We start from the raw sequence: 223,348 nt of genomic DNA, 5'->3' as shown, positions 1-223,348 counted from the left end.
GGCCGTACCTCCAACAATACACCTCTCCATTCATTTTCGCTCTGCCTGTTTACTACCGGCCTCCTCCCGATAGGCGGAGATTGAGCGGAAACATTTAAGTTGGAGACTGGGAGGGGGGGGGGGGGGACCCGGATCGTCGGTGACGACACAGTTTTGGGGGGTCAAGTTGCGACGAGACGCTTGACGGATTTAGAGTTCGAGTATTAATAAAGGTCTTGAATACAGAAAAGTCGTGTTAGATGGCGGCGCACTGAAATTTGAAAAAAAAAAAAAAAAACAATTACCTTCACCAGGGGGATAAATCCTGAACTTATTGAAATAATAAACCGCAAAGCTGAGGATCATTTTTTAAAATGATTTCTCCCTGCTTTTTTTTTATTATTATTATTATTATTTTTATTGGCTTTACCTATTTTTCCACTGCGTCCAATAGAAAATAACTGTCCGTCGAGGTAGAAGTGAACAAATGCATCTTTTTTTTTAACTGAATTACAACTGACCGACAAGTTTCCTATTTTAAAAAAAACTCCAGCTGCGATCTCGACAGGTGGGATAAAAGGAAAGGAGAACCATGTAGAAAGAGTTCTGGGTTTCAGTACGTGCTCAATTCATACAGCAATATAATGGGATTTATGAACTATTTATGGGTAAAATAACCGTCTCGTCGATGTTTCTTTTTGTCTAAATTCAGTGAATTGAACAGCTGATAAATTAAGAATCGCTGCGGCTCACTAATGCAGAAACGATCCTAAAATACAACGTTGCCGACGCGCGCTCGTCATTCATTGGCTACGGCGCTGTTGTCAAATACAAAGTTGTCGCGCAACCCTGCGCCGTTTATAACCGGGGAGGGGTACCGACCGTTATCGCTCCCGCGGCGCCGACCGAATTTGTTAACGCGGAACTTTAGCTGCGTTGACGTCGGGGGTAAATCTTAAGCTTTCCCCCACGCGAGCCCGCGTAAAATATCCCGGTCCCGGCTTCGGTGGGGCGTTTAAAGGGGACGCCCGCGAATTCGCGGCGAAGAGAAAATAACTTGGTTCGCGCTTCTCCACCTCTGAAGTGCCCGAAAAAGCACCGACCCGTACCGCGGCGCGTGCCGGCGTTTTCTTTTGAAGACTTTTTTTTTTTTTTCCAGGACGTCAAAGTGAGAATAAAGTCCATTTTACTGCCGGGTCTTACCAAACGACCTCGCGGCGAGTGAAACCCGGCGTCGCAACGTATCAGTTCTGCAAACCGACCGAACCCTGGACGACGATGGAAAAATAGAAATGCGTGGCGATGAAATAATCGACCCCCCCCCCCCCCCCCCCCCCCCCCCCCCACCGAGCCTCGCTCGCCCGGCGAACCGCTTTGAAATTCGAGGTTCACCTTGCAAAGTAAAAAAAAAAAAAAAAAAAAACTGCTCGAGAACAAAAATGCCCGGCACCGAGAGGATGTTCCACGTCAAGACTCCGACGTGATGTAATACAAGCGGAATATTAAGCAGTCCGCGCAAAAGGTGGAGGTCACACACCGCGGGCATGATGAATGATTTCCATTAGAGGTTTAATGGAGTTTGGAGTTCATTGTACCCCCCCTCCCCTCCCCCTCCCGGCAGGAGCCCATTTTCCACGCCGAAAGATTTCCGCCGATTCAGTTTGGGTCTAATTAGAAGCCCACGCATGGAAACCCGTAGCGACCGGTCGTAATGAGCCCGCCAGGCCGCGGGCTCGCCCCCCCCCCCGGTTACCGGGGAGAGCGTCCTCGGCGGACCTCCGCGACCCGTCTCGATCACGCGCCGCACCGGACCCAAACTTGTCGCCGCACCGCTCTGAGCCGACCCGTTGAGCGTCTTATCGCGATGGAGAATAATTAGCATAAAATGAGCACGAGTTGTTGATATTATGCAAGATTACATTTGGATAAATCCCCACAGCTGAGCCTGATTGTCACATCAATTGATTTGTGCATTTTGTTTACAAATGCTTCATTTGAATTTTTGAATTTCGCCTGAATGGGACGCTTTGATTTAGTCAGAGCTGAGCACCGTTTCATGTTTTTTTCTTTTTTGTTTTTTTTTATGAATTCTGCTCGGACTTAAATACATTTTTTTTGTTGTTGTTTTGTCAGCGCGTAGTTTGCTTGTAGAATACAGCCACGATGACATCAGGAAACGGTCCATTGTAAGTTTTCAGTCATTAAAGCAGGTTTTCCCATCTTTCCGTCGGTTCCTCGCGTTTCCAAAAACCGCGAAATGACGACCGACGTCGAACCGTTTCGGCTGCTTTCCTACAACCTGGGCTCCCTAGAATCATTCCAGCTGAGTGTGTTGTATTAAATGAAAAATGTAAAAGGCTGCCGCGGAGCGCTGCGAGGCACATCAGAAATATTATAAGTGGATATTTTTCTTGTCGCGCTTCCGCCGATAATTTCTTTATGCCTATAAGCAAAGTCAAAGTCATAAACACCCATAGAGTGATGCAATATGAATCTCATGCAGGCCAATTTTCTAACAATTTGAGCTATTAGGTGAAAATAAAAAGATATCTCAGCTTTGTCTTCCCCCGCTGTGGTCAGTGTGGCAAAAATGATGAATATCGGACTTAAGCAGCACAATCATTCTTAAGGTGCGAGATGATCGAACAGAAATGTAAAGTTGCAGAATTACCGGCTTCCCGAAACTCCACGTTGAAATGTGAATTGCCGAATATTGGTTGGTATGAAGTATGACGGTACGGGTGTTTGGTTGGCGGATATGCTCTTGGTCCTTCTATCGTTCTGAGGACCACTTAAAGTTTCATACATTTCTGCAGAAAGGAACCGGCACGCGCTTTCATCCGACGGGCGTTTGGGGCACAAGGTTTGAAGGGATTTGTTCTCATGGTGCGTTCAGACCCAACGCGAGGCGATCGGTTCCCGCGGAGCGATTGCACGCGAGGTCGATGCAAAGACGCGAATTCGCACCGGGCGACGCGAAAGGACGCGAATTTGAATCCGTGCGAGTTGAATCTATTTTTTTTTTTTAACTTGAGCGGCCCTAATTGCGCGAGAAACTCTAAAAATTCATATTCGTATGCAAAAAAAAATTCACTTTGCGTTCGGTCAGAACACAACATTAGAGTTACAGTTATGATGGTGGTTCGGCTCACCGGTGAGGTCAGGCATTGAAATATTGTTTAATTTAAATGTGTAATGTTTTCTCACAAAAAAAAGTACTCGAAACACCTAGTTTGAATTGTGCTTTATTAAAAAAAAAAGAAGAAATCCCACGCCTAATTTTCTTAGTTAAACATTGGTTTGGGGAGGATATAGAATACATTATATAAGGGTTCGTTCAAGAGCAGAAATAGAAGTGTGTGTTTTTCGCAGGGCTTCGTGAGAATTCATAAAACTATAGAAAAGGCAAGCACTTGCCCGGCAGCTGTCAGAATCTAGAAAGCAAGGCCGCGGAGTCTTTGAGCCTTAGAAAATATATATTTTTTAACTGCGTCGAGCATAAAGGGACGCGAGTCTCGATCCTTTGTTTTGTTTTTTTCGTAAACCCGTTATCTATCCATGAAAAAGTTTGTTTTTTTTTGCAGCAGACTTCTCCTGTTTAGAAAAACCATGCCTCACGTTTAAAAAGCACATTCACCAGTGGAAGTGAGAAATCAAACCTCTACTATTTTCCACTAAGCAGCTGCACTGAGCAAAAATGGGTTAAATCCCTTACAAAAGAGTGCTTACTGTAGATATCGGCTCTTGAGGGATTGCACGGTATGATTCTATGTCCTATCCAGACGTCTTGTCTTTTTTGCCTTCTGGTCACAAGCCCCAGTCTTTATTTTCAGCCCTGCAACAGTGCCAGCAGGCAGCATTTCCACTTGTCTTGCAATAACATATCCAAGGACAACAATATTGACTGACAGTTGCCTGAGTAAGTTAAGATGTCCGAACTCCGAGCAGCCTAAAATAATGGCCTGTCAGCGATGTTGCCGCTTTTCCCGACGACTGTTCTGCTTTCCGAAAGAGCGGCCCCTCGTCCCCTCCACTTGAATATCGAGCTCGTGAAGATAAGTTAGGAAGTGCTGAAATCTCCGTAGTCTATTATGTACGTTTACAGAGTTAAAACAAACAAAAAAACAACAACAACAACAACAAAATCTGCCGTTCCCTTGCATAAATTTCCATTCTCGACATCTACAATGCCATTCAACATTTTGTGTGGAGAAAGGAAGGAGAAAACAACAAAAAAACAAACAAAAAAATAAGAGAGAGAAGTCTGGCAGCACAGCTGAAGCTTAACTGTCAGTCAGTTCGCTCTCTCGGTGCAGGAGTATGGAAATGTGCTTTCACAGAACTCGTGCTGAAATAAGCTCTGAACATTGTGTCGGGAATGTTTGCTTTGTCAACATATGTTAAGAACAAAAGAACGGAGATGCCGGAAAAACAGCCTTCATCTCGGTAAACACGGGACCCCGCTCAGCTATTGTGGGTTAGTAGTTAGCTTTTAGCCACTGAACTAGAAGGCGGCAATAGAGTAGACGAGATTTTAAAAAAAAATCTTCCTGTGAGTCACGTCCAACAAGAGCAAGGATCAAAAAGGGCTTCTGTTCAACTCTTCGACGCGGAAACCTCATGGAGATCGAACATTGCGAAGTGACATTGAACAGGACTTTTTAACTCGTTTTTACCTTTTAGTGCCCAAATTTCTTTTAAATCGTTCACGGTGGCTTTAATATGGAACCATAGATTAGCAGAGCTTGAAGTTCTCCACTCAAGTTCTTAATTTAAGTAAATGTATGTTTTTTAGGTATGATAGAACATATTACATGATAGAGGGAGAACCTTTTGAAAATAAAAAAAAAAAGGTATTTCTCTTGTCAGTGGAGTCATGGTGCATCTTTTTTTTTTTTTCTTTTTTTTTTTTTTTAAAGAAGGTGAAATCAAAATGGTTGTTGGTACATTGCCATGTAAAAATGTCCCTATTTTCCAGGAAACCTTCTGGGATTTCCCCTGAGACTCCTCAAAGTCCAAGACCGCAGCATCTTCCGCAAGCCAACTCAAAAACCAGGTCCAGGGTGAATCAGTCAATTTTGTCACCATAGCAACAGCTTGATGTCAATTTACAGCCCCCTTATTGGAACCTCTAAACAACAAGCCGAAAATAAAAACAAAAATCTGCTTGCAAAACTCGACGTAACTCAATGCAACAGCCACAACAATTTAATTATGTCAACATCCTTTTAGCCTCTTTAAGGAATATCGCAATTAATTTCTACGTGCTGCTGCAAGTATAATATTGTAATATTGTAAAGTCTTGCTGTAAGGACTTTGATGTGTTATGTGCCATGAAATAATCTATGTTGTGATGAGGCGCTATATAAATAAAGTTGAATTGAATTGAATTGAATTGCAAGAGGAAGAGGAAGAAGAGAAATTGCACGTACAAGGAATACGAAAAGACACTCAATCAGGAAAAAGAAAGTAATAAACGTGAACAAAACAGCCGAGAGAACTAACCTCTGTAAGCCTGCAGTGATGTCACAAAAACTCTTTTGTAACCTCCTGAAAAGACGTCTGGAGTATCGTTTAAACCCGCTGAAGATGACAAGGCTGACATACCAAACACGTCGAGGTGAATTACAGCGAGGATGTTCACGCTTCCGCACATTTCACAACTGATGCAAACTGTGCTCTCTACATTGTATGTCTTTGCTTTCAATACTTTCATCAGTATAGGGTTCATATAGATTCTGTTACGTGTTGAAATAAGGCTAAAGTAAGCTGAGCTAACGATGCATTCAGTGAGTAACTGGGAGGTGGGAAAGTTCCAACCTTTTGAGTGAGAGAATCCACTTGAACGCCTGTCAAATATCGAACTGAATATCTCACGAGCGGCAAATGATCTTCACTCCCTGAGCTCTATTTCCTCCCTGTATTATTTTATATAGACAATGACGAGGTTGTTTGTCGCTTTTCTGTATCCTGAAAGCAGAATTAGAGCACATTTCCCGCCGTGTTGCCTATTTGTTGTCCTCACGAGAACGTTCTCAACTCGGAAGTGGGACGTTCCCAAATGGGAACTTTCCCAATTTTCAGCTGCCTGAGTGCACAAGTAGCTAATCCAGGTAAAGATGAAGATTATTTTATTGTTCTGAGGAAAAACTGATGTCGGCCACAGGCACTGCACAAAGCTTCGCTCTGAAGTATGCCGGGACATATGCAAATGTTCACTACGCACAAAACTGGAGTGTACTCCGTTGAACAAGCAAAATGCAACATGGAGGAGGCGGCAGAGCATTTTAAAAGAATGAAACAGTAAAGGATGAAAACTAATGTCCATAAATACGTTCAATATCCTAAAGTAGCCCAATTTTAATAATAAACCAGTTTAAAAGGCGCATAATAACAATACATCCAATAAAAGGGTGAAAAACATAAATAGGAGACTATGTCCGTAAATTATTCCAAATATCCCAAATCAATGAAACAAGTTAAAGAGTCAGTCGTCATCAGTCAGTGCTGCACACAAAGCATGTGGTAAAAAAAAAGAATGGCTGCTGAATTGAATCATTAAAATCCTACACTTTCTTTGTTCAACAAGGAGAAAGTAGCAGAGCTCGAGACGGCCAGTTTTGCAGATTGCTCTTTCGATAATGTGATAATCATACTGTAGGGAATACGTGTTGTCTTTGGACCTGTACTGAAGCTGTATTTCTGGAGAAATTCGGGGTTCACGAGGTTGAATTATCTCATCTTTAAAAGTCACAGAAAAAAAATACAAACGATGGCGATCTTCACGTTGAATCTGGAGTTAAAATCAGTGCAGATTTGTTCAGTTTTGACTGGGAAACAATCATCCCATCCCATCACGTCCGCGCTAATAACTGCAGGACTGGTAAACATAGCGATCTGACCGCAGGGCTACAGTCGTACAATAGCCAAAGTTGGTAGCAAGACGCCCACAATCAAAGGCACGATGCCAACACACCCACACACATTTGAAGCTGGTGAACTGGCAGGACATCCGCATGAAACTAGCAAGATGCCAGGACACCCACTTCAGGCAATAACACAACAGGGACAGTCGTGCTTAGAGGCAGAGGAGGGAAGTACGGGGACATTTTTTTTTATAGAAATGCTGCACAATTCAAAACCAATAAGGAAAACCTCAGTCGTTGTAGTCCGGCTTTGTTCACTGCAGTGCATTGTAATGTTCCAGCGAGACCCCCGGAGCAGAGCCTTGGCCTTAAACCGTGGTGATGCTGCCACTGGAGAGAAGCATTTGCGGGGGATTGTGGCTCAGTTTATTGTGATTCTGTGGGTTTTGTCCGCCAATGAGCTACTTACCCTGCATCCTCTGAGTGCAGGCAAAAAACTGCTATACAGCATTTTCTGCAATTTATTCACCCATGTGATTTTTTTTGTAAGAAGACTATTATTAATTAAGTTAATTAAGTATAATTTAGTGCTGATTATACTTTGGATTGTAGAGCTTTTTTTTCCTTTCTTTTTTTTATCAATAGTAAAGAAACTTACAGCAGAAGAAGTCCTTCGTCAGCAACATTACATGCATCTCATTTTTTTAGGAGTGGAAGCGGGCGGCTGGAATGATAACAGGCAACTCATATTTCTGCGGTTAAGGACGATTTACTTTGTCCAGGGAGGGCTGGACATGGACAAGACTAGGTTTGAGTCTGGTGTCTGGCTCGACCTTGTATGAAATACTCGAGAGCTTTTCATTTGAAATGGACACAGAAAGTTGACCAATAGTGCAACTTTATACCTCAGTCACGTGGACATAAATTCTGACTTTCATTTTTCACACGGGGAAACGTGTGAATCACATGTATGACACACGTTTACCACATGTTGCTGCATTTGGTGGGGGTTTTTTTTCAGAGCGAATTGCCCCACAATATGAATACATTTTGATCGCATATTTCCACGCGCACAATCATATGCCGTGTGGTCACATTTGATGATATGATGTTTTGCACGTGTATGTGATATGTGGTTTCTCTGTCAGGGTATTTTGCAGTGCAGTGAAAAAAAAAAATAAACAAGCAGAATATTTAACCTGCAGGTGAGAGAGTTTCTACGGGCGTAGGAGGAACGTAGGAGAGGTTGATGGTCTAATATAGATCTGTTGCAGCACTCTTGTTTTTATTCAACTTCCTGAAACAGAACAGTGTACCGACCTACGTCGAAGGTCAAATGCGTCTGATGTGAGACATGCGCAAAATGGGTTTGCAATAAAGTGTCACAGGTTAACAACAAAGACTTTAAAATTGTCAATACCAACGAGAATGTTTCGGTTCTCAAAGAGCGAACGGTTAAAAAAAAACGCTGTGTGGCTGAATTGCTCTGCTGAGGTAGAAAAACTGGCAGTTTTCCAGAGCTCACTTATTCCATGTGTCAGGCCTTCTGGCCTCAAAACGACTACAGAGACGGTCTTTTTGCAACTTCATTTGTAGCTGTACTTTATGTACCATGGCTCCAGGCAATAAATCTATTCATTTGCAGATCTATAAAACACAGACTTCAGGGTTCTGTAATGTCAGCAGCTTCGCCCTGTCGTCACCTGCGTAGGTTTTTTTTTTTTTTTTTTTATGATCAGCCATTTGTGTGTTCCGTGTTCGACTGGTGTCGTACCATTAGATTACCATTCCTGGGACTGATTTCCACCATTTTACCATCTCTCGCTCTCGGTGGAAATAGATCTGGCCTTTGCAGAAGACCCCACAGGACAAACACCGGGCGATATTGAATTACTCTTCATGAAGACCATTGATCTGAAACGCTTGTAGTTCGCATTCTGCAATTAAGACAAAATGCCTACGAGAGCCAACATAAAAGGTTACAAAAGCATTAAAGCAGTTGTGTTGTATGTTGTAAGTACTGTTTGCAACATTTTGGCAAAAGAACTATGCAGCATCACCATCATCATCGCACAAGCTCACCGTGAAAACTTATTTAAATCTTTACATCCATCAAAACATGAACCTGTTTTTGTTCAGTTCTTGCGCAGATACTGGATTTTCTGTTTGCGTTCGATAAGCTCAACTTGCAGTTTCAATTTCAAAATGTGCAAAAAAAACAAAAAAAAAAAACAGGCAGACACCGTGATTCTCATCTGTCACCACAAAATATAAATTGGAATTACTCCGTAGAAGGAGACTTGTGAGATCGAATTTGTGAATAACATTGATTTAAACACCTTCTTTGCCCTGAAATGAGCCGCCCCTCTTGGTAGAACTATTGTATGTGCCTAAAAACTTGAAAGAAAAAGAAAAAAAAAAAAGGAGTAACTGAACTTATCATTCTTTCCAAGTAATTGCTGTAGTATCTTCACACTGCTGTGCCCCTCGCATGGGTGAGTGTCCTTAAAACGCTACTCCAGAGGGGAGGAAACAGTGAAGTGCTACAGGAATACAAACTGAATTGTCTGAGGCGTGCGGATTAACGATACTCAGTTTTCAGAGGCGTGCTGTTTTTTAAACTCACTGGTGGATTTTTACTGCCACCTACAGGCGGTAACCTAAACTGCAAGTAATGTCGACACTGACCACAACCTTAGAAAACAGTATTTCACCATGGTGGGATACAACAACCACAGGCAGTAAAACTACAACCTAACAGAAAAAAAATAACCTTTGTTCCACACCCCAAAAAAAATGCTCCCAGAATGCATTGTGGTGTGTATTTTGTTAATATTTTTGCGGAAATGCTGAACCCTATCAAATAGGTAGGCATCTTTAAGACGTCACATAGATGCTTCTGTTACACAGCTGCTGCTTGACCTGGATAAACAGAAAGCTGCAGACAGCAGTATTCAGAGCATAGTGCTGCTGTTACATCAGACTCACCTCCAGGGGTACAAGCTTTGTGGTAAAATCGAGGAAAATTATCCAGTAAAGTTTTTTTTAGAAAACACAATCTTTCTCCTCAACCTCAAAAAACATTATTTAAATATCATGGTACATTCTTCTAAGATCAATCGACCATATGATTCAAGCATTAAATGCAGATTAGGACACTTCAGAACCACAACAGGAAAATTCTAATTATCCTGACTGCCTATTAAAAAAATTCTATCTGCAAACTGATGCAAAATTGGGTAGCACATCCAAAGTCAGGAAGTGGACTGAGATATCAGTGGAATCACATCACATGTAATACGCCGCAATATTAAAGGAGATTGCATTTTTTTTCCCTCTGTGCACAAACTCGGGAAAGCTTTGACCTGCCAAGACATGGACAAGACCTCGAAACGTGTCCTGTGGTATCAGGCACCGAGACGTTAGCAGTCGATCTTCTAAGTCCTGTAAGTTGTGAGGTTATTTCTTAATGGATAAGACTTGTTGTTTTTTTTCCCAGCGCATCCAAAAGAGGCTCCATCAGATTTAACCTTCAAATCTTTGTCACGCTCCTCAAACTATTCCTGAATATTTTTTTGCAGTGTGGCAGGGTGATTATCCTGCCGACCGAGCCCACCGCCATCAATACCTTCTGCCCTGAAGAAAGCGTACGAAGTCTGCGATGTCTGGGTAGGTTGTACTTGGTAGGTAACCGATAATCGGCGTATATGCCAGGACCCGGAGGTTTTCCAAGCAGAACATTGCCCAGAGCGTCGTGCTGCCTTCGCTGGCTTGCCTTCCTCCTACAGTGTGTCCTGCTGCCACCTCGTCCAAAGGTAAATGACGGACACGCAGCCAAGCCGTCCACGTGATTTGAAAGAAATGTGATGCCTTGTACCGGGCCACCTTTCTTCCACCGCTCCATGGTCCAGTTCTGATGCTCACATGCTCATCGTAGGTGGTTTGTTTTTGTTGTGCTGGTCAGCGGTCGACACGGCCGCTCTGACCGGTCTGTGACTCAGCAACAAACTTCCTAAACGTTGTTCCTGACCATGTTTAGCCTGACGCCTCTCTATCACAGCCAGCATTCAGGTTGTTGGTTTTTTTTTTTAGCAAATTGGCCGACGTTAAATCGAACCACACGGGCCAGAACTTCACTCCCCCACGTGCGTCAGCGACCCTTGAGCGCCGATGACCTTGATCGCCGGTCGTCCGACCTTGGACAACTTTTGCAAAGCACCAACCCCTGCACACCAGAAACGCCCTACATGACCCCCCCCCCCCACACACACACACACACGTTGGAGCTACTCTGTCTCGCCATCACAATTTGGCTCCAGTCAAAGTCACTCAGATCCTTTTAACTCGCCAATTTTTTTCCTGCTTCCGTCACATCAACTTCATCAACTCGACTGTTCACTCGCTGTCTCATACGTCCCACCCCCTTCGACGGTGCCATTGTAATGAGATAATCGATGTTGTTCACTTCAGCTGTCAGCGGTTTTAACGCAGCGAACGGCAGAGCGGCCGGATGGGATGGGAGGGATCAAAAAAAAAATGGAACCCGGCAGCAGTTACCCGCAGAAGTCCCAATTACCAGGAGAGCCGCATGAATAATTGCAGGTGTAGCTGCAACACAAACACAGGCCTCCAGTCAGTCGACCAGCAGGAGGACATCCCCACGCAGGTCTATCTGCGCGTCTCCGAGGCAGCTGCACCTCTTGACAAAGTGAGAAAGACTGACAAAGTGCAGCTGCGCCGCCAGTCGGGAAGATAAAAGACTCCGCCGACTGGAGCCAACAGTTAGAAGCAACAGAGCCGAGTTAATATGCAGCAGTGATTTTAACCGGCGATCGTCTTTGTCAGATTTCTGTTGTCGATGGCAGCGCAGAGAGAAGCTTCAGAGCCAACTGGGAGATTTCTTCAAAGACGAACTGAAAGAAACAAACGCCGCTGGGACCGAGACGTTCGGAGTAACTTTTCCTCCAGTCTAAGCTGTGTTCTTACGTGGCTGCCGGTCTAATATGCTATTCTCTTTGGTTGCGGGTGCAAAATGACCAGTCGCTGCGGCGGCTCCATCGCTACAACGTGCGTTTGAATCTTACTCTTCTAACGCTCTGAAAATGAACGATATTATGTACTGTAATTTGTGAAATATTGTCCACAAATATTTGTCCAAATGTTCCAGTACTATCCGTATGTAACTTCCTGCTTTACAACAATTTTGAATTCTATGCAACTCGTGTCCTGCGGACGGCCGTTTATTGACTGTAGCTGATGAGGTAGCAGAACCGGTTACTATAACGGTGTCGTGAGAAGCCCATAAAGTATGATGATATTAAGTCGTTAGACTCGGGCGTCTGGACCATTATCACTGTGAAAAAGAGCATTCATTATATTGAGAACTTTTACTTCCGATATTTAAAGCAGATTTTTTTTTTTTTTTTTAGCCTTTAATTTTGAATGACGTGTTAATTATTCAAAATTGAGTGATATGAATTTGTGTGTGTCTTTTTGTGTTAACCCTGTGATAGACTGGCCACCCCATCGAGGACAGCCTCAGGGCTCCAGCTTTCTGCAGCCATGCTAAGCTAACCAGCCATGTATTCTAAAGCTGGATGGATATATAATGGAGTATGTTTATATACTATAATATATGTATTAATGTCTTAAATAAACTATAATTATCTGCCTGGTGATCCGGAGATTTCATTTAAAAAGACTTTTCATCATTCTGATTCAGTTTTATTCTTACATCTGTAAAATGTTTTATCTGTTTTATTAATTCATTTCACTTTCTCTCCTTGTTAAATCTTGTTTTTTATTCCATCGTAATTTTCTTCTTATTTCTCCTCGTATAGCACCTTATAGTAATTATTTATTAAAGTCATACTTCTTCTTCCACTGCTTTAATAAGGCACTTCACATTTACAGATTTCTTTTATATTCCAGCCACAGTATCTATAGCAAAAGCTCATTGTAATGCAGTCTAAGTGAAAAATGTGAAACTGATTAAGCCGGTCCTTCGTGAGCCATTTGGACTCCACCCCAAGATAACAAATAATGACACCACTGACAGCAAAACGCACCGCCACATACTGTATAATTAAAAGGCCGTTCAGGTGTTGTCAGGATGCTTTATACCGTTGTGACTAGACAATGTCTGCCGTGTGTGTGAGCTGAATGAGGCTGATTTTAAAAATGCAAATAAGTGTTGCAGCAGCACAATTCAATCATTTGCATTCAACGCGTCTGAAAAAGAAGGAGTTATTTCTTGCGAGCAGGCTCAGGCGAAACATGAAGAAAACAAGCATGTGACACATAACCCACAACTACCATCATGCCTCGGTACAACAAGCTATAAATAACCAATTTTGACAACAGAATCCTGATTATTTTATAACCAGAGTAAAGCACATTCAGAGCAATGGGGGGAAAAAAACGACTTCCTCACACTGTTCGACTGGACGTCGTGCCAGAGGGAAGAAACTAGAATTCCTTATTAAAGAAAGTTGGAGGACACTCCGGCATGGCTCTGGCTGTCCTGACAACCCACCACTGTGCGGTTGTGACAGGTCCAAGTCAATTTGGCCACGGCCCTCCAGGGTGCCGCATACCTGAGCTGTTCTGAAGGCAGGCAGGTCCCTACCATGCCTCTCTGGAGCAGTCACAGACCCATTTGCTGATGTGTGTGTGTGTGTGTGTGTGTGTGTGTGTGTGTGTGTGTGTGTGTGTGTGTGTGAGAGAGAGAGGGTGTGTGTGAGGGGGGGGGGGTCAAGTAACCCAGAGCCGTTGTCACACAATTCAGTTGGCAATACTGATGGTGGTTTGTGAGCTTTAGCTCAGCCATGCTTTTTCAAAAGAGTGATGAAGCATTACAAAAACATTTTGTTCCAACTAAATGGACAGAAAAGAAGAAGTCAGCAGTCTTCGCCCACTTCATCAACACGCTCAACTTTGTTAAATCTGCGTTCTGCTCATGGATCACCAGCCGCCGCTTTGCCAAGTGTGTGAGTTGCTTTTACCTGCTACGGAGCAGTAAACCGGAAAAAAGCTACAGCAAATGACTACCGTGTGCTCTTAAAACAGCGGTTTCTGTCCACAGTTTTTTTTTTTTTTTTTTTTTTTGAAAGGTCGTTGGTGGGTACTAGAGAATTTCCCAGAGTTCTTTGGGCCGAAAACTAACAAACGACAGAATGCATCACCAGAAGAAATGTTGTAAATGTGCTCCTGGTGACGGAGGATGAAGTCTCCGGACTTCCTCTGGCGTCCTTGAATTATTTGGTTGAGGATGTGTCGCACAACAATCGCTTATACATTCTGACCGCATAGCACATGGCAGCTGGCCATAAATGACAAATTACCTCAATTTAATAGAATATAATGACATGTTATGTCCAAAAAAAAAAAGCTTCAATATCACTAAAAATGGAAAGAAACGTGTTTAATTTATGTCGAAAACCAAACAATATTCTCTAATATTTGAATCTGTCGGTTTCTGCCGTTTCCTGCGGACCTTTTCTTTTCCTCTAAAACTCTTACAAACATTTGCTGTCAGCTCACTTGTGATTCCTGGTGGGTTGCCACTGCCCTCACCAGGGGATAGAACTGTAATAATGTCCCATTCAAACTATGATCACACTGTCAGGGAGACTAATGGGAATCATTAGGTTCACTGATTACTCTGAATGGTCATCTAATAGCCAAAGAATGAAGAGACATTTAAAAAGGGCCACGCTCGCCGTATGGTGCAAACTCAGCTCTGGGATTAATATCTGTGCGAGTAATAGATTTCAAGGACGTTCTGTGTCACATAAGGTTGGTATGATGTCATAGACTGCCAAGTGCCCTCCATGTGAAAGTCCTCTTTAGAACATACAGTACTCTGCAAAGCATGTAGCCACTTCAGATGATTAGATCTTCATCCATCGTGCTTTACTGTTGGAGAGGCGTCCTCGGTCAGTCTGGGATTGCGTGAGGAGAAAGACGACACTGAGAAAGACTAAAAATACGCAAAAACTGGAGCATGTTCCTCCAAGATGCTTCGAACAACCAAGCGGAAACCAACAGCGACGTCGCCCGTTGGTTTGCGAACGGACGTAACGAAGCCTCAAGTTCGGATTTTTTTTTTTCCCCGGCGCCATCTTGCCAGTTGAGAGCGGTTTGGAGCAGGAAGTGACCATATTTGGACGACCTGGGGGAGGAGCGAGCGGTGGACCTGATTGGAAACCCCACAATACTGTGTCCCACCGATCGCTGTAACCTGACTGCACCACGGGCCTGTCAGTCAAACTGATGAAAGAAAGTCGTCACATCCAATATTAATTTAACGTAGGCCTTTTTTGGTTTGTTTACGACACTTTGCATGAAGTTAACTGACAAACAAAACAACTATATGCATTCTGATTTCCATACATGCAAATGTCAAAAACATGATGCCGAAGTTCCCTTCAAATTCACTTCCGTAATGGCGCGAATGCTTTCAGCTGCAACAGCAGACAAACACACTGTACATGCTACATTATGAGTCCTGTTGATCATTGCACACGTTATGGATTAACAGGTTCACCCGCAATGAATATCATGAGGACCGCACCTTAGTTAAAGGACAAGATGCACAAACTGGCACATGTATAGGCAGTCTGTACTCCCATTTACTGACTATATAACAATACTAACTACTATAACAATGCACACACACACACACACACACACACATCACAAACCCGAAACGTCTGCAGGCAAAGCAAGCCCGCAAGCATATCGTAACAATTAAATACATCATTTTAGCTGGCTGACCAACTTAACGTCAGCTCGATGTTAATTGTGAAAACAAGTAGTGAAGCATTACATTTGTAAAGAGGTTTAAAAGGCACCGATGTTTCCATCCGAAGGATCAATTCGTTTCCATTTTTGGGGTTTTCCTGACTCCATTTGAACATTCGCGTTACGATCTATCAGTATTTTGTGTTGACCAGCCCGACGTGATCCAGGGGTGCGTTCAAAAGCCCCCGACTTGGTTGGGGGGGGGCACTCGAGGGCGTTTCATGCCAGACACTCTCACCCTGTCATTCCAACTTCACCTGCTACCTGAATGTCATTTTTTCTGTCAGCTGTTGCAGAATTCTGACATTTTTGCTCGCAGCGAAAAGAAAAGACGAATATATGGCAAGATTTTTTTATTTATTTTTTTTCTTCCAAGGGACGACACAGAGGCTTTCAGGACATTTTACGATTACGCTCACGTTCCCGGAGCTTTCGAGGGAAGGAGACCGGTCTAAAAACTGCCACATTTTCCATAACCCGCGAGCACCTCGCCGGCTCCCTCGTGATATTCCCATATTCACAGATAATAAAGCTGCCAAAGTAAGAACATTAGGAAGCTGTTCTCCTATCCCAAGATATGAAACTCAGTGGGAAGTTTTGGGGCAGAGAGAAGCCGGGTAAAGCAGAGTTCAGTGCAGCACTACTGCACCGGAGGCTCTTAATATTTATTGATATGCAGACGGGGTAGCTTTAAAAAGTACAAAACGCTATGATTTCAATGTCATCAATTTGGAGAATTTTAGGGCCTAAAACCGCCGCTTGAGGCAGAAAATGCTCACACACACAGCAGTAAACTGTTCCAAGTCATATCACAGCAATCCTATAGCTATCGATTTTCAAGCTTTCCTTGACAAGTGTTATTTATTTGTTTTTTCTTCACTTCTCATACTTTACCCATTATTTTTCTGCTTCATATCAGCCCTTTTTTTCTGTGTTGCCTTTATTTGTGGATGGAAAGTGTTTTTTTTTTATTTTTTTTATACTGTATCTGTTATTTTTGAGTCATCTGGTCATTTCTTATATAAAAGAAAATTGAATAATGTACAAAAAATATATATAATTGTATTTACAAGAACAGAAAACGTGCTCACGGTTAGTGTAACACAATACGAGGTCGCAATATAAAATTGTCATAACTTACTCAAACTTCCCTACAAATAAGGAAAAGATGCAATTTCTGACCAAAAAGAACACTTTTCAATTTGCCCGTTGTGGAAAAATCCTTTAAAATCTTCTTCTTCTTCATGCTGCCTCACCGCAGCAGAAAGTGAAGAACAACAAAAAAAAAAAGAAAGAAAGAAAAAAGAAAACTGTCATCAGCAGATCTCTCGTGCTTGAGTAGCGCACGGATAGGCTGTTCTTTGACACGCTCCCAGCGTAGTCAGCATCGCGCCAGAGGAATTGGTCTGTTTTGGGTTTTTTTGCTGTTCTGAGGGGTTATTCTCTGCGAAATAAAATGTCTCCGTATGTGATCGTATCGGCAGCAATGTGGCTTTTTGGATTTTTTTTTTTTTTTTTTTTTTCAGGTGTCCGGCTGTGCAGCTGCTACGGTTGTTTCAACACAAGTAATAAAAAAGAAACCTCATTTAAATTAAATCTTGCGATTCTTCTCCTGTCACTGTCCTGGTAAATGTGTCTTGGGATGTAACGGTTCTGTGGCAGATGCAGATACGGGAAATTGACGTAGTCACAAAAGCAAAGATCATAATATGCAAAAAAACCCACAACAGTCCACAAATACAAAAAAATGATCTGTTCTACAATTGTCATTACTGCTCTGATCCACAGGGTGGAGCTCTTCTATAAAGTTTGGCCAAAGCTTATTTCCTCTCTCAATAAATGGACCCTACACATTGTATTTTTTTGTACCTCAAGCCAACTTTGACATAAATCATTGATATGTTCACATTCATAATTAGTATCAATAAGGCTTTTACTTAAAGACAAACTGTTTCTAATCTGACCATAACTGAAAAAAAGGCTTCTCGTGTTTATGAATATTACAGGTGTAAACAAACTCTTCACAGATAAAAAAATAAATAAATATATATATATATATATATAGTAAACATGTTGCGTCATGGGCTTTTCCTTTTATTAAAAGTAATTTGACTCCTTTCTTCATATAGATGGCTCCTTGATTACCACCAACTCAATGAGGGGAACGACTATAAACTACAGTGGGTACGGAAAGTATTCAGACCCCTTTAAATTTTTCACTCTTTGTTTCATTGCAGCCATTTGCTAAAATCAAAAAAGTTCATTTTATTTCTCATTAATGTACACTCAACACCCCATCTCGACAGAAAAAAACAGAAATGTAGAAATTTGTGCAAATTTATTAAAAAAGAAAAACTGAAATATCACATGGTCATAAGTATTCAGACCCTTTGCTCAGTGTTGAGTCGAAGCACCCTTTTGAGCTAGTACAGCCATGAGTCTTCTTGGGAATGATGCAACAAGCTTTTCACACCTGGATTTGGGGATCCTCTGCCATTCTTCCTTGCAGATCCTCTCCAGTTCCGTCAGTTTGGATGGTGAACGTTGGTGGACAGCCATTTTCAGGTCTCTCCAGAGAAGCTCAATTGGGTTTAGGTCAGGGCTCTGGCTGGGCCAGTCAAGAATGGTCACAGAGTTGTTCCGAAGCCACTCCTTTGTTATTTTAGCTGTGTGTTTAGGGTCATTGTCTTGTTGGAAGGTGAACCTTCGGCCCAGTCTGAGGTCCAGAGCACTCTGGAAGAGGTTTTCTTCCAGGATATCTCTGTACTTGGCTGCATTCATCTTTCCTTCAATTGCAACCAGTCGTCCTGTCCCTGCAGCTGAAAAACACCCCCATAGCATGATGCTGCCACCACCATGTTTCACTGTTGGGATTGTATTGGGCAGGTGATGAGCAGTGCCTGGTTTTCTCCACACATACCGCTTAGAATTAACGCCAAAAAGTTCAATCTTGGTCTCATCAGAGCAGAGAATCTTATTTCTCATAGTCTGGGAGTCCTTCATGTGTTTTTTGGCAAACTCTATGCGGGCTTCCATATGTCTTGCACTGAGGAGAGGCTTCCGTCGGGCCACTCTGCCATAAAGCCCCGACTGGTGGAGGGCTGCAGTGATAGTTGACTTTGTGGAACTTTCTCTCATCTCCCTACTGCATCTCTGGAGCTCAGCCACAGTGATCTTTGGGTTCTTCTTTACCTCTCTCACCAAGGCTCTTCTCCCACGATTGCTCAGTTTGGCTGGACGGCCAGGTCTAGGAAGAGTTCTGGTCGTCCCAAACTTCTTCCATTTAAGGATTATGGAGGCCACTGTGCTCTTAGGAACCTTGAGTGCTGCAGAAATTATTTTGTAACCTTGGCCAGATCTGTGCCTTGCCACAATTCTGTCTCTGAGCTCCTTGGACAGTTCCTTCGACCTCATGATTCTTATTTGCTCTGACATGCACTGTGAGCTGTAAGGTCTTATATAGACAGGTGTGTGCCTTTCCTAATCAAGTCCAATCAGTTTAATTAAACACAGCTGGACTCCAATGAAGGAGTAGAACCATCTCAAGGAGGATCAGAAGAAATAGACAGCATGTGAGTTAAATATGAGTGTCACAGCAAAGGGTCTGAATACTTATGACCATGTGATATTTCAGTTTTTCTTTTTTAATAAATTTGCACAAATTTCTGCATTTCTGTTTTTTTCTGTCAAGACGGGGTGCTGAGTGTACATTAATGAGAAATAAAATGAACTTTTTTGATTTTAGCAAATGATCTGCAATGAAACAAAGAGTGAAAAATTTAAAGGGGTCTGAATACTTTCCGTACCCACTGCATATTAGCCTGCGGTGTACCTCACATACAGCGCAAATGCCCGAGCGTGGAACGGTATATTTTACTGTGACGATAAACCATAAAGATAAAGCGGAAGCGTGAGAATAATGGGTCTGCGGTTCCTCGGGGAAAATTCACAACAGCCGTGTGTTCGAGTGCTTTAAACCGGAGCAGCGTACCAACATATTCACACCGAACAATATATATTTGATTTATTTTTTTTTAGTCGTCAGTCACCGACTTCCCCGATCAAAGGCGCCGGGTGATGAAAGAATTTACCGCGCCAGACTTTGTGGCAACGCCGCTGACAACTCTCATTAAATATTAAATTTGACGGATCAACCGGGGGGGACGAGCGCATCCGTCCGAGCGGACGGACTTGTCGCTCCGGACCGGAACGCGATCCGTCGGCAGAAGGTGGAAGTTTCACCCCCGAATATTACCGCCGCGTTCGTCACTTTCACCAGCTGTCCAATCGCAGTGAAGGAGGGGGCGGGAGAAAACGCGGTCGGCCACCGCTGATTGGTCCGTCCCTCAGAGCGGCTGAGCGAACGCTGACACAAAACCGAGTTCCCAGACTACATGTACTCGCAGCGAGGAAAACCTTTCAAACCGGTGTCAATGCAGTGCTGACATTTTTTTTTTAAACCTCATGAAGTTGATATGACGATGCGGCTGAAATGTTTTCACACGGAGCAGAAATAGCATTCATTTAGAGTGAATGGAAGCTCGATAGTCTCCCTCTCGTAACATTCAATTCGGGTTAAAGATTTTAGATGTTGTCCTCAGGTGGTAGGAGTGAAAATTAACCTACCCTGCCGAGTTAATTTGCTTATCAAAGGTAAAAAAAAAAAAAAGGTCAAAGAATATTCCTGTTTTTTGAGCAAAAGGCTTTTTAGTGGTCATGACGACGGAGCCGGCGGAGGCTAAATATGACAAACTCCAGCTTGCCCTCATTAAAGCTCGAGAAAAAGTCTTTGATGTTTTGAGACTCAGTTCCTTAAGTCAATATTAGATGTCAATAGGCTTCGTGCTGCGTGTATTTTTATTTATTTATTTATATATATATATATTTTTTTAGGATGCATTTTGCATATGAATGTGTTTTTTTTTTATTTTATCTCTATTCCTACAGATAGAAAATCAAATCAGATTCAGAGCTACAAACAGAAAGTCTTGTTTTCTGAGGCCCTACATTTAACTTCTCGTTCTCTAAGGCTTCAACTCATGGGCTACCTCCTCCTCCTCCTCCTCTTCCTCCTCCTCATCATCATCATCGTGATTGAACGTGACACAAACAAGTCAAAATGACTCTTGAAGGCATTCGAGCCTCCACGTGTAGCGCCGAGCAGCAGAAGCCTCTTTACGGCTGACCACTCGTGCTCTCTGCGAACGGGGGAAAGCTTCGTTGGAGATGTGGCAGTTTCCCTGCGGGGACAAGACTCAGGAGGGTAAGCCGCTTCTTGCATTTTGGGTAAAAAAAAACAACAACAACAACAAACAAACAAAAAAAAAACCTGCCGCATGTTGGCTTTAGCCTAAGAGACACTTAACACCAGATATGAGTCTGAAAATATACAGTTTGCCCTTAAATCCTCGCTGATCAGGCTTAATGGGAAAATCTACACCAAACAAGCAGTCCATGACCATAACATCCTTTTTATTTTTTATTTTTTTTAAGGCTTTGTGGAGTTAAAAAGTGGAGTCACGTTTTTCTTTTTCTTTTTTCTTTTCTTCTTCTATGTATATCTGGCTAAATATAGGCTAATTTAAATCACTGACCTATTTGGAGTGTTTGCTATGAAATAGTGAACTATAAGCAGTCACAGGGCAGGATTGGAAAAAAAAAAAAGGAAACTCTGTATGTAAGCAAATAGCGGTCTCCAACGCCAAAATGTCAACGCTTCCAAACTCAACTATTCCTTTCGAAATGTCAACAGCGACCCCGAAATATGCTGTTTTGTCTCGGGAATGGAGGCGGCCGAGTCGTGTTTGGTTGAGAGGTGGAAGGAGCCTTCTGGGCTGCAGCTTCGCAGCGCCGCAGATGGACGAGCGTCCATATATAGCACGGCGCCACGACCGGATCGGCAAGCAAAAGTCACATGTTACGAATGTTTTCAAATGAATGTGCGTCAAAATGATATTGGGAATTTTTTTTAAGAGTTTCTCTGAGGGCAGAATTTTTGTATGCGCTGTTGTTTAATTGGTAAGTTTAACCCTTTAAAAACACACCTATTTTTTTTTAGGCCTCTGCTCGAAAATTGTATACCCATAATAAAAAAAAAAGAAGAGTATATCTCTGCAACCACAATAAAAGAATTATAAACAAAATATATATATTTTTAATAATAAAGGGAACACTGAGATTTGTTCAGATGTGTAAATATCGGTATATATGTCCATATTTTAATAATAGTTTTGCTAAGTCTTCTCCCTGACCCTTAAAGGCTTAAAGGGTTAAGTTTCATTTCAACGCGAACGGCTGAAATGAATTTGCATGAAAGTATGAATGCAATAATTTCTTCAGTGGATTCCCTCATGCATCCTACCATTTTGTTACTTCCCGTGACATTTCTACCATTAAGTCAACTACCACTAGTATTGCTTGCTTACAAGATATTGACCCCCCCCCCCCCCACCCGCCCCCCTCCCCGAGCGGCTGAAAAGCCCAGCGCAGGTGTTGACGAGCTTTCAAGCGCAGCAGTTTTGTGCTCCTACGCCGCATTCACACAGTTTGTGAATTAAGTATGCGGAGTTAAAAAAAAAAAAAAGCGACAGCTCATCATTTGGCAACAAGCCCCCCCCAAAGCTAGAGCCGAGTTGTGCAGCAGTTTTCTGTATAGTGGCCAATATCTTAACTGAACATCTGACACTCTTGACTGCCGATCATCGCACACATTCAGAAACTACGGTTTGGACCGACTGTTCAGTAAACTTCTCCCTTTGAATGGCATCCGTGTAATCGGCAACCAGAGGCACAGCAGGCCTGTCGCGCTTTGTATCTTCTCCACGTGTCGAAGTGAACATTTTCAGTGTCCTTACACGAAAAGGAGACAGTCGGGAGCAAATCGGCTCGAGAAATTGTTTTTAACAAACGCATAAATTTGGCTCAGACGGTTTGCTGGAAACCTGCTTCTGTCTGACGATCTGAAGAAAAACAAATGGACGCGTTTCTTACAAAAACAAGCAATTTCGAGTGGTAAATCTGCCGCCGTTATCTCTGTAAACCGCATAGGAGGCCTGCAAGACATCCATGGCAATAGTAACTAAGGAGGGCGGAGCTTAACCAACTGACCAGTGGTTTAGCCCCGCCCTCCTTGGGGAACGAACCAGTCTGCCAAGTAGGGCAGATGGACATTAATGCACATGCCAGCCAAAGGAAAGCAAGAGACCTTTTTTTTTTTTTTGTCATAAAAATTCTTCTAATGAAATGAATGTGCTGCGAACAGACAGGCTCATCTCCAGAAAGTAACTCGTATATCTCCGCTAGATATACAAAATAAATAAACCGCATCTAATTAGAAAGCTGTTGCTTACGTATGACATTAATTGCAGGGCTAAACTGCTCGTATCTTAACGGAGGTGGTCGGTCTTCTAAAATCCCGCCTGTGGCAGTTGGAATTGATTTCTGTGGCGACGTACTACGAGCGCAAACACTTTTTTTTTTTCTTTCTTTTTTTTTAACTGTCTCAGGAACTAATCCGGTCACTTATCATCGGCCGCGAGCCAATTCATAGCACCATTGAATATAAATGCAGATGTCATGAATCAGCTGTCCGATCTTGTTTTAAGTGGCTGTAGTGGGTGCAGCACCGTTCAAAACATAAAAATAAAATAAAAAAAAAAAACTGAGATGAATTCTACCCTCCACCGCGTCGGCTGCTTCTTATCCTTGACGTCATCCCGATTTTCTTCAGCACAACGTTTCATCTGGTTTTTATTTCTTACACGGGGCACAACTCATTTCTTTTAGATTAGCTTTTAGTTGGTGAAATGAGCCATCAATTTCTTTTATGTTGTATTGGTGCAGAGTGCGTCGCCATTTCCAGCTGTCTAAATAATTCTTCCCCCCCCCCCCTCTGTATGTTTTATTGTACGGCGGAGATGTGTCACCGTTGGCTGTCTTCGGCTCTGTGTTCTGCTGTTTGTCTAAAAGATTAAGTGCAAAAGTCGGGTGGACTTTCTTGTAGGCGGTATATGCTGTGAATTCTCCCAAAAAAAAAAAAAAAAAAAAAAAGAACGAAATAAGAGTATACAGAATAAGAAAACACGTCTTCAATACCCCCAAAAAATACGATCAAAAAAACAAAAATCAAACTGTAAAACAAAATATATGTCTTTTTCTGACACTTGCAGCGTTTGTCACGCGGTTCCCTCCGTGGCCAGGAGCCCTTCATGTCCACCACCACTCCACTAAATCCTCAGCCCTCTAATCTCCCGTAAACACTCCCCGACTGTGGAGCCCTCCTTGGCACTGCCAGCATGTGTGTGCCAGCTCCATATACCCATTAGCACCGTTAAGCCACAGCTTCTCAACGCCCCCCCCCCCCCCCCCCCCCCCCCACCACCACCACCACCACCACCAATCCCCACTCCTCACAGCAAAGGTGACTTTGTCTGATGATTGCCTCACTTTGCACCGTGGGTGGCGATAATCCTTAACTCTGGTAAGGAATCTTGCAAAACCCAAAGTGTACTTATACAGTACATCCCTATCCACAACAGCCTCAAGTTGCCCAGTCATTAACAGCAAAAAAAAAAAAGGTCTGCACGCTGCAGAGGTTGAATTTCAATTGCTTTATATCCCTGTAGGTTCTGCTCCTCCCTTTCATAACTCCAGCTCACTTTCCGCTCATTTTTCATCCCTCTGCTTTTCTATTTTAATTTTTTTTTTTTTTTTTTTTTTAACATTTTCACACTTCTCCCTCTCTAACCTCCTTTCCTGACACCACCGCTCGGATGCCCCCCCCCCTTCACCCCCCCCCCCCCGCCACGCCGCAGCCCGTATCCCAAGTTAACCAGATCACCCCCTTATCGCTCCACAAATAGGAAAAGTACAGTAAACAAAAATCAAAAGGATATGCTGCCAGTGCAATCAGAGAACATTCCTCTCCATCTCTTTTCAACTCCCCTCGCTTGCCTGCGCTCTGTGCCTCTCATTCTCCCAGTGCACTGCAGCTCCTCCTTCCACCTCCCTCATCAGCTACCCCTCCCTCGTCCTCTCTGTCTCTGCTAGGTGCAGCATGTATGTGAGCGTGTGTGAGCCAGCAGAGCCGCCCGTGTGTTTACATGTCAGCCTATCAGTGCCGCCGGATTTAGCGCATCTGGAGAGGACGGAGGCATTTCTCAAATGCCCCTCAGACAAGGGATTCTCATCTCTGCACGTATCCCTCTTCCCGATTTGAATCGAGCCCGTCTTGAATCCTGCGTCCCCCGTCTCCATGCTTTCGGAGGCATTTTGAATTTCCTTGGCAACATGGAGCTGCCTGAATTAGAATTCTCTGCATGACAGTCCTGGTGAGTACTCTGTCTCTATGGTGGGCTTTGAGCACTGAGTCATTGGATCAGATTTATTATGGTGCAGTGGTGGGTCCGGGGGATCGCCAAGGAGCAAATTAATGTCAGGAATAAAATTGTGTGTCAATGGCAAGGGATGTGGAGAAGGAGAACTGCTCACTGAGGAGAGCTCCACATCTTATTTGTGCTTTGTCATCCAGATGGGTTTCATTTCGCTCTTCTGCTGTGCAATCTGGGTTTGAAGTGAGGGAACAGTCTCATGGGATGTGTGCATGTAACACCTGAGAACCCAGTGTGGTTAGTTATTTTTTTTTCTTCTATGCTGTGCAATCAAATTTATGTGCACAGTATAAATACTGTGGATTTTTGCATGCATCCTTGCAAAAAAAAAAAAAAAAAAAACAAAAAAAAACACCTCCTATGTCCTGCATTTTTATGTCACAGCAGAAGGTGTGAAGCTGAGCATGAGTGTGTGTTATGTGTTTCTCTCCAAGTGTGTTCTGCCAGGGCGGCTTGTTGTTCCTTACTAATCTGCTCATTAATATTCAGGTGCCCCCCCCCCCCCAAAAAAAAACAAACAAACAAAAAAAACTAATCTAGATACTTAGACATTCTCAGCAGCCTTTTTAGCAGTTGGTAATTTCCAGTGGCGTGGAGGGGGTCCTATGCAGGTGTTCGATTTGCCACAGGTTAGACAGATGGACGGCTGTAGGGTTGATGGAGAGGGTGGGCGTGGGGTGAGGATGGGGGGGGGGGGGGGGCGCGGGGTGAGGAATGGGTGAGGGAGGAAGGCGGGGGGGGGGGGAGCGAGGACTCTGTTTCATTATCTATGCAGGCCAAATGAACGACATGTCATAGTTTAATTTCTACTGCCTGTTAGATTTGCATTTTCATAATCACGGCTGCGACGCTCCAGCAGGCAGACAGCTTTGAGGGGACTCTTCGTGCCTGTTTTAAAACAGTGCAGTAAGATCCTCTGCGAGCCACAGACCCCCCACCCCCCCCCCCCACCCCATCACCACCACCACCACCACCACCCCTACCCCCGATGGTCTCTGAGTGAAGGGTCTCTGCTCATCAAGTCAAGGCTTCATGAGCTAAACAAAGCTTTTAATTGAGCCCCTGTAATCAGGTTACGATGGCTGATTGGAATCTCTTTTTTTCTTTTTGGGGTGGGGGGTGGTGGTGGTGGTGGTGTTGGTGTGTTGGGGGGGGGTGTTGGAGTGGGTATTTAGGTAGTTATATATGCATGTCACTCTGTGCATGTCTGCAGCTCCAAAGTACTCAACACAAATTCATTGAAGTGAGATGAGCAAAGCCTGTTTATATGACTGGGATTTCTAAACGCAGCTTGTGAACCACTAAATGGCGGAAGCTATCATCGTTACTGAGCGAACAGTAATTTTTCAATAATCTACGACGCAATCATTTCAGCAATCTACATCTTGTCAGCACGAGTTTGTTCTGTTTTGTCGGGTTCGCTCGTCTGCGAGCGTGCGCGCGCGCGCGTGATTGCGAATGCAGCGCAAGCTGCGAATTACACAACATGTTTATGCTTATATTTTTGGATTCACAGCCAGACTGCTATTATAATCACGCTTTATATTTATTTGATGATAAAAGATGCAAATTTATGTTAAATATTTATCCACGACCAGAATTGAATAAGTAGTTAATTCAATCTGCATCCCTACATTTTTTTTTTGTATATTACTTTATGAAGATTTGAAGGCACATTTGTTGAGCAAACAGGCACCTATTTGCCTTCAGCATATAGAAAGCAAAATTAGCTTTTAATTGTAGTTTTATTTTTACCCCCCTAAATCTAACGTAGACCGTTTGAGCTCCGTTTTAGTCATTAACACCTGTGCGTGTGGATCTTCAGCTGCTAAATCCTCCCATGTGTTGTTGGGTGCCGGGTCAGGCTATAGACTAACGATCCATTCAAATTCTTCTTCTTTTTTTTTTTTATAATATAATGGGACCAAAGGAAGGCCGACGTATCACTTCGGCGATATGAAAAAACGTTGTTTTTGGAGAAGTGTCGGCAGTAAAAAAAACAAAAAACAAAAAACGGGGAAAGCAGAGGAATGGGAGCAATGTGGAAGCTAAGCATCCAAAACCGCAGCCTCACTTTACAGGTATAAAAAGATAGAAGTACTGGTGGAGGGAAGAAATATGTTATATCCAAGAGGACGTGCTACACTGCACCCTTTACACAGTTGCAAAGCCTGCGTTTACCAAGGCCGCTGAAAACAATTGATCCCACCCAGCGAGGGGTACTTCGTGGAGATAGCTCTGCCCCGCTCGCTGCCATTTTCCAGGGGCTTTTCTTTTTTTTTTGCCGGTCTTGCACATGTGTATCCCACCGGTGAAAGGCACGCAGAACAAATGAAAGAAAATGAGTTTTGAACGAGGCTGCCTCTGAAGTTCACGTGAATGAAAAAGAAAAATGGAATTGCGACTCGTCAATAAGGCAAAACGGGAGATTTATTTTTTTCCCGCCCGCGCCGGGATCCCTTAACGGAGAAAGCGGAGCGCGACGGACAATAAGTACAACGAAAGCTTTTGTTTTCTGAAACGCAGCTGCCCGCCGCAGCTTTAAACCGCCCTGACGTGAGCGGCAACGCTGACCGAGACGGTGCGGTCGCAGGCGACGTAACCGAAACAGACCAAAAAAAAAAAACTAAAAGGGCTACGCAGAGGAGATCAGGTGAGTTCTTCACCACGAACAACCCTTTCACCGCGAGTTGTCGTCGTCTGACCGGCAGAAACGTACGCTGACAATAAAAATACTAATTGCGGCAGCTTTCATGTTTTACATGAAGGAGCGTAGTGCGGCGTACGCTTTTCGTACTTCCAATCATTTTGAGCATTTACGCACTGCGTCCAGTTAAGATGGACGATTGACCAGTGAGAATCTACTGAGCCACCACTTAACTGAGTGAGTGTCTACCTAGGGTGAGATTTGGTTGATCGTAGTCGGTGTGCATGATAGTATTGCCTCAATGACAGCTTTGTTAACAGGAAAATGAGAGGACGTGACAGCTCGGCGTCTGCGTTTTGAACTATGAGCAAGGCTAAAAATATATATATTTTTGGTGAGAGTTTTTGTGATATCTTTTTTTTTTTTGTGAGAGTTCTGTTGGATTCTGAAGACGGTTCTTCTCCTCAAACCGGCAAAGTCAGTCACTATGCCTTTTATAGAGAGTATGCTTGAAACAAGACATATTAATAAACATGGAGTATGAACTTGCTTCACTGAGACATTTCAGGAAAGAACAACAATGCCTCCTCGACCTTATCCTTCTATATTACTCAATCTTTTTCAAATTGACTTTGTATTGGCAAAAGTAATAGGGGGCTGAATTATCTTAAGAGGCGATATTACACTGAGTGAACAAAGGACTACATTTATCCACCATACTGGACTTACGGGGAGTTGGTCCGTGTCGATGGTGAGCGCAACACTTTGACTGGAGAGACGAAGGTTTGCATCCACAGTTACATTTTGAATTAGGTTTAAGCAACAAGAGCACTTTGATCAGAGTCAGGAAAGATTGTGGATTTAGTCAATTCACAGCTGACCTCCTGCATATTAAACCAGATTAAGTCATCTTTTATGTATTAAGAAGCTTAATAACGCCGCTGTCAATGTCTGAGCACATATTGCGTGGCAAGTTTGAAGAACATTTGAAGATTATAGTGATTCCCTTTTGTTTACAATGTGCTAAAGACACAAACATTTCCCCCACTGTCAATAAAAGTCCTAATCTGGTCAGCGTTCTTTCTCTTCAAAACATATTTTCTGTTTCAAAATGAGTTGTATAATTTATAGGAGAGGGAAGGTTAGGAAGGCAGTTTAAAAAGGCTCTTGAATCAGGCAATTCAAAACACATTTCTTTGGTTCTGTGGTATAGCATACAAAGCTACAGCACCTATACTCCAGTCTATTCCATTTCAATCAAAACAAACAGCCAGACGCCAAAGCAGTGCCGATGTTCAGTCGCCGTGCTTTGTTCCATGCGGTCATGTGCTTAATATTCTGTGATCAAATGGAATCATCAAAGCAAAGGGAATGTTTCTTATAGTAGGATTTACGTTGTTTTTTTTCCCCATTCAAAGTGAAATACGAGCGAAGCTGACAAATCAAATGTTGGAGGAAGTTACCACCAGCAATATTTGTGGGGAAACTCAAAGAAGACATAAACAAGTACATTGAAATCAAAGAATCGTGTGGCCTCGTTTTGTGAAGTTCCATTTCCTCTAGAGTTCACTGTATACGAGTAACAAGGTTGCCCTTAAAAAAAAATAACATCACTTTCACTTGCAGCCTCTGCATGGTCACTAATGGTTCATCTTTCCCCATCTTCGATATTGGCTTCTAATTATGAGGCATATTATTTACAGCTAAAATCAGGGCACGACAGCACATAAATGTTCATTTGTGATGGAACAGAAAGGAGAAATATAACAAAGAGCCAGGAAACATTCAGGGAGTTTACTATCGAAACATTTTCTGAAACAAGATCCGTGTTGTATAAAGATGCTGCTACATAACGGGGTAACATCAGCTACCCTGAAAAAAGGAAATGGTGAAAGTGGTAGTGGTGAAGCCTGCCAGGCTTTGTGTTTATACGGTGTCTGGTGGATGGAGAGGTGACAGAGGGAGGCAGATCTGTCACAGGATACTCAAATTTGCGTTCTACAAATGTATTCAGAAGGTCACAGTCCTGCTGCTCTGCAGCAGCCTTCCTCATTTAAATTTGATAACAACAGCTTTATGCAAAATACGAGACAGTCAGGGGCTAAGAGGATGGAGGACCGAGGATGCCTCATGTTTGTGCTCCTGGGCAGCTTCAAGGTCTGGCGTAGCATGGCCCACAATGACATCAAATAAAACTGATCACAGTCTTAAGACCATCTCCTTCCATACATCTGTCCCGTTCTCTCTTTTTTGGGGGGGCTGATTTTCACAATATATATATGAACCCAGTGGTTTGCTTTCTACACTAGAGTGAAAAGACAGGAGTAATTATTGCTCTACGTTTCTATATTCTTAAAACTATAAGAACCGGGTCAATAAGCAATTAAGTCTTTGGAATCTTTACGTCGTATTTCTCACTCAAAACTGAGGGTGACACTTTCCTCCAAAGAAACGAGGTGAAGAACTTTGAGAAAGCAATTTTAACTACTGAGATGAATAGATTAAGTTCTTTTCATACCAGTGAAAAATGCCAAGGCACCTTTAACTCCATATTTTTCACTGTAGCCACTAACTACTGCCAAAGTGATTAGACCAGAAAATCTCGTCAATCTTCTCAATCTTTTGCTTTTAATATCGTGTTAAAGCAACCAGAAAAATGGACATTGATTTCAGCGGCCTTACAGACCTGTAGGACGGACAAAGCCTTGCCGAAGCCCCGTCGAGATGGAGAAACTGGGTAATTACAGTCTGAGAGAGGAGGCCCCAGACACGAGAATCCTGAATATAAAACAGAACCAGAAGTGGCTGTCGCTATTCCGCCTGCGTGTCACCAATACCTCACCTGTCAACTGCAAAAAAGAGATCCGAAGCCAAATGGGGAAGGAAACCGCAGAGGGTGCAACAGTTGGGGGTTAACCAGAAAAATGGAGCTAAAAGTAAGAGATATGAAACTACCGATTTTATTATATAACCATGAAAATGTATTTGTGTACATTAGAATGAGCAAAGAGAACACAAGTAAAGATATAATATTTCCCAAAGCGGTTATTGATTACCTGTTTGTTGGAATGGTAGTTATCTTATTCTTATGAGACTCTGCAATGAGAAGATGAGGATGTTCCGATGTAAGGTACAAAAGACGTTGAGGCCGATTGGGAGAAATGGGAAGAAGCTGAATTTGAAATAAAGTGTGAGATTAACAATTCAGAAGGATCGTGAGTGTGTCGTCGCAATGGCTTGAAAATTGGGTACATGTCTGAGGAATGTTCGGTAGTCGGAGAAGTGTTTTGGCCATGCAAGTCGTGACCCTAATCTCACCATCCGTAGTTCCACCTCCATACGGTTACCGCAAATGTGGGATGTCCATATAGGGAGAGTAAAAAAAAAACCAATATAAAAGCTCGAGGTTTAGAGAAGCAACAGAGCGTCCGTCGACTGCTCGAGAACGCTGTGTCGCCACAATCAAAGCGTCTCAATGAGGGGAAAAACTCTTGGAGAGAATCGACCACCGGAGAGACAAAATTTAGGGCTTCAGTCGGACTGAAAAATCAAAGACTCCCTGACAGGCCGGAGGGCCTCAACCGCGAGCCTTCAAGGGCAATTGACGATGCTTTTGACATTGTATGACATCTGCAAGAGCTGATAACAATGATTTTTGAGATTTTTGTACCGTTAAGATTTCTTAGCTTTATTGTACCTAAGATAAGAGTTTCTTTAAAGTACTAGTAGCATCTCCCCAGTGATGTAAAAGCACAGACTGCGTGACAAGCGCAGGTCCACAGACGAAGGGATTGGTCGCATTTTTTTCAATGCAGGACTTTGAATTTAACGTTTCCCTTTAACAGCAAAACTTTATCCGCAGCTTGAATAATATCCAGCAATCATAACAACTGTCACAATTAGAAGGCAGTTGTCGGGAACCAAAGTGTTTTCATGAGGTATCCTGAGGTCAGGCCAGTGAAATTGTAGCAATAGACGAGGGGAAGATGGCAGTCAGTAGCTGGATTTATCTTCTTCGCCTCAGCCTATACTCTGTTTGATTAGAATCTTGTTCTGGTGTTCAGTAAAGCAGGCTAATCTTTTCCACTTTAATGTGCGGGCTGAGCAGGACTCCTGTACTGGAGTGCCTAGGTAACAATGGCATTTAGCCCTTTTTCTTTTCTATTTCAGCTCAAAACATCTTATACTCCCTGATGGTGAGCAGGGGATAAAGGTTTGTGTAATTTCCAGCTTATCCTACTTGACTTTCAGGATGAATGGGTGTTAATCAAAGACCCTCTTTTGTAGTATTACTGTTAGACTGTCGGTGAACCAAGAAACAGATCCGCATGGTAATACTGTATAACAGGTTAAGTACACTGGACCGGAGCAGGTTTTAACATCCCCAGTCTTGGATCGGACCAATCGTGTTGGTTTTGAGACAGTGAAAGTCCAAAAGGATGAAATTATCTCAGTATCACGTCTTGAATTAGATCTCAGTGTGATAATCTGTTGTAAAGGCCAAAAGAGAATGAACAATTAAACTTGTCGAGAAGACAGATTGCATTTCACTTATCCAACATAACATAAAAACATTCAGAAAAACATCTTCGGATAGCAAATTAAATCCTACTTAAATAATATTTTCCATATCAGCACCAAATCAAATAGCTCTCTGTAATAGGAGAATGAATAGCCGTGTCTGCAGCTCAGTGCAGCTTTCAGCCTCCTCCAGTTAATTGTTTTGGTTCACCAGCATGTCTAGTTGAGTCCCTCTGGTTCTCACTGACCCCCCATAAAAAAAAATAAAAAAAAGCTGTGGGCAGCAGCTCCCAGCTCAAAAGCTTTCAACTCAGACGTTCCCACACACCGACCGTACGTTATCTGACCAGTGTGAAACAGCAGAGCAGGAGCCGCTTTCTTTTGGGCGAGTCGAGTGCCCGATGAAGACAGTCAAACATACAGGAACCCGAAGAGAGAGACACAGTAAACAAAAACACAGACCGGCTCTGAAAGCAAACAAATTCCTGGACAATTGCGCACACAAACTGGCAAAGAGTCCGGAAGAGAGTTCTGAACCAAATGTGTGTACCGAGTGAGTAAGTAACCCCGGGTCAGCCTTGAGCCACGTTCTATTGGTTTACATTACTCACTAGTACTCGAAGGCTCTTAAGCGATGGCTTTGTTTTCAGGCCTACAGTCTGAATGTATTGGCTGCTTCATGTAGCAGCTTTACTTTTCGCACAAAACTGACAATTCTGCAAAAATGCGGCAAAGAATATAATGTTCGAAGTTGACAGAGACTTTATTTTCAGTTTTGTCCCTAAATCTTGATCGTAGTGGGACCATGAGGAGTCTTGATATTAAAACTATCCCGATCTCACAGGTGTAACCACCCAGGCTCCCTAATTTGAGTGTGTCCTGTAATTACAGCAGGTGATGGCGTGTTCCTTGCTTGCGTGTATGTAAATGTCAACAAATTGGGGGATTTATGAGTGATGTTTGTTGTATGTGCAATTTTTGGGAACAAACCATTTTAAGCCCTCGTGTGACGGATTTGATCATTTTTGGGCGATGCCGAACGGTGTTATTTAAAAGGATAAGCTTGGCGCCATTGGGGCCATTTCATACAGGTTTATTCAAAGCTGGGGGTTAAGAGAAATCCAGGCCAGTAAAAGTTAGTGTGCAGTAAAATAAAGGCTTTTATTCAAGCTGACACCCACATGTTTCAGCAAGATTCATCTTCAGGGCGTGACATGTAGGTGTAAGCTCAGATCTCGGAGTGCTTTGGATTTCCCTTTGGTCTTTTTGCACATGGCTCTAACCCATAACTCCAAACTGCGAGTTCTAAAATGGAAATAGATGGAATTTGGACTTTGAATCGTTATCCCTCCGTGCTTTTTCGACTGCGATATATCAAAATATCTTCTGTGATAGAGGGTCAATTCCTGAAGGATCATTTTGAGGGTCCTCGAGGCACATGCCTCGAGGACCTTTAAATATTGACTTGACTTGATTGATAATATTGAAAATAGCGGTGTCTGTAGGTTGTCATCGAGAAATGTCAACGGAAATGTGAATGGTGAACTGATGCTTGTCACAAAAAAGCCTTCTGATGTTGAGCTGACAATTTTTAGATCAGCAGTACAGACGATGAATATGCAGCCCGGTACCACGGCAAAACGTGAAGTAGACATGCTGGTCCAGTACAGCAAAACGTGAAATAGCCACGCTTTGGCCCTCTATAGGCGTGACAGTTTTCACGTTTTCCTATAGTGGACAAAAATTAAACCTACTGCATGCATACAGCCATGTGATTTACAGGGAAATGTAACACATGGTTGGGGTTTAGTTTGGGTTTTTTTAACCTCTGCCTCCTGTGATTCAAGCCACCCCCCTCCTGCCTCCTAATACCGCCGAAAAATGTCCTTTGCACTTGGTCACATGATCCTTCGTTATCTTACTTTTACATGCGTGTACATTTCACTGTTACTAAACGTGAAACTGTCACGCCTAAAAAGGCCAAAGCGTGGCTATCTCACATTTTGCTGTAGTGGACCGGCGTGTCTATTTCACGCTTTGCCGTGATACTGGGTTGGAATATATGACAATACAATTCTTACTGAATTGCTATTGGTCAGCACTCTTGGCGTGCGTTTGAATGTGCCGGTCCTTTGAAGGCGTGTACACAGTATGCAGTATGCATGTATGATGGGGCAAACACTAGTAAAGCCTGAACATTGTACAAACAAAAGCACATGCAAGGTGAGCAGACAAATGGATTGCAGTGTTCCCTGTTCAAAACTCACATTAATTATCGATTTGTTGTGCTACAAATAGAAGAGAACATTTTTGTTTCTAGTTGCATGTACTTCTGCAATTTTAAAAATGAGGACACTGAACAGGTTGTGTTTTTATGGGGATTTGGGGTTAAATAAATGTAACACCTGCTTGACAACCCTCCACCACTACCAGCCGTGAGTCCTGATTAATAGATAAATTCCGTGTTGGTCAGAGTGCAGGTAATTTGTGCACCGAGATGGATAAATTTAAATGGAAAGCCAAATAGATGCTGTTATTTTTCTTATTCCATTTACCACAGCTGCTGGTGATGTTCAGGTAGAGATGAGGCTGCTATGATCATTTTGTGTCTCTTGCCATCCATGATGCCGTTCACCAACAGTCTCACTTGTCAATCTGAGAACTATTCAGCGTGAATGCTAAAGCGTCCTCTGCCTGAATTTGTTACAGAAGCACCCTAAGGCTAAGTTTGTTATTGCTGTTGGGTTTGTTTGTTTTTTGCTTGCATACTAGTTGGTCTAAATCCTGGGCCATACCTTCTTCTGTGCCAAAATAATGTTATGTACAATATTAAGATTGTGTTGCTATAATTGTTTCTATAGTGATAAATGGTTTTGCCAATGCACATTTCATGCAAGCTTTGTGATCTGCTTTTTTAAAAAAACAATCCTTTTTAAAACTGCAGAGGGCTAATTTTAGTTGGAAAAAAAATGTTCTAATACAGGTTAAGATCTTGTGGACTCAGCAATTTGTTTGGGCTCCGATCATTTATAATGATGAATTATGGGTTATGAGGTGTCGTGAGTAGGTCTGGGGTAACTTTGGTCCCTCTGACTCTTTAAACTACCGCCGCCATGCCCCTTTTGTTTTGAAGTAGGCTATCGGAGAGCCGCAGTTTGAGGATTTACCGTGTGTTGTGGAGACATAGAAACCGACACGGGTAATTAACCACTCTTCATTTTTGCATTGAGCCGTTGCTTCCAAAAGAAGCCTCCGTTCATGTGCTTGTCCTCCACAACGAATATCCAGACTGCTCTTCACACGATCTCCTTCCAAAATACTGGAAGCATGAGGTGTCTTCGGAGACAAAAAGGCTTTCTGGCTGAGAGCCAGAGAGCCAAGAGGATACTTCTGTCAAAAGAGGAAAGATGGAGAGTTTGCTGACCCAGTGCAGGTGTGTTTCTGCATCTCAACAGGGGCAGCTCCCATCCAGCGAAGCATTTTCTCTTTCCCTAAGCATTTGATCCTTGCATGGTGGATCATCAGGCCATGTAGTTTCTTTTCAAGTTTGCGGGGGTTGTTACCTTTAACTCTGACTTCCATGGAAGATTTGTTTTTATGGGATTTCTCACGTCTGAAGGCTCATCGTTCATCAGGATGGTGAATAGCCGGCTGCAGTGCACTTTTGCAAGCGTCTGCGCTCGCTCAGCAAGTACATACAGTCTTCTGACATTATTGCCGGCCATTATTTGTCACGTCATTACCGTATGAATGCCGAGCATGTTAAGATTTGTACATGATATCTGCTCGAGATTTGGTTTCCGTCGAAATATTTTGACGCAATCTGCTGTAGGCTCGACGTAAAAACCTCGCTTTGATTCTCCTAGAAAATAAGCAGACAGAGAACGGAGGCTTCGGTGTTGATAATTACAGTACACACCAGAGAGCACAGACAATGTCACATCCTGCAGGTGTAGTTGAGTCAGCTATAAAAAAAAAAAAAAAAAAACAACTCTAGCCATTCTTGTCAGACTTGTCCACCGTTATCTGCCACATGCACTTCAAATGCAGCCCAAAAGATTTTCTTGTTTGTTTGCTTTTTGACTTTTAAATGTTTGCTTTATATTTGTTGCTCGAACACAAACACGGCAGCGGAGGCAATTTTCATCTCTTAAATCCTCTCCATATTTACTCTCCTACTTTTCAGCTGCAGCTCCCTTTTTTTTTCGTTTCATCCTTGCTATTCTCTGAACAGTTGCGGAATAATCAAAGCTGTTTGGGATATGTTTGCCACTGAGCAAAAAAGTGTAAGAGGGAGAGCTAATGAGCACACTGTTCGCAGCAGTAATGAAGAAAACTAAAGCCGGAAAGAGTCTAGTGAGTACGATGTGGTCTCGAAAGGAAAAGACGTCAATAAAACGTGTGAGGTGTACAAGGGAAACTGTAGATTGTGTTTGACTTAAGGAAATTACTTTTGTAATACAAACTGTAAAATAAAAAAAACTAAACCAAAACATCGCTGGCTTTTTACTAAATGAGGTTCCACAAAGATTTAAAAAGATAGTAAGCATGCTTCCCCGAACTGGAGACGTATAATCCACCGACTATGGAGAAGCGCCTCAAACGCCCTGACTTCAAAAACTATCCCTTTAACGGTCACGTGTGCAGGGTTAAGATGAAAATAGCATGTGGCCTTCTTGCCGAAAGGACATTAACTCTGATGTAATTTCATCACAATCACAAACGCTGCTTCAAAGGTGGATCAATAAGCAGCACTTGTCATCTGTGAAGGAGAAAAAAAAAAATAGACAACTTGTCCGTCTACATACTGCAGGTGGATCAATGAAAACAAAAAGCGAAATTATTGAATACAGAAATGCTCTAAGAAGTCAAGCTGCATAGATGATTCAAGACAGCAGAAACTAGCATCATAATTCCATCATTGGAAACTAATAAATAATCCTAATTGTGCAACGCGAATTTGGGTACCTGACAGTTACGTCACAAACTATTTACAATATTTTGCCGGCCTCCTGTCTGCAGAAAAGGTTTAACGACGACGCTTTTCAGACGGGTTTAATTACCGCTTGACTGTAAATATCCTAAATGACAGTCCTTCAAAACATTATGGTGCACGCCAGAGGTACTTAACAAAAACTAAAAACGTCTGAAGGGCACGTGTCCACCGACGCATACAGCTCATTTGTCTGCGCGCTGCTTGCAGAACATTCAGTGACCCATTAGCGGCGCACACCTTCCTCTCAGTTCGCCCTGAATCAAACCACACAGCACCGGAGGAGGAGGAGAGAAGCAAGCGGCTCAAAGGCAACAAGAGACTAACGGCGAGCCCGGACATGCTTTTGAGAGTAGACTGTGACAGAGTGAGAGGTCCGCAGAGAGAACGCAAGCAGTCGTGTAAATGGGCAGCAGTTGGGAAAAAAAAAAAAGGGCCTTCTTCCTTTTACACAATACTATAAAGACAAACAAAAAAAAGCAATGTGAAGAATCAGGTTGGGGACAAAGAGCGAAGCCATATATCGATGCTCTAAGAAGAAGGCGGCACTTTAAACCTCGTAAAGAGGATAAACCGTGTGTGTGTGTATATATATATATATATATATATATATATATATATATATATATATATATATATATATATATATATATATATATATACATATAAGGATTTTAGTCGAGAGGCTATTCTCCAACTGTTTTCAAAATGTGGAGATCAAGGTCAAAAACAAAGTGGTGACACAGTGAATGGACACTGATAGTACCCCTGCCCTTACTACACTGAATCATAAATCATGCATGATATCGGAGTAAAAAAAAGAAAAAAAAAGAGAGAGACAGAGAGAGAAAAATCACCCCTACGTTTGCTTGTTTTCGATTAGCGATGACATCAGCGTGCCTCACCCTCATTCATATTCCCGACTTGACGAGATAAAAATCGTATTCTGTGTCAAACAGATAATCATGTCACCCGTTTTTTTTTGTTTTTTTTCTTCCCCGCTCTGAATATCTCGGTAATATTTCAGCGCAATCGGAGGCTCCGGATCTGTCACGGCGGATCAAAGTTCAGCTCCGCGCTTTGTAGTATGGATGAGATTCGCGTGTTTTAATACGAGCTGCGATTTGTCCGTTTTCAGAACGTATCGCGGCGCCCCGGTGGACGATCCTTCACGCTGTCGTCGACGTGTGTAATCAGTGAGAGACAGAAGTGGGAAGTCAACAAAAAGGAGCGATCGACAGACATTAGCTTTTATTCTGTCGGTGTGGTTTCCTTCGCAGTGTCACGCACGCCCGCACACACACACGCACACACACACACACACACACACACACACACACACACACATAACCCCCACCTTATCCACCAATTCAGGCAGCTGCAGCCAATCAGAAGCCTCTGCTTATTGTGACCGATGCGCAAAGTGTCTCGACGTATGCCGGCAAAGACAAAAAAAATATAAAAATGAACAGTTCTGGACGACGTGAAAATGGAAAGCGGCAATTACTGTCCCATCGGAGCCACTCAGTCCACGATCCGGGCCGCCTCGGCCTCTTGTGCGACTTTAATTCACTAAGAGTGTGTCATTTGTGTTGCCGCAGCGAGAACAGAATCCTTCTAATCTTCACTATTAAGTCTAATATAGTTACCGCGAGACGGACAGCCGAACAGCTTCTAAAAGGCACTACGCTTATAATTTGAAGTGCTCTTAAAAACACTTTTTTTGTTGTTTTGGGGTTGGATGGATCTGCAGTGCCAGTTCAGCTCCCACGTATGACAAGATGATGTTTATTTGGACAGACACTGTATTAACCTCTCATAATGGAATTTTACTCTTGAGGGATGAAATGTACATTTCATTACATCACTGTTATTTTTTTAAATAATTTCACGGTAATGGGGACTTTTATTTTGTACGTTTAAAGAATATAGATATTTTACCGTCGCGTACGCAAGTGTTTCCCTTTACTTTGACAAGTAAATGTCTCGGTAAAACATCAAGTGAAGGCTCAGTGTGCAGGCTTTCAGGGGATTTATATCCCAAAATGGAATATAATGTTCAGAATTATGTTTTGCCCGATATCACCTGATGCTAAGGCAACGTTTCGACCGCCAATCCAAATCCAGTTTTCCAAATCCGAAATAAACCGTCTGCTGCCACTTCCGCGACGGCAGCTTCCGCGTCGGAAAGCCGCCTCACCAGCGGCAGCTGCGCGCTTGTACGTGGTTACCGCAGCAACCCATCGAGACAGGCTGGCGATGTCTGGACACGCCGAATCCGACCTGCTGTCTTGTCTATCCTGAAGATCTGATTTGAGGGCCAAATCTGATTTGCTTGCAGTCTCTGAACCGAAGAATCTTGAATGTTTTTTTTATTACCTATCTACATAAGGAGGGGTGTCCTTTTTCCACAGGTGCCACCCCTGTTGTGTCGTCGTGTTTCTACAGTAGCCCTGAAAGGACAAACCAAACGCTGGCTGCAGACGGAGACGGTATTCATTTAGTTGTAATCTGCAACCTCACCGCGAAACGCCACCACGTCGCCCGCGCTGCTCCTTCAGTCCGGGATGTCGCGTGTAAACAAAGCAGCGGCGAGGCCCGTTTTTTTTTTGTTCACGCTGCCTGCGACTCTTTTAGGAGTTCATCACAGGGATCTAGCTGCGGCTTAAATTGCATGATTGATGTGAGAAGTAGAGCTTGGAAGTTTTACCAAGTTAAAGTGCCCCAGAGTCCAAATCAAATAAGGGTTTAAGGTCCTCTGACAATCTCCCGTTCTCCATCTATCACCACTTGACAGCAATCTCTGGTTTATATCTGCCCAAGGTCAACAGCTTCGCAGTGGCATGGGATGTGTTAAAGCTTGCAAATGTTTTGGGGAAGCCATTTCAAGTTGTACTATGGCATTTTTGGCCGGCAATAAAAAAAAAAATGGCCTGTGACTGTTATTGGCTGTAATTGTTTCCAGCACACTCACAAGTCAGAAGCACAGTGAGGGGGGTGGGGGGGTTTACATCGGGTGACCAAGTCCTTTTATTGATTGGCTGATTCCATTACTTGTGAGGAAAGTCACCATAATGAAATTTTATGCAAGGAAACGGGGACGGCAGCTTCTATCTCTGTGAAAGTGTGCAGATAAAATCTCACGAGCAGAAATGTTATTTCCACTGACTTTGCAGAAGGGATGGAAATAGATTTTTGCAGGTTTTATGATGTAAGACCTGACAGACTATTATATTGAGGTAAGAGCCAATGTGCCTATAGGAAGACTCATTAGTAACGGATGTTTCATTTCCGTGGCATTTTCCTCGTGAATTGCTAAACAATGGTTCGGTGGGCTGTTTGTTTGCTACTTTGAGAAATGCTTTTTTTTTTTTTAACAGGAAAATATTTCAATAATTCTACTTATCTTTTAATGAAATGTAGGATGCATTCTTTGTTATTTCTACAGCCCACATTTGACTAACCATACTGTATGTAGCCATGTCCGACTACATATAGAGACCTCATAAGTAAATGGACACAGCTCTTTCTTCCTAAAATCCTTTCAAATGAAAACATGATCCTTTTCCATGTCTCTACAGGTAAGCAGTAGGATGGTGTCTGGGGAGGCAGGAGGGCACAGCTACTTGGTGGCGTGCTGGCAGCCCATCCTGATCCTGATGCTAGGCACCGTCCTCTCTGGCTCCACCACCGGTTGCCCCTCCCGATGCGACTGCAACGGCCAGGAGCGCTCAGTCGTGTGCCACCGGCGGAGACTGGCGACTCTCCCTGAGGGCATCCCCACTGAAACGAGGCAGCTCGACCTCAGCAAGAACCGTCTGAAAACTCTGGGGCCCGAGGAGTTCATTAATTACCCTCAGCTCGAGGAGCTGCAGCTTAACGAAAACACCATTTCGTCCATCGAGCCCGGGGCGTTTAGCAACCTAATGAACCTTCGGACCCTCGGTTTACGCAACAACCAGCTGAAGCTCATTCAGCTCGGGGTGTTCACAGGCCTGACTAACCTCACCCAGCTGGATATAAGTGAGAACAAAATTGTCATTCTGCTCGACTATATGTTCCAGGAGCTGTACAACCTGAGGGCTTTGGAGGTGGGTGACAATGACCTGGTTTTCATCTCACCCCGATCATTTCATGGTCTCAGCAACCTCGAAAGCCTCAACATTGAGGGATGCAATCTGGCCTCAGTGCCCACTGACGCCCTTAGCCATCTGCATAACCTGTTGTCACTTCGATTACGCTATCTCAACGTCACTGTCATAAGGGATTACTCCTTTAAGAGGCTGTATCGGCTCAGAGTGCTGGAGATTTCCCATATGACTGCTCTGGACACCATGACCCCGAAATGCTTGTTTGGGCTCAACCTCACATCGTTGTCCATCACAAACTGTAACCTCACCGTCATCCCCTACCAAGCCATCAGTCACCTCAGATATCTCCGGTTTCTCAATCTGTCTTTCAATCCCATTCATACGGTAGAAGGGAACCAACTGTTCAACCTCCAGAAGCTCCAGGCTTTTCACTTGGCTGGTGGGAAATTAGCCGCCATTGAACCCTACTCTTTCCGAGGACTCAACCACCTGCGTGTTCTCAACGTATCCCACAATAGTTTGAACACCCTGGAGGAGTCCGTTTTCCACTCGGTGGGAAACCTGGAGACGCTGGCTTTGTATGACAACCCGTTGGCCTGCGACTGTCGCTTGCTCTGGGTCTTTCGTCGGCGCTGGAGGCTCAACTTCAACAGACAGCAGCCCATGTGTGCTTCACCCGAGGTTGTGGGAGGAAAAGAGTTCAAGGATTTCCCAGACACACTCCCGCCGCACTATTTCATCTGCCAGAAATCAAAGATCGCGGATTATAAGGTTCAAGAGAGCCACGTCGACGAAGGAACTACTGTTCATTTTGCCTGCCAGGCCGAGGGTGATCCAGTTCCCGTGATAATGTGGCAATCCCCCAAGAAGGATTACATCACGACCAAAACTGCGGGGTCGAGACTTTCGGTGTCTAATGAGGGTACGCTGGAGGTGCGTTACGCTCAAATCCAGGACAATGGCACTTACTGGTGCGTTGCAAGTAACGCCGCTGGCAACGACACCAAAGCTGCTCACCTTTTTGTGCATAGCTACTCCCCGAACTGGCCCCACCAGCCAAACAAGACATTTGCCTTCATTTCCAACCAGCCTAGCGACGAAGGCGCTAATGTGACCCGGGCTACAGTTCCATTTCCCTTTGATGTAAAGACACTTATCATTGCAACCACCATGGGATTTATCTCTTTCCTCGGAGTGGTCCTCTTCTGTCTCGTAATTTTATTCCTCTGGAGCAGAGGGAAGGACAGCACCAAGACAAGTATAGAGGTTGAATATGTGCCACGTAAAGAGGAAACAGAGGAGGCCAGTCCAGCTGAGGCACCCGTCCAATTCAACATGAAAATCATGTGAACCACAAAAGGAGGTCATGTAAGCTTACAAAACTGCAGTCGGGATGCATACTATCCCTGCTTCAAATATGTACTCAGTTTATGAGCGATAGAAATTGCACAGCAGCAAACGCATCTTGACACTACACCACTATACCCTAGACCTTTTCTTTTTTCTTTTTTTTTTACTTCAGGGACTGAATCTTTCGAAGCAAATGTTGAATTTCAAATATTCAAATTTCTGTAAATTTGTATCGGCAATACTGAATCAGTATGTTAACATGCACTCAACAACCTGATTAGTGTGTAAAACCAAATTAAGGTAATAGTTTGAATAAAGCACATGCATTACAGTTTACATGAAGGGTGGGTGGGTTACAGTCGGGAAGGATTTGGATATTAATGTGCAGGTATAATCTTTCTATCAGCAGAGAACAGTATTGTTGTTGTGGTTGTTATTGTTGTTGTTAGGCTTTTGTTTCCGTTTGCTATTTTTTTGCTTTGATGGATGTACAAAGCACAAAAATCCACTGTCAGAGCCCAAGTTCAGTTACCTGAAATGCTAAGCTGAAAGCCGTTTTCCTTTATCCCATCACAAGCAATGTATGACCTAAGTGTTTTTACTTTTAGATAAATAGAAAAAACAAAGCCACGGATTTTACTAAGAAACAAGTCATACAATTACAAATAAATGTTTAAATCACAATATTACAAGACTCAATTTTGAGACACATTAGAAAGAAAGAAGTTGTAATGTTCAGAGTGCTGTAATATTATCAGAAAAAATGAAACATTTTTGGATCTCATGTCTCCGTAATTTAAATAGTATTACTAATTATTAGATGGGTTAGAGACAGAAGAGTGAGCGCTCCGTCTTACACCCAGTGCAAAGTGGTGCCAAGCACAACGAAAGTGTCTTTGCAAGTTCCGGACTGCTGCAGTTGCCATTTTCCCGTCCAGCGCCCACAATGTTTAAGCAGCAGATGTGCTTGCACCCATCTGAGCACCCATTAGGTAGGTTGATCTAAAAAAAAAAAAAAATGAGGACCCTCGCTTCGGTGCATTGTTGGTGCATTGCTCCCTTGAGGAAGCGGAAAGTGATTGGCCAACAAAAACCTGATCTGAAGTACGTGGCGTACTACTTTGCCGTTATTTTAAGGGTGCCTTATTAAGAGAGTAATACCCACCCACATAGGCAATTTCACAATGCACGCACAATCTGCTTGCTACCCACAAGGACATGAAGCTGGTCACAAAACTGCATCGAAAGGGTACAACGTGGGAGAATATTACTGTGCACATCAATCTGCTCATAAGCAGATGTGTTTCCTTCTGCAGAGAAATGTTCCTTCCTACTACTTGGCAAACCTGCTCTTAAAGGGAAATGACACGTCGTTACACAATAAGTAAACCTATGCGTAATTAAGAGAACGGAGGACCGCCCCTTGGATCCTTGAATCTTACTTTGTGCTCAGATTGTCCGCCACTAAATTTGAAAAAGTGGATTTCTAAATGCACTTTCTCCCTGCACTTTAAAATAGAGCCCTAAGTGTACAGTACCTCACCGCCCGGCGTTCGTCAGTGAGCAGTGGCCTTTTAACTATTTTCCAACAACATTAAATTGTGTATTGAAGCTTTTATCCGGATTCGTGGGTGCAAGCTGTCCTGAAGAAACCACGTGTATGAACACATGGTAGCCTGCGTCTCCATTAGTAGTCACGGGCAAGTCCAGCCGACTTGTCGACCGACTTTCAACTTTACTGTGTCCATCAGTTATAATACCAGGAGTGTTTTCTGAACATGGTGACGGTCCAATTAAAAGTGTGCATGTTAACACACTGAATAAGAAAAACAAGCCACAGTTTGTGCTCCTTTCAGCCAATGAAAGGAAGTTTGTCATTAAATGTATTGACATGTTGCGCTATACATATTTTTTCCTGTATTTTATTCTTCCTTGTACATTACGCGATGGCACAATGGTGATGCTTTTGATGGCTGTGGGTTGTGAACATATTCCAATCTAAAGAGCAGATTAAATATCCAGTAAACATTGTTTTTGATGTTACTAAAGCGAACGAGCTTTTCAGAGTGCATGACAGCACCCTTAAAAATCATCAGATTAACAATTAATCGTCAAATGTCACAAAGTAATTTTGTTTACCTGTTTGGCAGCTCAATAAGCGTAAGCACTCTGTCCAAGTCCTGAGGTTATACCGTCACCGTACATCTCAAAACTGGTGACATTATTAATTTGTTGCCTTAAGTACCCCTTTTTCAGCTTTCAGCTGAGCAATACCCAATGTTTGTGTAAAAATGGAGTTTTATGCCTCGTAAGGATTTTATGTTGTCTAATTAATTTCACAGTCAAGGTCTGCTCTGAAGATAATGTGTTCATTAACTCTTAAAATACTTGTTTAGAAAGGGACGGGCAGATGGAAATTCTATAAAAATAAAGAACATTTTATACTATGGGGTGTTTATTTTATGTTAATCTACTATACAAATTAATGTGAATGAATGATCTCCTGCGCAGCAAGTCGTCTTTACAGAGCTAATTGCTTTGCTTAGGAGGCACGTAGCGAAGCGCACTTTTAGAATACCTTTTAAATACTGTCAGTAAGGCCATAAAATCGCAGTGCATTCAGACCTGGTGGTAATGTTGCATGATGTACTTGTCCAATTACCAGAGACGTACTGTCTGTAAACAGTATTCGTTCACCGTGAACCAGGACAGCAGGCCAAAGTCAGGTTATGTTGATACGACCACGGTGTCCAATTATTGTCACCATTGCAAACTGCGTATTTCACTCGTCAAGCTGTCATTTGAACTAAAAGCCTAAAACTAGAGTGATTATGGTCCAAAGTTCTCAGTCTCATAATGCACAATCTGTATCCGGTGCCAATGGATACTTACACTTCACAAGGACAGCTTGGCTTAGCTCAACCTGGGATTACGAGTCATTCTTGAATATTAAGCTTCGGCGATTCACATCTCACGTCAGCGATCGCGAACGATGCGGCTCGGTTGACTGTCATGACGACAGATGTTCCAAATGGAAATGTATCTTTACGCGTGTCAGCTTGACACTGGAAGACCCGGCGTTACACTTAAAAGCCCGAGGGCGTGAAGTCTGCAGGCATAATGACGCCTCGTCCTGTTTTAAAGCAGCAACTATCCGATCGAATTCGCGGCGCGCAAGTGCACCGGCGTCATTTGTTTACGTGTGGACGGGTCTGTAAGAATACTTTCAATCATATGAAATAATAATGCCAATATGTGACACCGCACGACAAATTTATGGAGGTTACGCTGGTGGCGTTGTCGCAGTGAGTCCCGTCTAAGTGCCGAACACGCAACAGCTAATACGTTTACTTTTTTTTTTAACTTCGGCGGACTGTAGAGAAACTAAACGTGGAAGCAGGCTGAACCCGGGCATCGGTTTATACCGACCGCTGAGGGCGTCTGAAAAGAGAAAGCACTATCTAAAGGGGCCGTGTTAGTTAGTGGTAACTGAGCGAGCTCAGAGTTGTTGGGTTTTTTTTGGAATGAGAAACAGCATGAAATATTCCATCTTTGTAATTTTAATTCGGCTAACAAAGTACGATATAAGGCTTCGTCTACGCCCCCCCCCCCCCCCCCCCCCCCCCCCCCCCCCCATCCCTGACTGTCTCCCCTCGTGGCGCTGAGTCTTATCTGTTATGACATCTGCTTAAGCAATCCAGTGCATGAATTCTGGGTCACTCCGGATGAAGTTACTCCGTGACACAGAGAGCATTCCCAAACTGCAATGTCCTGCGTGTCATTACCTCTACGACACGGGCGCTATCATTATATCATGTCCATGTAACTAAGTAACGTGCTTCGTAGTTCTGACGTCGAGCTTTTTTTTTTTTTTGGTGACCTGTCGTATCTGGGTTGTACACTTAGCTGGATAGCAATAAAGCTGGCGATGACTACGGCACTCGTACGAGCGAGAAAGCGTGAAGTCAAAGACGAAATGAATTTTAATTAGGCAGAAAGCATCCGAACCTAAAATAGTTCCTGTCTTGCGGGTGTCAATAGAGGAAAATCTCGGCCTTTTTTTTTTTTTTTTCCTCTGACAGATTTTCCCTGGCTGCTCAACACTGGTTTAAAATAGCGTGTTTGCAAGTGCAGCCCATTTTCTGTGTTTCTGATGAGCTGACACCAAAATTGGCCATCTACGATGACTGATGAAAATTTTACTCCACTTCCCCACTCTTATGCAGCTGCTGTAGAAACATGACAGCTACTGTACTGGAAGGCTTCCATTAGCTGGATTGTAAGAGTGTTTAAAGGGTAGAATTTTATTTATACCCCAATTTCAAGCGCGAGAAACTTGCAGGACACACTTTATAGAATTACATCTGCACCCCGGCTTATAAAAAGAGACGAGCCGCAAACGGGCGAACGTTGCTGAGACGAGTAATCACTGAAACTTTAAAATCGATTCGCTAATGAATCCAGAGTAGGGAAGCAGAGAAAAGCAGGATGATATGGATGAATGAAGTGTGGTTATTATTAATAGTGAGCAACTTATTGACGGAATAATCGCACACAAGTTGGATTTGAGCCACAGCAAATTATTGTTACAAAACAACAACAACAACAACAACAAAAAACACTTCCTATTCAATACTCCAAGTTTGATGACGTAAAGCTCAAGTTTAAAATAGGAGTCATAATGTCCTTAACTCATTTAGACCAACCCTGATGTACGGTTTTCGGGCTGGGAAATCAATTTGTCTGGAGATGTTTTCTGGTCATCAAGAAGGGCTACAATTACATAATAGAAAACATGCAGTACTTCCCCCGTAGTTTGTAGGAGACGGGATTAAGATTAATAACGCAGCTGAGAAATAACCTCAGGGGGAGAAAACTGAATGGAATATACACCTCCAAGGACTGAGCATGTTCTATTTGACATTAGATTGGAGCTATACGTCTCGGCCGTTATTATGATCCGTCAGCAAATCAGTGACAGCGTGCATTGCTAACACGGGACTTAATGGGCCAAGTATTCAATTCTATTCGATCTACTGTTTGTCTCAAAATCTACACATCATTTTATATGTATTCATTTGCACCTGTAGACTCGTGTCTCCAATTTGGGCATCTCAAAAATCCAAATTTCACGATAGTGCAGCACCTGTGTGGGCGATATCACACCCACAACAGTCAAGATTGTGAGGTGGTGACACCAACAACAACAACCGGAGGTGTCATGAGAAGCAGAAGCGATGGGCCGCTCAATGTTTTCGCAAAACAACCAAACAAAATCGAACAAACAAAACGCGGGTGACTTCCACGAATCGATCAGAAGCGAGGTAAACGTTTTGTTAGCCACACGAGCGCCTACTCACTCCGCTCCGCACGAGTCCAACATCAGCTATGAAACCGCTGCCGATCGGTCTTTTCATTATTTAAAGACTACCTTCTGACTCCTGCAAGGGCGCAGCCCTGGAAGCAACTTATACACTGTGGTGAATAAATGGTGCAGAAAAATCCGACTACAGTGTTTTTAAACCACTTCGGCAAAGACATCGTCTCTATTTCTTCTCAATTTTTGTAAAGATTTTTTTAACATTTCATAGAGATTCTGTTCCACTCTTTGAAAGAACTACGCAAATATTTCCTTGATTTTTTTTTTCTTTGTTTACGTATTAACATTATTTCCTATATTTACAATTCTGATTTTATTTGTTCATATGTAGCCTACTCATAAATAAGTATGAAGTATACAAAAAAAAAAACAGTACAAGTAATCTTCAAGGAAAATACAAAAAACGCTAATACTACTCGCAACAACAAAAATCATACATTTTTTAAGAGGCACTCACTCAATTCGTACGCTTTGCACGGATAAACAAAACATTTAAAGTGGAAAAAGCAGAAGTTTATTCAACCACTTTTAACACGACTGTTATTACTACCCATAACTGTCTATAGTGGAATTTTTGTGAAAGATTTAGGTCATACCACAAAGTAAAACGGCGGCAACAATTGAAAGCTCGTCTAAAACCCAGAAACAGATTTTGTGAAACATCACTATAAAGACTGGAATATCAATAATGTGAACCTACAACAATAGCAAGAGAAGAGATGCCTCTGTCTGAGAGGAGACGATGACCTTTACCTCTTGTCGTTGTGTGGCAATTACTGCAAAGTAGAGTCGAGTAGCACTTAATTGCAACCCTGGCTTTGTTGTATTCGCAAGGAGACATCTACGTCATCTGACCTGACTAAGCGGATCTGTAGCGTAAACAGTGAACATGTTGGATACGAATTTGACCTCAGTGAAGCAGCAGGTTTGTGGCAAGATACATATTACTGTTCGGAGTATTGGAAAGAATAGATTGTTGACCTCACTTTAAAACTATAGGAAGCGCAAACTTTGTGATCATGAGTGCCAACGTGTGACCAATTTGAACTGGCCATCTGGACTAGGAGAGTTGGACTGACCAGGCAGCTCCAAATAGGAGCGCGCATGGAAATTAACTAAGAATGGCTGTTAATATATATTTTTTTTTATTTATTTATTTGATTTGTATGTACGACTATCATTATTTTTTATTTCCCTTGTTTTTACCGGTGGCAGTAATGTGTTACTCCCACCAGAAGGTGGCGGTAATGCACCTAAAAGCTTGTCTGCCAGCCGCCATTAAAGAACACGTTAGGGGAAGAAGAACACGTTGCTACCAGGCTCCGAGCTTCGCAGGTAAAACTGTGCTGTGAGATGCTAACAGCAGAAACAGACAACAGCCGTCAGAAAGTTCTGTGTGTGACTCTTAAAAAAAAGACAAATGAAGATGAGGTGCAGTGCAAAATCTGCAAGTGAAGCCAGCATATAAATCTACCACAATTAAGCACCGACGATAGAGTGAATCACCGAGAAGACGATTCATTCATCCACCGATGAATTATCAAACGCTTTTCTGAGCGAATATCAAATAGTAATTTTTCTTAAAATGCCCATCCCTGCAATTCATCTTATTTTGTCCAAACTGATTGTGCTGTGCATAAACTGCTACCTGGAATTTTCTATGATGATAGAACAGTGGATGATAGAATATTACAGACATACAGGTCTTGGCAAGATCATTTATCATTGGAGAGCTAGAGGAAAAATAAATCACAGACCAACTAAAAATGAGTTGAGACAATTTACTAAGCACAACAAGATGCTGGTGTTACCGAGTCTGAAAGCAAGGTCATCTGAGGATAGTCAGATCTCATATAGGGTCACCTAACAGCCCAAAAAGATGTGTTATTGGTTAACTGCACAGCTGGAATCAAAGCCGGACGGTCCCAGAGCTTGCAGCCTGGTCAGCCCCATGGACAGCACCCACTGCACATATCTACCACCATTACTAACATACTCAATATAGACTGTTCATGCAGGAAGCTGATTTTCGGATTTCTGCAACCTATTATGTTTGCAAAATTGCTGTAAATGCCAAGCGGTGACTGCTTACAGTCACCGTGCAGATCCCCTCGGATGTCGCGTCTTACATCTCTAAATCTCAGCAAAGTTGTGAAAAGCTTATCGAGTCGTCTTTCAAGTTATTCCTCCGTTCTTTTATGCAGCGTTCACAAAGGGAACGTCTCAGACTTGGAAGATGTGCTCATCCACCTTTACCCTTCGTTTTGGTATGGGTTTTTACCATCCATCAAGAGTGTGAACAAAAGCTGTGAAACGCCGTGTTGTTCAGCAGATCATTCAGACCATTCTACCTCATACAAAGAAAACAAGAACAAAATCACAAAATATACGCAGTGGTAAGTCCTCCCCTTTTAACACTAACACGACGAATGTAGTTGTTGTTTTTTTTTGTGATCAATCAACACACTTTATTATATTCCGCACTCAAATGTGCTTTTACTTCATCTAAGCGCCCAGTGTGTTTAAAACGGTGTTCGCATAAAAGTATGGACGATAATATAATTTGAGACTTTGCCATCGGCTCGTGAATGCAATACAACAGCCCCGGCTGCAATCCCATTTCAGCCAAATGCATTCCGTTTTAATATCGAGGTGAAAATGTAACACCCGTCTTTGTCGGTGGAGGAAACAAAAGCCGTGCCAACGCTGCATTAACCTGGTCGAATGATTCATCCTCGGGAAGACTGAGACTTTATTGTGAAATATACTTTTTATGGTTCAGGTTTTACTTAAAGGTTCATGTTTGCCTAAGAGCTTAGAAGTCCCCGAGAACAAATCCACTGAATCCCGGGAACCAGGGAGTAAAGAATTTGATCTGAGAGAAGCAGAGTGTGTGTGGGTGTTTGAGGAGGCTGGGCTGCATGTGAACTAATCTGTTATGACATGGGAATGGCCGTCTCTGGTTACTTTCCTTTCACACCTCTTTCTGGCTAAAGCATAATATGTTGGCGACGGAGGAACATTTGTTGAAGCCCCGCGTTCGGTTGTTCGCACTATTTACTGTCAAAAATGTGGATAATGCAGTTCGCTACTACAAAAGAAAAAAAGAAAAAAAAATCATTTCACAAGACCAATTATATTTGAGTGCTGCTCTACTTATGCTACCACAGACTCCACTGCGGCCTTTTGTTTATGTTTGGCTCAGTTTAGTCAAGATGCTTTCTACTCATTAACTGACTGTCCTCTTGATGCATAGACAAACAATTTGGCAGCCATTTGTAGTCATTTACTGTCCGGCAGAGAAGCTGCCCACCGTTTATTCATCCCTATTCAATGTTTTTAGAGCTTTCTCTTTTGAACTTGGCGAGTGATTTCATATCAACAAGATACGACGCTGCAACACGAGACATGTTGGCTTCATCTCCGTCTTGCATTTACCAGACTCGGACACATCTGTGCGCTGCAGAAACAACTGTCATAAAGCCACTTCAATTTCAAGTGAGAAAGAAAAGTTAAAGGTGAAAAAGTAATATTGTTCCACTGATCAGACCGAGACACCAACGCTGCCGGGGTCAGAGCGTTCTGCCAGGTAATGCACACTCAAGTCAAACGGCTAAAAAGCAATTTTCAGCTCAGGTTTTTTTTCCCAATTTGAAGCCAAATACAACACATAAAGTGATATTTAGGTATTTTATTAATAGGAATCCGAATCCAAGAAAATAAGACGCACAGAATTTTTTTTTTTAAATGATGAAGGGTGGGGGAGGAGGGGGTCTGACAAATTGTGGGTTTTTCATGCTGTCCAAGGACAAAATAAAACACATGCAGATCATAAACTAATTAACATTCAGCCACAGTAGAAGGTGGCCTTATAACGGTGTCTGACATTTCTGTAGGGCACTGATATTTTACACTTTTGCACATTTCCAAACACAGTTTTAAATCACTCAGTGGATGCTCAATGAGACTGAACTAATCCTGTGTTTTGGTATCTATTAAACAAACGTGTTTACACTTCCATTCCATCAGACAGCGAAAAGAGTAGCACCGATGTGGCAAAACCTGCTGTTACTGTTCGGCTTCTTCAAAATAAAACATCTTGTATTTCGCATTAAAATAATTCAATGATCCTATCAGTCGAAGGCTAATTGCAAAACACTTTGGAGCAAATGGATCACAACACCTATTGTGTTTTATCTATTACCTGGTGAGTTTATGAGAGCGACAGATGGTGGAGCGACACTTTGTACCAGCAATGACACCAATAATTACATTAATTTGACATTATGCTGCTCTCTGAAGCTCATCTATAAATGTGTATTTAAGCGCATCAGGAGCTGAATATGGGTTATCATCATTGGCCTGTGTGATGAATACACAATAGTGTCGCAATTTTTCAATTCTGTCCTACAACAATAGTCGAGTGACCGTGCGAACAGAAAAACTGGATTTGCTCGCAGTAATTATTCCTCTTGTTCTCACTAAGTAAGTAAATCCTTCCTAATGTGGCTCCAATGGAAAGAAATGGGGGGAAAATCCACAGTCCTCTCTGTGCAAATATAGTTTATGAGGCTTCACCAGTTCAAGTTATTCAAATCAAGTGAGTGCCTAACAAAGTTACACCATTTTCAGAGTGAAATTGTCTCCAGTTCCCCAGACAGAGATGTTCCTCTGCTGAGCTACACTACAGTGGAGGGATAGACTCAATTTGAAAACAATGTCTTTTTTTATTTCCGTTTCTTTCTGATGTGACTTTACGCCGCAGTTTTTTTCTCTCAGGCTAGACGTTCTCTTAAAGCACAATTCAAATGGTGAAAACCATTTGAATATACTAATACCACAGTAACAATAAGGCATTAGTTTGGAATAGAAGTGTGTACAGAAAAATAACCGTTACATGAGCTATAGGGGCAAATAGGTGTTGAGTCAGTAGGGACTGCCCACTTTTTTTTCACCATGAGTGTAAGAAACAAAATGCTTGCAAGCTTTTAATAGGCTTTTTTTTTTTTTTTTTAGGGGGCGATAAGGGGGATGTTAATGGCATAAAATGAGAATTAGTACTTGCTGGTACAAATAAGTAAAAAAAAAAAAAAAAAAAGAATAAAATAAAATAACTAAAAATTTACAAGCAGCAGTTACATAATCAAAGCACTGTTGGTAAAATATAGATAGTGTGAGATGCTCACAGCTTTAATTTATTTTTTATCTTCATAATTAGAATTTAGTTGTTCTTCAACAGCGACGCCTGATTTCTTCATTTTCTCTGCAAGGTTTTCCTCCGAGGAACCTTGAGAGCATATTTTAAGTTGATGCTGCAGCGCGATGAGCAGGCTGAAGCTGACAGACAGCTTCTGTCTGTGTGACCGTAGTCCCGGAATGACAGTGATGAAATTCATTAATCATTAGCAGCCTGCAGGCATCTGACCCACACCCAATATGCCTGCTGCGAAGCCTGTTAAACTGAGCCAGTCAGCGAGTGCCTTCACACATGGATGGTGAGATTATTGGGTTACACAAATATAGATCTGCCAAAAGGAAATAAAATGGTGTTATCAAGTTTTCAGGTTTTGCTCATCCTCTAACATTTCTCTTCTCCGACAGAGGCACCTATGCTGTTTCGACTCGCCATTCGTCACTTCCCCTTGGCACATGGTAATGGTGGTACAATTTGCAATACGTGTGGCCAATATTCAGAGCCGCAGTGCCGAGTTGCAGGAGGGAGCGAGGAGTCTTACGTGGAGCTAACTTACCCTGCAGCAGGCGTCATAACAGAGCGTGATAAGAAATGATCAAACTTAGACATTAAAAGAGGGAAAGAATTCATTTCAAATGAGTTTTTCTTTTTATAAATAAATAAGTGTGAATCCTGCGAGGGAGCCTTGTTTGCTCACACTTCCCACTAAATAGGCCTGTGCAAAGAACACAACAGACTTAGGCGGGATTACAGTGAATTCTGGGTAAGATGCGGTGCTCTTTTTTTATTTTTTTTTTTTATTGCCGTGCCGCTGTGCCTCAGCCAGGGAAGAGACGGCCTCACGAAGGGTGGCTTAAGTTTTCAGGAACTGAACAGCGTTTAAGAGGGCGGTATGGATTCCCCGAGAGAATCCGTTTCGTGGCAGACAATGATGTTATTTGAAACAACTGCAAGATTACCGGCTGCGGTTCCAAAAACAAGAAAGGTGAAAAGCCACGATTGTGGTACGAGGCAATCTTTGTCTTATGGTTTCAACAGAGCTGCTGGGGAACGACAGGGTTGTTGATCAACCCCGGCGACTCCGGCTGGGGAAAATTCACTTCTACTCGACACACAGTTAATCACAAATATCAAAATATCTTGACTTGATCTGATAGTCATGCCTTAATCCTGAATACTGAGCAGCATTACAGGTTGCTGATAAATGTAAATAATATATTACGATGCAAATATTCAAGGTCACAGAGGAGCCGGAGAACATATTTGTAGCCTAATCTTGCAGAGCTTCATTTATTTGGACCAAAAGAGACAACTGAAGGAAAACATAGAGATGAGATTGTATAAATTTGATACAGGAAGGACGAATGCACATATTTCAGCCCCAGAAGTTGTTGCCTTGGTGCCAGTGATATGCATCGATTCAGCTATTTGTTTAGATATGTTGGATATTAGTACCGGCACATTTCCCTAGTTTCAGCACTGACAATAAAACCAAACTGTCTTCAGTTTCATACTTTTAAGACTTTTTAAGACGGCGATTGTTTGTATATAAAATCCTCATTCCACAAAAAGACAAAATTATTAATAGGATTATGAATCTATCGATCCGCGGCAGATTTTTTTTTTTTTACATTTGACAACATAGAAACATTTCATACAGTACCAAAGAAAGTATTGACATACGGTTCATGTGGGCGTAAATCACATTTAATGAATAAAATGGCTGGAACTTACCATACACATACACAAGTAAGTGTATATTTGAAGAGTATGTGTCCTATTCCAAACTGTGTACATCAGATGTATCCGAGTCTTTTTACTTTATACTGGCAAAATGATTTACTACGACAGCTAGGCATGGTAGGTTTAAGCAATATTCACTGAGAGAACAAAGTTCATTTGTGCAGTTTTAGTACACTGCTGAGTACTTAAGTCAATGGAAGTGGGATTTAATAAACTAGTGTCCATGTTCATTCCAATTAAAAAAATCTTACCCAGCGCAACTTTTCTGCACAACAATAGACATCTATAGCACACAGGAGTAAGGTAAATCAGACTTTCACATCTGACTTGCACATTTTAAATCTCTTCATGGCATTTGTTATAAATAACACGAGACTTGTTCTTTAATAGAATTTAAATAGACAAACGGTTTGGAAATCGTTTTCTAAAACAGAAATACTAGCCATTTACTACTTCCTGATTTGTCTAATGACACCTCTCCGGTGCTACATTCATTCACATTTAGCCTCTTGAGTAAAACCTAAACGGTCGAAATCAAGTGTGTCACTGAAGCTTGGTAAGTAGAGTTTCGTGTAGCTGTTGTTCCTTTCACACAACGTTTCACACTGGCACGCATATGTCAGAGTAAACGCTGATTTTTTTTATGTTATTTTTTTTCCAATTAAAAACACTCATATTTATGTCAGGCTGCCAGTCAGTGTTTTCAAGGTGGCGGTTAAGTGTTCTGTTTTCAACCATCTCCCCACCGACACGGAAACGCATTCAGATGCTCACAAAGTGACACAAAGACAACAAAATCCACAGGAAACGCTCCATTTACTATCCTCCGTTTGTGTAGCCGAGCACTTGCCCTGGATCAAGGTTTGTAGTAAGATGGTGTGCATTGAGATAAACCACCACCACCGACCCCAAGATTCCTCCAGATGTATCCGAGTTCAAGAACAGATGGTATTGAATATGGAATCACCTTGAAATAACAGCTTCTTTTTTTCTTCTTCTTCTTTTTTTTTTTTTGGAGTGAGAGCATCTGTCAAACTGCTCTAACACTGATCCCTTTCTAAATGAAACAACCTGGGCAACAGCCCACTACGCTGCTGTGAAAAATAACAAATCCTGCTTTTAAATAGGGCAAGGCTGCATTGGAACGTCATGAGCAACCTCCGGACTATAAATCCCTGGGTGTTTTATTAAGGGTTTGGCATGAGGCACTAGGCTAATTAACCAAATTCATTGAATTAATGGTCTATCCCTAACCTCCAGATTTTCTAGATGGTGCCTGGCTGCTTTAGAAAGCTGGAACTGCCAGCGAGAAATACCGCTGAGAGCAAAGAGTCAACATGATAAATTTGCTCTCATGACTCTAAATTTTTACTTGCAGACAATGTGTGCGAAGGATTTATTCAGCAGTATAACCAATCTAACTTCTGCAAGGCTCTGTAGTATAGAAATTAATGATAACTGACAGAGGTTTTCAGAGTAACAACTCCAGTTCATATTTCATCTTCTATTTTCATGGAAATAGACCTTATGGATAATACTATCACCCAAGCTACCGGATGAAAGAACATTCCTCCGCACACATTTTTATCTCAACACAAATATGCATGTACTACGCAAACTTGGCTATTGTTTGGCAGGGGTATGATGTCACAGATGCTATAATGAAATATAGCCGACTTTCCACTGACTATAAACTCAAAGCATCAGGGCCTTCTCATACATATTTCTCCATTACAAAGAATTCTTCACAGCAAGTTGTGTACTTACAGGAAACTACAGTTGTTTTCTATAACTCCCATCTAGCAGTCATACATTTGGACGTCCTTCAAGTACTCATGACATTTTTGTATCTCAGCACGACTCATCGCGTCAACGAATCATTTAGGTGTTGATCAAATTGTCATTTTAGGAATTAAATAGTTTCTCAGACAGCGACAAAAGTAAAGATACAAGAAATGTCTGCTATAAATGTCTTCCAAATATGTGGTTAAGCTAATGCAGGTGAGCTGAACTACATCAACAGAATGCTTTTATGCCAGCAGTTAGATCGTAAAAATGAAAAAAAAAAAAAGGGAGGTTTTTGGTGGATAGAGAGGCGCAGCCAAATGGAAAACTTTCTTCTTGAATGAGTGCTTACATCAAGACATAGACCGACTGAACTCTGAACACGTGGTTATTTACTGAAAGCAGGGCGCATACTGACATGTTACATGTAGTGAGTCAGGACATTTTTCACATTTGACAAAATGTTACTCTTTTTAAATCCTTCTTTCTTTTATTATTTTGAGTTGTATTGTCATCATATCATCTTGTCTTAATGCTTTGTTGTGTCTTATGGACAGTTATGGGAATTTTGTGATTTACCCCGGGGTTGAAAGGTCCTTTGCAAATACACCTGCTTTGCTCTAAGCCATTCAAAAGCAATGCAACACTTTCTGTTTTCTATTAGGTACAGCCTTTCCGTGGCACACTATCTGTGTATACAACTAATTTACCTGCAATAAATCACTCATTAAAAATTTTTACACCACTCAAAAAATGAGAATTTTTTTTTTTTTTTCATTTACACATCCAGCAGTTGCAGAAAAACATAATCATTTATTTACGGCTCAGCAACGAGACGAATGTAATTCACACTCCTTCGGCTCTTGTTTTTCGTCCTCCCCATAGAAATATCTGTCTCTTTAGCTGCTAAATGCATCACCATGCTCACCGGCTGCATCTGTTTGCCGTTTGGTGCTGAGCAAGCGCTGTGCACTGGGATTTTTAGAGCTTTGTTGCCACGAAACAGCTGCCTGCTGTGGCCAAAAGCAATGCTATGAGAGCCGGGAGAGCCAAAACAGTAAAGTGTCAGGTTGGACAGCTCAACAGTAAGTTAAACCTGCTCTAAAGACCACTTTATGTAATCCCGTTCTCATGCTTAGTCACATTGGCTTCATAGTAGTTTAATATTTCTTTACTATATAAATCTTGATTGTTGCTTTACATATAAAGAAGCCATGCCACTTTCATTATGTTTTATAATTAAAAATGATGTCTTAATTAAGCTGTTTTGAGTTACTTGAATTTTTTTACGTGAAATTGAGAGATGTGCTTCCTCTGCTGTCTCAAGCAACACCAGCGTTAGCAGTGACAAATCACAACAGCAATGTAAGCTGTTGCTGTGTCATTGTAGGTCTTAGATGTTTGAGCTCTGCTATTCAAAAACACTTGAATTACAATACTAGCAACAGACAAAGAAATAAAACATGAAGTAGTCCTGTAACTTCAGTGATTTTTTTTTTTTCTTTTTACTTTTTGAGAACCGGAAAAACTTGAAAACTCATCTTTAAATTCCCTGAGACCATTAGTGCAAGGAGAAGAGAATCCTCCTTATGGTTGCCTTTTCATTTCTACAAGTGAAACATGAAATATAGTAATACATAAAACTGGCATTTATGTATTGCCGTCTTGGCGTGTTTTCAGACTGTCAGTTTGAGCTCATTATCTATGGCAACTCTAATTCTCGGTTGTTTGGCGGATTTTCCTCGTGCTTCATTTCTGCAGTGAGACATCGGGAGATACTATGTGTTCACTCGTTGGGATTTTATTTCATCCGTGGCAGCAAAACATGTTACAGGAGCCTTTAAACTGGGTTTACAAAACATTTTTAAGGCAGACAGACTCAGAAAGACTCTATAGATGGACTTAAAAACACTGTCACTGCACTGAGACACTCTTACAACTACTACCATTTTGTCATTGTTGCAAAATGTAAAAGGATAATAGCCTTTCTAGGTGTTTTCTTTTTTTCTTGTTTTTGCGGCAGTGTGGTGCCGTAGCTCTTGGGAAAAGGAGAGTACCTCTAATGATGTCATGTTTGGTCTTGAATTGAAAAGCATGATTCATCCATTAGATCTCCCATCCCTACTATTAATGGCTAAAAAGCTAAAGCACTGGTTATGTTCTCTCTTCTGAATGTAATAAGTACCTCACTGCCCATTATCAGGGCTATTGAAGGTTCATCTCACTGGGAAATCAAATATTTTATAAGGCCGGGCACTGTTAAAATATGATAATGCACTTACAATAACTACATCTAATGAGAAATAATAAGGTTGTCCATTTTTACACCCTCTCAAGGTCTAATATTGAATGCATTAGCTGAACTTTTGTTCATGGCCAAAATTAAGACACTAAAATGAACGTGTTAACTGAATAGAAATACGTTCTTCAAAGAAGATGCAAAATGCACCAAGCACTTCACTAACAAGACCTGTGACCATTACATATTTGTTTGGTCAATTATTAGATTCATCAACCAATCAAATAGTGAAGCAGAAAATGAATCAACATTTGAAAATCCATCAATTACTACAACTAGTCATTTTGCTTCTTTACTAATGTGATGGATTTGGGCCTTTTGGGGTTTAGGAAGCTGTGATTGTATGTTTGACATTAAAAAATACAATTCCCCGACAGTTACAGACAAAAACAAATAGAAAAAAAAATAAAAATCATGAGAGTAATTGATATCAGTTGCATCCCAACTTGGAGTTTTTTTTTTTTTTTTTTTTTCCCACACTCTGATAGCCAGCTAGTTTCTTTGCCAACTTGTCCCTGTGCTGTGTGCAGGTGGTGCCAGCAGCGGCCCTGTGATGCGTTTCTGCTCAGGCTGCTGCTGTAATCCCTCACAAAAATGTCACTTACATGTCAGGTTCACCTTTAGGGACAAAGTCTCCAATTATCCTGAGCTCTGAAATCCTTATTGTCTTCACCAAATGTGCAGAGGCAGGTCTGACTGCTCCGAGACCTCCAGACATACACCCACCCACGCACAGTAATTGACACATGCATATGAGTTCATCCCCGCAGCTCCTTCAAACAGTAAAGCGATGAATCAAATGAAGACATTGTCAAAAAGAATCCACTTCAGTTCAGCTGAGGTGAGGTGAGACGCGTGATGCAATGACTGACTTTGTTGTCGTTCGTGGTGCCAGATGTAGGCTAATGGTTTTGATCCCTGAACCGTCAGCCTCTTGGTGTCTAGTCCTGACAGAAAGTGGGACAGTAAACGAAATCGTGTCAGCGGGCAGCACTGTTAGCGAAAAAACAATTGGTCGGTGACGGACAGCGGGGCAGAACAGCCAGACTATTTCAACCTGGACACGCAAAGACCCCGAGTGCACGACTGATAACTCGTGACAACAATGATGCACGGAGGGGCATCTCTGCCAGAGAGCAACTTCGATGCTGGGTTTACATCCCGAGTAGCCAACAGCAAGAAGATGCAACAATGAGCAAAGAAGTGCAAAAACTGCATAAATGAAGGGTGGAAAAATTCAGCTGATGTGACAAATCTGCAATTGAAATGTTACATAAACAGCATTAAGCCATGGATACATGCTGTCTGTAGTCAAACCACCAAGTTGCTAGAGCTGTGATGAAACGGAGCGTCTCATTTTTCAAATGCCGTTCTGCTGATGAACACCAGCTGAGAAACATTTGAGTCGTTGCTGTTGACCAGGTTCATCGCTTCATTGGTACACTGCACCATTTTTTTTTTTCAGCCGACACTTTCAGCAGGATAATAAAGCGTGCCACAAAGCAGCCATCAAAGTGATTCCATATAATTGACAGCAGCTGCAGTTGATTAAAATACCGAAGCCGGTCGCCAAATCTGAACACAACAGAGAAGCCTTTGGAGGAGAGTGAATATTGTTGCGGCAGGAATATCTGGAAACAAATCAGCGAGAACTACATGATGCTGTCGAGTCAGCAGGGTCCAAAATTGCCAATCCCCCGAAATCAGGTCATCCAGGATGAGAAAAACTAAGTCCTCTACAGGTGCAGCCAATCAAGTGTCTGCTAAAGAAGTACTTGAGATGAAAGTAGTGGTAGATGAATGGGTCGCAGATGGCTCCGTGAATACTACTACATTTTTGAGACGTTTCCTCTTAAAGACACTTAAGAGACTTAAAATACAGTGACTACAAATTAAGAGAGAGAGGCAGAAGCAGCACATACTAGAGAAGGACAGTTGAAGAGAAGAATTTTCAAGTGAGAAAATTGTCAAAATTTCATTGGTTTCACATTAAAAATGTGTGTTCTCAAGGAGAAATAAATGAGATAAAAGATGTCTGAAGAGCCTCAGTAATCCAGTTTTGGTCAATCTAAGTGTTATCTCAGTGTAGAATTGAAAAAGGCTCTCAAATGAGAGGTAAAACATCCACAAGAACCTCAAGCAAAGTGCAGTTACCCTTGAATACCAATTAGATAAATGAAACCACCCACTTTAGATTATTGCTTTTCTCAGAAAAATCCTGAACATTATGTATTCAAAGCAATATTCAGGGAAATGTCCAACTTACTTTGTATTATTTTCATAAAAGCACCAAAAGCGACATGGGGTAAGGTGGACAAACTATTAGAAGCATCTCTTATATAACACAATTCAAATCAACAGCCACCTTCTTCAGCTCATAAATGACCATGAAGTTTAATCAACAGCTGTCTAACCCATGAAGGTGGGATTTATTGCAAGGTTGTCGCGCAACATTAAACATCGAGAATAACTACCCAATAACCCGACTTAATTGTAGGAAGCAATAAAACAGCAAGATGATGGCAAGATTGAACTCGAACGCAACTTAATCCTGTTCAAAAGGAGCCCACCGTTCAGTTTGGTGACCCCGTGACCTCTAAGGCAGCCACGATGTCTCCCTGCCCCCCAAACATCCCCGCCGTGCGCACCACCTTACGTTTCCACACTCATTAGCAACGCTGTGTGGTTGAGCCGTGGAGGAACCACGGTATAGACAATAGCCCTAATGAATATGTGATGTTTCTGCTGAGATGAAAGAGGCATCACTCCAGGGAAATTGCTGAGCAGCCACTGCGTATAGGCCCTCCAGCATGTCATCAAACTAAAAATCTAAGCACGGCTCTTTTCATCACAACATAGCAGTAGATCATAATCTGTTTGAGGGAGACGAGCTGCAGCGCGAAATGTTACACTTGACTGCGTAACATGCGGACGAGGCGAGGAGGGAGGAGATGACGTAGGTTGCGAGGAACAGATCAATATTTCACCATTACCACGGCATCATTTCTATGACTTGCACTTCCAGCAAAACAAAATATAATCTACTGTGGACAGGCAGCGAATGCTTATACACTCTATTATCATACAATGTACAATGCATGTCTGTTTTTGTCATTTATATTAATTCAGTTTACTTGTATTTTGTAGTAAAAAGCTAAGAGCTAAACCAACACCCAAGAAAAACCCATAAATATTTATGTGGGGATAACTGTCTGGTAGTCTGTGAGGGTTCTCGTGTTTGTGTCTGTGATATATAATTAAACTCATAAAATGATATGATGTGACTGTAATTACAGGTGCGTTTTCTAGCATGCTTTGTGTTCCTCATTCATTTAGACGGTCTAATATATAAAGTAGAATTGTTTTCTTGACGCTTCGCCAGTTTGTGTGGGATCTTAAGTCATCAGCTTAGAAGAGAAGTGATTCATTTATGTAACACATGGATACATAATTGAAATATCTCAGCCTGTTGTCTTTTAAGGGTCAATCTCGGTGGATGTACTGTTGTGTACCACAGTGTTTTCATTATTTTTCATCTGCTGATTATTTTCAGAAAATTGCTTCCTCTATACAATAGAAACATGTCCATCACAATTTATTACCTTGAAGCTCTGTTCTGTTTGCCTACGAAACCTTAAAATAGTCTGTTTGCCTCCCATTAAAAAATGTCCCCTTGGGGATTAATAAAGTATCTATCTATTTATCTATCTATCTATCTATCTATCTATCTATCTATCTATCTATCTATCTATCTATCTATCTATCTATCTATCTATCTATCTATCTATCTATCTATCTATCTATCTATCTATCTATCTATCTATCTATCTATCTATCTATCTATCTATCTATCTATCAGACAAACGCAATCAACAGATACCTGAAATTAAGACATAGCAATTAGGGAGTACTTGGCATTTTTGCATAAAAATGTACTTACAAGATTAACCAATTTGCAACCTATTTAAGGTCGCTCTCAAAAATGTCAGGTTTATCTAGTTAGTAAAAAAAAAAAAAAAAAAAGCCAAAGTCTGTCAGTAATCCCACTATCTTGTATTAATATTCTTTCACTGAATCAACACTTATTTTCCATCTGCTTTGCATGTCTTTTTCCAATGTTAACCCACACTTCTATCAAATGAATGAAACAAGCAGTTATCTCATACAGCTGTCACAATTGCTGTTCTTGTTTGAAGCTGAATAATGGATTTTATTTTTTTTTAAACAGTCATTACAACCCATGAAAGTATTTTTTTTTTGTTCCAAATTCTGCTGATAAAATGTTCTCCAGACACCACCTTCATGGTTCAATTATAATGTAATTTACAGCCTCTCGGTAACCACACTCAGCATTCAGGAAGCACCACGTGTTATAGAAGTCACTTGGGTTTCGTGATTTTCAGATGAAAATATGGGGACTTGGCAGCACGAGCTGCCTGAGCCTCCCGAAAATAAAGTAGGCTGTACTGTATTTCAAGCCACATTATGCCACTGCCTGGCTGTCAGGCAGAGGGGGGGGGGGTGTCTTTGGTTACTCCTGTCCTGTTCCTGTCCTGTCAGGGTTTTCATCTCCTACGGTATATCATTTTCACATCTCATTTCATCGCACTCTGAAAAAGTGAAGTCAACTCAGAAGAGCAGGAGAGCAATCCTCAAGTGTGTGGTGAAAATTCTCAGATGTAGGTACAGTCATATGAGGAAGAGCACCACGTAGCTGAAAGTAGTGAGATTAGTGTCTGTATAGAGTGAATCGCCATGATCGTTTAAATGAGAAGCAAGAGGTAGTAGCCTGGTATTACCTGACACCGATTCTTACAGTCTGTGTAAGTGTGGTTGCCAGTCATTGCATCCTAATGGGCGTAAACCTCGGGTTAATTTTGAAACTACCTTTAAGCAACCTTTGACCAATCAGCATTGGCCACCAGAAGATGCATTGTTCTGCGCTAAAACCCACCAAGCTGTAAACGATAATAAACCCTCCCCCAATGTGAGCAGAGTTCAACGCCATGTCCGTAAATGGTCATTACACACTTTGTAAAGAAAATGTAGGGATACGATGGGCATCTTTGTGTCTCCGACTTCAATTACCTTATATTTTCTAGTGTTGCTGCAACTGTTTGTATTGCTTCATCGAGCTCTACCACAGTGGCGGCACTGGTGGAACTACTTAGAAACAAACGCTACTGAGCCACCCGCACTTATCGCTGATGGCCCTTCAGAGTGGCTCCGCTAACCTTAACAAGGGCAGACTTTCTGGACCGCAAATAGGTTGGGTGGAGTCAGGCTAAACAGACAGAGCTATTTTATTAGCATGTTTATTTGAGGAAGGACCCATTTTTGACTCCCATGTACTTTACCCTAACCTCTAAAATTATGTTGATTACTTCATATATATATATATATATATATACATATATAATTTCAAAATAGTAAACACTCATAATTCTGAATTAGCCTTTGAAGTTGTTTGTACTGGGAGGAAAATATCTTGACAGTGTCGAGAGCACAGACACGTTTTAGGGGTTTTCGGAGTTCACTTCCAGCATTTGATAACCACATTTTTCTATTTCATATTCACACTATGATTAAACTTACTAACATCACCCACAAAATGATGCAAAAGCAGACGTCCCTAACAATAACTTATTTCTGCCCTGTTTGCAGAATGTCGTGTTTCAGCGGAACAGATTAAGTTTTTTATTCTATTTTAATGAATTAAATCAAATTTGTAGGAAATCCAAGAGAGTTGCCAAAGCAAGACGACCTAATGTGTTTACACTAAATGAAAAATGCTCAACCCATATGGTACGCTTCACTGACAGTGGGTGACATAATTATGTAATGCCTTCAAGTATTTACTATTTGTTTAGGGACTGTTTGCATGCAGTTTTGATTACTAAAATCACTACAGTGATCAACTGCCAGTTGACCAGTTTAGTTTCACTCAAACCTCTCAGACACAGACAAAAGAGCATGCTATACATTTACATATATGACTGCTTGGCTACTGTACAAGGCCGACATCCATCCCAATCAAACCAGCTACAAACAAAAAATGAACCTGTTTCAGCTTGACTTCAAAGTTATTTATTCTGCTCCAGAGTCTTCATTGCAAGACAGATTATGTCACAGAGATCTGCACAGCCAGTTACAAAGAGAAAGGCAGTTTTTTATGGGAAACAACCACAACAACCTTCAACATCTCATAACTCTATAAATGGGCCCCACAGTGAAGTCAGTATTTCTTTGAATTATACCTATTGATAAAGAACTGAACATAGTGTGCATATAACCTCCACATCATGATCTGAACACTATTTTTCTAAATACAGATTGTAGTAATTATAAGTGCAAATAAAAATAATTTCTAAAAGGTTTTTAATGCTTTACAACCTTCAGTAACTTTTCCAGGGGAAACCCTGAATAACCACAAGTCAGCATCAATTCAGTCAGCCAACTCGCACAACGGGTTTTTGTTGTGTGAATACAAAATAAGTAGAGGTGGTATTTGGCATCGAGTTTGAAGTTGTCACTACCCACGAGCAAAACACCAAGTTCAGCACTGCAGAGACTGGGAAGAGAAGATAATAAGCACACCACATCCAACCACAGCTGAATAGGCTATACTATGTAGGTGAAGTGAGAGCCTGAAATCCACCTGATATGCAGCAGCACACACCCGTTTCTTTTTTTTTCAGAAGATAGTTATTCACTTAAGCATATCAAAACCACAACAATACATGGCTTAGAGCAGACACCCTCTTCATATGAAATGTTCTGTAGTGTTGATAAGCGGCAGATGACCATCGGTACATGGATTTAAGCTTTAGGGTTGACGAAGAGTGTAGCTGAGCGGGGCGGGGGGGGGGGGGGGGGGGGGGGGACAGCAGCTCAGCAGTAGTAAAGATGTAATTATGATATGAAGATTTGTAAAAGGAAGCAAGTCGCATAAAGGCGTTGCTTTGAGCTAAAGCGTTCCTCCGATGCGTAACTGGATATAAATAAATGTGTGACGAAGCCAATATTACTGAGAAATGATGATGTTGAATATCACGTTCCTACGATTCAGGCCAATACAAGTTTACCTTCCGAAAACCACCTAAGCACAATATGACAACAGACAAAACTAAAGTAAAAACATTGTGAAAAAACGAACAAGTTATGACTAGATAGTGTCAGAGCAGATACTGCACGTAAACTGGCAAAAGCACAGAGGCAGAAATGATTGCTGACGTTCAAATGAGGTTGTAGTTGTGGAACTGGAACTTTTTCGCACGTTCACGAGTTGTGATGTGTTTAATGACGTTTAACGGAAATAGCAGCGTCCAACGGCGGTTCATTTTCCGTTGGATGTTAAGCTTGTAATTTTAGTCATGTAGAGCTCATCTTCATAACTTAGATAATAGCCTACGTCTTAGGAAAATGTTCATCTTACCAACAGCTACATCTTTTTCCCTGCATATTACCTTACCCGCCCTGTCGGCGAACTAAATTGTCAGCCTCTGCGGCTTCGAGACGCGGTCCATGTCGCAGTCGCAAAAGAAAAACATCTGAAAGCCACCCCACCTTGGTGTGAAGTTAGTGAAGCAGGGACTCAAAGTATCTCAGTGAGTTTCAGAAAAAGTCTGGGAAGCGTCAACGTCGTCCATTTGACAGAACTCCAGATAAGAAAACTTAATATAAGTCTTGAGATGACCCGGCTTTGAGAACTTTGTTTAGTCTGTTTACCTACGCAGGTGTTTCCCGCCGATTTTTTTTCAATAGGCTGCGAGGAACTACAAACAGCTAAAAAAAAAAAAAAAATGGGCGGAGCAATTATTTAAAGGGCCAGCTTTAACACTTCAGCTGCAGTTTAAAGTAAAGTTATCAACACAATGTGGAAAAAACAAACCAGTTTTGATGCAAGGTTGAAGATGTCTATGTGTTGTGTTGCAGACGTATTTACGAAAACAACGAATCAAGTTTTTGTGCCAAAACCTAAAACTTGGCATTAATTTTGGAAACACTCCTGTGGGTTGTAGATGAGGGTAGGAACAATAAACTACCAGAAGGGATCGTTTCAGAGAACACTCGGGTTGTTTTACATTATTCAACCATTGGGCAACTCTTGTCGTATTTAAACGTGCTTTATAAAATGCACTTGACCGATATGATCTTTTGGGTTGGAGGACTTGATGATTAGATGTGAAGCATTCATAGATGTGGGATTACAGAATTCACATTGATGTGATGCGTATAGTGTCCATAGAGTCTACTGTTGTCCTAAACTGGAGCTAGAGTGGTCATGGTTGGGCTACAACAACGGAAAATTGTATGCACAGTTAAAAAAAAATATTATTTCAGAATAAATACACACACAGACTATATATACAAAAAAACCAAATAAAATAAAATAAATGATATATACAGTTTGGGATAAATGGAAAAAATGTGTCCGGTGCTATGAAATGAAATGAGATGAACAGTGCAACGATATTATAGGGTGGTGCTGAATAGTCTGTCAGCCGCCGGAACAAACGAGCTGCGGTAGCGCTCCTTCCTGCACTGAGGGTGCAGCAGTCTGAAGGAGCTGCTTAAAGCTCCTACAGTCTCATGGAGGGGGGTGAGAGGTGTTGTCCATGATCGATGTCAGCTTGGCTAACATCCTCCTCTCACCCACCTCCTCTATGGGAGTCCAGAGGACTGTCCAGGACAGAGTCGGCCCTTTTGACAAGCCTGTTTCTTCTCCATCTGTCCCTGTCTGTTCCTGCACAGCCCCAGCTGACTACTGCATAAAAAGATGGCAGACGCCACCACAGAGTCGTAAAATGTCCTCAGCAGAGTCCTGCAGACTCCGAAGGACCTCGATCTTCTCAGCAGACGGAGTCGCCTCTGGCCCTTCTTGAAGAGGACATTCATGTTGTCCGACCAGTCCGGTTTATTGTTGAGGTGAACACCCAGGAATTTATAAGTGTCCACAAGTTGCAAGAACACCATATTGTCAACATGGACAGTATCTTGAAGCCACAAATGCACAAATGCAATGAGAAAGGGAAAAATGTATTTATTTTTAAAGAGCAGGAACATAGCTTTAATGCGAAACGGCAGAGGCAAACCATTTTCTTTGATGACATCAATATTTGTTACTGTACTTTTGATGTGTAGCCATATCAATCTGTGGGGGGAAAAAATTAATGGACATTAAAGAAAAATTACTGCACATTAACTCCACAGGAAGTCTCATTTCATCAAGTACTTTAGTTACAGAGGACTGAACGAATATCATTGTCCTCTCCAATTATGCACAAATCTTAATTTGCACTGAATGACCTTTTCAACTGTGAGGCAAGCCACTTACAAAAGGAACAGTGAATGGTTTCTTAAACAGCAAGTGACAGCAGAAAAAAGAAATGCTTTTAATCCTCACAAAATCCTGCATAGCGTGTGATGTAAATGTTAAATTGTGACCCTTCATTCTGTGGACATAATGGCGTATTTTATCAGGGCACCGAAAGTCTGAAAAATGGGGACATCTTCTGTAGTCAGTGGTGCATAGTAGCTTCCAATGTGGATTCACCACTGAGGATTTTAGGCTGCGTGAGAAGGGGCTCTAGATTTAGCATAATTTATCACAAATTATTTTTCTTTCGCAGTTTTTGTGGCAATATCCTATTATCTTTGAGATCACTTAAGCATCCTTTTACAAGTTAACAGACTGTTTCATGGAAAAAAGCCTCTAGAATAGTATCGTCTTTGAAAGGAGTTTGATCATCTCCATAAGAGAGGAGGATGCAAAATTAATATTTTGCAATTTTTTTTTTTCCAAGAGCACAAATTAGTGGTTTGTGCACAGGAATGATTAAATTGAGGGCATACATAGTTAAATTGACAACACAAATTATTAAATTGTGCGGAAAAATGATTAATTCAAGGACATCAATTATCAAATCACATTTCCTGTCTCAACAAAACCTCCTGGGCTCAATATTGTTCGGATATGATAGTGTTTAATTCTTATTTTTAATAAGGAATTTTAGATAGATTATTAAGTACAATTTCTTGTGGTAGGAGTGCCTTAAAGTGGCATATTCACATGTTATATCAATATTTACTGTTGTCTATACGTGTAGGCATCGACTACAAAGCTAGTGATAACTATCTATCTATCTATCTATCTATCTATCTATCTATCTATCTATCTATCTATCTGTCTGTCTGTCTGTCTGTCTAACTAACTAACTAACTAGAGTATTCATCTTATTTTGTCCACCCCCCTGTATGTGAGCATAGAGTCAAGTTCCCCAGTTCTGCAGCTTCAGATAACTGCTAACTCTAAGCTTGAGTTGTACCTTCCCAGCCAATCTCCTTTACTTATCCCCACTAATCAAGAGCTTGGTTTCCATTAGTAAAAGAACAGGCACTTGAACATTTGGATTCCCAGAGGCTGGAAAATATTCAGGACAGTTTCAACAGTACCTCCTTTTATCAGAGATTTTGTCCAAGTCTGGCCTTTGATCCACTTATAGACTTGATCTAATTAGTCTAGCAGTTTGGAAAAAAGGGGATCTCAATGGAAACACAGTGAGTCACAGTCACTTCAGTCTGTCCCTTGTTCTGTTAATGCAGCTTCTCCCTGGAGCTATCTCGCACAAACAATCGCTGCTTTGTCCAGTTTCCTTGTCTTCTCACTTTAAGAAATTCCTGGTTCATATTTTTTTTTTTCATTTTATACAATTCATTATGCATCACTCTCCCGTTTCTCTGTCGCCATCCCCTCTCTTCCTTTCCCTGGCTCTCACTTTCCTTCCTACAGTTGCACATCTTCCACCCCAGACAGGACAGAGCTGTGTGATGTCAGGATGAGGAAGGGAGTACTTCTGCTCCATAGCACAAGACAAGACAAAAACCCACACAATGCACATCTCAGAGTGCTGAGCATGTTGACTGGGCTCGCACTGGGCAGAGGCCCAGAGTCTTACAAATTGCCCTGCCAAGCAGCTGAAGCATTGTTTCCCTCATTTTCAGTCTTGCAAACAGCACAATGAAATGAAATCTTTGTCACACTGAATGTGGACATGATGCCTGAAAACAGATTTAAGAGAAATATGTTAATTGTTTTTGCATATCTTGCATCTCTTACATTTAGAGAATATGAATTTGATATCTGGTATAACTGGTGCAATTGTAACATCACCAATTGTAATGATAAATAAATAATAATACTAAATGTTTCTTCTCTCACTCTAATGCTTGGTTATGGAAAGGTAAATACAGACATATTATACAATACTGTTACACATCAAAATGTCAATTGACTTCAATAAACTTCTTAGTGGAGATCTGCACTCTAAGAGTTGTGTTCGCTACCTGATATTCCTGATATTGTTTTTTTGTTTGTTTGTTTAAGCTCTGATTTGGTCTTCACCATCACTGATAAAATATGTGGATCTGTTAAATGCTATATTGTGTTCAGAAGTTGATAGCCTCAGTTTTAACTTTACATATTTGTTCCACTGTTTAAAATGTGTAAGAAAAATATGAGTATAAGATTATTTAAAGATACATTAAAGGCTTAATGACTCCAATACAGACAGGCTGTACATGAAGCTTATATGGCTCTCATTGGGACACAACAGTGTAAACGTGTGTGAGTGTTGTGTCTATATTTACACTGGATGATCAGTTCATCCACAAATCTAATGAACACTGAAAGCCCATTGCACAAATTCAGGGTAAAAGAGGTTTCAAGCAGTGCTTCAAGTGGAAAGAAATTAGTGCTGGTTCTCCTTTTATTCAAAAGTTGGCAAGTGTATTGGTTGGAATCAGTAAATCATTACGTTGTGGTGATGTTCACGACACATTTATTTAATCAAACAAACAACCATTTAAATTATTAGAGTAAAAAGACTATTTCAAAATCTAGCTGACTATGAAACCCTTGGGGGCTTTTAATTTGAAATGTAAGCTTTTAATTTAAAAAGGCTACAGGAAGTTCTGGTTTTTGGCTAAGTCACGTCTCACGTGTGAAATGCATCATTTTGAGAACAGACCTGACACCTATATTTCACACGCAGTTCCCAGCAAAAATAGAGTGTAGGCTCTTATTAAATCATAGCAGTAATTTACCAGGTGAAGGTCAGTGTTTTCCCAGAGTGCACTCCTCTCTATCTCTCCTCTGTGTCAGTGTGTGTAAATCTCACTCTGAACGAGGGTAAGCAAAAAAACAAAACAAAAAAACACCTGCTTTTTGGTTACAACTCCTCACTTGTCGAATCACAAACATTCATCACTGATGGCCATTATTCAAGTTGAAATTCAATGAGTCAGTGACAGGACTGGCAGTAGCAGCGCCGCAGGAGACATGCTGCTGCTGTGGACGTAGACATTTGAACAAGCGGCAGCTGCGCAGCGTAGCAGGGGTAACGCCACTCAGCCTGGTTGTCCGAGGATTAGACTGTATATAAAAGGGGACGTAGCTTCCGGGTCTGAAAAATGAGGCCGATGCGGTAAGATGCAATACCACCGAGCGCCACAAGAGGTTGGCTCCAAAAAGGCTCCGGCTCCATAGGCTCCCATTCAAACAGAAATTCTCAGTCAACAGAGGTAATCCACGAGTTATCTCGGTTTTGCTGGCTAAAGTCGCTCCTTCTTATTAGCTTTTTTGGCCGTCCATCTTAAAATAATCCCGGGTTAGAGATTGGGCATGGAGAGAAAACAGACTGAAGACCTCCGGTGGGTGGGGGGAGTGACACAGGGAGCAAACTGAACAACAGAAAAGGTCAGAAAGACCAAACCCATAACATTAAGTTGCAGTCATGTGCATACTGAAGTGTGATTTGTTAACAGTGAAAATGACGCATGAGTTGTTAGTACATCGCAGTTTGACAAACCGATGTCCTAAAACTGCCACTGCAGACCCCACAAATGGCTTTATTTTCGCAAGAAGTCCATTAAGTCATCCAACTGCGCAAAGCTCAATTCCCCTAATGCTGACATTTTGTTATTTGTGGAGGGATTCACCGTGCACAAACAATAAGCAGACCTTCATATTTCTCCTTTTCCAAGTCAGAGCCCTTGTTCGTGTTGAAGCTTCGACCGGCACACTGACCGGCTAATTTAGACGTGGCTCATTCTGTCATCCTGGAGACCTGCTGCTAATTACATTAGCTGTGTCTTTTAAAGACACTGACGAAAGCTTTTATGTCATTTTGATTTAATTAATCCTGACTGCGGGCCAGTAAGTAGGTAATACAACACTGATTATATAACTGATAATAACTTCATGTTGAGTTCAGATTTGATTTTAATATTTGACTGATCGCTTGTAATGATTGAACCGATGTGGCTCTAACATGGGGCTGCTTTTTTTGTGAACTTCTAAACATGAGCTTGTGCACTGCTTGAATTCTCCAGAGAGCGTTATTTAATTGGCTCTGAATCATTGGATAGGAACAAAAAAAAAAAATGCCATTCTAAGTATTACATAAATGCTTTATTGTCATCTTGATAAATACAACAGACACATTATATTTAATATATATGAACAAGATAGTGGGGCAGACAGATGGACAGACTCCTAGATCTAAAGCAAGAATGAAAATCAGGAATATAATATAATAATAATAAATGATAATAATAACCTTCATTTTTATAGTACCTTTCATACAAGAAATGGAGGTCAAAGTGCTTCACAGCAAGAAAATGACATGCAGTGTTTCATATATAAAGGAACATAGAAAAATATAGAAAAGAAATTAAATGCATAAAAAAATATAAAATGCATGACATTCAACAAAAATAGGCTGACAATTTAAAATAAAGCAATAACTGGGACCATTTCCTTCCTGTAGAACTGGACACTCACAATCATAATGTTCTATTGTGTAAACAATATATGCTGCCATATAGCCCTTTACCTTCTGTCTTCTATTTTTTTTTTCTCATACAACATCACTTTGAAAGCCATATTGAATAAAGTAGAACACAAGGTACAAGCTAAATATAGGACTTGTTTGGTGGAAAAAAAAAAAAGATAATGACAGTATTTTCCACCGCTGCTGTTTGCTATCATTATCACCGCAGGGAGCCAATTCTGCGATACAGTTAATCAATGACAACAGAGGAGAAATTCTGAGGCTTTATGTCTCGTTGGATTACCTGAGCTTGAAATAACCAATGACATCTATCCAGTCATCTATTTTTCTATCAACTATATAATACACTTTCCGGTAAAAAAACAACAACAAAAAAAAAACGATTTGTACAAAATAGGAGATGGAAATGAGAACTGTGCTGCAGCTGATGAGAAATCTGCAAATTTCTCCAGCTGTCAAACAGAGTAAGTCATTTATGACAATTGTTTGATTGATGGTTTTGTATCCCTGATTTGACCTGTGATTGGGATTTACAGTCTGTTTTCTAAAGTATCATTTTGAGGGATTTGTTTTACAGATGTTAGTTTTTTTTAGTCTTAGCATTTATAATCAGTTCCTGTTCAAATTCACTCTGCACAGACATAGAAGAAAAAGCTTGTGTTCAAAATCGCTTCCCATTTACAGTACAATTTGGTGCACAACACTCGCTGCCTGCTATTTTTATGCCTCGGCGGCATAATGCCTCCATAGCCAGAGGCATTATGTTTTCATGTTGCCCATCTGTTCGTCCGTCCGTCCTCTTCTCGTGAACACGTCTCAACAACGCTTTTATGTGATTCCTTCAAATTTGCACAAACATTCACTTGGGCCCAAGAATGAACTGATTACATTTCATAGGTCGAAGGTCAAGGTCACAGCGAACTGCGGTACATACGTTCTTGTGAATGCAAGATCTTAGGAACGCCCTGAGAGGATTTATTCAAATTTGGGACAAATGTTCATTTGAACTCAACGATGAATTTATTCGATTTTGGTGGTCAAAGGTCAAAGGTTCAGGTTACTGAGACCTCATGTCCGTACCATTATTGTCAACTCCGTAACTCAGAAATACCTTCAGGGGACATCTTCAAATGTAGCATAAATGTTTACTTGGACTCAAAGATGAACTGATTACATTTTGGTGGTCAAAGGTCAAGGTCACTGTGACCTCATGTCCGTGCCATGCTTGTAAACTAGTTCCATAAAAAAATACATCGCATCGATATCTTGTGCTGTCAGGTAGAAGATGTGAGTAAAGTATTTAGAATTTGTCGACTGTCATGGCAACTAAAAATCAGCTTTATTGGTCAAGCATAAGGATTCCTTTAAACTCTTTGAGCATCTTAATCCTGAGATGGTAAAGATACCTATGCTATAATATACTTAAAATCTCAACTTTGGAACAAACAAAAAAGTCCTTGGCATGTACTTGGTAAGTCCATCCAATTCAAAGCATTTTTTAGATGTGAAAATTACAGCTGATTAAATTAATTAAAGCTGTCAGTGATGACACAAAATGACAAAATCTAAATTTACAGCTCACAGTTTAATAAATTGCTCAGTATCTATTACGTAGGAAGCCGTGACTGAGTGAAAAAGAGAGTGATTTTTGACACTTTGTAAAAGAGTCATCTACCATTTTTATTTTCTTCATCCCAGTCAATCAATCGCACGAAATGTACAAAACCAGCAATTCCTATGTTACAAATCTCGGTGCTGCAAACCTCTCTATCCCGTCTCAGCCCCGAGCCTTTTTGTTTCTCCTGGAGTTGTATATTTTAAAAGGTTTAAATAATTTCCTGAAACAGCTGCACACTTTAGTTCTTTGCAAATATTAGACAAATAAAATGGATTAATATACAGTGTGCTTGGTGCTGAGTATTCACAGCAGCTCGACGGTGTACGTAGGCCTGAGTCAAAGTACATTTTTAGAGACTACTCACACGGTTTGTTGACAACAAGGAAAATTCTGAAAATCTCAGGCCTTATTCTTGACCTGACCAAAACTGACTCTGCCAAGTGATCACTTTCTCAGAACATGCCAAAGTTCAATAATTTCCCAGTGTTTGTAGCTGTTTTGAACACTTGCAGTACGTGCAATGTTACACAAAAATCAAATCAGTTCTTACAAACCACGCGTCCACCGGCTTACATCTCTCTCTATCCTGACAGTATCATGAATGTAGGCTGCCCTCGCTGCCTCTCTGCAGGCCACACAGCACGGGCGGCACGGGCAGCACCAGCACCCCGAGGACACAACAGCAGCAATTACACTTAACTCTTGGCATTTGAGTGACAAGGAAACTGATTCCAAAATAACCTGTAGCATGGAGCAGTGTTAACTGCTAAAATCTTTGCCTGAGGCTGCTATCAGGGAGCTGAGGCAACACAACAAGCAAGTTGAGTTCTCCTTAAAGCTTTTCAGAGGCCTCAACAAACACAGCAATCTTCTTTTCTGAGACACAGGATGATGACTAGATGAGACAAAATATTACCGTTCGCTATGGGTTCACCACTCCTAAGGCTGCAGCTGTGGAAGAGATGCAGGCAGTTCTTAAAGGGCAGAATGTTTGAACTGTCTATTTTGTATTTCCCCCTCTATAGTTTAATTAGGTAAGTGGGGGCAGGCAGGTGTTGGCAGAGTCCTGGATTGTGTAGGTAGTTCTTTATTGGCAGGTTTTCTCCTTTTACTGTATCACTTATTTGTTTTTCCCGTGAACGTTTTATAAGTCAGACAAATGGTATCTAAGCAGCACCTCCCATGCTACAGGTGCTTATCAGTTGTTCAGTAAGGTAAAACTTTATTTCAATATGAAAAGTCTGAGAGTTTAAAAAAAAAAATCAACTGTGTCGTGGTTCTGTCTTAAATGGCTGTAGATTAAAACATTTTGACAAGCAAAAAATTTGAATACATATTTCCGTAAAAGAGCAGTATGTAGAATTTAGTGGCACTTAGTGTACCTAGGTACCTGACTCGGATCTGATCGGAAACCCGGCGATGCAACGTCCCGCCCACCGAAACCTCACTGAACCACAGGCCTGTAAATCAAATAGACCAAAAACACTGCTTTTAGGATTTTTTTTTTTTTTTTTCTAATTAATGACAGGATTATTTTCAGATGGACCACCAGAAAACTAATAAGAAGGAGAGACATTAGCTACCAAAACTGAAATCTCGTAGGAAAAATGTATTGACTTAGAATTTCATGGGACGAGTTGAATGGGTGTCTATGGAGCCAACCTCTAGTGGCACTCGGTGGTATTACAGCTTGAGCCAATTCACCTCATTTTTCAGACCCGGAAGCTACGTTTACTTTTTATATACAGTCAATGCTCTGGAGCCAGTGTTTTGTTTGTCCCTTCTGGGCTACTGTAGAAACATGGCTGGTGCGTTCCGTGAAGAGGACCCACTCCCAATGTAGATATCAAAGGTCTCATTCCACGGTAATGAAAACACAATGATTCTTAGTTTTAGGTTATTTTACATGAATGAATTCATAATCATAAATACTATATTTCATTTCGGCCAACAGACCCTCCTTAATCCTGCTAAGCGTGCTCCAAGGTTTAATATGTCTCCTGACTTTAAACTGTAAATTACTTCGAGGAAATAAATCTGTAATTTTCAAGTATTACAATAAAAATGTAAAATGCGACTCTCAGCATCACAGTATTTACAATAACAAATGTCAACAACTTCCTACAATACAACCAGACATGCACAATGTTTATGATGCCTGAAGTAGCAATAAGATCTTTAATTCTCACAATACAGTTGCAAATTTTGTGTTTGTCCCAGCTGCTCTCGTGTCACTCTCCTCCATGGCTTCCCTTTGTGTCTGTGTTTATGTCTTTTTCAGATGCTGACATTCCCCACCTGTCCACCAGCTACCCTCCGTGGGTTTTCCTTTGTGACTGCACTTCCTGCCCGGTTGGTACTCCTCTACTCTGCTATGTCTCATTCGCCTATGATATGCTAAATTCAGATACGTAGCGGTTCACACACGGGATAAGAATCACGTGGGTTTTGTTGTGAAAGCATGTTTGGATGACGTGAGTACAGCTGGTTTTAAGTAGTTATTTTTATTACATAACGTAAAACTGTAGTTTCTTCCTGCATTTGATTCAGAGAAGGCTGAGTTGTGTGTTTCTTTTATAAAGAAAAGCAGCGATAGAACAACGCTATAATATTAAAGTGATGAGTGGTACAGATCTTCATTGACCGGATGAAAGAATAATCTACAACTGAATCTTGACTGGTTATAGTAAACACTGTCTTGGTTTTACATCATTAGTGCATATCTTGAATACAAGAGCATAACTGAACATTGTTGCTAACCAGAAGCATCCCCTGCAGCCACAGTTTACCCCTTTCCAAATGAATAGTCCCTTGAAGAAAATGCAACACGACAGTGACTTACGTTTACTCCAGTGGCCCCCACACTGGGGCTGGATTTTAAAGCCAGGAGAGAAATTTAGGAATGAGTTACAATACGTTGAAAGATTTTCAGGAAATATGTGGGTGATGAGTAATAATGTTTCATGTTAACGTGGGAAAATGGGCCAGCCACAACAATTGTAAATATTCAATATTTGTTCTTGTTCAACGAGTCATATTAGCTGATTTCTTGTTGGAAGAGGAATGTTTTCTTTTATTTTTACGCTATCCAGTCCAAGTTAATATTAGATCTCCTCCCTGAAATTTGAATTTGTTTGTTTGGACCTCAAGTTTTGTGGGAGAAATGCTTCATTCCTCATCCAAATCACTTCAGGCTCAGCTGCAGACTGCAAGTATTCCCAACCTTATCCTGTAAACAACACAGGTGCAAAATGACCAAAACCATCACAGTTGAGTAACAAACCAGCGCTCAGTTTCTTGTGCAAATAACCGCAAATTGTTTCCCAGAAGCCACACATCTGTTTCAGGTTTTTTTGAATAATTTTAACTTTGTGTCCTTTCCCCTCAGTGTCCCTGCCGAGAAAAGCACCCCTGTAGTCAAATAGAACATAGGCCTATTTATATTCTTCTCTATATCTATTATTTTGTCTCTTTAGTTCTATACTGTGAAAAGTATTTGATGCTGAGATGAACAGATTCTTTTAGGAGAGGTGTTTTTCTTCTTAGCAGGACGTAGCAGGGGGTGCATTTCCTGGCAGACTGGCTTGCCACAAAAAGCCACCCCTCAGAAAAATATGTTTCTGTGCATTCCAGCATCAAAAACGTTTTTCATTATACTGTACTTATATGACAGATGCTGATAATTGGGGAAATGCTCCATGCGTTCAAATGGGGTCGTATTTACCAAAGACGAGAGGAGTCCATATGAACAGCCCCCCTCATGTTGTAATCATGATGTCCTATTTCAAAAAAAGTGTTTATTATTAACATTAGCACACAATACAAAAACATACAAAGACATACACAAGGCTACAACAAGCCATGTCCCAGGGTTGCAGGCAAATGTCCATGAAAGTCCAACAAAGCTCTTCATTCAAAGATTTCCATTCAGTGTGTTTTCAGTCCTGCGTGGTCACAAATGTTGTGTAGAGCTGCACAGTCCTGAAAGCTTTGGAGCCCTCTGAGTATTTTTTCAAGTCCACATAATCACTGATTTGGGAAGAATGGTTTAGACCGCTGGATTTACATTTGTTGGTTGTAGTATTTGGCAAGCAAAAATACAAGATTTATTATGAAAACAAATTATACATTTTCCCTTTTAGAATCAAATCAAAGAAAACATCCTTACAACAAAATGAAAAATGTTAATATTTGAATATAAATGTAATCAAAAGCGGAGTTTTGAAGCCTGGCAGGAATTTATTGAATACAGTGCTAGTTCTAGGTATATCTTTTTTTTTATTTTTATCAAAGTAAGTTTATTTTATTTCCAAAATACTATTTTCAAAAAACAATTACTTTGAAACTAATTACATAGGGTTATCAGTTTAAAAATGATATTCTAAAAGCATTAATCTACCATTACTGTCTACATAAGATTAAATGTTTTTAGTTCAAATGTAATCAAGTATCTTGTATTATAAATTTGTGCTCTGCATTCGTAACAAACTGAACTGCTTGAAAATCTGTTTAAAAATCAGCGAGTTGCAGTGATTGCAATGTTGGATAGACTTCCTGCCTTGATACACAAACATGCATTCGGAGCCCCGTCTTCCCCTCACCAATGTGATTTATTGCACCAATGAACAGCAACGGCCAATGCAGTATCTACATTTATATATATATCTATGGTATTTGTTACACAGATGAGCCGGGAGAAGTCAAGGAAGAGGAAAAAACGGCATCACAGCAACGGGCGGCGGGTGTGATGGCAGTCGGTATTCTAGCTTCTCCCGCAACACCCCCACAGCCAGTTTGGAGCAAAGAGAGCATTCAACAAGAGTTAGTTTGAGCAGTTTTAATGGCTGGAAGAACACAGGGTGAGTGGGCCATCAGAAAAATCGGACCAAATTGGATTGACAGAATGTACCGTTTGTAATCAATATGTTTCTAAATGTTCCGGGAAGTGTCACAGCACCAAAGCATCAGTGGATGAGTCCTTTTCAGTGACCTTTCAAGGAAATTCCCCGCGGATGCCCCAGGTTTGGGCTAAGCCTTGAATGTTCACAACGTCCGTAGGTGGTGAGTCAAAGGTTTCGAAACACACTCGATTCACTTGCAGTGAATTTAAAGGAATTTTTCTGTGGCCATAACATCACAGTCATGTAATACGTTATATTTCGAAGTTCAATTTCTCCAGTACTGTTCAGATGCTGCAAACAAACTGTGGCATTTGAGTAATTTACTGATTACACTTTTCATTGCCTTTTAATTAGGCCAGATCTTTAAATACTTTCTGATCAGTGCTCAAACACCTCTCAAATAAGCTGCGGTCACATGATTTGTACCAACTTTATGAACCAGCCATGACCAACAGAAAGTCCAAGTGACTGTTGTGTTATATGTTTCGGTATACTCTCAGATATTTGCAGCCAACACTCTTTGCAAATAACATGTCAGTGGGTACAACCATCAGAGAATTTACCTTAATTTAAAGAGAGCAATGCCTTTGTTTCAGGGTGGGGCTGTGATTGGCGGGTCACATGGGAAGAATATTATATAACTGAGAAACAAATAGTATTGTCTTACTTGCCATTGAATGCAAGTGAAAGCAAGCCAAAATTGTGTACCAATGTTGTTTTATTAAGTTGAAATGTGTGTCAAAGATAGTTGACTCTGTTTCTGTTTCTAGCGTGTTTTAGCCTCAAGCATCTGCTCATACGGTTGCACAGGACACACCGACTGTGTCCTTCAAATTCAGGCGGAAGCGAGAACTTTTTCTCAGGCTACGTTCAGGAAAGGCTTCGGAGGGGGACAGCCTTGTCATATTTGGTCTAGAAAGACTGACTTCAAAGGATGCAGCCCCTGAATTGGGCCACAGTGAATACGTACAACAGCATCAACTCAGTGACGCACATGCTGGGGACTCTTCATCATTATTAATTGGGTTATATCACAAAATGCGCAACCCAAACCCATCTTTATACATTATATGCAGTGGCTTGATTAGTAATGTCTTTACATGAACAGGCTTTGTGACTGATAATTTGTTTGTAAGGCCATCGAGGGATAGATTGCATTACCTTTATGTGTTTATATTACTCATAAATGTAGAGGACAATGAATGAAGTCTGAGATCCCATGACTAATTTCTACTGACTGGGCTGAATGCTTGGACAGAGACTGTTTGGAAAGGCTGCCTGTGAAGTACCCTGCAGAAACATTTCAACCTTATGTAACTGCCTCTGAGTTCAAAGCATTTATAAAAAGGAAGATGAATCTATTGGAAACTGTAGATATTCCAGTTGAAATAAAAAAAAAATTAAAAAAAAATGCTATCTCTGTATCTTCTCCGTTTCTTTCTTCTCGCTGCTTTCCATTTTCTTTGACTGGAGATCACCAGTTAATTACAATGAAATGTTGTTGTTCATTTCCCCCGCAAACTAAATTATGAGCCTCAGCTGGGGCTTGAAAAAAACAATCCCTTAATCTCACCTGAATCAGCCTGGGTAAATAACAGTTAATAAAATATTGCCTGCCCTTGTGGATGGAGATGAGCTTTTACATTTCCTCAACCTTACTGCAATGAACAACAGCAGAGATTTCTGACTGCCTTCTGGCATCAACTTTAGTCGGAGGGTTTCTCCTCTTGAGGTGAAGTCAGTCTTCCAAATCGCTTGTTGGACATGAGTAACATTGCTTAACATGCGTGATATTATTCGCTCATGGGAGAATGAGTAAAGGATGATGCAACATGAATGTTATAGGCAAAGTGAAGGGTGTGTGGAATTGTCAAATAGACATATTACCATTAGTACCTGTCCTGACTGTCTCGATACGGCAAATATCAAACTTTATCTGGACTTTACTTAAAAAATGCATAGCTCCAAAGATGAAAACAAGTTTTTGTAGGCCAGGAATTGTTGATGTTCTGGAGATGGATGGTTTTCTTAGGACAGGGTGTCATGGTTTTACCTTTTAGTTTTCTATATTTACTGTTTTACTCAGTCTCATGCCCTGCTTTACTTTACTTCCTGCCCTTGTGTGTTTGCTGCTTGTGGGATTGTCTGTCCAGCCCTATTTAGTTTCACTTGTCCCTCATTGTTCTCCTCTCCCTTGTGTGTTTAATCCGAGCGCTCCCTTCGTTTGTTATCAGTTGGTCTTTTGAGTTCCGATGGTTTTGGTTCCTCGTGGCTGCTCCATGCCTGTTCTTATTTGCTTTTTTTTGGACTCAGACCAAGACGTCTCTCTGTATTTAATAACCCTGTTGACCTTGTGATTTTTTTTTTTTTTTTTTTCTGAAAAACCTCCAGTTTCTGGATTCATGCATTTAGATCATCTCTTGTCCTGTGAACTACTGTAAGAGTAAAAACTGACCAATATGGAATCAGACAACACATTTTTTTGACTTTCTGCCCTTTTCATCGGGGGACTTAACAAATACATTTTTGCAGAGAAGGAACCTGCCTCTCCAGAAAGGCTTTCCACTTTGTGAACGCAGAAAAACTTAAAGTTTGTTCAACAGGATGCTGATGTTAGACGGCAATTTTTTGCCACCCTGTGGACCCAAGGTGGGTTTGTCCTGCCATGGTGTCCCCCGCTGCCACTCAGTATGACAGCTTAATCCTGCTCCTGAGTTGCCGAGCTTTAAGCACACCAACTTCTGGCTCAATCTTGTCTACATGTCTCCCATGTGGTTAGGTTTGGCCTAGTATAAAGTATAAACATTAATGTTAAGCTGGATGTTCCCTGACAACATGGGAGAATTGGTGACCTTCAAGATGACGGCTCTTTCTGTATTATTAAAAAAAAAAAACGTCAAATGCAGGGCTGGCGTCTTAACAGCAAGAACCAGTCAGAGTTGTGTTTAATATCTACCTGGCAACAGATCCTGTCATCACATGGATGCCACTCGACTCCTATTAAACTGAGCTGTTGAGTACTTGTTTCCTCCTCCTTGGACTACCTTGGCCAAGGTCACAGCTAAAAAAAAAAAAAAATCACAGGGTAACCTTGTCGAACTAAACTCCAAGTATCCCCAGAGTTTCCTTAGATTAAACTAACACTATTACTTTTAAAATGTAGTAAATGACAAGTCAGAGGACAGGCACATGTCTATGGAAGTTTCAAGCTGTAGGATTCTACATTCTACATACACTTAAAAACAAATGAATTCCGACCCACATTTTATTTTTTTTACAAAAATGTAATAAAAACACGTTTACGTACACATGACTAATTAGACATTCATTTCAGTATGTGTGAATGCATTTGCAACAATATGTCACTGCACCTGCACCTTGAACTTTGTGTGGTGACCCATTTGTTTGGGTGTATATGCTACTTAAATGATCTGAGAATACTGCAACAGCATAGAATTTGAACATAATTCACTGTTATAACCTTGAAGTGCAAAGCCTGTTAAATTGCTTTGTTTAGCACTTAGAATGGCGCATCTAAACAATCACAACTGCATAAATTAACACTGACAGAATTCCATTAACAACAAAAAACAGCCAACTCTACAGTAATGACTTTCATTAGTTATACTTGTCGATGTGAACCGCATGACATTTGAGTTAACAAGTTTGCATACGATATTATGTATTTGCATTTTTTGTGTGGAAATTACTCATCATACAGCTGGTGTGGCGAGGATGGAGTTCCATCAGATGTGGACTGCTTTTAAGCTGTTTGGCAAAAATACGCAAAAATCTCTGAGCAGCTGGCGGCTCACAGCGCACCGCCTCCCGACAGCTCTCCAGGCTGATAAGTGCTCTGACAGAGGTAAAGGGGATGTTCATTCAAGGCTGAGACTGTTAACATCCCCAGCAACCCAGAGAGCTGTGAAGTTGAATTAAAGAAACGCCGTCCTGGTGATCTAGAGCATTAATAACTCAGTTAATGTTATACAGTTTTATGCGCCTTGGTGCGATCAGGCGCGCAACAGAAGTTGTGCGCGCATGGGCAAACATTTGTCTGTTTGAGGCATTGACCGAAAAGTAACCGTGGAAAAAAATAAATAAAAGAAGTTCACACAGCGACAGAGGAAGGCTACAATGTCTACTGCCAGCAAGGGGAACATACGGAGGTCCTCCGGTGTGGCACGTGGACAGAGACCACCGGATTTGGAGCTGTCGACAACTACTTTTAATGCGCTTGAATCAGGAACACCTGTGGGCAACGACACGCTTTCTGGAAAAGACAAAATGCCCGAGGATACACTCCCTGTTTACTTCCACCCCTACTTGTCTCACCCCCGGATGTCCACGCGGATGTCGGTGTACAGCACCGGGGTCCGTCCACAACTCAGCCGCACCTACATCCAAGGACGCGTGTATAACTTTCTGGAAAGGCCGTCTGGCTGGAAATGCTTCCTGTATCATTTCACAGTGTGAGTGTTTTTATTTTCATAATCATACACATCCATGGGGTATTCAAGGGCATAATTGCAACTCTAAGATCCTAATTAAACAGGGAGTTAATTGCGCGTGTAGAGCCTTGGAAGTCCTCACTACAAAGAACTGTTAATCCTGTGAATTTGAGAAAGATGCAGCAGAGATATCACAGCACAACCGGAGGTCCCTCCAGGAATATTATGGGGATATTTTAGTCCAGCCATAACAGATTAAAAAATACCATATAATTCATCACAGTCAAGAGAATCTCAGACAAAATAGGCCCTCATAGGAGAACTAAAGGAATATTATACGGATCTTTCATTTAGGGGGAAGTCGTTTCCTCGGCATCACTGAGCTTTTAATTTTGCGGAACACTTCAAGAGCAGCACAGGGGCAGTTTTGGGTTGCATTTAGGGAACAGCAAAGCTTTTAAACCCATTCAGTCTGAAAGGGAATGGTCCTGTGTGCGTTTCCCTCCTAATAGTGAGAAACCACCTATAGTTTTTTGCAAAGAAAATGTAAATGATTAAGCTTGTAATTAATACAAAACTTGTGGAATCCAGTGTTGGGTGGACTTTATTGTTTGTGCTAAAGCTACACTAACATGAAAATGTTCCTACCACCCAAAACTGATGTGGCAGTTTTGTCAGGTGGCTTGAAAATCGATCCCTTTTTTTTTTTTTTTTTTTTTTTTTTTTTTTTTTTTTTTTTTTTTTTTTTTACACGAATGAAATCTTTTTCAGAGTGATAAATACTTAATAAACCGCACAGGATATAGTTCCCTGTGTTTTTTTTCTTTCTTCTCGGTATAAACTATATCCAAGAGAGAACAATTTATATCCGCACAAGTTGAGGCAGAGGTTCAGGAATGTGGAATTTGATCTTCCAGTGCACTCCCATGTGTGCCGTCTGTCCTGACTCACTGGCACTGATAGTAGGCAGCTTTGTGTGTGTGTGTGTGTGTGTGTGTGTGTGTGCGTGCGTGCGTGTGCGTGCGCGTGCGCGCTGTGGAGGAGGTAGTGGCCCTGCCTGCTGCCACCCTGTGACCCCGTGGTGTCGGGAGGGGGACGCAGGGGAAAGCAGCCTGTCGGAGCAGGTTAGAGTCTCAGTGACTCAAAGGGAACATGAGCAAGCACAGTGCAACCCAAACACGTTGGAGCGTTACCAAGAATAACTGCACGGCAGAGAAGCTCGTGATCTCTGTGATTACAGGAAAATCTTTGCCTAATCAACAAGATTTTGGATACTGTATTTGTAGATTAGATGCAAACCAACAAGTTGAGGTGCCTTAACCTTGATGTGATGCCGCTGCATGCTGATTGACAGGAAACACTACAAAGTCTCGCTTGAAATACAAAATCAGTGTTTCACCATGTCAACAGCAAATTTCTTTTCTTTGTTTGTGTGTGTTGGTGGTAACTGTGTGTATTTTGATGTTTCCTTTGCCGTGGCTGACATGTTTTCCGGTCTGTCATGTTCGGCATCGACGGTTCTTGTTTGCTGCACCTTCTCTCCACCCATGTGTCAGCCCATTTTGGCTAGATTTTAAACTTCCTGGCTTCACTAAAGGAATGTCCCTGTTGGCCTCGATGTTGAATGAAATTGCTTTTCTCTCTTCCCTCTGAAAAGTAGGCTGCATGATGGAGTTCCCGCCTTGATAATAAATACCGAGCAGAGTGATCACATACTGTAAATAGTCTGTGAAAGCAATGGTGCAGTTTGAAATTGAAATTTTTACGAAACATAGTGATAATACAGGGTAGAATAATGACTTTTGCTTTTCCAACAGTGTTCCTCTAGACATGAATGGCAGACAGAGCCAGTATTTGCGGGACAGAAATGTAGCGTGATTGCACCTTTTCTTGATATAATGAAACTGTACATCCAAATCCAAGCTTTAACAACACAAAGGATGTTTCAAGTTAGAGTTAAAACATTTTTTCCATTTGAATAGGTTGGATTTGGCTGTGTATTGTCGTGTATTTTCAACAAAACTCTCAGTACTACCCTCTGTTCGCTGCAAGAGTGTGGTGTTGTGATGTCATACCATCCAGTAGGTTTTTGGGGTCAGTTCACTACCTTGTTTTGCAAATGTTTGAGTCGAACAAAAGCAGTTCACAGGCTCAAACGTCTCAGTGACCCGAAACCTTATCAGAGATACTCGTGTGTGTGTGTGTGTGTGTGTGTGTGTGTGCGTGTGCGTGTGCGCGCGCCGGCACTGTTGTGGAAAAACTGCTTGACACTCAAGACTTAAAAGAAAAACAGGAAATTAACAAAAAATGATATTAAGAAGTCAAACCATATTGAAGCTTTAGACAGAAAAGTTATTGCTTACATAGTTTATAAATGTGTATATAAGTATATAGTCCCCCCCCAAAAAAATCCAATTCCATGAGTCAGGTAAAGATAGTTGCGCAGTCTGTGAGAATACATAAATCAGAAACGTCGTAGCCGGCAAGAACGTTTGACCTTTGACCTTCGGACGCATGTTAACCTGGCCCACATGAATCACATTGCCATGCTCTGTTTCACACAAACATTCACACTCTCAGTTTCTGAGAGCAAATTATCACTTGCAAGTTAAATGAAAGCAACTGGTTGTGAATATATGATTAGCATGTGAATCATTGATAAATCATCCGCCTGTAGCTGAGTATACCTTCACAGCACACTTATATGGATGTCAGTTTTAAGAGTATATTTATAAGGTCTCAGGTTTGTTTTATTGTGGTCAAAAGAAAGGACTAGTGCGTTTTCTCTGGGAAGGAACAAGATAAATATTTAGCTTTAGGTATTTAATAAAGTACATCATGTCTTCTTGATAAACACCTTAAAACGAAAGGGCATTCATCCATCCATCGTTTATTTATTGTTCCTAATGTTACATTTAGGTTTTACGTGCCACAGTCTAACAATAAATGCAGTATTTTGAGTGTGGAGCAGCATGGTTCCATCAAACCAGAGGAGTCACAAGAAGAAAAAAAAAAGAAAATCAAATCAGCTTTATTAAACTGAACCAGATATTCTGTCAAACAGTCAGAAGGAGTAAATTCAGACACATATTTGAATCATTTAACAACCAGACGAAGACATCGTGAATTGTTCATGTTTTCAGTTAGAGGAACATTTTGACTTTCTGTTTGTGTACTAACCAGGGAAAATATGTTTCCATTTTCAACTTCAACCACTTCAGTTCTCAGCACTCCTCAAACTCAGCCGTCAAACACATCTTCTCTGACTCCATTTTATAGGTAGCTGATATTCCCAGTGGAGCACAAACACAAGGTCACCAATCGAAAATCCCATCTCTGAACTGGAAACCTCATGCTGGCCAAAGTTTTGGCTGCAGCTCTAACGAAAGCTTCCATCGACTCTACCGCTGCTTTTCGATCAATATATGTTTTCTTTTCGTGATGTTTGACGGTAACAGCCGGTGACACGGTCAGCAGCGTCCCCACTAACTCTCACGCCGTCCCCTGCTTTGTCTCGACAGTCGCCGCACAATAGACTGCGAGTGAATCTGTCCATCAATAATGAATAGGAGCAGCGCTTTGAGCTTTTGTTTAGAATTCAGCGGTGCCTATGTAGCTGAGCCAATGCATTATTTTGTCTGTTGCTCCACCGAGCTCAGGGCTGCCAGACAGAAGCACGCGGAGCCTGTGTTATCCGCTGCATAGGGCTGGAGGTAAAGGAAGTGAAATGTGATGGTGCGGTTTAGCGGAGAGGGACTGACGAGTCAGACGGTCTCAGATGAATCAAAAGTGAAGCCGAAGTGCCCGCTCAGCATACTGAGCGTGTATGTTTACTGGCATTTCAAACGCTCTGAAATAAATTAAGCAGAGCTTCGCTGACAAATTACCTCCATTAGCATACCGAAGTGTGCGATTTGGAAAGTTTGATGCTCAGTTGTGTTTCTTTTGATCCTCTTTTTAACTGCCTCTGTCTCATTTCCACAAAAAAAAATGTAACAAATTACATCACATCATAAATTCTTTGACTAAATACGTTTTTGTTTTTTTTCATCGAATCAGCCGTGCTTTTCATAACAAAGAAATGTACTTTCATTTACACAAGCAGCGGACTATATTAGTCATTTTGAAGAAGGTGCTAAACTCCAGAGTCATTTTGCTTTGTTGTACTGTCTACTTGTTCAGTCCTTTCAGACAACACCAGCTGCTTTAGCCGAGGTGCACACGGGCCCCGAGCAGGGCTCTCCTCAGGCTTTTATCTGTGTTGACGTGTGCCGTGCACGCTCATGCCTGTGTGTCTATGGGTTAGCTTAAAGGGGGGAGAGGGGGGGGGGGGCGGTGTATCTGGATTCCTGGCCAGTCTTCAATAAATTTAGCCTGTAGCATGTGGTGATAAGGGTCTTCAAGGTGCAAACACTGACTGGAAACTAACTCTCTCTGCACATAGTTTCCATCAAGTCTGCTCGTATAGGAACTAGAGGGATTCTTTGGCGCTGTTTTCTGAAAGTTTAAAACAATAGTGAGAGTCCAGATGTCAGAAAGGCAATTTATAAGAGTTTCTACAGTGCAGCAAGTGCTAACATCTTTTAATGGGACGTGAAATTGGTCAAATATCTGCCGCTTTTAGGGAGTTCAGGTGCCTTTAGGTTTTACTCACACTTAACCATTGAAGATGTCCTTGGAAAGACATTTTAGTCTGGATTTTGGGCTTTTATTTTCTTTATATTTGAAGTGTATTTTGAGGCTGTACCTCATACGGTTACAATGGTTAGGCGCTGCTCTCGTTTATTGCTAAGTTAATTGAAATTTACATGTTGACACAGATACACGGTGTACATCTCTCTGCTCTGCATTAAGACAACAGACTCCCTCTCCTCTTTCTCTTTATGTTCACTTGTCGTTGGCATTACCTCTGCTCCATTTCCCCCCCGCTAAAGAGCAGCAATTCAATACTACTGTCTTGTATATATGTATGCGGTATATTTGCAAACATATACAGCAATATACATGTATATGTGATTGAGTCGGTTTGTTCTGTCAGCTGAACATTGTCACAAGAATCCATTCAGAAGTTCTACCTTTCATCGCCACGTCTCACCAACGTAAATGAAAAGTTAATCAGTTCGCCCTTGCCCCGGAGCCAACCATTCTGCAAAATGTCATTTAACTTAATTATTCATTTTCTAAGATATTCTTGTAACAGACAAACAGTTGGAATGCCCTTACCCTTTTTGTGACTTTAGCTCTGAGAGTGGAGGCAATATCACAATGCGAAGCAATCAAAATGTTCAAAGACTGGTCCTGTTGCATGTGAATGGGCTGCACCCCATGTGATGTTTCCCAGGATGGGGGACGCTATTACTTTTGTGAATAAGTGTTCCAAGTTACCTTGCTTGACCAGCATCAGCACCCAAGAATGTGTTTTTGACCACAGGTCTGGGAGCATTTGAAATTTGACCGTTGACTTGAGCGGAGAGCACACATCCAATGTAGTGTCAAAGTCGGGAAATCGCCAATGGAAACCAGTGAAATGCTTAAAAAAAAAAAAAAGAAAGTCTACAGCAGTGAAATAATGTGTTAGTACTTAACTGTCCAAGACCAAAAAAGCCGCGTCAGGTCAGGAGCAGAACCAGGTGAGCTTTCTCCGTGGGTTTTTGCACCCTGACTTCATCCCCCGGGGTCGGACTGTCAACACTGAGTTCTACTGTGATGTTCCGAGACGTCTGAGACGACACTCGGTGCGAGCGAAAACTGTGGCAACAATGGCACTTTGATTCTCCAGCATGCCACTGCTTCCACTCACAGCGAGTTGAAAATGTGCCCGTTCCTTGCCTGACACAACGCAGTCATAGTTTCTAATCGACCCTACTCACCGGATTTGACTTCCTGTGACCTTTTTCTTTTCGAGTGACTCATCACTCGCATTGTAGTTAGCCTTGCTCTGCCATCTTCCTCCACCACCGTCAAATTAAACTGAATCTCTCACTTTGACTTTTATGAACAGCTGTGAAAATAATCAACAGAATTTCTTCGGTGTTACGAGGCACCTTGTGCTGACCTTTATAAAACAAGCTGCTTTGCTCGACCAAATTGACAAAAAATATGGTCACGAAAATGTTGTATTTTTGTTTGGGAGTCAAAAACGCAAGGTCACATGAATGCTGCTCTTATTTTTTGGTAAAGTGTCACAGCAGCTTGAAGCCTCATCTCACAAAAGTATTTTTTTTCTCTTAAATAGGAGTTTCAGACAACTTATTGTTTCTGCATTTAAGACACTTGTGACCTTGAGAGGGATAAGGAGAATGTTAAAGAGCAATTAAATGTTGGTTGATACTGTGTGTGTGTGTGTGTGTGTGTGTGTGTGTGTGTGTGTGTGTGTGTGTGTGTGTGTGTGTGTGTGTGTGTGCGCGCGCGCGCGTGTTTTCCGGTGTGCAAACCAGTGTGCTCATTATTTGACAAGTATATCATGTGCTTTGCATTCATATGGTTGAGTTCAAAAGGTTCACAGTATTTCCCCCAGAGGGCTGTCCTTGAATGTTTGCTGAAATTCAGCGAAATGCTTTTCATGGTAAAAATCTAAAGTAATGCGATGCCGTCTTCAAACTTTCTCCGAAAGTTGTTTGGCAGCTCAAACTCAAACCAGACACCAAAGTTGACTGATGCTTTGCAGTTTGAATCAAAGTGTGATGTGTTGACATAAATATGAGGTGGGATGTTGCAATGTGAAGCGAGGAAATTAGTGAGTGCATGACTGGAGTGATGACAAGTTATGCTTAGATTTAGGTAAATTTCCATTTATTAGCCACTAGGATCCAATTGGGCTATGCAGTTAGGTGATATAAGAAAAAGATAAATAAGAATGACCTCCAACACAAACACCTCATTATTCTAATCATGACTAATACATGTTCTGCTTTGTTTCCTACAGGTTTCTCATTGTTTTGGCCTGTCTGATCCTCAGTGTCCTCGCTACCATTAAGGAATTCGAGAAACTGGCCCACACAACTCTCTACTGGGTGGTGAGTGTGAAATTGTATTAATAAGAAGAATAGTACTTGAGATTATCCTGAAAAACATTGTTTCATGCCGAATTTGTCTGTTTGTCACGAATAATAGGACTGTCCTCCCATAAAACAACAACTCTAAAGGTCATTTGTGCGACAAGCTTTATAATTGAGCACCTCTAGCTGGGGTGAGACAGCGCAGGTTTCGGAAACACATTTAACAGGACAACTGTTCTATTCAAATGACAAAGGTTTGTGTAATTATGACGAGAGTAAAGGAGGAAATCGGGCATATTGCTGGTGGGTAAATGGATCAATGAAACATTGAACTTTAACGCTGGAGTTTTCTGTTCATTTCCCGTTCCAAAAGCGTTCATTGTTGTAACTCTAATGACAAAAGACAAAGCTCTAACCTTAACCAATACCTTATTTTAACCCAAACTCTGATGCTTCTCTTAACTTAACCCACAAACTGAAGTTGTTTGTGTGCCTTAACACAAACAAACATTTCCATCACACATCATAACAGGGTCACTTATTTATTTCTTGACGGTGATTCAAGAGTTTATCTGAGGCTGAGTGCCTGCTGCCAGTTCGCTCCTGTGGATCGTACAGACTTTTGACCATAATAGAAGACTTGTTGTTTTGAATCCAGTGGGTGAACACCGTAGCACAGGGAAGGCACGCTCAATACTAGGGATATTGATCGCACATCTGGATGCTTATTGACCCAGTGACCACTTGTGAGACTCGCTTGCCGGAGTTGCAGCTTGCTCAGTTTATGAAGTTGAACACTTAGAGTCCTTTTGTTCTTCATGGTCTCCTGTAAACTTCCTGTTGATATATGGGGGGGGGGAAATAAAGAACCACTGTGGAGATGTTGACCACCACTTCAGCATGTATCTCATGTCCTATCATATCTACCCACACGCTCACATGGGAACACATGCAGTGTAAATGAGAAGCACATTTCCCAAATTTTTCATTTGCATCATTTTATGAATTTACTGGACAATAATGTCACCTGATGTTATTGCTAAAACTAGGAACATTGTCTTTGTCGAAAAAGGATCATTCTTGTCCTACATTTAATGGTGTTAGGGAAAACTTTGCCGGAAACATTTTGCTAGATCTGCATGAAAAAAATGCTTTATGCTGTGCCATATAACTAGCTAGACTACAAATAAAATATAACACTTTCATGCAGTTCCACAGTATCTGTATCTTCATGCTTGATGGCCGCAGTGCTCCATAAAAAGTAGCAACGTGCCAGCCAGTGTGAAATAGGAAAAAGAAGCCCGCTAGCTAATGTAAATAATGCAGGTGTCACAACATTAAAAAAGTCAATCAGTTTTATAGATATTTCTTATTTAAGATGCATGCCACGTAGTTGTTCGGCCTTAAAGATACACCGAATGCGTTTGGGCAAAAAACATTGAATGCAATCACAACCATGTTTGTTTACCAGAAAACTCCCGGGTGTATCTTTAATGATCCCCATCAGTAGTCTGTGAACCACATGCGTCTGAAAGATCGCGGCAGGATAATGGGGATTTGAAAGAATCAGAATCTCGGGAGCAACATTCACCTTTTTTCTCCTGACAGCACTGTTTACTGTGTCGGTACAGCCTGTAGCCTTTTTCCTCCTTCTGCCGTCTCCTCATCTGATCTTTCCTTTTGATTTCCATCATCTGCTCCGCACTTTTGTTTTGTCTGTTTTTCCTGGTTGACACCTGCTAACTAGCGCAACTCTCATATATTCAGTCTTTCAGGAGGAGTTTTGGTCTCATTCTTTGCTGAACAACTCATTTAAATAAATACATTGATTCAATAAAAAAAAATTTAAAAAAGGAGTTTTTCAAATTACACACAGTATTGGATAAAGTTTTTCATTTCTATCCCAGTTTTGTTTGGGAACAAGTATCAAACCTCAGGGTCTGTTCGAAAACTAATTGTACTTGTCGATTGACCTAACCGCTACCTCACCAAAAAACAATTCAGGGACACTTTTGTTCAAACTACATAAGCGCTTTTCCAGCAAACAATTTCAATGTGTCCCGCTGGCCTCTAAAATCAATTGTAAATGGGATAAACTTAACCCCCGAGACACCATCTGCTGAGCGCAGGAACTGTTTGGGTGATGGGTGAGTCGCTCAAGCTCAGATAAAAGAAAACCCCAAAGAAAGGATAAAAAGGGCTCGAGGATTTTCTTGGAGGAGGACTGGAGCATGCCACGTGTGACAAGTTCACCTTGGCCAGAGGATAATAGGATAAAGTAGTCATGGTGTTTTATGAGCGGGCACATCAGAATCTCAAATCCTACAGGTTCATCATTGGATTCATATAGAGGGCTTCTACACAGGAACCTGTTTATGGGTCAGATCTGGGATTAAAAAGTGTACCTACTATTAGTAAATATCATACTGATATGAAATATTCTGCGCATTTATGGCCAAATGTTTTCCTGGCTTCGGTTCACCCTCTGGAGAAATTTAATCTTCTTATATTTCTCTTCTACACAGATAATGAATAAATTACATTTGCCACTAGAGCTACCAAAATCTCAAACATTCATCTTCTCCATCCTCCATCCCAAAGGGATTGTTTTGTACTATGTGCTTTCTAGTTTAGAGATTTGCTCTGACCCTGCCACTCTTTCATTCTCTCCTCCCACACCGCAGAAGCATCTCCTTTGTCTTGTTTCTTTCTTACTGCATGCTCAAGGTTAACAGAGACCACTCTGTTCTCTAGCTGGAGAAGCAGCACTGGCTGACGGTGGTTGTAGTAGTGTGTTTGGCCAGATGCTCGGCTGCGTGCCCAGAGGATGCACGTTCTCAGAAGAATTTATTTTTTGGGGATCCAAAGTGCTGTGAACTATTTAAAGTATCACTACATTTGATTTCATTCGGTGTCATACTGCCAAAGGTTCCTATCTGTGTAAGATGTTTTACTTGCGATTTCCTGAAGACCATCGAGTTACTCATTATGCAAATGACTTTATTCGAATGAAAAAATTTGAAGTGGAAGGATAAACGAGGGTTGGTGGAGAAGGAGGTCAGAACCACAGGATGTAATGAAGGTCGAACACGAGGGGATGAACGGAGGGTTGAATGGGGACTCGTGATTGGTTTTAGGTTAACACGGTGTGGAGAGGTACTCAGAAGTGAGACTCAATGCGGGGACAATGACTTCAGGAGGTATCCTAGATTTATTGGCCCCCCTGTGCGTCCTGTAATGAGAGAAGGAAGAAATGAAGCATAGAGGGGAGGTGTTAGAGGGGTGAGGGAGTTGAGAATATAAGAGACAGAAGAGAGAAAGAGGTTAGAAACGGGTAGCTGGATGAGAATGAGGACTTTGCGCCTAAAGCTACAAACCAATTTTGGAAAACTTTGGCCCAATTTTAATAAAATTTGGTGGAAGGGTGTAACATGGGCCAAGGGAGAACTAATTAGGATTTGGAGCGAATCTGAATCACTGTTCCACTCATTATTTTTCACCATCATTACCATAACGAGATAGCGTTCGTTTTACTTTACGTCAAATATTCTAAAATCTTCTAGATGGCAGTAAAGCTCAGTCGTGAAAAAACATAGGCATGCCTAGATATACGATGCTCACTATGCACATTCATGGGTGCCAGTAATTCTCTGGGATACACATGTACTTGCTCAAACTGCTCAGGTGCCCTTCGTGTTGAGTTTCTGTTGAATCTTTCCTTGAGCTCTGCCAAACATACTCTTTATTATAATACAGGGCTGTTTTTTTTTTTTATTATGAAAATTGCTTGGTTTAAATCCGTCTTTACTAACTTGCATTCTTCTTCCCTACTATTGATGGCATATTGCCACACATGTAGGCTCGTGACCGCCACCTGTAGTTCATTGTGCGTATTGAATCACCTGTGTACAATAGTGTCCTCATACAGACAAAACAATCACAACGAAACACAGATCCACTGGCTCACTCCTTCAGTTGTCTTGTGGTAGGAGTCCTCATTATTCTGTGCACTTTTAGAATTGATCTTCCACATTGGCATAGAATTGAGCTTCACAGATCGTTGTTAATTGTGGAAACAACAGCTGAAAAGCAGTCTAAATTGTCCTTCTTGTTCCTTCATGTTTGTTAATGTATTGCTTTTTTTTTTTGGAGAGACCATTTGTTTTTCAACCTTGAAGTAGGCATTTTCTGTGAATAAATAAAGAAAAACATCATTTTACGTATAAGCCTCCAAGAACACAATTTATCAGTCCAATTTTCATTTTACAACATGCTATTCTACATTCACTGGCATTTTATCTTTGGCTCTGATGAAGAAAAACACCTACAATAATTATGAGCTGATAAAGTCTCCGGCTGTACGACATCATCTGCCCAAATCCCTCAGTTTTTTTCCATCTAATCATTCATTGCAAAAGGATTGTGTCACCATTACAAATCCATGAGAGGCTATTGATTCAGTTTCAGACAGCTTTTTTTTTTTTTTTTTCCAAATGCTTGTCAATGATTAAGAGACATTTGGAAGGTAATTGCATTCTCATTCACACCAGTTCATTAATTTCCACATGTTGGTGTCATTGTGTGCTGTAATTGATTTTTGTTTTAATCCATTTGTCCTCAAGGAGCGCAGGAGGAAACTTACATGGAAGTGAAACAGAGCGGCTTTAATTGAGCAGCTTTATATGTATGAGGCTCCTGTTGAGCATCGGCCACATGCTTTTGTGACTTGTTTCAGTTACTGTTGCATGAATGAAAAAGAGAATTAGGAAAATAAGAGAAAATGAGGGAGTCATTTAGCTAAATATAAAGCTCATGTCAACAGCCGCTTAGCTTAGCATAAGGACTCAAAACGGCCCGTTTCTGTAACTGACATGTCACTTTTACATTGCGGTTTTGTATGGCTTAAACAAACAAGACATGTTAATTAGTGGGCATTAAAGGTGCTTTCCCACCTCTTCCCAGTCATTGTGCTAAACCAAGTTAAACTAACAACTCTCCAAAATTCTTAACCGTTTCTTTTAGTAAGTAAGTAGTTCAATTTAGCATTGTGATCTATCATTGCAAATATATTTACTTTTTTTTTTCCTTGCACAGATTATTCTCCCTTGTCAAAACCTACATTTCCCAAGATGCAACATTTGACAGTTTAGTTTCAAATGTTGTTGTTTTTATGCTGGTAGCTAGCTTTAAGCCACCTTAATGCAAATGACCTTCCTCATGCGGAGTTGATAACATGTCCAAAAGAATTTGATCAGATCTTCCCCAAGTCTTTCTGGTGGCAAAAAGATGCATTTCACATACGCGGTAGTATTCTCCCGAGACCTCTCAACTGACTTTAATGAGTAAAATCAATAACGTTCCCCTTTAAAATCAACTATAGACAGATAAATACCATCCAACAATTTGTCAGGATTTATAATCCCCTTTCTCCATCTGGTGAAACAAAGCTGAAACAAAGAATTTAATCATTGATGTGGTACAAATTAAACGGTGACCGATAGTGAATGAGAATCAATAACCTCTAATGAATCGGTGACATCAACAAGTTTCTTAGAGAAGCTGCACATAACAAAGAAAATTGCATTAATAATTAAACCGTACTCGTTTTAAAACAAACTCCACTGAAGTCTGAGCAGCTGTTCAGGTATTGTTGCACTGAATAACCTGCAACAATATGTTTTTGTTTTTCTTATCCACCTGTCCTTCTCCGTCCCTTGTCTAACAGGAGATCGTCCTTGTGGTGTTCTTCGGTGTGGAATATTTTGTCCGCCTTTGGTCAGCAGGCTGCCGCAGTAAATATGTTGGCATCTGGGGCCGACTGCGCTTTGCCAGGAAGCCAATATCTATTATAGGTAGGAACACAATCGCCATGCACGCGAATATCTACACACCGGCACACAAACAGACGTATCACTCCCCACCCACACACAGTATTTAAACAATATCTGTAATATTCCCCGAGCCTCATCCCAAAATGAGATATCCAAGACAAATTCGGCATGAAATTAAAACTGTCACTGCAATATTTTTTCCACCTTCAGCTTTTTATTCTTAAAATTAGAGCCTCCAGGTGTTTTTTTTTTTTTTTTAAATATATGCAGCAATGAATATTAGCATTCATGTCATTTGTAACCCTTCTCACCCACATTGATTAATAGAATAATTTTGAAATAAAAACCATTGATCATTTCTTAATAGAGTACTTTCCCACTTTTGTACTTTGTTCTTTGACTTTTCTAAACTTCATCTAGAGGACAACACCTGCTCTCCTCGTACTGACTACTCACTATACTAATATACGTCAATATAGATTATTCACGATCATGCTCATGCTATATTTATACTTAAAGCCTGTCATTCTCTGTTATTACAGATCTTATTGTCGTTGTTGCCTCAATAATTGTGCTGACAGTGGGCTCCAAAGGCCAGGTCTTTGCCGCCTCAGCTGTAAGGTAAAAGACCGTGTACATACAGGTTGAGAATATATGGGCCAAAAGTATGTAGATGTGTTATGTACACCCGGCCCTTTTTCAACATGACAGTGCCTCCCTGCAGAAACCCAGTTTGTTGTGGAAGTCTGATCTAAACAGAGCTCTGACCTCAAACCCATCCAACACCTTTTGGGGATTGATTGCTCAACTGTGAGCCAGGCCTTATTGCTGGTTGTTAGTGGTGAGGGAGCACATCCTGCAGCCAGGCACTGGAATTTCGCTGAAAGCTTCCCCAGAAGGATGTTATAGCTGCAGATTAAAGCCCATTATTTTGACGTAATTAGGTGTCTGCATACTTTTGGCCTTATTATGTGTGCAGTGTTTCCCCTACCATCGTCTTGGGAGAAAGGAACAAAAGAAAGAAAAATACGAACACATTCGTAGAGCTGCAGTTACGTCTAGTAACTATTTATTTACGTAGTGCCTGCACAGTCGTTTCATTTCAGCTCAGTATAAGAGTCACTCATGAATTGGTTTTTGTTTGCCACTGAACGTTGCTGTGTTTCTCTGCTCTGCTGTGTGACTGCGCCTCGCAGATGCGCAGTACAACAGAAGGTAGACGTAGGTGAACGTTACTGGAGTTGATGAACTACACTCGTTAACGTAACTGTAAAGAAACGCGCAGTTAAAGCTTCAAAATAACAACGGGCAAACCCCGACCTCAAGCTGCAGAAAACCAGACCAGGGAGCTGCTCTACTTGTGGGAGAAACACTGTGTGTACATGCATTTGGTGTGCACACATTCTCAGCATTATTTTATTTTATTTTATTTTTTTACTTTCCAGAGGGATTCGCTTCCTACAGATATTACGTATGCTTCATGTTGACCGGCAGGGAGGAACCTGGCGTCTCCTGGGCTCCGTTGTCTTCAACCATCGGCAGGTACACAATTACAGCTACCAACACCACTAACAGGGCTTCTGATTATTATTAGAAAGCTGCAGGCTTTCCGTCTGGGGATTATTAGCCTCTCCTCATGTATTATTTCTCCTTACCATACGAAGAGAAGGTGTTCGTATGGGAATACATCATACAGCTAAAGGAGCATTCAGCAGAGCACTACAAGAAAAGCACCGCTGTGGAATAAGTTTTTTCTTTATATTTTAAGGTTATAGGCTCATCTGCTTGAGGAGGCTGTGTCTTCCTCCAGGGTATTATTCAGCCGAGACGCAGAGGTGGCTGCAATGGTCCCCGGTGGCTGCAGCAGTTGTCTTGAACGTCTACATAAAAAGAGAGAGAGAGCGAGAGAGAGTGATGAGGGGGACAAGGACGTTACTCATCCAGTACCACCTACTGCGTGCTTTCCTGTATTGGCCTCGGCTGATGGCCGTATTGCTCCCAGCAGAGGCTGCTCATCAACAGACCCTGACCTCAGCTGTAAAGAAAGGGAGTGTTGGTGCAGGGGAGGATTTGGGCTCTTTCCCAAACTGATTTCTGACTGACTGTGGAGCACACTTCAGGTCGAGGGTATAAAATAACAAGCAAAGTTTGGGAAGCACTTGCCATGGAATAGGAAACATCTGCCACAACTGGTACTGCAATGAGGATTTCTTGGTAACCGGTTGTGTTCTGTTTCCTTATAAATCCTCTTCAAGCAATTACTATGTTCTACGTAAGAGATGGTGCCTTCTTTAATAATGAATTGAAAGGTTCATATTACTATACAGTAATTGAACTGCACATTTCGTGACTTTGAACTCATCACGAGAAGGAATGCTGCTTTCAAATGGGGTCGGACTTACCGTGTCCACGAGAAGAGTCCATGTGAACGACCCCCATGTCCATGTGATACCCCCTCGTGGTATTCACGACGTCGGAACAAGAAATTTTCTAGAAGCCTTGAGTTTACGAGTTGTGACATGTTTGCTAACATGTACAGAAATGACAGAGGCCATATGGCAGTAAAATTTTTCTTTGGATATTAAGCCAAAAAATTGTAATTTTAGTCACGTAGAGTTTGTCTCAGTAATTTAGGTAATAGCCTGCGTCTGAGGAAAATGTTGATCTCCCCAACGGCCTCATTTGTTCCTTCTGCACTTCCTGCCATACGTTAGTGAGCTCGCTAAAACGTCAGCCTCTGTGGCTTCTAGTCGCCGTCCATGCTGCTGTTGCCTAGCAACTGTGTTTTTACCACTTGAACTCCAACCATATGGCGAGCACGACTTTCCGTGCTGCAACCACGAGCTCACAAGTTCCATTTGAATGCAGCAGAAGTATAGAGGAAGTAGTTTCCAACCTTTTTGGCTTGTGAACCTTTAAAACAAAGCAATCTGCTGGTGAATGCCTTAAAGCGTTGAGTTCAACCCAAGAGAGCTTTTTCCTGCTCAGACTGTTTGATTTGAAGTATTTTTGAAGGCCTAAAGACAGTAAAGTATCCAATATTTCAGACAAAATAAGCAGAAATTCAAGAACATACTGTATGTAATTTATGTAGCTGATATATTGCATTTTTTTTTCTGTATTATTCCTTTTAATCATCATGTCACCCTCCTTCATGTGGCTCTAAACCTGCAGTTTAGCCTGCAAGATTGGATTTTAATTCACATTGTGTCTCTTGGATTATCCAGCACCTGTTTCCCATGTGTTCGGGGTAGTGGGGAATAACAAGTCGCCACTGAATGATGCAGACTATTTGAGGATTTCAGCGTCCAATTCCACTCACACACAGGATGGACCTTAATGTGGTTCACCCTTCGCACAAAGTCATGGATGGAGTGGAGGGTGAATGTGTGATTGACTCTGGGAGAGGTCTGGTTAAAGTCAGTCCTGATTAAAGGCATCAGAAGTTGATCTGTGTTACACAGAGGGACCTTTTCTGTGAGAACTGCTCTCTTTGTATTCATGTTTTATCTTTATTCCATTTCACATTGCTGCCATTTTGGTTATGCAGTAATCGTATGCTCGGTTAAGGCCCCATACAACTCCTACAGCCACAAGGAAAATACAGCGTGTGCTCGTAGTGCAGTTGAGGTCAAATTACCATCAAGCAGCTGGACTGTGATGAATCGCGTCTCCATTATTTGTTCTTCGGTGATTTCCTTACTGTTCCACAGAACTGTCTCTTATACAAACACATGAAACTGCCAACCCTCTGTGTTAACAGCTGGACTTTTTAGAGTCAATGGAGTTTCATTCACTCCAATCAGCATCCAGTCTCCGTGTTCTAACAGCATTTAAATACACACGGCGTAGCAGCATTCTAGTGCTTGTGGCTTGTAAACACAATTTGCACAGTTGCTCCTGGCTGCTTCGCTGGCAGATGGGAAGCAAAAGCACTTCCTGAGTGTTTGCCAGGTCGCAGTCGCAGTAGCAGCAGCAGCAGAAGCAGCAGCAGCAGCACACGGACTAAACCTCAGGTAGAAACTCGAGGAAAATCTACCCAAATGCATTGAAAATATGTTATTTCCAAGAATGAGGCATTTATAAGTTGAAAGCAGGGACATTATTCGACAGTGTCGATGTCCAGAAATGTTCAACCATTCTCGATAGAAAAGTGTACCCATATGAAGAAATACAGACAGAGATGTGGAGTACTAATGGACCATAAGTAGTATTTATTTAGAGTAATGCAGGGATAGGGTGTATTTTGTTTCACTGGAGCCAAACATAACAATTCCCTATATTTCATTTGCAATCATATGGTGCTGCTTCTCTTGGCACTGTGAAAAATCTCAGTGTGACAGTTTTGGGACAAGACACGAATAAGAATTTCGCTCATCAGGAATTCAGTCCAATTTAGTGTGGCGAGTGCTGCTGCACTCTGAGTTGTTAAACACAGTTTAAATCACGTAGTAGGTGAGTGCACTTAGAGAGCTTTTTCATAAAGCGCTCGTCCAATTAAAGGGAGACAGGATAAGAGGCGAGCCCAAATAGACCTCGAGAGCGAACCATAGACAGCTCCTTATTAAATCTGCAATAAGATGCTTTATGGTTATTTTAAATACACCTGGAGAGATCAGCTGTCTGAATTTCCGACTAATTTATGATGATTTACTGCCCATCTGAATTCAATCAACAGCCCTCCAGTGGTTACTGATTATTATTGAATTTAGTTGAAACTGGGACCTCCGTGCATATCCCGGCAAAATGCAGCAAAAACAGGTGCTTCTCGGGACATCAAACTTCCAAAGAACAAAAGGGAACATGATACTGAACTTACTTTCAGTTACAACCCAGTTCCACTTATGGTTCCTTTATAGCTCCCCAAGGTATATACAGGTATAGAAATTCGTTTGTGCTAAAGTTTCACTGCAAAGTTTTTATTGTTAGTCATTTTTACTCGACTAAACCTCTAGACATTTAACTCTTAACTCAGTCACAGACAACCCTGAACATTTTGTGACAAAACTATTGTGAACATTTTAATCTAGACTCCAGCAAAACAAAGAATGAGTGACAAAATGACAGGTTTTATGATTAAGAATGCAGCTTTGCATTCACCTTCAGCTCATGAATGAGAAAAGCCAGTCCAAACGGCACCAATCCTCAAAAAAATTATTTTAATAATTTTATTTACACAGCACATGTACATGAATATTCACATCCATATGTCATATTATTAAACACCGCCGCGTTAGGCTTACGACAGTTAACTGGCAAACCGATATTAATACATTTTGGCAATCAGGACAGATTACGACAGATAGCATGCATAGCTTCATTATATAATCGTATTATTTTCTTTCAAATGTTCTCTTTGTTGTTTTTTGACTTTGTAATATGTAATGTGTTGGTGTGTGTATGTCAGGAGCTGATCACTACGTTGTACATTGGCTTTCTGAGCCTGATCTTCGCATCGTACTTCGTCTACCTGGCAGAGAAAGATGTTGAATACGGGTTTGATAACTACGCTGATGCTCTGTGGTGGGGTGTGGTAAGTATCTGTGTATTTGTGTGCGTGTCCGTTGAGTACTTGTAAAACAATCTGTGTGAGGACCAGTTGGAGTTTTTAAACCATAGGAGTGAGGACATTTTGGACTGTCCTGACTAGTTTTAGGGTTAAGACCTGGAACACACTGTCTGCCTGACGTGAGCGTTACCTTTGACATGCTTGTTCGGCTGTGTGTGTGTGTGTGTGTGTGTGTGTGTGTGTGTGTGTGTGTGTGTGTGTGTGTGTGTGTGTGTGTGTTTTTATTCAGCGTCACTCAACTTCTGTTCTGTGTCGAGCCCCCAGCGTCATCATTGTTTTTCTTTTCCTGTTTTTAATCATGTTCAGGATATGATATAAAACATAACCAGATTATTCATATTCCTTTTATAAATCTAGCATCATCCAGGTTACTGTTCATCTGTAGCGTGGTGGCTTTTGACGCCTCAGTCTCAGTTCTATACTGAAGAGCGTTCACTTAACAGCTGTCCTGTTTTATGATCCATTTTTCCTTCATCACACATCTTGCAGTCTGTACACTACATCAGCATTTCTTAAGCAGTAGAAGTGTGTTTTATAGTTAAATACCTCAACATTAAAACACGTGTCCTATAATATTTCCTACTGTGTTTTCCATAATATCTATACAGACATTGACATCAGTGTCAATCAGACCTGATCCCGACATCCCATTGTGATAATTTTCTAAATATTGTGACTTGACTCCCCCCCCCCCCCCCCCCCCCCCCATCTAGATTTTACAGAAAACACTGACTTTGTTGTAAGCTGTGTTTGAGCAAGTGAAAGGTCAGATATAGACTCTGTTTTATCTGTACTACTGTTGTTTCAGTAGGAGTTGTGTGAAAACCCTTGGGCACATCCAGTGGGCTGCTAATACGAGCAGCAAAACAAGTAGTGTCGAGAATATGGGATGAAAATTTATTTTCGGACAATAAGTCACCACCTACTCTTTTTCAGGGGCTCTGATATTTAAAAAAAATAAATAAAAATAAATAAAAAAAAAACTCACACGCAGCCAGCAGAATCAACAACTTTTCTCATATTCATGATAGTATTTTTTTTTTTTTTACTACATTTACACATTTTATAGCGTGATTTCTATCCGATACGGGGTTCACGCCCAGCACTCTCGATCTGTTTTGGGTACTCGCAGTGAATGAGGCTGTTAGTGAGAGTGGAAGAGGTGAAAAGATCAGAGTTGTGTTTGGAGCTTCTATGAAAACAGAGGCCTCAGACGCTAAAGGCTCAAAGCAGATTTAACACAAACAACAAGAGCCAATTCGAAGTTGTTTGGTCATGTACGTCACAAATCTGTCTCGTACAAAGACACAGCATTTAAACAATTCTCAACAAAACTACTAAACAAGTTGCATTTCCAGTATTTTACTCAGTTTAAAAAAAAAAGCATGGCTTGTACTGCTTTTTATTAATCAGACTAGCAATATACGGCTCGACGGATGGCAATGCCGATCCATCAGTTGGTCAGTCACTTTAGACTGAAATAAGTGTTTAATGGGTGGCCGTGACTTTTTGAAAGACCACGGATGTTCTGCTGACTTTGGTAATCCCCTGATTCTTCATCTTGTGACACCATGACATTCACATTTTTGGTCTGGAATTAAATGTCACGATAACTATTGGATGGATTATTGTGAAATTTGGTATAGACATTCATGCTGCCCTCAGGGTGAATTGTAATAACTTTGGTTTAACTTTGGCTTAACTTTTTTCTCTTAAACTTCTCATCAAGTGCCATCAAAAGGTCACAGTTTTGAATTGTTCAATACTTTGATTTAATACCTGTGAAATGAACACTTCCATCGCCCTCAGCTGTACTTTAGTTTAAGTGCCAAACAGCAAAATTACGAGATTACAGCCAAAATTAGCTCAGAACTATTCCATTAAAAATCAAATAGTTTGCGCTTTATCTTCTCTTCATCTAATTTTTTGAAGGAGTTCCACACAGAACATTTTTTACGGCTGTAGTCGCCTTTGGCAAAACTCCGGCCCGATCGCAGTTGGTTCTTCCTCTCCTCATGCTGTTTAATGGCGACTGACAGACAGCTTTTAGGTTCATTACCGCCACCTTCTGGCAGTAGTAATGCATTACAACCAGTTGCTGGTAAAAACAGGGGAAAAGGGGAAGAATGATAGACACAATTGTTTGTTTTTTTAATATTTGAGTGACTGATTAAATGACTTCAATGACAAATATTTGAAAATCATGTTCCATCCCTACATGTTAGCAAACTGAAGTTAGTATTCAGCAACATGCTTTTTTACTCAACATTAACTACACCCTCATATGACTCCTTTACACAGTAAACTCTGACTGTGCAGGGTGTTTGCCAGATATAGCTTCTTGTATTAATAGCTGTGTATTTATTTTTTTTTATCTCCAAGGTGACAGTGACTACGATTGGCTATGGAGACATAGTGCCACAAACCTGGATTGGGAAGACAATTGCATCGTGTTTCTCAGTGTTTGCCATTTCTTTCTTTGCCCTGCCTGCAGTAAGTGGAAAGAGAAATTCCTGTGCAAGGCCATCTTTCAGGGCGAGCTGTCTTATTTGTGCTCGCAGTGTTGTGTTAAAATTCTCGCAATCTGTGACAGAATTGTTTGAAAACCCTTTTTCTGTTTCGTTGAGTTTCAGGCATCAAGAAAAACTACCTAATTTAGTCTCCAGTGTATCTATGTTTCTCCTGTAAACCACAAATGTATTTATCAAAGCAGCTCTGAAATGTTTTACCGGCGACTTCAAAGATTTGAAAAAGATATTTAATTTGAACAGTGTTAAGACAAACTTGCATTATACTGTGCTTTAAGTGGGGTAAAAATCAAAAGCAGCACACAGCATTACATTACATTGTTTTTACTGAATGTCTATTCATTTAAATTAGATTTTAAACCTCTTTTGTTTACTGTTGAGGCTGAGCGAGTCCAGTAACTCCACACATGACTGTCGGACCTCAAAGTTGAGTTGCAGAGAAGATTAATATCAACATTAACTTTGAAACGTAGCTAGGGTTAAGTTTGTAAAATTTTGGAAACATACATTACAATTAGGCTTTGTGTCATTTCCAGGATCAATTTATGGATTACCTTTTGTTCAGTAGTCACAATAATGTGTTTAAAACGTCTAAAACAGGTCAAATTATTCACGTTTAGTTAAGCAAAGGTTGTTCAATCTTCACATTTTAATGTATTAATTTCTGTTTATGAACACAGTGAATAATAGACTGTTTGTGCCTTAAACCGCACATTTGTGTGCATTTCTGTTCCATGCTGCTGCTGCATGGAAGTGTGTGGTGAAAACGGAATTAATGAGCAGCAACGCTGCTGTGCTGTTGTTCACAGGGAATCTTAGGCTCGGGCTTTGCCCTGAAGGTGCAGCAGAAGCAAAGACAGAAACACTTCAACAGACAGATCCCTGCAGCTGCCTGTCTCATTCAGGTATTTGACCAAAAAATAAAAAAAATACTCAAACACAACCTCAATACAGCCGAGGGTTGGAGTTGTCTCTGAGCTCCAGTCTTATTATTGAGACCACCCTTTCATGTATTCTCTTTTTCTTGCATGGTAGATGTGCCGGCATGAAATTTGTCCTGTCCGACCAATATATTGCTGTTTTCATGCCCCTCCAGACATCATGGAGATGTTTTGCGGTGGAGAACTTTGATTCTGCCACATTCAAGATGTTTTTGAGAAAGCGATCCAGCATCCCTGCTTCCTCTCTGTCCACCCCCAAGCCCAAGAAATCGGTGCGTAATCATTTTACAGAGTTCACTGTGGCTGCTTCGCATACTCGGTTTCCAGTTTGTTAGGTACACGGAAGTGAAACTAATGTAGTCTGAAGCAACTGCCCTGCAATACTGTAAATCCTAAATTCATGAAGGTAAACATGTGCAGGTCCGTTTTGATTTAAGTTTATGGTCATTTTGAAGCCTGCAGTTTGCTTTGCTGTGGCGTTTTGATGCTTCACAGAGTTGTTTCTAATATTCAGTCTGCTCTGATTGATGCAAATCTGATATTGATTCAAAACGATAGAAAGAGGTATCTTACAACAGAAGTTGCAGTCTCTTTAACTATTTTGATCTAATAAACTAGCAAAGTAATGTATTTGCATTCGTTGATAGCATTTCTAAAGTGGTGCTAGATTTTGTTCAGTAAATTGTAAGTTTAGCTTGAAATCATAGAAAGAATGAAATAAGAAATAAATTGATGAGATAAAAAGACAACAACTCCACTTTCAGACTGACTCGAGGGACTAAATTAAGAACCCTCAGAACCGTGACACTTATTTTCCGTCAGACACTATGCACATTTTTTTTCAAATTGTTGAGTCATCAAGTGTCCAACAAACATGGTTCAGATATTGCCAGATCCTAGGCAATATCCTCTACACGATTATAAAGAGATATCTCTACTGAATATTTTATGGTAAGATAAATGTAAAAACATAAACATTTTTCAAGACAAAATAGTTTTTTTTTCCTTCATATGAAGGCTAATATTGAAAAATCTCTAAGTATTATCAAATTAAATGATGATGATTTGGATAGCCTAGACTGTCCTGGAAAAAAAAAAAAGATTCAGCATGAATGGTTACCTCTTATAATGACCAAGATATGAGCTTAAAAGTAAAGGTAGTAAAATGACCCTGAAAACAGCCTATAGGGTTCAAAGGGTTAAATGACTTCGTATTATTGAAACTGTGCCACATATTACTGTTGTAGAGATTTGAAGGATTAATAATCAAAGTTGATGATAAGGCTTGATATAACTGATAGGTGGCATCTTTGGTATTATTCTGAGGAAAATAAAACTGAAAAAAAAAAATTAAGGCAGAAAAGAAAAACAATAGATTAAGACAAATGCCAGCAGCAGTTTAATATTAATATTAATTATTCAATATCACTGCTCCTTTGGTATCAGACCGTATCCACCTGAATACATACATTTTAAAATGTTTATGTATCAAATGTGTACCCTACGAACTTAGGGCTTTAATAAAAGTTGTGTGTCATAACAGCATTGTACAATATGAAAATATATCAATATAAAATGGTAATTTTACTGACTTGACACTGTAGCAGGATTTCAAAGCTGCTCCTTTTAGACCCTCATCATTTTTAAATGGTCATGCATTCATCATCAGCAACAATAATAGAAAACAACATGAGGGACAACTCGTACATTAAATGTTGTAACGTACAATGTCGTGACCAAGGTGAACCTCTTACCATCGTTGCAAAGTGTTTCAGCTGCATTTATAAAAAGCTTGTAAGCTGATGAGTATCTGCAAAGTATGTCTGCATTTTCCAACCATTTCTACGTGTTTGTTTTGTGTCAAGAGTGAAAGATTGCCAGTATTAATAAAACCACAAAAATATAATATTTAAAATACAAGATAAACACGATTTTCTTTTTGTGTCACTAAAGTTTCATACAAACACTTTGTTGAGCTGAGATTTTTTTTTTTTTTTTTTTTTTTGGGGCAGGCGAAGATGAGGAAGAGGTTTAAGAGCACTGACAAGGACAACGGTGCCACTTCTCCCACAATTCCCAGCAACACCTACGACTCCGTGTTTGACAGCAGGAGGGAGATGGGTTCAGATGTTTACAGCACCGTGGGCACAGGTACCAAAACAGGAGAAAAACCACACAGTACAATTATCTCGGATAAAGTGGGTTGAGTTCTAGTACTTCAGTCAGTGTGAAAGTACGCTTCTTCTGTGGCTTGAATGTTTTTGGAAAATCACGCGCATGGTTCTATTAAAATCTGAATTAACACTCACAATGTCACTCAAGATGCACGAGAAAAGACATCACTTACTCAGTGCTGCCCCGGCTGCAAATCAAATATTCATCAATAATACAGGAAACAGAAGATATTGGATTTGAACTTGAGATGGGGGTTTGTGGGCACAGAAGGCGGAAAAAGACGAAGTCCAAACATTAAAGATAGATTAGCACATTGCAGCAATAATACATGAGGTTGCATTCATGAGTATGACGTCCCAATAATGCTCTGCTGAATTTACAAAACTCCACACAAAAGGCAGGAATCAATAATGGACAACTGAGAGTGATATAAAGAAGCAATTCAAATCGATACCGTATCCTTCCAGTTTCATCAGTTAATTTGAAGTTTGATGCCGTTTTTAGAAAGAGCTGGATTAGAGATACGAGTATTGGACAAAGGAAAACAAAACAAAAGCAACAGAATATTAATTCCTGTCGGTGCATCCCCTTTACAGGAAAAACACATGAATTTCACATCTGCAAAAACTCTTGACCACATGAGACATGTAGTTTGGAACATTTTCATGGTGTAACGTATGAAACTTATGAAGCCTTTTTCACATCTTTTCCCCATGTTATCATATATTGCAACATGTGGTAAACATGTGTCATGCATGTGATTCACATGTGTTCCTGGGGGAAAACTCGTGTCTTTTCTGTAAGGGTCACTTTGGTCCTGACTAAAATGTCTCCGCAAATATTGGATGGATTGCCATGAAGGTTTTGACAAACATTCATGGTCCCCAGAGGAAGAATTCTGATCAATTTGAGTCATTTTGTGACTTTTCACCTACAGTGCCACCAACAGGTCAGAGATTTCACTTCTCCAGTTTAAGAATGATGTTTAACCTTAACATGCTGATGGATGGATGGATGGATGGATGGATGGATGGACGGATGGATGGATGCATGCCTTTTGACAGTTCTTCTCACAGACTAATAATAAGAATATGAATAAACTGTTTGCGTCAGACCATAACTCGAGAACTGTTGCTGATGTAACAAGCATTCATCAATTCAATATCATCTCTGCAACTGCCTTATTCATTTTTTTTCCTGTCAGTTCATTTTCCATGTTCACTCTTTTTTTTCCTAAATGTGTCCTTTACAGTTTTTCTCCACCTCGAGTACACCTTTTGAAAAAGAATTGTATGAATACAATGAATAATGTTCATTGTGATTATCAATGCTGCGTGCAGGGGCATTAATGGACATGGTGTTCAATGTAGGTGAACAGACTGAGGTGCCGGAGGGAACAGACTGTTTGCTCTCAGAAAGGGATAAATATAGACACTTTTCGCACCTTTGTAATATGTAATCACCTCATTGGATCATACTCTTTGTAGTGCCTCGTTATGGAACGGTTTTCTTGTACACCAGCTGGTTACGTGAAAAGCTGCTTTGATGGGTGACTGGCTGCCGAGCTGCTACCAACATGTAACTGTGCGTTTCGTTCTCGGCAGCATTTTAACTCACCGAGCTGTACGGACGCATGCGTGCCTGTGGACATCGTTGTTCACCGAGAATTGACGTCTTTGATTTAAAGCAAAATTAATGCTGCTGGTCGCACCGCACATCTAGCGTCTACAGCACGCTGCTTTTAACTCTGAATCATGCTACTTAATTGCCACATTGCCATCTGGTGTGTGCTTTTATTGACTGGATGCGCACGCTGGCGGCGGCTCGAGCGCTCGGCTGCTTACAGAGTCGTCTAAATGGATTTCCGAGAACATAACTCCGTCTCTTTCGGGCTTAAATAGGTCTGTAGGTTTGTCTTTGCTGCAAATTGTCGATTGCAGAGATCTTTGCTTGTATTTCATTAAGAGATTATTAGGTTACATAATATATATATATATATATATATATATATATATACAGTCATAATCAGTCACGCCACCACACGTATATGAGGTGTGATCAAAAATGACTGGTCCTTGTTGCGGGGGAATGGAGCTCAGCACAGTAATGTAACATCAGCATTTTGTGTTACACGTATTTTGGTGACCAGTGGTGTGCCAGTAATTTGTGCTTTCAAAATGGCCCTTAGCAGAGAGCACACGTCTGTGTCCGATTTGTTTGGGGAACAGAAAGAAGCCAAAATCAGCAAGAATGGGTGGTTCGGAGGGAAGATTGTGTTGTCGCACGTGCTCAATGCGCTGAGATGGCGCGTTGTCACGCTGGAGAACCCAATCGCCATTTGCGTGACAGCGTAGGTCGTTTGTGCCGGATGTTTTCTCGTCTCAAAACGTCACAGTAGACCTCGGTGTTGACGGTCTGACCCGAGGGGACGAATTTGCGGCGCGAGTATTTCATTGCAGTAGATTTTCTGAAGCATTACCAGAGTCTGTGTTGCTGATTTTAGATGTTGTTTATTTGTCATTTTTATGCAATTTCACACTTAAAAACATATGATTCCCCCTTAAAACAACCCAATCAAAACAGAGCAAAAGTCAATAAACAATGTATAAATGACATGGTCAAGATACAGATCGTATAGACATATGTGACGAACAGCTGAAATGAGAATCCACGAAGGACATTTTAGTCCAAGAAAACTGGTGATTGCAGATCAGCTGCTGCCGAGTTTCACTCAAACTTTGACGTGCCGTCTCTGCTCAAGTCCACGGTGAAATAGTAAATGCTCGTGTACCAGTGGTCACAGGTGCTAATGTTGATTGACCGATGAACCGTTGAATACTTACTAAGGAAAGGTTTCGATTCCCGCACAGAAGCAACAACTTTTGATCGGACCCCGTTTTTTTTACTTTCACTTTAATATTTAAGTATAGTTATGACTCTAGTTTAATTTGCAAGAGTTTTACTTATTAAGTACTTCTATATTGTGTTGGGTATTGTGTTTAAAATTTCTCTCAAGTAGATGCTAATGAGAAGATTTATTTTTCCACCAGCTTCTCAGTTCATTAACAGTCGTGATTTCTTTTCCCATTTCACAGCTGGTTTTTTTTTTTTTTTTAAACATTTTTTAATCTGGTTCTGCTCTAATCATCCTACTTAACAGCCTATTTCCTCGCATGTGTCTTTTCTCCCGTCTCGGTGTTTTGTCTGTTCACCTGGTTCGACAGGAGTCTGGGAGGAAGTGGTGAAGCTGCTGTTTGTGTCCACGCCTCGCACACGTCCTCTGTACACTTACTAGTCCTCTCTCCACTATATAACAACACGTTTTTCTTAATCAGAGCACCATGATGTTGTGAGAAGCGGTGTTGTTTTCTTAATTACACGACTAATGAAAGTTAAATAGAATTCTGAGCGCCTTAAGTTTAGGAGTAATTAGTTAGTCATTTACGCCCTTCGGGTCATGTTTGTGTTGCTCGTTCTTCAGATCGTCAGCAGTCATGGACGTCTCTGTCTTCCCTTCAGTTCAGCTCAGCACCTCCAGGTAACGTCGTGTGTTGATAATTGTTTTTATGTTACTTTGTACTTTTTTTTTGTTGTTGTAGTGAATAATTGCATCACACAGGTCAGTGTAGCTCTAAATACAGTTTGAAGTGTTGATAGCTGCCTGGGACTCGGAGGACTAAAAATGTAAGCATTTCTCTGGTATGTCATTACCACTAATGGCGAAGCGGTTTTCTGTGCTCTGTTATTGAGAAATATCAAACTGCCTGTCAGGGCATGTCATGTTATATCAGTCCTGGTCGACAGTACCAATTAAGGCCATTCAAATTTAAAGTCCGGCGATATCATTTCACACAATTTGTATTTTCATACATCAAAATCATGAACCTGTTGTATCACACTTGTCTAACTGGTGTAGTGTCAAAACACTGCAGCGGCAGATTTGGATAATTAATGGGTTTCTTATTCAGTCTTTCACAACAACTCTGTAAACATTGCTCCGAACAGATTTTTATTTATTAATTTGTTTTGAATTTCTGTTTAACTATTTTACTCAAATGACTAGTTTTGGTGTTGTAAGATCTTACTTTCATCAAAGAGAAACAGATGTACTTTGCACACACTAAAATCTCTCACAAGTACAATTTAATAGATTTAGGAATTTCCCCCATTAAACATGTGACCTCCACAGGGAAAGACGAAGCAGTCCTGAAGCCAAAAACAAGAAACCAAAAACCATTTTCTCCTAAATTCATGTGGCAAAAAGCACAGGTTACAGCACTAGAAGCTTGTAACGTAAATCATCTGTTACTCATTTATCTAAAAAGCCGTTACCCCTCTTCTCCATTTTCCAATATATGATAATCCAAGAACAGCTGTGTACAGTACAGGCGGGATCACAAGCCAAATGAGGTCATAATGTTCCCGCAATGAGTTGGCCTTCCCCAAAAGCATGCACTTTTCTTTATTTCAACTATTTCCTGTAGGTGTGACTTTTCGTGGGCCTTCGCAATATAGAGGCACATTTTTTTTTCTCTCTCTCTCTCTCTCTCATTACCTGTTGGACATCATATACGCAACATTGGTACAGTGACGTCACCCGTTGGTTTGCGAGCGGCCGTTATGAAGCCTCGAGTTCGGAATTTGGCCGGCGCCGTCTTCGCTATGCGGTCTGTGCATTCGACCCGAGTCCAAAGCTGTGCGCTACAGAACAGAGGCGGCAACACTTTATCTGCAGTGTCACTCGACAGACATGCTGATAACTAAAGTTCAACGTGTGTGTCTGTGTGCGAACGTGCAGCGAGAGGAAACCCTGGCCTTTTGGACGTGCACCCCCCCGCCCCCCTCCGCAGGAACTGCAGCTTCGCGGACGACCTGGAGCTGGAGTCGGAGCGGGACAGTGATCTGGCTCCTGCCACCACCGTGTCACAGTGAGTTTACCGCCGTTGCACAGATGCTGCATATATGTGTGTATTTTAATGAGCACGCAAGGTTCGCATGTATTTTTTTTTTTTTTTTTTTTTTTTTTGCTATTTGTAATTAACCTTTGTAATATGCCAAACCCCAGAGGGCTCGTGCCCCCACTGCGCAATGATTCTCTATTAGGGGAAATCACTTGCGCTTGCTGAGGCACTTGCACAGCTAGAGACTGGGACTGATATGAGGAAATGAGTGTTAAGTAACTGCAGTGTAATGTAAGTGCACAGTAAGTGAAACAAATGGAGCGACAGTTTTGACCCATGGGACTTACTTTCTAAACGGTGGGGTAATGATGCGGGGTGGGAATTGCATGCAGCAGCGTCGTTGGCAAAGATCACTCTGTGCTCTGCTGACTCCAAAATACGTAACCAGCTGCTCTCAGAGCAACGCCACATCAAATCCCATGCTAAATTGAACCAACCAAGATACTACTGCTTGTGTTACACACCACGAGAGAACGCAGAATCAAATCACCTTGAAAAATGTGCTGCTTTTTTTTTTTTTTTTTTTTTTTTAAACAGGTTTGTCCTTTGTTTTCAGGGTAATTGCAGCAGATAACATTTCAAATTGATTTTATTTTTTTTATTTTTTTTCACAAGAACGGAGAAATTCTCAATTAGGTCGCTGTTCCAGATTTTGCAGCATAAAGATTTTTGATATGGAACAGAAGTCACATTTCTGCAGCAGCCGGGGGTATCGACATCGCAGTGCAGTATGTTTTGGTAAATTGCAGATAATTGTGAGTTTCAACAAAACTCCCACACATTTGTCACCAACAGACAAAAGTGACAGGTGCAGTCACACAGCAGACAAAATCTTTAAAGTGAAAGTAAACATTTGGGGATGAAAGCCATTCGGCAGATGGTGGTAAAAGTTTACAGCTTCCTTGAAATTTTGTTCATCTTTTTCACAATTTGTTTATGTTCTTGTCACGAAGCATGCTGACCATTAGCGAGAGATAACAAAAAGATAGCTGCAAAAGTTATTGTATTAATTCAACGAAACCAAGACAAAATGTCTTCCCTTGACAGTGACTGAGGTTTTAATTATGTGCTTTAATTAAGTCTGGACACGCATATCTGGTAATTACTGAAATAGTCAGAGCTTACAAAAGGGGAGCGAAGGGCAGTGATAAAAGTGTTTGCCCCAACGCTGATTATAAATGCAACTTTCTGAAGAATTGCATGAAAGATTCAGTAATGTAAAACACTAATGGTAATAAAATGGCCTTCATTTATCGACAAGTTAGGAAACCACCAAGTAAAAGAAGTATATTTATACATACATGTATACCGTTTGCAGCACATTGACATAAACCAAACTTAAGAGTTTACAGCTCCAAAACAAATCCTTTGATCCAACTTCAGGTATAATCCTTACAATGTCCACCCTCTCCCAAAGTTTCTTTTTAAATAACTCAATTCATCTCATCTTGTTGTCCAATTAAGAAAAGACTAAAGAAGGCGCTCTACGTGTTGTCTGATACACTAATAATGATCTCATGATCAAAAGCTTTTGTCATCTGCAACACACTCGGGACGTGCATGCGTAATTCCCTGTAAATCCTTTGTGGATAAGTACGCGATTTGAATACTAATGGTAAAAAAAAAGGCAGACTCCATCATTAACGATGGCAATTACCGCCTCTTACTAAAAGAAATACCATAAATAGAATCTAAAGTTGGGTTCGACCATGAAAATCTTAGAGGAATAGTGCAACAGTAGTCATTTTCTTATAAAAAGTTAAATGAGTTCACGACCACTGTTATATCATAACATTCAGTAAGAGCCTAACGTACCGACTCCAAGAAAAAATAGTACAGCTAATAAACCGCTGTAAAACTGCAAGCTGTTGTTTTTACAAAAAGGAAAAATTGAAAGTATTTAACATGTTGCATGCAAATGAGTAAGCTTTAGATGTACCAGTAGCTGGAATCTTGAGCTCTTTCCCTCATTTTATTCTTTGTGCTAAGCTAAGCAAATTCCTCCCAGAGCTCCAGTCTCACATTTAACTGACTCTCATATCTGCGAGGCTAATTAGCTCCATTACCAAAAATGTTGAATTGTTTTTTAAGGATTATAACCTTAAAGTGAGTTTAAGAAGTTCTCATCACAATGTTCATTCATGGAAGACGATAATGCAGAGAAGTAATAATTTCACTGTTCAAACTTCACTTTCAGTAAAAGTCCAAATCTGCCATTCGAATTGAAAGAAGAGTGCCTCACTGTCTGGTTTCTGGTTATATCGTAATCCTTTTATGATGGAAAATGGATTTCTATAATAGCTAACGGAGCACTTTATTGACATTTCATAGTGGTAATTTGACAAAATGTTACGAAACCCGCCTTAGAAAATTAGCCCATTGCGATGCCTGTGAAAACTCCATTATGAGCCTCATGCAGACCTTGTATATCAGCTAGGCTTCACGAAGAGCTCGCTGCTTCCCCACCTCTCTCACTCATTCACTTCCTTTCTAGGGTAATGAGCCCTGATAAATAATAGCTGTTTAATAATTCCCACATCAAAATAATAGAGGCTAAATGCCCCGCAGTCACTTTGTGCTTTGTGCTCGTGATTTTCAGAGAAATATGCAGACCCACGAATTCATCTGCCTTTGTTCTTCCTGTGACTCACCTTGATCACATTCAAAGGAAGACAAGTGCAGAGAGAGAAGCTTTTGATGTGCACTGAACAGTAATCAATGCCGTGCACTTTATATTTTTCACACAACTGGTAAGAGTTTTGGGTATGAAGGCCATGTCAACCATCTTTTTATAGTTTCACAACGATACCTGCTTCATTCAAGACAGGGAGGGGGGGGGGGGGGGGGTCCAAAGCAGAACACCAGCCTTGATCTTCATATGTCAGTTTTTAATCAAATCTGTTTTATATGTACTTTCAGCCACACACGGTTTTATCACCTTTTTCTAAGGGGATATACCAAAGTAACAAAAATACATTTATATAAAACTCCTTTGTTTTCACAGATTGACAGAATCACACCGGAAAGCCATCCGGGTGATCCAGAAAATGCGTTATTTTGTGGCCAAGAGAAATTTTCAGGTAATTCTTACACTGATTTATTGAAAATAGCTTTTTCATACATTACATTGGAGAATCATTGATGTTTATTTGTCTTTACACTTGAAATTGACTAACCTATCTATGACTACAGGCCGTTTTTTTTTTTTTTTTTACTAACTAAACAGTTTTTGATTGTTAACATTGCAGTGAGCCAACTAACCTGGAATTGATTTACTATTAAGTAAGTACTGTACACGTGAAATTATGTAGTTATTTATCATCTGATTTCACTTTTCCAACAAGCAAACACAAACACAACAGCAGAGATTGGGTAAACAGCGGTGGTCACAGTGAGTAAGTTCAGCAGACTTTACAAATGAAGCGTTCAGGAGCATCCTAACAGAACACAAAAAAAGAACTATTGCCTCCCAGTAGTTTGTCTCCGCCAACCACTGAAATCTACATCTATGTCTGTCCAGACTCATATAATATACGTAGTGACTATGAAGTAATTTCACCAGTAGAGCTGATTTTAATAGAACACAAAGTTGTTGCCATGACAGTCACCAATTCAGTATCTACCCAAATGTAAAATATGTTCACGATCTCCCCCCTCCCCTTCCCAACTTATGCCGTTGTATAATGAGAAAAGTCCAAGTGGATGTTTGTACCATATTTGAGCAAATTCACACAAGGCATTACTGGGATATCGCATTCAAAACAATGAGATAGTTGTTAGGTCACAGTGACCTTTGACCTTTAGCTACCAAAAAAATCAAACGAGTTCATTCTTGAGTCCAAGTGAACATTTGTGCCAAATTTGAAAGAAATTCCCCAAAAGCGTTCCTGAGATAACGCACGAAACAGACGTAACGCCTCTGACGTCTCTACACCAGCAGAGACAGAAAAGGTCGCTTAAACAGAGTTAAAACATCTCTCGGCTCATTATATAACTCTCTTATTTAAACTATCAAAGGCTCAAGCCTGTGGACATAAACACTTCAAAGTAAGACAAATCCCAAGGAGCGTAAAATTGTGTGACTTGCCATTAAAGGTGGGAGGAAGCTAAAGATGATTTAAACTGCAGCTTAAATCAGTTTCGAATCACTTTTGACTTTTCGGTTGAATGTGATGACACTTTTGTTTTGTTCTCAAATGTAGCAACAAATTTCCCTCCACTCTTATTTGTGCCTGGCTAGCTTCTTTTCCATGGCAACAGTGGCCGAGGTTGTTATTATTATTGTCGTACTTAGACCTGTCCTCCATGCCAAAATTATGAACAAAACATTATTTCTCAGAAATAAAGTTGATATAATTAAAAAATAAATTGTCACAACAAGATTTAACTATTGAACTATCAGGGCCACCAGTACAATGAGGATATCATTTATTCACAGTTTGTTGCAGCAGCTGCAGTATTTGCAGCCGTGTATGTTATTAAGTAAATACAAATTATTGTACATATCATTTTCTGTCTGGGCACTAAACCTCATCACCCCTGCAAACGTACACCAAAAGCAGCAGCATAGGCTGGAGAATGACAAAAAAAACACAACCTGGTACAACTTTATTTTCTGAAAACAAAGCTCAAAAATGTAGGAGCGATAAATAAAGGTTTTATGCCGAACAAAATGCCCGTAATAGAGATATAATTTAACGAAACTTTTTTTTTTTTTTTTCTGTTGTAGCAAGCTCGTAAGCCGTATGACGTGCGAGACGTGATTGAACAATACTCCCACGGTCACGTGAACCTCATGGTGCGAATCAAGGAGCTTCAGAGAAGGTAAACTATCTAAATTGCAGATGCTGAACTTGTAAACAGTGGGTGGATGGGAGGGGCGGGGGAGGGGAGGGAGGGGGGCGGGGCAGCAGAGTGTGAAACTGTTCTTCTGACTTGAGCCTCCCATTGTTTGGCTCAGACTGGACCAGTCTTTGGGGAAGATAACTTTGTTCCAGACCAGTTCAGGTAATGACTCACTCCACTGCTCTCTCCAAACACATTACAGTTACTACGGTACAAACCACAGACCTAATCCTCCTGTCTTATTACTTACTTAACTACTTACCGCTGAAGACCGAGCCAAAGACAAAGGCAGCAACTCCGTCGGCTCCAGACTCAGCAGGATGGACGACAAGGTGGGATTTGTGCAACTTCAGTGGAAAACCAGACTCCCTCGCCTTTTTAGTGTTTCTTTTAGTTGTAAAGGGAAACGTCTAATGTTTATATCTGGTTTTGTTTTTATTGTACTCATAATTTTAAATTCTATAAAAGTGCAGCTCCTAAGCTTTGTCTCAAGAGGACAGCGACAGTAACTTATCAAAATAAACTGCGTTTGGGAATAATGCAGCAACTGTTTAACTGGCTTTGTTTACCATGATGTAATATGAAATATGTGTGTGCATACACGCGGGGCCCCGGTACTGTCGATTCAAATATAAAACTTTAAGAGCTTGTGCCAGTTCTGCAGTACAGAAAGAGAAACCTTTTCCTTTCATTTCTTTTAAAGATGCGTCTCAACAAAGAAAAACAGAAATGTTAATTCACAGCCACCCGCAATTCCCTCCTCAAGTGTATTCATACATTTCCAACTATGTATAAAATTATCAAATGCAGTTTATTTCTTGTCGAGGAATAAATTTAGAGAGCGAGACGGACTTTTTCTGTTTTATTTGTCATCAAATGAAGAAGAAAACGTAATGGTTGTGAAGGTGTTAGAGCCCATTATCATCACCGTGAAAGCTCTGCTGTGTCTTGATCAAGCTCACTTTAATTTCCATAGAATGTAATTATGTTCGATGTTACTATAATAAACCATGCACAGTCCAACTGTAAAACCATATGGCACAGGTTAAAGATTTGTCACACGGGAGGTAATTAAATAACAGTCTCCTCTTTTTAAGTAAACATGCTTAATTTAGTTTGAATATGTAAAAAACTGTCAGTGATGGCACTAGTTATCGTTGTGGATGCTTTGATTTGTGACCATTTGATCTCATAGATAACACGCATGGACCAGACTCTGAACCGCATCGCAGAGTCCCTCGCCTTCCTGCTGAACCAGAGGGATGTAGGTGGGAGTGAAGGCGGAGACGTCCAACCCTGCCAGGACAGCCTGCAAAGCTACGACGAGCTGTTCTCAGCCAGTCAGGATGAGCTCTGATGAATCTATCTATCTATCTATCTATCTATCTATCTATCTATCTATCTATCTATCTATCTATCTATCTATCTATCTATCGGATGGAGACGTATATGATAAGGAAACAACAATGCAACACTGCAAAATGCCGTTGAGATTACGTTCCTTTATTCAGGTTAATGCCAAAAACACTGTAACCACAATCGTCACCATGATTTTATTACCTATAATATTCTGGAATTACAGTAAGTTGTCATAACTGTAATCATATAGGGTCCCCTTACTGAAAAAAACACATTAGTTTCCCGTGTTTTCCACAATGAACAAATGTAAATCACATGTATGACACATGTTGCAACATATGATAGCATGGGGGAAATATGTGGAAAAGTTTTCACATGGGAATCTACATTGGCTTCACAAATAACACTATGAAGATGCTCCAAAACCACATTTCACGTGTGCATAAAATGTGGTCACGAGTTTCTGCACATGTGAAATTCCTGTTTTTTTCTGGAGGCCTTACATTTGAATATTTCATATAAAAGCTCCCAAATGCTTTTTTTTTTTCTCCATGTTTTCATTTTGTTTCTCTTTTTGTAAATGTTTAGTAATATTCTTCTATAACAATAAAACGATTGTGGTAATTATTCTCAAGTCTCTGTGATGTGCTCTTCTTGGGAATAATAAGTTACTTCACATAACCAAATGAGGCATTCACTCACTGTTGTATTATATCTGGTGCCCAGAGGGGAATCTCTGACTAAAACAAATGAGCTGAATAGTTCAGTATCAATATGATTTTCTTTTTCTTTTTGCAATACACTGAAAGAAAGTAAAAATAAAACAAATTTAAATAGTGTATTTTTAAAGCGAATGTTTGTTCATAAGTTGTTAATCACATGGATGCTTTGCTTTTCAAGGTTCCTGAAGAATCGTGCTTCGTTCATGTTGGCAACAGAATTTCCTTTAACTCTGTGAGGGGAAGGGTTTGGGGGGTGGGAGGCACTGTGTCCTGTCTTCGCGGACTTTTATGGAAATAGCCCAAAGCATGGCTAATACCCTGCTCTTTTCACAGGTGACCTTTGGCCAGCAGATGGTGACCTTTTTCCCGCTGGCCATCCGTGGGGCGTCCAGGCATTCCTTCACACAAGTGGCCATGTGGTGAAAAGGCCCAAATGACCATCTGCCTCTGGTGTCCACAACAATGGGCTGCACCCTCCTAAAGTGTGCTCAGGGCGGCCGGCCTTTGTGCCGACCAGGAGGTGGGTGAGGTGAGACTTTCATTACGGGCAGTGGGTGGAGGTTTCCAAGTTGTTGTTTTTTCCTCTAATTGGTGTTATTTGAAGTATAGGAAGAGGTAGTCAGTGTTACCATCATAAACACTCAAACAACAACAAAAAAAAGGATCATTCCACCCAAAACAACAACGAAAGAGAATTGCCTTTTATAGCTGCTTCGACAAGACAAGAGACATTAAAAAAAAAAAAAAGTTTACAGATGCATGTAAACTTAAGAAAAAGAAACACTGAAATGCTAATTTGGTCAAATAGGGAAAAATCAAAATCAAAAAGAATATTTGCATCAAAGCCAAAACATGTTTATGATGTTGTTTGCTGAATCATCGAGTTTAAATACAAAAAAGCTGCACAAAGAAGATTTTTGGTTTGTTTCACTTTAATGTTTGAAGTCTGTGCATTTCTGAATCTATAAATATTTGTAGATTAAGAGATTAATTAATTAAGGAAACTGCTCATTTATGAACTTGGAAGTATCAAATCTTTGTCTCAATTTTCTCATGAACCATCTTCCACTCCTGATCAGAAGAAACCACATTTATGCAGATTTCCATCACTGAGTGGTAAAATTTACAGCAAAGGTTTTACTTTACTGTCGCTTCTGTGAACATTGGGGTTTATTACTAAAGTTTCGCTGCTCATTTCTGAATTAGAAACAGATGATCGTACATTTCGTTCAAGTGGATTTCTTTTTGGAATTAACAGTCACAAAAACAAAAACAAAAATCAATAATCAAACTATCCCATGGGTCCATTGGGGTCCCATGAGTTCCCAATTTTCTCCACCCACTACCAGAATTTAATTCCCTTGAAGATGTGCACTACAAGCTGCTCAGTACATCGTCAGTGAAAGAAGCTCTTACTAACGACACCGCAGTGATCATTCAATATTAGTGAAGGTATTATAGCTGTTTTTGTCATTGAGGCATTTCAAATGTGATTATTTGCTCTTTTCTTTTTCTGTTTATAAATGTAAATGTAACATCACCCCTCACCCCCCCCCCCCTCCCTCCCGCTTGCAATGGTGACAAACACACAAGTAAACCTGTGCCAAAGTAAGAGTAAACATTAGTGGGATTGCTTTGGGCACATGTCAATGATAATAGTCACTTTGACTATGAAAGGGGACAAAGTGCAAAGATAATAAAGCTGAGGGGAGACCTGGGGGGTGGAAGAGCTCCATGGCCTCATTTGCAGGTGAAACACACGGCACACTCTGCTTTGTGACCATTGTCCTGCTCTCCGGCCAGATGGCCTCTTGAAATTTCTTCTGATGTGAAAAAAAACCCAGATACTGAGGTTTGTGAATACACTTCTGTGGGATTTGGTCTCTCTAATAGGCTAATTTGGCAATTACAGTTCATATTAATGGGTATAATTTTAAGCCTGACAGCACATTCCTTATCATTGTGATTATGAAATATCTCCAGAAAATGCAATTACTCTCCAGCAAATTTCTCCTTTCGATTGCTAGACTTGCAACTTGAATTGATTTTTCTGCGACTTCAGAGACGCTCATTATTAACCCGTCTTAGGTGGCCACAGAGTCAGCATAAAACCAAAGATGTGCTTTCTCACAAGACTGCAGTCACATCGAAAAAACAATAACTTTTTAAATCTGTTCACTGGTGGCTGCAGCTCATAAAATCCCATTTTTATGACAGCAAGTTATCGCAGAATAGCTTTTGGATAAAGTTCTCCTCACTTTTACGATGAGGTCAGTTTTTGTTTGCTTTCGTAGACTCAAAACTGCAGTTCAAAATATAGTATTTAACATAAAGACTGATAAAATGTTTGAGAAAGTGGGATTAGAAAGATTTCTGCTGTCCCATTGAGAAAACTATTATTTTGTTTGTAAATAAGTGGTTTTACATGTAGGACTACTGATATGCTGCAACATTTTGAACTGTTATGACTCATTTTGTTCAACATTGAGTCATTGTGACTAAAATTAGGATGCTGTTCTGTAAACTAAGAAGCCTTGACCATAATTAGAAGTTTCTCCTATTATATCAAACTGAAAAACTCCCCTAATAATCCCTAAATCAGAAGGATAATTAGTGTCTTTAATAACAAAGTTTATTAAAATTGCAGTATTTAAAAGGAACTCACAAACTTTCTCAGTTACAGCTTTCTTAAGTTTAGATAAACATGGCAAAACCAAAATAGTGCTTTTACATACAGATGCAGCTCGGTGTAAAACGGGAAGTCAACAACAACAAGGTGGACGATGATTGAAAATACAGAAAACAAAATTCACTTAGTCTTTAATAAATATTCTTGCTCACAAACCAATAATTCAAATGAAAATAATACGTAAAAAAAAAAAAAACATCTTGATAAGTAAACAAACATATTTGTGACGTCTCAGGGGGGGGGGAAAATGTGAAGGCTTTAAATAAATACAAATAAACGTGTCCTTAAATAGAATAAATAAAACACGAACATGTAGAATTTCATCTCGAACACAAACAAGAACTGAAAAAATAAAATAATATAAATTAAAATAAAATAAAAATTCCTTGGTGCAGTTAATAGGCCGCCATGCAGTCCCTTTGAAAATGTATGTAGAAAAAATAAATAGGCAGTTTTCAGATGCACGTTCATCTGATTGTTTTGCACGGAGCAGCTTCACTTGAACTGCTGTGGAAAGGACTCAGGATGCTCTTTGTTTCTGTTGTCCTCTTTCTCTTTGCGAAAAAATCTGCCAAGAAAAACAAGAAGAACATTTTAAAACTTTTCTTCTAACGGAATATGTTTGGGCTGACTAACTCGTGTTTGCCACTTGTCCCTTACCTGTAATTCGCGCGTTGTTCCGGTGCTTGGCTGCCAGTTTGGAGAGCGTCCCCTTCCTCCGGACGGGCGTCACTTCTGCGGGACACTTGCGCGTGTTGGAGATGCTGGAGCAGTTCTCCTGGTTGGTCCCCGCGCCTTCCTCGCGGTCACTCAGCCCGTTGTCGTCGTCGGTACGTGGAGAAGTGACCGCGTCGTTCGACTGCGCGGACTCCCGGTAGAAGGACGCGGCGCAGTCTGCGGGGATTTCGTCCCACTGAAACCTGCCCGGCATCGGCGTGTCCGTCTGGAAGTTAAAGTTCCAGCGTCGGCTGTCCTGCTCGGCGATCTCTTTAAGTTTCAGCATCAAGTCGCGGCGCAGCTGGTCGTGGTCCGCGGGGCCGAACAGACTCCTGCACACCGACTCTCTGCGCCCGATGGTACTCATGCTTTTAAGTGATTCTGGTGGAGTTGTGGTGGGGGGGGGGGGGAGGAAAAAGACTCTTCAAGTAGTTTTAGGCGTCTTCCTCTGGTCTGTTCTGGTCACCACAAAGCTGCAGGACCATTTAAAGGCACGATGTTTTGTTTGTACACAATAAGCAGAGGCTGCTGATTGGCTGCAGCTGCCTGAATTTGGTGGATAAGGTGGGGGTTGTGTGTGTGTGTGTGTGTGTGTGTGTGTGTGTGTGTGTTTGGGGGGTGTCATTCATTCATTGTGAGAGGAAGACCATTGAGGCTGCTTCTATGTGGTGAAGTGTGGCTCATCAATTAAAGGTCAATGTAGAATTTATCATAACAATGCCGATTCCTTCTGATTGACACCGCTGTTGGTGCACTATAGGCTACCTTTAGAATAAAACCAGTGTCATGGTGAGTTCACACTTTTCAATTTGCATGATTTTAAACTGTTAGAAAGAGCAAAACTTTATTAAAAACATCACTGTTGTAGTCGTAACTATTCTTTTTATTTCACGTTTTTGTGAATGAATAGGAGCTGAGCCTTTTAGCCTCCGGGGACTTTAATTAGAGGCCACATAGACCAAAACATGCGGAAACTGAAAGGCAACGTATGGTCCAAAACAAAAAGCAGTTCAAATCAGGTGTAATGTATGCTTCATAATCAAAACGTGCCTACTTTAATATGTTTTACGAAATATATTTAATAAAGTAGAAGAGCCGACGCTTCGAGTTGAAATTGCTGCTCTGCGTTCATTTATTCGTCGGCCTCACGTGCTATACGAGCTTTACTGTGGCAACATATTGTTAGTAAAGACTAAAGGAGAGGTCAAAGGTCACCACTTCTGGGTTCATTCTGTTTTCAAAAATTTGCATCATGAAGAGGAAACACGGGGAGTTATTTTTCTGACTCCTTGTTTTTCTGTGACTCTTTGTTATTATGGACTGCAGATGGGAAATGAGCAAGCAGCTAAATCTGGTTAGCAATCTTGGTCTCTCCTTTTGAGATTAATGTAATCTGTTCCTACAATAAATAAATTAAACTGAAGAAAAAAAAAATCCCCACAGGTTTGAGTTGTTAAAAAGGCTCTATTTTTAGCATTTTGCTTCAGAATACAAATCAGTGTTGTTACTGGGCTGTTAATGTTATAACTCCTTCTTGGGTTTTATTTACATTTTTTTTGCAGGTGACTCTCGGGAAAGGCCTCGTTCTCTCACACAAACTTCCCAGCTGCCAGTAAAAACAGCAGCAGCCGGATTTGCTGGCCTCTGAGGAGACGGAGTGGAGGGGGTTGTACGCTCCGTACAGGGAACACACGGTGGTAATTAGAGAGGAACCATTCAATTTCCCCCACCTAGATTTTTGCTGATCAATTTGGTGACCTTCAGGGCTCCTTGTCTCAGCTTTGGTCCACCACTGACTGGATTCACGCCTTGCTGGAATAGTGTGAATACGTGGTTGGCATATTGAGTTCCATCACTGATAAACCGCTTCTCCAAGTAGCCTTCGTTTTCTCTGTGCTACGGTGATACGACACTCAGGCAGAACCAACCAACGTGTTTTGATGGAGCACAATAATAATGTGAAATATAAACATCTACTCCAGTAGCTACTGCATTTAGGTACAATTTTGAGCTACTTGTACTTTGCTAGAGTATTTCCATTTGATGCTACTTCTAGTCCTCCAAAGACAGCATATTATTTTCTTCTGACATCTTACATGAATCGGTGTATAATTGAGGTCATATTTCAGATGTCTGAGTTGTTAACAGCTTTTCCAAATAATTGTTTTTTTTTCCCCTTTGAACTTCTTACATAGTTTCATCTCAATAAATGTTCAAATGATCCAATAGCTCAGCAAAAATCAAAGATTAGAGCAAAAGCAAAAAAAACTATAAACAGATTTGTGCAGAATCTGTAGGGCAAACAGATTCGCTCTACTGTGCTGCTTGTACTTTTACATGTAATGGAGTATTTTTGCATCCCTGTATTGACTTTTATGATCTGAATGCTTCTTTCACCTCTGATAAGTCACCCCTAAATTTATTGGATAATCATTTCTATATATGTATGACATATTTGTCTCATTCCAGCTCATATTAAATAATGTAAAGCTCTTTTTCTGACAGTGTTGATCAGTTATAAAGTTTTCCATTCTGCTGTTTTGAAATGTGTTTTCTGTGCATTTCTTAGAAGTGAGTTAAAACTAAACACAAACCTGTCCTCTTTAACATTTAAGGTGTGGTCCCGATGAGAGAAATGCGCTGACATGCAAAATAATGGTGCAGAGCACCGGCTGGGATTGGTTGGAGGGAGAGCCTCACCTTTGTAGCTCTTCCTGGTGGTTCACCTGAGGCTGGTGGACGGGGGGCCTCTCAGACCTGTGCGGTTCAGAATGAGAAAGACGAACATTTCAGCCATGGAGGAGAGTCACGACACACCTCTGGTGAGTATATACGGTGGACTTGTCTTTTTTCTGTTTGTCATTGTTAGAAGAACTAAATTTGGGAAAAGTGAAAAGCTGCTTTCTCAATAAGTTAATATGTAATGGACATGATGATCAATGTTTTCACATAAAGCAGTTTGTCTCATTTATAATCTATGTTAAGGGTAATATATGGTAAAATCATCATAATTGGTATGGTGGAAAAATTGTAAAGGATTTTATATGGGGAGGATGTAATTACACAGTTGAATCAAGAGATATACCTTCAACATTTTTACTGAATATTGCAAATGTAAAGACGTATATCATACATTTACCCGCCCCCTGATCCCATAAAACAACCTTTATTCAATCAAATTACAAACATGTTTTAGTGCAACATCGTCCCGCTTTTGGTTTAGTTTTTCTAAAACGTAATAAGATCTAAGACCCAGGAAGCTCTTTTGCTTCCTCACCTCCTACAATATTGTTTTCTTTTTAATTATTTTCAAAGGGGCATTTAGTTTCACTATATACTTCTCAATATTGAATCACTGCAAATTGGTGACAACGTTTCTATGAACTTTGACTGTGTTAAAATGATGTGACTCAAGATTCAGATATTGATTTTGAAACATTAATATTGTAAATGTTTTCAATAATTAATTGACATTTAAAGGACACTCTTGTATGTGTCCAAAGAGGGATGCTGGGCCTTACAGTTTTACAAACACTGCATTTAAGGTTATCATGGCAGACTTCAAGCAAGGTGTAAAGTGTGTTTGTCTCCTTAAGATTCTCCCTCCCTTTCACACACACACACACACACACACACACACACACACACACACACACACACACACACACACACACACACACACACACACACACACCATAGCTGGATGTCCTTCCCTCAATTTTTGCATGCAAATAGTCCTGTTTGCATACCCAGTAGTCGTTTCCCTCCCAGACCTGTAGTCAAATATAAGGTTTCACAACAAGCTGCTCACTTACATTAAAACAGATGGCTACAACACACAACTTGACTCTCAGTCTGAGCACCAAAATTCTGTTAAAATGCTTAATTCAAAGTGCATCTGCAGGCTACTGCTTTTTGTCAAAGGACTGTGCACTTCTGTTGCATTTTGGTTTTAATCATTTTTCACAAACAAGCTCACATGCCCATGCAAATATATCGCTGCAGATAAAAGTGTTTACTGAGGCAAATGGATAATCTTATCAATAATGAATGAGTTTCCTTTCTGAACTCCGTGTCATTTATTTTCTATGAAAAGAATCACTCAGAGATAAACAGAATGTTTTCACTGTAAAACAATAACGGCATTTAAACAAAGTCATGCAGGCAAACACACATTTTCCAAACACTCCCCACCACATAATAACGGTGATATACAATACTGTGCAATATTTTCAGGCACCAAAAATAAAGGATACTTATTAAAAAATAATGCCATAAATATACTTTATTTATCAGTTAACTTCATACAAAAGTGCAAAAAAACCCAACTAAAATCTGCACCATTTCTCCCATTGCAACAAACATATTTTAGAGAACTTGCTACAGTTCTTCTGTGGATTGGTTGTCTCAGTTGCTTCTGCCTCTTCACACAATCCCAGACTGACTCCAGATCAGGGCTCTGGGGGGGCCATCTGTTGCAGGACTCGTTCTTCTAGCCTTCTAGCTGTATGTTTGGTGTTCTTGTCATGTAGCAGAATGAATGTTGGACTCAATCTGATGGCTCCCAGATGTATTGCGTGATGGATGAGAATCTAAATATCTAAAGACATTATTTTCATTTCACAACATATCAGAGTTCCATGTTCAAAGGTTTTGATGAGAGCCCACAGTACGGTGGCCCAGTTTTCTTGGTTTCATGTATTTGAGTGACAGAGCTTTTGTGTGTTTTTATAGTTCAAACATCAGACAGGAAACGCTTTGCATATGAAGCGAGAATGAAAATCCTGCCAGCTTTGCATTGACCACGAGTACTCATAAGAACCTCTTTTAAAAAAGAGTGGTCAGTGAGTCATGATGATTTAAGAGGAAAATAGACTTAATATCTGTATATTCATTTGTTTACAGGGGATATTACAGCCGCAGACGCGATGCTTGCGATGTGGGGACATACTGGAGTGGTCAGAGGAACACAGGTGCGTGTGTGTGTGTGTGTGTGTGTGTGTGTGTGTGTGTGTGTGTGTGTGTGTGTGTGTGTGTGTAACCCAGTATCCCAGCAAAGCATGAAATTGACTCACCTGTCCACTACAGCAAAATGTGAAATAGACACGTTTTAGCCTCACTGAGCGTGACAGTTAGACATTTTAAAAGCATGAAACTGACATGCAAGTAAATGTAATGTGACGTCTGATAATGTGACCAAAGTGTGTGTGTGTGTGTGTGTGTGTGTGTGTGTGTGTGTGTGTGTGTGTGTGTGTAGAAGTCAAAGACAACATTAACAGATAGGTCTACTCCATTCACTTGAAGAAATATGTACAGTGTGCTGTTCAGTATTCATGATAAAGAAATCATCATCCGATCAGCTGAAAGTACACATTTGCAAGCAATCAGATCAGCCTATTGGTTAGGAGGTCATAAGTGGAAGAGGTGCTACAGAAAGGGAACATTTGTGCTTGACTAAATCCTAACTAATTCCAATTAGAATTTTCCAGTTAAATTATTCATAACAGCCGGTCATTTCTGTGCTGTAGAATGCAGAAGAATGCTTTCTCCAATAAAATACTCTAAGAAAGGCAAAATGCTACATTCTTGATACGTCCGAAGTTTGTGAATCTGAAATATCTCAAGAACACCTTGAGGGAATGTCTTTAAATTTGGCATAAATGTTCACTTGGCTTTAAGGATGAACTCAAGGATTTTGGTGGTTAAAGGTCAAAGGTCACTGTGATATCCATGCCATTCCTTTGAATGACACATCTCAGGAACACCCTGATGGAATTTCTTCAAATTTGGGACAAACATTCACTTGGACCAATGATCTGCAAAACCCTTTTTCTGGCCATTACTCACCACCGTAACTTAGGAACAGAAGGGGAGATTGTGACTATAGTTTACATTTGGTCAAAGGTCACAGTGACCTCACGTCTTACCATTCTCAGGATCGCGATATCTTAGGACCATCCTGAGGAAATTTCTCCAAATTTGGTGCAAATATTCACTTGTACTCAGGAAGGAACTGATTAGATTTTGGTGGTCAAAGGTCACCGTGTCCTCCTGTCCATCCCATTTTTGTGAATATAATATCTCAGGAACGCAGAGAGGGACTTTCTTCAAATTTGGCATGAACGTTCACTTGGGCTCAAAGATGAATTATTTCAATTTTAATAGTCAAAGGTCACTGTCTCCTTACATCCGTACCATCTGTCTGTCCCTCTATTGTGAATGCAATATCTTCAGAACACCTTGAGGAAATTTCCTCAAACTTGGTACAAACGTTCACTTGGAATCAAAGATTACAGGACCTCATGTCTGTATTATTCTTGTGACCATGATACCACCACTCAGGAACAAAAGTCATGATTGTCACCATATTTCTCATTTGTTACAATACTGAATTGGTGACACTAAACTTAGGTGTCGAGCTTGATAATATGATGATTGTATAAATCTTCTTTGTCGTCATATTGAAGATGTGTGTGCAGTATTCACATTTTCTTTGAAGCAATGTCTACTGTCATGGCTTTTATTTTTATTTTTTTAACCTTTAAAGTCTTCACATGCATACATTAATTATATGAGTCTGGACAGACATGGATGTAAACTGCAACTTGACAGTGATTCTAGTTTGAGTAGCTTTTGAAAACTCCTGCAAAATAGCAAGACAAACCAAACAAGCAAACAGAACAGCACAATAAGCTGGGCAAACAAAAGGTATTGCTGCAGGTTATAGGACACATTATACCATTGTATTTTATGTTTCGAGAGGTGAGTCAGAGTTGAGTTTATTTTGACCACTTGGGATTCCACAGTCCTACAGTTCTATCTGGTGCTTTACTATTGTGTGTTGAAGAGGATTATATGATGCGATACACATACACATTTCATGTGTGTTTTTCTCAGCGTCCTGCTGGGCTGTTCGTGCTGCTCTACGGTGGACGAGACTCTGAAGAACGTAGCCAGAAGCCTGTCCAGCAGAATGAAGAGGGAGAAGAGTCACTGGGCAGCTGGAAGAGTGGGCGACATCGACTTCATCGGCCCGACTAAGACAAGAGGAAAGGTGAGGCAAGATAACATAATAAATACAGAATGTTAGGTAGCAACACAGCAGGAGTTTGTCGATTTTTTTTTTTTCTCCCAAATACTCGCATTTTAATTTGCCTCTTTTTATTCAGTTTCTCAGAGTGCACAGCAACACAGACCCAGTGCTCATCTACCAGATGCTGACAGAAGAGTGGGGCCTTGCTCCTCCACACCTGGTGGTAGCTCTGGTGGGAGGAGATGAGCTGGCTCAGATGAAGCCCTGGCTCAGGGACACTCTTAGAAAAGGACTCGTGAAGGCTGCACAGAGCACAGGTTATAATCAAGGGGACAAATTTGGCGGTGGCATTTGAAATTAAAGGGAATGTGTTCTCTGTTGCCCTCTTTTGGCTGGCAGTAGAATTACTAAGAGAAAAGCCTGTCTTTAATTTAGATATATAAAGTGTTTTTTTTTTTTTTCTGTAAGAAGTTATAGTCTTAAATTCTCTTCTCGTTTGTGCTTATTTCAGTTTTTATGTATTTTGTTAAATGGCGTAATTTATTTCAACGTAAACCTACCGTATTCTTTATGATGATATAGATAGAAATCTAATTTCCACTGCTGCTATGTAATCTTGGACTCAACTTTTTGGTCTAATAATGTTGGTAGAAACTCATTCCTTGTTCTTCTAGAATTCAGTATCAAATGTCCTATACACACACTCATCTTCATCTTCTGCTCTCCAGGGGCCTGGATTTTGACTAATGGCCTCCGCTTTGGCATCACTAAGCACTTGGGTCAGGCGGTGCGAGATCATTCCTTAGCCAGCACCTCCTCTAAAGTTCGTGTAGTGGCCATTGGCATCGCACCCTGGAACATGATCTACAACCGAGAGGCGCTGATCTCTGCCAAGGTTTTCTGTTCATACACAAACAATATGAGGAAATATTTACCTTTCTTTCACACTAATGTGTAAATGGGATCCTTCTGTCTTTCTGCATACTTGCATTCGTTTCTTTTTAAGGTGGATGAGCCTGCAATGTACAAGCCACAGGACTTGCCCCATGGCTTGGTGTATTCCCTGGACAGCCACCACTCTCATTTCGTGCTTGTCGAGGAGGATCCCAACAGAGCAGGAGCCACCAGTGAAATGAGGGTGAAGCTCCTCCAGCACATCTCTCTGCAGCGCACCGGTTATGGAGGTAAAAATCCTTTGGGTCACCGCAGGGGACCGACACTATGGCGAGAATCCTTTACTTCGGCAGTAGCAACAATACCACATTTAAAAGCTAAAATACTGCATTTACTTTTACTTATGTAATATTAAATAAATAAAGCAGTGAAATGTACTTAAATATTTAAAATAGGACTATTCATTATGACAATTGGTGGCTTTCATGCTGGTAAATTATAGATGCTTTAAGCATTATTTCATTTTGGTGCTATGGCTGCTTCATATATAGATGTCTTATAAAAAGCCCTGCTTTATATTTTACAACCTTGTCGTATAGCTCGCTGTAAAAACACAAGCCTCAAAATTTCACACGAGTGCAGCAGCTGAGGTAAGTATTCTTTTTAAAGCAAACTACAAAACTGTTGCTACTTTTCAGAGTAATCAAAGGTGGTCTGTTGAGAGTGTTTTTACTGTTTTTCCAGCTTCATAAAATACACTTCATTTTTTAAATTTAAATTATAAATATAGCTCATGCTTTGTTCACACTCATGTATAGCTTGCAGTTTTCTTCTTGTCCTACCACCAACAACTGTCAACCAGTGGGGTTGACTAAAACGAGTGCCATAATTGTATATCACTTCCTCATGAATATGATACAAGCAAAACATGGGCCCATTCTCAATTGTAGTCAAAAACCAGTGGGATACCTTAATGTTCAAAATTCCTCCACAATTATCTCTTTCTGCCTTTCAAGCACACCATTGTGCAAAGTTTCCCTGAAAAATAGTGTTTCAAGGGGAAATTTCTGTTTGTTCTTTAACTGATTTGCTCGCAAGCATACTGTTAAATTGTTGAACTGGATAGTTTTACCTCTTCACGGGTGAAAAAAAAAATAACACTTTAGCAAAACTGTTCACATCTCAGAGACAAAGGGAAACTGTATATATTTTTTTTTTTGTCCCACAGAGATTTCTATGCAGGATTCACACTTTAAAGTAATACCAGAGTGGTGATAATTTGAGAGACACTGCGAAAGATATTTCTATGAATGTAAATTTTCTGATTCTTGCAGGCACAGGAAGTTTCGAGATCCCAGTTCTGTGTCTCCTGGTCCACGGGGAGCCCAGGATCCTAAAGGTCAAATTTAATTCATTAAGCTGTGTTAGCTACTTGAGAACTTTAAAAGACGTGACCGCGAAGACACCCCCTAAAAAGCCAGACATGTTTTGTCACTTGAATTTGCACAATCTGACTTTAAGCAGAGGCTGAAGACCCGAGAATTAGGCTTTGAGTCAAACTTTGGTTGTGCCATCTCCTGAAGCAGCAGCCCAAAGCCAGACTGAGAAAATAAATTCTTTCTGTTTTCACAAAACTAATCTCGTCAATGAAAAAAAGCCGGTCAAAGTCACCAATTTATTTGCATAAACAGAACCATAACTGAGGAGCTTACGGACTACAGCTTACACTGAGCAACATAATTCTTTGTTGATGTTTAGCTGAGAGTGATCTATTGAAAAAAAAAAAAAACTTCTTAAAAAAACATCAACAGAGAACCCATCTGAACATCGTGTCCCTTCCTGCAGAGAATGTATAAAGGCATTGGCAACTCGACACCATGGCTGATCCTCGCAGGCTCCGGAGGTGTGGCTGACATCCTTGTCACACTGATGAATAGGGGCTGCTGGGATACGGACAGCGTTCATGAGCTGCTGCTGGACACCTTTCCAAATGCCCACCACAGCACAGACATCAGTAACTGGGTCAAGCTGGTGAGAGCGTTGGTGCACACAGCGTGGAGGCAGGCACATACACAGATATGCACATCACAAGACTTGAACATTGCCAGAAAAATGGGGCACAGTGGGAAAGAAAGATTGCAAGGGGGGAAGCTAATGTGGGATTCTCATCGTTATCTTCAAAATTTGTATGTGATGACCTAATTAAGGAAATGAAGGAGGAGGGCAAGCTGACACACACAATGAAGGATTGTAATAGAACACTGCATTAGGGATTTAAAAATTGCACATTTCTTCACTCAAATGAGGTTTTCGCCAATAACTGACTGTCAACCTGCTAATCAGATCCAGAAGATACTCGATCACGGACACCTCCTCACCGTCCATGACCCCGAACAGGAGAGTTCGGAGCTGGATACGGTTATTCTCAAGGCTCTAGTCAAGGGTAAAGTACTTCTTGTGAGAGATACGTTCAAGAAACTTGCAATTTCCTCCGGCTGTAGAATTACAAGGTTTCTGTCTTGACATTTTGAGTACTTCATAGGTTGTGAACCTGTTGACATTTACTGTGTTTTCCTGTGTGTGTGTGTGTGTGTGTGTGTGTGTGTGTGTGTGTTTGTTCATGTGTGTCTTTATCAGCTTGTAAGAGCCAGAGTCAGGAAGCACAGGACTTCCTGGATGAATTGAAGCTGGCTGTGGCCTGGAACAGAGTGGACATCGCCAAGAGTGACATCTTTAATGGAGACGTGGAGTGGAAGGTGAGCTGCAATGTAATAAGAGGTTTGTCAAACTCTGGTAATTAAACCCGTCCTGCCTTCTGGTGCAACATTCTGTGAGAGTGAAGTTACAAGTGTTCAATCTACAATCAAGTCAAGGTTCAGCTTTTTTTTTTTAAAGTAAAGAAAGCAAAAGCTATTCAAGAGTCTCTGTAGCAAGGGGGCTCCAACCCGGCATCTGTTTCTGAAACAATATGCAGTGTTTCCAATACATAGAATTACTTGGGAAGGCTGCCAGGGTATATTTACGGCCAGCCAAGTATAAAACACCTGGGTATGTTAATATATTTGATCAATTTCAGCATTTTTTTAATTTATTTATCTTTTTAATCTGTCCGAGAGAACAACGCTATCAGAACACTTGTTAGAGTGGAAAGCCTCCATTTGCCCTCCGACACCCGTCTTATCCTCACCGTGTCAGTGTAACGGAGGGTGTAGCGTCGCCCTTCATGTAACACACAGAGATCAGAGGACAGAAACGCAGCAGAGACCCTCATACTGAGCTAAAAAATAAACGGGTCCTCATGAATAAGGTAAAAAAAATATAAATACAATATTTTTGGCCGGACTGCATTTGAATCAGTTGAAAACATAAAGAAATCCATGCAGAAAAAAACATGCACATGCATTTGAATTTAAGCTGTTGTGATACAAAGTGTGTGTATTGAGTATCAATTTGTTATTGTTCACGTTAAATAAGCTTCTTCAGCTGGTTTTGGGTGGAGCTCAGCTATGTGAATAAATGTTACTGAACATGAGTAGATGTCAGACAAAAGGTTGAAGAATCCTTTTATACAGTAGCAGAGCTGTACTTTGCTAAAAATGCTAATATGCTCACAATGATAATGCTCACATATTTCAGCAGATATAATATTTTCCATGTTTGCTATCATAGTTTAGTGTGATGGTTTAGCTGCTAACATTCGCGAATTAATTCATTAATGAATGCCAGCCTTGTCGTGCCGGTAGGATTTATCCTCAGAGGACCATTAGTTTGGACAAAAAAAATTCATGGCAATCCCTCCAACAGCCATCCTCAGAGCCCAGCAGCTATCTATCTTTTACTATTTGTACATGTCAATATATCAACATTTGTTTTCAATCAATTCACTGGTAGTGACTCATTAGATGGCATAGAAACTCGAGTAGCAAGCCGGTGTGCGTTGTGGTAAAGAATAGAAGTCTTTTTACAGGCAGGAGAGAACGCAGGTGCTCTGAGAGTCTGTGTAACAAATACTCCTGGTCTTTGCAGGCGTGCGACCTTGAAGAGGTGATGATGGATGCCCTCATCAACGACAAGCCAGACTTCGTGCGCCTCTTCGTGGACAACGGCGTGAACCTGGGCGAGTTCCTCACCTACGGCCGTCTGCAGGAGCTCTACTGGTCCGTGTCCGAGAAGAGCCTCCTTCACAACCTGCTGCTGAAAAAGTACGAGGAGAAGCAGCTTCTGCTCAGAGCTGCCAGGACGCCCGGTCCACCCGGGCACCATCCTCCCGAGCAAGGCAAACCTCGCCTCACCCTCTACGAGGTCGCCAAAGTGCTGAAAGACTTTCTCCACGAGTCCTGTAAAGGCTTTTACCAAAAGATTCCCACTGTGAGTGAAACACTCAAACATATCCAGTATACTCTTCCGAATAAGCATTCAAGTCACGTTTTAGCTCGTGTGCCTTCTTGCTCTCAGACCTTTTGGTCGCCGCCGTAAAATAATAAGGATAGACTTTATTTGTAAAGCACCTTTTATAAAAGAATGCAGCTCAAAGTGTCTTACAGCAATACAGTTACATACAGTGTTCCACATAAAAACAGATATAAAGGAACATTTAAAAATAGAAAAGAAATAAAAATGCATTAGAACGGATAAAATTAAACACAAAACAAAAAATTAAATAGAGTTAAAATATAGAAAAAAGCAATATGCATTTTAATGGCGCAGTCATACAACGTGCAGGGAAGTGCAAAATAAAACCATTCCTGTGTTCCAAATACTTGTGTACTAACACTCACTATTTTGAGTGCATAAGTGCGTTCACACTGTCAAGTACAGAAACATGCAGTGCGCTACAGGATGATGCACTCAAAAAGTCGCCATCTTGGCTACGTAGAAGAAGGGGCGGGGCCACCGATGTAAATCATTTTCAAATTCAGGCTGAGGCTGCAGCTGTTCCCGAACACCGCACAAAAGGTTTTCTTTTTCACTACTGCTGCTGGACAGTGTGTTTATTGAGTGTTAAACAAAAACATGTCAGTGTCTGGGTAAAATAATTAAAGCTGCAGATATTTTGGTGGGTGATGCGTTCACATGCTGAGGTTTTGATTTGAAACAACACTACCCTGTAGAAATTCAAGTAGTACCCAAGTGAGAGTCCTAACATGTAAGAGCCCTATTTTAATCATATCATTTGGAACACAGCACATGTTTATTTGTGACCTGTTGTCACTGTTTTTTTAATCTGCGAGTTGTGAGCAGAGAGTGATCTTCCCTTTTAACCCACTCAGACTGGATCATATTAAACTATAAAAGGTCAGACTATATCTAGACTTCATGGTTAACTCACTTCCTGGAAGACTGTGAATCTTGAATGACAACTTTAATGGCAACTCATGCTGCTCCGGTAGAAGTAAAACATCAAATCTAACCAATAAAGGCCTCTCTTTTTTTTTCTTTTTTTTTTTTACTTAATCCTGCCGTTCTGTCACTCCAATCATGTCACCGTTTCTCACTGTATTTGAGAAAAAAGGAAGAGACGGATCCCCCTGGCGAACTCAACCTGCTGTTACACCCGAAGAAATTCAACTCAAAATTTGCCCCGATATGACAATACCTGTTGTGTAATGTATTATGTTTGTGTTATGGATTACGGCTCTAAAAATCCCAAAGAACAACACAACAAAAATCAAATAGTTTTTTTAGCTGAGGCTCTGCTCAGGTGAAATCCAGTTGACAGACAGCCAAACAAACAAAAATGGCCTCCTTAATAATAACTGCCATAAATTGCATGATTCACATAAACGCTACGTGTTCTGTAAACTGTGTGCGTCGACCTCTTTTACTATTTACGTGTAATGCATTTAATGTTCTGTCTGTGGGCTCCAGGAGAAGCCGGCGAAAGGTCGACTGTTCCACAACCAGAAGAACCTGGCGGAGTCGGAGGAGCGCTGCGAACATCCCTGGAGAGATCTGTTCCTCTGGGCCGTCCTTCAGAACCGACAGCAGATGGCCAACTACTTCTGGGCAATGGTGAGTCTCGTCAGCTTCTTTGGACGCTTCGGCTGCAGCTCACGTTCATTATACAACAACGGGTTCCGACCCAGCGATCTGATTGGTCAACTGGACATTTGGAACGTGCTGAAATCAGCGTGACATCACACCCTGCTCATCACTAGAAAATATCTCTCCGCCTACTCAATGGCAATATATAATTACAATAGAATTTCATATAATATGCAATATAATGTTGTTTTTTTTACTTGTTATAAGGGCTATTAAATGTGACCCATTTGGCGAAATCAGGCCTTTTTTTGGTCCTTTTTTTTTGTCGCTTCCAGCACGTAACACCACGGAGAGTCACGCACTTAAAATCCTAGCTAGCGGCGGCTTGCTTGACTAGTTGGGTTTTAACTCTTGACACGGTGCTAAAATCTTAAAAATACACGAGTCCATTAACAATTTTTTTTTTCAGCGGACATCTTAGTTACGACTAGACTGAGCTAGCTGAGCAGTTTAGTGTTTCTACGTGCTGTATTTATTCAGTTTGAGAAATCTCACAATTTCTAGAGATATAATATCCAGAGCAATAAATTGGCCTCGAAATCATACATTAAAAAAAGAGTCGACTAACGTGACTGATTGCTTTCCAGTTATTAGTCATATCCCACGTATTGCCATGCAAACGGAGATCGCATGAGCAAAAAAAAAAAAAAAAAAAAAAAAAATTAATCCTCATCGAATATTGCTTCAATCAATAACATTATACATTGCATTGGAAAACTCTGCTCTAACCAAACAGGAGTGAGCTGAATGTAGTTTGTATTCTGGATTCGGTGTGACGAGTGATGCAGGTGTAGGTCAGTACTGCCAAGTGAAAATGTCACTCTAGATAAAAGAGCGCAGCAAACGGCGTATTTATCAAGAACTCAGGTGAACTAAAAAGCTATCTTATCTCCAAGAACATTTTTCAAATGAAGGTCACGCTGCTTGCTGAGACGATGAGCCGGCGGTGAGAGAGTGCGGGTGTATCTGAAGCCCCCATTAAGTTAATGAGACATAGACCCTGACATGGGACTGATGCTCCACGAACAGTTTAAATGACACCAATCAATGATAATTGCTCTTTGTTTTCAACATCTTTCCGAGGCACCTTTCATTTCTTTATTGCGCCTCCCTGAACTAAGGCAAGCAATTATTGTAATCTCACAAGCGGTCACCCTTATGTGCTCCTTTTCCTGCGTCTTATTTTAAACATTATCTGAAATTATGGTAATTGCATTTCCTCGTGTATGCCACCTTTCCCCCTCCCCCATCGTTTTAGCGCTCAGACTCAGGCCTGGATATCTGCATTCATAATTTTATTGTCTGAAGCGTCTCTCATGTTGGAGGCCCTCACCCAATTATCCCTTGCAAGGCTGTCTTATGCCAGCAAAATATGTCCATATCTTAGCCCAAGAGTGGCATTAAACAGTATTATGTGTACAAATCATTGATGATTTACATAAAGGAAACGTGACGCTGCTCCTCTAAATGTTTGTGCTACTTGTATAGAGTCTTTAATTGGACATGAACTATTGACCACAGAACGTGACAATGTAATATAATAAACATAATTTACTGTAATGCCGTACTAAGCGATGGTAATCGCTGTCTATGAAAGAGGATATAAGGGAAACTTTGGCTCCTGTGTTCCTATGAACCCGTTTTTCGTTTTTAGTCTTAGGAAAAGAATATTTCACTTATAAAAACATTCTTAACAAGATAAATCGCCAGGAAATGGAAAAAAAAAAAAAAAAAAAAAAAAGCACTTGAGCCACAAACACTGAACACGCAGTCCAACAGTCCTCCGATGCTGCCCTCAAGGCTAAAAACGAGTGAGTGGGCATGAAGCCAGAACTGACCACACTACACAGGAAGGACAGACACACTCAGGTGCATCCCCCTCAGGGCACCTCAAGTATAAACATGCAACACAGTACATGTAAAAATCATGCAAGTTATATCACAAAACAATTTAATGGAAAAGCAATAAAGGAGGGTGTCGTGCTGGTTGTGGGGGGAGGGGGGGTGGCATGGTATTTCTTGGAGTAGCGCTGCTCCAGACAGAGCCCGGCTAGTTTTTATTGACATTTACAGTCATTGTGCAAATGTTAGCTAAGCATCCCCTGGTGATGGCAGCTATCTTTTCATCTAACTCTCAGCAAAAAAAAAAAAAAAAAAAAGTACAAAAGCATATTTCTCCAAATGTCAAAGTATTCCCAAAACTACAAAGAATAAAAAAAAAATACTTTTCAAAACAGCCAGAAATGACAAAATCTTCAGGTCCACAGAATCACTGCTTTCCATTTATTTTAGTCAGATGGGCATAATAGTGATGCATATTTTCAGATAAATTAAGCACATAATGTAACGTAAAGTCACTTTGATAAATTAACCCAGATTTTTTTTTTTTTTACATCTTATTAAAAGAAACTGCAATTGAACGCTGAAAGGAGCAAAAAAAAAAAAAAAAAAAAAAAAAAACCACCCAAAAAAAAAACATATCCAGACGTTTATTCAATAGAAAATGGGCAAAAACTCGGGTAAAGCTCTTCGGGGATCAGGGGAAGATTTCCTCAGGTCTGCATAAAACAGCTCCAAACTTTAAAACTAAGTTTGGAGCCTTGCATCATCCCCAGACTTACTGACGGGTGTTTTGAAAGACGGGCTATGACAACAATTGCATATAATATATGAGGTATTGTTGTAAAAAAAATGTACACTATGTGAGTGTATCTGTAATTTGCATGATTAAATCAAACATTTGGACTTTTAGAAAGCGAATGAAGACTCGTGAGTGAAGCTACTGCAGCCGGCTGCACACGGTACAACCATTTAGATGCACGAGATGAAGCTCCTCTCAAAATTCCAAGCTGGATTCTGTCTTTCAGACCCATTTCTCGGATACAAGCTTTCTTTTAATCCTTCAGGGCCCCGAGGCGGTCGCGGCAGCACTGGCGGGTTGTAAGATTCTGAAGGAGATGGCTCGACTGGAGTCTGAGGCCGAGTCCGCACGTAGCATGAAGGAGGCCAAGTACGAGCAGTTCGCCCTCGGTGAGTGCATGAACCCGTTCGATGAAAAGAGCCTGACAATAAGGTCCGAGAACAGGTAGAGGTCAAACACTGCGAGAAGTACATCTTCAGAGCTCTTTAAATCAGCAGATCCTAATCGGGGAGGAGGGAGGGGGGGGGGGGGTGAAATATGAACCTTGAAAGCAAGAATTCTTCAAAATGCAGCCGAGTGTTTGACCCGATGTTCCCACATTGCGGCAGATGTCTTCGGAGAGTGTTACTCCAACAGTGAAGACAGAGCTTACGCTTTGTTAGTGCGGAGAACACACTGCTGGAGCAAGTCGACCGTCCTCAACCTGGCAACCGAGGCAGATGCCAAATCCTTCTTTGCCCACGATGGCGTTCAGGTAAGAAAAGGAGGAGGGGGCGGGGGACACAAATCCATATGCTCATTTTCGGCTCCAATTTATCTGATCCCTTTCAGCCATTATAAAAAATTCACTTTCATCCGACTCGTTCAAAAGTATTTGACAGAAAGGTTATTTTGCTGCCTTTTTGCTCTGCAGTTTTTTTGTCACCACATTATATATTTAGACTCCGTTCAGCGCTCAGTTTCCAAATGAATCCCTCCAACAGATGTGCTTGTCACAGAAAGTCGTCATCACCAAGAGTTAATTTATATTCAGTGTCAGGAAGGAAAGTTATCACTCGGGGAAGTCATATTTTCTTTAAAGTACACAGTTGGGAATAATATAGCCTTTTTTTCCTTCTTTTTTTTTAATGGGAAGCTGTTAATTATGATTCAGTATGTGTGTAATCTTTCAAGAGATCGTGGATTTCTTTAGTCTTGTTGCTAAGGGTGGACAGGCTGATGACTCAACATCAAGTGTCCTTTCATGTAAACCACTTCAATCCCAGACTGCAATCAGAAATAGATCACATGACACATGAAATGAAGATTTAAAAACACATTTTTGTCTGCAGTAACTCCCTGTATGTTTCCTCCATTAATATGGTCTCAAGACTGTAATGCAGAAATAGCCTAAGGCCTGTGCTGCCCCCTTGTGGTGAACTTGTTAAGTGAATTTGCTCACGTTACTGCAGGCTCTCCTCACAAAGATTTGGTGGGGCGCCATGACGACCGACACCGCCATCTCCAAACTCGTGGTGTCGTTCTTCTTCCCGCCGCTCATCTGGACCAACCTCATAAAGTTCAGGTGAGCCGTCTTCTTCTGACCCACCGTCGGGTTTCACCATATGGAATAGATGTTTTGTTGTTGTTGTTTTTTTGGTGCACTTTTTTGATGCTTTTATGTTTGTTTCTCAGTGACGAAGAACTCAATAACCGTAACGGCAGCGAGCAGTTTGTGGAGCTGGACAGTCTGGATACAGAAAAGGCTTTACTGTTAACTGACGACGACGATCCCCTGTGAGTCAACCATCAAAACTGTCTTAAAAAAGTATTAATAAATTATGAAAAATAGCTAAATCAAAAATGTTTTTTTTTAATAAAAATGATGTTCTAATTATGAACATGAAGTTTTTTATTCTCATTAGTTTTTTCTTAAATATAAAGTGTGCTGTGCAAAATGACTCTGTGACCGATTACAATTTTAATTTCCACCTCATTTTTTTATTGTCCCCAAAGGGGATTTGTCTTAAAGTAAAGAATAGAGGTAAAAACAAACAGCAATAAACAGGGTTCATCTTAAGAAGCCAGGCTGTAACCTCTATTAGATTATTGTATACATATCTTGTGTTTGTAAAACAGAATCTGAGAGTGTCTTTTCCACTCTTGTCCTCCAGGGATTCTTCACCCGGAGGTCCGGCAGCTCAGAGCTGCGCCTCTGTCTGGTGGCGCTTCTTGCTGCGCCGCTGGCGTCGCTTCTGGAGCGCCCCCGTCACCGTGTTCCTCGGCAACGTCATCATGTACTTCGCCTTCCTCTGCCTCTTCACCTACGTGCTCCTGCTCGACTTTCGCCTGCCGCCGCCCCTCGGCCCCGGGCCCCCGGAAATAATGCTCTACTTCTGGGTCTTCACTCTGGTGCTGGAGGAACTTCGACAGGTGACCGCCGCAGCATCCGATCACCCCGTTTCCTTTGACAGCATTTTCACTTCTCACCACCTCATTTTGAGATTCTTTTATTTAAAATTCACCTCCGATTATCTAAGCCGTGTGACACCTATTTAGAAGCAGCGGCATTTAAAAAAAAAAAAAATTATCAGAAGTGTTTCAGCGTTCAGGCCTGAAGGGTCCGTCACATCTGAGTGGGAGGTGATGTGAGCCGCCACACTGAGCTCATTCTCTCTGGGGGTTTTAAGGATTCATGAGCCTTTCACCTCGCTGCCTGACTCCCTCCCGGTGAGCCAGGTCAGACAAGCATGATCCCTTATTGCGCTGATCCCGTTGAGCCTTCCTCCCTTGGGCACAAAAGCCCCAGATGAGACAGACCCTCAACCGCTGCTCCCTCCGCTCGCCTTTCTTTTCAATGTGCATCTCAGAAAAGTCCCCGAGCTGAGCAGAATTATGGCACAGGTTTTTCTAAAAAACAGAAGCACATTGCTGCAGGCGGCGGTGGCATGCTACCGAGCCCAGCGGGGGGCCGTGTGCCTTCAAAGAGATGGCTCTGGGGTGAATGCCTCCCCCGAAAGGACGGCGATGCCACGGCGGCCCTGTTCTTACTTGTCACATAACGAGGTTGGAGACTGAAGGTTTACCAGCTGTTTATAACGGAGAGATGGTTTCTGTCATCTGCCTGTCCGTCTGTCTGCCTGCCCTCCTAACTGTTTGTCTGTCTGTCTGTCCGTCCACCTACCTACCTGTCTGTCTGTCCGTCCACCTACCTACCTGTCTGTCTGTCTGTCTATCTGTCTATCTATCTATCTATCTATCTATCTATCTGTCTGTCTGTCTGTCTGTCTGTCTGTCTATCTATCTATCTATCTATCTATCTATCTATCTATCTATCTATCTGTCTGTCTGTCTGTCTGTCTGTCTGTCTATCTATCTATCCAGAAAGAAAGAAAGAAAGAAAGAAAGAAAGAAAGAAAGAAAGAATTATTTTCAGGGATTTTTCTCTGTAAAACACTCTGAAACTGAACAAAACTAAACCGAGAAGAAGGTTTTAAAAGGGTTGATTTAGATAGTTGATAGTTGAAGAGTTGATTGATGGTTGACTGACAGTCTGGGCTTCCACACCAGTCTGTCACTCTGTGAAAGCAGCTCTCTGCCCTCAGCTTATCGTCAAACCAACAGCGCCATCCAGGGACCGAGCGGCGGTTCTTCATGCACTTACAGGTGCCCTGTTAGAGCCACGGGGGGAGAACTCAACTTTACACTCTGTGTGAGAGACATTTCACGGGACTGACAATCTGGGACATTGCAGGTGCCTCTAAAGCAGCCGGGTCGTGTACCCGCTAACTCCCTTTTGGCCCTGCAGGCATGACAGAAAAGCTCTCCAGTGTGTGAACTGTTAAGAAATGATTTTTATTATGAACTGCCACTTTTAGAGTCGTAAAAGGATTTCATCCTTTTTTTTTTTATGACACAGAGCTTCTTCACTGATGAAGAGATGAACATCTTGAAGAAGTTTAAACTCTACGTAGAGGACAACTGGAACAAATGTGACATGGTTGCCATCTCGCTCTTTGTTGTTGGGGTTTCATGCAGGTAATTGTTACTTAATGACACGAAAAAAAATTATATAAAACAAAAGCGTGGGGGTCTTAGAGTTGCTGTTATGATGGTGTAGACCAAATGCCAAAGGCAAAAATGTGTACCTTAATTAACATAAACTAAATGATTATTTAACCATTAAATAACTGTTAATTAACTGGTAGTTCATGCTTGTTACTTTATTTACTAATGCCAATAGCATCCCTATTACCTATTAAGTAAGGCATGAATTGGTACCTTAATTAACATGAACTAAAGGATTATTTAACCGTGAACAACAAAGTTAATTAACGGGTAGTTCATGCTTGTTACTGTATTTCATAATAGCACCCTTAATAACTATTGAGTAGGGCATCAATTGACACCTTATTTAACATGAACATGAATGGGTTATGAATGAATGAGAAGGGTAGAAATGATTAAACCACGCTGGACTTAACGTCTGTTTTATTTTACTGTACAGGATGGTGGAGGACACCTATGAGGCGGGACGGACGGTCCTGGCGATAGACTTCATGGTCTTTACTCTCCGTCTCATCCACATCTTTGCCATTCATAAGCAGCTGGGCCCCAAGATCATCATCGTGGAAAGAATGGTGACCAAAACAAAATCGATTTTAATTCATGCTCATGGTCGTCGATGAAGACAATGCAGACCTTAAGTAGCCGTGAAGAAGATAAAGATGCGTCTGTTTCTCTTTTACAGATGAAGGACGTTTTCTTCTTCCTCTTTTTCCTGAGTGTGTGGCTCATCGCCTACGGAGTTGCCACCCAGGCTCTTCTGCACCCCAACGACCCGAGGATCGACTGGGTGTTTCGCCGGGCCCTGTACCGCCCCTACCTGCACATTTTTGGACAGATCCCCTTAGAGGAAATAGATGGTACATTACAGTAAACACAGATATCTATGTTTATTCCATACAGAGTTAATCAGGAATGGCTCTGTTATGACCTGAGCATTATTTCTTCTAATCTTGTTTCTTCTAATTTTGTTTCTTCCTTTTTCTTTCATTAAAATGGAGCACAGCTGCTCGCTTTCCTGAAATGAACTGCACTAATGATAGGGAAGAGATTGTCATGGGCCTGCGGCCGCCGTGTCCCAACGCCTACGCCAACTGGCTGGTCATCCTGCTGCTGGTTATCTTCCTTCTCGTCACCAATGTCCTGCTGCTGAACCTCCTCATCGCCATGTTCAGGTCAGGGACCGGTAATCCAGGAAACCGTCCATATGTTCGTCCGTCTCGTGAATTAGTGGCGTCTTTGTACATAATAAATACATAATAATAATAATAATAATAATAATAAACTGGTTTCATTGGCTTTTTCTTCCATTTCCCATTTGCAGCTACACCTTCCAGGTCGTGCAGGGCAACACCGACATCTTCTGGAAGTTCCAGAGATACAACCTGATCGTGGAGTACCACAGCCGTCCGGCGCTCGCCCCGCCCTTCATCATCATCAGCCACCTCTCTCAGGTCCTCCTCAGCATGGTCAAACGGCCCGAGCCCAAGCAGGAGCATCTCGGTACGTATATATTTCCATCGGGGACGACGAAGCCGTTCTACTTTTGAAATAATTCCCTGCGGCTCGTCCGGATAAATTAAGAATTAAATGAAATACAGGCAAACACATAGTGTGCTTATCTCTGTCCCGTACCTACTCCACCCGTGGAAATTGCCTTTTAGGTTAATTGCCTTTTGGACTGTCTCCTTGCGTGTGTGTGCGTGTGTGTGTGTGCGTGTGTGTGTGTGTGTGTGTGTGTGTGCGTGTGTGTGTGCGTGTTGCCAGAGAGGGAGCTGCCAGCAGGACTGGACCAGAGGCTGATAACATGGGAGACGGTGCAGAAGGAGAACTACCTGGCCAAGCTGGAGCGCCAGCACTGGGAGAGCAGCGAGGAGAGACTCAAGAGCACCTCCTCAAAGTAACTCTTATTTTGCACTTTTTTCTACAAATGAATAAAATAATCAGATTATAAGATTTTTCTGGGGGCAAAAACAAAACATTTTTAACCATTAGTTACAAACCCACTGCACTCTACCAGGTGAGCATCACCCTGTAGCTCGTTTTAAACCTTTTACGCTCAGTACTGATATTAAAAAAAAAAAAGAAAAAAAAAAAGGATTATTGGACATGATTTTAACTGATTTTGTTTGTGATGAAGGGTTCAGAGCTTGCTGAAGATCGTTGGTGGATTTAGGGACCAAGAGAAACGACTGACATCAATGGAAGCTCAGGTAAACCAGGAACACGGTCGACACATAATCGGGTCTATTTCACAATAAATTAAAAAAAAAAATCAACTGTAATCTGGTTTTACATAACACACAGTCACTTCTGGCTTCGTCTCTAGGTGAGATACTGTGGAGAGGTGCTGTCCTGGATGGCGGAGTGCTTCGCTCAGAGCACTCTCAAATGTGGCAAAGATGCTCCGAGGGCTCCGAGTGAGTCAAAAGTCAAAGCTGGGAAGACCGACTCGTGAACTGATGACCGAGAGACGAAACAATATTCAAAAATACGGACTGCGAAGGTCAGCAGCACCACAGACGCTCCTCAGAGTCAACCTGGGAAATTAAGGTGGCAACTGCTATCTATATAGGATGTTTAGAATACTTTGAAATATGAGGATTTGAGTGGAAGTGCTTTGGACTTTAATTTTGAATTAATAAAAAGCTGTGGGATTTATTTATTTTCGCAGGTGGATTCAGTGCAGCAAAAGGTACACATCTTCAATGAAGTCACTCATGACATACAATTTGGGTTCCTTGGATTGCATTTTATTTTTCTAAATGAATAAAACGAAGTTATTTATCCTGAAAACACATGAAGACATTAAATGTTTCACTACCGTGTATGCGTTTACAATTGCTTAGCTTTAATTTATGACTTATTTGCATTAGTAATGAACCACATGCTAAGAACAGCACATTCAGTAACATACAGTGTAATATTTTGGAATTACATAATCATTTTGCAATTACTTTCGAGTTGTGTCACAACAATAAAGTGTCACATGGAAAAAAACAAAGACTGAAACAAAAATACAGCGAGTTATACACGTGTTGGATTTTCTGTTTACACTGAACATATTTGTCTACAGTGGGTCACATTAGGTAGGAAGTGGTGTGGAAGGCACCGTAAATTCTGCACAGTCAGCAGAAATCAGCGCTGCAACATATTTAACAAAATAGCCTCCATGTTTTCTTTGTTGTTGTTCTTTTTAGATTGAGGCACAGTGGTGATGCTGTAATAACAGTATGGTTACAAATAGTGAAGCATGAAATGCGTATTTTGGACACGTTGACTTTCTAAGGCAGTTTTTCTATAAATACAGACGTATTAATATCTTAAAATGTGCACCGTTTCCCACTAAACTAGTAGTTACCTTCTTCACCTTTTACTGGATTATTGTCGACTTGCTTTATTCTACCAAACCCCGAATATCCGATGGAACCAGAAGTTTTTTGATGGGACACTGCTTGTTTCTGTTCTCCGACTCTTGCCATTTTCTCCAGTTGATCGTTCACACTTGACTCTTCTGCATCTCCTCTGTAGCGGTGAAAGTTGCTCACCTCGCACATTGCACGGATAAAAAAAAAAAAAAGTTCTTTAGGACTCCCATGTTTTTGTTACCGTTAAAACTTGCACACAAGCTTCCTTGTCTGGCTGAGCGCACAGACTCTCTGCACCCACTAGGGCACGAAAAAAAAAAAACATACAACGTGATTTGGAGAGGAATCATTTCAGTGTCTGTGGTACTTCTCCATTGTTATCTCGTTTCACCTTATTTATAGCTTGTGCGCACTTCTTCTTTTCGTCCTCTGCCAGAAGGAGTATCATGCTGCCGGCACTCTTCTGCACACACGTGTTCGTCCTGACGTCGGGATCTAGTCTCAAAGCCTCCTCAGGGTGCCTTTAACATTCAGAACAGTCCAGTAGTGATATCAAACCTGCGGGCTGGTGACGTTGAGCTGAACAAACAATGACTGTTCGTTGACACAGTTTCGACATATGAAGCTTGATGAATGCTTGTACCATGTGAGTGAGTTTAGACGTTATAAAATGAGATAAAAGCATTGTTCTGTCTATATATATATATATATATATCTATAAAATCAAAAGTGACATTGATACCTAAAAGTTGGAGGACAAATAAATACTAGCAATGCGGCTGCGAAATGTTTTAAATTTAATTGTGAATGTAAGTTTTTCTCCTGATGTCCGTCAATTAAAATGAGCTGAGCGATGCTGAAAACGCCGGAGGGTGTCAGCGTGATGAGGATCCCAGACAAATGAGTTCGACGTTAGTCCCTTCAAACCGACGCCTCGGGTCCTCTGCGCTGCACCGTCGGCCCCTCGCGGTGAAGCGTACTGTCAAAGCGCGGCGTCACCTCGCAGCGGATGAGCAGCGTGTCGTCTTTCACGAAGGCTCGCTGACTCAGCTGATTCAGGTGCAGGAAGGTGACGTAGCCGAACCCTTTGGGGTTGCGCTGAATGGTGGGCTTCTGGAAGGCCTGCAGGTCCGGCTTGGTCTCCATCACCTCCACGTGATGCTGGCCCTCGGGGCCCTGGTCCAGGATGGCGAGCCGGATGGTCCCTTGAAAGGGCCACGTCAGCTGCCCGTCGAAAGCCCCTTGCATGGTGTGGACGAAGAGGGAGATGAAGTTGGAGCAGCGCGGGGCGTTGGGGGTCTGCAGGTGCAGGCGCAGGCACAGCCTGTAGCCGGGCCGGCCCGTGTAGAAGCCGGGGCTGTGCTCCACCACCGGCAGGCCCGCTTCCTGGTTCCGCAGGTGGGCGGAGAAACCTCTGAGGCGCCAGATGAAGATCCCGTGACACTGCTGGGCCTCCAGCTCCTTCACCGTGTCCTCCAGCATTGACACCCGACGCCGGAGCTCCGCCAGCTGCTCTGTCTGTGGAAAGGAGGAGGACATTAGTTAAAAACTGAAATTCCGTGAACAGAAAAACATGCTGCCGTTGTGCTGAACAGACAAGAAACACCCACATTATGTTATTCCAATTAATTTTCAAGCTCACAGGCCTTTTCAGTCCAAAACTTTTCACTACTGCACAATTCTGATCACGCACACAACTATTCCGATGCGCCCTTATAAACACACTGACCCTCGTGCAAAAATCTTAATGCAATTTTTTTTTAATTTATTTAAATGGGAAACAGTAAAAACCCAGCATGCTTCTTTCCAGCTCCCGTAGTGGATAGATCTATAGTAGTTTTACAAACTTTAGATTCAGCTTTTCTGTCGTCTATTTTCATTTTCATCATTTGGTAACCAAAGCTCTTGAAATGTAAATTTTCCTGCGTGTTTGACTTCCGAAGCAGATAAAAGAAAAAGGCACATCTTTAATTAAATGTTCGCCGCTTGTTGACGAACGGACAGGAGATTAAAAAAAAAAAAAAAACACTCAGGCCGAAATGGAAAACATGATCGAAAAAGACTACATGGAAAATATCATTTAGATAAAGAAAAAAATGTACACGTGCAAACAAAATTCCCTGGTATTGCATGACTTGGCCCGCTCCCCCCCCCAATTTTTTTTTTTTTTTATCAAATCTCCTGACTTTCCCTGTCGGGAAAAGTTTTTAAAATTCCCTGATATTTCCTGGAATAATTCCCTGACCAATGGGAACCCGGTTTCAAAAGAGACTGGCAAGATATGAGGACAAGAAGAAGTCTCAAACAGCTGGAGAAAAGATGCTGACAACAAAAATCAGGGAAAGGAAGCACAACTGTCTGTTTTCGAAGAAAAAAAACAAAACCCATCCGTAGCTCTGTTGATGACGTGATGACTAAACTGTCATATCATAATAAAAGTTCAAGTTTAGGAGAAGCACTTGGGGCTGCAAAAACATAACGACCCTGATAGAGCGCCCGTGCGAATGTGAATATCAGTACTTTGATCCCTCACCTGCGTTTCTTTTAAGATGATGAGCTCGATCAGCTTGTGGTCCTGCTTCACCAGCCGTATGTCCATGTCTCCGAGCCGCTGCATCTCCACGCTGGGCTGACACGGGGCGCAGCTGCCGCTGCTGCTGACGCCGCCGGCGGCCCCTCTGGCCCCGCCGCAGGCCGACGCCGACGCTCCCAGGTCCTCGGAGGAAACGGGAGGTCCCGGCGGCGTCCACAGCGACCTGGGCGCGGTGCCGTTCAGGCCGAGGCCGCGCAAAAACTCGGCCATGTAGCACATGTGCATCTGCGTGAACTCCTGCATGTGCTGAGCCAGGTTGTGGCGCTGCATCTGCGGAGGCACAACAGTTTTTCTTTACGATATCTGGATCCTCTTCATTTTTTTTTTTTATATTAAAAGAAAGAAAAGACCAAATACATAATACATGCGCGTGAACTACAGATGGAGAGAATACGAAGGGAAGTGATGGGATACAATGATATGTGGACAGGCAGAAAATGAGTGAGTAATAAACATCGATTTGTTTTCTGTGACAGATGTGAGTAGTGTGAGCTTCATCAATTGAAAACGTAAAACAAATGCATCCAGAAAAAAAAAAAAAAGCACACGCTGTTAAATCTGAGCTGTCGTGATACAAAACGTGTGTGTTGAGCATCGATTTGTTATTGTTCATGTAAAAGAATGCTTATTCAGCTGGTTTGGGTGAAGAGATGTTACTAAACACGAGCAGATCTCGGGACGCTTTCATTTTGTCAAGGTAGCTTTTCAAAGTCACGTGACAACTAAAAAAACAGAAATTAAATCAACAGTGTAAAAGATTTGAACCTACCTTCTCTTTACATCCAAAGATGCTGAAGGTACAGGCGATGGGTGCTTTCGGACAATCTGTGTCACAATGAGATTCCATCTGATGGAAAAAAAACAAAAACAAAAAAAAAAAACCCACATTCAGAGCCGGGCTTCGTTCATATTCATTTATTCAAAACATTTCAAATAGTCAGTTATTACTGTCTAAGGGCAGACAAACGTACTGAAGTCACCCGAGTTGACAGAAAGCCATTAAAACACCAGTGTTTGCACTTCCTGTCGCGGAAATGGTGATGTGTGTTGTGACTGTGTGTGGAACGGTTCCCCATCGATTGAACAAAAGAGAAGTCCTTGTTGATAGACGTTAAGAGTCACAACTCGTAACTACGGCATGTTTTGATTTATCTACCGGCCCTTTCGACGGCGGCGGCTCTCACCTGGTCTCTGATCAGATCCAACTCGCAGTACTGGCACATCACGTTGGCGAACGGACACTGCTGCTGGTGAAGCTGAGGGAAGGCGAACAACACCAGACTAGTCAGGAGACCGGTGATACACAAATTAACAGCTACTGTAGGGGAAAAAAAAAAAAAAAAAAAAAAGGCAAGAGTCAACAGTACCTCTCTCTCCTCGTAGACAAAGCACGCCACGCAATCTGGACAGGACACAGGGCGTCTTAGGCACTCGACGGTTTTGTGCTCCTCGAGTTGGGTCTTTTTCACCGGCTGCTGGCACTGCAGACACGGCACGGTGGCGTACTTGCACTGCGCCAAATGATTCTGGAGCAACGACAATAAATCCAAAACAATGCGGTTTGTGTTATTCTGTTGAAGGGAAACAGTGATTCACATAACAATTTCCTTGTCGACACCAGAGAAAGACCGTACCCATTTATTTATGTTTTTTCATGCAAAAAACGAGATCTCCAGTTACTGCCGAGTGAACCGGAGTGATTTCGTGGGACTCGACAAAGAGCCGTCGGCGTCATTAGGATTCTCCTTCTTTTCAGAGGTTGGAGGTCAATAGTAGTGATGGATCGAGCACAAATAATCCCAATTAAATTTGGTTGTCGGATCATTTAGCATTATTTCTTTTTAATCTTCTTAAAAGGTCTTTTGAAAACGGAGGCCTTTTAACCCTATTGGCAATTTTCAGGGTAATTTCCCTACCTTCACTTTTAAGATCATATCTTAGTCATTATAGGGGCTAACAATTCATGCTATGTCTTGTTTTTTTCAGAACGGTCGAGGCTGTCCAAATCTTTCATCATTTAATTTGATAATACTTTGAGATTTTTTTTTATATTATCAAGGAAAAAAAATAATGTTGTCTTGTGAAATTGTTATGTTTTTGCATGTATCTCACCATAACATATTGTCAGTAGACATATCTTTTTTTTTATATAATTGTGTAGAGGAGATTGTGTATAATCTGGTAATATCTGAACCATGTTTGTGGAACAGTGCATGACTCAGCAATTTGTAAAAAATATGTGTTTAGTGCCTGACGGAAAATAAATGTCGTGAATGACTCCGGGTGGCCCGGGGCCCAGAGCAGGGACTCAAACTCAGAGCGCACGCCCCTGTGATATGTGCTAATAACTCAGCCGTCAGGTCGGCCAGCAAATATGTTTGTTTGTTTGTTTGTTTTTCATTACAAAGTGGGATGTAATGTCAGCCCTATGTTGGAAACGGTACAGAAGTCAGCTGTGATTTCAAAACTGGATTTCATCAACGACGGACATGATCAGAAAGGTGCCGTCTTCAAAATCTGAATTCCTAACCTCTAAATGTCGGAGCTCCATTTTGTCGACGCAGTCAGAGTTCGGGCAGCGAACGGTCAGCGACAGGATCTCCCTTTTGGCGAAGTTATCGGGAAACAGCTGGTCTTCTGACAGCATCTCGTTGTCCACGGGGCACCTCTGTCCCGTGTCGCTGTTTTGCAAGAGGAAATCATTCAGCAGATTTAAGACCGGCAGTTTCCACGGTGTGATTCATTTAAGCAGCGAAATGTTGCATCATTCAGGACTCAGCAATTGAACCGATTGCGCTGTTGCCAATGAAGAAGCCGGTGTTAACGAAGCGTTATAAACCCGAGTTAGTGTCCAGAGCTATGTGGCGAGCTGCGCGGCAGCGTACCGTATGGACTTCTCGATGCAGCTCTTGCAGAAGCGGTGGCCGCAGCGCGTTTGGATGGCGTTCCTCAGAGCCATGAGGCAGATGGGGCACTCGTATTTGCTCTCCAGTGGGGGGTCAAACTCCACGTCGTAGCCCTGAAGAGGGGCATCGCCCAAGAGACTGGTGAAGGTGCCGGGGCTCTCCGGGGGGCTCAGGAGGGATTCCCGCTCCTTTTCCAGCATTGCCAAGGCACAGCCGGACAGCTCTCCACCGACGGCTCCTTTATAGCTGTCCTCCTCCAGACTCCCCTTGGTGCTTTCACAGCAAGCCATCTGTAGATTAAAAAAAATAAAAAAATGTTTTTAACCTTTGTAACTTGCTCTCTTCAACCGACCACCTCTTCATTTTCTTCCCTTCTCTTAAAAGCGAGAGGCAAAAGTAGAACTGGTAATAACGCACTGATTTATGGTGCCATAAAGCATCACAATGGGCATTATTTTCAGGGCTGTATAGCGATTTACTTTCATCAAAGAATAATCAGACGATTCACTTTTTTTAAACGAGCAATTCATCATTTTTAAACTGTCAGAAAATTAGTGAGAGAAATATTCATCACAAACTCCTACAGCGCAAGGTGGCGTCTTCAAAAGGCTGGTTTTGTCTGTCCAACAATTCTGAACCCCAAAATATGTTTTTATTGTTTTTTTTAAATGGCAGAAAACAAATAAATGCTGAAAATCTTCACAAATAACAATCAAATAATCCGGCGCATTATTTTGCTTGAAAAATCATTTTCTGTCAACCCGACTTAATTGGTTTCAGCTCAACAAAATTGTTGTTTTGACCTTAGTCCCTTGTTTTATGTCTCACTGGGGGACAATTACGTGACTCATTGGGTTTTTTTTTGTTGTTTTTGTTTGATGAGAAGTCACCAAATTTCAAGTAATTGGAAAGAACATTTGTAAAATCTTGAATTTTGACTTTCACTTTAAATGATGCCTCCTTATATATATATATATATATATATATATAAAATAACATACAAAGCTTTCACAGCTAATATATGCAGCTATGAACATTTAAAAAAAACCCACATCTATTAATCCACCTTAATAGCGACTAACTCCACCTAACGTTACACCTACGTTTGGTATTTGCTCACTTTTAAGTCTTTTAACTTTCACAATGACCCGACGAAGGGGGAGGAGGAGGAGGAGGGTGTTTCTGACTAAAGCGGTATCTCAAGCTCACGAATGATTTTTTTAATATCAAGAGATAAAAGTTATCTTGAAACCCCTCTGCATAAAAACCGTGTTGTCGTCACCGGCCATGCTCTTCCGATGCGGAACTGCAACTTTCTAATCGGACTGCATTTTAAAAAAAAAAAAAAAAAAAAAAAAAAAAAAAAAAAAAAAAAATCTTACGAAAACGAAAGATACTGACCAAACGAGCAGGAAGCGAACAACACGTCCTCATCGGCGAGAAATGGCGATCGGAGTGCGTCTCGCGTGTGAGAAAAGCAAGGTTATATTCCCGTGTTGAACCCACCTTTCGCCTTGAAAACGTCTCGAAGTTTTCGTTTCTATAGAATTTCCTGTTTTTTTTTTTTTTTTTTTCTTTCCAAACGTCATCAGAGACAAAAAAAAAAAAAAAAAAAAAACGTTGGTGATTGTTTTTTTGTTTTTTTTGTTTTTTTTGGAGGCGCTCTCGTGCAGGAAGACAGCGCCGCCTGCTGGCCGGAAGACTCAAGATCATTTAAAAAAAAAAAAAAAAAGATAAGAAAAATGGCGGACCTCAGGAAAATCTGTCCCGAGTCTTTCCCCTGCCGCGTTAACTATTCGCGAAAAACGTCGTTTCAGGGGAAGCTTTTCATCCTTCTTTGCGTACTTCTGGCGGACTCTGGAGGAGCTACGACCCACTGGGTTGTCACGGAAGATGGAAAAATTCAACAACAAGTATGACAGTTAAGCTTCATTGACCTGCTAAGGCTAGGCGGCTAGCTCATAAAGCTAACTGGGTTTTTTTTTTTTTTTTTTTTGTTTTTGTTTTTCTCTCCCCCCCCCCCCCCCGTAGCATCTCAATGATAACGTTGGTTGTAATTATTTATTTTTTTTAGTATTTGTTTGAATTCATCAGCGTCTTGTACCCTTGTACTCGCAGAAATGGGGAGGGAGGGGAAGAAGAAGAAGCGACGGTATTACGTTTCCGTTTTGTTTGTCGCTTCGCTTTTAATCAAACCGGCAAAGTTGACGTGACCTCGTCGTGAAAATGTTCGGGGCGAGATGTCAACATCTGCATCCGACATCTGCATCCAACATCTGGGGGGCCGGTCGGTGCCGACTGCCGAGCGAAGACGCTCGTGTTTGTGTGTCCCCCCCCCATGTGTCAAAAAGCTTTGACACAGATGAGTTTGCACATTTTTTTTGTTTTTGTTTTTGTTCCATTAATAGTTTCGGGGCGGTTTATTTATCGTATAAAACTGTAATTTATTGCCTGAATCTGTTTGTCTGAATACGTCCCAGTCATTTTTGGGCGCCGCTTTCGTTTCAGGTGGACTCCCCTTTGAATCTGAAACATCCTCACGACGTCGTCATCTTCATGAGGCAAGAGACTCGTGTTAACTACCTCAAGAAACTGGAGGCGAGTCAGTAGTTTGTTTTTTTTTTAAATTTAATTTGGTCAATGGTTTCGTCATTCGTTCACATTAGCTCCTGGTTTATTATCTTTTGGATATTTGTGGAGCAGAAGCAGCTGGTGGCTCAGAAGATTCACATCGAGGAGAACGAGGACCGAGACACCGGTCTGGAGCAGAGGCACTACAAAGAGGACGCCGACTGCGTCATGGCCAAGGTGCCTCTGGGAGACCTGGACCTGTACGATGGAACTTATATCTCCTTGGAAAGCAAAGACATCAGGTACTAAAAATGTTACTTTTTCATTTTATGTATATTTTTCTGAGAAGGCGTGATTTTGAAATTGTCACGTTAAAGTCGGGTTGTTGTTTTTTTTCCTCCTCTCCTAACCCCCGTTTCCCCCCTCGACAGCCCTGAAGATTACGTGGATTCCCGGTCAGCTCTCCCCCCGGATCTAGAAAAACCAGACTGTGCAAAGGTCTTCGAACTACCTTATAGTATCCACGCTTTCCAGCATCTCAGGGTGAGTGGCAGCCGAGCGTATTCCTTATTGCAGTGACGGGGGGACGATTCTCCTGTTTGTCGCCGGTGCGTAACGCGTGTTGTTGAGAGTGTGTTTAATCTTTAGTTTCACGTCTTGTTGTTTTGAAACAGTTTCATACAAACACACAGAAAAGAACGATATACAACCAGAATATGGGCTCGCAGTTAAAGCAGCAGCAGACACCTACGTGCTCTGATTTGTTGGTGACTTTTGCAGATTTGTTCCTGCTCAACTGAAGCAGTCTTATCTCTAACGGTTTGATTCCATTAGTTAGTTAGTGAAGCATCAGTTACTCACTGGAGCGAGTTTAGCATTGGACCGGAGTTCAAGAGTGCCAAACGTGGGAGATAGGCTGGTTATTTTCAGTCAAAGGCTTTGCGGATACGTCAGTACCGGTTGTATCTCACATCAGGGAAGCTCAGTCAACCTTATCAGATGAAACACAGCAGTGAGGATTGTTGTATTGTTCAGTAACGATGTTAAGAACCTGTAATCTAAAAGACCCCGGAGTCAAATCAGCAGCAGGATTTTGTTGCAGATTGTCATCAAGATTAAGATTTGTTTGGTCGATGTTCGATCGTAAAATTCCCATTGAACACGACACATTTAATGACATTTAACATGTTTCTGTAAAGCTCTGTAAGTGACTTTAGTCTGTTTCTGGATCTCCAGAATAGCTTTTATCTTAAAAGCTCTAATTCAAGTCCAGAGACGATCTCAGCAAATGTTGTTTTTGTGTACAAATAGAAATAAATACAGTTTTATATATGGGGATATACACTCACCGCACGGCACTGAGTCACTTGTTTATTTCGCTTATTTGATCAGGTTTTAGCTCAGTGGGTGGTCACTGGCACGTCGTATTTATTTGCATTAGACAAAAGAGACAGAGAAAGCGCGTCTTTTTTGGAACTTTGCGGGCTGCTTTTGTCAGGTGGTAAAATCCTTGAGGATGAGATCCTCCGCGATGAGATCATCTGTTCGACGCTTATTATAATACACAACAGAGATTTTAGCCTTTTTTTTTTTGACTGTTCACGAGCGAAAACTTGATGTTATTGTGCTCTCCCCCCCCCCCCCCCCCCCCCTGTTCCAGGGTGTGCAGGAGAGGGCCAACTTGACCTCCCCGCTTCTTTCCAAGGAGGATCCCATATTTAGTTCGTTGTCTCACAGGCTGGGCCGCAGTGTTGATGAGGTGGGCCATCGCATCCATCAAGGTTTGCTGAGGGTAAGCGCTGCCGAGTCGAGACCATTTCTTCCCTCTGCGGATAAAAGCACAACGCGCGCGTGTGCGTGTGCGTGTGTGTGTGCGTGCGCGTGCGTGTGTGTGTGTATATTTCACGTGTGTATTTATTGGACTTCTTCTCAGTCGGCATCAGAAAATTGATGCAGTTTTGAAGAGCGGGTCTACGACACCAAAATCTCGCAGCGATCGTCACGGCCAGTACGAGCTCGGACGCCGTTCAGAGGATTCATCGTCCGGCAGAGGCCTCAAATTTAGCACCCGGTCCTTTCGCGGGAATTTAAAACAAAAAAATGTGCGTATGATTGTGTTTTCCAGAATTCGTCGTCCTGGGTGCTGTACAACATGGCGGCATTTTACTGGCGCATGAAGAACGAGCCTCAGAGGGCCGTGGACTGTGTGGTGCGCGCTCTGCATTTCTCCCCGAGGTACTGCCGGGCCGCTCCGACGACCTGCGCGCTAATATATATACATATATATATATATATATATATATATACACACACACCGTTTACTGCGTGAGACCGCTCACAGGCGCGTGCGTGTGTTCAAATGTTCTCGCAGGCTGCATAAGGACGTGGCCCTGGTCAACATGGCCAACATCCTGCACCGCGCCCACTTCTCGGCAGACGCTGCGATTCTCGCCCACGCCGCCCTCGACCTCACCTCGGACCTCTTCACCAGCCACTACACCTTGGGCAACATTTACGCCGTAAGTTGACGAGCGACCTTTGCGCCGCAGTAAAACGCTGCGCCTTCAAACCGCACGCTCAGCACAGAGTCGGCCGGCCGGCGTTCCACCGCAGCCGTCGTTTCCTCAAATCGGTCCGTCACTTACGTAAGCTCGCAAACAAAGCTGAGTACTTTACAGTGAACTCTATTGTTGATAGATATAGTGGCGCAGCAATGTGCATTGGGCACCTTTCATTTCCCTTTTTTTTTTTTTGGTGCCCATTTGTCTTTAACTACAAAAGTGTTTGTCATCTTAAATAAGAAACAGGAAGTTACAATTTTCTTTACAGTTTCTTTCTTCTTTTTTTTTTTATTTCTGGTCATTTTTCCCCTACAACTTCTTTTATACTGCTGTATCTACTGTTGAGGCAGCAGCTCACAATAGGATCATGTGCGCCTGCCATGATGGCAAATTTATTGATAAGGATTTTTACTTCATGGAGACAGAATTCAGTTGTTAGCGATCTTTTTTTTTTTTTTTTTTTTTTTAATTTACTGGTCAGGATTTACAGAAAACACTTTTTCAGGAGTATAAACCAGGATTCCCACGAGTCAGGGAATATCAGCTCTTTTTTTTTTAAAAACTCCTCGGTTTTTGGGCCGTTTCATGGATTATCAGGGAATTTTGTTTGCATGTTTAAATTCGATTTACCATTTATCGAAATTGTAATAATTCCCACGTATGCAGCTCCAAAGTTAGTCGGCTAGTTATTGCCGGTGGGTATTTTTTTTGGCGGCGTCAGTCGTCACCGGCAGAGATTGAATATGTAGTTTTATTAGGTCGCGAGCTAATTCCTGTTATTGTTAGATCAATTATTTGCCTTTGCGACCAGTATTTAGAAATTGTATTTCGTTTCTTTCAATATCTGCCCAACCGGAGGGGCGGCGCGTCAGCCTGTCTGTGACAGGAACGTGTCTCTTTCTTATCTGCTCGGCACAACGGCCGCCTGTATTTTTTTTTTTTTTTTTTTTTTCCGTCTGTTACTCATTAGTTGATGGAATTTCGACCCTGATAAACACGCAGTTTATCGCCAAACTGGACCCGCGCAACAATGCGCGGGGACACTTTATTAAAGTATTTGACCGAACTCGTCTTCGTGTAACACTTCTGTTCGCGTCCGCGGAGCTTTTATCCCACCGCGTCGTACTCCGCGCCTATTTTTAGCCCGTTCGTTTCTTTCGTTGTTGTCCCGGCGTGATTTTTTGTTTTCGACATAAAACAAACGAGAGTTAGACCTCTGCTACATCCGTGGTCTTTCTCTCCCCCCCCCCCCCCATCTTTCTCTCCTCTTCTTCTGCCGTCCGACCAGATGCTCGGGGAATACAACCACTCGGTGCTGTGTTACGAGCAGGCGCTGCAGGCCCAGCCGGGCTTCGAGCAGGCCCTGAGGAGGAAACACGCTGTGCTCTGTCAGCAGAAGCTGGAGCAGCGCCTGGAAGCCCAGCACAGGTAGGCAAGCGCGAGTACACGCACTCAAAAAACGATGATAATGAGACATTTTCAAAGATAGAATAAACTACTAGCTTACTAATATACCGTTTAATGTGAGGTTAGTGTTTCTTAAAAAAAAAAAAAAAAAAAAAGGCATCCTAATCTTTTTTTAGGCCTGAAAGCTGAAGCCTCTGCCTCCCATTCTACTTTTTGAAACTCTTTTCTCTTTGCTATTTGCTGATTAGAATTTGAGAGTACCTGGGACTGTCCGCTATATTTCTGTTTTAAACAATGATTGGTTGGTTTAGGATTTCAGGGAAACTTCCTGTAGCCTTCCAGAGAAATGCAGTATCATTTAACACACGGACCCGTGAGGCACTCTTGAGTCTTTAACCAAAAGAAAAGTTCCCACAGCGTCAGTGTTTTTTTTGTTGTTGTTGTTTTGCTCATGCACGCAGAGTGGATTTTTTTTGTTTGCAGATATAACCCCGTTCTGCATTTCTACCAACCGTCCTTCCTCATCTTCCTCATATTTTTAGATCTCTGCAGCGGACGCTGAATGAGCTGAAGGAGTACCAGAAGCAGCACGACCACTACCTTCGCCAGCAGGAGGCGCTGGACAAACACAAGCTGCTGCAGGAAGAGCAAATCCTGCGCAACATTATCCACGAAACCCAGATGGCCAAAGAAGCCCAACTTGGTGCGATGCCATGCGCAGTAACTAGACCGGGGCACCACAGTACTGACAACAATGATCATGTGGTGAACACATAGTAGTGTAATCCCACATATTACCTACTACTTGTTTTTGGATTGCGAATACCACATATTACATTATTAACTGAAGAAAAGCTGATCAAGCAGAAGTAGCAACGTGACGTAGAGATAAATGTCTTCGCGTGGAACTCACGAGTAAGAAAGTTTTCAATGCGAGCTGTTTAAAAGAAGTGCCGTCGCATTTGTCTAGCGCTGATCTTTCAGGCGTATTACGTGCACGTGGTGTTATCCTGCAGCGTAGAGTCGTGTGTGTGTGTGTGTGTGTGTGTGTTTTCATGTGTGTGTGTGTGTTCGTGTGTGTTTCAGGGAACCATCAGATGTGTCGTCTGGGTCAGCAGCAGCGCAGCCTCTACTGCCCCTTCGACCTGCCCGTGCGCTATCACCGCGGCGACCTGTTTGAACACGTCCACTATGTCCAAGTGAGTCTTTGCTGTTTCACAGTGCAGGAAACACTATCGATTACAAGTTTGGACACACACACACACACACTCATTGAAGTTTTTTTGTTTTTGTTTATTTTGTCTGTTTTTACATTATTGATCAATCCCGAAAACTTTAAAAACTATTAAGTAACACAAATTATTTTTACAAAGAGAGAAAGAAGTGGTTTCATATTTTCGACTTCTTAAAGCCCGCTGGCCCCGTGAGTTTTTAAAAGGCAGCTATCAGGTGCAGCTCAAAGAATAACACGACGGCTGTGCACACGTACGTCGTTATAACGTTGACAGATTGAGCGGTGGTGACGGCAGCCTGCTAACATTATGAACAGCACCCGGCTCGTGTCATATTGTTCTCTCGCCATAAAAAAATATATATATATATTTTTTTTTTTAAACTCGGCATTTTGAGTCATTACTGAAGAAGAATCTTGCAATTTCTGCTTTTTCTGTTTCTGTCTTTGTTCACAGTTTGGAGAGGAGGTGTCGGTGGCGTCCAGCGTCGCGCTGGTGTCGGAGAGAAACTCCAACCAGACGGCTGCCAGCCCTCAGCTCCATCCCTCCGTGTCCGGGGACCAGGACCCTGCTGCTGCCCTCTGGGGCCGCCGTCAGGATTACACACAGGCAAGACCGATTCATTCACTTACCGGTCGAGTCAGTGCCTGTGGACGACCATCGAGTCGACGCCAAAAGAATGAATGAAACTTTTGCAATGCCAATGCACTCAATGCAGTTCTAGTGTAAGGAACAGATCTGGTTTTACACATAAACACTGAAGAAATAACATTGAATTGCTCAATTAGGCATCGCATTTAAAAAAAAAAATTAAAAAAAAATTCTGTAAGGACTGATTAGTACGTCTAAAATTGTTCCGCGCCTCGGTAACCTTGGTATTAGTCTTCGGTATCGTTTTGGACTATGACAGTTGACTGTGAGTGCGTTTGTTGCTTCAGGACATCCAGAGGATGTTGTGGCCTCAGAGGACCGACTGTGCCCACGAGTACCCGAGTCTTCCCCCGGCTCACCTGCTGCCGACCTACCACCTGCCGCCTGAAACGCAGGGCCTCAGGTCCGTACACACTTCTCGACGGGCGTCGGTACATGGTAGCAACGTCGCTGCCATCCGCACGTCTTTGACTTTCCTACGAATGATCCTTGAAACTGCAGCATTTGAAATGTAAAAAAAAAACAAAAAAAAATACAGTCCGCTTGTGTTTGTAGAGCCGTACGTCAAAACTCACCACACGTATACGTGACTTGTGTCTAATTGTGTTTATTCAGCCCGGTGGCGTCTCTCCTGTACGGGAGCAGCAGTCCTCCTCAGACAGTAGCGGTGCCGGACTGCGGTCCCGTCCCCCAGCCGTACGCGGCCCTCCTGCCCGCCTCGCTGGACTGGCCCCTGGAAGAAAAGGAGCTGCCGGATCCCTTCGCCTCCGAGGTATCTCGTCTCTCTCCGTGGTTACGTTACACGAGCAGCGTGTTTCCTGCTGTGGACTCGGTCTGTGTGCGCGAGTGGTTCTTTTTTTTTTTCCTTTCTGCGCGGAAGAATAACCAGTCGTGAATATTAATGCGCGTGTTTACAGATACTAAAGTTACGCAGTGGAGGATGGACACTGGAGCAAATTGGCTACGGGATATCTCAAGCTATGAAACAGGTAAGAGTGGCACGTGGCGTGTTTTTTTTTTGTTTTGTCTTTTGAATTTGAATTGACCCCTTATTAAGTTAATGCTGTCAAACTTTAACTTAAGTTTGTTTGGTTCATAAAAAGTCTCCATCACATCTCAGATTTGACCGTCTGAGCCCGTCTGAAGTCGTCCTCCTTCAGCGTTAACCGGAAGCCTTGTTTGTTTCGTACGTACAGGCCACGCTACCCCGCTGGCAGATCCACAGCGAGGCGGCTCTGTTCTGGCGGGCCAGAGGCAACGGCAGCCGCGCCCTGCGGTGCCTGCGCCAGGCGTTGAGCTCGACTCCGCCCTCCCACCGCCACCTGCCGCTCACCAACGCCGCCAACCTGTTGCTCCACCACGGCTTGACCGCCCACGCGCACACGCTGCTGGAGCACGCGCTGGCGCTCAACGCGTCGGAGGTAAAGGCACCTTTCGTTAGATAACCTGCCGGGTTTGATTATTGCTGTGAAAGCGCGGAACACGATTAGCTGCGCTCGACACATCTTTGGCCGCGTCAGGTGCGTGACAAAAAAAAAAAAAAAAACGAGATCCTTCGTACAGCCGGTCACAAAAATCGAATAAGACCAGTGCAGTCAACACACTCTTCTAATGCCCTCGCTGTGTATGTCGGTAGAGAATAGAGTGAGTTATATACCCTTAATACCCTCAATATGCCCTTAATACCAGTCGAGCAGCGTTTGAATAACATTTCATGCGCGTAATTTTGCCGACACAGTGCTTTTTGGGGGGGGGGCGGGGGGGGGGGGGGGGTTTCATGGCCACACACGCTTTCCCAACTTGGGCAGTCCAGCAGCATCGTACCATGCCACGTCACAAAGCTCTCGTCGTCGTCGTCAAGGTGACTCCGGGAACACGTAAATTTAGTCGTCCGCTTATTTGGACCGGGAAAGAAAGCACCTTTTTTACAAATGTTGCGTCCTTCCAAAAAAGGTGTGCAGGATCTGCTCGACGCTACCGAGTCAGCGTGGAGCAAAATCTGTGTTGTTTTTTTTTTTGTTAAGACACGGCCCCGAATAAAACAGGGACTTGTTGAGGTATGAAAAAAAAAAAAAGGTTTGCATTGCAATACTGATAACGTACCAATCTAGAAATCACAGGTAGACTAAAACCTGTATGTAATCACTAGGTAATACTAATATATGTCCTCCCCCCCCTCCACCCCGCATTCAGCCCCACACCCTGCTCAGCCTGGTGAGCGTGCAGTTGGCCCAGGGCAACGTGACCGGTGCTCTGGCCTTGTTCCGCCACATCCTGGTGACGGCCCTCTCCTCCTCCTCCTCCTCCTCGTCGTTCGCCGGCTGCGAACAATGCCGCGCCAGCCTCCCTCTGCTGCGCTGCCTCCAGTTCTACCCGTTCCTTTACAACCTGTCCCACCGACAGCTCTGCTCTCGTGAGTAACTCCGAAACACGCAGGGTCTGTACGTGCGTTTTGTTGGTAGCTATTTATTTATTTATTTTTCCTGGATTTGTACGACTTTTTAAGGCTTATTCACGTAGAACATCAGGAGGGAGCGAGAAGAAATCTTAAGAGATCCGGTGGCCGTTGTGAGTTACAGAAATCAAGTGGTGTTTTTTTAAGGAGAGCTTTGCGTATTAAAAACAATATATATCGTGTTTTTTTAAAGGTCTAAAAGGTGTAAAATTGTACCGTTTTGAAGCTGCGGGGGAACCTGAAGAATTTGTAGCTTCATTATTTGTAGTTCCTCCCTTATTGAACAAATATATTAAGACAGCGATAGTGAGCATTTTCCCCCTGTGTGTCAAACAGATTGACAAAACCAGAGAACTAATACTTGTCATATTTCTCCCACGATGCCGTTCACATATAACCTGCTTCTTGTTCTGAGTACTAACAACTTCGATGATTTCATTGTTAATCACAACGCACTAAAAACACAACGACTTGAACAGAACGCCCTTTTGCCTAAAACGTCACTAAACATCCCTCATAGTGTTCAATAAAGGAATGTCGGCGCTGCTCTGCAAATGCAAAGGCATTCATTAAAAACCGGGAGCTCTAAATTATGACTCTTTTATTTAAAAAAAAAAAAGTCACTTATAAAGCAAATTCATCAAAGTTTGTTTCTGTTTTGGCTATTTAAAACTGCAAATTAACCGCGTGCTAAAAAAAAAAAATGCACTCTGAGCCTTAAACCCAGAAAACCTCCCTCGTTGTCCCTTAAAGCAGCAGGAGTTGATGTGTGTGTGTGGGGGCAAGTTGTATGTTGTGTTTCTGATGGGAACAGAAACCTTTCCTTTCCCTTTTATTTATATCAGTGGGAGTGAAGAGAAAAGTGCTTTGAAGTGGAGAAAGTTGGCCACTCAATAATTTAAGCTGCAGAAAATAGCTGATGCCAAATTTAGAAGGGACTATATTTTACTCTCTAAAGCTAAATATTGCTCCCATAAAGCACACCTGAGTACGAGGTCACACAAGCACGCAAACACACACACGCACACGCACACACACACACACACACACACACACACACACACACACAGTTGAAGTTAGGACAGAGGGTGAAATATACTCAAATAGATAAACAAACTTTTATCGTATGCGGTTTCGCGACGGCCGCGGTTTCTACAAACACATTTTTAATCATGTCAGAAGTATTGCTAATATCAAACAGAAGGTGCCGCGTTGCGATTGCGGGAATCGGAGTACCGATCTAAAAAAAAAAAACAACCGCAAAAAAAACCAAAAAAAAAACAACAACCTACCGGTGCAACTAAGAGAGCCGTAACAATAGCGTGACGTTTCCAACATGAAAGAAAGTTTCGAGCTATAGAAGCTTTGAGGACTGATTTGTTTGTTCCGTAAAAACAAACGCACAGTTGTTGTGTCTGAAAACGTGAAATGCAATACCGCGTGTCCTCGAGGGAATCGTTTCCACAGAGCCGCCGCGGAAATCTGTTCTGCCGTTACACTGCGACACTACGACAGCACGTCTTATTATTTTGGATTGATCATCAATGTCTAAACTTTCAGAGCAACTTATCTGCAACAACAGTATGACTGAAGGGATGAAAATATATTCCTAAAATGTACTAATGCACACAACGTACGTTGTAAAATATAGAAACGCGCTGTTTCAGAGCTCATTTGACATGAATTTGTTTTATTTTTTTTTTTATTTTTTTTATTTAAATCGGGTATACGAAGTAGCAATTTATTAAACGCTCCTGCTGCGTGACCGTCAGGGTCGCGGGTTTTGGAGGAATAAGTGACCCTAAACTCGCGTTTGACGCAGCGGGTGCTGCCTGCCCGGCCGAGGAGGACCTCGGCATCCAGCTGGAGGAGTGGGAGGGCAGCGAGGAGAAGCCGGACGCGCCGGCCATCTCCGCCGTGGAAGACAACCTGCTCTTCGAAAGTAAGACTTCGACCTGGTCATCGGAAACGGGCCGAGGGAAAAGATCCGTCTGCTCCGACAAATGCGTTCAGAAATGAACGCAGAGTTCGGTTTACAGTCGGCGTATTTTCCCCGCCCGTTAACTTGTGAGCCTCTGGTTGCCGGGGTTTAAAAACGTGCTTTATTCTCCCTTCAGAGGTCATCTTGGACAGCAACGGCTCGGGCGAAGCGGCCGGACACCAGCGGGCTCCTCCCTCCGCCGCAGGGACAGCGACCAAAATGACCACTTCCTTCGGAGAGGGGGGAGCGGAAAAGGAGGAGGAGTGGCAGCTGAAGGAGGACCTGATGGGAGCGTTCGAGGGCGCCCTGGACGTGGGAGGGAAACGAGGGGACCTGCGAGGGATCCGGGTGCTGAAGAACGACCGGGTCATGGGCGCCCGCGCCGGCAGCGGGCCCTGCTTCGGGAACTGCGAGGACGACGAGGGAGCGGAGTGGGTGAGCGCGGAAGCTCGATCCTTTTTTTGCCGCGCGCTGCCGGAGGCGCGTGCTGCTGAAACTGAAGGCTCTTTTCCGTTGCCGGCCTTCAGATCACCTTCCAGGTGAAGCGGGTCAGGAAGGCGAAGGCGGACGGGTCGGACGGTCTCGCCGTCTCCGACGACGGCCCGAACGGGGAGTCGCCGTCCGGAGGACACTCCGTCCTGGAGATCAGCGGTCCGACTATCCCGTCGCCGGGTCCCGCGGGTACGTTAACCCGCGTGTCATTTATTTACAACGGCATTGACTTCAAAAAAAAAAAAAAAATAAACCACTGAGAGGAGACGTCTTTGTGGGTTTCGATGTTTTGCGGCAGGTCGCTGGAGAGACTACACGAGTCTCGGCTGGCCGGGGCCGGAGGAGTGCCAGCGGACGCGGAGGGTGGACCTCACCACTGTAGCTAGCACGTGGTTGGCTGTTTCTGCCAAGAACATCGAGTAAGGCTTTCACTGTCCTGACTACTCATATCTTCTAATCGAACAAATTAAAGGAACCTGAAAGACGATGGTTTTTTTTTTTGTTTTTTGTTTTTTGTTTTTTTGTATCCATCCGCAAAGCTCGTGAGATATCTTAGAAATGCGTTTTTTTTGTTTTGTTTTTATATTACGGCATTACAGCGTGTCGACATCCAAATTCAATGAAAACTTTAGTTTTTGGGTCTATTGTGTCTTAACTTTTGTTTTTCCCTCCGCCGCCTTCTCCTCAGCATCACAGAGCACATAGACTTCGCCACTCCGCTCCAGGAGCCGGCGGCCGAACCTTTATGCAACGCCAACCTCGCCGCCAGCATGCACACCCTGGACCACCTGGCCGGGGTGGCCAACCGCGCCGCCATCCACTACACCGGGGAGAGCCAGCTGCGCGAGGTAGGCCGAGGCTGCAGATTTACAACGGGTCGACGCGCAAACGGTCGGGAGCCTGAAAAATACGGGATTCCGCTAAAAAAAAAAAGGGTTGCTTTATAGAAAGGTTGTCGTTATCTGCGTTGAAATAAAAAAAATGAACAGAATGACATCAAAACTAATGTAAATTGGAGTTCACACATGTACTTCCATCAAGCAAGGATTATATGAAACATCCCTGTTAAACTACGTCAAGAATTTTAGTTTCAAGAAGTTATAAAACTGGTAAAAAAAAAATAAAAAAAAAGATTAAAAAAAAAAAAAAATCATCAGGTTAGAACCAAAAGAGCCGAAACAATCGTGGCTGGTTTAATAAACATGGAGCGGATAATTAATACTCGGGGTCAGAGGGAAATCATTGTTGTATTCTGTAGAAATAATTATATAATTGACAAGTCAGACAAAAAAAATCCGCCCCGCTTCTTAGCTGTCAGTCTCACTCGTGTCTCTTCTCGTGTCTCTTCTCGTGTCTCTACTCGTGTCTCTACTCGTGTCTCTTCTCGTGTCTCTTCTCGTGTCTCTTCTCGTGTCTCTACTCGTGTCTCTTCTCGTGTCTCTTCTCGTGTCTCTTGTTGTTCCGACCCAAAGGTCCTGCAGAACCTCGGCAAAGATAAGTTCTCCCCGCAGTCCTTTGAGCAGGTGGGCACACGCATCGCTAAAGTACTGGAGAAGGTAAGAACTCTCAGGTGGTCCAAGATTATTATTATTATTATTATTATTATTATTTGTATTATTATTAATTAGATTCATGTTAAAGTAATTTGGTATTTAGTCAGATTTGAATTTGACCCGAACGCCAAAAGTATAAACAAAATGAAAATGTTGTGGAAAGTATTTTTTTCTGCTTAAAGTCAAGATCATTTTTTTTTGTTTTGTTTTTACTTGCATTCCTTCCGTCAAGTCGTGTATCATGTTAACAGTAAACTACTATTTCAATAATAACACTTTTGTGCATGTTTATGTTTGAAGCGGTCTGATGACACTTCACATTGGTGTATTGTGTAAAAAAAAAAAATACATTCAGTCTTCTAAACATTTGCTCATTCGGCATCTACGTCGACTTCTGTCGTCACAAAACTGAATCTGACGAAGACAAACGCTCCGCTGGGGAAACTCGCTGCGCTGCAACTTATTCACATCTGTTGGTTCAGTTTGTCTTGTCAGGTCTTGATAAATGAACTCTTGAGAAGGTTTTCCTCACTCAGGGAAAAAAAGTAAAGGCAGGAGGCCACATTCAGACTAGAATATGTCTCTGACAGGGTTTGTATTAGCCCGGCCAACTCTGATCTTACCGTCTGTCTCTCGTCTGTGTTTGGACTGAATTTTCTGAAATACAAAGATACAAAAAGCAAATTTTCTGTTTTTTTTTTCCCCTTATGTTAATGGTTTTAAAGGTTAAAAAAAAAAAATCATTATTGAAAGAAAGTGTCACCGCTGTGCATAATTTATTGCCTGGAACATCCAGCTACTTCAACACCTCACTCCAACACTAGTAACACTCTACATGCGTTTCATTTCATTTCATAGCACCTGACACTTTTCCATTCATCCCAAGCTGGATTTATTTATTTAATTTGATTTGTTTTGTGTATATAGTTTGTGTGTGTATTTATTCGTCGCTCTTATTTTCTTCTAAAAATAATTCTTTTTATCTGTGTTATTATATGTATACGTATTTGTAAATTCTTTCTTCTTGCGTGCGCCTTTTTGTGTTTCTATGCTGCTGTGACGACTACATTTCCCCGCTGTGGTATTAATAAAGTCTCATTCTAAGTATTAAATACATTTTATCTGTACCTTTTTTCTTTTTTTTCTCTCTCTCTTCTCTAATCCCCGAAACTGCAGAATCAGACATCCTGGGTGTTATCCAGCATGGCTGCACTGTACTGGAGGGTCAAAGGTCAAGGCAAGAGAGCCATCGACTGCTTGCGGCAGGCCCTCAACTACGCCCCCCATCACATGAAGGCAAGTTCAGACGTGGGCTGTTCACAAACAGACAGCTGGCACGTGTTGTTTTAAACACGAAAACCCATCAATATCGTCTTTTTTTTTTTCTTTTATTCTTCTCCCCCCCCCCCCTCTTGAATTTTGAACCAGGACGTGCCGCTTATCAGCCTGGCCAACATCTTCCAGAACGCCCGCCTGTGGGAGGACGCCCTCACTGTGGCTCGCATGGCGGTAGAAATCGCCCCGCACTTCGTCGTGAACCACTTCACCCTCGCCAACGTCTACATCGCCATGGTAACGACCCCGCGCCCCGCTACTCTTCCGCCGTCGCTCCGTTTCGCCCGTAGTCGCGCGACCCCGCGGCTCCGCCCGCCGCGTTCGACCGGAGCCGCAGCAGAAAGTCGAGGCTTCTTATTTTTTTTTTCGTAAAGCGGCGATCCGAGAATAACGTCCCTCTCGCCCGACAGGAGGAGTTTGAGAAAGCCATGCGCTGGTACGAGTCGACTCTGAAGCTGCAGCCGGAGTTCGCTCCCGCCAAAGACCGACTGAGAACCATCCAGTGTTACCTGCTCACCAAGAGGGAACGACGTCAGCCCTGAGCCGCTCGGCCGGATCCATCCCAGGGGGGGAAAAACCCAGTGGCCGTGCACACACACACACACGCACACACACGCACACACACGCACACGCACACACCCGAACACCACAGATAACCTGAACTTGGTGAAACGGGAGGTTTCATATCCAGCTGAATCTGGGTGCTTTGTTTTTTTTTTTCTTCCAGGTCTAACTCCTCCTCCTCCTCCTCCTCCTCCTCCCCCCTTCCCTCTCCCGCCTTCCTGAATTAGGTTTGAAATGACACCGATATACAACTGTAGATAAACCCGCGCCACAACATTACAGTACCTGTAAAACCGCAGGACTTTTTTTGCAAAAAAAAAATGAAAGGAGGTTAAAAATCGAGCAATATTTGAATTTCAATCTGTGCTAATTGGAAGAAACGTTTGCATTCATAAAGACGTTGTAGCATTTTAATAGGAGGAGGATCTGAAATACAGAAAATACAGGTATATTGTCCCATTAGTGACATACCGCCACTTGGAGGTGGTGCCATGTTTTAACGTAACTTAATTGGAAGTTTTAATTGAAAAGGATGTTATACAGTATTTGCTTAAGTCTCTCGCTGAGATGGTCAAGAATGTGCTTCTCAACTCGGAGGTTAAATGAGTCTCAATTGAACAGTATATGCCCTCTCTATTTCTGCTTCTTTAAAAAAAAAAAAATAATGTATGGGAATTCTCCATTTTTGCACTTTTTTTCTGTATCATTCCTATTTATATGGGACCTAAAAGAAAAAAACGGTTTTATTTTTATTTTATTTTTGCGCCGAGCTAATTTAAAAACAAAAGAGAGAGAAAATGAAATAAGCTGCTACATTTGCTTCTTAACTTATGGGAATCATCAGGCAGAAAAAGGATTTACCGTCGACTATCTATTAAAAAAAAAATTAAAAAAATAACAAGGACTCTAAAGTGGAATCTGTATTAAATGTACAGTATTAAAGGCAGTGTGTGGTTTTCAGCTCGTTTCTCTGCATCTTCTTCTTTGTCTCGTCGGGAAATGAAACGAAGTGTTTGAACTCCGAGTTTAAATTGAACTGTAGACATCATAGTATTTCATCATCAGTCTCTTAAAATCCACAAAAACAAAAAAAAAAAAAGGGCTAGAATTCTTTTTTCGAAACGAATATCACCAACACGACTGCTTTTTATTTATTTTTTTTCTCGGTACATATGTTCAAACTGGCCTACTGGTGGTGCTTGTCTGTACTTTGTAAGGCTGATTCCTTTCATCACCTACAACGGCGCGTCTCCCTCCGATTCATAAACGGCCCACAAATGCATTTTATGTCCAGTTTATAGTAGATTTTGTTATTAAAAGGAAGAAAATCATTCCGCGTTAAGTTTTTAATATGTTGACAGCGACGTGTTATTTAAAGCGCAATCCGTGATTCAAGCATCCGATGCTGAAGCTCGGTTATTACACCCAAACGCGCACATATTTATATATATATTTTTTTCAACGTGAGTGTAAACATATGTAATAGTGCTGATTATAACCTTTTCAGATATGGTGATATCATCATTTTACGTGCGAGATCACGTTAAAGACTGAAGGGACGTTGGAGTACAGTCAGGTGTATGAAGTCTTAAGAGTCGGTTTTATTACGTCGTCATCCAGGAGGGAAATATTAAAGCGGTAATTACAACTTTTCACCGAACATTTACTGACAAGGGAAGTGGAGCATATTTCTTTTATTATTTTTTTTTTATTAATCATTAACTTCACTGGAAGAGTTACTGATAAAAAAAAAAAAGAAAAGAAAAAAATGAACATCATCAAGTTAACACGTCCAAATTACTTGTTTTCGTCTGACGAGCAGTCAAAGACCCAAAAATGTTGACTCGGCTCTCTCGGAAAACTATCCAATAGTCGCATCCGGTGTCAATTCTGGTTTTAGAAAAGTATTTTAACGATTACTAATTATTCATTTAATGAACTAATCTATTAATAGATAAGTTAAGTGCAGGGCTCTCAGGAAAATCAGGAAATTGCCATTTGTAACAGAGCCATAACATACGTTTGTTCCAGAGGAGTAAATCCAGCCAATTGTAGCCGAAAGCAAATAAAAACAACTTTCATAAATATGCGCGGCTCGACCACCGTCACCCTGAATTTGATGACCGGTGCATACAGTACAGAACAAACATGGCAGTGCGGAGACCGTTGATCTGAGTCGGATGGTGCTGATGCAGCACGGAGCGTCTGAGAACAAAGATGGAACAGAGCGTCCATTCACACAAAGAGGTGCATCCACATCCTGTGTGTGAAACGGCACTTTCTCTCTCTCTCTCTCTCTCTCTCTCTCCCCTCCCCTCCCCCCCCCCCCCTCTTTAAATTAGCAGATCTAAAAATGGCACCAGCACAGTGCAGCCTGCTATTTTTAGACTCCTGTAAAGGAACAAGATGGTTGCAGAGGAGAGCTTGTGTGTGTGTGCGTGCGCGCACAGACTCTTATAAATACCAACACAATACATGAGAGGGCAAAATCAAAAGCAAAAATCCGCAGCTCCACGTTTTTCCCGCCCTTTCGGTTCCTCCTGTGGACAACCGAGCTGCTGCGCGGCTGATGGAGGTTATTCATCGTCGGTCTGTTGTTGCGCTCTTGTTTTGGAACGTTTCTAATGAATAATTGACCGGAGCGGTATTTTTGGACCGGCACCGTCTTGGGGGTGCTGGCGTATAAATAGCTCATGTGCAGCAAAGCGTGCATTGGATTTGTGTGTGTGTGTGTGTGTGTGTGTGTGTGTGTGTGGAAAGGGGGTGGGGAGGGCGTCGGGCCCCGGGGAGTAGGAGCCCTGTTATGTAACAGGCATGTGAGTTGGCGCGCCGCGGCGCCGCTACATTGAATGGGGCGCGTGTGTGTGTGTGTGTGTGTGTGTGTGTGTGTGTGTGTGTGTGTGAGACGCTCCGGTGCCATTGAGCGTTTTGCAGACTGATAGTAGACTCGCGGGGAGTCCTTTGTCAAGTCTGCTGCGGCTGAGGCAGCTCATTTCGGCGCACCCGCCGCACGTGAACTCGCACGCATTAGATGTTGGATCAAACGAAAACATTTTCCGTCCCGCCTTGTCAGCGTTTTATTTCACCGTCGCGGTCGAGCTGCGTCGCACGGGCACGATAAGCATCGACGTTACTCGAAGAGCTGCTCGTCACGTGAGCGTGTGCCACTAATCTGCGATATTTTTTTTTTTATCATTTGCATATTGTTCGATTGTAGAAAAAAAAAATTGCGCAAAGTTCTGCTCGTCGAAATCGCATTTTTACTGGTTGCAATTTCAGAATTGCAAATTCGAAACGTTCAACTCGCTGTTAAAAAAAAAAATCGTAGATTCTGCGAAGTCGTTTGAGGCTGGGGAACGACCGGAGCAAGTTGTCGGGACGTTTTCGCATTCTCATTTGTTCTCCGATGCCAAACTTTTGAAGCCCGCTTCCGCCTTGAAATTTGTTACCGCATCTCACAGTATGGAGATATATTTGGCTCCCTCGCCGCTGAATATAGTAACGCTGAATGGATGTTGCTGCAAGGTATTACATAATAATAGTGAAATTTCCTGCACGGACATGAAAGGAGATGACTATTTTAAAGGCGCAGAGACTTAAGAATGGATGAAGATTTCAGAAAAACACGAGGGGGAGAGAGTGCCAGTTTGTCTGAACGTTAATCCCGGACATTTGCGTGCGTTGTTGCGTCGCAGAGTTGCCGCAGCAGAAAAACACCTGCAATGGAAAATACATTATAACCAGATATTACAAATGCGATGGAAAATAACCAATGAAAGAAAGGCAATACGAGTAGTTTTACGTTTAGGATCTTATTGTATGTGTGTAATATACTTAATAAGTCTGCATATACTGTACAGTCACTCGTAAACTATCATCACAGCAGTTAATATGTGCAGAATAAAGGGATAGTCCACCGTTTTGGCTCAAATTCATCTGAGAGCCGCACTACGCAGTCATAGAGCGCACATTATATTCTGTTTGTCTGTATGCATAAGGGATTTTCTCGGTGTTTTTCTCTTCTTTTTTTTTTTTTCAGTTCAGTATAATAAGAAGATATGGGCCTTGTGGGGACAATCATTTTCACTATTAACTGCAAAGTCCATTCTTCTTATCTACAGCGTGAGTCAGTGCGATTCTGTAGTTCATTAAGTTACTCTGTGACTTGGTTAGGCTGGCTAATGTAGGACTGACTCCAATGCTTATTTTCACTAACGGTTAATCTGCTGATGTTTTTTCTCATCTAATGAACAATTTAGTCTGTAAAGTTACAAAAAAAAAAAAAAAAAAAAAATAGTGGGAAAGTGTTCGTTGCAGTTTGCCGGTCCGTATAAATAACAAAGAACAGCGGCAAATTGTCACGTTCGAGAAGCTCAGACGGGGGAAACGTTGTGGATTCGCTTAACGCGGACTTGACTTCAATCGACACCGAAGGCCGAAGCTGTGAGCGGGTAGACGGGCAGAACCGGGCTAATAATGTCAACTTCTCACTCCCCGGTGGTGTCAACGGTTTCAATGTGGCTTCAGTACCATGGACAGCTCCTTAGCGTTTCCACCCCTCTCTTCTTTCTTCAGCTTGCAGACCTGCTCAGACAGACGGGCGACAACAAGCTTCCAGAGCGGCTTCAGGTTTACTTCAGCTCCAAAACTGTCCCCTCAACCTGCTGTTAAAATTGTGGATAATGTCCCTTTTTTTTTTTTTTTTTTTTGTAAATGTGTGCAGATTTGAGCAGATTGTGATCGTCGTCTCCGACACGGAACAAGTCACAAAAGTTTCAAATACCAGATCGAGACTAACACATTTTTCTCAAGTCCCTGTCTTTCAGAAAAGAAATCTTTAAAAGCTTAAGACTAAATGAAGTTAAGTTTGATTTCTTACGTCCGTTCTTTCAGGATGACTCTGACACATTTTTTTTTTTTTTTTGGATTGGAGTCATGTAAATGGATTTCGCACCTCGTGTCTGCGGCACTTCTCTGTTTCCTCTCTTCTCAGCAGTTTTCAGTCGGTTTCAGATCCTAATTTGGGTTCTGGATTTATTTATTTTTATCTGTGTTTTAATGCAAATTCACAGAAGGGAGTCTTCCTTTGCGCATGCATGTTCTGCATCAACCACCTGACCTTGTTCTCAAACATCTAATCACTGTAAACCGTCCATTGTCAAGGCCTGACGCTCAAAGCTCCTCGTTCGGTGCCATAATCCAGGTAAACTGGACAAACTGAACACAGAGCTGCGGGCGGATACTGGATTTAGAAACCAAGGGACGCAACTCATCTGAAACTTGTGCCGCATCATCAACTGTTGGCCCCGGGGCGAGTCCGAGATGAGCGTCTGTGAACACTGCGGCCGCTTTTCACCGGCACCTCTTTCAAATGTGCCGAGATTACGCGAAACAAAGCCTGCGTGTTACAAGTTGGACCCGATCCGCCTTTTGACCGTCCGCTGTCTTCCATGAAGGACTTGTATCATTTCCATGAGAGGGAAAAAAAACGGAGCCGGGGTGACTTTCTGCGAAATAAATAACCCTAAATTTGCTGAGTCTGCCCAGTTACCATCCAATTAACCTCTGATGTGATCACACGCATGAAGAATCAACACTGGTGGGCACGACGTGTGGTGTGTCGGGATTTTGAACAAAAAAAACGGGCCTGATTGTGTGTGTGTGTTTTTTTTTTTTTAAGGTAATTCACATTTGCATGAATAAAAACAAAAATGCAAATGTAAAAAAAAAAAAAGGTGCAATTCTCGTTGAAAAAGAATCTTAACATGTTTAAAGACAGAAATGGGAAGCGGAGTTGAATCTGGTCTAAATGTAATGCCATGAAAAACCCTACAGGTTGCAGCTTTAATGAATGAGACAGTCTCATTCTTAGAGAGACACACTGGTAAAGACAAAACCAACAACGTCAGATCATTTGAGGAGGATTGTTTTCCCTCTTTAGTTCTTCTGATATTCGTTGTATTCATTTACTAAATCAGGTCCACCTCCCTCGTCCGCCTGGAAGCCCTTCTCGTGTTTACGTTTTGCCACTCGGTACAAGTAGTAAGGCTACCTTGAGCAGAGAAACCCGCAGCGCCAAGCATGTTGAGTATGGGGAGTTAAAAATAGCATCATCGGTCGGCCGAGCGCCGCTCCGTTACTACGCGTTTCAGCATTCTGCCCTGTGCGAGGAGGAGGGGGGGAGGAGGAGGAGGAGGTGGTGGGAGGGGGGGGGGGGGGGGGAGTCTGCAGGACGGAGACCGCGGCAGCCTCCCCGCCGCTCTCTCCGCGGCTCCGCATCCAGCGCACCGAGGGCCACTCGCGGTCCCGCTGGGAGGCTATATAAACCCCGACCTGGAGTCCTCTGAAGCGCGTTCGCAGCCCTCGTGGCGTGACATAGGAGCTGATTTATGACGCAAAGCGTGAAAAAAAATAAAAATATATATATATATATATATCTACCGTTTGGTGTGATGTTGACCAGCTGAGCTCATAGTTTACTCACCATCACATTCCCTTTGCTCCCAATGACATGAAAGAGTGGTTTCATGACAAACAATGGCCCTTCCAGTTTGGAGGAGGAGGAAGGAGGAGGAAGGAGGAGGAGGAGGCGGCGGCTGCGCCTTTCCTCGGCCCGTCCCTCTGCTAGTTTACATTTCCAGATGGTGTTTTCATTGGACCTTCGATCATTTTTAGACCCATTAGAGGCAACGCAGGCTCCTGCTTCCACCTTCAAAGTGGGAGATTCTCCACCTGACGTCAATGCCTGGTGACTGACGCAGCCCCGCTAAAGAAGGAAGTCTGTTTGATTTTATTTATTTATTTTTTTCCCATTTGGTTTTTTTTTTTGGCGTTGAATCTAAAAACAGGCCGCGTTAAAAAAAATAATAATAATAATAATAATATCATGTTCCAGTGTAGATTTATAGCTTCGTGCGCGTATTTAAGACATATTTTTTTTTATGGGCTCATTTGATTGGGTGGGGGCGTCTGTGTGCGCGCGCATGCAAGCGAGGGGGTGGGGGGGGGGGGGCGGAGCGGGGCTCTCCGTGTTTTCAAATCATGAATTAATAAAAGCCCCCCCCCCCCCCAAAAAAAAAAAAAAAAAAAAAATTCTGCACACTTTTCATCATTCTGTTTAAATCCGGCCGAGCAGTCTCTTCCGCGGCATCGTTATTAGGGAGATGCTGCTTGGCGTGCACGCGCCTGTGCCGTGCAAAAAAAAAACACCAAAAAAAAGGAGAGAGAGAGAGAGAGAGAGAGAGAGAGGCGGGAACGCGCGCCGGTTCTCAAACGCCGCACGCTCGAAATTCCTCCAAGGAACCTCTGCGAGCTTTTCTTTTTTCATCACGCGCGAGCTAAAAATAGAAACGGGGTTGGATCGTGATCCAGAAATAGATAGGGGGCATCACTCCTATAAAAGGCACACCATTCAAGAGTACAGTGAAGAAGCGGAAAGCCGGAGCATATTTTATGGAGAAAAGAGCCTTTTTTTTTTTTTTTTTTTTTTTTGGCCCCTTTTTGATGCCACTTTTTCGTGTTTTTTTTTTTTTTTTTTTTTTTTTTTTTTTTTTTTTAACGGAGGCTCCGCTGCGGCGATGGTGAGTTGTACAAACCTTTTCTCCGGCTGCACCTGTTTCTCCTTTTTTTTTTTTTTATGTTGTCAGTTGCTTTGCAATATAATGTATGATTTTATTCCTACCGCTAAAAGGGCATCTGCAAATGGGTGACAGTTTGATTTTAAGGCGGGATGTGTGCAGAGGAGGGAGAAGAAGAAGAAGAAGAAGAAGAAGAAAAAAAAAAACGCGATGTCATGAGTGCTTTGTGTGGATTTCTGCTGTTTCTTGCAGCACGCTTGCTTGAAGGGACGTCAAAGCAGTGTGTGTTTGCAGCTGCACGGGGATCACCCTCAGTTTAGATTTTTTTTTTTTTTTTTTTTTTTTTTTTTAAAGGGTGGATGTGTGTTCTGTCGGTGTACATTATCCCCATTACTTCGTGACATTAATCTCCAGCCTGAGATTTTTCATTTTTTGCAGCGGAGGATGGTTTTGGTTTTGGGAGCGAGTGGGGAGCTGTCCTCTTGTTGTGGTGCTGAACCGCTTGTGCTCTTTTTTTTTTTTTTTTTTTTTTTTTTTTACACGAAGCGCCCTTACAACACCCACTGTGGGCATTTCGGATAAGTTTAGTACACTAGATTTCACACGGGGCTTGTTGTGTTCCGGTTTTTTTTTTTTTTCCCCCCCCGATGTGTTGCAGTGCAAATCTCCACGATCGCGTCAGATTTGGGTGATTTTTTTTTTTGATTATTTTTTTTTTTTTTTCCTGCCGACGCTGAAGGGCGAGCAGCTCGGCGGCTCTCCGCCTCGCGCGCAGCGCTACCTTTTTACAATTAGATCCTTGTTTGCGGATTCTTTTTCTTTTTTCTCTCTCTCTCTCCCCCTTTTTTTTTTTTTTTTTTTTTTTTGTGCACGATGAGTCTCGAGTCGTGACTGCTAAAAGTGAGTAAGGCGCGTGCTGCGTCAGTGGCGTCTGGCTCTCGGTGCGCTCGAGACAGATGGGGGGGGGATCGTGACCGGCTGGGAGACGCGTCCGCGAATGGAAGGCTGTGGACGGTCCAATGAAAACGAGGCGAGGGTGGGGCCCCTGCTTCGGCAGCTGAAGGTTTTTGGAGCCAAATTAACCCTTTGCAAATAACGAAAACTTTATTATTAATGAAACAGGAAGGCGCCAGATAGTTTCCAACCAGCGGTTGTTTTTTTTCTTTCTTCTTCTTCATCCTTAAAGGGACACACAAATGGAAAAAACCACACATCAGATCACGATGTTCTGTCGCGTGTTTCCAACTGTTGTTGCTTTTTTTTTTTTTTTTTTTGGTATTAGTGGATGTTGGGGAGGGGGGGGGGCGGTGAGGAGGGGAGGGAGTGCAGTAATGAAACTGTCAGGTGCTTTAGCCTCCTCTATTATAGGTGCTCTTTTTTTTTCCTTTCTCGTCGCTATTGGTAGACGACGACTCGTCCCGTCCAATGAGATCGCAGCCATCCCTTTCGCTGCGCGTTAAAGTCTATAACGGCGACGAGATGCCGCCTCTCTTCACCGCCGCTCTTTTTAATAACAAGCCGGCGTGTTTGCTGCAAAATCTGCGCCAGTTCAGTTTTGGTAAAGCTGCGCCTTCGGAGGATCATAAACCAAAACAAACCGGGGCGGAGGTGCAAAAAAAAAAAAACACCCTCATGAGTTGTTTTTATTTTTTCTTTCTTTTATTATTATTTTTTTTCTTCTTCTTTTAAATCTGAAAGCATTTTGAGGATGAAGACCCCGAGGAGACGTGGACTGGAGTGGATGTGGATTTAAGAGCCGGAGCAGCACTTTGTCCGTCACGAATCTTTTTGCGGTCTGGGCTTGCTGTGCATACGTGAATCTGGGAAGCCCTTACCCCAAAAAGCATTTGCGGAGGACATGAACGTCGTGCATGTTTTTGGTGGGACTAAAAGCAACAAAAAAAAAAGCAAAAAAACGAAATCCCACTGCTGACTGTCACTGTTGTAACACCTGAGGGGGCTGGACAAAGTGTGACCCCCCCATGTTCTCAGCTCGGTATGCACGAGCGGGTGACGTGACACGTTTAAAGGGCTTTAAGTATTTATCATGAAGCATCTCCAGCTGTGATGCTTCATGAAGTGATGCCAGGGGGGGGGGGGGGGGGGGGGGGAAGGAAAACAACCACAATAAGGAGAGTTGTCGTGAACACAGGGGGCACCCATGTATTCCACAGTCCTTGGATTGTTTTGGTGTTTGTGATTTGTATTGTTTCCGTCGTGCTCTAAATAAACCCGTTTGAAAGGGGACAGATGGATTTTTCACAACACAAATGTAGTAACCGTTATTTACCAAAATGCTCCTTATTGATTATTCCGCATCACAATTACATCACGTTCACGATTTGACCTGAAGACACGCAGCAACTTCTTATCTGATGTATTCATAGGTAGTCTGTATGTGTATTTATTTTTTTTTTTTAATGCAGTAATTTGCATTGTTTAAGGAAATATCTGACAGGCGTTCTTTCGCTGAAGGTTTTATTTTAGCAGCTGTTCTTGTCTTTCTGCTGACTAAACATCTGGGACGTAAACTGAAAATTGGACAGACACACGTAAGGGAGAAGGAATTGAATCGTCTGTGTGGAATTCCTTTTGTACGCAAGTAGTTATTAAATCACTCACTCAAACCATGTCTTTATTTCAACAATCGCAGATTTAAGAGACTTAAATCTGAAACCTTATATCAGGAATCTGAGATTTCTGAATCTAAGACAAAGTATTGTGCTGGAAATCAAGCGACGAACCGAAAGAGCACTTAGTTTTACATTTAAACAATTTCCCTTTTAAACGCTTTTTTTTTCGATTTCCTGCTTTTGTGAGTCTGCGTATGTCGTGTTTGTTGCCTTGCGTACTTCTTGTCCCTTTACACTCACCGGTGTGTGGACTGTTTTTAGATCAGTTTCCCTTCTGACGCAGAAAAATGTTGTTTTTCTTCTGCTTTCTCATATTGTTTTTACTTTTATTTTCTCTTTATGCTTTTTGAACTCGCAGGTTGTCCACGTCTCACGCGCACGCACACGCACACACGCACACACGCACACACACACACACACACACACACACACACTGCACCTGGGAGACGGCAGCAGTGACCGAACCACAGCGAGGTCAGCGGCTGGAATCCACAGAGTGAGTGTGAGCAACAGTGAAAGGGGAGTAAACGGTAGTTTTTCATTCATTGTATTCTGTAACATCTGCTGGTAAACATGCAGCGTGACTGTGACACACCCACCTCCTCCACCACACGCACACACACACACACACACACACACACACGCGCACACACGCGCTGCATTCACGCTGCGTCTTGTGTGTCACCATAAGATTCTGTTGTCTTTCCTCCTCCTCGTCTTTTCATCCTCTTTTCATTATTATTCATAATGATTCAGTCTATGCAACCTTTCTTTTTTTTTTAAATTTTGTATTCCTTTTACGTGATTGAACTGCAGTAGCCTCGATATCTGCAGTAAAACTTATGTTACGTATTTCTGCGGGCCGACAGTGAAATCACAGCAGTTAGACTTCCCACGAAAACAAGGAGAAAGTGTCTCAGCACGACGTCACGATGACTCCCAAACATTCATGAAGCACTTGAACCGGCAGCTCTCCCACTCCGCCATGTAAACATCATCGCATCTCCGGAGTCTCCGGATCGCTGCGTATCGTGTTAATATAGATTTCCAACCGCAATTGTGACGTAGTCGCGTGTTTTTGTTTTTTTTGATAATCTGACATTCACTATAAGCAATTAAACCCCGCATTAATCTTAAACCTGATGTTAGCTCGGGGGTATCCTGAGCTCTGACCCGTCTTCATGACCACGTAGTGAACCCTCCTCAGATGCAGGAGTGTTTTTAAGCCTTCGTCTCCCTGCAGTTTCCCCTCCAGGCCGTCTTTAAAAAAAAAAAAAAATTACAAAAAAAATCAGCTTAACCTACTTGAAGGAGAAGTAATAACAATTACACAAAAGTCAGAACACACATTCTGGTCAGGAGTCGGTGTGTGTCTCTGTTGTGTGAGGCGTCGGGTCGGTGACGTGGCAAAAAAGACAAGAGATGGTGAAAAGTTAGAGATTTTTACAGTGAAGGGTGAGTGGATTTAAAAAGTCTCCGAAAGAAATAGTCCTTTTTTTTTTTTCTTCTTCTTCTTCTTTTTTAGACAAATTAAAGGAATACTAAAATTATATGTTGGAGAATGTACAAAGTTTAGATGGAGGGAGTGAAGACGCTGTCCATTATTCTTTTTACAGGTTGCACCGTGTCTCGTTGTGGGCATATTTGTACTTGAACTGCATATCAGCAGATGATTCGGACAAACACTTGAAATAAAGTTAAACGGAGAGATATTACATGGGAAATAGGTTTTTAAATATTGTACGATTATGCCAACTGCACGTTTTTTTTTCTTTGACTTTGTTATTTGCTGCTGGGACAATATTACCACCATTTAAATCTTTATCTTAAAGCTCAGACGTACTTTGCATGGACTCGGTGTGTTAATGCTGCAGACGGAGATGTGTGTGTATCCAGATATGAGGCAACGCAATCATCACAATTATCAGCAGGCTGTAATGAAAGAAAATATGCTCGCGTGTCTCCTCAGTGTAACTTTTTTTTTTTTTTTTTTTTACAGCAGCCGACATTTTATATGCTTCCTTTCTTTTAGATCGTAAGCGAATGTCAAACGGCACCAGCAGGCCACATGCGCACGTTCTGCTCCCGCGTTAGGCAGACGTGTTTTTAATAAGTTTATCAGGCGTCACATAGACACCGGTCGATCCTGATGTTTGTAGTTTCCAGACGCTCACTGAGAAGCCCGACGCCGATTAAATGGAAATCTACAAACGAGGAAAGAATCAACTATCTTGAGCTGTCATAAATCGGATACACATTTACTGCCGGGCTCAAAAAACTATTTATTAATAGATGATACTTCTATGAATATGTCATTTAGCTCCAAACTTCCAGTTTGCCACTAAATACCTGATTTGTGTTCTTTTCTTCAGTTCAACAAGCGATAACACAAACAGAAGGGCACGTTGTGTGTATGTAGTCATGTGAATGTAATTCCTTGTGTGTGTGTGTGTGTGTGAGAGTGTGTGTTGCTTTACACTTATATTCCCTCTCTTCACATGTTCTCTCTCGCCCTTCCATTTGTTTCAACTTAATTTTATATGTCAACTCATTCTGTCTTATTTTGTTTTTGCTGTTTAGATGTGTCAAATGTCTGTAGATTTTAAAAACTGGAATTCTCTGTGTAAACGCTCGATTCACCTCAGTTGCTCTCGTTATAAATTGATATCTACTTTACGGCATGCCCTTAACTCCGTGTGTTTTTCTTTTAGGAGACACTGCATGCTTTTATATATTAATGATGCTCTCAGCAGCTTTACGTTGTAATAAAATCAGTGTGAAATCTTATATCTCTATGAGTCCATATTGATTTTCCAAGTGTCATTTGAGTGGATAACACCGCAACATTTGGACTGCTGCGATTTAAAGAACTCATTGTGTATCTTTGTGATGTTTTGTCATAAAAAAAAACAGTGAAATAAATATTGATAAAAGCCTGAAAAAAAATGATGTACTGTGGTTTGTGTGTGTGTGTCTAAGTTGAATCAGACAGATGTGAAGAATATACGCAATAACGTTTGTATTGTTGTAAAATCCCCAGAGTTTGTTAAGTTGATTATTTGAAACAGTTTCTATATGAATATCTTTCCGAGTGTGTGTGTGTGTGTGTGTGTGTGTGTGTTTTGTGCAAAAACAGACTGATTGTACAAAGATATAAATCGTCACAAATTCACATCTTTTTATCAAAAAGGTTCTTTCCCAAAAATCGCAAACAAAAACTATAACATCACTATAAGGAGCTGTCCATCAACATGTGGTGCTGAATTTCTGCTTCTTGTGCGCCACATTGTGTGTGATTAATGTCCACATATCATTAATGCCGATATATTCGCCGACAGTTTTTTTTTTTTTTTTTTTTTTTTTTGTCACAAGTCAGAAGTCAACTATGTTTCCTGATCATTCATCAATGCAACAGTTTTACCTCTCGCTCTTCATCCAGCTCACTCACACTCACTCACACGTGGACAGCTGGCCGTCTTACCTGCAGGCTCTTGCTGCTGACGATCAGCTGCCAGTCTGTTTACGTCCGAGATGGTGCTTTCATCGAAATTTCATTCAGGTTCCTTTGAAAGCTCAGAGCCAACAGTTTAGACTCCTGTTTACAATTGCTGCATTTCTATTTTTAGATTCAATGCTCTTATGTAACGCTCACACTCACATTATGGACCACTGCTGTCTGCTCCACTTGGCTGAATTGTGTACTCCCTGTGTGTGTGTGTGTGTGTGTGTGTGTGTGTGTGTGTGTCTGTATACTAAGTTAGATTCAATTATGTCATATAATTTATATGAATAAAAAAATAATAATAAAGAAAAGAAAAGAAAAAAAACAATTCTATAATTCATGTAGTTGGGAAATCAAACAAACATCAAACACAAAATCCTGCATGCGGCTGTTATGTGGGGAGTTTTACTATTTAAACTTCCATCTGAGATCCTAAAAAACTTCCTACAAATATGAAATAATTCCGAGATATTTCCATCGTGAACAGGTCGACAGTGGCCGGAGTTTGTTTTGTCAGTGGATTTCTCACAATACCATATTTCCCGATGATCCCTAAACCATAAACCTTACCACATGAATCCCACAATTCATGCAGTATTTCCATTATAACAAATAAAACATGAAGGAAAGTAAGTCTGATAGGGAAATCTATACAACGTATCTGACAATTTTTATAAGAGCAAATACACAATCCACCAAAACACACACGGGGTGTAAAATCAAATAAGTGATTTGAAAGTATAAAGACGTAATAGAAAACTAAGTCTCATAGAATGATATCAAATTGTAATAGAAGTTGAAATTTCACATTTGATTTTTGCTGTGTCAACCTACTTAGAAATAACTAACAACAAAAAAAATAATTTGAAGTATTTTTAATACTTTCTTTTCATATTTGAAAATTGTTCAGATCACTGTGATTTCAGTAAGGAAGTCTTTTGCAATCAATACACTATCAGTGGGCGGTTATAATATTATTTTTCTCAGCCAGCAGGTTAATGATATCTACATATATATACTGTGTGTATAGGCTACATGGAGACAGATTTGATAATACAGTTTGCATGGTGGAGTGATGAGTGCTCTGAAAGAACACTGAAAAGAAATATAAAAGAAACACCCAAGACAGAAATTCTTGGAATACATAAACATCTACAGCCTCTGGTACTTTGTTCAAATTACTGGTCACTTGTGGAAAAGGTATGTGCAACTATTGCGAACATTGAAGAGAATACAATGTGTGTGGAAAGCTCCAGTCTTCTGGGACGATACGGTGTGGACTATCAAAGGTGTAGAAAGATCTTTGTAAAAATACATATTCAAGATATTTTAAGTGATGAAGCCAAAGCAGATAGATAGAAAACAAGAGGTAGATTTAAGCTTTATAAAAACGCAGAGATTGACAGATGAAAAGTTCAAAAATATTTTCGAAACATTAAGAGTATACAAAAGAAGGAAAGAAAACAGCCTGAATTAAAGAAATATTTAAATGATCATTGAGCCTTGCAAAGTGAAATTGGACCCCTGTGTAATGTGATATTATTATTATTTTAGTTTTTAACACAGCTCCAGAAAAGTCACGTCGCACGCGTGGCCGTGGTACAACAGTAGGTGGCAGTACTGCTCTGATTTTTTTTGTTTTGTTGCATCGTGCAAAGAAACGAAGAAGAATATAAACCAATCACAGGCAAGCCAAACACCGACGGCGGAAGTGCTCAACGCGGAAGCAGTTTTTCCTGAAATCCCGATTATTTTTTTTTGTTGCACTTTGAGCACTTCTTATCACGTTAAAAAAAACAACAACAAAAAAAAAACAAGAGATTACAAATCCGGGAGTTCGTGGAAAGCACTCGGTGAAAAGTGCGTGTGTGTGCTGCAGCAGCTATGTCGTCTGGCGGAGAAGCCGTGCTGCGGGCCGCGGAGACGCCGCTGTTCTGGCTCGGCGCGCTGACCGCGGCCTGGCTGTCCGTGTGCTCCGTGTGCCGCGTGCTGTCCGGGATCAGGGTGTGGGTGCTGGGCAACGGGCGGCTCGTGTCCCCCACCAACCTGGGGACGTGGGCAGGTGAGAGGCTGGACAGGGACACCAAAACTTTCAAAACAAATTGTTATTATTATTATTATTATTGTTATTATTGTTGTTATTATTATTATTGTTATCATTATTATTATTGTAGTTATTATTATTGTTATTGTTGTTATTATTGTTATATTATTGTTATTATTATTATTATCGTTGTTATTATTATTATTGTTGTTATTATTATTATTGTTATTATAATTATTGTTATTGTTATTATTATTATTATTATTGTTATTATTATTATTATTTATTTGATTGATTTATTTACTTGTCGTTGTTTAAAGTTCTGTGCTCTGCACGTTCCCTTGAATTGTTAAAACGTTTGAAAAGAAAATACTCCGAAAAAGAATAACTAATACTAAAAGTTAACTAAAAAAACAAAACACCAGTAGAACTAAATAGATGTGCATTTATTTTCAATAAAAAAAAAAAGAAAAAAGAAATATGCCAATAAAGTGTTAAAACAAACTCGATAAAGGACATCGAAGCTTAAATATAATGTTAAATATGCATCTCAAAATTAAGTGACAAATATGGGATTGAATTTAAATTCTTTCTTTAATCTGGAGAACTAAAAGAGTTAACTAATATTAATAAATCTAAAGATCTCCAACGTGGGTATTAAAAAAAAAAAAATATATATATATCCCATCTCATATTTTTAACCTTTCTGCTTATTCATTGGCACATTTTGAAGTCTTCCTGTGTTATTGTGAAAGAGCGTCTGAATATCAGGCCTTTTAAAAACCAGCGTTCGCTGACCTCTTCTGGCTGAACGTTGTAGTGTGTCGCACCTCTGACCACGTTCGACGTCACCACCGGGCCACGAATGCGAGAGCTCCGTTCATCATGACCTTACAGTCGTCTCCCGTTGAATTCGGCAGCGATGCTCGTATTTTTTTACAGCTTCATTATCTGTGGTAACGGCAAACAACACATTTGTATTTAATAGCTTTCAAATATATCATTTTTTTTTTTTTAACCCTCAATTTACAATTATGACTTAATGATAACGTTTCGTAGTTTGTGCTCGTTTTTTGCTGTACTGCTCAAATATGTACAGTAAAGACACAACAAGTAGACGCCTCTCGATATTATACAGTCGAGTACAACAACACTTTTAAACTGAATTTACTCATTTGCCACTGTCTCAACCAAAAACTGATCGTTACTGACTTTTGTGAAGTCCAGAGTTTGTGACAGAGTTGTTGCATTCATTTGCATTCGTTGGTTATTAATTAAAGAGAGTGTATATTCTCTTTGATGAAGTTATTTTCGTCTCGTGTTCTCTGAACACGTCATGACCGACCTGTGCAACGCTGCGCTGTTGCACCACTTTACAGCTGCACGACTGTTTCCCTCTGGTAAATGGCGAAGTCTCCAGTTTTCCCATAATGCTTCAGCACATACTTGTTGCGCACAATAGCCTCTTTGCTCCAGCAACAGAAAAGTACACTGTTAGTCTGTGGTACTTTTTTTTTTTTTACAGGAAACAAAGAATGAGCAGAGAATACTCAGCCTTGCCTCGTCGGTTGCAAACTGTAGTAAATCTTGTGATTGGATTACGGCTCGGAGGGGATTATCAAATCAGATTGAAAGCTGTCCATCTGTCCGGCGCTCTCGCTGACTGGACCTTGGAATTTGAACAGACTGCAGGGATTGCTTTAATGTTGATGCGTCTGGTGTTCAAAGTTCAGATCTTAACATAAAAGTTGTTTCACCACAGGATTGAGAAATCTTCTGAATAATGATTAATTTAAGAACTCCAGAAGAGCTCAAAAATTAATACCACATAGTATCGTGAGTGTTTGCATGGCAGTATTGTATTAATACGCAGACGCCGAGGATCCATATTGTAAAATACATACTTTTGTCTGATCAGTAATTTTGCTGCAAGAAAAAAAAGGTTATTTTATTAGATTAAATGGACAAAATTGATAAAGTTTTCCTTTGGGGCCATAATTTGCTGTTAAAAAAAGGTAATAAATCACAATATATGTTATCACAATACTCCGCATATGGACGAATGTTTAGAATTGCAATAATAATGTTTTGTGAGTTAAGTAATAATAGTTTATCGTGGTGAGTCCCACCCGTATCTATTAAGGTTTAAAACCTTGGTTCTCAATTGGTGGGTCCTTGGACCATCTTGAGTGGGTGGCTGATGATTTAAAAAAAAAAAAAAAGGGACAAACTTTTATTTAGACGTTTACAGAACTTCTGTGGCTGCACTTTTATTTTGAAGGGCCGAATTTCAGTAGCCGTTGTCATGACAGTAACGACCAAAACTTCAGCATCTCTCATTGAAGCATTTGTAAACGGGGTTAGAATTATATTAATCTAGATTTTTTTTTTTTTAATTTAATTTGAAATAAATCTGCTTTTTTTTTTTTTTTTACCTTATGAGGTTCATTGCATTATTCAGCGCATGAATTCTTTGTGTAATACTGCAGCATATTATTTGAAAATTGTTATGGATGTCTGTAAAGGGTAAAGTTATTATATTTTTTAAATTTTAATTTGTATTTCCCAATCCTAAATGATCTTACGTGTGTATTTATCTCTTTACTTGGATACTTTCACTCCGTTATGATTTTTTATCACTTGAGATTTTCCACTAAGAACGAGAGGATTTTAATTCAACCGTGAATACGAGGCTGTGCGGTCACCGTCACATCAGGCTGAGAGAGAGAGCCAAATGTTTTGAGGACGTGAGCTCAAGTAGCCTTTGATCCTTTTTTTTTGTGTGTGTGTGTGTGTGTGTGTGTGTGTGTGTGTGTGTGCGTGCAGCTAAAAATGGAACGGCATCAGATGGGGAGCGGGGGAATATTTCTGGATTACGCATGCAAAATGATTCAGAATATGCAACGAGGCGAAGCAGCCCCGGTGGCCTCGGCTGCTTCGCCTCATTCACAAACTCGCTCTCGCTGAAGTGGACTTGATGGAGAGGACGGCCTGATTACGTAACGGGACCGGAGCCATTCATAAATGGGTTTCACGTGAGAAGCAGGATCCTCGGGATTCTGGTTCAGTGGTGCTTAGAGAGAGAGAGAGACGGTGAGGGAGAGCGTAATACCGAGTCACTGCGCTGGTTTCTGGTCAAACGGCATCTTCCTATCGGAAACGAGGGCTTAATTATCATTATTAAGGTCGCTGCCCTACGATTATTCATTTTTCTTAATCCCGCCGTTCGTGTTTAATGACGTCGTATGATGCCCGCGTACTGTCTGATGTACGCTTTATCGGGAACACCATACTGATACTGCGTAATTTCTCCCTTTTAACCTCAGAGTCCACAAGATGTTAAAAAAAACCTCCCTTTTAGATTCTGATCCACGTCGACGTGATTCCCGTCGCGCCATTGCTGCAGATTTGATCGGCCACACGTTCGCGGCGCGACTCGCCCGTTCCGCCGCATCCTGAAGGAGTTTTATCGGGTCGGGGTCCAGTGACCGAGGAGGCTGTGGAGGAATTCGCCCTCCGTCGTTGAGGTTCCTCTAGACGAAGATAAGAGGTGCCGGGTGAAGGGGCGAATGCTCCTAAAATGCAAGGGCTGTTATGACTATAGAAGGAGGCTGTCGCCATTGTTCAAGATTAACCAGGTGTCAAGGACGAAGGTGACGCAGCTCCTCCTTTTTTTTTTTGGGGGGGGGGGGGGGGGGGGGGGGGTGAGACGGAGGAGGGGGCTCTGAACGTTTTTAAGGGTTTTTAATTGTGGCGAAGGAGCTCATAGTTGGGACAGAAAGGTGCCGATCCTCACTCGCTACTCTGACTCCCCTCAATCACTTATAGCGGCAAGTATTCCTGCTTCAGACGTGCGATGGTCTTCTGAGGCTTCTTCTTCCAGCGCCGCAATTCCCACCACAGAGGACGCCGAGTTCAATGCCGTGTTCATAAAACCGGTCGGAGACGACTTCTGCTTTGTGACAACGGTGCTTTGTCATGCTGGAAGTTTTTTTTTTACATTGGAACGATTGAGCTTCTTGAAAATGTTTCACCTCTCGTCTGAAAAGTCTTCTTTTTTTTTTTTTTTTTTTTTAGCCGTTAGATCTTGGGTACATTGTGACCCTACAATCCTCAAATCAGCTGTGACATTAACACTTTTATCGATTGGTATTAAGGGTCGCAAAGTGTTTATTCTCCACATTATTACCCCACCAGCAGCAGCAGCAGCAGCAGCAGCAGGCCGGACTGTTGACTCAACGAAGCTCGGGTCCATGGATTCCCGCTGCTGACGTCAAATTCTGATCTCACCATCTGCGAGACTCGTCAGCGGCTCGCTGGACGTTTTGTTGTTTTTCGTCAGATTGCTGCGTAACGGCCGTCCGTCATCCGCCGCTTACCGCTCACTTTTCTGAGTGAAATATTTCCAACGAGTTCAAAATGTCCCGTTTTGTCCGACCAAAACAGCCCCGAAACCCAACGACCTTCAGTTTGCAACGATCATTTAAGCGAAGAGCAGCAAACTCTCAGCGTCCGCGAAGTGGGCAGCAGAGAATTATTGGGCACACGAAATACATTTTGAAAATAGCTGCCCATTCGTTTGCTCTCGATCGACCGAACGATTAATCGACCGATCGCTGCTGTTGCCGCCGCAAAGTCCCTGCAGCCGAGCTTTGCCTCCTGAACGAAGCCCGAGTTGATCCCGATGGAGGTCTGAGGGCTGAGATGATAAATAAGGTGCTGGTGAAGAAGGTCCATGTGCCAGACATATTGGGAAACAAAAAAAAAAATCGTCATTATGTCTACCGTTAGGTGCAGACATTGTAAAAAAAAAAAAACCCAACCTGATGCAGTCCTGATTCTTCAAACGTGCCCGGCAATTAAATGATGTCGGCTTTGAAATCCTCCGCCCGAACGGCAGCACATAGTAGCGCCATCATTAGAGCACCTCGGCAGTCTAACCTAGATTTGCAGGAGGCAGCAGTTCCCGAAATAGACCTTGTTTTATTTGAGTGAAGGGAACATGCAGTCAGCTGTAAAAATCTTTTTTTTTTTTTTTTGTCCTCTTCTGACTGCAAAACAGTTCATTCTTAAAACAACTAAAAATAACCCGGCCTATGTTTCCCTCGTCGTTGTGCCTGCAGACTCCCTCCTCCTCTTCCTCCTCCTCCTCCTCCTCCTCCTCCTCGCCGCGCTATTTTTAGTTGCCCCCAGGATCCCCCGTGTTCGTGTTTTGTCGTTTTCCCTCCTCTTTCCCTCCTCCACTCCCTTCTGTTTGGCTCTGCTGCAGCCCCCGGAGGACGCTCGGCATCTCGGCATCATCTGCACCGAAGATGAATCACGCGGAGGGGGGACATGGGCGCAGCGAAGGGTAGCCGAGCGACGGCGCGAGAGTGGGAATAATTGTCGTCAAAATATTTGCTGAAAATGAACTTTATTATCTTCACGCGGATATTTTTTTTTTTTTTTTTTTTTTATTGGTCGCTGTGGCAACGGCACAAACAGAAAGGGATATTGTTTCGCTTTGTCTTGATTTGAAAAACGAAATTGTCTGTACTGACGGTATTACACTGTTGTTACAGTCTGGAAAACTTGTTTGGCGATATTGCATCCAAGAAGCTTTTAAATTGACCGGACTGTCTGAAAACAGTCTGAAGTTCATTTAAAAGAGCATTTAGCTCCATAGCTGCCCAAAGTCATAAAAAAAACAACCCGTTAGTTTTCTGGCGGTCCATCTGAAAATAACGGTGTTTTTGGTGGGGGGGGGGGCGTGTCTGTTTGACTAACAGGCCTGCGGTGCAGTCAGGTTACAGCTATCGGTGGGCGGGACGTAGTATCATCGGGTTTCCAATCAGGTCGAGTCAGATCCACCCCCCCCCACCCCCATCTCGCCCAAATATGGTCACTTCCTGCTCCAAACCGCTCCGATGGCGCCGGCCAAAATCCGAACTCGGGGCTTCATCGCGGCCGTCCACCGACCAACGAGCGACGTCACTGTCGGCTGTCGCTTGGTTGTTTTAGACGCGGAGATGAGAGACAATGAAATTCAATTCGGGAAGGCTCATCTAAGTAATTTATCACCCGCCAAAAATATTGCAAAAGTCTGCCACAGTCTTAGCCTTTGATGGATTTCACCTTTAATTACATATTCTGGCAAGTGAAAAGCCCCCCCAAAAAAAATGGAACTTCAGTGTAAAATAATGACTTTTACGAGGAGACGACAAATAACCAAAAATAATCTTTCACCGACTTAGACCGGTCCCGGGTACTAAAGTTTGTTTGGAGCAGAGATTTCGCTGATGTAGTATTTAATGAGTATTTAAGTGTGTAAAAGCCGCGGTGTTAGAGCCCTGGAGGCCGCTCGGCTCGGCTCGGCTCGGCTCGGCTCGGCTCGGCTGAGCTGAGCTCGGCTCAGCGCACCCGACCAGACTGACGCGGTCTTTGACCCCAGCGACGCGCCAGCATTCCCATCCTAAGTGCACTTCACTTCTTAACAAGTAGGTCGAAACCACAAAATACCATAAAATAAGAAGAGAGAAGATATCGCACAGTTTGTAAAAAAAAAAAAAAAAAGGTACAATATGTACGTTGACACGAGGATGAGGTGAGTGCTCCTCTCTGAGTAGGGCCTCGCGGGTGACACGGGGACATATTGTAGGACTCTCAGTCCCGCTCCCCTTCCTATTTTTTTTTTGTTATATTTAGCCAGAGGTGTGATGAATGGTTCCTTTCTGAAAGATGGGGATTGCTAAAAATAGCCCCCCGCCGCCGCCGCCGCTGCTGTTTGTGCCAGGCAGTTCCAGGGCATCTGCTCGCTCGACCGCCACCGATGACAGAGAGGATCTCTCTTTCCTCCCCCTCTCTTTGTGTTCGTCCTCCTCACTCACCTCGGCTGCTCTCCGTGCACCTGACGTTCAGCTCCTTTACCCCCTTTTGAAAGTTCATTCATTTTGTTTTACCGGAGCTTTTTTTTTTTTTTTTTGTGCTGCAATTATTATTATTATTATTTTTTTTTTTTCCCAAGAGATCATCTGTCAGTCAAATAATCCACATAAAGTCTGACATATTCGGATTCGATTTCTGTGGTGATACTGTTCCTGTAGGTGGCACTCTTTGGCTGTTCACCAATGGTGTCTCCTTTTTTTTTTCTGCACTGGCTTTGCAGTGTTGACATTAGTCTCCGCTGTTGTTCACACAAGGGAAGATAATAAAAAAAAAAAAACAACCAATGACTCTACAGTAAGAGAGACACAACAATACATTTTAAGATATTTATTTGTGGAAATATCTTTATCTCAAGTTCAAACAGCTCTAATTGTAAATGTGTTTTCTGACTTGGATAGGAAGTTCACATGGTCAAAAAATTTAAGGTTAAATACAGATGCATAAAACACGTGGCCTGTCTAAAATACTTTTTTTTTTTCTCATTTTAGTCTGAAGGGGGGGGTTTTCATCGTGAGGCAAAACCTTCTAATTGTTTTCATGCCACCAAAGGTCTCAGTTTAACTGCTTTTTAAACTCTTATACGCAAACGCGCCTACACAAATTACTGACTGATTGTTCCACGTTGTCTTTGGCTCTGCATGTAAATCCATACCGCAGGAAGTCGGGGTGATGTTTCCGACGCCTGTTGGGAGACGGTGGCTCCGAAGGAACCGCCGGTCCATTGCGCATCTCAGTTGATGACGCCGTTGTCGGTCTTTCAGTGGACCCGCCGTCAGACACCTCCCAGTTGCCTGGAGTCTTGAGATGGGATACCTTTTTCTGAGAAGCCATCGCTTTACAGCCCGGTTGAAGCATGATACCGTGGGTACAAACCAATGCGCGCGCATGGGATTGTCCCACAATGAAAACCCTCCCGTGTTTTTAGCCCTGAGCCAGATTTCCGACCGCCGCAAGACACCTTACTCCTCCGCGTCACCGTAAAGTACTGCCGAATAGCGAGCTCACACCTACGTGACGACAGTTTTAGGAAGGACCCGTCCCGTTTTGACCTCGCCGTGACCCCGTGCTTCAAAGCCAGATCCGTCACGGCGTGGAAGAGCTCGACTGGACTGTACGCGGCGCCGGGCTCAACGGCGTCGCCTTCGGGGTGAACTGCGACACGAGCCGTAAGCCGGGCCTGATGACCCGACGTCGGTGGGGTCGGCCGCTCTGCTCGGCCAACGGGAGCAAAAACGCTTGCGCCCCGAGCTCCGAAAGCGAGTTGAAAACCTTCCCAGAAGAAAGACGGCAGCAGATTAGGCTCGTGATTTGCTCCCGGAGTGAGATCACATTTGGCCGTCAACATATTTTGGCCACGCAGCCGGAGACTTTTTTATTTTTAGCCAATGCTCAATATTTAGTGTTTAAGGACGTCTGTATTTTCAGTATTTTGCTCCTCCTCCTCGCTGTTGTGTCGATGGCCAACGACATTAATTCGACAAGAGACAATGATGTGGTGTTGTAGTAATGTGTGTAATTTTAACCCATTTTTCATGTCCGTTTATATCTATATTAACTTGCCCTCCCGGTGTGTGCGTGGGCCAATAATGATGGTTAGTTATAAATTATAAATATTAAAGCATACGGGAGTAGTGAAACTTCCTTTTCTCAGTTTTATAAAGACCAGACAATTGAGCTCGGGCGATATTAATGGAAAGAGTCTAGACTTTGTACGTGCGCCTTATTGAATACTGAGTTTTCATATTTGATTTTAAACAGTATCGATTTTTCTTTTTTCTTTTCTTCCTGCTAATTCAGTGTCCGTCTGCCCTTTTTTGTCCCCCCCCCCCCCTTTGTAGTCGTGACAGGAGCCACAGATGGGATCGGGAAAGCGTACGCGGAGGAGGTAAGAGGCCCCCGGAAATGTTCAGACTCACAAAGGTTTGTCTGAAAGTAGAGTTTTGTGTCTGTTGTGTTCGTTTTGTAACCTTGAACGTTCAAGTTTGGATTTGCAATTTTAAAAGCAGAACTGTAATCCGGATTCTGTTAACTTGCAATACTCGCAGGTTCCCCGTGTCAACATTAAAGCGTTTGCGTTTTCAGATCCACGCCTACATGCAAAAAATGGACAGAATCATTTTCCAGTTTGTGTATTTTGCTGACTTGCAGTTGGAAGAACCAAACAAACTGACCAGTCGTCGTCCAACCAGTTCTTTCGTTGCCGAAAAGCAAGTTGCAAAAAAGAAAAAAGAAAAGCAAGAAGCGAGTTGCCTCTCGGGCTGAATTAAAGACCAAACTATTTTTGTTTTAATTTTTTTTTTTTTAAACACACCGTTTGAATTTACAGACACAAACCCAAATGTTTGAGCTGCAACTCCGTTGTCAAACACACCTTTACGAATCATTCTTTATTCCCCACACGCACTCTTTTCTTCAATGCCACTTCCATCCTGTTGTCTGCAAACTGTCGCTGTAAAAAGTAAAAAAAAAATCTCATTAATACTAAACTAAATATAAAAGGTGTTTCACGAAGATTTTTTTTTTTCTTTTTTGAACAATCGCAGCTTGTTCAACGTTGCACACCAAACCAACGACTTGAGTTCCCTTTTGTTGACGTGTTTTTCATGTTGGCAGCTCGCCCGCCGAGGCTTCTCCATCGTGCTGATCAGCCGCTCTCAGGAGAAGCTGGATGACGTCTCCAAGGTGATCGGTGAGAGATGCGCGTGTTTATTTTTGTCTCTTTATTTTAAACGCGCCCGTTCGCTGTGAAATACGGGATGTCGTTGAATATTACTCAATTAAATTCGTCAGTCGAACTAATCCCACGTCTTGGAGTCGAGGGTAATCAAGTTTTACCTGCGCTCCGGAGGCACGAGACTAATATAGTTCACGTGTTAAGTATGACAGCTGTCGGACTGCGGTTCAGCTTTAATGATCCGTGCTGCCATGCTGCACACATTTACCTCGGAGCTGAAATGTTGCGCCCGTACGGGACTGTACGATCGTCCCGCCACTAAACGGCATCGCACTTAATTACGGGTTTTTCGCACAAGTGATCCTTTTATCGAGCAGAGATTCAGCAGGACTCTGGTGCTGCCGGTTACGAGGCAGTAAAAACCTCCTGCTGGAGCTGAAAGTGAATCTGTCCAATTAAATGAAAGCGTCGTCTTAAGGGAGGGATATCCTCGTTGATGATTACTTCAGGGTTTAATCATATTTTCTTCTCCGCGCTGTGCTTCCCTGTTCCGAGCGACTACCTGATGAGAAATATGGTCATTCTTAAACCTTTCACTGAAGCTCTGTTATCTTTCATTATTTCTTCTATAAACTAATGTTTAAATGCATCTTTGCGCCCTCAGCCAGCAAATGCGGCGTGGAGACCAAAACGATCGCGGCCGACTTCAGCGCCGTAGATATCTACTCCAAGATTGAAGATGGACTCGCCGGCCTGGAGATTGGAGTGTTGGGTAAGACTGCAGCCACCTCTTTTCTCAAATTTAATTAGTTGGTCTCACAAGGCGGCAGATTCAATCTGAATCGAGGCCTGCGGACATCAGGAACGGCTGTGTAATCCACGGTGAGGAATGTTGAGTTTTGTCATTTGTTCATGAAGGTTAATTTATCAGCCCTCTGCTGCCCCCCTCAGACCGAAGATAGGAATGACACTCTGAAGGAAAAAATATTAAATCTCCTTCTGATTTATTGGTTTGTCAGTATTATGTTGTATTTTGATGTTTAAAGTAGTTTTTTTTCTCTCTTGTTTACAGTAAACAATGTTGGAATATCTTATCCTTACCCTGAATTCTTCCTCAATGTCCCCAATCTGGACTCTGTAAGTTAAAAGTTCTTCTGAACATGATTTCGAGCCTTTTCATTCAGCTGTTGTATTCTCACGTGAACGATGTTTCATTTTTGTTTGTGAATTTGCTTTGTTGTTTTTTTTCTTTTATGTTCCAGAAATGTTTTTATCGAGTAAAGGTTTTATGATGGTTGTATTTGACATTCACTTATGAGCGTATAACATACGTTAACATGAATCATAACATGTCTGTAAGCATTTTATATGATTCCGCAGCTCATGCAGACCTCTTACGTGCCGCACTTCATCCCGTTCTGACGTTCATAAAAGTCTAAATCCTTCACTCCTGTTTAAATGTGCAGGTATTAGGTCAGTCAGCTCTTGTTGGACAGCAGTCCAGGTTGGATCAATCCAGCTCCACTTAAAAGAAGATCGATATAAGACGACTACTTTGCACTCAGATCCCTTTTCTGCCTGTTGAAAGTGTTGAATAGAAGAAAGTGCCAACTTGTTATTCATGAAGTGGTTCAGCTCAGTGAGTCATAAAGTCAGTAACGTCTGCTACACATTGATATCTGTCTAAAGGAGCAGTTTCACTTTTCATTTGTTGAAGAATGTATGTGCCGTTTCCTGTGAGTGTTGCTTTAAAGGTGGCTTTTCGGAATAACGTTTTTAATATTTAACCCAAACAAATTATCATCCAGACACTTAACACTTCAAATATAATTATCTTAATGTTTCAGCAATCTTTGCAATAATATTTGAAGTGAACGTCGGCCGTATTCATTCTCCTGCTCGTCTTGTTGCAGTTCATCGACACCATGGTCAACGTTAACATCACATCAGTGTGCCAGGTGAGTGTTGCAACGTTTACGTAATAAACTTTTTAACAGGTTAACAGCCCCCCCCCCCCCCAAAAAAAAAACAACCTCTATGATACGAATTAAAAGAGAGAGAGAAAAAAAAAAACCGGATGACTGCGTGAATATATCTGCCTTCAAGGTGATATTTAGTAGACTCACCTTCAGCAGTAATTACAGCCTGGAGTCTGTAGCGGATTGATAGATGTGCTTTGGACTTCAGACGCTCTTATGCAGTCATCTCGGAGACCCGCAGCAGAGATGATCGGGCTTCGGTCCGGGTTTCTGCGCACGGCAAACAAACTCTGTCAACTTTGAATTATGAATGCCGTGCCGTGCCGTCCGTCCGTCCCCCCCCCCCCCGCGGTGTCTGGGCCGCCTTTCGGAAATTAAGTTTGTCCAGGTGGATTCAGAATGGCTGAGATGGTATGAGATCCACCGTCAGGAAGCTCCACAACCTGATAAAAGGCCCCTAAAAAACACACACACACACACACACACACACACACACACACACACACACACACACACACACACACACACTCACGCGCGCGCCCAAAACAGTGACATAAAGCACAGTAAGTCCCTGTTCTCCGCGTTCAGCAGTTCCCTGAGCGACAGCTAATGTTCGCCCACCCTCTTAACGCCTAATTTATGTTATTCAATATTTCTTTAAAGGTCTCCCTCTGGTATCATTATCATTTCCTCTCTCTCTTTGTCTCGCCTCCCTGACCACCGCCCGCACACACACACACACACACACACACACGCACACGTTCGCACGTTTGCACGTTCACTAATGTGGACGCACACCTCTGCACACACACACAACCCACGCACCGGTAGGCTTTTAAAAAAAAAAACAACCAAAATCTATCTGTCAAGTGCTTTTATTCGTCATCTCTCAACTTGTCGCCTCTCTCGTCTTTGTGTTTCCAGATGACACGCCTCGTTTTACCTCGAATGGTGGAGAGGTGAGTTCACGTGAAAACACACAAACGCCGATGTCTGTGAAATACTGACTTAACAGCAGTAGATGTGTTTGAAATATGCGGTTCGAAAAGGTTTAAAACAAAACAAAGTGATTACATCTTTTCGGGGCTGTTTTATCATCGAGTGAATTCCAGTTGAAACTTTCTTCCCTTTTTTTGGGGGGGGGGGGGGGGATCTGCACAAATCTGAGCCGAAACTTGCCAACGCCTCTTCTGTTTATTTATGGGCTGGGTAAAATGCACCGCGTTCGATATCAACGAACGCATTCGTTTATCTTATGTCGTATTTCTTTATGTTCCGCTGCCGACTACGCCCGGGGACACTGTGTCTGAAGCTGTTGATGGTGACGGCTAACGTGTCCCGCTGTCAAGACGCTGCCGGGTTACATGCAGGCCGCCGCCGCCGTTGAAATAATGCGGCTGAATAACTCCGGGAGGGATCGGTCACGCACATTGCGATTATGAAATTAATTTTCTTAAAATCACATCCGTCTCGTTTGGATCAAATATTGTACGAAGGCACCGCCGGCTGGAGCGAAATATCGCGAGCTTGTAAACATTTAAGTATTGATGTTACTGTATCTTTGATCTTATCTGCTTGCGCCGGCGTTTTACTTTGATATACAACCGGAGCAGTTTTGGCTCAGCGTGAAAGTACACACAGTACCGCGCTCTTTTATCATCGCGGGATTGATTTCGGGTTGAAGCGTTTGTTTTCACGCCCCGCCGCTTTCACTCATAATTTCTGGTTTTTTTTTTGTTGTTGTTTCCCCCCCCCCCCCTGTGTAAAGGAACATTTGCTTATATTGTTTTGTCTCCAGGAAGAAGGGGGCCATCCTGAACATCTCGTCTGCCAGTGGGATGTACCCGGTTCCTCTGCTCACGGTCTACTCTGCCTCCAAGGTAATTGCGCTACATGGTTTATGACCTTTTCAGCATGTGTTAACTGAGGTGCTACCTACCGGCGCATCGCGGCTTCATAAATAGTTTACGTCTTGCCATCCACCCCGGGCCTCTTGAGGAGAAATCCATCTTTGTTCTCGCCCCATAAATTATTCCGTCTCATCCACCAACAGACACGGAGGCAGAAAAAAAAAAAAAAAAAAAAAAAAAATCCCCGAATCATCTGATGATGATAGATGTTAGTCCAACATTTATTTAGATGTAGAGACAAAGTGAGCGATTGTCTTTTTTTATTTTTTTTACTATTTCAATTATTGAGTGTAAATAAGTCGGTGACTAACTCGGGTCCCGAGGTAGTGGAGCAATAAAAATGTTTATAGGAGCATGTGGCGTCATATTTTTTTTAACAGTCTGATGTGTTTGTTGTTTTAAAAACAGCCGGCTGCTCACAGTTTCAGATGATAATTCACTGCCGTCTTAATCGTGGGTCACATAAAGCTACTTAATCCCGCTTTCTGCAATAAAAACAGCTTAATTTAATGATCATTTAACTTAATTAAAACTGCTGTTAACACCGAGAAGAACACGTTGCTAGATTCTTTTCACAATAGTTGCAGTTTTCTGAACAGGTTTTTATTCTTTACGGAGTCTATAACTTTTTGGTGTTTGGTTGTCACCTGTTATTTTTTTTTTAATTTTTTTTTGGACCTCGAGAACGCTCTAACAATACCCATACATCATTCTGCCGTAGGGGTAGAAGAAGAAAAAAAAAAAAAAAAAAGTACCGGCTTGTTTGTATTTCCTTAGAGTGATCACAATCGTCTCGGGCGGCGTCCAGGAAGCAGCGGCAGCGCCCTTGCAAAAATAGCGTCGGTGGGGATCATGGTTTGGAGGAATATTGCAAACGGTGAAATGAGCCCCGGCATTAAAACGGCCCGCTGTTCATCGCGTGATCTTTTACCTCCGTCAAGATCTGCCGTCACCAGCGTGTCGGTTGCTGCTCGGAGGTTGTTCTTGTTGTCGTTTCCTGTTGCGACAGTGATTTTGATTTGATTGGAAACGTAGATCCGGTCTCAGTAACCCGCCTTTCATTTCACACAGGCATTTGTGGACTTCTTTTCACGAGGACTGCAAGCCGAGTACAAGAGCAAAGGCATCATCATCCAGGTAAATCCCACCCCTCCCCCCCCCCCGCTTCACACGGCCCCACGTCATGACGTTCACTGAGAACGTCATTTTTGTTGGGACTTGAGGCTCAAGAAAAAGAAGTCTTTCAATACCGCATCGATTCTTTATGAAGCTTCGACATCACTTCGTGTCCTTCCATGTTTTTCCCCCCAGAGCGTTTTGCCATTTTTCGTCGCGACCAAGCTGAGTAAAATCCGACGGGCTACGCTGGACAAACCCAGCCCGGAGCGCTACGTCGCGGCCGAGCTCAACACCGTGGGCCTGGAGACGCAGACCAACGGCTACCTGCCCCACGCCGTCATCGTAAGTCCGGGTCGCTCCGTGCGCGTCGCGGCGCTGCCCGCCGTTCGCACGCAACACGAGCAGGTTTCTGATCTTCTTTGAAATGATCGTACAAAACAAAAGTCAAACGGTCTCCGTCGAGGTGTAAAAAAAACAAACAAACAACAAAAAAAAAAAACCCCGTCCCAAGCTGCCGAAGAGCCACGAACCCACGGGCTCTTAAAAAAACCCAACGGTTCCTTTATGCAACCCAAAACCTCGCTGTGTCGTTCATTCCGTGCGGAGTCTGTATTTTCACGCCCGGCAGCAACACGCCGTTAACTAAAAAAAAAAACGTTCGTCTTCTACGGAGACGCGGGTCGAGGATGTTCGTTGTTCCGTCGCGCGCAGCCGGACTGACCGCCGACGGTGACTCGAGATCTGCTGAAAGTGCTTCAGCGAGTCGGAGCCCTAAAAAACAACAACAACAAAAAAAAATCACGCCGCAGGCCCAAAATCTTCCTCCGCGTATTGTAGTCCGTTTATATAATCGGCGCAACTGAAACGCACCTCGAATATTTGGCGGTTTCAAATGGCAGTAAAAAAAAAAAAAAAAGATAGGAGGAGCACAGCGCAAGAAGTGATGCCGTTTTAACGCTGTAAGGAGTAACGGGTCGGGGTGCAGCGCCGACACTCATCGGAGGGGAACGCCGAGAGCCGTACCGCACCGGTTGGAGGTTTTTCCACAACAACAGGACGGAAAAAGGCTCATGGTGGGGGGGGTGGGGGGGCAGTTTCGTCTTCACACGGGGCGAGCCTCCCACCGGCTCATTTTCGTTCGCTGAATTAATGTTGTGTCAACAGTTGCCGAAGCATCTGTCAAAAGGTAAACATCCGCTGAAATAATGGAGCGGGACGCCCCCCACTACCTTTCGGCACTGTCTGCGTCCTCGCGCCGTGTAATTACTCTGCGGAGGCGTCGGGAGCGAATCCGGTTCCGACGTCTCGGGGTGGGTGGGGTGGGGTGGGGGTGGGGGGGAGGGGGGGGGGGGGCGTCTTTTTAATTTTGGCAGAGGTCACCGAGAGCAACAGTCATTTTCTGCTCCCGCGACGCCGCGTCGGCGAACTGCGCGACCCGACGTAGAGACGGCCGTGTTTGTCGGTGCGCGTCCAAATAACGGCACCATCTATTCCAGGAATACAGGTGGTCGATAAATTATATGCGGGATAAACAAGACGCTCGTTAAATCCTGCGGAGTCAACAGTTTGTGTGTAAAATGGCATAAAATCAGCACGGCTCTTTTTCCTCCCGTCGGCCCCCGTGTTTCACTAAAACCACAAACAGCAGACAAGAGCGTCGACGTGATTATCCGATAATCTCTCGCTCTGTGTCTTCAGTCGTGTGGCACAGCTCTGCACATTTCGCAGTAATAAGCCACAAATTCACGAGTATCTGGTTGAGGCTGCTGCAAAGTCCGCAACCTTCTGCACATTCAGAGAAAACAAACCGTGAACGTCGTCACCTTTGCTGCCGACCGTGTTCCGCGTTAGACGCTCAAGTGGCGCGTCGTGGTTGGGAATACGTGAAATAGCGAAACTGGAGAGTTCCCCGAAATTTAGTCGACCGGGGATCGTCAGTATTTCAGCTTTGTTAAACATTTCAAACCAGATTAAATTGCTTCTTGTTGTTCATCCGCTGTTAAAATGTCATCGACCGGCCGGATGGCGCAACCGTGAGGGGATGAAGCCGAACAGCTCCGGCCTCGGTTTGACAGGTGTGACCCCGTAGACTGTGTAAAAAAAAAAAAAAAATGGACGTAGCTTCTGGGTCGGAAAAATGAGGCCAGTGCGGACGTGCCAGAAACTGCAGTACCGCCGAGGGCCCGCTAGAGGTCGGCTCCAAAAAAGGCTCTGCTCAATAGACTCCCATTCAACTTCTCTCATGAAATACTAAGTGAATAATTTGTCTCCGCAAGTTCTTACGATGAAGTTCGCTAAAGTCCCTCCTTCTTATTAGTTTTCTGGCGGTCCATCTGAAAATAATCCCGTTGTTAATTCGACGTCAGCCCTCAAACACGTGCCTTTTTGGGGGCCGTGCCCGTTTGACTGACGGGCCCGCGGTGCGGCCAGGTTACGGCGACAGGTAGGCGGGGCGAAGTGTCCCTCGAGGTCCCAAATCAGATGGCGTCAGATCCAGAACTCGCTCCTCCCCCGTCTCGTCCGAATCGGGTCGCCTCCGGCTCCAAACCGCGGCGAACACATCGAGATGGCAACGGCCAAAATGCGAAACCTTCAAACCGAAGGGTGACGTCGCGGCCGGTTGCCTCTGGGTGCGACCCAACGAACCTCAGTCAACTTGTCTCGGTAGCAGACATCTCGCGCCAAAAGTAAAGTATTCATAATCCAAGCGTATTATCCTTCATCAGAGTTGCCTTGAATTGAACTATAAATCCATGTCGACGAAATCACGAGTTTCAGCTTGAAGAGAAATTGACACGAGAAACGAAAGGAAAACTTTTGGCAACGAACTGAATAGGTTTATAATAAATCCATGTCCTTAAAAACAGCTCCGTACTTAAAAAAAGAGGATTAGAAACTGGGCAGAACCTAATCAACTGCTTTGACTGTGATACTGTGGTCTGAGAAGCTGTAAAGTCAAAGCCGCGTTAACTGATTTTATAGCTTCAGCAAAAAAAAAAAAAAAAATAACAAAAAAAACCCCCTATTTTTAGGACTGTAGTTTGAACTGCCCACCGATGTACCATATATAAAAATGTGATCCAAATTAGGTGAATTTATCCACGGAGTCCAGAGAGGGAAAAAAAAAAAAGACACCATCTGACTATAAAAATATATTTTCATACCGTCCAGTGAGAGAAGTTGAATAATGCTGAAATGGAAACTTTTTTTTTTAATTTTTTTTTTTTTTTACTTTTTACGACGTCTTCGCCAAATTGTGCAGTTATTGTCGGGGGACGTGTCGTTCGGTTCCTAATTTTGCGAAGGGCACCGGCGTCGGAAAACGTCGCGACCGCCCGGGCGCTCCCTTTTGTGCAGACCGTGCCTCGCCGCAGCTGTTGCTCCCGCGGGTTTGGAAAAATGAACAATGAATGCTAATCTGTGATTTGCGAATGCCACCGGCTGACCGTTGTCATTTCCCCCGCCGCAGGGTTGGGTGACGACGGCTCTGCTGCCGGCCAAGATCCTCAACAGCCACCTGATGGGGATGGGTCTGTCCCAGCGCGCTCGTTACCTCAAGAAGCAGAAGCAGGGCTAGATTGATCGGCGGCCGCCGGGCGCCGCGGGGGACGGACAGAGGGGGGGTGGAGGGTGGAGGGGTGGGGGGTGGGGGGGGGGGGTGGAACCAACTGTGTTAATGACTCGTCCGACTACCAACATCATCATCGTCGTCGTCGTCGTCCTCGCGGGGCCGAGCAAAGAAAATGTGACATTTTTTGTTTTTGTTTTTTTTTGGGGCCAACGTCTCACTTCAGATGCTCTTAGTTCTAAGATGATGGGATGTATTCAGTCCAAACAGGGAAAGCTCTGTGTTGGAGTAAACAGCTTTAATGAATGGGACAAAAAACATGGAATAAAACCACCACCACCACCACCACACCACCACCACCACCCCCCCCCCCCCCCCCCTCTCTCTCTCTCCACCCCTCCCCCCCCCCACACCTAATAACTAACCATCTGTCTGCAAAACATAATAACAAATTAAGCTTAGAGGAGAAAGTCTGATATGTCTGAGGTGTGTGTGTGTGTGTGTGTGTGTGTGTGTGTGTGTGTGTGTGTGGTGTGTGTGTGTGTGTGTGTGTGTGTGTGTTAAGCCTCCCGCGGGCTTGCGAACTAGCTTACAGCTATTTAATAAAACACTGGAGGTGGCACTTACTGTTTCGAAAGCACTTAAACAATAAGAAATCAAGATTTATAAGGGGGGGGGGAGGGAAGGGGGGGGGGGGCTTCTATTGTGATATTAATAGTTTTTTTTTTTTTTTTCTTTATTCTTTTCCCCCTTATGTCAAAGCGCACAGATTTGCCATCGTCCTTTTGCAGACCAACACGGAAAGCGTTCAAGAGATCCTGTTTGCTTTCAGCGGCTTTCTTTTTTGTGTGCGTGTTGGTGAAAAGGGCTGCACGTGTAAAAAAAAACAACAACAAAAAAACCCCCAATATAAATAAACGAAGAGGAGCCCACGTCGATGAATATCCGGCACGGAGGGAGAAGTTGTGCTGGAATATAAAAAAAAAAAAAAAAATTAAAAAATGTTTTCCGTTTACAAACGAATGTGATTTCCAAAAAGTCATTGTCGCGGCGTCGCTGCTCAGCGCGACTCTTGTCCTGAAACACTTTAAATAGACTCGATCGCGGTTAAAGTGTGTGTGTGTGTGTGTGTGTGTGCGTGCGTGTGCGTCAGTCATATACAGAAAGCTCCCATCTTTTTGTCACCTGTGTTGTTGGATTTGCTGAAACGTTCAACCGAACCAAAATGTGCGGACGAGACCAACCGGAAGAACGTCGGCTCTCCCGATGCGTTCCCTCGATGCTCGTCTTTTTGAAAACTCAAGCTGTCCGTCAAGCGGGAGTCTCACGTCTGACTCGTCTCGACCCAGATGTCGGCTTTAAGTTCTTCAGTATTAGTTCTCATAGAAAAAAAAAAAAACGTGTGCTTAACGCTACTAACCGTCGAAGGGCAGCAGCCGGCGATCAACCGCGGCGCTGCGGCTTCCCCTCGGGGACAAGTTGCATCACGGGATACGTGGGACAAGTTGCATCACGGGATACGTGTTGTTGTATCATTACGTGCAGTCTAGAATACTACGTTGTGTTTGTCCCTTCCTGCCATCAATAAACATGCTTTTTCAAATAACTTCACAAGAGTCGTCGGTTTGTTCAGACTTCTTCCGTTTTACCTTTTTTTTTTCTCAGCGTCGCTTGTCTTCTCGAATTTTGTCGCGGCTGGCTCGTGGGCCGCAAGCGGAGGTCGGGAGATGCCGCGCCGGGTTTATTAGATGAGATTTAAAGACGAGGCGTGGCGGAGAATCCGTGCTGGCGCGCGAACGTTTGTTCGGTGATGTGACGCGGCGCTGAAAAAAACAACAACAACAAAAGGAAGCGAAAGGACCGCGGTGTCGTCCGGGAGGAAAACCCGGGCGCCGAACTGCTGGTCTCACCCTTCTCTATTTAGATGATTTGTGTGTACATCTATATTACCTAAGCAACAAAATAAGAAGGCGGGATGCGAAAGAAAATGGCTGTAATCTTCAGAGCAGGGAGGTGTCAAATTTGAGCTTGTATGAAACCAAATTCGACGACCTACAAAGAGAACGGTTGTAGTTTAAATATGCTTTTTGGTCTTTTTTTTTTTAAAAATGGGATAAAATAGGAATCGGCAGACGTCTATATTACATGTAAAAGTTCGTAGATGTCTGTAAGTACATTCAGTGTAAAGACAAACTCGTGTTTTGTGTTTTAATCGTGCCCAACTCTTCGATCAGCTCACAGAACTCCCCCCCCCCCCCGGAGCGATTCTACCATTATTCGTCATTTTCACAGTCCACACTAATGTGTTGCTTTTGTTCACCGTTCATCCTCTTCCCTCCCAAACACCACCGTCCGGTTCCCATGCCAACAGTTTCTGGGAGATTATTCCGGCGCGCTGGTATGGAAGCTGCGGAAATGTGTCATCGCCGAGGATGTAGGAGGGGGGGAGGGGGGGGGGGGGGGGGAGAGGGAGCTGTGTGAGTGTGGAGGGATGCCCGAAGGAAGAAGCGAGTGGGCTGCGGAGATGTATATAAAGAGCTCGGTGGCGCTCAGACTCCACAGCTCTCGCGCGCACACAGACTCTGTGATTTCACAGCGGAGTTTCAGAGCGAAGAACAGATTTTGGAAAAAAAAAAAAAAAAAAAGAGGGCAAAAGAAAACCAGGATCTCTGAAATCATCTTATCAAGCCGAGCCCCCGGGGACGCGTTAAACAGCTCTCACTGCTTATTTCATATTGTTACAAACTATTGACAGTTTTTTGCATCATCTGTCCCAAAAACGAAGTTGAGACAGCTGATCAGATTCACCAGGATTTAAAAAAAGAAAGGAAAAAAAAAAAATCCCACATCCGACGCCACCGTCTCCAGCCTCCTCGTCCTCCTCACACTTGAGCCACCGTTCACCATGGCGACCAGCATGGACACGCTCCCCCGCCCATCTGCTGCCTTTGGTGATGGAGGAGTTCCCCCGGTCTCTGGCCACGGCGTGCGTCTGCAGGGCCGGACGGCGCGAGCCCCGCCTCCGCCGCGCGCGGTGCGGCATCATCGAGGAGGAGGAGGAGGAGGAGGAGGACTGCTCCGGGCTGGAGGAGGACCAGGCCCTGCGCTCCTTCCTGCGGACCGTGGAGAGCCTGAGGAGGAGCGCCAGATGAGCTGCGGAGGAGGAGGAACTTCTGGCGTGACCGTGACGCGTTTTGACCCGTTCGGCTTCGCCTGCGACCCGGAGTGGACAAAAAAAACCTAACAGATGTCTTCCGGCGTTGCGGGCGCAGACTGTGTCCTCGTGAAGAAAAAAAAAACAAAAAAACCCTCTGTGGGTGGTGATATTTTGGTGCCACTTGCCGTCATTGGTGGGAAACGAATGTGGCAGTATTTGGGAAGACGAGACTGCACCGAGTCGAGACGCTTGAGAACGGATGGAGCGGTTTGATTTCGAAGAGCTGGCGCTGGGCGGCAAACAATATCCAGCATCATTTATCTACATTTTCAAAATAAATTTGCTTTGTTGTACGGTGATTTTCTGCGACGCGTCACTTTCACTTTGTCAAATTGTGATCGTATTATGCATATGTCGTATTTCTTTTGGAAATGTTCACGTTGCCTGCTGCTGAGGTTTTGCATTTCATATATAAAGCCTATATTCTAACATTTATTCGGTGGTCTGTCTTTCCTATTACTGAACTAAATGGGAAAAACAAAACAAAAACCCTGTTAAATGTTACGTTGACAACACGCTTTATACAATACATTTCCTTTTAATGTTAATATTCATGCAGAAAGCTGTGTTTTAAAGAGAAATGTGGACTTGGAATGAGCCTTTTGAGTCTTTCAGGCCCATCCATGTGGTGGCACTATTGATACACTTTTTTGAACTAAGTAGCACAAAGTGCACTGTACTACTCAGCAGTCCAGGTTAACTGCACATTAACACCTGCAATCTTCAAATGTCCTCCTGCCAGTTCTGATATTATTCAAGCAGTAATTATTTTTTTTTTTTTTTACCTGAAATGATGTCTGAGAAATAAACAAAAGACACAGAGATGAAACATGTGGAAACAAGCACAATGCTAATGAACACATCAGTCCTCCAGCTATTAAATAGTGCCTCCTCCCCGGTTCTTAAACCAAAAATAAAACGTCATCCTTTTACCCGTGAGGATTTTTATTCCCGCCTCCATTTTAATATCATCCAGAGACCAGTTTATTTCCACGCTGATGGTGGCGATGTTTTTTTTGCACCGCTGTGCTCCGTCGCTCTCGGAAATGTGAAACTTTTCTGTGAAAAAGGCAAAAACAAACAATTACGAATCAGCCATTACAGAATGAATGAATGAGCAGTTGTTGGAATCATGGAAATGCACTTTTCTCAATTTCTCCATGATTTTCAGAAAATAGAAAAAAAAAAAAAAACAGCTCTGCAGATGTCTTACCCAGTAAATGAATTCAATTACAGATACTGTATGCCATCTGGAGCCTGTTTAATTTTCGGTTGTTATGTAAAATGGCTTCGTCTTTGTGACTGAGCTTTTCTTTTAAACTTTTTTGCAAGCAAGAAAACAGCAACTCTCACTTCTGTTTGCTTCGTCGGTGAATTCCGAGATCACTGCGGCGGTGTTGGAGCCAGGCGCTGTTTTCCTCGAGTTCACCACATTTTGTTCAATCATTTACAAAGAGAACACAAAATTTCATTTATTAATGACTAAAACGACTTTTTCATCATTCATAAAAAAACATTGAATACATTTTTAAACCAATCAAAAAGAGCCTTGGTCAATATTTACTGAAAGTCGAAGCCTGGATGTTTCCATTATTGACTGCGGGTCGATAAAAAGCCATTCAATGCTATGTCTTCATGTAAAACCCTCAGAATGCTAAAAAAGCAGCAGAGTTTGGTGTAAAAAATAAGACTTACTGTTACCCCCCCCCCCCCCCCCCTTCCCCCTCCTCCAATGCGAAACATCCAGCTCTGTGCACAAAAGTACACTTCTGTTTTCTGCAGTCTACCTCAGGACAAGTCACCAGTATGTTACAGGGCTAACGCAGACAGACAACCGCATTTACACCCGACATCAATAGGCAATTTAGAGCCGCTGACCTGTGCGTGGCTGTGCCTCTGGGAAAAGGAAACACACACACACACACACACACACACACACACACACACACACACACACACACTCAGGCTGAACATGCAAACTCTGCACAGACGGACGCGTTTCCTTCAAATTCAGGATATTCTCGTTGGGAGGGGACACAATAAATATCGAGTTTATTGAACCATTTCTTAAATATTTTTGGTCGGTGTCCCAAGACGTCCCGCTACCCTAATTTTCCACTTGTCAGGCACACACACAGACACACACACACACACTCGCGCGCACACACACACGCACGCACGCACACACACACACACCACGGCTGGAAACACACTAACCTACACTGAATGCTGATGAGCTTTTTTGAACTGTCTGTCCCAGCAGAATTTCCAGGATTGGGGTTTACTGGAGGAAAACTGCAAAGATCTCCTTTCTGATGAGGGTTTTTCCTCTGACTGTAAAGTCATGTGGAATTAATGCACTGTTTCAGACAGGCTAGTTTGTAAACATAAGAACTTGTATTCTATTTTGTATACTGCTTTGAGAGATGAAAAGAGTCGTGGCAGGAATGAAATATGTTCAAATTCAGGAACAGTTTTGGTCCTAGTTTAATTGTGACCTTCGTCCTCTGTCCTAAATGACTGCTCTGGAAAATAAGAAAAAGGTTCAGTTATTTGAGCTAAAAAAAAAATAAAAAAAATCACATCATGAAATGCACTTTATTTTTTCTTTCATGTTTTAACCAGAAAAAAAGGGGTAATTGTATAAATTGAGGACTCTCAGTAGTTATTACGGGAAAAAACATTTTAGCAGTATTATTATGTTGAAAGTCATTCATGTATTTACATACAAGAGTTTTTGCTTTTAATTAATCTGTCCTCCATACATGCACGCGTAATGTGGCATACAGCGATGTCTTTTGTTATAGTATTTTTCAGGCTAAAGAATAAGTGACATAACTGCATGTTATTGAGCATAATTGAGGTCATGTGAGATTGTGTTTCACTAACATGGCACATGGGGAACTAGTTAGTAGCCCACTACAACACAAAGGTTAAAACTAAACTTAAACCAATGCAGTATCTCAATTTTACAGTTTTTAAAGAGGGATTATTAATGGTGCTTCTTCATCATAGTTTGTGTCTTGTATCTTGTGTTCTGTATGTATTTTGTGTTTTCTACTGTCTCTGGTGTATTTTATTGTTGCTCATTTTTTGAATTATTATTAGAAAGCTCCATCTAGGCACAGGCAGAGCAAATTACCTTAGGCTATACAGTAAATGCTGTGGTGTGCGTTATTGATTCATGCTACATAACTACTTGTTGCTGTATAAACAAACATTAAATACATTAATTTGTATTTTTTTTTTTTTTTTCTGACGGACAGAAGACTGTTGATGAATGGGTTCATGTAAGGTCCGATTTGATCTGAACACATACATTTCTGCATTTCATGCAATGCTTATTTTACAGGAAGCACGACAAAACCTGTGACATGGCTGCACCGTATGCAAGACGCTCGAAGGCTTTTAATTTGAAACCGGGGCTTTTAAGTTGAAACAATACAGGGAGTTGTTGTATACCACTGCTGACTTCATCACTCAGTCGCACAGTGTACAGCTGACCAATGGTACACCTTTATCACTCAAAGTCAGTCACACACATTTGCGTTGTTAAGTAGCTTATGTGCCTCACTCAGTTCCTCTACCTCACGTCCTTCTGTGGAGCTCATAAGCATTAAGTTAAGTCCTTTCTTAATTGTTTTTGTGCTCATGTCGATGTTGCTGGGAAACATAACGTTGCGTGGCTAAAATCAAACCTGCAAGGCTCACCTGCTGCTGTCTGCTTGTGTTTGTTGCTGTCTGGTTGAGTTTAATTACATTTTAGTTGTTGATGCTTGCATTCTGCTGATTCAGCTTAGTAATTAAATATGAACCATGTTAAGGGAGAAGTGATTTTTTTGCACATCTGTCCCCCGAAACGGTTTGTTGCTGTTGTTTTATGATGGTTTCCTTTCCACTCTGTGCAAACTTGCTCAAAGTATTCGGTTACTTTTAGTCAAAATACTCCTTTACTAAAAGTCTTGGGAATAAAAATTCGTATGATATAATATAATTCATTTTTTAAGAACCCTATTGAAGCATCAGTGTGTAAGCTGCATGTTACTATTGTACCAGCTGGAAGTGGCGCTAGTTGGAACTACTTTATATAACCTACAATTTTATAATCAGAGACAGCAGAGAAATCAGAGGGGTTATAAGATGATTACTGTGATGGGAAGGAAGAAAAAAAAGGTTTAATACACATATCTAATTTTGGTTTTTGGACGTTTTCCCTCGAATCTTTGATTGTTGGTGAGGTATTGGCTGTTTGGAAATTTACTGAGTGCCAGTAGTTCAGAGGCTGGAGCTGTTAACGACTCATACAAATCTAAAACGCGACCTCGACTACATGCTGATTTTCGCAAGATGTCAGAAACCACAAAAGTTGGAAACTATCTATTTAGTCCACAACAATGTGCTGCATTTTTAAAAGCTTGTTATCCATTGTGTCAAAGTTTGATCTTAAAAAGCCGTCAAAGAAATGTAGAGGAGTAGTGAGTAGAATATTTCCCATCTGCAATGTAGTGAAGTGGAAATATTACGTAGCCTCTCGAGATGTAAAAGTCAAAATGTAAGTTCAGTTAACTTACATTTTCCATGGTCACGTTCATAATTTTCTCCGCACACCTTATATTCATCGACGAAAATACAATTATTTAACCTTGGTAAAATCGGTTTTTGGGATACATTTCTATACTTTTCTTAATATCTTAATTAAATCTTTCACCGCTGCTTGGCCTTCCACCCTTTTCACTGCCGCTTTGTTCCTGCCCGCTCTCATTGTCAGCCTCATATCTGTGTACTTGTGGTCAGTGGCTGCTTATCGCTAAATTTCATAAGATTGTCTGCGCCGAGCCTGAGGTCTTCTGATTTTTTTTAATATGTACAAGTTCCTAATTATCTGCTGCTGCTGCATATCAGGTGGATAGCCCGGTTTTTAGATTTATCCTCCTCACTTCAATGAAAAAAAGTAGATCCCCTTCATGGTATCAGGTTCCCAGCAGGGGATCGGCCACAAGGTAGTTGATGCTGCAGGCCAGTTATTTTAACTCCGCTGCCAAAAAAAATCTTTTGCTGCTACCTCGGCTGCTCTCTCGTAGCATTTCATAAACCCCACCTTCTACCCAGCACATCCACCTGTAGGCTACGAGTCTAGTTTTTTTTTTTTTTTTTCCCTGAGGTGTGTGTGTGTGTGTGTGTGTGGGGAGGGGGGGGTGTCGTTTTTTATCGCTGCTCCCCAGTTGCTGCTGCTGAGCTGTGAGGTTTGTGTTTGTATGACGAGCTCAGAGTCTGACACCGAATATCAACTCCGAACATCCTCTTTATTCATGCAGCAAATCTGTTCCGAGCGAGTTTGCTGCCTGGGAAAAAAAAAAAAAACAACATGTTACGCATCTAGAAAAGTGAATAAACCTGACCTTGTTGCACTTCTTTAGCAGCTTTGACGGGCAATTTAAATGCAGATTGGCAACGGCTTTCCAGAATTCAACTTCATTCGAGCTGTTTTTTTTTTTTTTTTGGCGATACGCTGTTGAAACGCTCTTGTTTATTGTTTACGTATCGACAGCAATTTTTGGTGTAACTGTGACCCGGAGCTTTAGCTCGCTTTTGAGAAATCTAGTCTTCTCACGCTACAATATTTCTCGCCTCGCGGGAGGTCACGGGGTCAAATAGTGCTGGATTGATTTTTGTCGCCGCGGGCGCGTGTTGTGTTGATCCACTCGCGCTAACCGCACACAATCCGGGTGGTTGTTCTCGGTGAGGATGAGGACAAACAAATAGACGCCGGGGATACGCGGGCGACTCGGCCACCGATCCTCATCATCCCACGACAGACTGCCCGCTGAGCGCATGTACGGACATGATTGGACTTGCCCTTCCATTCCACTTGCCACGTTGCAAATCGCTGCCATGTTGGCGGGTTCACTTCATTCGGGCACGGCATGCTATTAAGGGGTTATTTGTATAATTTACCACTTCTAATTCCAAGGCTCAGCCATATTGGCAGGAACATTCAAGACTAAATTGAGTGTGAAGATTGAGAGGAATTAATGTCTGCTGGACTGTGAGCTGAATGCGTGCCTTCAGTGGGCCATCGGCCACCGCAAGGACAAGAGCCTGAGCAGGATTTGTACGTTAAAGGTTGACTTAGCAATGTCAATAATTGAGCTACTCTGTGGGACTTCGCTCGCCCCAAAGCAATCAGCCATTTTTTTTTTTTTTTTTTTTTTTTTTTGTTGGACGAGAGGAGAGAGGCGAGCAATCTAACAGGACTACCAGGCTTGTAAGTGGAACAAAAACAAAAACTGAAAAGGAATTTATTTTTAAAGGAACAATGTTCCAGGCTTCGAGAAACACGACTTTGAAGCCAGACGTTACTCGTCAATGAAATCTCTTTGTTTGGTCCCATTTGAAATAGTCCCGCGTGTTGTTTCCTTTTGTAACAATGAAACATTGAGACATGGCTTCTTGATAATACAACATAGTTGACTTCTGCTTCAATAAGCGTAGCGCACAGCATGTCTGCATTTACAGAAACACTAAGGTGATGCGTCGTTCATTTCATTATAAAGGGGATTTTAAAGGAGATATACTCCAGCTATCTGTTTGAGATAGGTGCATCGTCTGCATTGAGTTTACCTCAAAGTTTCAGATCAGGTGTTGCCCAGCTGGATCTGTATTTGTATGTACAGTATGTGTTGCTTGCATCAGTGAGTCTGAACAGACAGAGATGATTAACTTCGTGAAGACCGCAGTTCAAAAGACAAATTTCCTGCTGTTTGTTTGATGCCACCTCATTAACTATAGCTATAACCCATCTGTGACCTCCCACCTCTGCCCACCCCACTGCAATTTACATACGAGCATTTCCAGTTTCACTGTGAGCATAGCATAGATAAACAACGGTTGGAGGATATAAGATAAACAGATAAACAAACGACAAAGAATGCCATTTTCTTTCTGTATACGGGCCCTGGAGTGCACTTAAAAACTAATATTGTCTGTTGAATTTCAGATATTAGGCCCTGTTCAGACCAAAGATTCACGTCGAGAACATTTAAAACTTGCAACTACTCACAACTCTCCAGTCGGCAACACTCTGAAAGCTGCCAAATTACACCAAAGCAACAAAACAAGATTGTGTAACATCTCCACAGCAGAGACTCTGCCTCTGTACTTACATTTTAGCTGCTGGCTTTTCAGGCTTTATTGTAAGTGGATATGATTTGTAGCCTCTTAAAACATGAATGAGGATAGCGGTGGTGAGTAATTTGCAACTGTTGCATTTTTGAGATGTGATGAAACGGCAAAAACATACAAAAACAAGACGGTAATGGAAAACGCAGATGGTTGCATTCATCCCGTGAACTTGAGACATGGGGATCTCCTCGGTTTTGTCAATTTTTACCGTCTTTTTCGGGAGCAGTTCTGTCATTTTTAGGAGTTGGTGTCTCCTGTAATGAACCAAAAAAATACTGCTTTCCATTCTAGGAAGGCCCACTTGCGTAATTGGCAAGCCGAGTCGCAGGCGACACCGTCACGACACCGTTGGTTGGCTTGAGTCGAGCTGAGATGGGCCCGTTCACACTGCTGCAACTTTTCCATGCAATGTTCAAAAGCGGTTGCATCTCATCGCCAATACTTGGTCCAAACTGGTCTTTGGTCAGGAGACAGTTCATCAAGTGTCTACTTTCAAGTCCATCACCGAGGTAACCTACAATGTTGTTAACATCCTCCAGGTCACATTAAAACGGTTTAAATATCCAGCTTCATCTCCAAAAATGGCCTCGCTGTGTCCAGAGGACTCCATAAACTTAGATACTAGCATTGCTGCAACATCTCAGTCTTGATACAAACAGAAATATTTTCTTTAAATAAAAATGCTATAAAGACACCCCCCCCCCCCCCAAAAAAAATAAAAAAAAATAAAATAAAAATAATAAATAAATAAAATTGAGGCGCCGGAGTGGTTGGAGACCAGTCGAGTTCCTTTGCTTTCTACAATGTTATATTTCTTCCACCGGGGAGATATTACATCTTCATTGGACTCTAATGCTGTTTCCCACGTTGTGGATATAAGAGAGATCTTAAAGCAAATAGCAGGCAACTTGCATAGTTGAAGGTACTTACCAATAATGAATGAATGAGGCTGCATCGTGTGCCGAGACTCATTCATCGGATTCCCGAGAGAAATTGGAGCAATAGATTGCAAACATTCCAATTTCTTCACTCAAAACAGAGCCAACTTTGTAAATAGAAAATCTTTACAGGTTCAGTGAGATGACACAGAACTATATTAATGAAAAAAAAATCAAATATACCCAGCAGTTCACCTCTATTCAGCGTCTCTTCTCCATTAGCAGAAATTGCGTTAGTGGTAGCTCGGCTTGTTTGCTTGGATTTGTTTTTATACTGTGTTGAGAACCACATTAATGTCAATTACTTTTTCCCATTTCAGTCTTTTTAATATGGCTATGGTTTGACTTCCCATTAGGAGCCCCACCTCCCGTCTCCGCATCCATAACCAGCCTAATTCTTGCTGTTTTTTTCAGCTTGAACAGACAATGTTACCCTCGGAGATAAGCAGCTCTATCTCCCTGTACAGGTTTGAAATTGGAGGTTTAAAAGCCATAAATTTCAGTTTCTGGCAAAATAACTATTGATGCTGATCAAACCTGTCGTACCCTCCCAGATAAACGATGGTCATTATGTGCCATGAGACGGAACAAATCTTGATCATTACAATTCTGCACATTGAGTTCAACCTATATTTTTACATCCCATGTATCCCAGCGTCTGTGTCCACTTTCACCGTTTATTCTGGTGGAGGAGTTTGTGTGTGTCAGTGATCCTAAAGGCACCCAAAGCAGTCTCAGTTTATTGTCTTGAAAAAAATGTGTTTTACTTGTTTATTTTTCAATGTTTAACACTGCTACGTTTGGGCCCTCTATCTTAAAACTAAAATGAGAAATGTTGCCTTGTACCTTCAATCCATATAAGGATCTGATGCTCTGCCAAAGGCTATGTTTAAGATTGGCTGAGGTTCAGGCACAAAAATTACCTCATTAAACTCTGAGAATAATTGAGATTATGTTTAAAAGAAGAACTCCGTGAAGGAGGAGAATCACCATCAAGGTTAAACAAGAACAATCTTGAGTCCTTATGGGCAAACGGGGAACTAATGGAGGCTGGTTTATTGTCTCTCCCCACCACCAACCTAATGCCACATGCACAGATTCATGTGTTGTTGGATTAACATGTGAGAACATGATAAAGATTTTTTCTGAACTTGGCGTTAAAATGCCAATAGAACCAGCAGTAGGAAGTGAATGACTGAAGCACTACCCTATGCAACATATTTCTGCTTGATGGAGGCAAAAGATGGCAATTTGTATTTTTTTTTCTTTGCAAAGAAAAGTTTATTTATTCATTTATAATGTTACCAGGGCTGCAACTGACAAATACTTCCACGATATTTCAAAAATGCCAAAATTGTCTTGTTTTGTCCCGATCAACAGTCCACAACGAAAAAAAACATGTTCACTATCATGGCTGTCTTAAAGAACCCCCCCCCCCCCCCCCCCCCCCAAAAAAAAGAGAATTTCTTAATTTTAATGACCAAAAAACCCCGATTCATCCGCTATAGTCGCTTTTAATTTTCTATCAAACTGGGAAAATAAAGATGAAATCTTGTTGTCTTGCTTCAAACGGGCAACTAATCGATTAAAAGATTAATCTTGTAATCACTGCAGCTCTAAATATAACATGACATTTTTTTTTTCAGTCCGCTCCCTGTTAAATGTATCAGTATTGAGGGACTTTGCGTGCGTATAAACAGAAATACTTGAAATTAGTCATCGCTAAAACCACCCCGTGTTGTTTTGGAGGATCCGCTCCAGCTCCACCACGCAAAGTTCTGCTGCTCCGTTTCTTGGAGCCGAAAACCAAAAAAGATCCACTTAAGATTAACACAGTGATGTGTTTCTGTGTTTGTTCTCGACAGTACTGAGCCATACGGGTTCTGGTCGGGGAAATGTACACGCAGATTGTTTTAGACATTGGAACAAACAACAAATGATTTTCGTCGTGACGACTGAAAATAAATGTACCATCGTGTGTATTATAAGGCAGTCGGATACACAGCTATACATTCCATAGAGATTACATAAAGATATGGTGCAGAGAAGTTGTCCACCTGCCAAACTCGTATGAATCACACAGCACGGCCGAGCTCTACGTTTGGCAAGAAACTGCACAAATGTTTTTTTTTTTTTTTTCATGCTATGTAGCAACAAAGATAACCTGCATGATTTGAATATATTTCTACATTGAAAGAACAAATAAAGGGAGACGGGCGGATAAGTACTTTCCTTTGAAGTTTTAATCGACATTTTGAATATGCCTTTCTTCTTGGATAAAGCTGCCTTTAACATTTTGCTTTGTTTTAATGGGATGCAAACCATACTCGTATTTGTCCTCCAATTCTGCCATTTTACTTCGAGGAAAAAAAACATCCACCTGTAACGATTACGTTTCTATTTTAATCTGAACCACATATTCTATTGACAACTTTTGGGAAACTGTGTTTGAAATACGGCAATGAAGAGTGATCCCAAACCTGAACCGCTATTTTTAATTGCTGCATTACATAACCCTTTTCAATTGTATGCATGTGTATTAAGCCTTATTTTATACATTTCCTGTCAAACAGCATGCTTTGGTTTATGTGACAGTGTGAATTGTCTTGCCTTCATATAAAAAAACAAAAACAACAACCACCCCACGTTTACCCTGCGGAGCGTTGGAGCTCTTTGTGTCTGCGTGACAAGCCGTCTATTCTTCAGAGGTAGTTGCCTTTCTGTCGCGCTCTGTTTCAAAGAGATTAGAATAATACTTGCAAAGAATATCTATTGATAGTGTGATTGTACGAGTACAGTAAACAACAACAAAAAAAGCACGCTCCCCGGTTTGCCAGGTTTGTTTCTGAAGAGGGAACGTTTGTGATGGCGGACAAAAAAAAAAACGCTGCCTCGTTTTGTTTTCGCCCTCTCGTGCTCTTCCTCCCTTCCTCCCTTCCTCTTCCTGCCCGGGTGACAAATAGGCCCTTCAACTTCCCACAATTCAACCAGAAAATTTGCCTCCCCCCGCCAAGTCCCCAATCAAATCAGCACAGTGCATGGCCATTTTGTCTTGTCAGTCACAGCGAGTCGTAGCATATGCATCCTTTTTGCCTCCATGCTTTCATGCGCTTTCCCCTATATTATCAAATCAGAGGCTGAGTGAACTGAGACTTTGCAACACGTCCTCATCCTGAAATGACACCACGGCACGATTTCCACCGACTCCCAAAACTTAAAACTTTGGTTAAATAGTTAACCTGAATATAGACTGTTTCCGTAGACTTTATATAAAGCGTGGACGTAGCTTTCGGATATGAAAAATGAGGTCGATGCGGAAGTGCCTTAAGCTGCAATGCCACAGAGCGCCACCAGAGGTCGGTTCCAAAAATCCTGCCGCTACATAGACTCCCATTCAACTCGTCTCATAAAATTCTCAGTCACATTTATCTCTACGAGTTATTTCGTTTTTTCGAGCTTAAGTCGCTCCTTCTTATTAGTTTTCTCGAGGTCCATCTGAAAATAATCCCGTCATTAATTTGAAAATAAACCTGATGAAACCATGTTTTAGGGGCGTGTCTGTTTGACTGACAGGCCTGTGGTGCTGTCAGGTTACGGCCGTCGGTGGGCGGGACGTAGTATCGTCGGGTTTCCAATCAGATCGAGTCATATCCACTCCTCCCCCGCCCACCACACACACACACACACCACACACACACACACACACACTTGTGGCTCCAAACTGCTTTGAACGAACAAGATGGCGGACGCCAATACACGAACTCAAGGCTTCATAACGGCAGTTCACAAACCAACAGGTGATGTTGCTGGTCGCTGCCTGGTTGTTTTTAATACCTTTTAACACTCAACAGCGTTGACATTTTTTGTACAAGGTCGAGCAGGATTTTGAAGTGGATTTCCCAGGGCTTTGGCCCGAGGGGAGTTTTTTGTCACGTCTAGAAATGTTTTTCACAACAGAAATAGTCACATTCCCGCTGTAAGACGTCTGGCCTGTGGGGGATGTCGGCCACGACTGGAAGCCTAAAAAAACTTTTCATTTGAAGAGCTGCCCTCAAACAAAACGAGCCCTCCCACTTATAGTTTGACTTTCTTTTTGCTTTAGACAATTTATTCCGTTCAGACATGGCATGAGACATGGTTTATTTAATAAAGTGGACTTTTGTATTAAATTAGATGAGCAATTTGAATGATGCTGCACTGGCACAGTCATGGCTCTGTCGTTTAGCCTGAATTACAATGCAGAGATGTTGACAAAAGGCATTTTGCAAGGTCACTTGTCACAAAGGATTTAAAGAAAATTCAAAGTGATTGATTGACCTCATAGAGTAAAAGGAGGGATAAAGAGAGGTACACTTCGCTCTCCGCTGTTTCACGATGTAGCGTGGAGATGATTAGTTCAGAAGTTATCAGTTTGTCAATTGACAGAAAATGATTCATCAGCTACTTTAAATATTGACTTTCTCATTAGTCATTTTTGAATAAAAAAAACAATGCCAACTTCTTTTGCCTCGTAGCTGCGATTTGCTACTTTTTTGCTAAAGTAATGATAAAATTGATTGATGTATTAGTCAATCAGCAGAAAATTGATCAGCAACAGTTTTCATAATTCATTAATTTCCAAAGTGTTTTTTTCAAGAAAATAAATTTGAATAAATTATTCGCTTCCAGCCTCTCAAATCTGATAATTGTATGTTCTTTTCTTCATAGATTAGGTTTTCCATTAATTAATTGAGAAAATAATCAGAAGATGAATCAATAATGACAATAATTGTTAGTTTCAAACGTGTATGCCACAACTTCTGAGTAACTTCCAACTTCTTGCGTACACTGGGAACTGGAGCGTCCGTGTACACCGACCAGCCGTAACGGTGCGAAATACAAGAACGGTGAAAGAAATGAATTCTGGCAAGTTAATTTGTGCTATGTGTCCCGCGTGCGGGCGAGTCGGTGGGGCATTTTATTAAGACTCAAGCAAGTAAATTAAGCCGATTCCACTTCCTCCCGGTTCTTCTTCATGCACTCGGTATACTCCTTGTCTAGTTTGTCCCCGGCACTCGTCGCTCGCTCGCCTTTTCGTCCATTTTTGGGAAAGGCATTGGCACTATTCATCAAGGGCACCGTAACCGTCCATCAGACGGGCCGATTATTCCTCTATCTCTCCCATTCCTGTCCTTCTCATTTGATTTCCATCAGTGGGGTCTTGTTCTCTCGCTCTCTCTTGCCTCCCCTTAATTAGCCTCCAAGCAGACACAAAGAGCAAGTCGTGATAATGAAGCAAGGAGGAGAGAGATTCCAATTTGGAGTACAGCTAACCCTTCGGAGGCGCACTCTTTCATTCCTAATTCATCCTCCCAAGGCCACACTGGAAGTTTCAGCGTTACCATCTTCAACATTTAAATAGTAAATCTGCAGACAAAGACCGTAGTTCTAAAAATTCCGGGACAGAATCAAGCGGCGCTTTAAAACACAAATATATTCTTTTTTTACTGTTTACACGGTAGCACTTGAACCAGGTAATTCATTGTTTAGATTGTCAACTGATATTTAATTATGACCAGCTTTTATAATGGCAAAAAAACAACCTGGCAAGTCCGAAATGAGAAAAAATGGCAAAGTAAAGGCACATAAATGAACACTGCCCTGTTCTCTATCAGTGTTTGGTGACTACCGTCCACGCAGACTGAGCATTTGATTCAGAATATGTCTCTCATTTAGATGAATCCCTCTACAAACATACTGCACGGATCAGCCGCTGCACTTACATTCATTTAAAGCATGCAGCGAACGGGTGATTGCAATCCCTGTGGGAGACCAACTGATAAGAGATTGATTGACAGATCAGGGGGTGTTGCTACGCCATAATTTAATCTCCGAGCGGCTGCTTGCGGAGTTCACATTGAGGGAGATAATGTCATTTTGCGCCTAATAAGCTAATGGATCCTAAATCCATTTTTTAGCGTGCCATATGAGCTGAGCACCATTACCCTAATGGTGATGCACAGACTCACAGGGATGGAGAGAACGGCAGTGAATGTTATTTGAGTTTAAATCCACTCTAACCTCCAACATGTGGGGGGACGGATTATAACAGAGCAAGTGACGGACGCGCTGTTATCTCTTTAGTTAACTCTGCCCAGGCCGTTTAACGTATTCCTCACAGGGATTTGACTTTTTTTTTTTTTTTTTTTTTGCTGAAATCGAGGCTAATTGTTGATCGAGGATGAACACATTCATCATTTATGAGCGTTTACTGTTATTCATTAGGACATCTGCTTGGATGCTACCCCAAAAATAACACACAAAAATAGGAGAAAATGTTATTTTGTCACAGATTAAAACACTTTGTCTCATGACCTCTCGACTTTTTCAAATTTCTTCTTAAGACCGTCGTCTCCGAGAAGCCACGAATAAAAATGTCTGAAGTATGAATGTTGGTGTTGCTGCTTACTTTTCTGGAGGTCAAAGCCATTGTCGTGTCTGCCTCTCGTCCTCCTCCGGAGAGCGACGCTGAAGAGACTTGTCTGCAATTATTGAAACTTACATTCATCAAGAGCAGGCAGCTCTGGTGTCCCCTAATCTCATTGGAGGCAGCGATGCTTTATTGGCGTGCAGTTGGTGAACTTTGATATCTAGAATATTACTTCTTTATTTCGGAGCTGCAGCTGATATTTTGTGTTATTGCCAAAACTATAAAACAACAGAGCTGTTAGAGTCTACTTTTAGTGTTGCTGAGCATTTTTCCCAGATGGAATTTTCCTCCTGGGGGCAATTTTTACATCCATATTTTACAAGTTGAATATATCAACATGTGACTCTTCTTAACTGTTTATTGATTTTACCAGGAGTTTGAAGGATTGGTCTCACTTTTTGTCTCTCTGTGGTTGGGGACGTCTTGGCTCCTCGCAAGGGCTGGAGGACTCCTGGAAAAAAATAATTCCCACGTCTTCCGGTGACCTCCAGAGTTGTCATTATTTAATCAGTCGGTCTGGTCTACAGTGCCGGTGGATGCTGTTTCAGTGGCGTCCCTACAGCAGTGCTTATCTGGAACACGGTTCCGGTACGCTGCGCTTCACTGCATTTTGGTAATCAGCCTTGGTTTACTGGGAACGGAGCAGGATGAATTATATTGAATAGAAATATAATCAATAATGATTATGCTCATCAATTACTTTTAATTACAAAAAAAAATTTCAGGAAAAATTCCAAACATTCGTGGTGCCAGCTTCTCGAAAGTAATGATTTGTTTCACATGATAGCAAATTGAATAAGCAGCAATTTGAAGACATCATCTTAATCTCTGGGAAAGTCTAATGAGCATTTTTCACAGAGTTTTATAGAAAATATGATTACTCAGTTAATCAGGGAAATAATCAGCAGAATTAGCTGCAGCCCTAATTTTAGGTTTTCAACATTAGGTTGGCTAACCGGCGAGCGGACCCGTTCAGACTGATCACACTCGACCAAGAAGAATTTGCGAGAGTAACTAATGAAATTATTATAGCATAATTTCTTTATTTATTATAGGCCATAACAAATGTGGGCCATTCACTCTGTAGGACTTGGAGAAACGTGTGCAGAACCTCTTAAAACAATAATCATTTCACAATATTCCTGATTCTATGAAAGTACGATAGATGGATGAAAACAGTTCACAAATATACACAATCAAATAAAGTATAAAACAAATAGAATACAATAATAATAGAGTAAAAATTAAAGATAAAACCATAGCTATACTACAGTATGTGCTGAATATGCACTGTGCAATGATGATAATACAGTATATACACAATTTTGGGACTGATATTGATATTGGGGATTAAAAAAAAACCGATGACTTCCCTGAATAAGTATTCCAAGTTACGTCCATTGATTCAACAACCTGAGTATTGCACATTTTTGTGACTATGCTGGTTCGGGCCGCGTCAGCAATTTTTCCACCCATGAAACTTGAGCAGAAAGGCGAGCATCAAACTTTGTGTCAAGTTTTTGGGGACCAGAAAGAAGTGTCAGCGAGTAGGGCTGGTGGGGAGCTACGATTGATGTTGCTAAGGGCGAAATACTTGTGCGCTTTGAACGTGCTTCGAGCAGCACGATTTCATGTTGGGAGAACCAAAATGCCTTCGTGTCACAGTTCAGGTGGTTTGCATCGAATGTTTCCTCTCCGACGCCTCAGAAACATCACAGCCGAACTCGACTTTTGCAGCAGCCGGACCCCGGAGGTGAATTCACGATGCACAGCCCCCCGTGAATGTCAAATACAACCCCTCCTGGTTGCGTTCCTGACCTAATGCCCCCTTTTTCTGTCTTGGTGACTTTCTGCTCCTTTTGAAACACAAATGCCACTCAAAACACTTCACGCGGCTGATTGCTTCATAGCCGAGGGCTTTCTGAAGCATTTCAAGGGGTCTCTGTTGCCACTTCGAATTTAATTATTGTTAATAACAATGAAAAAAAAAACAACAACACACAAATAGAGCAGTTTCTAGTTTACCCGAAGCATCTTTTTCTGCATTATGTTTTCAACCAACATGTACACAGAAAACTCGCATGTC

The 223,348-nt window shown here is 41.9% G+C and overlaps 7 protein-coding genes across 11 annotated transcripts; 5 read left to right on the top strand and 2 right to left on the bottom strand.

The window, feature by feature from the left end:
• Window positions 1–24,692: 24,692 nt before the first annotated feature.
• Window positions 24,693–45,076, top strand: lingo1b (leucine rich repeat and Ig domain containing 1b). The gene is made up of 2 exons (XM_069165677.1): window positions 24,693–24,979; window positions 40,782–45,076. The coding sequence occupies exons 1-2, from the start codon at window positions 24,968–24,970 to the stop codon at window positions 42,639–42,641; spliced, it is 1,872 nt and encodes a 623-aa protein (XP_069021778.1). The 5' UTR covers window positions 24,693–24,967; the 3' UTR covers window positions 42,642–45,076.
• A 38,273-nt stretch (window positions 45,077–83,349) lies between these two features.
• kcnq1.1 (potassium voltage-gated channel, KQT-like subfamily, member 1.1) lies at window positions 83,350–119,701 on the top strand. The gene is made up of 17 exons (XM_069165631.1): window positions 83,350–83,886; window positions 90,791–90,881; window positions 96,589–96,715; window positions 97,237–97,315; window positions 98,140–98,236; window positions 102,102–102,227; window positions 104,646–104,756; window positions 105,601–105,696; window positions 105,888–106,004; window positions 107,745–107,883; window positions 111,389–111,445; window positions 112,706–112,835; window positions 115,873–115,948; window positions 117,598–117,692; window positions 117,829–117,875; window positions 117,984–118,045; window positions 118,909–119,701. Exons 1-17 carry the CDS (start codon window positions 83,552–83,554, stop codon window positions 119,068–119,070), a joined length of 1,947 nt encoding a protein of 648 aa, XP_069021732.1. The 5' UTR covers window positions 83,350–83,551; the 3' UTR covers window positions 119,071–119,701.
• A 3,249-nt stretch (window positions 119,702–122,950) lies between these two features.
• cdkn1ca (cyclin dependent kinase inhibitor 1Ca) lies at window positions 122,951–123,586 on the bottom strand. The gene is made up of 2 exons (XM_069165793.1): window positions 123,144–123,586; window positions 122,951–123,051 (listed from the first exon to the last, which is right to left on the bottom strand). Exons 1-2 carry the CDS (start codon window positions 123,565–123,567, stop codon window positions 122,951–122,953), a joined length of 525 nt encoding a protein of 174 aa, XP_069021894.1. The 5' UTR covers window positions 123,568–123,586.
• On the top strand, window positions 122,968–146,619 carry trpm5 (transient receptor potential cation channel, subfamily M, member 5). Of its 2 annotated transcripts, none has more exons than XM_069165791.1 (27): window positions 122,968–123,559; window positions 124,763–124,897; window positions 125,816–126,022; window positions 128,106–128,173; window positions 130,098–130,254; window positions 130,370–130,550; window positions 130,962–131,128; window positions 131,240–131,417; window positions 132,462–132,526; window positions 132,973–133,158; window positions 133,471–133,570; window positions 133,765–133,883; window positions 135,154–135,495; window positions 136,996–137,139; window positions 140,079–140,202; window positions 140,422–140,567; window positions 141,265–141,377; window positions 141,488–141,589; window positions 141,967–142,225; window positions 143,712–143,830; window positions 144,300–144,432; window positions 144,543–144,717; window positions 144,864–145,032; window positions 145,182–145,360; window positions 145,625–145,757; window positions 145,998–146,070; window positions 146,187–146,581. In XM_069165791.1, the coding sequence occupies exons 3-27, from the start codon at window positions 125,972–125,974 to the stop codon at window positions 146,313–146,315; spliced, it is 3,612 nt and encodes a 1,203-aa protein (XP_069021892.1). In that variant the 5' UTR covers window positions 122,968–123,559; window positions 124,763–124,897; window positions 125,816–125,971; the 3' UTR covers window positions 146,316–146,581. The 2 variants fall into 2 exon arrangements, 1 of the variants encoding a protein (XP_069021892.1); XR_011179068.1 differs by lacking the exon at window positions 122,968–123,559 and having other exon boundaries at window positions 124,518–124,897; window positions 146,187–146,410; window positions 146,532–146,619.
• Window positions 146,620–147,998: 1,379 nt separating this feature from the next.
• traf6 (TNF receptor-associated factor 6) lies at window positions 147,999–154,286 on the bottom strand. Its single transcript, XM_069165792.1, has 8 exons — window positions 154,126–154,286; window positions 152,704–153,014; window positions 152,349–152,499; window positions 151,186–151,344; window positions 151,003–151,074; window positions 150,588–150,665; window positions 149,759–150,088; window positions 147,999–148,743 (listed from the first exon to the last, which is right to left on the bottom strand). Exons 1-8 carry the CDS (start codon window positions 154,156–154,158, stop codon window positions 148,147–148,149), a joined length of 1,731 nt encoding a protein of 576 aa, XP_069021893.1. The 5' UTR covers window positions 154,159–154,286; the 3' UTR covers window positions 147,999–148,146.
• Window positions 154,287–154,341: 55 nt separating this feature from the next.
• On the top strand, window positions 154,342–170,486 carry ttc17 (tetratricopeptide repeat domain 17). 2 transcript variants are annotated; one of them, XM_069165788.1, is made up of 25 exons: window positions 154,342–154,637; window positions 155,233–155,322; window positions 155,428–155,597; window positions 155,727–155,838; window positions 156,956–157,087; window positions 157,421–157,530; window positions 157,667–157,814; window positions 159,145–159,284; window positions 159,806–159,966; window positions 160,350–160,462; window positions 160,952–161,104; window positions 161,434–161,549; window positions 161,762–161,918; window positions 162,064–162,135; window positions 162,343–162,567; window positions 163,340–163,559; window positions 165,424–165,543; window positions 165,719–166,017; window positions 166,110–166,263; window positions 166,373–166,493; window positions 166,763–166,922; window positions 167,547–167,630; window positions 168,804–168,923; window positions 169,056–169,199; window positions 169,373–170,486. In XM_069165788.1, exons 1-25 carry the CDS (start codon window positions 154,467–154,469, stop codon window positions 169,502–169,504), a joined length of 3,624 nt encoding a protein of 1,207 aa, XP_069021889.1. In that variant the 5' UTR covers window positions 154,342–154,466; the 3' UTR covers window positions 169,505–170,486. The 2 variants fall into 2 exon arrangements, with proteins under 2 accessions (XP_069021889.1, XP_069021891.1); XM_069165790.1 differs by lacking the exon at window positions 154,342–154,637 and having other exon boundaries at window positions 155,240–155,326.
• A 14,636-nt stretch (window positions 170,487–185,122) lies between these two features.
• Window positions 185,123–204,949, top strand: hsd17b12b (hydroxysteroid (17-beta) dehydrogenase 12b). Of its 3 annotated transcripts, none has more exons than XM_069165596.1 (11): window positions 185,123–185,300; window positions 194,045–194,091; window positions 194,820–194,895; window positions 195,545–195,652; window positions 195,953–196,017; window positions 196,794–196,838; window positions 197,784–197,818; window positions 198,658–198,739; window positions 199,841–199,906; window positions 200,081–200,230; window positions 204,219–204,949. In XM_069165596.1, exons 1-11 carry the CDS (start codon window positions 185,123–185,125, stop codon window positions 204,549–204,551), a joined length of 1,185 nt encoding a protein of 394 aa, XP_069021697.1. In that variant the 3' UTR covers window positions 204,552–204,949. The 3 variants fall into 3 exon arrangements, with proteins under 3 accessions (XP_069021697.1, XP_069021698.1, XP_069021699.1); XM_069165597.1 differs by lacking the exon at window positions 204,219–204,949 and adding an exon at window positions 203,358–203,519; XM_069165598.1 differs by lacking the exons at window positions 200,081–200,230; window positions 204,219–204,949 and adding an exon at window positions 203,358–203,519.
• The last annotated feature ends 18,399 nt before the right edge of the window (window positions 204,950–223,348 follow it).

The sequence above is a fragment of the Embiotoca jacksoni genome, unplaced genomic scaffold (assembly GCF_022577435.1).
Source record: "Embiotoca jacksoni isolate LCO1_2020_lvr unplaced genomic scaffold, fEmbJac1.0.p SCAF_35, whole genome shotgun sequence".
NCBI classification, from domain to species: Eukaryota; Metazoa; Chordata; class Actinopteri; family Embiotocidae; genus Embiotoca; species Embiotoca jacksoni.
This window is presented reverse-complemented; position numbering and strand designations above follow the sequence as displayed.

What these genes read in the sequence shown, in the direction of transcription:
- cdkn1ca (XM_069165793.1), bottom strand. Translation starts at nt 123,567, where the DNA reads ATGAGTACCATCGGGCGCAGAGAGTCGGTGTGCAGGAGTCTGTTCGGC. An exon ending in GAACAACGCGCGAATTACAG is followed by an intron (nt 123,052 to 123,143) that starts GTAAGGGACAAG and finishes TTTTCTTGGCAG; the next exon opens with ATTTTTTCGCAAAGAGAAAG.
- hsd17b12b (XM_069165596.1), top strand. Translation starts at nt 185,123, where the DNA reads ATGTCGTCTGGCGGAGAAGCCGTGCTGCGGGCCGCGGAGACGCCGCTG. An exon ending in GGAAAGCGTACGCGGAGGAG is followed by an intron (nt 194,092 to 194,819) that starts GTAAGAGGCCCC and finishes TCATGTTGGCAG; the next exon opens with CTCGCCCGCCGAGGCTTCTC. An exon ending in ATGTCCCCAATCTGGACTCT is followed by an intron (nt 196,018 to 196,793) that starts GTAAGTTAAAAG and finishes GTCTTGTTGCAG; the next exon opens with TTCATCGACACCATGGTCAA.
- ttc17 (XM_069165788.1), top strand. Translation starts at nt 154,467, where the DNA reads ATGGCGGACCTCAGGAAAATCTGTCCCGAGTCTTTCCCCTGCCGCGTT. An exon ending in TTGGAAAGCAAAGACATCAG is followed by an intron (nt 155,598 to 155,726) that starts GTACTAAAAATG and finishes CCCCCTCGACAG; the next exon opens with CCCTGAAGATTACGTGGATT. An exon ending in CCCGTCGCCGGGTCCCGCGG is followed by an intron (nt 166,264 to 166,372) that starts GTACGTTAACCC and finishes GTTTTGCGGCAG; the next exon opens with GTCGCTGGAGAGACTACACG.
- trpm5 (XM_069165791.1), top strand. Translation starts at nt 125,972, where the DNA reads ATGAGAAAGACGAACATTTCAGCCATGGAGGAGAGTCACGACACACCT. An exon ending in CCAACTACTTCTGGGCAATG is followed by an intron (nt 137,140 to 140,078) that starts GTGAGTCTCGTC and finishes TTAATCCTTCAG; the next exon opens with GGCCCCGAGGCGGTCGCGGC. An exon ending in CCCCTTAGAGGAAATAGATG is followed by an intron (nt 144,718 to 144,863) that starts GTACATTACAGT and finishes AATGGAGCACAG; the next exon opens with CTGCTCGCTTTCCTGAAATG.
- traf6 (XM_069165792.1), bottom strand. Translation starts at nt 154,158, where the DNA reads ATGAGGACGTGTTGTTCGCTTCCTGCTCGTTTG. An exon ending in GTTCGCTTCCTGCTCGTTTG is followed by an intron (nt 153,015 to 154,125) that starts GTCAGTATCTTT and finishes TTTAATCTACAG; the next exon opens with ATGGCTTGCTGTGAAAGCAC. An exon ending in TTGTCTACGAGGAGAGAGAG is followed by an intron (nt 151,075 to 151,185) that starts GTACTGTTGACT and finishes GCCTTCCCTCAG; the next exon opens with CTTCACCAGCAGCAGTGTCC.
- kcnq1.1 (XM_069165631.1), top strand. Translation starts at nt 83,552, where the DNA reads ATGTCTACTGCCAGCAAGGGGAACATACGGAGGTCCTCCGGTGTGGCA. An exon ending in TTTGCCGCCTCAGCTGTAAG is followed by an intron (nt 97,316 to 98,139) that starts GTAAAAGACCGT and finishes TTTACTTTCCAG; the next exon opens with AGGGATTCGCTTCCTACAGA. An exon ending in ATGCTCTGTGGTGGGGTGTG is followed by an intron (nt 102,228 to 104,645) that starts GTAAGTATCTGT and finishes TTTATCTCCAAG; the next exon opens with GTGACAGTGACTACGATTGG.